General features: G+C 47.7%; 1 long non-coding RNA gene across 1 annotated transcript; it reads right to left on the bottom strand.

Annotated features, from left to right (window-relative positions):
• Window positions 1-117,199: 117,199 nt before the first annotated feature.
• LOC138510888 (uncharacterized) lies at window positions 117,200-276,676 on the bottom strand. The gene is made up of 3 exons (XR_011280443.1): window positions 276,484-276,676; window positions 259,312-259,438; window positions 117,200-117,473 (listed from the first exon to the last, which is right to left on the bottom strand). It is a non-coding gene; the product is annotated as an uncharacterized lncRNA (long non-coding RNA).
• Between the last annotated feature and the right edge of the window lie 11,682 nt (window positions 276,677-288,358).

Raw genomic sequence — 288,358 nt, 5'->3', positions numbered from 1 at the left:
CCATTTTGAATTGTGAGCTGGGACTTTAATATGAAATTCGAGATGGGTATGCAGGATAAATGAGATAATCTGGAAGAATCGGCGTGGGAAAGTGCAGTGCTACAAGCTGTATTTTTAACTAAACTCGTGCTTATTTGATTTGAGTTATTTATAACATGCACAAGGATTAACTAAATTGAATAGAGGTGCAGATGAAATCAGATGAACACAGAGCAAAATTAATACAGAGCATCAATCAAAAAAGATCAGACATCAGAGAGACCCTAAAGACAGCATCAAGGGAATCCAAACGTCTCACATCTTTGCTATTTAAAAAAGGAACATTTTCAAGGCTCTACGAAACTGGTAGAATGATTCCAGAAACCTAATTTCTCGAGAGATGCTATTCTATAGCTTAGGGCCCTAAACCGCAAATCTTCTGTCACCCCTGGTGACACAATGAAAACGACGGACACTCAACAGCAGTTGATATCCTGAAATAACAGCCTAGTCGGTTGATGTAAACTAAGCTTGTCCGCTAGGTTTTACTGGAGCAAGCCTCTTCAAGCTCTTATAGATCAAGCATGTGACCTTAAACTGGATTCCGTCATCCACTGCCAGCCACTGTAAATTACCGCGTGCCGTCAAGACATGATCATATCTCTTCAGACTGCAGACTAATCTGACCACTGTATTTTGTGCCTTTTGCAATCTCTGCCGTTGCTTTCTGGGAATTCCTGCAAGAAGACTGTTAGAGTAGTGTAAATGTGAATTTAGCATCGAGACCACTATGACAGCATGGTCGCTACTAGGAATGAATGGCAAAACTTGTCGGAGTAACCACAAAGAGTAAAAAACTGCCTAAACTTTGGCACTAACATAACGTTCACTGCCAAGATTATTTAGCCAAATACATCCCAGATTTTTTATTTTAGTGTCAAATTTAACATCAGCACCCAGACAATGAGAATCTTGTGGGCATTTTCCTGCAGTGAAAAGGTGTTTTGGCCCAAAAAGGGACAACTCAGTCTTAGCCAGATTTAATTGAAGCTGGAAGACATTGATTAACCGTGAAAAATGAGTGTTCAATATTCTCTTTTTTGATTAAGACCTGGGTGGCATCGCATAAGAATGGAAATTAATCAGATGACTCACTAGGAAATTCATCAATCGGTGTAAATTGAGATTAAAAAGTAAGGGGGAAGGGAATGTAATGGTTATTTGAGAAGCCTCCCACTACACAGGGAATTCCTTCACTCCCCACTCTAGGTATGACAGAACAAACAGTTTAATGGATTCTTTCTTTCAGCTATAGTTCAGACAAAAATCATACCCCTTGGATCCTTCCCCACGAGCTAACAATCAGCCAAGTACTAGGCCAGTGTACAGGAAAGTATGTGTTTTTATTTAAATTAAAAGTAAAAGAAATGTACACGGAAATGTCAAACACCACTTAATCCGTGGCACACACAATAAACTTCTCTCAACATAAATAAATCACAAAAGTGAGTTGAAAAGTGAGTTTCTACAAATTTCACTTCAAGAAATAATTAGCGCGGGTCAGTGAACACATTTTCCTGTGCGCTAAAAAGGCTAGCAGTGGGATTTCAAGATTGGTGTGATTTAGCAGTTTCTTTTTCAGATCCCTCACTACTTTGGTCTGTGTTGGGGAAGTAAGACAGAGAAATTGGAATGATTTGGGGAATTGTGGATTTCAGATACCACTCCACTGAAAGGCCTGTGTTAGGGGAACATTGGACAACATGATTGGACTATTTCAGAACAAAGAAACCCCTCCTCCTTAAAGACATTGGGTCAACAGGAAAAAAGGATTACCCAATTAAATTATAGGCTATAGTTGTTCAGTGTACACTGTTAATTTCGAATTTTAACAACAATCACTGTGTAGTGTTCCACCAAAAGGGGAATTCATTAACTTAATCTTTTAGTTAAGTGGGGTAAGGATCTCAACAGTTTTGCCCACACCCCCACCCACCATAAATATACAGGATTTAAGGCAAGCAGACTCCCTCACCTTTTGGTTTCCCAGGGCTCAGTTCTATTACATACATATTAAGACTCTGTTTAAAGTTGAGGACAGCCAGTTGCATGTCAGGACCCTCTGGAAAGATAGGGGAGGGGTCTGGCCACTGTACTCTCAAGGATAGCCCCTCACTCTCCACCATAGGACCCAGTCAGCGTTTAGTCCTTATTAGCAATAGACAGCTCTTCCCAGATGCATTCTCAGCAATCTCCCCAGCACTCTTTTGATGGTAAATTCAGCAGCTCTCTCCCTTCCTCCTAGCGCAGTCCCCCTTATGTAGCAGCGATGACACAGACACTTTTACAATCTTGGGGAAGTACCCTGCACATATTCTCACAACAGGGATTGGACAGTTACCCTTCTCTCTACTCCCAAATCCAGCCCATCTCAATGGATTGGTCAAAGAGTCTAGAGCAGAGATACAACAGCAATCCCATCGTGTCCTCCAGTCAAGTTTTTGTTAAAAACTAGTTATGTAGCAAAACTTCATAATTTTACTAGCAACTGCCAAAGCATATATATTTTCATTTTCACTTAATAATGGGGAATTAAACACGACAACAGCCAGGTCTGCACCATGTGGCATGGCCATGTGCCAATTTTCTGCCATTTCCGTGAAAAGCATAAAAATTATTAATATGTAATGTATTACCCATATTGCTCATTTTATGGTCCACCCCTTCACCAATTTTCACATTTGGAACATTATCAGATCTGCCAGAAACCAAGTTTAACTGGGCATTACAGGTCCCTAACTCGTAGGTGCATGAATTTTATATCTTCAAAATTGCCTGGAAATGACCTAATAAATGATACATAAATGAAGAAAATTCACCTTATCCTTGCAGTGAGAAAGGCCTACGTTATAACAGTCCTTTTAAATAACTTGTAAATCTGTATGTCCAGCAAATGTGAGATCATGTTCATCCAGTCATCTGTCGCCCTGGGCAAGTCTCTTTGAAGTTAGTTTTTGGCTCTTTGAAGTTGTAACCCCCATTTTCACACATTTTGCTCATGCTCCAGCTAAGGGGTCTGCCCTGCTTTCACTGCCTTCAGAGCCTGCAAAACTGGGGAGCACTGAGATTTCCAAACCTTCAGCAGGAAACACTTTATATTGCAGTTGTAATTAGATGGCGGGTGTAACATCCAGACTTGCAGTGCAGGATTTCTTTGTGAAGTTTGCCCGCCCACACGCGTTTGCCTTGGGCTGACAGGAACATTTCAATGGAAAACAAAGTGGGCTTTTCTTTTCAACTTTCTGCTGATATTTTATATGTTTAACATAATACACATTACTTATTGTTAACAGCCACAATGTCTTTTTCCCTGACATATTTCCTTTTAGCAGTGGCATATTTTTCATATTAAAACTGCAAATACACACGTCAAGCCGTTTTGGCGGTCAGTGATTAAAAATCCTACTTTTCAGGTGAAAGGGACCTTTAGTTTTGACTTGCAGCACCAAGCGGCAATGTCTTTGTGTCAGTGGTGAAAAATCCTGATTTTCATGTGATGGGGCCTCAGTTTGGGGCCTTTGAATGCAACCCACAGGAAGAACCCTGAGGGACCCCAGCATCAATGTGAATGGAGTCTGAAAGAAATACCTGAATTTTCACCTGCCAGAGATGATCTGACAAAAAGGAATCAAACCATTTCAGAGCCTGGTCTGAGACATTGCTGATCTCTTTCGGGTGGCTAAGTAGTATGGAATGATCAACAGCGTCGAAGGCAGCGGAGAGATCCAACATTACCAGTAACGAAAGATCTCCATTATCTGTGATCTCCAGCAAATCATCCTGCACTGCCAGGAATACCGTCTCAGTCCAAGACATTGGTCTGAAACGTGATTGAAAGGGCTCCAGCTAGGATTCTCGCTTTTAATCTGTTCTTATTGGCTAAATCATTGGGACCAGTCTGGTGTCCCTGGGAGACAGACTAATATTGGTCAAAAAGGCTCATCACTCATTGCCTATTTTGTCACATGGTTTAATGATGTAGCAGAGCAGCAAGAAACAAAGACTGGTCTTCATTGAGAAATCATGGGGACGATGATTATGTTATGTAATTGTGATGTATACTGCTCACCTCTGCCACTTACATGCTCTCGAGGCATTCAGGAGGATCTGAAAAGGTGTGGTGGTTGGGATGGGTTAGTGGGATTGAGAGGGAAACGCACATGAGATATTTGATAATCCGTTGGCTTCAGTTTAGAAAGACCATTCACTGTGTGCTGGTATGTTGATCAACGTTGTGTGGTGTTTGATGGGTCGTTGTATGTGTGTGTATTGTGTGGAGAGTCCGTAGAGTGCTTGTAGTATTTTTGTTTTTGTAATGGAGGTATGTATTGTCTTTCTTCAGTGTTGGGTGATGGGTATGAAGAATGTTACAGAGTTTTTAGTATGGTTTGTCGGGGGTCATTTGGGTCTTTTTCTGTGCATTGGGTTGATCCGTTGAGTTAATCGTGTTGTATGGTGTTTGGGGATCAGTGTTTTATTTCTTTGGGTGATCAGGATTCAGAGTTTCTTATTGTGTTATGTTGGTGGTTTCTCCTTCACGGTGGTTTTCTTGCTTTAGCATAGTGAGTTAAAGAGACATGTTTTAACAGTTTCATAAATTTAATGTGATCTTCTATTGTTTGCATTTCCTTTGGCAAGGAGTTCAAAAGTCTCACTGTTGTGCAGAAGAATGCTGATACCCCGATTGTGTGATTTGTGTTTTGTTTTGGCTCGAGGTGAATGCTTTTGCTGGTACGTTGTGTCCGTGTTGGTCTGTAGATGGAGAAAAGTTCCCTGTATAAATTCTGCTCCTTGCCTGTGGATTGCTCTGTGTATTGCACACAGAGTGTTTTGAGCTGGTAACCCGTGCAGTGTTCTCAGTGCTGGTGTGATGTGCTCTCTCTTAGTGAGAAAGAGGAGTAGTCTTGCTGATGCGTCCTGTATTCATTGTAGTTTTCTCTTAAGGTATTCTGCAATTCTGAAATTATGCTAAAGAGGAAGGAGTGCATTTGAGTACGTAAGAAAGCCAAGAAGGAGCTGGCTGCTGAACATTGAGCATGAGGTTGCAGAAGCAGGATGCACCACTGATTCCTGGAGATATTGGCAGCTGGTCACACATGCATCTATCCCGCTGGTGAATTTCGACATGGAAAGAAACTCAGCAGCTCAGGCATGGATTAACCACCTCTCTTATATGTATGAATGCAAACAAATAAATAATAGTTTTGTGCAATAGGTACACTCAAGTGTCAAGGCATCCTAGCTTGCACGGCAACCACACAGTCACTGTTGGTCACTGGAAAACAGTGAAACACAGTGGTCCTAATCTACTGTTAAGATATTTAGAGGAACCAAAAAAGCAAGATGAATGGAAGTGAGCTATTATCAGGACCTTAATGTAAATGACGTAAGACAACTAATCAGCTTTAAATGAGGCACACGTGAAAAAAAGGTAGGATACTCTGAGGTGTAGGCAATATTCCAATCAATATATCACTGCTTGCAGAGGTGAGCTAAATGTTTAGGGGCCGATTCATAGAAATCGGCGCACAAGTGGCGCACGCGGCTGCGCACAGTGTGCGCGTGCGGTAGTCTGCGCCAGCCGCGTGCGCCGAAACACATTCAGGCGCACAGCGTATTCATGGATTCCAACATCCACAACCAGCCGTGGCGCAGAGTGGCGCAGCGACCCTGCAGCAGCGTCAGTTACGCCCCCAAGAACGCCCCTCGCGCAGGGAAAAGCCATCAAAATCCCCAATCCAGCGCAAATGGCAGCAGCAAATGCAGAGCGGGGAGCGTGTATTTCAGGGGTGTGCGGGTGTTCTCACACGCGATAGGCCTGGGTACGTGTATTACAGGGGTGCGCGAGAAAATCTACACGCGATTGGGCTGGGTACGTGGATTTCAGGGGTGCGCGAGAAATGCTACACGCGATTGGCCTGGGTACGTGGATTTCAGGGGTGCGCGAGAAATGCCACACGCGATTGGCCTGGGTACGTGGATTACAGGGGTGCGCAAGAAATTCCACACGCGATTGGCCTGGGTACGTGTATTACAGGGGTGCGCGAGAAAATCTACACGCGATTGGGCTGGGTACGTGGATTTCAGGGGTGCGCGAGAAATGCTACACGCGATTGGCCTGGGTACGTGGATTTCAGGGGTGCGCGAGAAATACTACACGCGATTGGCCTGGGTACGTGTATTACAGGGGTGCGCGAGAAAATCTACACGCGATTGGGCTGGGTACGTGGATTTCAGGGGTGCGCGAGAAATTCTACACGCGATTGGCCTGGGTACGTGTATTACAGGGGTGCGTGAGAAAATCTACACGCGATTGGGCTGGGTACGTGGATTTCAGGGGTGCGCGAGAAATGCTACACGCGATTGGCCTGGGTACGTGGATTTCAGGGGTGCGCGAGCAAATGCTATACGCGATTGGCCTGGGTACGTGGATTTCAGGGGTGCGCGAGAAATTCTACACGCGATTGGCCTGGGTACGTGTATTACAGGGGTGCGCGAGAAATCCTACACGCGATTGGGCCTGTGCGAGTGGGGCAGTGTATTATGTGGGTGTGCGGGAAGTTGAAGAGGTGAATTGCCAGTGTGGGTCCTCCCAGGTCTCCCCTCTACCCCCTCCACGACCTCTGCAGGCAGCCCACACCACAGGGGACTACCCTGCACCCCTGGTCATGTCCCGCAGGCAGCCGATCCACCATGGGCATGCCCCCCAGCCAAGCCACATGTCCCCTTGCACCCCCACCCCCCAGCACTGTGGGGCACCTGCCAGCAGGCCCCCAACCATGTCCCACTCATGTCCCCTTGCACCCCCACCCCCCAGCAGGCCCCCACTCATGTCCCCTTGCACCCCCACCCCCCAGCACTGTGGGGCACCTGCCACCAGGCCCCCACCCATGTCTCACACCACCCCCACCCCCCAGTCACCAGGGGCAGCCTCCACAAGGCCCCCACCCATGTCTCCCACCACCCCCACCCCCCAGCACTGTGGGGCACCTGCCAGCAGGCCCCCACCCATGTCTCCCAGCACCCCCACCCCCAGTCACCAGGGGCAGCCTCCACCAGGCCCCCACCCATGTCTCCCACCACCCCCACCCTTCCAGTCACCAGGGGCAGCCTCCACAAGGCCCCCATCCATGTCTCCCAGCACCCCCACCCCCAGTCACCAGGGGCAGCCTCCACCAGGCCCCCACCCATGTCTCCCACCACCCCCACCCTTCCAGTCACCAGGGGCAGCCTCCACAAGGCCCCCACCCATGTCTCCCACCACCCCCACCCCCAGTCACCAGGGGCAGCCTCCACCAGGCCCCCAACCATGTCCCACTCATGTCCCCTTGCACCCCCACCCCCCAGCAGGCCCCCACTCATGTCCCCTTGCACCCCCACCCCCCAGCACTGTGGGGCACCTGCCAGCAGGCCCCCACCCATGTCCAAATCATGTTCCCCACCACCCCCACCCCCCAGCACTGTGGGGCACCTGCCAGCAGGCCCCCACCCATGTCCAACTCATGTCTCCCACCACCCCCACCCCTCCAGTCACCAGGGGCAGCCTCCACCAGGCCCCCAACCATGTCCCCTTGCACCCCCACCCCCCAGCAGGCCCCCACTCATGTTCCCCTGCACCCCCACCCCCCAGCACTGTGGGGCACCTGCCAGCAGGCCCCCAACCATGTCCCACTCATGTCCCCTTGCACCCCCGCCCCCCAGCAGGCCCCCACTCATGTCCCCCTGCACCCCCACCACCCAGCACTGTGGGGCACCTGCCAGCAGGCCCCCAACCATGTCCCACTCATGTCCCCCTGCACCCCCACCCCCCAGCACTGTGGGGCACCTGCCAGCAGGCCCCCACCCATGTCCAACTCATGTCTCCCACCACCCCATCCCTCCAGTCACCAGGGGCAGCCTCCACCAGGCCCCCACCCATGTCTCCCACCACCCCCACCCCCCAGCACTGTGGGGCACCTGCCACCAGGCCCCCACTCATGTCCCCTTGCACCCAGGTCCTGACGAAACGCAATCATGGCAGTAATGGGCAGCATACCCAGCACAAACACCCAGCCAAGGATTGCATCCACCCACATAGTAGATGCAATTACATGATACAACCCCAATGGCAAGTATGTAAATGAACACATGTCCGTCACACACACATACACAATGGGTGCAAGTGAATGTCAAAACGCATATCATGACATGCATGAAACCAATGAGAAAATACCACAAATGTAAGTAATAAATATATGTATTAAAGAAGAAAATGAAGTAAAGAAATAAAACACACAACAATGGGGATGACAAAACAAATGGTCCATGTCCGAGAACTAATAGAAAAAATCAAAAAACAAAGGAATCCAAAAACTAATGTAGTCCAAAGCAAAATAATGGGGGGAAAAAATAAGGAAAAACCATTGCCTCATGGTGAACACAAATATAAATCCAACAAATGTTCTCCAAACATCAAACTATGTACAAGAATATCCCAGGGTCCATGAGCCCAACACCATAAATGAAACCTACTACTACTAACTAATAAAAACAATATATACAGAAAAGTGGCCATTGTCCGAGCGGTCCAAAGAAAACTTAAAAAATAAAGGTAACCTAACACTAACTAACTAAAGAACTATATACAATGGCAGCGGGCAAGTCCTGCGGCTCACTCTGTGATGTTGCCGGCCAGGGCATCATCGAACTCCATGTCGATGTCCTGGCCCCGAGGTCTCGCAGGGACAACCCCGTGTCCACCTCAAACGCCCTGCGAGCTTCCTCGAGGCACTCAGCCCGCCTCAACGCCCGAAGCATGGAGAACTCCGCCCTGACCATGGTGAGCCGCTCCTCTTCCGCCCGCTGCCGCTCCGCACCTATCCGCTGGACCAACTGCTCCCACACGGAAGACACTGCCATCCCAGGGTTCTCCTGCCCTCCGGCCGATGCCTGCCCTTCTGATCTTGATGGCCCGGAGCCATGATGCCTCCCACGTCGAGCCTGCTGCTGCCTCCGACGCCACTGCCTCTGCCAGCACGACGGCATCCAGGCTGATGGAATCCACCGATGCCGTCGTGCACGTGCCCTGCCAGATGATGCCGGCACATCCTCCATCTGCAGGGGGACAGTTGCTGGTGTGTCCACCCCTGCTGGACCTTCGACTCCCGACTGTGGCAGGGATGGGGTCCCCACCGAGCTGGCTGCGTTGGTCGGGGCAGGTCCACAGGGGGCCCTGGTGGCATCTGGGCCGGAAGACGGCATGGAGCACGACTGGCACATAGCCTCCACAGAGGAGGAGAGGGTCGCCAGAAGGCCACACACATGTAGGAAACCCCCGACCATGGCGGCTCCCAAATGGTTCACGTACGCACGGTGCTCTTCGTGATGATGTGCATGCTCCTCCCGGGAAGCATGCACCTCATCACGAATGCCAGCCGTGCGCAACGCGACACCAATCAGGACCCTCTCCACACGGCCAGGTGTCCCCTCGTCCGTAGGTAGAGGAGTGTCAGATGACATGGACATCTCCCCTACCTGCGGACGGGCCTGGGATGGGGCAACCCTGCTGGTGCATGGTGGTGCAGTCACAGTGTCAGGGACAGTGACATGCACAGGCCCCTCCACGGCGACCTGTGCTGCCTCCTGCCCCTGGCCCTGGACTGCACCACTTGTACCAGCGGGGATGCCCCCACCAGGCCCCATGTGTGGCTCAGTAGCGGCCTCCTCCCCCTCTGTGGAAACGACCAACCTGGATGTCTCCACGCCGTCTTCCGCCGGTGCAAGCCCCTGTGGGGGCTCACCCACCCCTTCCGCTGCAGCCGTGGCGGCATCCCCGCCGCTCTGCTCCACAGCGCCTTCTCCGCCCTCTTCTTCACTTGCCACTGTGTAGAGGGAGACATAGAACACAAGCATCAGGGTACTGTACAATGGTCCCCTAGACAGGAAGCAATAGCAGATGAGTGGCACTGTCATACATCACTTCCATCATGTCCCTCCACAACACATGGGTCAGTGCAGGCAAAACACATACAGTAACAGGCATGGCGCATGCCATGGACATTGGCATACATGACCAAGGGACTCATGATTCATACAATGTTGGTTTTAAACTCACATGCATCATGGGCCTTGCCATCACATGCACACACCTCACCGTAGTTCCATCCATCTGGCCTCGTACACCACAGACGCAGTGGATACAAGGATGACTAGGCTGCATCAGTGAATCTGAACATTGTCACAGACATGTGTCATGCATCCATGGCATTTACAAGTCACAGACACGCAGGTCAGACACACACACATGGACACCATACGTGTACATGGGACCAGCACCCATTCCTCACCCCCACCCATGTCCAGGAACAGAGACTGCCATGCTTCCATGTGTCCATTCCGCACAGAGCCCCCCATGTTGCAATAGAACACATGCACCAACCATGTGGTTCACACATCACTGTACTCACATGCCTGACCATGATGTCCCTGCACAAACACATACGTACATGGCCTATGTCACACATACAGGCAGGTATCAGACAACCAGCACACTGCAACATGCCCTGTCTCACACAGCAATGCTTGGCCACTTACCGCTCAACTCCAGACGGGTCAGCCTCCGAAGGATCTGGGCGTGGAGCGCTGGGTCTACGCGTTCCAGGACCCTCATCTGGATGTCACTCGGGCGTGCCCGGCCCCCCTCCGCGAGGCGCCGGGCCTTATTGAGGGTCCTGGACCTCAAGTCCTCCCAGCGCTTCTTGATGTGCTTGATGTCGCGGGTTGCCACCCCCTCCGCGTTGATGGCAACCACTACATCGTCCCAGATCCTCTCCCGTCCTTCCTTGTTGGCGCGTGGTCTTCCGAAGAGGGCATCATAATGCCCCAGGACATGCTCCACCAGGACACCAACTTCCTTCTCACTGAAGCTGGTGGCCCTCTGCCTCTCAGGCTGGGGGTCGCCACTGGTCTCAGATGGTGCTTGCCCCGACATGGCGACCCCCGAGGCAGGCGTGGGTGGGCAACTGGGTCCTGGGGCTGGGCTGTGGAGCGATGGTATCCCAGTCGGGAGTCTACTGTTCCAGCAGGGGTGGACACAGCAACTGGACCCCTGCAGATGGCTGATGTGCAGGCACCAAATGGCAGGGCACGGTGGCAGCAGGCAGGCAGGCAGGCAGGCAGCAGCAGATGGCACGTGGGAGGCTGCTCGGGGCACTGGGGGGCAGTGATTCGGCCTTCTGGGCAGGAGCGTGGTCTTCCGTGTGTTTTCGCGTGGCCAGCTTGATACGGAGTGATTTGGCACGTGAAAAATCTGCACGTCAGCGTGTAATTCGAGGAAAGGCCCTTAGCGCGTAAGCGCGTCTGCACGCATACGCATTTTCATTGGACCAAAGGCCCTCAGCGCGTGAGCGCGTCTGTGACGTGACGTGCGAGGGTGTATCCCTCATTGCACGTGATGACAGAACACACGTGGATTTCAACCAATCGCGTGTGAAAGTTCACGGCACCCCGGAACACACGTACCCAGGCTAATCGCGTGTGGAACTACCCGCGCACCCGGAAACACACGTACCCAGGCTAATCGCGTGTGGAACTACCCGCGCACCCGGAAACACACGTACCCAGGCTAATCGCGTGTGGAACTACCCGCGCACCCGGAAACACACGTACCCAGGCCAATCGCGTGTACGCTCGCTCCCCTCCGATCACACACGATGACACCCGAATACGGGAAACACGTGCACGGCAAAAGACGTGCACAGGCGTCAACGAGTCCGCCCACACGGAGGCATCCCGCGGACAGCATAAAAGTGTGCGCAAACAACAAACGCGTATATACAGCGACGATGAATGCCCCATTTGTTGCTGCACTGATCGTGGGACACCGCAGGAGGAGGAGAATAGCCAGGGCACGCATTTTTGCACCACGGACAAGCCTTTTTGGGATGCCTGACGACCAGGTCTACGGCAGGTATAGGTTTCCACCCCATATCATCCTAGACCTGGTCAGGGAGTGGGAAGATGACCTCACATCCCCCACCCTTTGCTCCTAAGCATTGAGCCCCTTGGAGAAGCTGCTCAATGTCTTGCATTTTTTGGCCACTGGGTCGTTTCAGCGGACCACTGCCATAGTGGGGGGGGTCTCACAGGCCACGCAGTCACGCTGCCTACACCAGGTACTGGCAATCATGACAGCGCGCCCCTCAGTCCGCAGGCACATATACATGCCCAGAACACCCGCAGAAAGGCAGGCCGTTGTCCTGGATTTATTCAGGGTGGCACACTTCCCCAAAGTGCTCGGTGCCATAGATTGCACCCATGTGGCCCTACGTCCACCTAGGGCCACTGAGCACATCTACCGAAACCGCAAGCACTGGCATTCCATCAATGTACAGGTGGTATGCGATGCAAAGGGAATCATCACCTCTGTCTATGCAAACTACCCTGGCTCTACCCATGACAGTTTCATATACAGAATGTCCGCCCTGAACCGGGCCCTGGAAGCTGGGCAGCATGGCGACACATGGCTCCTAGGTCAGTACAAATGCCCTTGCACATGCATGCAAGTCACACACAGACAAATATCCCAACCCTAATAATCTCAATTATTATCACCTCCCCAGGGGACAGTGCCTACCCTCTGAGCAACCACATGATGACGCCAATCCGGAACCCCACCACACCACCCCAGGTAAGATACAACGCCGCCCATATTGCAACCAGGGGCATAGTGGAGCGCACATTCGGAGTGCTCAAGTCACGTTTCCGCTCCCTTGACCGCTCTTGTGGGCAACTACTCTATGCACCACCAGTAGTGTGCAGGATCATTGTGGCAGCATGTGTCCTGCACAATGTTGCAACACGGCAGGGCGTCCCGGTGGACATGGTGGTGCCCCCACATCCCCAACCACAGGCACAGGCGCTGCCCATGGGAGGGGACAGGGCACGTGGCGAGGAAGCCCGGACCCAGCTTGTGGCCACATTTTTCACCTAAACTCCCACCCCTGCGGAGTGCACACAGGCCTGGCACATACCAGGTGACAATCGATGATGACAAAGTGACAGTCAACTGTCACAACCCTACCACCCTGAGATAGTTGCCATGGAAGTGCCACATCGTCTGCATCCCTAGCTACTTAAACACAAGCTATCCTGTGCAACCAAAATGCACACATATGACATGTGACATGACATGGGCCATACACAAGTATTCCAAGGCGCAATGAGGCAGGGGGGGGGGAACAAGGGAACACAGAGAACGGTACTACTAGGCCAGGTGTCATTGAGATTGTGCAAGTGCAGGGGTAGGGGGAAGGGAAAAGTGCAAGGGGAAGGGTGGGGGGGAGTCCAGTACAGGGGAAGTAGGCCAAAAAAATAATACATAGGTCGCCTGGTGGCAACTGCAAAGGTAAGTGCAGACAAGTGCTGGGAAGGGAGGGCTGTAGGGATAGAGAGACAGTACTGCAGTGCAGGGGTTGCCAGGGTGGCAGTGCAAGTGGACAGTGGCTGGGCCAGGGACCGAGGTTGGTGAGAGTGTCCCAGTAGCAGCTCCTGTGCAGTTCCAGTGAAGAATTCTGCAAGGGAGAGGCAGAGAGTAAGCAGAAGCAAAGAGGAAGATCTTGAGGTGCTTCCAGGACTGGAGATGGTTCCCCTCAAGTTCAAGTCAGGCAGGAAGTCTGTTCCAGGGGGAGGGCCCTGCTGCGGAGAGAAACTTACCCCCAGCTAGTTGCTCTGAGAAGCGATGACCTGGACATGCAAGGTGTGCATCACACACACCTGCAAAACAGGCCATGGCCATCACTGTCATGTCAGTCAAACCCTCCCAAACATCAACATGACATGGCAAGCAATACCCATACACTGACGCAGTAACGATAAGGTACACATTGCCATGTCCTAAATGTACAGTGGCATCGGACAATGATGCCTGACCCGGAATCAGATGAAATGACAGACCAACAAAATGTCCCACCCAAAATAAGTCGTTTCCAAATGCATTGCAACAGTCGTAGACGTAACATCACAATGAATGCCTGTCTATATGCACATTATGCATTGCAAAATCAACACTGCAGCTCATGTGTGCAGTGTCCCACTCGTGCATCACACTGCTCAGTGCACAGCACAGTGAACAGCCATTGCGTGTGATGCACACCCTGAGCATCACATCTAAGTGACAGACTACATCAAACATCAAATTAGGCATGTACTGGAACCATAATCGGTCACAGAACATGTGCTGCCGGGACACAGTGGGCACCAGAAGGCAAACAGTGTACACGTGGATATGCAAGGGTGGGAGTACATGGAGTGCATCCGAGTGCAAGTGTGTGGTTCTGCAGGGACATGCACTCCACATATGCATGTGCACTCAAGTGACCATCAGTGTTCCCTACACATCACATGTGAACATCCACCATGTGTACACCCCAGCATGTCAAACCACAACTATGCCCTCGCACCTGAAAGGAAAACACAACACATGAACAGGCATTGATCAGCAGAACACAACATGTACATAGGACAACAACATTACAATGTCAGAGTTCCCATCACACTGCAGGGCAATGCAACAATCAACAACAACCCCCCCCTCCCGCGCAAATGACCATGACCCACTGAACAACTGCACCTGGGTCATGGAGCCTCCAACCCTCATTTCCACCTGGCCACAGGATCACCTTTACCCTTCGTGTCCATCTCCCACCTTGTGTGTAAAAAGATGCCTGAACCCTCAGAATCCACACTCATTTCCAAAATCACAAAATCCAAAGCATGAAAACGAACCCAAACACCCTCCAGTAGATGACTTGACGTAGCAGTACCTCACAAACGCCAAGTACTACCACAATGATGCAACAACCAAGGTAGCACAGCAGAACAATGTCACGACAGGATGTGAGACATGTGTGGTACATGACATAGGATGATGCACCATGAATGGATGTGTACTGTCACAGGTCCCCTGTACAAGTGCGGGAGTCTCATGAAACAACCACCCACACCATGTCCCGGGTGCCTGCAAGGTCAAACTCACACAGGCCCCTGAGATCATGGTGGGGAATGAGGTTCAGGGATATGCAGTTGGGACAGGTGTAGACACACTGGATGACTGGAATGAGTGGCAGGTGAGGGGAGGAGGAATGACACATGAAACTAGGGAATGCACGAAAATGTACAACCTGCATGAACACATACACAATCCAAACAAACTTGGACATCATTGTCATGGCCTTCTGTAGTCCAGGCTCAGGAGTGGTACGAACCAACCACCCCCTCTAGGGTTTTGGCGCCTGCAAGTTCGGGGCTTACACAGGCATCCGCAACCCCAGTGGGGAAAGAGGGTCAGGGAACGTTGCTTGGATAGGCACGGGAAGCAGGAACACCGGGTAGAGGGTACAGGTTTCAAAATTGCATAGGATCACGGGTGATTAGGGAAAAAAACATACCAAATAGGACCACACATACATCCATGCATCAGTACACTCCCCAGCAAGCCTATGCAGGGCAGTTTGTAAGGAAAACAACAAGACACTTAGCTCTGGTTTTGAGTGCTGGCCTCCTGCCTGCGCACTCTCAGGGCCGGTTACAGGAGCACTGCAATGCTGCAAAGAGAGACACAGTCAACAACCTGTATGTGCCAATTACACAAAAACACAACACCAAACATGCCCCATAGCAACAAACTACTCTACAAACAGACAATCAGTGCTCGATGCTTCGTACCCATATATAACATCACCCCTGTGACAGGTCATACACAGTCAATGCAGTAAGTCAGGCGCTGGTGTGTGCGTGGCAAATGGAACACCAATGTGTCACAATTCACACAACATGCAATGTTCCCTGGGTAAGCAGACAGACCCATATGGCAAGCCATGACTACAGAGCAAGTTGCGTACCACCATGACCAAAACAAAGTTGGCAGTGCATTTATCATGAAGTGCGTGTAATAGACATGCACTGCACCCAAGTATGTCCCTTGCTGTATGTCCCTGTGAGCTGCCCCTTTCCATGTCTCGGAAGGCTACATGGTTGATACAAGTGCCTCAATGAACCTTGGTGTACCGCAGGGAATGTGCCACTGCCCCTGCATGTGTCCCAGACAACCCTACTATCAACAGCCATCAGTCCACAAACACATCTGAGCTGCATTGTGTGCTTCACACCAATATTCGTCTAAGCTCACCCTCAGTGCTGTGACTAAGCCTGCATGTGCAACTCGCCTGGTGCAAGCTTTGCTGTGTCGTGGCCCCCCTGTGATGCTCACCTTGCCTGGAGTTCCTTGGAACATGTCAGCAGTTCTAGGATGTGGGTCTGCAATCACTGTGGCTCTGCTCGTCCACACATGTGCATGTGGGCACCAACAAACGGGTCAGGAATTCCGTCGTCCAATGGGCCATGTCTGCTGGCAAAGGTGCTCTGGTGCCTCATCCCCCTGCAGAAAGTGCATGAAACAAATGATCAATGCATCAAAGTGATCTGTGTGTGTCTCATCAGGCATCACATTACTTGACCATGTCAGAGAGTCACATCACAAATCACACCATCAGTCCGTCTTTCACCTCCAAAGTGTGGAACACTATCTACAGCATGAATTGCAACAAGCACGTGTACAGGAAAGATATGAGACATAATACACAATGCATAGCAATCAATGTCCACATTAATCATGACACACCCCATCTAGCAAAAGCTGAACAGTGGACAATTACACCTAAATCATCCCCACTAGGGGTGTCAACACAAGTCACAAAGCACCAGACATGCCACAGATATGACAGTCCAAAGCCCTTGTGTAAAATTCTGTAACACCGAACCATCCTTGCGAGCCCATGGATAAGGGAGGCAGGAGTGGCATATGTGAGTCAAGGAACCCAAGCAGCAAACACATACACAAGACAACCATGAAGGGCCCAGCTGGAACAGACAGTGGATGCCTTCAAAAACCACAAGGCACCGCACTGTCACATGAAAGCACAATAGACTACAAATTTTAAACTAACTCAACTATTAACTAATTACACTAACTATGGAAAACCTACATTACCTATTTAAACTAACTATCAAACAGAAACTTAACTAACTAAACTAAAAGAAAAATCAAAAATGGCCACATACGACCCGGGGGGGAGGGGAGGCACCCAGGAGGGGGGAGGTATAGGGTGCTGCTCAACATCCACATGCGATGATGCTGAGCCAAAAAAAAATACCTCCATGGGCTCAACGCCTGCACAGCACGACCTATGTGGGAGATAGATGGTCGTCCGAGTCTGGCTCATCCTGGAAAGGAGGACGTGGCACAGTAGCCTGGCCACGCCTAGCCGCAGCTTGCCCCTCGTCGGCAGCAAGTCTGCCGGACAGGTGAGCCTGGTTCTGTGTGGCGATGTTACATAGGTCTGCATGCAGAACCTCACGTGATACACGTGCTTCCTCTTGCAAGGTAGCACGTGTAACACGGAGTTCCTCCTGCAAGGCCTGGCTGGACAACCGCTGCACCTCCCGGCAAGCCTGTAGCTCAGCCGAGATGGTGCGCTCAAGCTGTGCAAACCTCTCCTCTGCCTGCTGCCTCTGGGACATCATAAGGACACCCAGAGTGGATCTGAGGGAGGCATACTCCTCCCTCAGGGCATCCATGTGCGCCTCTGCGTGAGCAGCAATTGCTTGATGCAGAGACGACATTTCAGCCTGGCGTGCCCTGTCTGAGGCCGCCATGCCCAGCCTGAGCGAGCGGGCCGTGGACCGTGCCGCCTGCTGCTGGAGAAGCACCTGCCTAGCAGGGGGGAGCACAGATCGGGCCACACGCTCCATGCTGTCAGCGATGTTCTCCATTGCTGCCCCCTGCCGTTCGGAATTGGCAGTCATGTCTTGCTCCCACTCAGTATACAGCGGTTGCGCGCGGCGACCGCGTTGCCGGGCTTGACCCCTGCGGGACCCAAGGACCGGGGGTCCTCGCTGTGTTGGCACCGCCTGCGGCTGCACGACTACATGCTCCCGTCGACGTGATGTCCCAGGCACATCAGTGACTGGTGTGGAGGGTGACCCTGCGTCCCGATCCACCACGGGCGGAGGAACCAAGACTGTCTGATCCCTCAGTGCAGGTGTCGCAGACAGAGGAGTGTCCACATCAGAATCACTCACCCCTGACACATGGACTTGATGCTCATCCAACTCAACATGGACGTCAGAGTCGTCATCAAGGCTGGACTCATAGGCAGCCAGAGACAGGATGGACTGCAGCACTTGGGGGTTTTCGTGGCCTACCACCCCACGACCCCCACTAGTGCCGGGTTGATGTGGTCTTACCAACCCTGTGTCTGGCATGACAACACCATCCTCTGCATCCATTGCGTCATCACCTGAAAAATAGAGAGGAAAAGGTCACTACACATGTCAGAAGCACACAACACACACACACACACCGACAGCAAAGGCATCCGGCAGACATGTGACACACAACATATGACCTGGCATGCATGCTGGGTCTACTTTGAATAGCTTCTGTGATCAGACCTGTTGAAAGGTAGCAGTTTGCATGGAAGTGGGTCTATGCAGTGCTGGAAATGTGTACGCCACTCACTACCTACATGTACAAGCACTCCATGGTGTGTGCCAGGAAATGTGAAGGCAGTGCAATGTCAAATTCAGACATCACGTGCATTGTGTATTCAATGTGTACCATGTCTAGAAGCCAAGCACCCCTCCACCCCAGTACCAAAGCAGGGATGCCTAGCATGGTATCAAAAGGCTGCCCATACACCTGTGTATGGACAAGCAGTGTTGACTGGCATCAACAGCTTAATGTGATTCAAATTACAACACTGCAAATGATGCTGGGACAGTGGGCAGGACACATGATGGAAGATCCGGAGTCCGGCCACGTGTGAAGAAGACACGACAAGAGTTGGACAGAGTCATTGGCCATTGAACAGGCTGAGGCCTGTGAGCCACACAGATTGTCAGAGCCTAAACATGTGTGCAACGCAGGACTGAGCCACAGTTGACATGGGGAGGCCGATAATATGGCAGGCAATGTATGTAACCAAGGACTCATATTACAGTGATCATCCAGTCAAGGACACATAGGGGCATGCGTGCAATGCACATGGAGCATGAATGGGCACTCATGTCCCTGCGGGACATCTGACCCATGCACAGTACAAGTGGGATACCCTGCATCGAGTACTAAGGCTGTACCACACGGCATATGTCTGGCAGTTTCTAAGCTGGAAGTTAGCATCTACACAGGACACATGAACAAGAAACTACACATTGGCAAGAATGTAGCAGACCAGTGCAAAGGTGGAACTGGGGTGCAGAGTGGCGGAGGAGGGGCAAGGGGGCATGCCCACATGGAGTCCCGCATGCAGGCAGAGGAGACATGCATGACGGTAGCATTGCATTACTTACACATCAGAACCATGTACACGTCACATGTAGCAGCAATCATGCACTACACATCCCACAAGTGAAACACACACGTCCTCAACAACTACGCATCAACACTCACTGGACTGGGCATCAAAGTCCAGCATCTCTCCCACACCTTCGACCAATTCTGGTGGTATGAACTCCGCAACGAGAGCCTCATGCGGAGTGAGTTCTTCCTCCTCTGGTGCAGGCCCACCAGAGTCAAGTTGTAATTTGAGGCACGCTTAGCCTTAGTGCTGCGCTTGATGTCATTCCAGTGCTTTTTGCACTCCTGCGCCGTGCGCACCTCATGGCCGAATGAACTAACATGTTCCGCAACATGCTTCCAGTGGGTGTCACGTTGGGCAGCCGTAGTCTGACTATTGGCACCCACTAGCATGTCACGGCTGTGTCCCCGCACGTAGTCCACGAGGAAGTCCAGTTCCTGCTTACAGAAAGGCTTCTTCCTCGACGTGCAGGAGGTCGTGGCTGTGTGTGGGGTCCCAGCCTGTGCTGCAGGTGCAACCTTCCTCCTCTTGGACTGTGGCGCAGACCCTGGCTGGCTAATGCCGCCCTGACCAGTATGGCCAGTGGGTTCGGTGGATTGAGCCGAGGGAGTGGCAGGTGGAGGGATGACCAAAGGCCTGACTTGTGTCAGTGGCAGCTGGCTGCCCACTAATGGACGCTGCGCAGCAACATCAGCTGTGGCAGGGTCATTGACCGCAACGGTCCTGGTTGGCAGACTCACAACCGGGGTGCTGTTGGGTGCATCTGCCCCTGCACTTGCCAACATCCGGCTGTTCGGGGCAGCAGATGACATGACTGCCCCAGGGACACGTGTCTTGGTCTGAGCAGCCCGGCGTGCCCCTATGGTTTCCCCCCTGGCCTGTTGGAGATCCACCAAGGGCTCTTCAAGTGCCAACGCAGCCTGCGCTGGCAGACCCTGAGCCTGGGTGGCGGTGTCCACAGCTGCACCTGCAGCTACCGCTACCCTTGGGCCCGTGGCAGTCGATGGAACGGACTGCCGGGTCATACGGGTGCCAGTGCCAGATGCAGGAGCTGCATCCCCCGGAACCACAGGGGGTGGTGGCATGGCTGCACCAACACATGGCACAACATTGTGCTCAAGTGGCGCACCCCTGCCTCTTCCCCCTCTGTGGCTGCCCTGGACACCCTGGAGTCCCCCTACTCCCTGGTCACCATGGCCACGTCCCCGACCACGCCCGCCACGAGGAGTACGCCCAGCTGAGGCGCCCCTCACCTTTGGTGGCCTCCCAACCATGGCACAGATGTAATAGTGCTGGCACAGATGGAGTGGTTCAACACATATGTGACAGAAGGCTATTTTATTTTACAAAGTTATTCCTAACACTAGGTCCCTAATAAAAAACCTTTTTCGCCCTATGTGTTGACAATCTAATACCCGTGGGTGCTTAGCCCTAGTGGGTGCTGATGTGCCGACTGCAAGGGGATGTTGCGAACCTGTCCCTATCCTCTCTAAACCACTTTCCTATTAGCTAAAACAAAGTGCACACATTAGGGGGTCGATATCTGTATTTTAATGTTTTCGCCTCCCAGCCGTGTGGCTTATTAAATTACAAATCAAAAAAACACAAGGTTTTATAAAAAGAGAGAGATTTCTATGTCCTGCTTGTCACATAGAACTCTATTAAAAAAGCTCCCTTTGCTCTGTACAGTGTCAGGACTGTGGGATGCAAGGGGAGTTATGATAACAGTGAATTTCTTTTTGTAAGCCCTTTACTTAATATGTAGGGGTATTGGGGTCTGGGTTATCCACCAGATCCTGCTAGACAACTGTCAACCGGTTTCAGCGGGATTCATCAGTGGCCGCTTTCTTCAGGACGAATATTATTAAATGAAATATTCTCTTATGGATTCTTCACTGTTAGGAAGAATGCGGAGGATGTCTTCAGGTCTCAGACCAGCTTAGTTGCGTCGATCCCTAAGTCCTACAGGACAAACAACAAAAAGAGATAGATGGACTATCATCAGTCTCCGAGTACTATTAGAGACTGTTGGACATGTATTTACGTCATCATTCTGGGGTGAGGTGCATCTTACCTCTTATTCTGGCATTTGTTGGTTGTTCTCTGTTGGAACACAGGTATAGATGTCTTGAATCTTCCTGTCAGATAGCCTGCGTCTCTCAATATTAATTCCTAAAAAGAGGAAGGAGAGAACGGGACGTTACAGGGCTTTGTGTTTCCGAAAATGGGGTTTTCAGGCCCCAAGAGGCCGTGGAAAGGCCAGAGGATGGTGGCAGAATCAATCACCTATAGTCACCAGGAACAGAGGGAGAGGTTGGTATCAACAGAACGCCAACCCACAATACAACCCCTAGAAATACGAATAACAAATGAGAAACCCGAAAAGGAATCTTTGGTAGTCAACCTCTCTACCTTTAGTCTCTCTAACACACACATGCAAGTATTGCAGAAAGGACTTTCGTTTGTACCTACATCCGCTCATGATCCTTTCCAGACGAGAATTGAGATTACCCAGCTAATGAGGAAGATACGTCTCAAACAATTTTTTGCTACAAATAACCGCAATGGACCTACAGACGTAACAGGTTTGCATAACAAATCCACATACTACCCGCCACCACATGCAATAACTGTTGAATCTCAAACTTTCGAAAAACTGATCCTTAAGAAGCTTGAAGAAATTGAAGCAGAGAATAACTCAAGCACTTTCCAGAACATGACCAGAATGGAAAGTATAGCTCTTAAAGAACTACAGACAAATGATGATATTGTCATAAAACCCACAGATAAAGGGGGAGCCATCGTCATCATGAACAAGACTGACTACAACGAAATGGTTAAAACCTGATAGGAGATCACATGACATATCAAAGATTAGGGAGTGATCCAACTCAACGCCTCAGAAACATGATCAGCCCCATTATTGAAGAAGCAGAGGCAGAAGGATATATAAGTGAGAAAGAAGCTGCGTTCTTAAACCCAAAACATCCAAGGCGACCTGCCTTTTACGCACTTCCTAAAATACATAAGGGTGTCCTTCCTATACCTGGACGCCCGATTGTGTCTGGAATTGGCTCCACCTTAGAGCCACTTTCCCAGTTCACCGACTTTTTCCTAAGGGAAGAAGTGAGTAAAATGCGCTCCTACACAAAAGACACAACATCGATTCTGACGTACTTGGATAACCTAACACTTGAGAGTGATGATATCTACATTGTGACCATGGACATAGAGTCTCTCTATTCCAAGATCCCTCAAAGGGAAACTTTGAAAGTTATTGAAAAAGTTTTACAAACAAAAACTATTGATATGCCCATCCAATTGATAATGCAATTAGCAGAAATAGCTCTGACCAAAAACTATTTTTTAAACGGTGAAAATTATTATGAACAAATAGCAGGAACAGCTATGGGCGCGACTTTTGCACCGACTCTAGCGAATTTATATGTTGCAGATTTTGAAGAAAAACATATATACCCTGCAACCAACCCTTTCGTCAATAACATAGTGAGTTGGCGACGTTACATTGATGACATTTTTTTACTGTTCAATGGAGACGCCGGAACTCTCACACGATTTATAGAGTGGATCAATGGTCTAAACCCTTTTCTCAAATTCACACACGAGACCAGCAAAACGGAAGCCACATTCCTAGATCTGAAAATCACAAGGAGAGGACAGACTTTTGAGACCACTGTGTTCCAAAAACCCACGGATAGGAATTCACTATTGGATTACACCAGCTTTCACCAGAGGTCTTTAAAAGAAAATTTGCCTTTCGGTCAATTTCTCCGTTTTCGGAGGAACTGTACTACACGAATCGAGTACGACCTACAAGCGGAAAGACTCTCTAAGAATCTTAAGGAGAGAAATTATCCACATAAAATAATAAAACAAGCCAAAAAGAGGGCGAGAAATATACCTAGGGAAATAACCCTCAACCAACATGGCAGACGGAAGAGAGACGACAACTCCATCACAGCAGTATTTAGTCACTCTCCGGTTATTAACCGCTTAAAGAAAGAGATTCGAAAAGCTTGGCACCTGTTAAATATTGATGAATATCAACTTACTGAGCCACTTTTTGCGATAAGAAGGAGAAAAAACCTTAGGGATTCACTAGTACATACCTACAAAGAAACAACTACTGTCAGTAATTCAACAACATTGTGGAATACACCTAAACCTGTGGGGCACACTCCATGTGGAAATTGCACTGTCTGCAGATTCACCCAACGTACAACCACTGTAGACATAGGTTGGAAATACCCCTGGGAGCAGAGGCTATTCACGAACTGCAACACCAACAACGTGGTATACTTGATTAAATGTCCATGCCAGAAAATCTACATTGGGATGACGACAAGAGCAATCAAGATACGTATTGGAGAACATAGATCCAATATAAGAAATAACAAGAGGACCGCCCCATTGGTTGAACATTATATTGAAATGAACCACACTGAGAATGACTTGAGTTGGACCATACTAGAAAAGGTCAGAATACCTAAAAGAGGTGGAAACTTAGCAGCTCTTCTCTTGAGAAGAGAACAACAATGGATCTATAGGACACGGAGCCATGTCACTGGCCTTAATGAAGAAATTTGCTGGCAAGCCTTGGCAGTTCTATGATGGAATCAGAACCATACTAGAGAAGGTCAGAATACCTAAAAGAGAAAATTGATCTGCGTCAATGGTCCAGTGTACACAAACAATATGGGTACACTACAACTCCCAGTTTCTCCTGGGACCGAATGACAAGCATTCACATGATTGGCTTTTGTGCTCACATGACCGCGACACCGCTACCAATCAACATAGCTGGCTCTCTACAGCATCTAACATCATGGAATTCAGATGCGGGTAGGAGAACGATGGATCCCGACTGCCGCAGAGTCTGCTGATACTTACGAGCGATTAGTGATTGCACTCACGTGACCACGATGCCGCTTTTGAAATATCAAAACGGTACCGAAGCACGGAAGAGAGACTACACCTCCCGAGTTGCTTTGAGCCGTTTTTGTAGTCTGAAACCTGAATACGTGACCAACAGGTGACTACAAATAGGTAAACAAAATGGCGCATAACATAAACACGGACGATAGCAACGACAGAGAAAATAAATAAGGTAAGCGGTGGCAACCAACAACCCCCCCCAAAAAATACCTTGTTATCCACTCGAGTGGATTCACCATAGGAGTATGTCTCTAAAACCTTTAAAAAATTAAAAAAATTAAAAAAATGTTTTTGATGCTATACCTAAGGACTGTCGAGGAAGGAACCTGGTTCCTTTTACCGAGTCTATGAGACTACATATGTAGTAAGGATCAGAATCCTCATAGTGAATTAGATACGGGTATATATGGACGTTGAAAACCAACCTGTTTAAGAATGGAGACAAGTCCATATAGACTGTAAGCTGTAGCGTATAGTACATTTTCGGAAACACAAAGCCCTGTAACGTCCCGTTCTCTCCTTCCTCTTTTTAGGAATTAATATTGAGAGACGCAGGCTATCTGACAGGAAGATTCAAGACATCTATACCTGTGTCCCAACAGAGAACAACCAACAAATGCCAGAATAAGAGGTAAGATGCACCTCACCCCAGAATGATGACGTAAATACATGTCCAACAGTCTCTAATAGTACTCGGAGACTGATGATAGTCCATCTATCTCTTTTTGTTGTTTGTCCTGTAGGACTTAGGGATCGACGCAACTAAGCTGGTCTGAGACCTGAAGACATCCTCCGCATTCTTCCTAACAGTGAAGAATCCATAAGAGAATATTTCATTTAATAATATTCGTCCTGAAGAAAGCGGCCACTGATGAATCCCGCTGAAACCGGTTGACTGTTGTCTAGCAGGATCTGGTGGATAACCCAGACCCCAATACCCCTACATATTAAGTAAAGGGCTTACAAAAAGAAATTCACTGTTATCATAACTCCCCTTGCATCCCACAGTCCTGACACTGTACAGAGCAAAGGGAGCTTTTTTAATAGAGTTCTATGTGACAAGCAGGACATAGAAATCTCTCTCTTTTTATAAAACCTTGTGTTTTTTTGATTTGTAATTTAATAAGCCACACGGCTGGGAGGCGAAAACATTAAAATACAGATATCGACCCCCTAATGTGTGCACTTTGTTTTAGCTAATAGGAAAGTGGTTTAGAGAGGATAGGGACAGGTTCGCAACATCCCCTTGCAGTCGGCACATCAGCACCCACTAGGGCTAAGCACCCACGGGTATTAGATTGTCAACACATAGGGCGAAAAAGGTTTTTTATTAGGGACCTAGTGTTAGGAATAACTTTGTAAAATAAAATAGCCTTCTGTCACATATGTGTTGAAATACTGAGGTATAGATAGGAGGCGTACACCTATCGACTCCATTTCTGTAGTTACTTTACAGATGGAGTGGTGCCAATGGGAGGTGTACAGCACAATTGACCTGGGCAATTGGGGTGAAGGGGGTGGGAAGCAAGATGTTAACAGCCCCCCTGTACCTGCAAGGCTGTATGTGACCCCGGTGATGTGGTGACGGGTCACGCACCGCTCAGGCACCCCAAAACTGCAGTAAAACCGTGCACGCAACCCTGCAGCCTACGTGCGTGGATTTAACCTCCCGCAGTACGCGGTGGCACCCAGTAACACGAATAACGCGTACGCGTGGGACACGCAGGCTACGATGACATCGAAAAATGGGTGCAATACACAGGGGCACCCGCAGTGGGAAAAGGAGCGTTTGCGACTCACCGTCTGACTAGCGCGATGCAGAAAAACACACGTAGCCAATACCCCCGCCAAAAGAAGAGATACGTCCTTGAGGGCTGTGAAGTAGATGGCGCGCGAAACAACTGGAAGCAGCAACACACGTCGGTCTCCACGAAAGGCACGTACAGCGAACTGCTGGGCCCACTCACCTTTAACCCGTGCTGAGGGAAACGCACGCGCGTGTCACGTCACATGCGGACGTGCAGTTTTTCACGCGCGATTACGCGCATTACACGCGGACGTGCAGTTTTCCACATGCGATTACGCGCATTACACGCGGACGTGCAGTTTTCCACACGCGATTAGCCTGGGTACGTGTGTTTCCGGGTGCGCGGGTAGTTCCACACGCGATTAGCATGGGTACGTGTGTTCCGGGGTGCCGTGAACTTTCACACGCGATTGGTTGGAATCCACGTGTGTTCTGTCATCACGTGCAATGAGGGATACACCCTCGCACGACACGTCACAGACGCGCTCACGCGCTGAGGGCCTTTGGTCCAATGAAAATGCGTATGCGTGCAGACGCGCTTACGCGCTAAGGGCCTTTCCTCGAATTACACGCTGACGTGCAGATTTTTCACGTGCCAAATCACTCCGTATCAAGCTGGCCACGCGAATACACACGGAAGACCACGCTCCTGCCCAGAAGGCCGAATCACTGCCCCCCAGTGCCCCGAGCAGCCTCCCACGTGCCATCTGCTGCTGCCTGCCTGCCTGCCTGCCTGCTGCCACCGTGCCCTGCCATTTGGTGCCTGCACATCAGCCATCTGCAGGGGTCCAGTTGCTGTGTCCACCCCTGCTGGAACAGTAGACTCCCGACTGGGATACCATCGCTCCACAGCCCAGCCCCAGGACCCAGTTGCCCACCCACGCCTGCCTCGGGGGTCGCCATGTCGGGGCAAGCACCATCTGAGACCAGTGGCGACCCCCAGCCAGAGAGGCAGAGGGCCACCAGCTTCAGTGAGAAGGAAGTTGGTGTCCTGGTGGAGCATGTCCTGGGGCATTATGATGCCCTCTTCGGAAGACCACGCGCCAACAAGGAAGGACGGGAGAGGATCTGGGACGATGTAGTGGTTGCCATCAACGCGGAGGGGGTGGCAACCCGCGACATCAAGCACATCAAGAAGCGCTGGGAGGACTTGAGGTCCAGGACCCTCAATAAGGCCCGGCGCCTCGCGGAAGGGGGCCGGGCACGCCTGAGTGACATCCAGATGAGGGTCCTGGAACGCGTAGACCCAGCGCTCCACGCCCAGATCCTTTGGAGGCAGGCCCATCTGGAGTTGGCCGGTAAGTGGCCAAGCATTACTGTGTGAGACAGGGCATGTTGCAGTGTGCTGGTTGTCTGATACCTGCCTGTATGTGTGACATAGGCCATGTACGTATGTGTGTGTGTGCAGGGACATCATGGTCAGGCATGTGAGTACAGTGATGTGTGAACCACATGGTTGGTGCATGTGTTCTATTGCAACATGGGGGGCTCTGTGCGGAATGGACACATGGAAGCATGGCTGTCTCTGTTCCTGGACATGGGTGGTGGTGAGGGATGGGTGCTGGTCCCATGTACACGTATGGTGTCCATGTGTGTGTGTCTGACCTGCGTGTGTGTGACTTGTAACTGCCATGGATGCATGACACATGTCTGTGACAATGTTCAGATTCACTGATGCAGCCTAGTCATCCTTGTATCCACTGCGTCTGTGGTGTACGAGGCCAGATGGATGGAACTACGGTGAGGTGTGTGCATGTGATGGCAAGACCCATGATGCATGTGAGTTTAAAACCAACATTGTATGAATCATGAGTCCCTTGGTCATGTATGCCAATGTCCATGGCATGCGCCATGCCTGTTACTGTATGTGTTTTGCCTGCACTGACCCATGTGTTGTGGAGGGACATGATGGAAGTGATGTATGACAGTGCCACTCATCTGCTGTTGCTTCCTGTCTAGGGGACCATTGTACAGTACCCTGATGCTTGTGTTCTATGTCTCCCTCTACACAGTGGCAAGTGAAGAAGAGGGCGGAGAAGGCGCTGTGGAGCAGAGCGGCGGGGATGCCACCACGGCTGCAGCGGAAGGGGTGGGTGAGCCCCTACAGGGGCTTGCACCGGCGGAAGACGGCGTGGAGACATCCAGGTTGGTGGTTTCCACAGAGGGGGAGGAGGCCGCTACTGAGCCACACATGGGGCCTGGTGGGGCATCCCCGCTGGTGCAAGTGGTGCAGTCCAGGGCCAGGGGCAGGAGGCAGCACAGGTCGCCGTGGAGGTGCCTGTGCATGTCACTGTCCCTGACACTGTGACTGCACCACCATGCACCAGCAGGGATGCCCCATCCCAGGCCCGTCCGCAGGTAGGGGAGATGTCCATGTCATCTGACACTCCTCTACCTGCGGACGAGGGGACCCCTGGCCGTGTGGAGAGGGTCCTGATTGGTGTCGCGTTGCGCACGGCTGGCATTCGTGATGAGGTGCATGCTTCCCGGGAGGAGCATGCACATCATCACGAAGAGCACCGTGCGTACGTGAACCATTTGGGAGCCGCCATGGTCGGGGGTTTCCTACATGTGTGTGGCCTTCTGGCGACCCTCTCCTCCTCTGTGGAGGCTATGCGCCAGTCGTGCTCCATGCCGTCTTCCGGCCCAGATGCCACCAGGGCCCCCTGTGGACCTGCCCCGACCAACGCAGCCAGCTCGGTGGGGACCCCATCCCTGCCACAGTCGGGAGTCGAAGGTCCAGCAGGGGTGGACACACCAGCAACTGTCCCCCTGCAGATGGAGGATGTGCCGGCATCATCTGGCAGGGCACGTGCACGACGGCATCGGTGGATTCCATCAGCCTGGATGCCGTCGTGCTGGCAGAGGCAGTGGCGTCGGAGGCAGCAGCAGGCTCGACGTGGGAGGCATCATGGCTCGGGGCCATCAAGATCAGAGGGGCAGGCATCGGCCGGAGGGCAGGAGAACCCTGGGATGGCAGTGTCTTCCGTGTGGGAGCAGTTGGTCCAGCGGATAGGTGCGGAGCGGCAGCGGGCGGAAGAGGAGCGGCTCACCATGGTCAGGGCGGAGTTCTCCATGCGTCGGGCGTTGAGGCGGGCTGAGTGCCTCGAGGAAGCTCGCAGGGAGTTTGAGGTGGACACGGGGTTGTCCCTGCGAGACCTCGGGGCCAGGACAGAGTCCCGCCTCTGGGACATCGACATGGAGTTCGATGATGCCCTGGCCGGCAACATCACAGAGTGAGCCGCAGGACTTGCCCGCTGCCATTGTATATAGTTCTTTAGTTAGTTAGTGTTAGGTTTCCTTTATTTTTTAAGTTTTTTTTGGACCGCTCGGACAATGGCCACTTTTCTGTATATATTTTTTTTATTAGTTAGTAGTAGTAGGTTTCATTTATGGTGTTGGGCTCATGGACCCTGGGATATTCTTGTACATAGTCTGATGTTTGGGAAACTTTTGTTGGATTTATATTTGTGTTCACCATGAGGCAATGGTTTTTCCTTGTTTTTTCCCCCCATTATTTTGCTTTGGACTACATTAGTTTTTGGATTCATTTGTTTTTTGATTTTTTCTATTAGTTCTCGGACATGGCCCATTTGTTTTGTCATCCCCATTGTTGTGTGTTTTATTTCTTTACTTCATTTTCATCTTTAATACATATATTTATTACTTACATTTGTGGTATTTTCTCATTGGTTTCATGCATGTCATGATATGGGTTTTGACATTCACTTGCACCCATTGTGTATGTGTGTGTGTGACGGACATGTGTTCATTTTCATACTTGCCATTGGGGTTGTATCATGTAATTGCATCTACTATGTGGGTGGATGCAATCCTTGGCTGGGTGTTTGTGCTGGGTATGCTGCCCATTACTGCCATGATTGCGTTTCGTCAGGACCTGGGGGCAGGGGGACATGAGTGGGACATGGTTGGGGGCCTGCTGGCAGGTGCCCCACAGTGCTGGGGGGTGGGGGTGCAGGGGGACATGAGTGGGGGCCTGCTGGGGGGTGGGGGTGCAAGGGGACATGGTTGGGGGCCTGCTGGCAGGTGCCCCACAGTGCTGGGGGGTGGGGGTGCAGGGGGACATGAATGGGGGCCTGCTGGGGGGTGGGGGTGCAAGGGGACATGAGTGGGACATGGTTGGGGGCCTGCTGGCAGGTGCCCCACAGTGCTGGGGGTGGGGGTGCAGGGGGACATGAGTGGGGGCCTGCTGGGGGGTGGGGGTGCAAGGGGACATGAGTGGGACATGGTTGGGGGCCTGCTGGCAGGTGCCCCACAGTGCTGGGGGGTGGGGGTGCAGGGGGACATGAGTGGGGGCCTGCTGGGGGGTGGGGGTGCAAGGGGACATGAGTGGGACATGGTTGGGGGCCTGCTGGCAGGTGCCCCACAGTGCTGGGGGGTGGGGGTGCAGGGGGACATGAGTGGGGGCCTGCTGGGGGGGTGGGGGTGCAAGGGGACATGTGTGGGACATGGTTGGGGGCCTGCTGGCAGGTGCCCCACAGTGCTGGGGGGTGGGGGTGCAGGGGGACATGAGTGGGGGCCTGCTGGGGGGTGGGGGTGCAAGGGGACATGGTTGGGGGCCTGCTGGCAGGTGCCCCACAGTGCTGGGGAGTGGGGGTGCAAGGGGACATGAGTGGGGGCCTGCTGGGGGGTGGGGGTGCAAGGGGACATGAGTGGGACATGGCTGGGGGCCTGCTGGCAGGTGCCCCACAGTGCTGGGGGGTGGGGCTGCAGGGGGACATGAGTGGGGGCCTGCTGGGGGGTGGGAGTACAAGGGGACATGGTTGGGGGCCTGCTGGCAGGTGCCCCACAGTGCTGGGGGGTGGGGGTGCAAGGGGACATGAGTGGGACATGGTTGGGGGCCTGCTGGCAGGTGCCCCACGGTGCTGGGGGGTGGGGGTGCAAGGGGACATGTGGCTTGGCTGGGGGGCATGCCCATGGTGGATGGGCTGCCTGCGGGACATGACCAGGGGTGCAGGGTAGTCCCCTGTGGTGTGGGCTGCCTGCACAGGTCGTGGACGGGGGTAGAGGGGAGACCTGGGAGGACCCACACTGGCAATTCACCTCTTCAACTTCCCGCACACCCACGTAATACCCTGCCCCACTCGCACAGGCCCAATCGCGTGTGGGATTTCTCGCGCACCCCTGTAATACACATACCCAGGCCAATCGCGTGTAGAATTTCTCGCGCACCCCCGGAATACACGTACCCAGGCCAATCGCATGTAGCATTTCTCGCGCACCCCTGAAATCCACGTACCCAGCCCAATCGCGTGTAGATTTTCTCGCGCACCCCTGTAATACACGTACCCAGGCCAATCGCGTGTAGAATTTCTCGCGCACCCCTGAAATCCACGTACCCCGCTCAATCGCGTATTTGACTTCCCGCGTGCCACTTTTTTGATGCGTTGGGACTCTACCGCCTGCCTTCGTGTGGCGACCGTGTTTCAGCTTGTGCGTGTCTTTGGCTGTGCGTGGCTTTGCCCTATTCGATTCCATGAATACGTGTGGTTCGAGTGCGTGTGGGCGTTCCGTCTGCTTCCCTGCAGTACATCCCCAGTTACGCCCTTATTTTTGCGTGTTGTTCCCCATTCCGCGCGTTACGCCCCATGTCCCGCCCACTTTCTGGTGTGTGCGCTGAGGTTGTGCGCTTTCACTGTGCGCGTCGCGCACGCCTTTCGCGATGTTGCAGTGACTTGTGCGCCATGCACGGGTTTGGCGCACATCCCGCGGTGAACACGCGCAGGGACTTCCATGAATCGCACGCGTGCGCGTGCGCCTGTTTTTTTCCGCTTGCGAATGCTTGCGCGAAGATTTTCGGCGAAGATTTTCGGCGCACGTTTGTTCCATGAATCGGCCCCTTAATGTATACAAGGAAACAGGCTGTTTCTGTGCTCAAACAAAGGATATGGACATCAGAGAAGTAGTAGAAAAAAATCACTTCAATACAAAAAGCATCACAAATCATGAACATATCACCAATATGACTGGTGTATACCACCACCAGAACACAACAAAGACTCACATGATTATACATAGTTACAAACTAAAATCTTGTCTAATATACAATCATTAAGTATAATTGCATGTCAAAGTACTGGCTTTTTTAGAACAAAAGTCCTCATCCAGAACCCACAGCAACTAGTTTCAGTGACACTTAAAAAACCCTTAAATGCCAGGCTATTATGCAAGTCTATGCAAAAAGGATGAGCATACTCGTCCTTGGCCCTTGGTCTGTCTTCCTCAGGGTGAACATTTTAGGGTACATGAATGCACAATGCGGGTCCACCTTGCAGAAGATAATTGTGTATCAGATGCATATAACAGCACTTGAAGAGATGTTTTAAAGGTGGAAGGGGCGCAGTGGTGAGTGTAACCAGCTCTTCGTCTTAGGGATGTTTGCATCGCAAATTAAAATTAATGAGTGCTGTGCCTGGTCGAGCTGGGGGATGAAAATTATCCAAATCGAACGGTCTGTGCGTAACACAGTTGGTATCCTATTCTGGCCAGAGCAGTGGTGTGGTGAACTCAACCCAGAAGCAGTTCTCAACTAAACATTTCTCCCGAAGAGCTTTAGAAGTAGCGAAACACATGTTGCGATATAGAGGAAACCAGAGATAGAAATATATATTAAACAGCAAGTTAGCAGAGGATATCAAAGGACATAATTCTTGAAGTGATCAGGAAGTTATTATGAAGATTCATGTACTATGATATCTCAGGATTCATTTTCCTACCAAATAAATAAAAATGTGACTTGCCTTGCATTTATTTATGGATTATAATAAGTGCATGCGTTTTCCATAAAGATACTACTCTATTTTCAGCAAAGATGTCTGGCAGATGGGCCCCATAGGAATGCATGGCAATAATAATCCAACAAGTGAAATAATTTAGTTAAGCAGAGACAGGAAACTAATATCTGCTAATAAAGAACATATGTGACTGGTGAAAATTAAAATGTACCATTTTAATTTATTATACAGGTAGGAAGTCAGGCATTGCATGGGGGGGGGACTGAGTGGGCTATAATCCTGGGTCTTTTGTTTGTAGCCACGGATAGAAGCTCAGGGGCTTCAATTTTAAGGATACCTAGCCCGAGTCCCGAAAGTCCCGACATTAGCGTAGCCCTGGATTTTTTCCAGCCCTAGCAACAAAGCCTTGGATCAGATGGAATCCCACCAAAACTATTTGCATATGATCTAAACCTGGGGGTTCCACTGCTCACCCATAATTTAACGCAATACATTCAATGCCCTGTCTCCTCAATAGCTACAAATACGTAAATAGTGTTCTGCTTTGCAAAAAAGAGGGCAAATAAATGGTCGTCGGCCTCATATGTCCCAATATTTTTGTAATATGGAGCATCAAAGGCTTTAGACTTTAATTCATCTTAGAGTAATTCACTAACTTATTGTGGAGGCTATTTTAGCTGACACGCACGTGAGATTTTAGGAAGGCCTGGCTGGAATCAACCAGGATGTGACTATGCGTTCATGGCTAAGTGATGTATTGTGGGGTTCAGTAATTTAATTTACCTTTCGACTGCATTCAACATTGGGGCCCGGTGGTGGCTGTCGGCCATTTTAAAGAAGTTGGGGATTTCTTGTTTCCCCCATAGTTTGCTTATTGCCATCCACATGGGGACTTAAGCGATTGTGAAGAACACTAGATGTGGCAGATGTACAGTTCCAATTCATTTTAAAAGGGAGGTGAAGTGGAGGGGGGTCGGGGGATTCTTTCCCCCTCTTGTGTAACCTGTACACCAATCAGTGCCGGGTTTAGAGGTGGTAGCGCCCCGGGAAGAAAAATAACAATTTGGCAATCCTCCCTCCCGGCTCTCCTGGTCAATTGGGGGCGCGAAGGGGGGTTGGATGCACCAAATGTTTTTTTTCGGAGGTGGGAGAAGGTGTCCTTTTGAAATTAAATGTGCTTGCGGGAGCGGGTGCATTTAACAATAATAGGGAGCTACGGTACCCTATTAAGATCTATTAAGATGATTATCTCCACACTACCACGCTGGAGCAGGTAGTTAATCACTGGAATAGGGCGCTGATGCGAGCATCAGCTGCCTATTCTAATGAAAAATGCCCTGTCCCCGTGTCACAGTTAATTTTTGGAACAGGTTGCCAGCACCCTATTGCTGTGAAATGCGCCCGCTAGAGCATATAAATTCAAAAGGGCACTTCTCCCACCACGCCAGCTCGGTGGAGCCCTTGAAATGTTCCCCCGATCTGGTGCTCTGGGGGGCTAATGGCACCCTGGGGGGCTATGAGAACCTAGATGCATATAATAATATTGATAATCATTTTTGTAGGATATTTCTGGTCCTCGTCAGATTTGTGAGAATATTGGCTATGCATTTAGATCTGGCTCTGGAGTACATCAGTGATTGGATGGCAGTTGCTTCAAATCTTTTCTGGTTAGCAATTTGGGGGAATGTGCAAGCTACATAATCAGGATTGCTCCTGCATGTTATACTGAGGCGATATGCCCCTAGGTGGCGGGTCCACCCTGTAGGTAACGGCCTGCCACCCACTTTAAGGGCCCAAGTGCACTGAGCAGCATCAGGCAGCGAGATAATGGTACCATTTTTTACTTTTGTTTTACAACTAAAAAAACAAAACATACCACTGACTGAGAGGCCCCTTCTCTGCATAGCTTCCCACGATATGATTGGGATTGTGCAACCCGAAAGCTTCTACCAGCTCCTCATATGTGCCTCCATCTCTTCCCCCGTGTCTATGACCAAAATCTTGTATATGTTGGCGACCCTATGACAGGAAATATTGAATGACACCAAGTTCTCAAAAGGCCATAGAGCTCCCACACCCCTCCCTTGGTCTCCCAGTGGGATGCCCAATGTCTAAGTTGGGCATATGGAATCTCTCAGATTCCGGTAACGTGAAGGTCGTCTTACAATGCTCAAATGTGTACCCCCTCATACAAATGACCCAGAAGATGCAGACCATCCACCTGCCACCTGCAAAAGTCAATGCTAGCCAGGTCCGGGGTGAGCAATGGATTATGAAAGACCAGTATCAGTGGTGAGAGATGAATGGTAAATTGATGCCGCTGATTCACACTGTCCCAGTAGGTCAAAGTGACTACAGTAGAAGACAGGAGGGAGTGTCTTGGATGTCGAGCAGTTGATGGGAGCCATGGAAGGGACCCCAATGGGATACAGAAACATGCCTATTCAAACTCCATTCAGCCTTTAACAAGTTGAGCATCTGAAAAGGCAAGTATTGTAGATATCTGAGCCGCCAGTAGGTATTGTTGTATGTTAGGCACTGCCACGTCACCATGCCATTTCGGGCAGGCAAGGATCCTCCTAGACACTCGAGGAGTCTTCCCCTGCCAGTCAAAATCCCAAAGCCTAGATTGCAGGGTGTTGAGAGTGTGAGATGGGAACAACACTGGCAGAGCCAGGAAGGCGAAAAGCATCCGAGGCAGCATATTAATTTTAATGGTGTTGCATCTACCAAATCAAGATATCTCGGTACGCTTCCACCGCTCAAGGTCATGGTAGAGTTCACGGAGGAGAGCCGGGTAGATATGGTGAAAAAGAGAGTCATGCAAGCGGGTAAAGTGGATTCCCAAATATGTAAGTCTGTCCTCGTCCTACCTCAATGGATGAGTTTGTTGTAGAAAATGGAGGTCTGTTCAGGATATGGAAACCTTAAGAGCTGCCAATTTAGCATACCTGATAGCATACCCCAAGATCCCATGAAATACATCTAGTTCTTCAGTGACCACTGGAAGTGAGGACACAGGGTTGCTCATCATAAACATAATGTCATCGGCATGAAGAGCCAATTTGTTCATAGATCCCCCAGTGTTGATCCCAGTAATGAGAGGGCTACTTCTTACCTTTATGCCCAAGGGTTCGAGAGCTAAAGCAAATAGGAGAGGGAATGATGACTAAGGATCGGGTCTGAAAGTTTAAAAATAATTTTAAGTGACATAGAGCGGCAGGCGATATTTGCAAGAACAAGTTTCATAAAGTTGGGACCAAAACCAAAAGCTGTTAAGACTTCAGTTAAATAGGACCAGCTTATGCTATTGAAAACGTTAATCAGGTCAAGTGATAAAAAGACCATTGGGATTTATGTTTAGTACACCAATCCACAGAATTAATCACCTTCCAAATATTGTTGTGTGCTTTGAGATCAAGAATCAAACCTGATTGATCTGGCCCCATCAGCTGAGGAAGTAAAGGGGCGAGAAGGCAGGCTAGGATTTTGGAATACATATGTGCATAATAATTTAAGACAGCTTTAGGCTTGTATGCGTGGCAGCCCTGTGGGTTCTTTCCAGGTTGGAGCAAGAGAGTAAGGTGAGAGCCCGCCCTATGGGAGGTCATGGAGCCAGTTACTAAAAAAACGTTGAACACCTTGTGAGCGGAAGCACTAGTTGGGCTGCACATTTTTTGTAAAAAGATATTGAAACCCCATCCGGGTCAGGCCATTTGCCAGAAGGAAGTGTCTGAATCACTTGCAGAACTTCCTCCTCTTAAATCGAGTGCTGAAGCTGCTGCCTTTTCACCTCTGTGAGCATGGGGAGAGATAAGCATTGAAGGTAGTGTTGCTGTTGCTCGGTAGCTAGAGCTTCAACCTGAAACAGGCACGTGTAATAGCCGGTGAGGATGTTCAGTTGGGCTACCTTGTCAGAACAGAGTTTGCCCCCAGGGGTCCTAAGACATCTAATGTGATTCCTAGTCTGGAGATTCCATAACTTCCATGCTGAAACCATGTGCGCCTTATTATGCCTAGAGTGAGACAATTGTTTGGTGCATAGAAGAGATTTGGTCACCTCTCCTATGAATAAAGTCTACAGCACCTCTGCACTATTTTAAAGTCCTTGAATGGGTTGTGTTAACCGTCTTACACATTTCTTAGACATCCACAACCTTCAAGACCCCCTACAAGCAGGTTTCTGCTGAAGTCACTCTGCAGAAACTGCTCTCATAAATGTCTCCTCTGCTAAGCACGCCAACCTATCCTCCATCCTAATACTCTTTGACCTGTACACTGCTTTTGACACTTTCAATCACTTTGATACGTAATACTATTACTTTCTTGAGATTCGCGATTGGGCCCTTGACTTGATTGAGTCCTACCACCCAACTTCTCTATCTCGTGGACCAACAACACCTCTCAACTCATTCCTCCAAATGTTGGTGTTCCACAAGGCTATGACTTGGGTCCTCTCCTCTTTACACTGTAAACGCCTGCATAAGGGCACTAATATACTCCTTTGGGTTCTTGCACCAGCCCTTTGCTGATGACACCCAAGTCTTCTTCTCTTTTACTGAACTCTCCACTGATCACTCTATCAAAATGTACACTGTCTCTCTGCCATCAAATATTTGATAGATGTGTACTCTCTGATGTTAAACTCTACAAAAAAGAGGCGTTGTTCTTACCTGTCAAATACACTCTATCATCTCTTCACCTGCCTATCCAGTTCCCACTGGGCACTCACCCCTACTCTTCTTCAGCTAGAAAATTCTGTGTCATCTATACGCCTTCTTACACTTTCTCTACTTACATCTCCAAAACTGCAGGAGCATCTTGCCTCAACCTCCTAAATATTAGAAACATCAGGAACCTCCTTCCTTTCAACACTGTTAAGCATCTCTTGACCACTCTTGTCGTCTCCAAACAGGAATACTGTGTCAACTCCCTCCTTGGTCTCCACTACTATGCATTCTTTCCTCTCAACAAGATCATTAACTTTGCTACTAGTACTGTCTTTGATCTCCCTCACTTCACACCTACCTCCTTGTGCTGTCACCGGGGTGGATGGCTAATGTTGCAAAACAGGGCCAGATATAAATGTGTACTCCTGGTTCACAAATCTATCCATGGTAAGGCACCACTGTATCTCTCCTACTGTATCCAAATCTACAAACCTTCTTGTGATCTCTGCACCGCCTCCTTAACTTCCCTTTTGGCACCTCACCCTCCCTGTGCATCCTCTCACTTCTGCTCTTTCTTGGAGTATAAGAAACAGTAAAAGAACTGTCACGCACACAAACACAAACACACATGCACTGGCATGTAGGTAAACAACCACACATGCACACCTCCATCAAGTACACACACACATCAACATTCATGTGCACACACATACAGCCACACATACACATGCTCTTCAATACAAGTGCACACACACACACACTCATACATGCAAGCACACATAGCTCCAAACCCCTCACCTGTACTTTAGAATATGAAGGCCCACAATACCGCCTCACACCCCAAACTTACAGGAATCATAAAAGCTAGATTAAAGGATCTTAAAACCAACCAGATCGTGCAGCTGGCTGCCCGTGGTTATTGCCCAACTCCAGAGCCTACTTCCTGGTTTTACCCTTACCATATTCTGCTATCTTCTGATACCTTTTCAGGTTGGCTTTCCCCGCTGGGTAACGTAGGTCTGCACTCCCTCTTACGGGCATTCAAAGACATCTGGCAGGGCAATACACTTCTACGCTACTAGTTAGACTTTGGGACAGCAGTGTCCCATAGCCTTGTCACTCTATGTCAGTTTCTTTTTTTCTCTAAAAGGAAACACTACTTTCTAAGCAGTTGCCCACATAAATCTGCATCTTTTCGAAAGAAATACTTTTAATTTAACAGTTGAAGCAAACTTTCCTTTGTCGTTCTCAAACGTCACTGGGGAACTTGATGCCTATTCCCAAACCTTACAGATGTTTTAAACTGATGTATAACTTTGGTTCTGAAGGTTCTGAATAACATATGTTGGTGGGACCCTCCCGAAAACACCTGTACAGATTAAGCCACTGGCTGCTCACGCACATCAACCTAAGATCACAGTCTTGGAAAGAGAGCTTACTTTTTCATATGGTTAAAGTATTTCTGTGATTGGACAAACATGAGTGAAGTACGCTTAGGGGAGAAGTCTTACATCAAAGATATACATCCTATTTATTCATGGCCTTTAGTCATCTTGAACAGTGTGCATACAGTCCACCAAAGCAAGTGAAAATTATATAGTAAAGCCCTGAAAAGTGTGGCTCTCCAGATGTTTTGGACTATAACTTCCATGATCCCTCCACATTTACTGTTCAGGCTTAGTTTGATGGGAGTAGTAGTCCAAATCACCTGGAGAGCCAAATGGTGCACATCCCTTGTTACAGAGGGTGGGAGATGACAGTTATACGTTGCTGACACTCCTTCTCGGAATCAGGGAAGCCCCCTTCTGAAGTGGTGGGAGCCGCTTCAACAAGCCCGGTTTACGCTCTGCACTCAAGGTGCCCTAAAACGCAGCTGTGTAGACCTATTGTAGCTGGATGTTCTGCTGCCTCCTAAATGTAACTCCAAAGACATTCTAAGTTGGTATTGTCTAGGCAGTTTGTGCTTTTTTTCTTCTCTATTTCCTGTCCTAGAAAGGTGTCAGTGAGGGATCATTGGGGTTTTAGTGGATGGGGTTCGATGGGCCTTAAAATTGCTAGGGCAGAACAAGGCAGGATTGCTGACCAAACCCTCTGAGTATTGGCAAGTTTGAAAAGGTCTATGTTTGCAGAGTTATTGAACAGCTCATGTACTGCGTTTTGTGGCTAGATGAATACGTGTCATAGGTGAATTTAGGTCACACAAGGGTACAACGTGTACTTTTGAGTTCTGGGGAGGATATGCATCAAGGATTAGCTATACATAAATAGTCTCCTTTAATGTGGATTCATTGTTAACATTGTATCATTTTTGCTGTGTTCTGTAATGCGCCCTCTTACAAAAGAGTTGATTTAAAGTGCAAGAGCTGGGGACTGAAATGCAATTCATGTGAAAAGCAAGGGGGGAGAGGGGGGGAGAAGTCCAAGCAATCATGGCACATTACAGGGCAGGGCAATCCTATTTGACAAAATATTTCTATGACAAGGCACATCATAGTAATTAAGAATTAAAATGAATAAGTGGCGGTTCATTTTGAGAATTTGGTAGTTCTGTTGCCAATGAACTCGATCATAGATTGACCGAGAGAGGGTATCCACATCATGTAATATCCAGATCAAGGAAAAGAGCTAGATTCTCTAACAGGGACACACTTCTGCTGGATAAAAATGCCAATAGAAATGAGGAACCGAGAACGACCTGTGTTATTACACATGGCGCCCACACACCATTGATTCGAAAGTCCATAACTAAACACTGGACTATGGCAAAACTGTGCCTCCCCAATGAGCCATTACCACGCTTCGCATACAAGCGGGGCAAAAATCTGCGAGACCAGTTGGTGCATTCCAAATTCTCAAACCCTGCCCCGAGATTGGGATTGTGGAACTTGAGAACACCTGTAGGACATTTCCCATGTGGAAATTGTACATCATGCAAGTTTACCAAAAAGATCAAAGAATTTACGATCGAGGATAGACACTGGAATTTAAGAAGCATGACAAACTGTAAAACCAAAAATGCCATCTACATTATACAATGCCCATGTGGCTTGAGATATGTCGGACAAACAGAAAGACCAGTCCACATCCGGATCTGCGAACATCGTTCTCGAATAAGGTGTAAACATGAGAGTGCTCCCTTGGTTAAACATTATCTTGCATACAGACACACAGCAGACGACATTTTATGGTGGGTGGTAGACACCATTACATCTTCCACAAACCTTAAAATGAGTCTATTACAGAAAGAGGCCCAATGGATTTATAGAATTAATTCATTCCACCATGGCCTTAATGAAGAATATATTTGCCCTACCTGAATTGATTATTTCCAATTGGACTTCCAATTATGACTTATAGACTCTTGCGCCATGATGTATTCTTTTTATGTCCAGTGCGCCCCATACACCTCCATTATTGCCTTATCCGACCGGTTTATTCCTAAACTTAATCCTTCCGGTCATGGTTTTTTGACTTCTGTGCTACGTGGTTGCTTCTATGTTCAGTGCGCCACCGTCTCTTTAACTTTTCATCTCGGCATCCATTGCCGCACGCAACAGGCTACTCCTGCTGGGTTCCACATCTCCCTATCACTCTGAGCATCGGTTGTAATCACTGAGCCAGCTTACAACAGAGCGAGGAACGTTCCATTACATCGATGGACTGGTCCCACTTTGTAACTAATAGTACGGGCCGGTCCCACCGGACGTAGCATCCCTCCTCACTGTTTCCTTTCTTTTCCTTCTTCCTCTACCATTCCATTCTATGTTAATCTTGCCATTAACCACAAGGTTAACACATGGAAGGCACACACAGTAACTCACCCCCAGCTGTCTAGCGAATTGGTAGCTCCCAAGCACTCGGCATTCTGGGTCAGCAACAAAACCCACGGTTTCCATGACAAACTGGACGCCTCGCACGCAGCGCACAAGCAGACGCGACCAACCCGCTCCTCTCCCTTACCCTCTGCATTGTTCTTTGATGCGGTGAGTATCTACACCCTAGCACATCCAGATGCTCCTGCTCGCATTTAGTAATTACCAGTAACTAACGTTCTTTTAACGTTTTTCCTTTTTGTACTTCCCAGTGTTATACCAACCCGCATTTCTCAAGGCGGCTCCAACCACGAGCACTCTCACAAACAGCGACTTCTGCACTACATGAACGCCATGGGTCCACAGTAAACTGCTGGCTCCATTACTATAACGTTAAGGTATAGACCACTTAGGAATCACCTAGGAATCACTTAGGAATCTATCCGTCTCCCCCCTCCATTTTTCCTTGCAATTTTGCATGTTTTTCAAATTGTTTGCACCACTCTAAATTTTTCTCAGTAACAACGGTGGATCTTTTTCACCTTCTCCCTTTCAGAGTGCCAAAACATTGCTCCTGAAATCGGGTCCCTACTCGAAGACTCTGACCTTGCAGACGCAGGTTGTAAAGGAATCTGCCACCGCCAAACCCCATAGGCTGAAATCTCTGCACTGCCCTGTGTTCTATACAGGGTGAGTACAGTGCAGTAAGAATCCTTTCACCTTTTGGTTTTAAAAGTATCATCAGTACCATTATCCCACAATGTTCTATAAAAATAGGAATTCCTGTTTACATATTTGGGCCTATAGTATCCATTTATTGGATTGTGTTTTGTCACATATCTGCCTTACTTCTTTTACACTTAAAAACCTTTACTGTGTTTCTTGTTTTTGGACTCTTTACAGATCCAATTGCCCTGAGGAAGGCTCTTCAATCAATGCCAACATTAATGGCCACAAGCCGAAACGTGCCCTTAGCACAGCCCATGTATTTTTGATTGTAAAACTGGGGCTCTGTGTATGCATTATCTATCTACAGTTTAAAAACTGACACGTAGGCAGCTTTATTCAAAACATGATCAAATGCTGATCATGAGTACATACAAAGGATAGGTACCTTTGTCCACAAGAAAGTTTGATTCAGTATTTCAAACATTGATTTTAATTGTGCATTTTGTTTGCTTTAATATGAAAGTATTTTTTTCCTTTGTTTCTTTACCCTTTACTGCATTTATATCTTGAATTATCCTGTTTGTAAACATTAACCATTCAAGTGGTCACTCTTTTGTTTTCCCTTTGTTTAAGTTTTTGTCTGAATATTTTATGTGTACATTTTCATGGCACTGTTCAGAACCATTACTCTTTACTTAAATTCAATGTATAATGAAAACATTTTAAACTTCCCTTTTTTTGTTTACATTAATAAACAATATGTATGACTAATTATATACATGTAGTTTGCCCTAATTGTTCACTCTGGAAGTTTCGTATTTTTTTCTGACTTCTCAAGAAGCAGAACACAAATTGTTTGGTCTTATGATAGTGAGAGTTACAACCCCGTGTTTATTTTTTGTGTTGCCCCGAACTCTCACTGAACACGCAGGGGGCTTCCCCTTTTTTGTAAAATATTTCTAGCAACCCAGGTCGCCTGGGGAGTGTTCATAGATTTATCTAATTTATATTAGAATATAGCTAAGTTTTTTTGTTTAACTAGCTTCTGGTAACTGTTTTGATTTGTTTGAACCACGGTGTGCGGACTACCTTTCCACTGGCTTCTCTGCAACACCTGAGTCTTCGAGAATACCCGCCCACTTTTACATTTTTGAACATCAATTGTGACGTATTATGGCCGAAGGTCAAACCTTCGGTTACTCTGTTGAAGAAACAGCAGAGATTATAAAGGGACCTTCCCTATTTGACCCAAAAGGACAAAACACAGTCAACAATTCAACTTCAGGGAGTGTTGACCTTTTGAAACTTAAGAAAAAGCAATTCCGTACTGAATTGCATGGTCATTTCCTTCGGGAATACTTACGAACAGACACGATCCCGGCAGGACTAATCGTTAGAAACGAACCCTGCCTTTTCTTGACAGACAAAGAGTACACTACGACGTTAAGTCACATAGCCATAAAATGCAGTAGAGATCTTATGGTATTAACCATTACTACTGCACAAAGAACTAGCAAAGAAATACAAAAAAAACCTTGAAAAAGAAGAACAAGCCTTTCTCAACAATAAAACCATTAAGGACGCCCAAGAACAACTCATAGCTACGAATAAATTATTAGAAGATTTCAAAAACCTCAATATTTCGAAAAAAACGAAAAAACTAAATAAAGACATACAGGACTTCAATTTGGAAATTATTTTTCCTTACACCACAGATAAAGCTATTGAGGCAGCTAAACTCTCCCAAACACAAAACCAACCAAAAAAGAAATGGGTTTCTTTTTCGAATACGAGCAGCAGTGGCTCAGACGACCAAGGTCGACCAAACAGAATGAAACCCCGTGGGAATCCTCAACAACCTCAATACCCGCAACAGCCTTTTTTAGGAGGTGGCCCAATGATGGCAGGACCCGGATGGGGCCCCCCGTGGTTCCATCAATTCACACCTATGATGCGCAGCAGAGGACGCAGACGTCGAATACGTTAAATGATCACATCATCCCCATCTTCAATTTGGCTGAAATTACTCTTACTGAAGCACAAACATCAGTTCTGAGTAAAGGCTTATCATATGTACCCACCCAAAAAACAGATTGGTACCGCACCGAACTTGACATCAGAAAATTCTTCCGATCCGTACGGCTCAAGGTCTACTTTCAGGATGAGGAAATATCAGAAACGGAGGTAGATTCAGGTTTACATGTCCATTCCTCTTTCTGCCCCACAGATAATCAAATGCCACCTGAGATTCTGACATTTGAGAAATGTATTATGAGTGATCTTCACAAATTCAAAAACAAAAAACAACACCAACAACACAATATGACGCAAGAAGAGAACAATGCTCTTTTGGAACTTTCCAAAAATAGAGCCATAGTGATAAAACCTGCGGACAAGGGAGGCGGCATTGTACTTATGACCTCCCTTCAATACAAAAATATGGTACATGTGCTCTTATCTGATAATCAAAGTTATAATAAAATCAAACAGGACCCCAGCAAAAGTATTTTGGCCGAGATTACAGAAATGGCCATATATGCCAGAGATCGTAGTTGGATCACCCCTAAAGAATTTGATTTCTTAACTACCAATCAAGCTCGGATCCCATCCATTTACGCTCTACCCAAAATACATAAAAACTTGAACAATCCACCTGGACGACCCATTGTCTCAGGGTGTGGTTCAGTGTTAGAACCCATCTGTAAATTCATAGATGTTTTTCTGAAACCCTTGAGCATAAAAACTGAAACATATTTGAGAGATACAACTCAAACCATCCAAACTTTTGAGGGAATTGATTTTGATAGTAGTTCTCACCTTTTAGTGACCTTAGACATCTGTTCACTGTACACCAGTATCCCTCAGGAACTGGCTACAGAGTGTATACACAGGTACCTGACCAACTCTGATGTCCAAACTAGAGTGCCAGCAAACTTCATTGTAGAATTACTTACACTTGCTCTATCCAAAAACTATTTCGAATTTGATGGACAGTTTTATTTCCAATGTAAAGGGACAGCAATGGGGGCTAGTTTTGCGCTCAGTTTGGCCATATTATTCATGGCAGATTTTGAAAAAACTAATATTCTATCTGCAAAGAATCCCTATAGAGACCACATCAAAATTTGGAAAAGATACATAGACGACATTCTCTGTATCTGGAAAGGGTCCAAACCAGATCTGAATAATTTCTTGGAATGGCTCAACAAGGTTGACCAAAACATTCAATTCACTATGGAGTGCAATGATTCCGAGATCAGCTTCCTTGACCTCAAAATTCAAGCCAACAATGGTTCCTTGAAATGTAATTTATTCCGCAAGCCCAGCGATAGAAATACCCTTTTGCATTTCAATAGTGACCATCCTAGGCACATCAGGGAAAATTTACCCTTCGGTCAATACCTGCGAATAAGAAGGAATTGTACCGAACTTCAAGATTTCTATGCCCATGCCAATGAACTCGATCATAGATTGACCGAGAGAGGGTATCCACATCATGTAATATCCAGATCAAGGAAAAGAGCTAGATTCTCTAACAGGGACACAATTCTGCTGGATAAAAATGCCAATAGAAATGAGGAACCGAGAACGACCTGTGTTATTACACATGGCGCCCACACACCATTGATTCGAAAGTCCATAACTAAACACTGGACTATGGCAAAACTGTGCCTCCCCAATGAGCCATTACCACGCTTCGCATACAAGCGGGGCAAAAATCTGCGAGACCAGTTGGTGCATTCCAAATTCTCAAACCCTGCCCCGAGATTGGGATTGTGGAACTTGAGAACACCTGTAGGACATTTCCCATGTGGAAATTGTACATCATGCAAGTTTACCAAAAAGATCAAAGAATTTACGATCGAGGATAGACACTGGAATTTAAGAAGCATGACAAACTGTAAAACCAAAAATGCCATCTACATTATACAATGCCCATGTGGCTTGAGATATGTCGGACAAACAGAAAGACCAGTCCACATCCGGATCTGCGAACATCGTTCTCGAATAAGGTGTAAACATGAGAGTGCTCCCTTGGTTAAACATTATCTTGCATACAGACACACAGCAGACGACATTTTATGGTGGGTGGTAGACACCATTACATCTTCCACAAACCTTAAAATGAGTCTATTACAGAAAGAGGCCCAATGGATTTATAGAATTAATTCATTCCACCATGGCCTTAATGAAGAATATATTTGCCCTACCTGAATTGATTATTTCCAATTGGACTTCCAATTATGACTTATAGACTCTTGCGCCATGATGTATTCTTTTTATGTCCAGTGCGCCCCATACACCTCCATTATTGCCTTATCCGACCGGTTTATTCCTAAACTTAATCCTTCCGGTCATGGTTTTTTGACTTCTGTGCTACGTGGTTGCTTCTATGTTCAGTGCGCCACCGTCTCTTTAACTTTTCATCTCGGCATCCATTGCCGCACGCAACAGGCTACTCCTGCTGGGTTCCACATCTCCCTATCACTCTGAGCATCGGTTGTAATCACTGAGCCAGCTTACAACAGAGCGAGGAACGTTCCATTACATCGATGGACTGGTCCCACTTTGTAACTAATAGTACGGGCCGGTCCCACCGGACGTAGCATCCCTCCTCACTGTTTCCTTTCTTTTCCTTCTTCCTCTACCATTCCATTCTATGTTAATCTTGCCATTAACCACAAGGTTAACACATGGAAGGCACACACAGTAACTCACCCCCAGCTGTCTAGCGAATTGGTAGCTCCCAAGCACTCGGCATTCTGGGTCAGCAACAAAACCCACGGTTTCCATGACAAACTGGACGCCTCGCACGCAGCGCACAAGCAGACGCGACCAACCCGCTCCTCTCCCTTACCCTCTGCATTGTTCTTTGATGCGGTGAGTATCTACACCCTAGCACATCCAGATGTTCCTGCTCGCATTTAGTAATTACCAGTAACTAACGTTCTTTTAACGTTTTTCCTTTTTGTACTTCCCAGTGTTATACCAACCCGCATTTCTCAAGGCGGCTCCAACCACGAGCACTCTCACAAACAGCGACTTCTGCACTACATGAACGCCATGGGTCCACAGTAAACTGCTGGCTCCATTACTATAACGTTAAGGTATAGACCACTTAGGAATCACCTAGGAATCACTTAGGAATCTATCCGTCTCCCCCCTCCCTTTTTTCCTTGCAATTTTGCATGTTTTTCAAATTGTTTGCACCACTCTAAATTTTTCTCAGTAACAACGGTGGATCTTTTTCACCTTCTCCCTTTCAGAGTGCCAAAACATTGCTCCTGAAATCGGGTCCCTACTCGAAGACTCTGACCTTGCAGATGCAGGTTGTAAAGGAATCTGCCACCGCCAAACCCCATAGGCTGAAATCTCTGCACTGCCCTGTGTTCTATACAGGGTGAGTACAGTGCAGTAAGAAACCTTTCACCTTTTGGTTTTAAAAGTATCATCAGTACCATTATCCCACAATGTTCTATAAAAATAGGAATTCCTGTTTACATATTTGGGCCTATAGTATCCATTTATTGGATTGTGTTTTGTCACATATCTGCCTTACTTCTTTTACACTTAAAAAACCTTTACTGTGTTTCTTGTTTTTGGACTCTTTACAGATCCAATTGCCCTGAGGAAGGCTCTTCAATCAATGCCAACATTAATGGCCACAAGCCGAAACGTGCCCTTAGCACAGCCCATGTATTTTTGATTGTAAAACTGGGGCTCTGTGTATGCATTATCTATCTACAGTTTAAAAACTGACACGTAGGCAGCTTTATTCAAAACATGATCAAATGCTGATCATGAGTACATACAAAGGATAGGTACCTTTGTCCACAAGAAAGTTTGATTCAGTATTTCAAACATTCATTTTATTTGTGCATTTTGTTTGCTTTAATATGAAAGTATTTTTTTCCTTTGTTTCTTTACCCTTTACTGCATTTATATCTTGAATTATCCTGTTTGTAAACATTAACCATTCAAGTGGTCACTCTTTTGTTTTCCCTTTGTTTAAGTTTTTGTCTGAATATTTTATGTGTACATTTTCATGGCACTGTTCAGAACCATTACTCTTTACTTAAATTCAATGTATAATGAAAACATTTTAAACTTCCCTTTTTTTGTTTACATTAATAAACAATATGTATGACTAAATATATACATGTAGTTTGCCCTAATTGTTCACTCTGGAAGTTTCGTATTTTTTTCTGACTTCTCAAGAAGCAGAACATTCATTGTTTGGGAAAATTAATATATTAACCCGTGTTTATTTTTTGTGTTGCCCCGAACTCTCACTGAACACGCAGGGGGCTTCCCCTTTTTGGTAAAATAAAAAAAAAAAAAAAAAAAATTAAAAAAAAAAAAAAAAAAAAATGAGAACTCAAATGGTACCATATCTTGCAAAGCACACAGTACAATTTTAGCAAATGTTGTGGCTGCAGGACCCCTGTCATACTTTTGTATTAATCCTACACTCTTGTACTGCCCTGAAGAAGCACTCTTTCATTGTGAAACATGTGTAGACATCACTGAAAAGGTAGTAATCACATTGCGGCTGCATTAAAACACAAACACGTAGAAGTGATCGGTCCAGAGCAAAACAGGGAGCTTCTTTGGAAGGATTGGTTTAGGAAATAACCATATCAGCTGATACAGGCAACCAGATGGCCTTGCTCTATATGGCACATTACACCATCTGCATAGCTCTTACCATGTCAAAGAGTCCTATTTTTAGGACATCTCCGACATAGGAAATGGTGCCACAAATGGACCTGCAGCATCAATAAACAAACATTACTCACAATCTTACACAATGTTCCCCTTCCTACGCTAACATGAAACTGAGGATGACCTGCAAAGATCTACTTTTTTTTCAAGCACTAATAAATATTGATGCTATGCTTATTCATCGTAACATCCTTTTCCCAGTATATTCACAAAGTTAAATGACTGGCAAAACCCTTAGAAATGTATTGTCTCCAATCAACTCATCATAACGATTATGATCATACTGGAAAATTATACAGCGATGACCCATTATGGAAGAAGCCACAAATGAACATATGAAAAATCGTACCACTTAATGCTAGCATCTAGACCTGCTCTCCAACTTTGATTCTAATCTCCCCTCTGTTCTCATCTTACTCGATCTCTCTTCTGTCTTTGACACAGTCAACCATGCCATCCTGCTCAACCGTCTCCATGATAACCTGGGTATCACCGATCAGGCCCTGGCCTGGCTGACCTCTTTCCTCTCTGACCGAACCTCCCAGGTCCAACTTGCGTCCTTCCTTTTCTCTATCTCACTCTCAGCCTGTGGTGTTCCCCAGGGGTGTAACTCTCTCCCTGGCTTTTCAACCAATACTTGGCGCCTCTCGCCCACCGCGTTCCTGCTCTCTTCTCCAAATTCAGTGATATGCCGATGATACTCAGCTCGTTTTCAGGCTCCCCTCTGACACCTCTTCTCCCTCTCTCATCTTCATTTGTCTGTCTGCTATCCAGGAATGGTGTGCCGCCAATGATCTCTGCATTAATGCCAGTAAGATGGAGATCCTCCTCATCGGCACACCTGCAACCTCCTTTCCTGTCATTTTATGGCCGCCTCCCTTAGCCCTCTTCCTGCTCCCACCTGGGAGGCTAAGAACCTCAGGGTCATCTTCGACTCAACACTCTCCTTTTCCCCTCACATCTCTGACGTCTCTAAGATGTCAAACTACCAACTGCACCTCCTCAGAGGTATTCTTCCTTTTCTCACCTTCCTGTCTCTCGAGCTCTGGTTCTCTCTAGACTGGACTACTGCAACAGCCTCTTTCTAAATCTGCCTGCTTCAACTCTTCGCCCTCTGCAACATATGCAGAGCAGGACTGCAAGAATTGTCCTTGGCCTCAAGCCCAAGGATCAGATCTCTCCAGCACTGAAATCTCTTCATTGGCTCCCAGTGGCTCCAAGGTTCAAGTTCAAGACCCTCTGCATTGTCCACAAGGCCTTCTGGGACCTGGGTACTCAATACCTCTAACTCTCTCTTCGGAGATACCTTCCTAATCGAGTTCTTCGCTCCCCCGCCTCCAACTCCCTCAGGGTCAGTCGCTGTCATGATTCCTGCCCCTCATGTACCCAGCCCTCCAAGATGTCAGTCTGGAGCCAGGCCACGATCACCTACATGGCACTTAAGGGCCTCTCCATCCCTCCAAAGACCCACTTGGAGTCAGACTTGGCGCTTGTGGCACCAGACTCACTCACTCCCATAGGATAACATTGGGGATTGGACTTGTAGTGCATTGATGAGGACAAGGTGGATGCCCCCACATATTTTGGTTCCCAGAACTGCATGTGCAGTCTAGTCTTTTAGGTGTGGTTCAACCCAGAGGCACCTGGGATACCAGAGACTATTTAAGCCACACCCAGGCTGAGAAACATGCTTTGCGTTTTCTGCAGCTGCAGCGTGACACTCACCGTGTTCGGATCGGTCTCCAGTAGGCCTGCATCTTTCTTCTGCGCTCAGCTCCTGCAAGAACAAGAACACCGTTAGGAACAGCCTTACCTTGCTGCACTTCTGCCCATCAGTCATCGCTCCTTCTGTTCTGCGGGCATCTTCGGCGGCGTCATTCCCATCTCAGTACGCTGCTTCCTAAGGAAAAGGGAAAAGAACAGAAAAAAGGCATTACTAAGCATTCTGCAAATCTTTGCTTATTTTTAAATACTGTACGAGCTTTAATCGCTTACCAGAATCCAAGCCTCTTAGGGGGAACTCTGTCTCCGGAACTTCTCATCCATCTGCAAGAGGGAAAAGACACTCCAGGTTAGCGTGGAAACATCTAGAGGCGCCGCATACCGCGCTTACCCACCGCATTTGTTCTTCATAACAGGCATCCACGCTGAAAACATCACGCATCTAAAAGACACAGAAAAATAACTCAGTTCAATGCAAATACGAAAGGGCTGCATCGCACATCGCGCTCTCACTCACCTTCAGCGCTACTCATCTCAACAGCACGCCGCCATCCCCGGACGCCGGCCATCATCTAAGATAGGAAAGGAACGAAGTTAGAGAACTGTTCAAAAGACTAAATATACTTACCTGCCAGACTCTTGCCAGTGAAGTAACTAGGCAGCAACAAGCCCACATCAATCAACGCGACCCTGCTGAAGGCAGGACGGAGAGCACACTATCCAAGAAAACAAGGTGAGCTGTGGATCAAAGGGAAGGGTTGGTCCCCAGGGAAGAAGGGGTTCCAGCACTTAGAGACAATAGGGAGTTAAACTCTACCAATCCTGTGTTTCAGGCCCAGTTTCCAGTCGAATAGCCTCCAGGGAAGGGTTTGAGATTGTAAGAGGTCAGAACAGGCTGAGTGACGTCCCTGTGGATACCAGGTGAGCGTTACAGAATGCATAGCCTCACATCAAAATCCACCTGGGCATCATGGAAACATCAGATACTGACCAGTTAGCCCACATGTTGGGGCAGCTACGTTCTGAAGTATATGCAGCCAGGCAGGAGACCAACACCCTGAGGAGAGAGCTGATAGTAGCCAAAGAACGCATTGATGATTTAAGCCGGCAACTTCTCCAGTCACAAGCAGGGCATGCACCATTGCCGGGAAGCGTGCCCGTGATGCCAGCGCCATCAGCCAATCCCGTTCAGATAACCCTTCCTGGGGCAGTTCCCTTGGCCCCGCCCGAACGATTTACGGGGGATCCCAAGAGGTTTGCAACGTTCATGAACCAGTGCCGCCTGCACTTCCTTTGTAGGCCAGGGGCCTTTCCGAATAACCAATCTCGGGTTGCTTTTGTGCTATCCTACCTGAGTGGTAGTGCGCGGACTGGTCTGTACCCTTTGTGGCCCAAGACGATCCTTTGCTGCATGACTTTAGGGGCTTTCAGCAGGTGATGGAAAAGCTGTTTGCCCGTCGTACTCATGGGCAGGCATTAGACAATGAACTTCTGTCCCTACGCCAAAGGAATCAAGACCTATTAACATACATAGCCACATTCAATAGACTCGTAGTTGAAGCAGAATGGCCAGTGGAGAAGAGAACCACACTATTTCATCAGGGGTTACAGGGGGAGCTCAAGGATGTTCTCGCACAAGTAGTGAACCCCCCGAAAGACTGCTCAGAATTCATTGACCTTGTTGTTCAACTGTATCATAGGTTGCAGGACGGAAGAGCAGATCGAACCAGACCGGACCCTCGCCCTATGTATGTGCGTTCAAAGGACAATACTGCCCGAACAACGGAAGGTTCAGGAGAACCAATGCAAATCGGGGGGTAAGATCCCCCTTGACTAAAGCAGAAAGGGATAAAAGGAGACAGCAGCAGTTATGTCTGTACTGTGGAAGGTCAGGTCATTTCCTTAAAGGCCACCGAGGAGGATGGTAGGAGCCACAGACAAGCAAGATACCATCAAGGAATCAGAAAACTCCACAGCCCGGCAAGTGTAGGGGTCCACTTGTCGAGCGAAGAAAGTGAACTACAGACCTCCCATTTTGTACTATCTGTGTTCTTGATCAATCACCAACAACCATCTCGGATGCATGCAGTAAGAGCGTACATAGACAGTGGAGCAGTTGGGAATTACATCGACCAGGATCTTGCTGCAAAGATGGGGCTTCCATTACGCCCCCTAAATCAACCACTGACACTGTTACCACTGTCAACGGCATGGAAATAGCTTCTGGTCCAGTATCCCAATGCAATGCAGCTTTAAACCTTCTCTGCCAGGATGGACACCAAGAATCTATCGTTTTCAACCGCATTAAGGCACCACAGTGCCGGTTGATTTTGGGAATACCATGGTTGGTAGCTCACAATCCTCAAATCGATTGGCGAGCAAAAGAATTGGCCTTTCCCGAGACTTGCTGTAAGTGACTTCAATTCAGCACTCCAACTAAGTCAATGCCTAGTCTGGGATGCCCAAAGGAAGCCCTTATTTATATATTTTTATATCAAAGTTCTTTAAATCTGGATGATGAACCCTTATATAACACCCCTCTCTTTGAATCCCCCTGACCTCACTGAGCCAAGAAGTACGTTAGTTTTGCAAATTTAGAGGTTTATTTGAAGAATTAAACAATATATATATATCACACTTTTATGAACAAAATAATATCTGAATAGCACGCTTATGAATATGGACGGTAATCACCATTGGGTAATATTACAAAATTAACATTCTCTTTAATCACTTAGGAGCATGAATATGGAGGATACTGTAGTAGAGAATACTTTATGTAATTCAAGGAAATGCAATAATGGGAAAGAATGCAACACAGAAATAAACATGATATGATTTCAATCAAAAGATAATATGGTCACTTTTTCCCCTGTGACTACTCACTCCCACCCCTATGCAATATGAAGAGATGGAAATGAGGGCACACAGGTTTCAGGAATACAATCAAGAATGCAGTTTAATTCCAGTTCCCCCCAGCAAACTTAGTGAAAACAGGTATGATTTTAAAACACAGGTCAAAACGCTTTTGAATGTGATTGCAATGGATGGGAAAATCTGCAAAATTGATTTTAATTCACTAAAGGAGATACAGCACTAGTGAGAATTACTTTGGATGGGTACAGGTCAACACTAGCAATGATTCATGAATGATTATCAGATTGAAAACGAAATTCAGCAGTGGAAAGCAAAAAAACAGCTATTTTGGCAGAAAATGAAATTGGGCCAAATTGCAATTCGTGGCATTTATTCTGCGTGCGTAAATCGCGATTATGGAAAAACTATAATGGATCTTAGCTTTAAAATTACAGTTACATTTTGCTTCTAGGACATGCGGTCTCAGGCCCTCTGGGTTCTGCGTTTAGAACTGCACAGCGGTCTGCGGCCTCTTGAACTGGATCTGACGGGTCTTGGATTACAGCACTGCTTTCTGGGTCTGGACCTCGGTTCTAGCACAGAGTTCTTAGCTAGAAGCAGACAGGTCAACCCAGCTGTTGAATGTGAGAATCAGGTTTGCAAAAGATTCTGAAGCCTGCTGAAAAGGATTCAGCTTTTGGTTTAGGCCTCTCTGCTTCAAGGTTCCAGAGTTTGGGTTCTAGAGTTCTGGTCTCTAGATCTAGATCTGGAGTCTGGAGTCTCTGTCTGGATATTGTCTGGATCTGGTCGGGCAGAGTGCTTCGAAGGAATCGTTGAATAGTGGAAAAAAGAGTGTGTCTTATCTGTCCTAAGCATTCTCTATTTATGGGTTTCCAAAGTGGGTGGGTAGGCTGATTCTCTATGCCAAACCCTCTAAGGATTTGATAGGTTAGAGGATTTCCTATCCCCTGACTGGAGAAAGGATCAGCTTGTCATGAGCTGTCATCATGATTCTGCCATTTACAATCTAGGGAAGATCAGTTTTTCATAACAAACATATTTCCAAGGTGCACAACTTGTTCATAATACATATACACATCACAAAGTACTTAAGGTACATTCTTGTCCAACTCTTCCTAAGAGCTTTGGTTCAGAAATGACAACTTATTTGCCCTTTTGGTGGGTTTTCCAATATTGGTTCTGCACCAAATTTGATACATGCATGCAGATCCTCCCTGGGCATATTACTGTAAGTTCGTATGTTCATAGCAACAACACTGCAGCTGCGATATTAATACATTCTGGGGTTTGGTCTCAGAACATCACACAGCGTCCAGCTTAGTCTTAAATTGTGAGTGCATTTTTCATTTTAACCGTCTCAAAGTTGTACATTTCTGTCAGCTTGGTACACTTTGTTATAAGCAATTTTATAAAACATATATTTGCTGGGCTACCTAAATCCACAATGGTTTGTCCCCGCCCCCAGATCTGGCTTGCCTCAGAGGTCACATGTCCTGCCTCTCCCAGAGCAGTTGTTGACCAGTCACACCCAAATCAGCATATCCCTATTCATCCCAAAGCCCCCATTGTCTTGACTGAGAGCAACATGCCAGGGTGCCTTGGCTAGTTCCTGTTCACACCAGCCTGTCAATCTCTTGGCCAAGGGCAGAAGAAAGCTTCTTTTGTCCAGGGAAAGGTGTGGAATCTGTTTGATCCCAGTGTGGGAAACTTTTTAACTCTGCAACCAATGTCTACAAATTGTTTTTTTATTACAATAAAACCCACATTTTTAATACATACATTAAACAATTGCTTCCTTCAAGTCATTTCAGAATATAGTTCTAAATTGTCTCCACCCCTTAGCAAGTCTTTCTTTGGAATAGTTTGGGGTTCCATGTTCAACTTTACAAAAATGGTTTTAAAACGCTGGCTTCTGGTAGAGGTGAGCAATGGTACTGCACCCATTTTTGACAGCTGTCTTCCATCAATGTCTTTAAAATAGGATTTTTCTTGATAGCATATGATTCTTGCTGATATTGTATTGATGTGGATTCTTGCAGTAAATGATGTGGAACACCCAACAAAGAGGTTGGATCTTTTAGGGTGGTTTGTGAGCCATGATTTTAGCACTTTGACAATCAAGAAAATGGATTGCCAAACAGCTCTGTGTTTCTTTTGGCAATCAGCATGGCTATTTCCAAGTGGTTTCAGGCTACTTTGTGGGTAGCCCAATGGGGGTTTTTGGCAGTGGTCTCCTGTGCTCACTAAGATAGGAAAAGGTGGATGGTGGCCTGTTTTTCAGGTTTTCACTGCGCATTTTCTGGTGATTTTGAGCGAGCATCATGCTTCCCAGTGGCCATTCTGATGTTTCTGCTGCCAGCAATGCCCAGTGATGTTGCAGGGCTTGGATGAGTGGTTTGAGACATCCCACAATGCGCCCATACATGTTATCGCCAAGAGAAACAACCAATAGGCACCAGAACCTCCACGCTTGCGACTGTGGCAATCGGCACCCTACCAAGTGAATACCAGGACTTTCAAGATGTCTTTCAGAAAGAACAGGCTAATTCCCTGCCACTGCATAGACCATAAGATTGCCAAATCGACCTGATACCCGGTGCACAAAACCCTTGTGGGTGAATTTACGCACTCACAGAAAACCACCACCTGAAGGCCTATATTGACCAATACTTGACCAACATGTTCATCCGTCCCTCGAAGTCTCCAGCAGCCAGTCCTCTATTCTTCGTACCGAAAAAGGAGGAGGACTTGAGAATGTGCATCGACTATCGTGCACTGAACCAGATTACCGTAAACAATTGCTAGCCCCGCCACTGATCCCTGAATTGCTTGATCAAGTCAAAGATGCCCAAATCTACACAAAACTGGACCTGAGGGGGGCATATCACCTTGTTAGCGTAAAACAGGGAGACAAATGGAAAACCGCTTTTTGCAGCAAATACGGCTTGTACGAATATCAAGTAATGCCCTTTGGCCTTTGCAACGCGCCTGCTGCATTTCAATACTTCATGAACGATGTCCTAGTGGAATTGATTGATGTCTGTGCACTAGTGTACATCGACGATATCCTAGTATATTCCGCATCAAAGCAGGTACACGTTAAACACGTCCGATCCGTATTGGAGAAACTCCGTCAACACCAACTCTACGCCAAGCTCGAAAAGTGCTCATTCCACGTCTCCGAGGTGGAATTCCTGGGCTTTATTCTCAGCCCAAATGGAATCCGAATGTATGTACACAAGGTAGATGCTATCCTGAACTGGCCATCCCCAAATTCATTCAAGGGGGTTCAGAGTATGCTGGGTTTTGCAAACTTCTACCACCGGTTCATCACAGGATTTTCGCAAATCGTGCATCCCATCACGTCATTACTAAGGAAAAGCAACAAAAAGTTCCAGTGGACAACAGAAGCCGAGGAGGTTTTCCAGGAACTCAAAGCAAGTTTCACATCTGCCCCAATCTTACGTCACCCTCGCCCTGATCTCCCATACCTGGTGGAAACGGATGCCTCAAGCATGGCTATGGGAGACGTCCTCTCACAAAAGGACCCCGGAACGGGCCAGTTACATCCTGTTACCTTCTGGTCACGTAAATTCACACCCCCTGAACTCAATTACGCTATCACAGACAAAGAACTCCTGGCCATTAAGTCACCCTTTAAGGCATAGTGACACTACCTCTTGGGCGCCAGACACAAAATCACTGTAATAACTGACCACCGGAACCTCCAGTACCTAAAAACAGCAAAGGCCCAATCCTCACGACAACTACGTTGGGCTCTTTTGTTTGCTGAATATGACTACTTGATTACATTTCGACCAGGGGTGAAAAACGGGAAGGCCGATGCCCTTTCCTGTATGGGGTTGGAAGAGCAAGGGTATCAGACCCCTGACCCAATAGCAAACATCCTGAGTGACAAGCTCCTAGGAATCACAGCAACCTTAACTCAGAAAGAATTACATGAAGAAATCCAAAACCTGATGAGTCCGGAGCAATTACAAGCGTGGAGTGCACAAGGAGAACATTACATGATAAAAGATCAGTTGCCCTACTTCAGGAATCATTTATTCTTACCAAACCAAGAACTACGAGAACAAGTCATGTCCGGTTATCATGATTCCTTGATCGAGGGCCACCCCGGAATCGCTAAAACCCTAGCCAAGGTAAAATGAAATTATTGGTGGCCCATGTGGCGTAAAGACATTATCCAATTCATCCTATCTTGTGGAGTGTGTGCTCAAAACAAGTTATCCAAGTAGAAACCGACTGGGCTATTACAACCATTGGAAATCCCATCAGCACCCTGGCACACGTTGTCCCTCGATTTTATTACTGACTTACCACCCAGTCAAGGGTTTAACACTATTCTTGTGGTCGTGGACCTATTTTCAAAAGTGGCACATTTCATTCCTCTTAAGGGGCTCCCAAATGCTTCCACTCTGACAAAGGTATTTCTTGAAAGCATCGTACGGCTCCATGGGTTTCCTTCAGTTTTGGTCTCAGACCGAGGTACTCAATTCGCATCTAACTTCTGGAGAAAATGCTGCTCTATGGCCCAGATCGACATCCGGCTATCCACCAATCACCATCCCCAAACGAATGGTCAAACTGAGAGGACAAATCAGACGCTCAAGCAGTATCTGCGTTGCTTGTTACACCAAGCTGAAGGAAGCTGGTTCAACCCATTATGGATAGCTGAATATGCTTATATTAACTCCCTACACACCAGCACTGGGCAGACACCCTTTTATACCATGTATAGCAGGCACCCACATACTTCTGAGTTGGACGTTCCTACAACCCTGGAAATGCCAGCAGTCAAAACCTTGCACACAACCATTTCTCAAACCTTTAAAAGGGCAGCTGAACACCTACTTCAAGGTAAGAATCGCCAAAAGAAGTTTGCTGATCAACACCGAACACAGACCCCCAACTACCAAGTGGGAGACAAAGTCTGGCTGGCGTCTAAACACGTGTTCATTAAAGGAGCCCGAACTTTCCGTCCAAGATACCTGGGTCCATTCACCGTCACCTCCGTGATAAATCCTGTGGTGGTCAGACTAGCTTTGCCATCAAACATGCAGATTCATCCTGTGTTCCACGTGTCTCACCTTAAACCTGTTCAACCTGGGACCCGGGTAGCAACTCCACCGCAGCCAGTAGTAGTCGCCGGGGAGCCAGAATTTGAAGTCAAGGATATCCTAGATTCAAAGTACGTCAGATCCAAATAATACTACTTAGTAGACTGGAAGGGGTATGGTCCACAAGACAGGACATGGGAGCCTTGTGAGTACATCCATGCACCTCGCTTGCTTAGACGATTTCATCAAAATCATCCAACCAAACCAGGACCAGAAAGAAGAGCCACCTTGAGAGGGGCCTTGGGGGGAGTGCAGTCATGATTCCTGCCCCTCATGTCCCCAGCGCTCCAAGATGTCAGGGTGGAGCCAGGCCACGATCACCTACATGGCCCTCAAGGGCCTCTCCATCCCTCCAAAGACCCACTTGGAGTCAGACTTGGCGCTTCTTGTCACTCACTCCCATAGGATAACATTGGGGATTGGACTTGTAGTGCATTGTTGGGGACAAGATGGATGCCCCCACATATTTCGGTTCCCAGAACTGCATGTGCGGTCTAGTCTTTTGGGTGTGGTTCAGCCCAGATGCACCTGGGATACCCAGAGACTATTTAAGCCACACCCAGGCTGAGAAACATGCTTTGCATTTTCTGCACCTGCGGCGTGACACTCACCGTGTTCAGATCGCTCTCCAGTAGAAAAAAGGCATTAGTAAGCATTCTGCAAATCTTCGCTTAATTATAAATACTGTACAAGCTTCAAACGCTTACCTGAATCCCACCTGCTCTGGGGGAACTCTGTCTCCGGAACTTCTCATCCATCTGCAAGAGGGAAAAGACACTCTAGGTTAGTGTGGAAACATCTAGAGGCGCTGCATACCGCGCTTACCCACCGCATTTGTTCTTCATAACCGGCATCCACGCTGAAAACATTGCGGCACAGAAAAAAAACTCAGTTCAATGCAAATACGAAAGGGGTGCATCGCGCATTGCGCTCTCACTCACCTTCAGCGCTACTCATCTCAGCAGCACGCCGCCATCCCCGGACGCCAGCCATCATCTAAGGAAGGAAAGGAATGAAGTTAGAGAACTTTACAAAAGACTCATTATACTTACCTGTCGGACTCTTGCCAGTGAAGTAACTAGGCAGCAACAAGCCTGCATCAATCAACGCGCCCCTCCACTGAAGGCAGGACGGAGAGCACACTATCCAAGAAAAGAAGGTGAGCTGTGGATCAAAGGGAAGGGTTGGACCCCGGGGAAGAAGGGGTTCAAGCACACACAGACAAAAGGGAGTTAAACTCTACCAATCCTGTGTTTCAGGCCCAGTCTCCAGTCGAATAGCCTCCAGGGAAGGGTTCGAGGTCGTAAGAGGTCAGAACAGGCTGAGTGACGTCCCCGTGGATACCAGGTGAGTGTTACAGTCGCTTCTTCAAGCAACGAGTTAGCAGTAGATCTCTTTCTTTGGCTGGGGCCGCCCTCTGGAACAGCCTCCCTGCCTCTATGAAACTTGAGGAGAACCTTGTCTAGTTCTGGAAGAACCTCAAAACATTCCTCTTTGTGTCTGCCTTCTTCCTTCCTCTCACCTTCTGATCTCATGTCTGTTACTGTACTGGTCATCTGGCTAACATCTGAATTTGGGCCCAGGTGCCTGCCCGCCCAGTTGCACACTCGATCTGCCTCCTGGCAACTCTTGCACTTGGGTCTGTATCTCCAACCCTACAGTCCCCCTACCTGCACTCATTGGAAACCCGCTGTCTGTACTTACCCTTGCACTTGCCACCTGCTGGCCGCACTTCTTGTTATTGTTGATCCTTTGTACTGCACTACCCCTCTCCGTCCCCCTGGCACTTTTCCACTCCCCTCTCCACAGCACTTGCGCAATCTCAATCTTACGTGGACTAGTAAGATCGTTGTCTCTGTCCTGCCTCTGTCCCCCTTCCTGCCTCATTGCACCTTGAAACACTTGTGTAGAGGCGCGTTATAAATGCCATATCATATCCTCTTTACACCCAAGTAGAACAGCAGAAATGTATGGCCAGTGGGCATGCACATCCAGACACCCTATCTAATCAGGAATGCAAAAAAAGGAGGCTGTCTGGTGGCGTAAATCCCATTCAATGCTAGTGTGTAAAATCCTTTTTTGTTCTAAGGTTGCAAAGATAATTTAGCCTACTAGACCCAGAGAGGGGTCATTATATTGGGATAATGACCCGCCACCAAGTTATTGGCTGAGGCGAATCCGAGGACCATAAGTTAAGGAAGGGTCATTATCCGAAGAAATAATTACCCCTCCCAAGGTCTATAAGGATATTAGTGCATGGTTGTACTAGCAGATTATGGTTTGCAGTTTGGATTGTGCAAAAAAAAGCTTAGTTTAAAAATAAAAAAGTAAATTGACAAACTCAGTAAACTAAATGTGGTTTTGTTTTGTAGTATTTAAACAAGAATTTGGTTATCATGTGTTAAGCTTTTCAATTGAATACTTTGTTAAACTGGATAGGGTTTAACATGAGCATGCATTTGAGGTAAAAGGAAAATGTTTTCTTATAAGAGAGTGAACATATTTTACCATGTTTTAGCTTTCTCTAGTATGTTAAAATTAGTCCATTAAAAAACAGGTCCTCCTATACAGGAAGTTTCTTGAACAATATTTTGCCTGGAAATTACATTATTGTTAACCTGCCTGCTTTTGAAGTCAGAATGTTCAGAATGCAATCAATGCCAGTAGTTATTGACAGTAGTCTGAACATTCTAATTGGCTTTCAGGAGTTCAATATCTATCTCCATATGATAATAATTATGATTTTTCTCTGTATGTGGCAAGAGAATGTTGGAGTGTGCATGCCTGGAGCCAGTACAGATAAAAATAACAAGCTATATATCACTTAAGGAGGGTTGTTCATTTATTAGTGATATGAATATAAAATTTGAACAAATATTTTGGGTCATAAAGTCTAATGTTCAGTCTCATGCTGTGCGGTGTAATCAAAGGCACCAAACCAATGGAACTGAAGGGTCCACTCAAAGAATTGTCCTGCCATCATTCAGAAACCTGAGCGTTGAGAATGGGCCTATTTAGGCAGCAGACTATGTGGGTGTCTTATACATCATGGCAGTTACTAGGAAATCACAAAGCCACATAACTAATTCTTGCTAATTTTTGCCAAAATGTTAACATGGGAACACAAGGGGATTTCAAATGAGAGTTGCCATAGGTCTGCTGCAAATCCCTAAACCAATTCTTAGAATGACGCTGTATTTGGGGGTAAAGAAAAGGGTAACTGTCCAATCCTGTTGCGAGAATTGTTGCAGGTCATCGACCAGTATTGAAATCTTGATGGTGTCATCACTGGTATATACAGTGGATGCACTATGAGATGCCGTATGAGGAAAGGGGGAGCTGCTGAATAGTACCATCTGACAGCCACAAGGAAACAGATGGCTGAGATTGTATCTGGGTGGAGCTGTCTTTTGCTGGGGAGGGCTAAAATCTGACTGGGACCTATGGTGAAGAGCTTGGGACCATCCTTGAGAGTAGAGTGACCAGACAACTGAAACCAAAGGTGGTAGAATCTGCTTGCCTTAGCTCCTTTCTGCTCATAGTGGGTAGGGGGCGGGTGGACACAACTGTGTAGATCATTAGCTTATTTGGGTAAAAATATGAATTTAATGTATTCTCCTTGGCAGAACACCAGAGTGTGATATCTGTTAAAATTGAAAATTAACAAAGCTCATTCCCAGTGTGCACTGAAATCTATAGACTGCAATTTAATTGGGTAATCCTATGGGTCCGGCTTCCTCAACCCGAGCCTTTAAGTGGCTGAAAATCCAAAATTCTTAAATCATTCCAATTTTTACTGTCAAACTTCCCCTAACACTAGCCTTTAAGTGGAAAGGGGCTGAACATCGCACATTCTTAAACTTAAATCCTTCCAATTTTTACTGTCCAACTTCTCCTAACACAGCACTTGAGGTGGAAGGGATTTGGAAATCCATAAATCTCAAATCATCCCAATTGTGTTTCTGTCCAACGACCCCAACCATGGCCTTTAAGTGGAGGGGGTGGTCTGAAGACCAAAATTCTTAAATCATTCCAATGTGTACTGTCCAACTTCCCTAACACAGGGCCTCATTACGAGTCTGGCGGTAACTGAGGCGGTAAAACTGCCTGGTTACCACCGGACTCGTATTACCATTCCGCCTCCGTGACTCCCGGAAATACCAGGGCATTACGACCCTGGTGTCCCGGGAATTCCGGAGGCGGAATTCGGTAAATCCCCATTCCCATTGAGTCCAATAGGACTCAATGGGAATGGGCAAGTGGAAACACCGGCACCATCTCGTGATGGTGCTGGTGTTTCCACGTCCGCCTGCAGGCGGGCGGTGTTAAACCCGCCAGGTCAGACCTGGCGGGAAGATCACCTCCAGCCTGCAGGAGTCGGGATCGGGCGGTCCGGATTTAACATTGGTGGCGGGTTTACCGCCACTGGTATTTCCGGACCGCCCGACCTGTAATGAGGCCCACAGACGTTTAAATGATGGCGGTCTGAAAACAAACCACTAAATCACCCTGTGGGTGAAATCATAAGTGACATATGCATTTGTAGCAATCTATACACAAAACCGCTAGCCTTTTAAGTGCACATGAAAATCAAAATAGCAACACACTACATATGTAAATTACTTCTCTTCATCGACCAGTTTGATTATTTCTTGAGGTGAAATCTGTATAAAGTAAAGTATTCTGATTGGTATTTTTCCCAACCAACTTGTGTGATTTATTTGTGTAACCAGAAGAGTAATTGTGAGCCACAAAGAAGGTGGCTTGTGTCGTTTTAGGGTGATCTCTATTACCTATCTTCCAAATAATTATTAATATATTTCCTATACACCGTAATGGTTCTTGGCTCTCTGTGGGAACAGGGGGCAGGGTGTGTGGGGGGTTGTGTGACTCTATACGAGTCTTCAGTAAGACCAGTGCTAAAAAACTTAAGTAAGCATTGGAGGGCTCTTTGATTGTGGGTGGGAAGGAACTACCCAGGTTAAGGGTGGTCTCAATATAACATGCCCCTGGGTTTGGTGGTAATGGGAAGCACAAGTGGTGCATCTAACACTGCTTGTTTTTAAAATACCACCTAGTTATGAGTTTGAATCACATGACATATTTATCAAACGGGGGTACATGGAAAGCACTGCACGGGGTAAATGGAGGCTATTTACCCCATACAATAATGCAATGTGTTCTATGTACATCATACCATTTGCATTTCATGTAATCATATGTGGGCAACATTTTATAAATAGGAGGAATTAATAAAACAACTTTTTTACTGTAACTATGATATTTCAAATAAAGGCCTGAAGAGTTTTTGATTGTTGTTTACCAAGGCTATATTCAGATCAATTAAGTATTAAGTGAAGATATAAGCTTTTAATATATGTTGTATAGGGCTAAGCTTTTCTGGAGGGATTTCTGTGTCTGGGCAAGAAAGGACCCTTCTATCAAGCCCAACCACCACCCAGAGTAAGCAAGGATATCAAACTCCAATGCTGTTAAGAGCCAGACGTTCCATGTGTATATTTACATTAAACAACATGACGCCGTGATCAGTGTAGCAGGTCAAATGCAAATTACCTGGCTACACAAATCCATAAGTTGTACATTTTACACTCAGTATTAACACAGGTGTCTGCTTCTCTTCAGCCAGGATGATTTCTAAACTGATCAGTCTCACAATGCAGACTTCTGTGTACATTGCCAAAGCTCTCAGTAGATAAGCACACAGCAAGAGAGAGAGAGCAGACATAGCCCTCTTGAACCCAACATTGTCCTGCGGAAACCCGCTAGCAGAGCTCAAACCTCAGTGCACTGCACATTTACGTGCAGCGGAACATCCAGGGAGCAGAATTATCATCACCCCGACTCACAAAGAGGAGTCATGCGACTCGTTTTTGTCCTCCGAAACTTTAGCGGGAAAGTGCAGGCTGATGACACCATGATGGCCACTGCCCACATTGCTTACATTACGACGGACGACGGACTGACACGCGTGCCAAACTCTGTGAGCGTGACCCCGCTGGTATATTGGGAGGAGGCTCCACTCCCTCCTCGGGAAAAGAGCAGCGGGGAAAGCAGTTCGCTGGTGGCAGGGTACCGATGACGCTGAAGCAGATGCCACCATGCCGGTCACCGTACAGGTGGTAGCAGTGGCCCTGCCCGGCCTCCCCAGCCAGACCCTGAGCATCCGGCCTCGTCTGGGGCTTATGAGCACAGCACATGCAGTATGCACAGTGGCGTAAGGAGCCCGGCTTGTCCTGATGTCGGGTTTGGTCGGCTAAGTACTCATTCGGCAGCGCACCCCGGGGGTTGAAGTGCCTGTAACGAGGCGAATGAGGCCATGGAGCCGATGGCAGCATGATCTGTACCCCAAGTATGGAACCGACGATCATTGCGCTGCTTCAACCACAGCAGCAGGGATGTCCCTGCAGTGCTAGTTCCTGGAAGAGGTTGCACTTTGCCACCTTTTATGGCCTCCTGGGCATGCTGGTCTCAACCTGCATTGCCCGGCAAGCTCCTCTGCCACACGCCTGCCTTCCAGAACTGGTGCTGGAGTATGGATTGGGCTGGGAAGGTTCTCCTCCTGCTCACCTAATCACAACAAACTAACTGCATCTCTTCCTTAGCCTGCCTCTGCCACCTTCTTGTGCCTAAACCTTTTCTATGCTGCACTGGTGCTCTTTGGTTACATTTAAATGTATGTATGCTTTTTAAATTGTTGCATCCCCCATTCCAGGTTCTGCTATTTTAGTGCTCTTTGGCACAGTTAATTATAGGTGTGCCTTTTAAATCATTGCATCCTCCATATTGTGCTATTTTAGTCCGCTTTTGCAAAGTTCAATCTAGGTCTGCTTTTTAAATTGTTGCATCTGCCTTTTGTGCTATTTTAGTGCTCTTTGGCAATGTCAAATCTTGTTGTACCTGTTAAAATGTTGCATCGTCCATTTTGTGCTATTTTAGTGCTCTTTGGCAAAGTTAAAATCTAGGTGTGCTTTTTAAATTGCTACATTTTATTTGTTGTGCTATCTTAGTACACTTTGGCATAGTTATGAATCTAGGTGTGCTTTTAAATTGCTGCATCCTCTTTTTGTGCTATTTTAGTATTTTTTGGCATAGTCATGTCTAGGGGTGCTTTTAAATTACACACTACCCCCGGCTGCTAGGCCTCCTGGTGAGGTTGCTCGTGCCTGTGCAGAACCTACTTCTTTCCCTTTACCCCTGTCTCTACATTCCTTTGTGGCTCTCTCCATCTCTCCTATATACTCGTAAATGCTATGCTATCACCTATCCTCCCCTTCTAACTAAGTCTGGAAGGAAAATGTTCAAACAACATCTTCTTTCATGTAATCCTGTCTTTCGAGTCACCTCTTCAGCCACGCATGTTCATTCCGCTATGCCCTCCGAGACACAACTCGCTAGGTTTTAAGCCCAGGTTTTATTCAGACGAACGCTAAACCAACTTGACCTGCATTCATGTTCCACACGCCGTTACTAGGCTCTCCACATCAGCGGTGAGGCACTTCAACCCAACCAGCACTGGAAGCACCACCAATCCTTTATACTGAAATCGTGCACGACCACTTGTACTCAACACAGGCGGTTCTCTCTGCGGCACCGAATCACTTTATAGGCATTTGTAAACATTCGTTGCCCAATAGGGTAATCACCCTTTTTCTCATTCAATTGTTCATTTACAGCTCCTGACATCTGACGTAACCGCAGATGCCTGCCAATTAATTTGGACCTCAACCCAGACGCATAATTATCCGACCATGGTAGGTCCTTTTATTTGCAGCGTTCTTTTTTCTTTACAAATCATTGACAACACCGCCCCCAGACTAACCCAGTCCTCTCTCACAATATTTAGATGGACGCACTTCACCATCATGGCTCCAACCACAACGTATAAGTCCTGAAGACCGTTCGGTACATCCAAGCAGTGCAGCTCCACCTAGTACAGCCACTGCAACATACCATCGAATACACCGAACCAGAAACACCAGTCTTTGTGTCGATAAAACGATCGTATTGTGATTCCAAGCAATACATGTACTAAGTTTTCACTCTGCCTACTAATCCACAAAATAGCAGATTTTTATGTGCTCACTGTTGCACATCCTGAATGCAATAGCACCCTTTTGAAAATATGTCTCGTTTTCTGAAAATATGTCTATCGTGTTAGTGTTAAAATAAACTTATTTTCTTGATACTCTCGCCGTCTTTAAGGTGTTTGTCTTTATAAGCTAGCCATTACCTAGCTTCGCTGCAATTGTTGTGACCTCCTTCCCCGTCTTGGGTCAGGGTAGCCTTTTGACTCCATTTCCTCTTTTTCTAGTATACCCACCCTCGGGAGTCAGGCCCCCTTCACAAAAAAGAGGGTTCCGCCCAATTTTTCTCTCATTATCTCTCGCAGAGACCTATGTCTGTGCCAGACAGGTTTTCACTGATATTCTCTTTTCTGTCCCCTCTCCAGATGTTTGGCCTCCTCATCAGATATCCACTCTCTACCCTTCCTCTTCCGCACCCATAAATGGTGGCACTAGATGGAAAGTTCTCTTGGCTGGCTTGGAAAACATTCAAGGGGGGTGACCGGCTTCAATTAGCCACACTCAATTCAGACTCTTGCGACATCTGCCTCCTCCTTGAAGACTTTGATCTCAACGTCCTCACTCTGACTGAGACATGGGTCAATGCCAGCTCAGTCACTGCTTTTGACTCCCTTCTCCCTGATGACTACAAGATTATCTTGAAGCCTTGTTCCAACCGTGTTGGCAGTGGAGTAGCCTTGATCTTCCCTGAGAGGGTCTCTTATTCCCTCATAACCACCAAGGCCTACTCCTCCTTTGAAAGCCTGGTCTGCAAACTTGCCATTGCTCCTACTTCATCTTTGACCATTACCACTATATACAGGCCCCCAAGCCCTATCTCATCTTTCCTTTCAGAATGGGCAGATTTCTCCTCCTCTCTCCTGATGTCCACCTCTAAACTCCTCCTTTGGGTGACTTCAACATCTATCTGGATTCTTCAGTCATGGCCTCCACTCTCTTCCGTGACCTCTGCACTTGTCACTCCCTCTCTATTCTCCCTTCCGGTCCTACCCACTCTGCTAGACACACTCTCGATGCCTTCATCCATACTGATTTTTTGCTCTCTACCCCTCTCTCCACCCCGCTCTCCTGGTCTGACCACTCCCTCTTCTCCTCCCCCCTGGACCTCTCAGCCCTCTGACCGAACCTCCTCCAGCTCTGCCAGCCTCATTTGCGGACATCCATCTGATGAAACGAGTGTCTGTTGCTGCATTCACACCCACCTTCATCCTCTCATACCACTACCAACTCAACTATTGATTCTGCTATCAACAATATCCATCTCGCCATCACTAACAATCTCGATATTGCCCCTGTCATGAGGATCCTCCTGAAACCTTCCACCAAGCATAACACCGGATACGAGTCTGATCTAGTATCCCTGAAACCCAAGTGCAGAGCTGCCGAATGGAACTGGCAGAACTCAAGCTCATTCTCTGATTAACTGGCCTATCACCTTCTCCAAAGGCAATATCGTTTCTCCATTCATCCAAGTGGAGGGCTCACATCCAGGTCCATGCCTCTGGAGCTTCTAATAAAACAGCTGAACTCTTCTAAATCTGCAAGGAACTAGCCAATCCTCTGCAGTCTCTACCAAACCTCTTCCTTCCCAGGCTCTTTGCACTGCACTGGCCACCGACTTCACTGCTAAAACTCAGGACATCCTGAGTTCTCTCCCTCCTGCTCCCAACCCCCTGCCACCCTCGGCCCCTCCTCCTCCCTCTTCCACTCTTTCCTCCTTCTCTCCTATCACATCGGAAAATGTCACTAGAGTTGTCTGCTCTATGAAGGTCTCTTCCAAACAGGTCTCTGCCTGTTCTTACAGAACCCATTAAGGACAATATTGGCTCACTTGCTCCTGCACTCACTGATTTCTGCAATCACTCTCTTGCCACTGAGTCTTTCCCCTCTTCCCTCAAGCACTCCGTTGTGCACCCGTCCTGAAAAAGTGACTTCTCTCTCTTTTTCTTCCCACACATCTTGGACATTGCCAAGATGGCCCATTTCCAACTCCACCTCCTCTGTGGCATCCTCCCTTTCCTCACTTTTCCCCAGAAGTTTAATGTCTTTAGACCTCTGGTGCTCTCTAGGCTGAACTACTGTAACAGCCTCTTCCTTAATCTACCTTTCTCTTCTCTCTGCCCCTTCCAGCTAATCAAGAATATGGCTGCAAGACCTATTCTTGGCCTCAAGCCCAGGGACGGTATCTCTCCAGCCCTAAAATCACTCCACTGGCTCCAGTTTGTTGCAATTATCAAATTTAAATCCCTCTGCATCATGCATTTTGTTGTCTGGGGCCGGGGACCACACTATCTGCAACCTGCTCTCACCAAATACTCTCCTTCCAGATCCCTCCGATCTTCCAGCTCCAACTCTCTGCTTGTAAAGACTTCTCTAAGCAGAGAGCGGGTGGGCGTTTTCTTTCCTTGACTGGCTCTATCCTCTGGAACAGCCTCCTGCTTTCGCTTTGTTTTCAGCCGGGTCTCCTCAAGTTCTGCAAGCACCTCAAGACTTTCCTTTTCTCCTTCTCCTTCTCTCTCTCCCTCCAGTGATAAATCCCACAATCACTGTGATTGGTGGCCTGCGTCCTTATGTGTCCTTCTGGATCCTGGCTTCTAGCCAATGGCCCGCAGCATCCGTCCTACTCCTGCACTTGACTTTAGGCACCACTGTCCTGTGATATCTCACAGGCCTGCACTTATTGTTTTGGTATGTGACCCCTCTTCCGCCAAGTGGTCACTGGCTGAAACTTACCTATTGTCTTGCAACTGGCACTCTGGCACTTACCTGTTTCCTTTGCGACTGGCTCTCTGCACTTCCCCCCCTCTGTGGAACCTCTAGCACTTACCCCGCCTTTCCCTGTCCCTTTTCTCTTTCTGCACTTGCACGCTCCGAATGTTCACAAGGCCTAGTAGGACCGTTTCTGTATTTTGTTCATCACTGTTATCATATTGCATTATCTTGTTGTTCCCACATTCCCTTCCTTTTGCCCTGTGGGCACTTCGAAACACAATTTCTTGATGTATAAGTGCCTTACAAATGCCCAATAAAATACATAAATAAAGAAATAAAATGAACATATTGCAGCTGTTTTGCTTTAATTCTCACTCGTCCTTGTTACTCCCTTGTCCATGTTTGTTTAAACACAATGGAGTCAACTCAACCCCTCCTTTAATATTTTGTCTAAGGCATGTAATAGAAAGTATCCACAAGATGGCAGCATTGCATTTCAAATGGTTACCCTTTTAATCAGCTTCTATTGGCCCTGTCTGCCTGATCTCCTCTGCTACTTATTGTTGGTCTGAGTTCCAAGATAGCAGCAAGTTCTATGCAAATGTGGGGCCGCAACGTAATACCATGAAACGACCCTGAAGCGCAAATGGCGCAATGTGCTGTTTTTCCAGGAGCCTACTTTGGGTCCGATTGATGTAATTTTTAGCACGTGCAAAGTGTCTTTGCCACTTGTGCAAAGTAACCTGCACTGGTGCAAAGTGACTTGCACTGCCAACAAACACCCTGATTCACAGAGCATTGCAAAGTGTATTTCTGCATTGCAAAGACACTTTGAACAGTGCTAAATGTTCCCTGAATCGGGCCCTTTATGCCATAAAACAGCTGGTAAATGTGCAAGTGTCCTCCAATTCCAAGATAACACAGCATGTCTGGGATTTAGATTGGATGTTCACCTGCCCTGGGAGCAAAGCCACTGTGAATGAGGTAAGGGCATTCTGAGCCCTGGGTAGGACTGGTTTTAAAAACTCTTCCCGATCCCGATTTGGCCTGAATCCCAACATGGTTCAATGCTCTTGATTTAGATGTTAGCGTTTAAGAATGAACGTGTTTGGCTGCACTATATTTGCACATGGCAAGAAAACATATCGGCCCGATGACTGACCCCACGGCTAAGCACAGCCTCATCCGCCTCATTTAGAGGCTGAACTGTGACGATCATTGCTTTTGCTTCTACACGACAAGTAAACACAGGTGCACGGCTCTGCTTAACAGCTGGGGTCCCATTGCTGCCAAGGAGTGGCCAAATTATCAAAACGTTGCCCTTGTGCAAATAATTTAGCAAATATGTTTATGATCAATTTTGTTGCTTGGATAATATGACATGGAGAAAATAGCAGTGGTTTCAATTCGTATTATCCAGAAATGTTTTCACAAGGGGAACAATTTAGCACATTTCCTGTATTTGCAACGTAACGTGAAAAGAAATGTAGTATTCAAAATGTAGTACTCGCAGAGGGGAGCCTATGACTACATTTTGACTATTTCAAGCGCCTTATGTCTAGTCACCCTAAGTGTCCCAGTGTCATCCAGTTGTGGACCCCTTGCTCACTGTGCTCAGAGAGGCACAGCTCCACCTCACTGATGAGGCCCAACAAGGCTGAAACATGTGTATGGGGTTACTGATGGTACTCTTGTTCAGAAGGGAATTGCCATAGCATTTCAGTGCTGGACTGCCCATGTGGGCGGGACAAAGACTGATATGCAAATGGATATTTCCCATCTGTGAAAGGTACAGTGAACAAAAAGCAGATGGCTGCAAACTCTCAATGTGGTTAACAACCGCTGAACAGGTTATCATGCCTTGTTCTTCCAAGAGAGGGGCACCTGCTACCTTTGTTGAATTCTTTGAAGGAACTTGGGTTTGGTCACCCTAAGTTATCTGGGGGCAACCAGACGTGGACTCCCTGCTCACTGTGCTTAGAGAGGCTCAGCTTCACCTCACTGATGATGCCCAACAAGGCTGAAACACGTGTGTGGAGTTGCTGTTGGTACTCTTGTCCAGAGAGGAATTGCCATAGCATTTTGATGCTGGACTGCCCATGTGGGCGGGACAAAGACTGATATGCAAATGGATATTTCCCATCTGTGAAAGGTACAGTGTGGCTGCAGATTCTCGAGTGGGTACCTTCCCAAAGAACTGGTCAATGGGCTGTGTACGTTCTCGCAGAGGGGCGCCTATAACTACATTTTTAAAATGTATTTGTATGTTATGCACCTAACTAAGTGCAACAATAGTCTGATTCTTTTTGGCCCTAATGCAAACTGTTTTTCATAGTACGTACTGTGACAAAAAATGTTTGCTCTATTTCGTGTTATCCAACAATCTGAGTTTTCAGCACCATTTATTTTTTTAATTTTATTGGTTTGTAATTAAACCTTTAAAATACATAAATGTTACAAAACAGACAAACAACATTCATCCATTTCCCTTTCCCTCATTGTTCTACAGAAGTATGATTTCCCACTATCCCAAAAGATGTAACACATCCTCAGTCCTTATTTATAGCTACATTAGGGGTCAGCAATCGATTTTCAATTATTGCTAAAAGATGTGTTACAGGCAAGACTAGTTTCATATCCCTTCCATTAAACATTTGTTGCCACCAATCTTCAGCGTCCATTGACGGGTGAGAGTCACTTCAAGGGCCCAAAAGACGAGTTCTTTCCGTTCTTAGCTCAAAGTAGAAGAGCATCAAATGTTTCAAAGTTTCAGGTGCTTGAAGACAACAACGACAGGTTGGATCTAAATTTGCGTATATTGACCAGGCCCGTAGCCGCTCTTTCGTTTTAAACCCATTTAGTCTGAAGCACATGAACAGTCTTCGGGCATGCGCGTCCGGAAACAGTTCAACGTATTTTTGTGGGTTATTATATGCCCAGGCTTCAGTTGGAACCTCACACATTATTTTAGAGGACGTTCTTTTTGAACATGTTAGTTCCCAATCCCCACGCCATATTTTTATTTTTGCTGCATTCGGGTTTCCTTGGAGAGTATCTATCTTAATGTCATACTCAGACATAAGCGCTTCACAACGTTTCATCCATAAAGCCAACACCGCAGGTCCGGAGGAAGTCGCACCATGGAGTACGCCAAATTGCGGAATCTGTTCACTAGTTCTCTTTTTCCGATAAAGTGATAACAGATTCCAACAAACTCGCGCATGAATTGAGATCAATGATAGTTCATATCTTATCGAGGACGTAGCCGTTCCTTTTGGCAACTTAAGGACTTTGGTCCAAAAAATATTCTCAAGAGTAGACCATATCTCCCATGTACAACCCAATGCATTTTCTGCCCCATATGTGAGTATAGGTATCACCTTTTGCTAATAAAAACGTAAAACTGCTTTTAAAGAAAATTTCCCATATTTATTGTTTATCACCTGCGCTTGACACGCCAATTGTTTGCATTTACGTTTTATCTCAATTTTCCATGGTTCGTCAATGAGGCTGGAACTGAGCATCATTCCAAGGTATTTCACATTAGGCGAGATCGTTAGCTTTTCTTGGTTTAATGACCATGTTAAATTTTTTGCAAGCCTGGTTTTGCCACTTTTTAGATCTTTAAAGACCAATATTTCACACTTCTTTGTGTTAATAGACAGATGGTTTTCAATCACATATTGCTGGATTGCATTGATTTTCTTCTGTAGACCAATCAGTGTTAAATCCAACAATATAAGATCGTCCGCATACAACATCCAGCCCAACCGGGATTTGTGGATCTTCGGCGGAAAGGTGTTTAAGCCTTCAAAGGAGTATCCAATATCAGAAATGAACAACCCAAATAATGCCGCCGCCAGCGGGCAGCCTTGCTTGACTCCCTTAAAAGTGTTAATTGGTTGAGACAGCATACCAGTTTGATCCAGACGAACCTTTATAGAGGTTCCAGTGTGTAATTCTTTTATCGCGGCAACTAGGTCTTTCGGGCAGCCCCATTCTCTCATTTTGTTCCATAGACGTGCTCGATCTATTGTATCAAATGCATGGGAAAAATCAATGAAAGCAAGATAAACCGTTGTTTGGGTTCTAATTGCCTCCATTTTAAGTATATTTAACAACAATAGATTCAACGAGCATCCAACTTGCTTGACAAAACCAGTTTGTCTAACATCTACGTGTTTCAAGTGAGTTGCCCATTTAACTAGCTTATGCTGCAACATGGTCGCATACACCTTCCCTAAAACGTCGAGCAAGGCAATCGGCCGATAATTTTTAGGGCATGTTCTGTCCCCTTTTTTAAATATGGGGACAATCACCGCTGATTTCCAGGATTGCGGTGTCTTTCTTTGGCGATTCACTCTCTGAAAGAGATCCACACAAAAGTCTGCCCATAGCTCTGGATGTTGCTTGATCGTGAAGTTAGTCAAACCGTCAGGACCAGGAGCCCTGGAATTTTTGGCTTTATTGATTATACTCATGATCTCCTCTCTCGGGAAAGTTAATGACCAACCTGCAGCACAATGATCGTCCGGGTTAGCATCACCTCCAGAGACCTTATATAGTTCTTTGAAGTGTGCAATCCATGTTGTTTCAGATACCATAGAAGCTTGTAAAGCTGACTGGGATGCCTGTGTGTTGTTAATAAGCTTCCAAAAATCACGGGACTTCTTGTTATGCAGGTTTCTTAACATACATTCTGAATCGCCTTGGGTCATAATCACTTTATAAGATTTAAGCCAGTTTTTGTAATGTTGCTTCGCCTTTCTTATCTTCATGCAACGTATCTCTGGGGCGTCAGAGCGTGCCTGCCGTATTATCCTTCTCATACCCCGTTTCTGTTGTAATACGGCCAAATCAAAGCAATGCGTTCGGTTCAACATAGTATGTTTAGAGCCGCCATTATTGGTTTTAAAGTTTGCCAATAGCTGAGCATATTCTAATGTCGCAGTATCGCTATTGAATTCATTTGTTATAAGTTCAACATCCTTTTCAGCTAAACACAGGCGGACTCTACTTGCTCCCACATCGACTTTCACCTGCCATTTTGGTTTAGCACTTACATTTGTACTTATGAATTCCATCTTTAATATACCATGGTCACTGTTTGAATTTCGTTGCACTTTTAATGAAGTTACCCGTTGATGGAAATCAGCAGTGACAAATATATAGTCAATGGTAGAAACCTGAGTTCCACGGTTCCACGTCAAAGCCGGCGGTATATCGCCTAACGTGCAACCATTAAGCACCTGCAAGTTTCTTGCACCCAATTCTTTCATCCATTTAGTTGCCAAATTCTTTATCTGACGGGATTTCGACTGGAAGCAATCTATGTTCAGATCGCCGCAAAGGACTATATTGGCTCCCTCTTGCTCAACCAATAAGCGATCGATGAGACGTGTGACCTCATCAATAAACACATTGGTTCCAGCCCTCGCATGGTTCCAATATAAGTTCAAAATAGTTATTTGTTCTTTATTACTCGAATGTTTGGCCAATTTGACAATCGTAGACTCTTGGATGAAAGGTGAGTGATTAATCGATTTTTCAATGCTATATCCGGATGATCGTCTTACTAGAGTTATAAGACCAGCCATAGGACGGCCTTTCGCTGCTTTTATGGCTGGATTTATGGCTATCTCAAAATCTGATGCAACAGGGCTTCTGCTTAACCATGTCTCTTGCAAGCATACTATGTCCAAACCTCCCAACCACTCAGTATTCATCAAATGAGTAAAGCCGCGTGAATTCCAAGAGCCTAGTACACAGTGCTTCACGGCATCAGCATCCTGGCATTATCGTTCACAGCTATTAATTAACGTGCCGGCCAACCATTGCCATTCAAGTGTTTCGCCCTGAATACAGGTATTTGTAGGAAAATTGGGCTCTACGACGCCTTGTTGCATTTTACCTTGTATTGTATTGTTATAGTGAGTTTCTCGCTTTCACTTTCGGGTACGGATTTTTTATCTTCATTCGACAGAACCCGTTTTTTGCCGTGTTTTACGGTCTTGTTTTGAGCCATGTTTTCACCAGATTTTTTATCTTCTTCCACCAAGACCCCTTTTTTTCATAATTTGAGGCCCTGTTTTGAGCACTGTGTTCACCAGGCATGTTATATCTTGTCGTAGTTGGCCCAATCAGTCGTGTATTGACTAATTCAGTTGATAAGACTGACGGTTTTAATAGGATAGAGGTACGGGAGGCTTGAGGCTCTGTCGCCATCTTGGTCTCACAATGAGCTCCAGAATCCCCGTTGTCTAATTTGTAGACATCAAAACCCAATGAAAAGAGTGATACATTTGCCTCCAAAATAGAAGTAGCTATTAAGGACGAAGTGATGTGTAAGACCACTTTATCATTCTTTTACTCATCTGGAAATTCCACAATCTTTAAATCCTCAGTGGTAACTGCACGTAAGCTTGGTACATGATGAAGTAACTTAATAATGTTACGCCTGTTTAAAATCAACCTGTCAGATGAATTTAATCTCTCAACCATCAATCTGACCTGAGGCGCTTGACCATTGGCCATAAGGGCTTTGTTCCTTACACCCGTATCACATTCATTAGCTGTGTGTTTAGCCCGATCGTTCCTGTACCTGTCATTTTGCGTTACAAGCTGCATTTCTTGAATTTTAACCTGTCTACCTGATTGATTCTCGTATAGTTCAATCTCAGTCCGGTCATCGGGCCCCCTCCTTCCAGAATTTATAATACAGGATCCAGACTTCTTATCCCTTTTTTCCTGCGTAGTCAGGAAGGTCAGATTATTTAAATTTCCGTTTCTCGGCGTTAATGTTGTTTTCGCTTCGTGGTTACTAGCCAATCTTTCAAACAGCTGAACTGGTTTTATCATGACATCCGGCATGCGCTTTAGGCAGGTTCCATGTAATTTGTTACGTTTTTCTTGTAGGGTCAAAAACATTGGACTTTTTAACTTCTCAGTCATGTGCGCTGATTGTATTGCAGTTTCGTTGGTATGAAGGGCACTGTCAGGACACTGCACTATTGCAACCTGACTTGCAGCAGTAGTCTGTACCTTCGGTTTTACTTTTTGCAAAGCGACAAATCTGCCGTCTATGCGATCTTTCTCCAGGAAGAAAGCTTTAGGACGCTCTTTATTATTACTTTGAGCTTTATCGACAGGAACAGTTGGCTCCTCAAGATCTTCATATTCTGGCTCATTATAAGTTGACATGTTTAGCAAATCTGATGATATTTCAGACACCTCTATGATTTCATCACTTGAGCCTCCTTTCGTCGCGCTTTCGTTCGTGGGTATAATGAGGGATTTTTTAGATTCAGTAGAAACAGACTCAAGCTTTCCATTGGTAAGTACCTGTACCACTTTAATATTCCTTAAAAATGTTCTGGCCCCGTGCATTTTTTTTCTCTTTTTTGCTGGTTGATTTTTTGTTTTTTTGCACTGCTGAACAATCTGCTTTTTTACAGGTCCCATACTAGGTGGTTTCGCAGCTTGTTTATCAAATAATGGGAATAACTTTGGCGCTGGATTTGTGATCGCTATTTCATCACCTGAGCCAACTTTATTCCGTTCAATATTACTATTAGATGTAGATTCGTCTCGAGTAATTTCAAGTGCCGGATTTGCTGAGCTGCGTGCTTGCACAAACGCAGTGTGGAAAGACACATCAACAATTTTCTCAATCGGCAGTATAACCGGGCCCAAATTTCCTGTACTCGTCAACCTTATAGAGACCCTTGCTGCGCTATTCTCTGGTTCATCTATAGTTGAAGTCGGATCTGACTGCCAGGTAGACAACTCTTGAGGGTTAAATTTTACACCGTCGGACTCTACTCGATTATCCTGAGTCACCATGTTTGCAGTCTGTAAAACAAGGTTAGGTACACATTTGTTGGGATCCTTGATGTTAATTTTTAGTAAGGATTGTTCAGAATGTAAATCAGGATTGAGTACTTTGTTTATAAGATTCGCAGTCTCCATTGTTTTAGTATTGCTGTATAAGGCTGGATGTACACTGGCCTCAGATTTCTCACTAAACTCTCTGTTTTGAAGGCCACGTGAGTCTTTTTTGAACAAGGCAAGAGCTTCTTTTTCGACCTCCGCAAACAATTTTTTGTCAATCATATCATTCTTTTTTTGCTCTTGTATCAGCTTATGCCATTCGTTGCACTTTCCAAAACCCTCATGCATTGAGCGGTTAGTGTTGGCACAAATTTGTTCCAATTCTACCACTTTCGAATTTAGCAAAGCCACTACTGTAGTTAAATCCCTTGTAGCATCATATAAGTGTTCATACAACTTTGTAAATGGGGCCAAGGAGATAGCTAGTGAGGACAAAATCAATGATTGTAAATCTGAAGAGGGCATAACAGTACTTGATTCGGGACCTTGTGTCAGTGTTTTTGTACACTCGGGTAATAGATCGCTACTACATCTTTTTCTCCTAATTTTAGGGAATGGTCGTTCCTTAAAGGACGAGTTTGTTGTCTCGTCTCCATCAGAATCATCAGCGTTAGAAACCACAGATCCATTTGCGTTACTTATACTTGGATTTCTGCGAAAGGCACAATGTTTGCCATTATGCAGTCTTTTCTGAGATGATAATGGTAAACCTGAAGTGTCATAAGCATATGCAGACAATGTTTCGTTTTTCGACATTTTTGCACGTTTAAAGGGAACATCAACCAGGGTCATCTCACATGGATCAATTAAGACGTTATTAGACCTTTTCAGAAGTGCTTTTGAACTTTCTTCGTCAATAGGAGGTGTGGCCACACTCAGAATTTTTGTTGCCCTTAGTCAGACTAAATAAAGTTTTCAAAACATTGTTTGCGATTTCCAATGAATCGCGTCGCATATTGGGTTTTGACGGTAGTTTTGAAGATGGTAACGAATCAGATAACATCCCTTTATTTAAGCCGGCGACCATGTCTGCACACCACTCTTCATCAGTAGTAGTGTTATAATTGGGCTTAGATATTCTTACCGAGTCTAGTGGTGATTTTACAGATGTCGTCGGGTCAGTTGGGGGCCGTGGGACCATTCGACAGTTGACTCCAGGAGAACTTGTCTCCAACGGAAGCTCGACACAGGAGTCTCCATCGATTATGCTGCACTCGGCAGCTTTGGTCTCAGTCATCAGACCATCTCGATTGATGCCCCCAACTACCCACCTAGGTGGCTCGTACGGCGTCGACAAAGATCCGGCGTCAGCCGGCTCAACCCCAACGCACCGAGTCTCTCTGGGCTCTGCGACCTCCACGGCCTCCCACAGCAACGCTCCGGGCTCCGCAGGGCAGTCCACACTCTCCGCCACCACCTCAGCACCGACACACTCCAGAGGTAAGATTACCGGTGATTGTGAAGTTTCAGATGTAGACTTTGCTGGATTTTGCGATGGATTTAACTTTAGGCGATTACTCGATACCACTTCCCTGCATGCTGTCTTATGCATATCATTATAAAGACTAAGCATAACTTCATCAGGATCAAAAGCAAATTGTGTGATCTTATTTTGTGTGCATCTATCCTTGCTTTTTGTTGGGGAGTCATGAAAAACAGCAAGATTATCATTTTTAGCCGTAGGCACTCTGACAAACACGTCATCGGTCACATTAGCCAACTCTGACTGTTGCAATGGTGACAGTATGGTCAAAGAATTGTGTGTATTTGGTATAAAAATGGGAGCAGTCAGTTCACTTGTAACCTCGCATGTGGAGGTACACGAGTGGTAATTACTTTCCTTTCTTGCATGGGTAAGCTGTGACTCAAGAGTTTTAGTGCTGTCTGCATTAACCTCACATCTCTTTTGTGCCTGTGTTTTCAACATCGAATGACAGGGCGTACCTTTTACTTGCGTTTGTTGTGTTTTCTCCGCCACACTCATGGTGGACACCGTCGGCGGGGGCACTCCGTCACCCGCCACTCGCCAAACAGCCCAACAGCTCTCCTTGTCAGCCCTCCGCTCCTCAGGGCTTAGCGCCGCAAGGGCGGCAGAGGCGGCCTCTTAACCCCTGACCCAGCTGACCACCTGACAAGGCAGCTATGGGGTTAAAGGGGTAGGCACACGCACCTCCCGTCGGGTCCGATGTTTTCCAAAGTAAATGTTTAATAGCAGCACAGAAGAGGCACTCGCCACAGCCCAACAGCTCTCCTTGTCAGCCCTTCGCTCCTCAGGGCACCATTTCAAATAGCAGATCATCTGGCCCTGGGTAAAAGGCATTAGTGGTGCAAATAGAAATTCAATTCTTTTGTGACAGCATGAGTATTACACAAAACAGAGTATTTGGTAAAATGTGTTGCAAATTGTGCATTTTAAATGATATTTGTTCAGTTACTCTGGTCAATACCAGAGGCTGCACAATAAAGTAGCTCATCAAACTGACCCAATATAGCCAAAGAACCAGGCCCACTGTGATCAAAAAGAAATCTTACCCACACTATTGTGTTGATCCAGTACTGTGCATGTTCCCCTACTGCCCTATCAGCCAGTCCACTAGATCTGCTCTCAAGCTAAATGGGTTTGCCTAAGTGATGCTTAAGCGGACGTAGGGCAAGATTTATAGAATATTTTACACGCAGCAAAGTGACTTTGCACACTTTTCAGTGCGCAAAACTAAATTCTGCGATTTATGTTATGTTATGTTAGAAGCACTTATAACACACACGGTCACCCGAATGCATCATGGCGCGAGGAAACACAAAGTATCAAGGCTACGAGAAGGCTTTAGAAGAGCTAGATTTTAAGTAGCTTACGAAAACTCAGATGGTTCTCAACCCGTCTGAGAGGAGTAGGGAGACCATTCCAAAGTTTAGTCACCAAGACGGAGAAGGCACGCCTCCAATTCTCTGACGACGAAACCCAGAATGGCAACGAGGAGAGCATCACCTGATCGAAGAAAGAGCCCTGGCACATAGGGCTTGAACTTGTCCTGCAGATAATCAACCCCTTGGTAATAGTATGCCTTGTGCACCTTGCACAGGGATTTGAAATCAATCCTTTTTGCCATTGGAAGCCAGTGGAGGGCATGAATACTAATATGATCCCTATAGGGAGTGGAAGTGGCCACACTGACAGCTAGGTTCTGAAGACGTTGCAGCCGAAGGATTACACCCAATGGTTGGGCCTGGAACAGGGCATTAGAGTAGTCAATATAACTAATGACCACTGCAGCGACAACCCAGGGGCGAAGATTAATATAAAAATAGGGAAGTACCCCACGGAGTACCCGCAGAAGGAAGTGTCCTGACTTACACTCTGCGTTCACCTGAGCCGTCAAGGATAGTGATGAAGTGAGGTGGACTCCCACGTTCTTCACCACCATAACAGGAGTGGGTAAGACCCCGAAATCAAAGGGCCAGAAAGATGAAGACCAGAGAGAAGGATCAGGAGGTGAACTCACTACCAGGATCTCCGTCTTGTCCCCATATAATTGCAGCCAGTTTCTGTCCATCCAGCCCCTCACGGCCAACAGGCACTCACGCAGCTGGGAAGACATTCCAGACTGGTCAAGATCTAAACAGACCAGGATGTGGGTGTCATCCGCATAGGAGTAGCACCGGAAGCCGTGGGAGCGGATGAGGTGAATCAATGGCTGAATATAGACGCTAAAAATCATTGGGGACAAGGCAGAGCCCTGGGGAACACTGCAAGAGATTGAACAAACAGAGGACAGAAAAGGTGGAAGAGGTAGATCGTGGCCCCTATCAGATAGAAAAGATGAAAACCAAGCTAGGACGGGGCCAGAGAGGCCAGCTGATGCCATGCGGGATACAAGGATGGAGTGGTCGACATTGTCAAAGGCCGCCAATAGATCTAATAATATTAGTGCACCCACTCCACCCTGGACAACCACCATGGTGAGATCGTCAACCACCAAAACCAGGACACTCTCTGTCCCCTGACCCGGGCTGAAGCCCGACTGAAAGGGATCAAAAAAAGGAGATGACTCCAAGAAAGAAGAATGCAGAGGGGAGACCAAGGATTCTAGCAATTTCATCAGAAAAAGGTGGAACGAGAGAGAGCAGTAGTTAGCCAAAACTGAGGCGTCCAGTGATGGTTTCTTAAGCAGTGGAAAAACAACCGCATGCTTAAGGTTGATGGGGATGATGCCCGATTTCAGAGAACAATTTACTGCTGCCGTAATCCGAGAAGCGATCATGGGCAGAATTTCTTTTAGGACTTTTAATGGCACAGGGATCTGACAGGGCTGCTGACTTCAGTGAGGTTGCAGCCCTAGACACCTGTTCTGCAGAGAATTCAGGGAAGTGGGACCAAAGAGTTTGGTCAGAGGCAGATAGATCGGCCACCATGATATCTGGCCCACTTGGGGCCCTTAATGCAATAACATTGCGGATGGCTGCAATCTTAGTAACAAAAAAGTCACTCAACGAGTTGCACAACTGTTGGTTAGGAGTCACCGTTGGTGAGAAGTGCGTAGATGTTGAGAATGACTTAACTACTGAAAATAGGTCTTTAGATTGGCAAAGTGCCGACTTCACTTTGGATGTAAAAAAGGCTTTTTTTGCAGCCTGGATGAGAAGATGGTAATTTCTGGTGAGTTGGCGATAGGCCAGCTTCTCAGAATTAAAGGCAGAGCGCCATTTATGTTCCGCTTGCCTTAATTTCAGGTGGGCTGCTCTAAGTTCTTCTGAGAACCATGAAGCAGAGTTTGTTTTTAGGTGGATAGATTTCAGGGACGCCACCAAATCGGCAGTTTCATGCATGACCTTCGAAAGAGAGAATAGGTCCACTTGTGTGGTGTTCAGGCATTCACTATTAACAAAGGCCGCCATAAGAGGAAGATTTGCAGAGCGCCAATTGTGCTTCATAACAGTGGTTAGGGCAATAATAGAAGCCCTAGTGGGGCTGGACTGCAAAAGGCATCATATAATGGTCTGACCATAGAACTTGTATTGCTGGGTGCACAGAAATGGTGGATTCCGTAGACAAGATAAGATCGAGAATGCCACCTAAATTATAGGTCCCTTCGAGTACTCCCTGTTGAAAGCCAAAGCCTGTCATGCAATTGAAGAATGAGCCAAAGAAGAGACAAGGGGACGTTACACCTAATATTAAAATCACCCATTATGATTAAGTTAGGAAACCTGATTTGACAGGAGGCAACCAGGTCAAGAAATGTAGTGTGAAATGCGGAATAGTTCCCTGAAGGGTGATGGGCCATCATGAGATGCAGGTAGTAGGAACTATCCACCACCCAGTGAACGAGTGAAGCCTCAAGGCCTGAACTATGTGGTAGCACGAGCAGGGTGATAACAAAAATAGATTTAAACATAATAGCAACACCCCACACCCCCGGATGACATGCTAAGCAATTAGGTGTATCCGTCCCGAAGTGCCTGTGAGAAAGTTGGAACAGAGCTGTCAATCAGCTTCGTCTCAGTAAGGCATAAATTGTCAGGGGAGATATCTTGTATAAACTGAGATCGAGAAACTGCATGTGCCACCATAGAGCGAGTATTCAGCAGAAAGGCTTTAAAAACATGCTTTTCAGCGGCATTTGGATGGGAAACAATAGATCTGAGCAATTTGTCAAACTTTACTGAGAATGTCGTGTGTGTGTAGGAGCTAGACCAACCAGGGTATCCCTATTATAACTCACCCTGCTAGTATTGGTCCAGCTCTCCTGCCCGCCTGAGGCCCGGACGGGCACAGACGGGCTTAATTTAGATGCAACATTGGCGCAATGTAGCTTCGCCCACTGCACCCCGACGGCTGCGACATTGGCACATGTGTTCATTAAATGGACACAATATTACAGAGGCCAATCCTCTAGCGTACACGGAAGTGAGTCGGAGGATCTTTCTGCCAGCAATGTGAGTCTGTGTAAGAAAGTAAAAGAGGACTGCAGCCGACTCGAGCCTCGGAGTCTCAGGAGGCCAGGCTCCCTCTGAGCCCAGTTGCATCCACTGGCTACAAGGAAATAAAAACAAACAACCCAGTAACTAACTGAAACTAAATATATATAACATGCTAGAATTGGCGTGCTTGCAGGATATGAGGCACCCAGTCACCCACCAAGGAGGGGAGTGGGACCCCACACTAAAAGGAAATACAGATGTGCAGAAATGCTACAAACTATTCTCAAACTCATACAAAGCGCACCAGGGGCAACGTTTATGGAACGTACTTGGCGTGCATTTCCGTGGCTATGTGAGAGTCCGTCGGGTCTTTGCCTGCAGTTGAGCGGTGTGCGTGTCACTCCATGCAAAGTGTGGGACAGGCCTATGCAACAAAATAAATAGGGGGGGGAGTATGCATATTCCCCATTCCTGTGGCACAATGATGAAGAACAAGTAATAACATGGGTGCGTTGATGGACGGGCCACACAAATGAACAACACGGCCATCCAAGCACAAACAGACTAAATTTATGGATTTCAACGCACAATGTCATGTCGGGAAAAGTCACGTGCAAACATCCTGGTCACACTGCCACATGTTACAACATGCAAAGTAAAAGGCACAAAGGAAACAACGTGTATAAAGCACACAAAGCACACCATTCCAACGTCAGCTACAATGAATGCAGGATTACTGGGAGCCATTGTAGTTGGGCATAGAAGGATGAGGAGGATGAGGAGACCCCAGAATTTCCCAACACGTACCACGCTGTTTGGTATGGCAGATGATCAGGTTTATGCAAGGTGTCCGTTGCAATCCCATGTCATACTAGAACTGGTCAGGGTGTGAGAAGAAGACCGTCATCTGCTCTCATGGCCTCACCCCCATGGAAAACGTGCTGACAGCACTACATTTCATAAGCACAGGCTCCTTCCAGCGCACCACAACTATTGTTGGTGGCATATCTCAGGCCACACAATCCTCCTGTCTCCACCAGGTGTTGGCCTGCATAACATAACATGTATGTGTGCCTAGGCACATATACATGCCACACACATTGCAGGAAAAGCAGAGAGGGTGCCAGGAGTTCTATGCAGTAGCACACTTCCACGTGTACATGGAGCCACATGTTGCGCAATGCCCCCTGCCCCCGATTGATGGAGCACATTTACCGAAACCAGAACGGCATTATGCATGTCAACACCAATTTTCCCAGAAGCACACAAGACAGTTGCATCTACCTCCAGTCACCAATCTACTGGGCCTTGACATCGAGAATGTTCTGAAACAGCTGGCTCCTAGGTGAGTTGTAGCATTCATGCAGTCATGTGACACAGTGAACAACTGACCATGACAATAAGTTGCAATAACAAACATCAACACATTTGCAGGGGACAGTGCCTATGCCTATCAAGATTCCTGCTCACGCCATTCAGGAATCCTGCCACACCAACCGAGGTAATGTACAATGAAGCACAAGTAGCCACTAGGGGCAAAGTGGAGAGCACATTTGGGGTGCTCAAGTCATGTTTTCGCTCCCTTGACCATTCTGGCAGGGTATTTCTATATTCCCCACTAGTAGTATGTAAAATCATTGTGGCAGCATGTGTCCTGCACAATGTTGCCACACAGCGTGGCATGCCAGTTGGTATGCAGGAGGGTCATTGCTCTCAGCCACAGGCACCACCCTTGTCCTTGCTTGGACAAAGGATACAGGGAGAGGCTGCACACAATCAGCTCATGCAAACATACTTCACATGAAAACCTGCCCCTGTGGAGTACACACAGTGAAGCCACATCCATGGTGTTATGATGATTTGGGGCCAGTCCTACATGCCCATAACAACAACCTGAGAATGTGTGTCTGGGAGAGGCAAACTGTGCGTGGTAACAGCCATATAGTAAGCTCCAACAAACACGGATACAGTCATAGCAAATGTAAACAACTGTGTCCATGTTGCACACACCAAAGTACACAACACAAGCAACACAATCCCTGACAACTTTCACATGGCCACCACCAACAATAGTGCATGCAGACCCCCAACAACACACAGGAGAACACAAGTGGGGATGCACAGCACTAAATGAAAACCACAACCAACATCTGTGTGAAATGCCCTGGCCACCCTATGCATGCCCACAATGCACATCTAGATATAAATAGACATACAGAATGAAAAAAATACTGGTTCACTAAAAGTAAAATGCACATCTGAGCCCACACCTTCCCCCTTGTGAGCTTTCTACAGCTTTACCCTGGAATGCATCCTTCATCTACTCTGTAGGCTTACAAACCAGCCTATTCTGCTGACGTGTTGAGTGTAGGCATCCAACAGCACTGTCTTCTAGGAAATCATCAGCCCTCTTCCGTCACAGAGTGCCTCAGTATACAGAAATAACACAAGGTGAAAGCAGGTAAAACATCCATGCACCCAATGACACTGCAACTTGTGCCCCCTGAGTGTCACGCAATAAATGAAAGCAAAAGCTCTCCAGCCACCCATCACTATGCATCCCTGCACCCTTGCAGCTGAACCTATGACAGACAGCATGTGATGAAAATTCTGTATTTGAAAATCATGTCATGTCGATATCCACATGAAGACTGTTCGCACATTTCACTACATTGCCATACATACTGGATGCACTGGATGGTGATGTACTTGCCAAAGTGCTAAAGTGGATGCATTGGGACTTGCCCACATGCATTCCCTCAACATCTACGTCCTCTCCATCCTCCCAACATGGTAACTACTGTGAGATCTCTCTGAAATGTGACTCTGCACCTTGTTTTGGACTGCAGGGTCCATTGTGTCATTGTGCCGACCGTAGTACATGTACAGTCAATGATGTGATATAAGTGCAGCAATGATGAATGTGTAGACAAAATAACAAACCTCACAGTCAAGCCCTCCCTGTCCTGGCATACTATTTGAATAGACATATGACTGTTGACATCCGATGTGTCATGTCAATGATGACACCAGGTCTACCAGCTCCCTGTGTGTGATTGTACGTGGGTGCAAGTCCCCTGCTGTATGCCTTGTTGAATTCATGTAAATGCACTGTACATGCACATTGTGCATGATGACAGAGCCCTTCACATGACATTGTCATGTGAAGTGTCATGCAATGCCTGTACATGCATGAGTGACTGACAGTCATTGAGTGTTGCATTGAAGGGCAATGTCATGCAGCAGGTGCTGTCATGTCTCACAATATGAGTGACACTTCACATTGTGTATATGTGCCCTGGCACAGTGTGACCGCACAACTTGGCCCAGATCTGTGTAACTTATACATACAACAGTGCACTGTGGATGTTGACATATGAAGCTGCTACGAGTGTGCCATACTGTACCCACATTCAATTCCATGAATCAATCACACAAATCACCACAAATGCAGCAGTTCACTGTACCAAACACACAATCCACACCACTACAGCATGGTATGCACTGTCTGCAGGCCCGCACTTACTTGACATGCTAATGCCAGCATTGCCAGTCGAACCATGGTATTGGTTTGTTGGTTTGGTATTGGTATGTTGGGCACATATCACACATTAGGTATGCTTTATGCATAATGGTGAGTTGGTAGTGCCACTGTAAAGGTGGACCCAATACTACATTTCAGGGGAATTTGTATATAGGTGCAACCCTTTCGCTACATGCATGCATCTGTAAGGGTTATTTTGTTGTTCAGGCATCACTCCTTGTCTATGAGAAGCATCCTACAAAGATCATATTGTTTACTGGGCATGCTCAGCCTGAGAACCAGCACTTCATTGTATGCAAATCTCATGACACAAGGAGCAAGAGAGCCCTCATGCCACATCTGAGTGGGCAATGTTGTTGCCATGGCATTCCACATCAAACAGAATCCACATGTTAGCACAAGTATGTATGTCTCAAGGACACAGACAGGGCAACATTTGTGTGAGTGTCATCAACAGAGTTGCGAGCAACAAGGCATGTGCCACTCATGCTTTAACTGATAACCACATACAGGCCTTACATGTAAAATTGGTGCTACAAACTTGAACTGCTACATCATATTTGCTATTGGAAAAATGAACATACATGGCATGCAATGCAGACGGGCACAATCATTGCCATGATTCAAGTTTGTAATCTTTCTCATGGGCTGTCTACAGACATATCAATGTGAAAGCACCCAATTGACGAACTTGAAATGATGACCCACCATTAGCTGATTTCACCTATGAATTGACTAGTGTGGCCCCTGAAATGTACAAGTTAAGTTGGCTGAACATAACGCCTGATACACAGGGCAGTGGTCTGTGCACACTCATCCCCAGGTAGGATGGTCACACCACAGTGCGTCATTAAGGTCAGCTATATAATGCATCCTGATGAGTGAATACATATATGTAAGTTAATGTTCATACATGCACTGCGGCAGCAATTGATGTGCCTAGACAACATATGTCACATGTACTTGATGTACAATGAAAATAGACAGGCCGCATGAATGTTGCAATGATTGATTCATGTGTATGAGTAATTCCAGGACGTGACACATGTGTTTCTTGTGGGTGATGTGTGCCGGTCCAGGGGGCAATTCATGGGGTTTTACCATGTGCACATATATTTGACATTGCAACCCTGCATGCAGGTACTGGCACAGCTGTGAGACCCAGTAGACAGTGATGTGTACTGTCACACAAACAGCAACTGTGAACGACACAGCAACCTCCCTGAAGGCAGGCCATGTGACAGAAGTATACACGGTAGCAAACAAGCATTGCACTGCAGCTTTCTGTACTTCTACACATATATGGGTTGGTCAACCATGATTGTCCACACATACGATGCACACAAATGCCACTCACCAGAAGTGTCCTCATAGTTCTCCACGCCTCCCTCACCTTGCACCTGCTCAATGGTGATGAGTTGACTCATAGCCTCTTCTATTGGAGTTAGCTGCTCCTCCTCTGCTGGCCGCGATCCGGTGGCCAGTTCAAAGACCAGATTGACACTGAGCTTACGCTTGGTCTTTCATGTCAGAGCATTCTTCTACTTCTGGACCTGTTCAGCAGTACGCATCTCCACACCTAAGGCATTGATGAGTCCTGTGACATGCTGCCAATACACCATTCATTGTGCAGGTACATCTCATGATGGTGATCGGTAATACAGTCTACGAGGATCTGGAGCTCCACATCAGTGAAGAGGCTCTTCTTTTGTGGACCCTTCTCTTGGGCCATGTTTTGGGGTGGAGCCCCTTCCTGCTCTGCATGGTGTCACTTTGTGGACCTAGTGGCCCTAGGTGGTGCTGTTTCATCTGTCTGCCTCCGACCACACCCACGTCCAGGTACCGGCTAACCTGTGTGCTAAGGCACACCACGTCCTCCTCGGGCTGAGGCAGATGTGTCCTCACCACGTCCCTGTCTACTCCCTTTCCCTTTTGGTGCCTTTTCTCTCATGATGCAGATGTAATGGATAAATGGAATGCACTTCAATATATTGTTCTGGGCAATATGAGGAAGGGGACAGTCTATGTGAGGTACTGCTTATATGAGTGGTCCAGCAAGGCTTCAATGCACCCCAAAAGCAAAAATATGCAGTACGCGATGCTCAGAGGTGCCCAAATAACAAAATTGCATATGCAACACCTAGAAAGCTTTGGGAAAGTGAAAAAGCAGCATGTGATATGCAGATGCACCCCAAGAGCCAAACATTGCATATGCGATAACAGTTAAGCTTCCGAAAGGTGAAAAAAGTGGTGCGCGTAACGCAGTGACAGTCCAAAACAAACACATTGCGTAAATGACACACTGTAGGCCCTAATGGACAAAAATACAATCGCAAATGCGCAGAATGAACCCCAATAAAAAAATGCAGTTCACATTACTTGAAGGAAACAGCCTGTGCAGCACCCCCAAATGTGTATATGCAAAACTCGTCCATCTTAATACCATTGTACGCTCAACCAGTGATGCGCGTTACACCCCTTACATATCACTGTCATTGCCGTGAGCAGCATATGTTTCTCCCGCATGCCTGCCATTGTTTTTGCCTCATCTGGTACTGCATTCCCTCAAACACTCCATATCTGCTGCTGAATAATTGAGTGTGAGTGACTGCTTGCTACCAGCACTGTCTTGGAGTGCCAGCTGTCTTGTAATTGCCTGTACTCCTGTGTTGGGTCAGTGATCACCACATCTGTGAATTGAGACTTTCACCTCTACCTACCAAGACCACCATATGTCCACAGCACCTATTCAGGACCCAGCAAAGTCATACGTGCCTCGGGGGTTGAGATGTTGGGACCGTTAACATCTTCTGGAGAATGCCGCACCCCCACGTTGGTGAGACAGGGGACTGCCTACTTCACCCCCACAGCAGTTGGCATACTGGTGGATCGAGTCCTTGGTGCCTACGATGCCCTATCCAACCCTGCAATGCAGCTGAGTGATGACACACATCATCAGATCTGAGAGGACATTATGGCTGCCATCAATGTGGAGGGGGTGGCAGACCGTCCGATGAAGACCATCAGGAAGAGATGGGATTACCTCAAACCTGAAGCCATATGAAGGTGGAGGCAGCTCTCACCACAAAGCCCACCATGGAGGTATACAGTACGGGCTGCCACCTGTTGTCACAGAACCAGCTATGGGTCCTTGAGAGGTTTTACCTGGACTATCACTCCCAGATATGTGCGCAGACAAGATATCTGGAAGCTGCTGGTGAGTAGCCATGTGGAGCACTGCTCTGCATTTTATGTGTGGCATGCATGATTACAGGTGCCCAATTCAATATGCAAGTATGCAGCATGTGTGTAGGTGTGAGAAGTAGCAGCATGATGCCGCATGCCAATGCTGTGCATATGTGGTGCATTGTTTTCTGGCATACACGTGGGCATTTGCAAAATCTGTCCTCTGTGACTTGTTGAACTCAGGCACATGCTGTCTGAGATCGTGGGCCAAATGAAGCGACATTACAGATGCTGGCATGCTATGTTTTGGACATGTGAGGGACGTGCATGAAGGACACCTCCACGTGTGGCACACCTGCAAATGAGTTCAAGTACACACATCTGCTGCAAGTGACACATGTGCATGGATGTCTGTGAATGTCAACTTGGTGCATCGATGTCTCAGTGAAAGGGATGTGATGTGTCATCACACTGCATTTTATGCACAAGTTAACGTGTGTACATGCAATATGTAGGTGCTTGATCACACAACATAGGACATTTATCCTCAGATATGTGTGTCGGAACATGTTGGTTGCTTGCAGGTCAGGTTGTCACTGATGCTAATTGCTGACTGTAATTATGTGGACCGGTGATGTGGTGCAGTTCCCATGCCCCTGCCTGCATGTCATACTTGTGTCAGTTTGGCATTGGTATTGTGGCATTGCATGTTTTTTGTAATGTGTTTGTGGCCACATGACAATGTGCTGTGTTGACATGTGCTTGTGTCATGACTGTGAATAATTGTTGACCCTACACTCATGTGGCAGTAGTCATGCAGATTGCATGGGCGTGCCTGTGGGTGTCAGTTTCTGGTTGACACATGCTGCTTGATTCGGAAGTTTAATGCTGTGTATGCCATACATGCATTGACCATGATAGCTGTTGTCAATGTCCTTTGTCCCATTTTCTACAGGTGCTGCAGCTCATGAGGAGGGCAGAGCCCTTGCTCTGGAGCAGAAGGGCACAAACCAGGCCACCAGACACAGGCGCACATCCTAGCCAGCTGCCATTGCCACCACCTCTTCTGAAAGAGAGCTGGCTGTGGGAGAGCCAGTTCCATGAGGCGGAGCCACTGGGGGTAAATCCCAGGAAGTGGCTGTGGTGGGGGATTTGCTAAGTGGCTCTGGGCCAGGGTGAGGGGCAGAGGGTCCATGAAAGGCGGAAGACTCTCTGGAGTCATCGAGGGAAATGTAGGTGGTGGTGGAGGAGGAGGCAAATGAAGCCCAACACAGAGGGTCTGGTGGGAGCATCCAGGAGGATGTTCAGGCCACACCCGTGGGCCAGGGACATGAGGATGTGCAGTGCACTGTGGGCATTGCTGCTCAACCTCCTATCCCTGGCCCATCTGCTGTGGCAGTGACTGACTTTGTTAATGGCTCCACCCATACCAAGCCCCCCTTGTCCCTGAGGAGACCACCCCATAATTGGTGTATGCCCTTCTGGATGATCTGGTGAGGCAGACAATATTGTTTTGTAATGCTGTGTCAGCTACTCGTGAGAAGTAGCTGACACAGTCATAGCAACTATAAACAACAGTGTTCATGTTGCACACACCAAAGCACACAACACAACCAACAAAATCCCTGACTACTTTCACATGTTCACCACCAACAATAGTGCTTGCGGACCCCCAACAGCACACAGGAGAACACAAGTGTGGCTGCACAGCACTAACTGAAAACCACAACCAACACCTGTGTGGACTGCTCTTGCCATCCTATGCGTGACTCAAAACAATATACCGCTTGAGTGGTAACCCCATTCCTTCACAACAATTAAGTGCACAATGCACATCTACATAGAAATAGACATACAGAATAAGGATATTACGGGTTCACTACAAGAAAGATGCACATCTTACCGCACACCTTTCCCCTTGTGAGCTTGCTACAGCTTTACCCTGGAATGCAGTGTTTAAAAATTGGTGACAAGGCAGGCGCTCTGTTGCCAGTCAAGTTTTCCTGCATTAGCTTCTCCTCCAAACGCACGTTTTCATGACTCCATCAATCTTCAGGGAGGCTGTGTTTCTTTGCTTTTTCAGGCATGTCTTCATTTCCTTTTCAGGTGTGGCAAGTTAATTGACTCTAAGGCTTCTGGTACTTGTATTATTTGCACTTAATTTTTCTTGCAGGTGGCTGGAAACAACTCCCTCCATAGCACAAATCTTACCCTTGATGGGAATGCATCCTCCATCCACTCCATAGCTTACAAACTGGCCTACTCTGCTGATGTGTTTCAGCAGGTAACACATCCATACACCCATTTACACTGCAATATTTGCCCCCCCTGAGTGTCAAGCAACAAGTGCAAGCAATAACTCTCCAGCCACCCATCACCCTGTGTCCCTGCACACATACAGCTGAACCCACTCACCTCAGGTCAATGGAATTAAAACACCCCACACAGTGACACCTACCCCACTCACAAAACCTACACTACCTGGCCCCCAGAGTGCAATGCAGTGAAGGACCAGGTACTACTTACCACTTGTTCTGGTGAGGGGCCATTGCGAACACTTAGATCCAGCTGGAGTCAGAATGACACTGAGAGGACTCCCAAATAGAGGTCACTGAGCGGTTAGAAACCCAGGAAGCACTCCCAATGCCACAACATGGCAACCCCTGATTAACATGGAATCAGTAGAGTGCAGTAAACACTGACAGGGGAGTCGATGATGGCAGGTCCAAGACGACGGAATGCAAACTTCTCATCAATTGCAGTGAAGACAGGATCTGGCAGAAGGCAGCTGGGCAAACAGGCAGCAGTCATAGAGGAAGGCAGGGCACAAAGTCAACTGGCATAAAAGAGACATGCAGACAAGAGAACGTTATGAGAAACAGAGGCCATGGAGACTGGCACACACAAGGGAGCAGGGAACATGCAAGAGAAGGGGAAGGCAGATTTCAGAGGGACTGGAATGAATGGAATGAATAGGGACCAATGAGCCGGGAACTGAAGGGAGCGTTGAGATGCACTGAGCATCCGTCAACAGGTAGCAAAATATCTGCTTGTGTACCATGCATGATTCATGTCCCCATGGCAAACAACAACAAAAGGCCAATGGTGTGTGCGTGCCTGGTGTCTGGGGTGAATGTGGCATGCTACACCAGTCCTGCAATTGTGTGGATTAGTCCTGGATCAGCACCCCCAGAAGGGTTTGACATGCCAGGAGTGGACTGCCATCATGGGTAGACATGCCATGAAAAGCTGTGAACGGGCTGCTGCGTGGCAGGCAAGACACATGTACAAATGGCATGCAATCACTCTCCAGACTCCCATCAGCATGTGTCCCTGTACCCATGAAGCCAGACCTGTCCCCCTCAGGATAACCCAGCAATAAACACTCCACAGTGACAGCCTCCCTCAAAACAGTCACCTTGCAACCAGTACCCCCTTATATTTCCTTTCAAAAACAGCAAGCATAGACTCACCAGTATACCATTACCATGTATCCCCGCACCCATGAAGCCGGCACTGCTACCTCAGTACAAGGCAATACAAAATCACCCCACACAGTTCCAGACACCCTGCCACCAACGACACCACAACACCTTGCCCCCTGACTTCCTTAAACGTACCTGCACAAGGTACCCACCTTTCTTGCATCCACATCATTCCACTTGAAAGAACATTCTAACCTTGCAAAGACATGCATTGTATTTAAGCAAAGGCACCGGACAGCCTTGACCACTCCTGCATGGAACAAAGTAATGACAAAAGATGACCCATTGTCAACGTCTGGAATAACAAATAACACAGCGTGATCCAACAATCATTCTTACAGCGTCTACACTCATTGACAGAGCAATCACTGGCAGCGGAGCAAACATATTTCAAGCACAGAGCCACATGCACTCTGGAAAAATGTGTCAGTCAGCCCAGGAATGCAGGCACAAGTCAGGAGGTGTAACGTGTGCCTTTTGGTCACCCATGGATGCAGGTGGGATAAAGGAAACAGAAGTGGGTAGGTGAAGGCCTGGGGAGTGAAAGTACAAGTGTGTGAGTTGATGCAAAGGAGGTCATAGGGCAAGACAGTAGCAGGACACAGAGTGACAAATGTGTAGCTGTGGAGTGGAGAGAGAGAGAGGGACAGGGATATTGTGTTGCAACCAGCGATCTGGCTGCTGGAGAGATGATGAGAGAGTGATGGTGGCCATTATAGTGGGTCAGGGCAGAGAGAAAGAGGTGAAGCGAGGAAGAGAGAGACAGAAAGACAGGTAAATGATAGGCACAGCTGAGAGTCTAGACGGCACATTGATGGAGAAATAGCACTTGTTGGATTCCAAGAAGGACAAACGGGGGTGAGGAAGAAGGGCAGACTGGTAACCAAAGTCCTGCTGCGAAAGGGCAATGCACAGCTCTGAATAACAAAAACAACATACCCACACATCCATGGGTTGTAAACTAGAAAGATACCTATGTCTCTGAAAACCTATGCAAATAAGTCCCTTCAACTAGGACTCCAGACTCTGCAAGAACCACCCACACCCCCTGTCGGACACCAGAGTAAATGGACATGATGACATTCACCAGCTGTTACCTCACCCGCAAACAGAGAACACACCCTGGCTGAGACATTTCCAGGAAGGGGACGGGGATCATAGGGTTCACTGCCCTCACCTACAGGGACATCAGATCAACAGAAGCCGGGGGGAGCAGACGATGTACCACATGCATGTGCCCACAATGTACACACACATACCATGCAGTTACTCATTGTGCTGAATCAGAACATCAAGTAATGGACATAAAAGTCATGCAATACATTCAGGATGAGAGGACATACAGACAACACCAACAAACAACAAGTGACTTGATTGAAGTACACAGGTTAAGTCTGTCAGGGATCCAAATGTGCAATCCAGTACACATCTATATGTACAACATGTGCAAAACCTGTCTTGTGTAGTCAATAGAGACAAATGGCCATATCTGTGTTTCCAGAGTAAGGCCATGTAGGAGAGCAGCCGAGGTTGTGTAGACATGTGAATGGATGTATGTAAGATATGGACTTGTAGGAGAGCAGGTCATCTGAGTGGATACGGGTGTGGAGTATTCTCTGGCACAGGTCATAGAGTAGTGTGAACAGGGAGTACACCTGCAGTTCCCTGTAGGATACATGTGGTGGGTGGGGGTGAAGGGTGGCAGTAAGAAGACATCATAATTGTCAGTAAGGCAAGAGGTGAACAATCAAAACACAGTGTCCACATGAACAGAGAATGCAGGACATGAATGATCATTTTGACTTTGAAAGTTGTAACTACTTCCAATGACTCAAGTGTGATAAGTGCTGCACACTAACCTTATCTGGCAGCCCATTGTGGAAGTGCAACCTGAAAACCAATGCACAAGCAGATTGTGGTGACCACTGATACAATCATTACATGATTGCCAGTACTCAACCTTACCTGCTGACAGAGCTGCCCTAATGTGATTCCCTCATCACCTGCACCAGCAACTGTGCCTCCACATCTGTGAATGAAGGGCCAGTGTCCGGCAGAGAGCATGGGGACTAGCAAGGTAAAAGGGTGCAGGGTTTACCTCTCATGTAGTGCAGCCACTGGATGAATCAGGATCATTGCAACAACATTGGACATTGTATGTCACCAGCAATAGTAGCAAATCATCATTACAGCACATATGTACTAAATGACTTTGACCCATTGTTACCTGCACATGTGATCCTGTTGAAAGCAAGTCAACCATGGCAGTTCACGCCACTGTGCATGGCTGCATGTCCAGTACTCCAGTGAACAATCACTTGAGAGGGCAACAGCACAGCTCTCAAGGTTGGATAACAAAAAGAAATAAAGAAAAACAGTCCATACCCGACAGGGGAAAAAACAACATATGCCACCATCCTAGACAGGTGTATAAAAAAATCCAAACAATGTGTCCTTCCTGGACAAGGGTGTAATTAAAAAGAAATGAGACCACCCTGGTCAGGTGAAAAAGGAAAAATCCCCATCCTGGACTAAGGTGAAAAAATATCCACCCTGAAGAGGGAAAAAGAGGGTGCGCAGCCATCTACACATGAGTGAACCACAAGAATATACACCAAAATAAATAAATAAAAGAAAATGCTCCATGGGCTCAAGGACATCACAGCAGAGGTCGTTGAGGTGGCATACGTTTGCTGGGACCACCATCCTGTGTTGGATCATCAGGTGTTTGTGGGGCTGTTGGTGGATCCAGTCCATGCATTGCCAAAGCCTGGCTTTCATTGCATTGACACGGATGCATGCATTAGCACTCCAAAGGTGGTGAGGTCACAATGTGCTTCTACTGGCCACAGAGTCTGTATGTGCACTCACTTGTGATGCCTCAGGTTGCTGGAACAGTGTCTGCCTCAAGGTGTCCACCTGGTCTTGGAGCTGGGTCCTTCTGGCTGAGAGTACATTGTGCAGTGAGGCCCTCAATCTCTCCATCTCATGGACATTGGATTTACGAGATGCCAACATCTCCTGCCTCAGGGCCTCTCTATGTGTCTTAGCATCTGCATGGAGGGAGTCCTGAAGACACTTCAGATCAGCCTATCAGACATTGATGTTGGCCACAATGCCCAGTATGTGGGAGAGAATTGAGGACCACCTGATTCTCTGCTGTTGCGTATCCTGGGCCACTGGAGTGGACATGTTCTCCACCAGGTGATCCATGCCGTCTGCAACACATTGCTTTGCAAGATGCTGGCACACATCATTTGCTGCTCCCACACTGTCTCTCCAACATGCACATATCCACCACGTGTGCAGGGCCCTCAGCAGTGTGATGCAAGGGACCAGGCCCGTTGCTGCTGGTTCCTGTTGTTGGCTTCAGGGCTACAATCCTCCATTTGACATCAGCCCTAGAATCTGACACCAATTTATGGGAGGGAGGTCTTGCAGTTATAACCACTGCGGATGTGGGCGCACCACTGACTGGCCTTGTGAAGCCTGCTGCTCCGGCACAGACTCAACAGCCCCATCTGATCTGGCCATTGGGGCACTTACCTTTCCCCCTCAGTGAGTCATCCACTGCTGGTTCAGCATCCGAATCAGCAGAGTTAGAAAAGTCAGAAGAAGCAGGAGCATGACTGATTATCGTCTGTAGAATCTGTGGATTTTCATGGCGAAGGACACCACAGCCTCCACTGATGGACTGATGAACCAACGCCTCTTCTGCCTCCTCCACCTCTTCTGCTTCCACTGCATCATCACATGCGCATGGTTAGGCAATGATATTTTGAGTCATATGTATCCTTGTAAAACTGCACATGTGCATGCAAGTGCAAACAGATTGAATATAGCGGTACACCCATACATCAGACATCCTGACTTTTCACACTGAGAGCAGTATGCCACAGATGCATGGCTTTTGTTGACATATGCCCCCCGTGTCTTGCCCATGCAGTTAGTGTGGAAATAGCTGGACACATGTGGCCTACTCATGACTGATGGACCATAAAGCCGACATTTGAGTACACAACCCCAGGAGAAGTACTGCACATGTTTCGCCGTAATGCTGAAGGCCAGCACATGGCATCAGTTAGCCAGCTAAATCCACATATACTACCAAGAACAGAATATGACAGACAGCATGTGTTTACAATTATGTACTTGACAACCATGTCATGTCGATATCCACATGAAGACTGTTCACACATTTCACTACATTGCCAAACATACTGCATGCCTCAGGGAGGCAAAATGTGATGTACTTGCCTAAGTGTTCCTGTGGATGCATTGGGACTGGGCTCACATGCATTCCCTGCCCATCTATGTCCTCTCCATCCTCCCAACATGGCAACCACTGTGAGATGTCTTCCAAATGTGATTGCACCTCGTTTTGGACAGCAGGGCCAATGTGTCATTGTGCAGACCGTAGTCCATGTACAGTCAATTATGCAATATGTGTGCAGCAATGATGAATGGGAAGGCAAATTCACAACCCTCGCATTCAAGCCCTCCCTGTCCTGGGTAAAATATGTGAATAGACATATGACTGTTAATGTCTGATGTGTCATGTCAATGATGACACCAGGTTTACCAGCTCCCTGTGTGCAACTGTACATGGGTCCAAGTCACGGTTGTATGCCTAGTTAAATTCATGTAAATACACTGTCCATGCACATTGTGCGTGATGACAGATCCCTTCACATGACATTGTCATGTGAAGTGTCATGCAATGACTGTACATGAGTGATTGACTGACGGTCATTGAGAGTTGCATTGAATGTCACTGTCATGCAACAGGCGTTGTCATGTCATTCAACATGCAGTGACACTACACATTGTGTGTGTTGGTTGGGCACCACATGTGCCCTGGCACAGTGTGACCACACAACTTGAGCTAGCGCTGTGTAACCTATACATACAACAGTGCACTGTGAATGTTGACGTATGCAGCTGCTATAAGTGTGCCATACTGTACCCACATTCAATCCCATGAATCAATCGATCAAATCACCCCAAATGCAACACTACACTTTAGCAAACACACATAGTGACACAGCTATAACATGGTATGCACTGACTGCAGGCCATCACTTACTTGAGACACAAATGCCAGCACTGTCAGTAGAAGTATGGTATTGGTTTGTTGGTTTGGTATTCATTTGTTGGGCACGTATCACCCATGAAGCATGCATAATGATGAGTTGGCAGTGCCACTGTAAAGGTGGACCACATAAGACATTTCAAGAGCAGTGTTTCTCATGCATATTGCTAAAGCCCAGTAATGGAATAGGAATTGTATATAGGTGCAGTATCCTTTCCCTACATTCTTGCGTCCTGTAAGGGTAATTTTGTTGGGGCATCAGTTCCTGTCTATGAGCAGCATCCTACAAAGTTCAGTATTGTTTACTGGGCATGCTCAGACTGAGACCCAGCACTTCATCATATGCAACTCTCATGACACGAGGAGCAACAGATGCCCTTATGCCACATCTGAGGGGGTGATGTCGCTGCCATGTAATTTCACCTCAAACAGCAACCACATGTCGTCATGAGTATGTATGCCTCAAGGACACAGACAGGGCAATATCCGTGTATAAATAAAACAAATACAAATTACGAGAAGAGGATAGGAGTAAATGATGCAGGGCGAGAGCGAGAGTGCATTGTTAACAGGGTGGGGCAGAGCCACATGCATCAGCACTTCCGGTGAAATGCATAACTGAAAAGACAGGTGGGCCTTGGAGTTGGGTGCTTCAGGCCACATCTTGTCTACACCAGTGTATTGATTACGGATTGTATTAATTGTAGCACAATCCATGTAGTATATATACCCATTTGTGTATGCAAAACATGTTACATCAGGAGCACCATTTGGGATTGAGGTCAAGACTATGCCATCAGAATCAAGCCCATACCCAAAGCCATCCCTGAGGACTGGAACATAGTGCACCAAACAGGGGCCTATCGGAATTGACATTCTCAGTGTGTTGTACTGTGCAGAAAAAGAGGTAGAAATAGGGAGCGCACCCTGAGAAAAATGGAAGCCAGATTGATTTTTGAAACACCAGCCACGCGGGATGGTATCAACAAGTTTACTTATCTGCATGCTTTTCTTGGAGACTAATGATACATTTAGCTTTTTTGGGGTGCTAGGTGAATTTGGGTAGATGATTGGACCAATTAGAAGATAGGAATATAGGCATGCCATTGTACGTGTGATGTGAAGGTTTGATACTGAAGGGATATAATTTTATCAGTTGCAAAAAGACATTGAAGTAATTTATTGAGCAAGTATACTCAATGGAATGTACATGATCAGTACTGTAAAATCAACATATTAGAGGACCCTCCAGCAATGGGAAAGCATCTCATTGATATTTTACAATGGTTGCTTTACAAAACCGTATGCAATGATAGTGAAGTACATTAATAACCCACAAGATGGCGATAATGTCCATGGTAACAATGGTTCGGTAATACAATGGGAGCGTGTTTGTACATCGAAATTGCACGTAAAAGCAGGCCTTTAGTAGACAATCTTACTTTTGTTCTAGGTAATGTTACCAACTTCATAAAAAGATGACACATGCAGTGCCATTTAGATTGTTGTCTTTGAGATTATTTTAAAGACTAACTAAAAATATTGCTTTGGTGCATCATACAATAGCTGATATGTATGGCCAAAGAGACCCAGTGGGCATATACGGTCTAGTAACACCATTAACTACTGATATAATTGATATGATATGATATGATATGGCATTTGTAACGCGCCTATACACAAGTGTTTCAAGGCGCGACGAGGCAGGGAGGGGGGAACAAGGGGAAGACAGACAACAATCCTACTATGCCAGGTGTCATTCAGACCGTGCAAGTGCAGGGGTAGCGGGAAGGGAAAAGTGCAAGGGGAGGGGGGAAGTGCAGTACAAGTAAGTAGAATAAAGTAAATAAATAGGGCCAGCTGGTGGCAACTGCAAGGTAAGTGCAGACAAGTGCTGGGAAAGGGGGGGCTGTAGGGATACAGAGACAGTCCCTCAGTGCAGGGGTTGCCAGGGAGGCAGTGCAAGAGGAGAGTGGCTGGGCCCAGGACCGAGGTCGGTGAGAGTGGCTCAGTTGCAGATTTGGTGCAGATTCAGTCGAGAATTTAGCAGGGGAGAGGGAGAGAGAAAGCAGAAGCAAAGAGGAAGGTTTTGAGGTGCTTCCGGAACCGGAGATGGTTCTCCTCAAGTTTCAGGGAGGCAGGAAGGCTGTTCCAGAGGGAGGCCCCTGACACGGCGAGAGATCTACCCCCAGCTCGTTGCTTCGAGAAGCGGCTGACCCTGTGGGAGTTGGAGATGGATGAGCGAAGGGCTCGGGAAGGAAGATATTTAGGAAGAGAGAGTTGAAGGTATTTAGGCCCCAGGCCCCAGAAGGCCTTGTGGACAATGCAGAGGGTTTTGAACTTAATCCTCGCAGCCACGGGGAGTCAGTGTAGAGATTTCAGTCCTGGAGAGATACGGTCCCTGGGCTTGAGGCCAAGGACAAGTCTCGCAGTTCTGTTCTGGATGAGTTGCAGGGGGCGGAGAGTGGAGGCAGGCAGATTAAGATGGAGGCTGTTACAGTAGTCCAGCTTCGAGAGAACCAGGGCTCGGGAGACAGTGAGCTTTTGGGGGAAGGAGAGGAAGGGAAGAATACCTCTGAGGAGGTGCAGCTGGTAGTGTGACTTCTTAGAGACATCAGATATATGAGGAGAGAAGGAGAGTGTGGAGTCGAAGATGACCCCGAGGTTTTTTGCCTTGCAGGTAGGAGCAGGAGGAGGGCCAAGCGAGGCTGGCCAGAGATCTACAGGGAAGGAGGGAGTGGGTGTGCCGATGAGTAGAATCTCAGTCTTACTAGCATTAAGTCAGAGGTCATTGGCGGCACACCATTCCTGGATGGCAGACAGACAGTCAGAGATGAGGGAAGGAGAGGAGGAGGCTGAGGGTAGCCTGAAAATGAGTTGGGTGTCGTCCGCATAGCACTGAAAGTAGGGGCAGATGGCGCCCATGAATGAGAACACGTGTTTGACGGGTTCTGAATCGGAGCAGGACGCAGCCAGTTTGCCGCAGGAGCCGGTTTGGCATGGCCAGTTCGGCGCAATTTCTCACTGAAACAGTGTCAGTGTAATCAGCCTGTGCCGAACTGGCCGCACTGAAATGGGGTGGGAAACGTAAGACCTGGTAGGATGGAAACAGGAAGATTGGATCATTAAGCACTTTTCATTTACTTCTCTCACACTTAGCAACGAGAACTGTCACCTGCATGAAATGGTGCTTAGTAAAAAAAAAATATGCATTTTCATTCCTTTTGTTGTTTTATTAGGTTGGCACTAGATCTTCACCAATATATCCATGTAAGGGTAATTTATTATGGTGCTCTAGTGAATACAGGTCAAATTGAATTTTATTTAATTTGTATCATAATTTAATTTTTTCATAAAATGTTAAATGTTACATTGGCTATGTTTTTTGAGACTAGAAATACATTTCAAATGGAAGCACATTGCCTTCCCAGCTCCCCTGCTCCCAAAACAATCCAAATCTCTTTCCAACCCCTTCCATCCTTCCCAGGGCTTTAAGTGGGGTACGAAATTGAGGGGGGCCCTCATTTGGGTGTGTGGCTTGCATGATGGACATGGCCTGAAAAATACACACACCACAGTAAGGTACGCAAACAAATATATACATGTATGTAAGGATTTATGTATTTGTATGAGTACCTTACTATGGTTTGTGTACCTTGCAAGCCATCTTTTATAAACATAGAAATATATTAAGTAACGATTTTAAAGTTGCAGTTTGTTAAGTACACAAAGCATGTTAAGGTACACACACAAATATATAAATATATAAATGATTATATCCATATTTGTTTGCGTGCCTTACTATATAGTTTGTGTACTTCAAGATGTCTTGAAAAGTAAATAAAGCATAGAAAGGTATGCACACAAATATATAACATTTATATATGTGTGTGCATACCTTACTATGGTTTGTGTACTTTTCAAGCCTTCTTTTTTACATATAGAAATATGTAACATATTTCTATGTTTATAAAAGATGGCTTGAAAAGTACACAATTCAAACCATCTTTTAGAAAGCTTTGCCGACGGACAAAGCCTGAGGCGTCTGTGCATTCAGTTGACAAACAGAAGATTACATTTTTTCTATGCAACAGGGTATTAATTAGGGGACATGTTCAGGATGCAGCCTTGGTATTCACAGCATCATTGCTTGTGGCATCATTTGTTTGTAATGTTGTTTTAGTGGGGAGTCCCATGTGAATAGATGCAGCGGCACTGAAGAAATGATTGACACTGAACACTGAACTAAAGCATACTCTGTTATACTAAGTTATTTTGATTCTGAATCGCACTTGTACACAAGTGTTTGAGAGCGTGACCAAGTAAAGGGAGGGGAAAAAGCGAGAACAAAAACAATGATCTTACTAGGCCCAGTGACATTTAGAACGCGCAAGTGCATGGAAAAGAGGAAAGGGGGAAAGTGTGTGGAAGGGGGAGAAGTGGAAAGTGTGGAACATAGGAGAGAACAGAATAAATAATAAGTGCAATAAATAAATAAAAGGAAGTGAAAAGTGGTAGTCCCGGGAGGATAGCTCAGAGGCAACGCGCTCGAGTTGGAAACAAGACGACACGAAGCAACATAGGTTCGATCCCCGGGTCCACGCTTAAAAACCTGCTGGTATTAAGCTCGTTATAAATACGCAACTAAGAGACATAATCTTATAACAGCGCCTAGATGCCCCTGGGCTGTGGGAGCGCTTTATAAATGCAAATAAATAAAATACATACAAATAAAGTAGTCCAAGTGGTAAGTGCATGATTAGTCAGATAGGGTATATCTGATAAGTGCAGAAGAAGAATGGGGGACTGTATGGGTACAGATACAGATCCCAGTGCAAGGGTTGGCCCGGAGGCACTGCAGGAGGGAGGCAGGGTGAACAGGTACCTGAGCCCAAAGGACAGAGGGTGGCCAGGTGCATGGTGCCGAGAGAGACAAGCAGATCAGCAGGGGCTGAAGTGGGCGAAGGCAGAAGTGAAGAGGAAGGTCTTGAGGTGCTTCCAGAACCGGAGATGGTTCTCCTCAAGTTTTACGGTGGCCAGGAGGCTTTTCCAAAGGGAGGCCCCAGGCGAAGACAGAGATCTGCCCCCAGCTCGTTTCTTTGAAAAACGACTGACCCTGAGGGTGTTAGAAGTAGAGGAGCGAAGGGCTTGAGAGGGGAGGTATTTATGGAGGGATAGCTGAAGGTATTTTGGACCCAGGCCCCAGAAAGCTGTGTGGACAATGCAGAGGGTTTTAAATGTAATCCTTGCATCCATTGGGAGCCAATGAAGGGATTTCAGAGCTGGAGAGATACCATCCCAGGGTTTGAGGGCAAGGACAACTCTCACAGTCATGTTTTGAATTAGTTGTAAAGGGCGGAGAGTGACGGCAGGTAGATTTAGAAAAATGCTGTTACGGTAGTCCAACCTAGAGAACACCTGAGTTTGGGAGACAGTGAGCTTCTGAGGGAATGAGAGGAAAGTCAGAGTACCTCTAAGGAGGTGCAGTAAGACGTTTGACTTTTCAGAGATGCCAGAGATGTGTGCGGAGAAGTAAAGTGTGGAAGCAAAGATGACCTGGAGATTCTTAGCCTTGCACGTATGGGTAGGAGGAGGGCCAAGGGAGGCTGGCCAGAGACTGAGGGGAAAGGATGGTGTAGGTGTACCAATGAGGAGGATCTCAGTCTTGTTGGCATTTAGACAAAGATCATTGGTGGCACACCAATTTTGAATGGCGATTAGTCAATCAGAGATGAGGGAAGGAGAGGCAGTGTCAGAGGGAAGCATGAAAATGTGTTGGGTGTCATCAGCATAGCACTGGAAGTTTGAGCAGAAAATGGAAATACAGTAGGCAAGGGTTGCCAGGTATTGGTTGAATATCCAGGGCAAGAGGTTAGACCGCCTGGGGAACATCACAGGTAGTAAGGGAGATAGAGAATAGGAAGGACCCAAGTTGTACCTGGAAGGGTTGATCAGAAAGGAAAGAGGTCAGCCAGGCCAGAGCCTGATTGGTGATACCCAGGTTGTCACAGAGAAGCTTGAGCAGGATGTTATGGTGTTACGGTGTTGAAAGCAGACGATAGATCAACTAGGATGAGGACAGAGGACAGAGGGAATGTTAGAGTCAAGGTTGGAGAGCAGGTCTTCACAGATGTTCAGGAGAGCAGATTCCATGCTTCTGGAATCTCTGAATCCAGATAGGTGGACATGGAGAGAGCCAACAGATTATTCACTGTATACTTCTTCAGCCACCATTGACTGCTTGGTGTAACTGATTATGTTATTCTTAATATTTCAGTAGCTTCCCTGGAATACAAGGACCACACATTACTTGTAGTCATTCACAGGAGTCATTAAAAGAAACTTTATCTCATCTAGTGAAATGAAAAGTACCTGATCTGTAGGATCTCTAGTGGCAACCCTCGGTTTTCTCCTTAAGCCATTTCATCATCTTCTAAAGAAATGTAAAGCACTGTGCTATTGCACCTATTCCTGACTGAATTCTATTTTGTCCTAAGAACCACCTAGTGAGCACCCCATGTCTTACCTCTTCGGCTTCCTTCAGCTCTACTGCACTCTTCATTCACAAAGATATAGAAAATACTTGGGAAACCCAACACTTTGCAGTGTGTTCCTTATATTGTGTCAAGGGTTTTGACCCATGTTGAATCAATAGACTGGGTAGATGTGGGGATGAGCTGTCGCCGCCCATTATTCTATCCCAGAACAAATTAAATCAATAGACTGGGTTGGTGTGGGGATGAGCTGTCGCCGCCCACATTCACGCCAGAATCCAGGAGAATTGCGCAGTTTGCGCACACCAAAATGGTCACCTAATTTGCCACCCACCAGTGCAAAGAAAGGTGGTTCTGTTCAAAATCCGTTTTTTTTTTAATGTCAAAAAGTTGCTAAAATCATGGGCACAAGACCACTCTAAAGATACAACATTCTTGTGGGGGGTTCCACATCACCACTCTACTGTAAGGATGCCATCAAAACAATGTTAAGCAAGGGTCCTATACTATCAAGCAAAAGACCACTCTATTGAAATGCATTAATTCAAGACAGATCCCAAAAATGGGTGCAGTACCAGCTTTGCTACAAACCGGCGCTAGCGGTCTAAACTCTGACAGTAGGACTGCATCTCAGGAGTGCAAGAGGATCCAGCCTAACTGGGACTTCAAAGCCTGTTAGTTAATTCAAAATCTTAGCCACCTGCTGGTCCCAGAGGCCAAGAGGCTGAGAACTCTTAACACCCCAGAGACTCACAACAGGAGGCAGGATATCACATGGCCCTTCTGAGTGAGAGGGAGGGGGTTTCCCCTTCAGCCTGGAGGAGAGAGACAATAGCCCCTTTCAGTTGAATGGGGTATGTTAATTTTGAATGTTGACTGTAAACAGAGAGCTGCCTGTGAGCAGAGCCATGTGATCCCTGACCCACCCAGCTTCAAGGGGCGGGCCAGACTTGAGTGTGGATTCCTATTGCAGCAAATATATATTTTATAGAAACATTGATAACGTATTGTAACCAAATGACAGGAATGTACAACTTTGAGATTCTTAGTATGAAAAATGCCCTCACGATTTGAGTCCAAACTCCAATTTCTACGGTGTTCTAGGACCAAACCCCGCTATTTATTGATATTACAGACACCGGGTTTATGCTAGAAACCTAGTAAATAGCTGGAATGTGTGTAGAAGGAGGGTGTACATTGGTGTAATTTTTTATACAGATTTAACATTGGTAAACCAATTAAAAACGAAATTAAGTTGTCATTTTTTAATGTAAGCCCCCAGGAAGATCAGAGTCGGACAAGCATGGACCATAAGGAATATATAATGTGTACATGTAATTTCAACAAATTGTGTATCTGGGAAATATGTATTTGGATCAGAAATAGATTTGTGTGCACATTGACAAGGGGAGTGTCTTTCTGTAAGCCATACAGTTGACACACAACCCAGCTCCCCTGGAGAGGGGAGAACTGGGCCAATGACAAGCGAGAGGGGCAGGCTTAGCTAGGCCCAGGCACACACCCATTTTCAAAACACATAAAAAGGAACATTGAAACCCAGGTAGAGACATTCACTTTCCACTTTCTTGCGGGACGCTTTGCCGGGAGACTTCAGACTTCACATCCAGAGATCCAGACTTCAAATCCATCAATCTCCAGAGACCAGAAATTAACTCCAGAATTTGTAGCAGAGAGGCCTGAATCCACAAGCTGAATCCTCTTCAGAAGGCCTCAAAACCAACCAAACTATTCAACACCCGGCGGAGCTGTTTGAATTCTTTGCCAAGAACTTTTGCAAGAACCTGTAGCAGTATCCAGAAAGCAGTGCTGTATCCGGAACCAGAGAGAACCAGAGACCAGACGCCGTGAGCAGAACCGCCAGAAGTCCCGTTCAACCTGTTGACCAGATCCGTGACGAGGCCCATTCCTGTCCAAAATCTAGTGTGAGTACCCAGCTAGCACTGTGCCAAAACCAATCTCTTAGTGTAAAATAATCTAATTACAACTATTTTAACCTATTTAGAACTACCTCATAGGAATCGTGTGTGTCATTCTGTCCTTTTTAAAGCTGAAAACTGTCATCTGCCATTTTGAACTTTTAAATTTCAAATCCGAAAAACTACCTTCACAAAATTGTCCGTATCTCTGGAACCGTTTGTCCTAGGAATGAAATGTGCCTCCGTAATTACGCTTGACGCACGCGATTAAATTTGCCGCAATTTGACATTTTGCACAATTTCAGCCACGTGTAAAAATCAGCAGCACCTTTCTTTCCTTTGCTAAAGTGAGCCTGAACTAATATAAACTAGATATCACCCACCCTGAACCTCTAGAGGGAATTAAAAGCATTTTTAGCACATTTCTCACTTCATTGTCATCACATTCAAAGCATTTTGGGCCTGTGTTTCAAACTTCTACCTGTTTCCCTCTAAGCTTGCTGGGGGGGAACTGAATTTCGTATTGTATTTGATTGCATTCCTGAGAACTGTGTGCACTTCTTTCCATCTCCTTATATTGCATAAAGGGGGGGAGTGAATTGTCAAGGAAAGGTGATTACATTGTCTTTTGTTGAAGCCATATCAAGTTATTTTCTGTACTGCATTTCATTCATCATTGCGTTTCCTTGAACCACATAAAGCATTCTTTCCCACCTTATTCTTCTGTTCCTATTCATAAGTAACCAAGAACTGTGCTACTGTAGGATTACCTCTTGCTGATTACTGCTTATATTCACAAGTGTACTATCCATTATCAATTTATTTATAGAAGTGTGACATATATATATATTGTTTAATTTTTCAAATAAACCTTTTAAATTTGCGAAACAAGCCTACTTCTTGGCTCAGTGGGGTCAAGGGGGATTCTAAGAGAGGGGTGTTATACAAGGGTTCATAATCAAGATTATAACTTGCCATAAAAATATATAAATAAGGGCTTCCCTTGGGCATCCCAGACAAGGCACTGACTTAGTGGGATTGCTTGATTGGAGTCACTTACAATTGGAAAAGCAAAATAACCAGCATCCTTCTTGTGATGAACGAAAACTACAAAATAGATGGGAATGTTGTAGTTCTAACAACACATTCTGGTGCTCGTGTCGGAGAAAACTCCAAAACCAATTGGAATTGTCGGCTTTATGTATGATTTCTTTAGCTCAACAGGACTACAAAAAAGGATTGTAGTACACAAATACGGGTTTCCCACATCATTGACCTAATTCATTTTCTATTTGGAAAATCATCCTTTTTTATAACATTGTTAGATGTTCTTTTTTCCCTTGCTGATCTAGCCCATCCGAACGTTTAAGTTCTATCCATTAGACAACTTCTTTCTTATACTCTGACTCCATAAAGTGCTTAACCAATGGTGCCACAAGTACTCATCTTCTTCCCGGGAAGTCCCAGGAGGATAGCTCAGCTGCAGCATGCGCTCCTTGGAAGCAAGATGACACAAAGTAACACAGGTTCAAACCCCGGGTCCACGCTTAGAAACCTTTTGGTATTAAGCACGTTATAAATAACCTATCATATAATTATGCAGCTCCTATGTTCTATCACTCTGCTCTTTAACTTCCTCTCTGTCTTCCCTATGTGTCTTATACCACATGGTCAAGTGATCATATAGGTAACGATTTTAAAGTTGCAGTTTGTTAAATCTTGCAATCTTCATGGTCTCTGCAGTCCCCAATCGCCCCACTCTGATTTTAATGTTTGAGCTCACATAGTACAATTACCACGTGGGTAATGTCCCTTGATCTCTGGCAGGCCTCATAGTTGGTGCAAGGTCAGTTATTTTTATCACATGTGTTTTGAGATTGTTTCTCACTACTGTGTCCCTTATATTCATGCTTATATTAAAAGGGAAAATTGGTTGGGGGAACTTCGATTTCCACACTGTTAAAGATCTTCCATTTATTCTTAATAATATTCTTAATCGTATAGGACAGGCTTGTCCAACCCTTTTGAATGTGGGTCAGAATCATTAACTTCTTGTCACCCAGTGGGCCGGCGGGCTAAATTCAACAACCTCACCCAAAGCAGTATCACATTAGAAAGCGATGTTGTGTGACCTTTGACACAATAGCATCACAGTCAGTAATGTACCATCCAGTCCCAAAGATAGCTTTTGGTGTCAGGCGCAGTGAGTATCTAAAGGACCTGCCATCACAAATGATCAAAGGTCAGTGGCTTGTGACTTCGTTCAGTGTAGGTGTAATATTCGGAAATTGTGGCAGCAACCGAGCGTAGCAAGGGCACCCTAAGGATCTAGAGAGAGCTTGGGGTGGAGTTACCAACCCCAAGAACATTTTCAAATATGGGGTTGAAATGGTGCCCTTTACAGCAGAAAAACAGACAACAAAGCCATATAGTTTACAATCCCTTCTAAAGGGTAACCTGAACATTTCATATCACCATAGAACACAAGAGCATTTTAAAACACAACACATTTTAAAGGTCAATGTGTCCGCAGTGTGAGCCAGAACGTCCACTGACGTAACACATTTTCATGCTGGTGTGGAAATGCATAGTGAAAATGTGCTGGAAAGTGGTCTGGTTGGTAACTTGAATCTATCAGGGTTTTTCATGTGTAACCGTACAAAAATGATTGCAAACTGTGTGGCTTTTTTACCCAATTGTCACAGAAAGTGCTGTAAACTGCACAATGTTAACCCATTAGTTTAAAGCAGCAGGAGGGAGGTCAGGAAAGTGGGCTTGGAAGGGCAAATGGTATATGCCCCCAGCCAGACATTAAATTATTTCCAGTGGGCACTTGGGCTAAGTAACGGCCCCTCCCAGTTGTAGACACGGAGTCAGTGCTAAACAGAAAGTGCACTGGATTACACTATTCCTGATAACTTGCACAGTGAAAATTTGGATGCACGGATGATAAATTGAACCATGTGACGTGGGCGTTTATGCATTGTCTAATAACTCATGTTGCCCAGACAGCTATGCCGTCCACCACGTTTTTACTATACTGAGAAAATGGCAGCGTACAATACATGGAAGAGTTCCTAAATTCTTGCCTGAAACACCATTTGAGGTACTGACCTGTCCCTCATTCATACACCACTCACCCCATCCTCCCCAAAAGCCCCCTGGTCGCTTATCATCAAAAGTAAGTAACAAAGGTTAATACTCGCATCTGCCATTAAATGGCCGATGATAGTATTATAGCTGGTAGACATTTCCAAACGTACGCAATCGCATGACTCACATTGCCTTTGAGCAACAGTCACGTTTCTCCAATACTTTAAAAAAAAAAAAAATCTCTAAACATTAACTTTAGAATGTAAAAGTTATGTTTGCGGGGGAGAACATACCATTTTCTCCAGAGTTCGCCTACGAGAAAGAAGTCGACGCACCATACTGTCAAGCCAATATGAAACTCTCTGGACAAGGCATAGAGAATACACAGACCTGAACTGTAGAGTCACAAGGTCGGAACACCTCTTCTGCCTGCCTTTAAAATGCAGCTCAAAGCCCCAAGGCAGCTGTGGCTGTTTTACTCCTATTTCATTTTCTAAATATGACAAAATAAAGCTATCCAAAACGCAGTAGAAAACACATCACCAGAACCTCGTCTGAGGGTTGCATGTCTGTGTGTTTGAGTGTGTATGTATAGGCCGCATCATTGTTGGAATTTGTGGACAAGGGATGTGGGTCGTCTTTAAGTGAAATATATGGTAAAAAAAAGTGTGTGATCTATTCAACTGTAAAATATGTTATACAATAGATTCTATTGTATAACATCCTTTACAGTTCAAATGCACACAAGTCAATCTTCTTCCCCTAACATCCACTGCCTTGAAACTGCCCCAGCATTTACCTGCGTTTCCGTTTGAAATGCAGTGTGATGGCAGGAACAAATACTGCCCTCTGCTTTCTTTTCCATCAGACCTACGTACTACATTCTAAACGTGAGGCATGCATGGCTTGGACTGGCATTTAGGGCAATAGGCGAATGCCTGTACCTACAAATGCCAAACACTACTATGGGCCAGTTTTTTGGGTCAAACTGGGCCACTTTTTTGGCCCATGTGAGCCAGTTTGATAGGTTACTTCACTATGCTGCTCCTAGTTTTGACCAGTAATACTGAATAAATGTTCTTTAAAATGCACGATTTGCATCACATTTTATTAATAAACCTCTCATTTGGGAATTATTCAAACAGTCTGTCACAAAAGGAATTAATTGCCATTTGCAACTATGACCCACTTTTTCATTGGTGACCGAGACAATTGTATGCCCCAGTCCAACCCTGGGCACACAATGAGGTCAGAGGTGTTCCCGCCCTGTATTCCTTCCTTCCCAGTCATGTCAACATGTCAACAGCCAATAGAACGCTGTTTTGGGCCTAAGCCCTAGCATAGGTTTTAAAATGTGACGTTGAGCGTTGCCAGGGTACAGGACAGGTTAGCAACATGAACTTAGAGTGTGAGTGAGTGATGACTCCATGCCAGAGGAAATGATCCAGTGCAAAGTGCTTGAGTACAGTCGAGGAGATTCCCCGGATGATTGGCTGTGTCAGAGTCACACTTGTAGACATTTACTGCAGACCCTTATCGCAGTAATGATAATTAATTATTTAGCTAAGAGGCAATAAATACTCGAAGCATTTTATTTAACATTTCTGAAATGCATTGAAAACGAGTCGATACGTCACTATTCTTTGGGCTGCTTCAATGCAAATGCGGATTTCAAATTTTTGAAACGGTTTGAAAAACAATATTGTTCACAGACTGTAAACTTGTGGACAAAGTGTCATGTCCCACACATTAGACACAATCTTTCAAGCATTAACTGCCCTCTAAGTGGACCCCACTGACAGCTGCTTGTGCACTTTGAAGGTGCCTCATATTTGTTGGTTGCCGATGGGAACCTGTGGTGCTTGTCTGAGATGGCACATCCTTAAAGTACTCTTTGATTGGACGCTGTTGGGACACCAGCAGACAAAAACTAGCTAAGGATCAAAAGATTGCCATTATACTGAACAATGACCTTTCAACATGCCCATGAAGCGTGTGTTTGTTTTACGTGTGTGTGTTTGCCTTGAGCCAGCTCAGAATCTGGTTGATGTTGCACATGTTAGAAGCTTACTTTTGGGGTATTCAAAGTGCTAGGAACTTTGAGCATGTAGATGAGAAATAATTAGTTCGAAGCAGGCCATTTTAAACACAACTGCTTATGAATGCCACTGTAACAGTAAACGAGAATTGAAAAATGAACAGTCATATTTAAGATGATTTCCCCATTACTTACTTTCTTTAATTGTTCATTTATAACACGCTTAATACCAGTGAGCGGTTTCTAAGTGTGGATCGGGATTCAAACCTTGTTTGCGCTTCATCATCTTGCTTCCAAGACAAATGCATTGCCCCTGAGCTATCCTTCCTTGCCTTGAAATCAAATGCCTGTTCACTTTCTCGCACATTTATATAACCAAAAAGGTAAATTCCTGCTCCTGTTTTCCAATCATTCATTCATGCTTTCCAAAGTATTTTTTATATTAAACCCTTGTTTTTATTTTATTTGCTTAAACAACACTTAAGTATTGCTTACAGTTTTTCAATAAAGAAGCTATTGTAATGCATGAAAAACTCCCATGTTAAATGAACATTAACAATGATTCAAATGCAATCGGATGGAGGGATGAAACTGTGAAACTGGTGTGCTGTGTTAACATTTTGTTTTAGGATGCAAGGACCACAAAAAATGGCTTGGCGGGCCTCATTGTGGCCAGCAGGCCATATGTTGGACTGGCCTACTCTATACGGTGATCTGGTGATGGCAGGGTTTAAGGAAAAACAATCATCAAAGAGTAGGTGACTGGGTCTACCTGTACAATTTCCAAAGGAACCAGACCAAACAGCGGAAGCTTCTGCCGTTTTAGCAGGTAACCAGTGAATATGTTAACATTTTTTTTTCGACATACCAATATGTCGAACCAAACGGGCCGAAATGTTTTTCTTCGAATTTACTGTTTTTATTTTATAGGGTTTTATTTTTGTTTAGTTAGAAAAAAAAGATGTTTTTAAAAAAGGCATTAAAAAAAATAAATTCGACAATTTTGGTTCGACATATTGGTATTGGTGTTGAAAAAGTCATTGTAAACCGTTTTAGCACAGTGCTTTTGAAATTGTCAATAAAATCTCACATTTTGCCTATAAGATCTGCATCACCAAAGGAGAACATACGGAAGAGAAATGGGTTCATATTAATCAGTGGAAAAGCTTTAATCCCAAATAGACTTTGCAACAGATTGAAGAACCCAGTGAGGGTAGAGCCCAGGAACGTATCTGAAGAATTAAAGTAAAGAATGGAAAACGGATGCAGAAAATCACACATTTACAGGGAGTAAAACAAATTACACTTATCAGGAATGTACAAAAAGTAATGATCAGGTTCTGAATTGTACATGTCAAGTGAAAAGTATTGTGTAACTGCTTGTTCGGTTGTCAATTTGTATGTAAGTCATACCAGGGAAATTAGTACTGTATAAAATACTTAACCTCTCCTTCATTCTCAGCAGATTAAATAACACCCTGACTCTACAGGCCGGAGTTAACGGAAAGGGAGGGGTCCAGGATCAAAACCCAAAGTCCGAAAAGAGTGGATGCAGACCAGAGAGCCACTCCCTCAGGACGAGGACATTCCTGGAATGAACCAAGGCCACAAGGAAACAGAAACCCCACTTTCGCCTCGCTCTTCTCTCTGTAACACTGGAATCAAAGAGGGGGGGCGTGTGGGTTAAAATGTAGCCCCTGAATACCATGAATAAAGAGGCCAGTGTGATTTGTTGTGTCCCATTGAAGTCTAAAGCCAGAGCGAAATGGTGATGTCAGACATGAGGCCTATTGAAAAAAAGACAGGCCTACATCTCAAATGACAGAGACATATGCTTAGAAGTTCAACAGTGTGAAGATATGCAAGATGCATTTCAGCAAGGAAAGTGAAAGACATGTGGCTGAAAATGCTGTTTTACTGAATCCATGGAAAGCTACACTTTTTACTTAAAGAGGCAGATAGCAACGTGCACATTATCTTCAATGTAATACCAGATTGCGATCCAGAAATCCAGAAATCCAAATAGAAACCAAGCTTATTGCACTTATAAGAAATAAAAGAACTTCCTTTTTCCTCATCCATATGACAGTATGCAAAGTTCTAACTTGGTTTCAAGGCGAACCTGGTGTTCTCATTTAACAGCCCTGTGTATGGACAATCAAGAAGTGATGTGCATGTCTTTTGCAACTGTGAGATTAAAGGAAATACATTATACATGGATAGAAGGCCCACAAGCCTTATAAAATGCTTCATGTAAAATGTATTGTGTGTAACTATAAAAGCCATTTCTTGCAGAATTGTACATGCAGCTGGGCATTTCTACTCAAATGATACTTTACCCTCAAAGAGCTTTCCTATGCTTGTCCCGGAGAGGGAGGTCTGGTTGTCAACATTGATTAAAAATACAAGGAAATACACTGCCATTGATGGAAACCACAGTGGAAATAGATAAAACATTGTCTCTTTATTTTCAGCAAAAGTGACTTGAGGTCAGAACTCCCATCAAATGTGCATTAAGCTAAAGCTAGGACCATTGGGAGGCCAAGGACGGATAGGCTAAGATAAACATGAGCCAGCATCTGGCTGGTCACATGTTTAAGGATAAATGAAACTTAGAGGAACAAAGGTGGTGGCTAGAGTGAGCGAAGCCTGTGAAGCTGGGGTTGATTAATAGAAACAATATATTTCATGGCATAATAAGGGCAGCGTAAATGCTGCAACGCTCATTCCAGACTTTTATTAAAGGTGACAGTAATCCCTTTTGAACCCTGTCAAAATGATGTTTGTGTGATAAACATAACAGAAGTTAGTCAGGACAATTTGATTTGGGCCTTCCCATGATTCTGAGGGATTGGAACATTGGTGTGAGAGTGTAGGACAAAATTAACATGTGAACTATGAAGTGTCATATTTTTCACTGATGTGGCTCCTGGGTAAATACAGAAAAACTGTATCTCTGCACAGGAAGGGTTTGCTGACTTCAGATTAGCACCATCTGATTTGCATTAAAATGTAGCTCTTAAACAAATATCCATAGATGTAATGATGGGTACTTGCCATGTTGATAGATTATCCGAGTATAAGCATGCCAAACCCACATGTCAGTTTGGGATGACAAAGCTTTTTCCTCCCCCAGCTTTCCTAACTCACACCCCTCAACTTGTCCTATTAGCACACAGGTGGGAGGAGGGTGAAGAGAACCAACCAATCCCTTCCTCAGGAATCACAACAAGTTGGGATGTCATTTGCCCTATAAGAAGACCAGTTTGCATCAGAACTGGGCTTATTTCAATTTATTCCAGGAGGTGACCTGCTGCTGAACTCTTACGAGAAACACCCAAGCAGAGATGCCCCAAATCTTGCATTGGAGATAGGGACCAGGATACATAGAAGCCGACTGGGACTCCTTGGAGGAGCCAGAGGGGACTATCCTGGACTGACACCCTTGCTGCCGCAGAGGTGCCCAGCTGTTCCCTGATGCCCAATACAAGGCCTCTCCTGTAAGTAAAACTATCCCAAAGCCATGGACTGTGTAGGCCCTGCATTTTCAAGTATTCTTTTAGTTATTTCCCCATAGCGAAATACCCTGTCTGTCTGTGTAGATCCTTAGCATATTTAATTAATGTAAATCAATGAATTCCCCTTATAGAAATCACGGGATGTGTTTTGTTAGCATTCAAAACTAACATGCTTCTCTCAGTATGTTTTGAGCCTGTATAGACAAATATTTGATTGACTATTTGTAAGAAAACCCCTGACTTCGGTACAGAAGGGGGTGGTCCTGAATCCAAAAGAATGAATCCCCAAAACCCTGTTTCCAAGTGCGTGTGCACGGTGCAAAACGAAATTACCCATTGATTCCATTTCATTTTAAATCAGAAGTGTGAAGCTGTGTACTTCCTTTACATGTGTGGTGGAAAAAAACAAAATTTGCTCCTTCGTTCTCCTTGTGCTCTGACCCAAACCACAAAGCCCTGCCTGTTGTTTTAGGTGTGGCAAAACGATTTTTCCAACTGATTTTCTTTCCTTCATATTGCACCTGTAGTAATAAGTGAAAAACGTGTTTTTCCCCCTTGAATCTCTGTTCCAAAGAGTACATTTTGCTATCAGAACCCAAAACGATTTTTCCCTTGTGTTCCACTTTCTGCCAGTTGCCTTCAATTCAGAGAGATCAAGTCTAATTGATGTTTGGATGGTGGGGTTTGCTGAGATAAAAAGTATCATAACCCAATCAGCAATCACTTACCTTGAATTGTTCTATTTCTGTATTGGTGGGTGATTTGAAAAGAAAGCTGTGGGAAATTGTGACTGGATATCTTAATATTATCTCTGTTCGGTGCCATTACAGAAGTTATTTTTGTTCTTGTTTTACTACAGCATTGGTGGTCAATGTTAGTCTGTTTTTCAAATTTGGTTTAAATAAATTAATAAATCTATATTCTTACTACACACCGGCCTGGTTCCTAGTCCATTGTGGCAGTGGGTAATTGTTGGTTTTGGGTGCAAGATGGGTTGGAGGCCTTACCAAATTGAGCCTTAACAGAATATTAGTGCTTTGCTCTGCGCCAGCTCGACTGGGGGAAAGGACTTCCCTGGGTTGAGTGTGATCACGTAATAAACCGCAACAAATGGACAAATGGAGCGAGCGTGATAGAACAGTCAGTCTACCAATTCACAGTAGAGTGGACCAGGCACAATCCTGCATATTCTAGAGTGGAGAAAATGCAGGAGGAGGACCCATTGCTCTTGCCCTTAGGTTAGCATCTATGTGCATCCTCCCTGTCCTTAACACATTATTTTTAAAATGCCTAGATTGTGCTGATGGAGGAAATTCTCCTTTACATTCAGTTATACCTAAGTGTGTTTTTCAAAGAGAAAACAATGCAGATAGTTGTTGTTTCCAATTCTGGGAGTAACCTCTGGGTAGGCTCATCTGGAGGGCTACCTTTATAGAATATCTGAGCTGAGAAGACCTACAGCATTAAAACACATATTTGTTCAATCCTTAATGTCTAAGTTATTGACATCACATTAAGCATGAGACAGCTCAAACACCATTCAAACCCCATTGAAGAAAGAGACTTACAGTCAGCCAGCAAAGGAAAACGAAATTCAATCGGTTTGTATTTATTATATTATTTATTTATTTTAATATTCATTACTCACCACATGCCAATAGGCCTCAGAGCAAACATTTCTTTTGTTTTTATGTTTGATGAGTGTACACAGATACTCCAACTTTTCTTGAAGTGTCTACCAAGGAAGCATGGTGTGGACTGTCCTTGCCCGTGGAACAAGCGTCTTCAGCTTTTGGCAAACCCTCTGTCTTTGGTTGCGTCCGTGCTTGCAAAACCTATGCAAAGGGTGCCCTTCAGGGTCCACGCAGATCACCTTCTTCTTGAAATGCAGCCTGTTATGAATAGAAAATAGGATCACATCAAAACATACATTGGCAAAGCCAACGCTCAAGTCCTTTTCACTGACAGACAGTGATTTTTATATTAGACGTTTTGCATGTAGCATTACTCTAGAAATCATCATGATAAAACTGGTTACCTCCTACTTCTACTCTTATCATGCTGTAACACCAGATGCTCAATGCTCTTTGACAAGAGGTAGCCACACATAAGCAGGGAAATCAGACTTGCATGAGAGGTTTCAACTCCACAGGAAAGCATGTTGAAGCCAAGGTAAAGTAGGGTTGATGCCATGAAAGTGCCACCTGACACCAACACTCCATTGAGCAATAGGGCCAATATTTGATTCAACTGAGCATCCGGAGGGTAATATCCTAGTATATGCAACTCTATATCCACAGGTGTCCCCGATAAACATATCAGCGCCCCAATTTCCCCACAGTCCCCGGTATAAAGAGGGGAAGGTCAGGACCACGGCAAGGCGGTTTGAAAGGAAACCGAATAAGCAGAGTTTCACAGACAAAATAAGAAGGCAGGAGGAGACGAAAAGTTGTACGAAGGAGAGGTTGGAGCTTGAGGAGGGAGAGATTGAGGAGGAGTAGAGAGAAGGAGCTTGACGGGGGAGGTTGGAGGGGAGGACGGAGAGATCAAAGAGGAGGATCGAAGGATCATGAGAGAAAGATTCGAGCTGGAGCGAGAAACAGTCCAAAGAAACCGCAGAACAAAATGGTAAATAGGAGCTGGACCTGGAATATACACTTAGAGAAATGGAGCAGAGGGAAGCAAGAGAGATACATCCGAAGGCAGGTGGTTTATAATATTCTGACCGAGTCTGAGGGCAGCAGCCCATTCTCCATGCCTCAAGGTTGGCCGGGGAGGAGCAGAACGTGCTGAGGATTCTGTCCTAGATTCTGGCTAGCACTAGAATCCAGACAAGGAAATAAAACAAGGGGACATATGCTGCTTCCTGTGTATCCTGACCGAAGAGAAAGAAAGCATCAGTACCTAATTTGGAGCATTTACAACTCACCCTGGACTGGACAGCTGTGACAGTAATGACTGCAGCCTGAACATCTCTGTCATGTAAACCTATGAAGAGGCATTCTATGTATTGTACAGATGCACTCAATGTATTGTGCTTTGTAGCTACTTGATCCTATATAATATCAAAAGAAAGAAAAGGGAAAGCATAAAATGCATTTAATTTCTGATTACCCAAAATAGCAATGACATGACATTAATGTTACATAGATCCCAAGTTGCAACCCTATTGGAAAGAGGTGCCAGTCTTCCACTAAGGAGCAGGGGAAGGCCATGGGCAAAGAGAAGAGATGGTTTTGTATGCAGAGAAGTAATGGGCTTCAGGTTCAACATGGATTTCCGAATACTTAAAAAGTGTGGATTGCTGTAAGGTCAAGAGTTGGGATGGGTCCAAGCAGAAAGATGTGTTTGTTTCAATACAAAGGGCCTCATTATGAGTTTGCCGGTCAGTTAACAACGGTGCCAGTAAGCTACCGGCACCGTTGTTATCAGACTGGCAAACTACGAGTTGTGCTTGCGGATGCCTTTCTGTCTGCCAGGTCTGACCTGGCGGGCAGACCGGTACCCGTGAGCATATCTCGACGGATGCACCGGCACCATTCATGAATGGTGCCGGTGCAACCGACCTCCCCATTGCCATTGAGCCCTACGCGGTAATTGCCCATTACCGGGTGGCGGTAATTTCACGAGTTTGGCGGTTTTACCAGCACAGCTACCGCCAAACTCGTAATGAGGCCCAATGCTTTTTTTGTTTGTTGGTGATGTAGTCATAGGCCGGAAGTTAGGGCGTTGGACCCTGGTGGGAGCCCGATACTGCCAGCCGCTCCATGATAGAAACCCCTGAGAATGTTGGGGACAGATGGCGCAGGCCCCTCACTGTCTCCTTGGCCTTTTGAGTGCAATCTAACTGTACAAGTCTTCTGCTACTTGAGGAAGGAACATCAGCACAGAGGAAAGATAAGGAAGATAGTTGAGAGGACAAGATATACAGTCTTCATAACTAAACTGTTATATAGACATGCATTTATACCAAAACTTTTACAACGAAAAAATATAATGAGAATCTATGTGGGGGTGGGGTAAAGGGTTAAATCTTTTCGGAAAACGGTCGGGTTGGGTTTTTAGGGGTGGGAAACAGGGGTTTGGGGGGACCCCCCCCAAAAAATAGTTATGTTTTACGTTGTAAAATATTCGATATAAGTGCATTCGATATAAAATGCCCCGTTATAAAGACATGTAACGGAGGACAACTCAAGAGCTTGCAAACTTTCCACTTCATGTGTCTGCGAGGCGCATAGTGGTGTCAGAGAAAGCTATTTGTAGAGAGGCAGAGCTTCTAAACGCGCTTCTCAAGAAGTAATACAGACCCTGCCCCCTCTACCCGAGAGCTAACATGGATGCCTTATGTAACTGCAGGATAGAAGACACAGCAGCCCTCACTGAAAGGTGCAACATGCAAGATTATGAACAGGTGTTAGATCCTCAGCTGCCTGGGCTGTGGGGGCGGTCTACTAGTTAGCGCCGATCAGCTGAGAAAACAGAAGTCTGCACAGGCATATGCAATCCACGCCATGCTCCTAACCTTCACACAGCTGAGGGCAGTAAGACAATGAAATTACTTGGTCACAACCCTGCTCATCTACAGAAAAATGGCTTACAGCAAAGGGGAGGCGTGGAGGTGCACGCGCTGGGTACAGCACGGCAGTGCAGCATAGAGGTGAAGTAGCGGAGAGAGGGAAAAGGAGCTAGAGGAGCAGAGGGAGCAGCATTGGAGCAGAGCAGGGTGGAAAGGAGAAAGCAAGAAGCTGAAGAAAGGGAGATACTATAGAGAGGGAAAAGGGTGGCATAAAGGAGAAATGGAAAGGCAGGAGTGGGAAGATAGAGGAAGAAGAGAGGGAATTTGGTGGAGCAACAAGGAAGCATAGAGGGCAAAAGAGAGAACGAAGGAGAGGTGGACAAGAGAAGCACTGGAGAGGACAGAGTTGGATGAAATGGACAGCGAAGGACGAAGAGAGGTGGAGATGGATAGGCTCAGCATAGGGATCTAGTACCTAGAAACTCGATTTTAAAGATTACACAGCCTCAAAGAGCCCTAACGTTGAATTCAAAGCCCATGAAGGGATGTTAGTTGAGACTGCTCAGTACTAGCATGCAGGCATCCTGAAATCCCTAGGGGTCCTATCTTCTGCACATTTGCCAATCCGCGTTGGAACACCTAAGGGTTCCAGATAGGGGTACTGTTATGGCCTGGCGCAATACGGCGCGCGTGTCGCAGCAAGGAAAAGGCGGACACGGAGAGCTGCAAACTGCGTGCCTCTTTATTCAACATACAAACTTCCACTGCCCTTTCCCCGCCCTCCCGCGTCACTTATCGTTTCTCCTTGCGCCCTTTCTCCCTCCTGCCCCTGTTGTCCTGGACACGTCAACATGACATCCCCCCCCTTTTTAAAGAGTTACCAGACTCTTCGCAACAGGCGGCGGTCTGATGAAGTTCTAGTCCATTTCCTCGATCCATCAGTGAGGTCTGTTCCGGGCTCGTTGCGGCTGTGCCGGGGTTGGCCTCGGTGACATTCCGCTTTCAGTTTTTTCTGGTCCTTCGTCTGGTTCTGGTACTTCTGAGTCTCACTGGTCCCCTAGGTAAGGGTCGACAGATTCATAGTCTAGGTGAGCCTGCACTCTCCCACTCAGACGTCTGGTTCCCATTTGTGGAAGTTCTTTGAAATGAGACGAGTTTCTAGTGACCGGTCCTCCGGACCCTTGGGCGGTGACCATCGACCCTTACTTTTGTGTGACAAAAAGGGGCTCTTCTCGAAAAGAAGCCGTGTGCTTGTGGGTTAATGGCTGACGTACTGCCACTACGTCTCCTACCCCAATTTGGGATGCCTGCGCCTGTCTGCGGGTGTCGGCGTACTCTTTCATTCGGGTTTTGGCTGCTTCGTCTCGCTCTCTGACTTCTGGGTCCAGCGCAGGGTGTGGGCTACTTGTTTCAGCTTGGGGGATGCGTGTTTGCGTGTTTCGCCCAAACATTAACTTTGCGGGGGTCTTCCCTGTCATGCTGTGAGGTGTTCCTCGGTAGTCCCTAAGGAGCTGGTTCAATACCTGTTCATATAAGCGTGCGACTTGCAGGGCTCGCTTGAGATTGGCCATAAATTGCTCGATCATCCCGTTGGCTTGGGGCCACAGGGGAGTGATCTTTCTGTGATGGAATCCGAGGTAGTCTGCAAATTGGGTGAATTGATGTCCGCAAAACGGGACCCCGTTATCTGTCTTGAGCACTTTAGGTACTCCATAAACTGAGAACATGCGGGCGAGAGCTGGGATGACGTGGTGTGCAGCTGTGGATGATATCAGCCGCACATCCGGATATCGTGAGTACTCATTCATCACGGCCAAGACGTACTTTCGTCCTTCGATGGGTCTAAAGAAGTCACCTGCGACAGCCTCCCATATTTTCTGATGAAGCAGCATGTGGGACAAGCTTTTAGTGCGGCCTCTACTAAGGCGTCCATACCTTTTGGCGGAGCATGCGTTTGGTGGAGACCATGCCACTGTGGGTCTCGTGGGCTAGATTAATGACATTCGGCCCTCATGGCTTCAGGGATCACTAGTTTGCAGTATTTGAGCAGCAGGTGGTCTTCAGACTCTGCCAGCTCTTCTTTCACTAGTAAGAGCCATTCCAAGTCCTCTTTTACTTGGCCTTCTGCGGCTCTCCCCTTTTCTTTGGCTCTTCACCATTGTCCAGACTCTAGCCCTTCACAGATGATGCGACAGGCTGGGTCACTCTCCGTCTCTCTGATTTCTTCCATACTGACACGCTCCGGTGTGGTCTGGTGGACGAGGTATCTTAGGTATCTGTCAGCCAATGATGGTTCTGGTATGCTCTCCCCCTGTGGTCTTCTCGACAAGAAGTCGGCGGGGTTCTCACCTTTTCCTGGCCTGTGGATGATATCGAATGCATAGTCCTTAGCCCCCACCGGGCGATTCACGGAGGCATTTTGGCTTGTGGATTGCCGTATAGAAATAGTATGGCTTGATGATCGGTGACGACCTGGAACGGTTTCCCGTACAGAAACAAATGGAAATGTTCGCACGCCCATACAACGGAGAGTTCCTCCTTCTCTGCTTGAGAGTACGCCTGTTCGGTGATGGACAGGCTGCGGCTGGCGTAGGCCACTATGTGTTTTTGTGAGGGTTCCCGCGGGTCGAGTTGCGCTAGGATGGCTCCCAAACCCACGGGTCTGGGGTGGACCGTCAGCGCCGTCTTCCTATTGGGGTCATAGTATGACATGTTTTCCGCTTGCGCGACTCTTTACCTTATTGTCTCGAAGGCCTTTTGACAGTCTCTGGTCCACTCAAATTTTTCATCCTGATGTGTCCACTCGCTGACCGACGCAAAGTCCCGAATATATTGGTTGCTGTAGCTCGCTAGGCCCAGAAAGTCACATTGGTTGGGGTGGAAGTGTCATTCAGTGCCGAAACTTTGTCCAGGTCAGGATTCATTTCCGATTCTGAAAAGACATGACCAAAGAATTTTAGTGTGTTTTTGCGGAACTCACATTTGTCTCTGTTTAGAGTGAGATTGGCATCATGTAGGGCCTTGCAGACATTGATGAGTGTCTCGTCATGTTTGTTCACGTCGGTTCCAAATACTAGGATGTCGTCCGAGTAGTTGAGACAGTTCAGAATGTGCTTTATAATGCTGTGGACCTCTGCATGGAATGTTTCCGCCGCCAAAGACACCCCGAAACTTAGTCTTTTGTACCTGAAGAGGCCGACATGGGTGACAAAAGTTGTTATGTTGCGGCTTTCGGGGTGTAGTACCAAAAGATATGATATGATATGATATGATATGGCATTTATAACGCGCCTATACACAAGTGTTTCAAGGCGCGACGAGGCACGGAAGGGGGAACAAGGGAAGACAGACAGCGATCTTACTAGGCTAAGTGTCATTCAGATCGCGCAAGTGCGTGGGAGGGGGAAAGGGAAAAGTGCAAGGGGGAGGGGAGAGGGGAAGTGCAGTACATAGGATAGTAGAATAACAAGATAGTAACGGCCAGAAGGCGCCAAGTGCAGGGTAAGTGCAGATAAGTGCTGGTAGGGGACGGTAGGGCTACAGAAAACAGTCCCCAGGTACAAGGGTTGCCAGGGAGGCAGTGCAGGTGTGCAGTCGAGAATTTAGCAGGGGAGAGGGAGAGAGAAAGCAGAAGCAAAGAGGAAGGTTTTGAGGTGCTTCCGGAACCGGAACCGGAGATGGTCCTCTTCAAGTTTAAGGGAGGCAGGAAGGCTGTTCCAGAGGGAGGCTCCTGCCGACGACAGAGATCTACCGTCCACTCGTTGCTTGGAGAAGCGACTGACCCTGAGGGAGTTGGAGGCGGATGAGTGAAGAGTTTGAGAAGGAAGATATTTAGGAAGACAGAGTTGAAGATATTTCGGCCCCAGGCCCCAGAAGGCCTTGTGGACAATGCAGAGGGTTTTGAACTTAATCCTCGCAGCCACTGGGAGCCAGTGCAGAGATTTCAGTCCTGGAGAGATACGATCCCTGGGCTTGAGGCCAAGGACAAGTCTCGCAGTCCTGTTTTGGATAAGTTCCAGAGGGTGGAGAGTAGAGGCAGGCAGTTTTAGATAGAGGCTGTTACAGTAGTCCAGCTTAGAGAGAACCAGGGCTCTGGAGACAGTGAGCTTCTGGGGGAAGGAGAGGAAAGGGAGAATACCTCTGAGGAGGTGCAGCTGGTAGTGTGACTTCTTAGAGAGGTCAGAGATGTGAGGAGAGAAGGAGAGTGTGGAGTCGAAGATGTCCCCGAGGTTTTTAGCCTTGCAGGTGGGGGCAGGAAGAGGGCCAAGAGAGGCCGGCCAGAGAGCAACAGGGAAAGAGGGAGTGGGTGTGCCGATGAGTAGAATCTCAGTCTTACTGGCATTAAGGCAGAGGTCATTTGCGGCACACCACTCCTGGATAGCAGACATACATTCAGAGATGAGAGAGGGAGAAGAAGAGGCCAAGGGTAGCCTGAAAATGAGCTGGGTATCATCCACATAACACTGAAAATTGGGGCAGAGAGCGGCGATGCGGTGGGCCAAGAGTGCCAGGTATTGGTTGAACAGCCAGGGGGAGAGGTTAGATCCCTGGGGGACACCACAGGTAGAGAAAAAGATCTCAGAGAGGAAGGACCCAAGTTGGACCCGGGAGGGTCGGTCAGAGAGGAAAGAAGTCAGCCACGCCAGAGCCTGACCAGTGATACCCAGATTATCACAGAGATGGTTGAGCACGATGGCATGGTTAACAGTGTCAAAGGCAGAAGAGAGATCAAGCAGGATGAGGACGCAGGGGGTGTTAGAGTCGAGGTTGGAGAGCAGGTGTTCACAAATGTTCAGGAGAGCAGTTTCCGTGCTTCTGGCATCTCTGAAGCCAGACTGATGATCATAAAGACAACCAACAGATCCAGTGTGGAGATTTAGCTGGGAGATGGCTAGTTTCTCAAGGAGCTTTCCCAGAATAGGAGTGACGGAGATTGGGCGATAGTTAGCCTGTCAGGAGGGCTCGGCAGAGGGTTTCTTAAGCAAGGGGTGCACAAGGGAGTGCTTCAGGGGGGATGGGAAGATTCCAGTGGCGAAGGAGTGATTGCAGAAATCGGCCAGGGCTGGAGCCAGTGAGTCAATGTGGTCCTTTATAGTTTTGGAGGAACAGGGGTGAACCTGTTTTGACGAGACTTTGATAGATCGGACTTTTCTAGAAACCTTGTCTCCGGAGAACAGGGGAAAGGCAGAGAAGGAGGGAGGAGGGGTGGCTGCAGGAAGGCCAGAGGGAGAGCAGGGAGTGGGGGGAGTGGGAGGATAGGAGGAAAGAGAGGACAGGATGTCCTGAGTTTTAGAGATGAAGTGAGAAGCCAGTGCCGTGCTGAGGGCCTGGGAGGGGACAGGAGAGGGAAAGACTGCAGCAGGATTGGCCAGTTCCTTGCAGATTTTAATGAGTTCAGCCGAGTTGTTAGATGCCGCAGAGATGCAGGCTTGGATGTGAGTTCTCTTCTTAGTAAGGACAGAGAGCCGGTATTGCCTTTGCAGCAAGCGGCAGGCCAGTTTGTCAGAGGATGTAAAAGAAGCACGCCATTTCCTCTCGGCAACCCTACACTTGCGTTTTAGGGTGACGAGGTCTGAGTCGTACCAGGAATTGCATTGGCTTTGGGCTTCAGGCGGATTCTCATGACAGGGGCAAGGATATCAAGAGTATCAGATATGGCAGAATGTAAAGTGAGGAGGGCTGTGTCAGGATGAGAGTCAGCCAAAGGGGGAGGGTGGGTGAGAAGGTGGCGGCGAAAGCCTCAGTTGACACACGCTTCATGGGTCGGATGACCGAGAAGGTGGGTGGCAGTGATGGAGGTGGCTTGGCCTGAGGGGTAGGGAGGGTGAGGTGGGAGGAGAGGAGAGAGTGATCACTCCAGGAGAGAGGAGTGGTAGGAGGGACAGAGAGGGGAAGGTCTGAGGAGATCAGAGCATCAAGAGTGTGCCCTGCAGAATGAGTCGTCCCGAGGGGAGAATAGTGAGTGAGAGAGAGTCGCAAAGGTCACGAAAGAGTCCTGACGGAGGACAGGAAGTATCCAGGTGGATGTTGAAGCCTCCAAGAAGGAGGAGTTGAGTAGTTGAGGCCAGGAGTGAGGAAGAGAGGTCCGCCTACTCAGAGAGGAAGGATGAGATATAACCAGGTGGTCGATAGATAGTAGCCACAGTAAGGGAATGGCTTGGAGAGAGAGAGAGCCTGCAGATGAGGCATTCAAAAGAGGAGTAGGCCTGCATAGGAGTGACAGAGGCAGGAATACACTCAGGAAAGATCAGGGCTACACCCGCACCTGAGCGGTTGGTTCTGGGTGTGGAGAGGATTTTGTAACCGTCAGGTAGGAGTGTATCAAAGCTTGTGACAGAGCTGGCCGTAAACCATGTCTCGGTGAGGCCGAGGACATCAAGGTCAAGTTCATCCAGAAGGCGGCAGATATCAGAGGAGTGCTTGACCGCAGAGCGTGAGTTTAGCGTGGCAACATGGAGAAGGTTGCCATCATTGAAAGACTTCCGGGGAGGGGTACAGATCAGAGGTACGCCCTGCGGAGGTGGTGTAGAAGGAGCAGAGAGGGAATGGGAAGGCAAGGTAGCCAAGGAGGAGGAAGAAGATGGAGGCGAGGTAGTCATGGAAAGGGGAGAGGGGACAGCAGGGGAGGAAAGGAAGTTGATGAGGCGCGGGAAGCATCTATCGAAGAGGTGAAGGTTGACCTGAGGGCCTTGGACCAGGACGGTCCCATTAGAGTAAACATTAATGATGACCTTAGAGGAATGGAAGGATGCCAGGAGGGCATCCCAACGGGTGCCACCATTAATGGGAGAAGAGGAGAAAGGGGAGAGCACAGAGACCATTAATGAGGGTCCATAGGTCAGGCGAAGGCACGACAAAGAGGATGTCGGTCAGAGTTTCCTTGGAGGAGGCACTGGTGTAGGTGTCGGCGATAGGGAGTCCTGGGTTGGAGACCAGGATGTCCTTTTTAAACTTCTTCCTACCAGATTTGGTGAGGAGAGCAGGATAGACGATAGAGAAGCAGTTGGAAAAGATAGGAGAGACAGAGAGCACCATAGATTAGGTGGTGGAAGATAGAGGGGGGACACACTAGAAAGGTCACTAGTGTAGGTGGACAGGACAGCGAGAGGCAGGCAGCTTGCGCAAAGGGACAGGAGGACTCTCAGGATGAAGGGATCCCAGAATGCACATATGAACACACGGTGGAGAAGGCCTAGGTAGTACAGTGCTGCTGGTAACTTAGATGGTATCCCTTCTGCAGGTCAAGTTTGGAGAAGACTTTCGCCCCATTCAATAAGTGGATCATATCTGTGATCCGAGTTGCAGAGTATCTCTCCCTTTTGATGGCTTGATTTGGGCGTTGCATGTCCACACAGAGTCTAATGGCCTCGGATCCCTTCTTGGGGACTGGGACAATTGGAGATGCCCATGTGGTGGGACCAGTTGCTTTCTCAATAATGTCTTGTTCCAGTAGTTTCTGGAGCTCGTCCTCAACTTTCTTTTGAATGTTAACTGGAATTCTGCGGTATGGCTGAGCTTCAGGGTGAATGATGCTGTCTACATGGAGTTTGATTTGCCTGTTCTTGAGTCTTCCAATTCCTTTGAATATTTTTGGGTATAGATTGTTTATCATTTCTACCGGGTCTATGTACTTGTGGACCATTATGTTGTAGAGTATGTGTATTAGGCCCATGTCAGTGGCCGCCTTGAAACTCAAAACGCATCCGCTGTCTGTCTCTGTGGCCAGAACGTGCATCAAAACTCTCATTTCTTGCCCTTTGTAGCGGCAGAGCCCACTAAATTGTCTTAAACATTTAAGGGTGTCTTGTCTCTGTAGGCATATATGTCAACAGTAGCTGGATGGAGCTTGGGTTTTTGGGTCAGTTCAGAGTAGATTTTCTCACTTACCACATTGACAGTGGCTACAGTGTCAATGAGAAACTCAGTTGGTCTTTCTTGTAGTTCAATGATGAGTATCGGACTGTGGGCTGTCGCTGTGGGGTTGCCCAGGGTGTAGACGTATGCCTTCTTTTTCTGGTCACTCTTTGATGAGCTGGGGTCAGACTCGGTGGGGTATTGTTCCACCAAGTATCGCACGTGTCTTCTTAATCTGCGTTTCGGTCGTATACGCATCACAAATCCCCTCTTTTCTCTCCTTTTCTGTCGGTCTTCCCCGAGTCTCTGTCTCTCTGGTCACCTGGAGATTGTTTCTGGGTGTTGGAGGTGCTTGGGGCTGGGCTGGTGTTATACTACCCCCCGTATCAACTTCTTGGGCGTAACGTATTGTCTTTGGGTCAGTCTCTTCCTCGGTCGCAAAATAGCCTACATACCATCTTGAAATGACTTTCTTCGCCACAGGAGGTGCAGCGTTGCCTGACTGCGGGGCATGTTCCTTCATGCGAATACTTGAACCCGCACTTGTAACAGAAACGTTCTTCCGACTTCTTCTCTAGCTGCAGTCTGTTTAGGTTCTCTCCGGCATTGGTGTTCCCAAAGCTTTCTACTTGAGAGTCAATGGCCCTTTCCACCCTTGCTAGCGCTAGGATTTCTTTGAGTGTACGGGATTTCTGGAGTAGCTTCCTGCGGAAGGCTTTTGATTCACACCCTGATATGATTTGTGACCTCAGGTTCTCCGTATTCGAGTATTTTGCGAAGTCTCAGTGTTTTAGCTTGGTGTGTAATCTCATCACATATGCATCCATAGTCTCCCCTTTTACCTGTTTGGTGCTGTGAAACAAGTGTCTTTCGTAGTAACATTGGTGTGTGGCGCAAAATAGGCTGCCAGCGCATCTTTGTGATCTTGGATTGAGTCTATCGAATCTTGGCGCATTTCGTCGATGATGTCGCGTGTGGCAGAGCCTACAGCCAGTTTAAGGAGGCACCCTTGCCTTGTGTCTGCTACTGGTCCTATGGCTCCCATGTAGAGATCAACGTCCCTGATCCATTTGGTCCATCTGGGACCCATGTTGCTTGTATCTGTCACATCAAATGCTCCGGGCATCTGGGCTGCCAATGTGTCTGGTAGCTGGTATGCCACATGACCTGGTGTTGCTGCCACTGGCACTGGGAGCCCATTCCCTTGAGCTTGCGCGCCTTGTCCATCGTCTTGACCCAACATTTTGTTTGGAAAGCGTTCACTTGCTGGATCTGGGTTGTTAGTGGTCCTCTCTTCTTGATGGCCGCCGCTGGGGCACGGGCACCATCTGTCTGGGCTGTGGGGTCTAGGTGAGGTGTCCTACTCAGGATGTGGCTCCGCAGATGTTGGATGGCCACCTCTTGAGGCACAAGCACCATCTGATTGTCCTCCACCTTTTGGGGTATCTACAGCACCACGTGCTGTGGGCCTTGCTCCTGGGGCATCTGTGTGAGCACGTTCCAGGGTGTGCCCACGTGTCGTGCAGCCTCTCCTGACCTTGTGCGGGCTTGGAGTGCCACGAAGGACACACCCCTCCTTGGGCCCACGTGTTTAATGTGTGCACTTCTTCCCCTCCCTGCGGGCCTGGAGCAGCGCGGGTGCTTTCCCCCGTGACAGCACGTGCTCTGGGTGCAGTCTGTGCTTTCTGCTTGCCTTGGGTTATGAGTGGGGCTCCCGGCTCCTCTGCCTGCGATCACTGCCGCGGCCCGGGCTGCCTTCAGGATTGCGGGCGGGGCTACCGGCTCCTCTGCCTGTGCTCGTCATCGTAGCGTGGGCTGCGTGTTGTGGGCCAGCTGAGTGGGCCTGTGCCTCCGAGCGCTCTGCCTTCCGTCACGTGGTCGTGTCGGGCGGACCACGCTGCTTTCACCATGAGAGTCGCTCTGCTGATGCAGCTGCCGTCGTCGCCATTGTTATGGCCTGGCGCGATGCGGGGCGCATGTCGCAGAAAGGAAAAGGCAGACGCGTAGAGCTGCAAAATGCGTGCCTCTTTATTCAACATACAAACTTCCACTGCCCTTTCCTCACCCTCCCGCGTCACTTTCCCTTCCTCCCCGAACCCACTCTCCCTCCCGTCCTTGTTGTCCTGGAGACGTCAACATGACAGGTACTTGATAGAAAAATCCATATGGACCAATGCCAGGCATGACAACTTCACCAACGGCCAAGCAAGAAGTGGGGAGCACTATAAATTGAGGAGACTGAGAGTGACTGTTGTCCTGAGACGAGGCAGTGCTGGTGTAGGACAGAGGGGAAAGGACTGAGTTAAAGGGATCTACAGAAAGACTGATCGAGCTGTATAAATGCAACATCAACATCCTAATGCCTGATGTATTGTTTGATATCCAAATAAAGAAACCATGTGAGCCTATTTGTGGTTGTGGCTTGTCTGTTTGTCCCCGGGCGGTGGCATTGTAAACAACCAACAACTTAAAGATAATTCAAAACAATCAGGTTGAACAATTCATGAAGAGTCCAAAATCATTATAGAAATCCACGTTAAGACTGGTTCTTGTTATTGAGAATAACATCTAAGTTGATTCCATTAAAAGGAATAAGTGGTTAAGAAGAGTCAAAATGTCTCCCGGTTAAAATAGTGTACATTGTAATGTTGTCAGATCAATCCTATTATTTTAAAGCTCGGACATAATTACTGACTGATTAAGATCATTTGTTATGCAGATGGCATATGAATTATGCATTTGCTGGTATTATGCAATGAATAACAATGATAACAACATACAGAATGTATTTATTTTATTGTTCATTTATAACACTCTTATACCAGCGAGTGCTAGGGATACGAACCTGTGTTGCACCACCAAGTATTGCTTCCAAGGCAAATGTGTTGCCCCTGAGCTATCCTATCTCCCATACATTTCTCCAACAGTTTCATTTAAGGATATAGGAATTGGGGGGAGTATTTTGTGGGTTATCGTTCCACAATCTCTTTTTTTATTTTCCCGTTCTTCCTTCCCTCCCTACTGTTTGGTAGGGTTCACTTCTCACCCTCACATTGAATGGGGACAACCCTGTGACACCCTTTACATAATAATCAGGGCATAATGTCCATTATAACAGAACCTGTCTCTGGTAAATTGATCCACTCCTGCATATAGTAAGATCATTGCAGGATCTAAGCCATGGACCTTCACGTTGCATGTCTCCAGATGTTTTGGGCTATGACCCCCATGATCTTTCACAATTGACTATGCTGGTTAAAGTGGAGAGGCCTTCTATTAAAAAACAACCGTCGAGTCAAATGTTGCAGACCCCTGCTCTAGGTTAAACATTATTCATGTTAACCCCTAATCCTGGAACCGCTTTTTGTATTTTACTTATGTGCCAACATGGAGGTTCACTTGCCTTCTCGCGTGTGCCTTTGTTCTGTGCTTGATTGCCTTTAGAAGTGGAATTAGATTTGGAAATTAAATCTTTGGGTCAATCATCCTTAACTTATCTTTAGGCTTCCAAATGTCCACATTAACAGATCTAAGATCTACACAAATAAACAGGAAGGAACCTAAAAGAACAGCTAACAGTCACTGTAAAGCTATGGACGCCTAGTTTAACCATCTTGTCTCCTGCACGTGCATACTCTCCAGACTACCACACAGCACCCATCCATATGCCAGCTTGACTTGGGTGGCTAGCAGGCACTTGGTCACCCCTACCTACATACCTTCATATTGGGAAAAATGCACACACGCATTCTAAACTCCTCTGATGAATTTCCCATACCTTGGACTTCTTTCCCCCGAGCACTTTGAGGCCATACCAGTGGGAAAAGGGGCTATACAAATGACAAATTTCATTGCAAAAATGTTGATCACCACATCAAGTGGCCTTCTATGTTGCGACCAATAATCCCTGCAATGATTCTATCATGTCCACATTCCATCTCTTTCCGCATCACCTCATGAAGGTAGGTTGTGTTTCAGAGCTGTAGAAGTAAAATGAATGTGGTTGTTTTATAAAAAAGTAAACATCGACTGAAAGAAAATATACCATATTTACTTTTTTAGTGTGGTTCATTCAGAAGTCTATAAAAGAATGGAGACCATTAGGCATTTTATGTTTTGATTCTGTATTAATAAATACCACTAGGAGGCGATAGAGGACCAGATTAAATCGGAAAAAAGATGCGCTAGAGAGCATACATGCTGAAGGCTCCAGTATGACTTTAGGGCCGATGTAATGATTCATCAAATGAGATTGGGATGAAATTAAAAATATGGAGGCTCACAAACGATACGGAAAGAAAAAAAAAGGATGAAATACTGGTAATCAAAAAAAGGGTTTGCTTTCTTTAAAACTATAATATGATTTTTAGTGAGGATTGAAACTATTTTGTGTGTGTACATTTCCAATGATAAGGAGATTGAGACTTTAAAAAAAGATATGGTTTATTGGTAGTCAACCAGATATTGTAATATTTTTAAAGGGGTGGTGGCGTGATTTATTTTTCTGTGCTGCCCTTGGGCAGGACAAAGATTGATATGCGGGGATATTTCTCCTCCGTGAAAGGGACAGTCAGATAAAGATCTGGGGCCCGATTCATGGAACTGTGCAATGTGTATTTTTGCAGTGCAAAGTCAGTGCAAAGTTGGAACAAAGTCATTTTTGCAGTACAAAATGAATTTGCACTGACTTTGCACAGCAAAAACACACTTTGCAAAGTTCTATGGATCAGGGTTTGTGTCGGCAGTGCAAAGTCACTTATCAGCAGTGCAAAGCCACTTTGAACCGTGCAAAAAGTTCTATGAATCGCCCCTTGGTTGGGACTCTCCTGGGAGCCATCCAAATAAGAACAAGTCAATAGACCATGTTCATGCCGATAGAGGGACTCCCAGAACCCTCCTCGTTTGCACATTAAGTAAAGTTTGGGTCTCACGTACCCCTTGCTCACTGTTCTTAGAGAGACACAGCTCCACCTCATTGATGAGGCCCGAATAGACAGTAACATGGGGTGGGTGTTAGTACTCTCCCGGGGTACATCCGCACAAGAACAGGTCAATCGGCTGTGTTTATGACTGTAGAGGGACTTCCAGAACCCCCCATTGTTTTGCATATTAAGTCACTTTGAGTCTCACCCTAAATTACCAGGGTAACGTAGATGTGGACCACTTGCTCACTGTTCTTAGAGAGGCACAGCTCCACCTCACTGATGAGGCCCGACTAGGCCGAAATGCATGTCTGGGGTTGCTGTTGGTACTCTTGTTCAGATGAGAATTGCCTAGCATTTCGGTGCTGGCCTGCCCTTGGGCAGGACAAAGACAGATATGCAGGGACATTTCTCCTCTGTAAAAGGGACAGTGAACTAAAGACTTGGTTGAGACTCTCTTGGAGGCCATCCACCCAAGAACAGGTCAATGGGCTGTGTTCGTGCCGTTTAAGGGACTCCCAGAACCCCCCTTTGTTTAGCATATTAAGTCACTTTGGGTCTCACTCTAAGTTACCAGGGCAATCCAGACGTTGACCCCTTGCTCACTGTTCTTAGAGAGGCACAGCTCCACCTCAATGATGAGCCCCGGCTTTGCCAAAACACGTGTCTGGGGTTGCTGTTGGTACTCTTGTTCAGAGGAGAATTGCCTAACATATTGCTGCTGGACTGCTCTTGGGCAGGACAAAGACTGATATGCAGGGACATTTCTCCTCTGTGAAAGGGACAGTGAGCCAAGGACTTTGGCCCTGATTCATGGAATTAATTGCGTGTAAAACATGGATTTGCGTGCCATTCTGCCCGCAAATCCCTGTTTGATGAATAACAGAATGGCACGCAAATCCCGTTTTACACGCAAATAATTCCATGAATCAGGGCCTCTGTTGAGAACCTCCCGTGGGTTCTCCGCCCAAGAACAGGCCAATGGGCCGTGTTCATGGCAGTAGAGGGACTCCCAGAACCCCCCTGTTTTTCATATTAAGTAGATTTGGGTTTTCATTCTAAGTTACCAGGGGAATCCCGACATGGACCCCTTGCTCACTGTTCTTAGAGAGGCACAGCTCCATCTCACTGATGATGCCCAACTAGGCCAAAACATGTGTCTGGGGTTGCTGTTTTGGTAAGAGGAAAATTGCCTAGCATTTCGGTGCTGGACTTCCCTTGAGCAGGACAAAGGGCCTCATTACGAGGTGGGCGGTAAGGGGTTAACCGCGCTGGTAAAGGTTAACCCCATACTGCCCTACTATTTCCTTTGCGGGTCCCGCGACCGGCCCAGCATGCTAACAACAGGCCCGTCATTAACATGCCCATTGTTAGCATGCTCCCCATTCCCATTGGGCCCTATGGGGGCTGAAATGGGAATTGGGATGGTCTGGGTCCGGGTTCCCTGAATGGGGAAATACTGGGCCCTCCAAGGTCGGAATGGCCCGGTATTTTCCCATTCAGGGACCACGGACCCGGACTCAAGTTTGGAAGCAGCCATGTCCTTATTAAGGGCATGGCTACCTCCAAACTCGTAATGAGGCCTAAAGACTGATATGCAGGGACATGTCTCCTCTGTGAAAGGGACAGGAGCTAAAGACTTGGTTGAGACTCTCCCTGGGCCATCCACCCAAGAACAGGTCAATGGCCTTTGTTTGAGCTGGTAGGACTCCCAGCAACCCCCATGTTTTGGGTTTTAATGGTACCCGGTTTTAAAATTATTTATGTTTTTGTATTGTATATTTTGCTGTCATGGAAGGCCTAAATAGCTGAATGTGTAAATGCAATAACTTTTCTTATGGGGTACTGTCAAAGCAGACAACTGAAATGGTGTTTCAGAGCTGTATGAGAAGAAAAAAGTCTAAGACACTAAGACGTAAAATGAATGTTGTTGTTTTTTAAAAGTAAACCTTGACTGGTTATTTCTGAAGTCTATAAAAGAATGGAGACAGTTAGGCATTTTATGTCTTGATGTGGTATTAATAATAACCACTAGGTGGAGATGGAGGACCAGATAAAGAGGTTTTTAAAAATCGGAAAAGATGATATGATATGATATGGCATTTGTAACTTGCCTAAACACAAGTGTTTCAAGGCGCGATGAGGCGGGGGGACAAGGGGAGACAGGCAACGATCCTACTAGGCCAGGTGTCATTCAGATCGCACAAGTGCAAGGGTAGAGGGGAAGGTAAAAGTGCAGGGGGAAGGGGAGTGGGGAAAGTGCTAAGTGCAATACAGGGTTAGTAGAATACAAGATAAATAATAATAAGGAAAGTGCAGTACAGGGTTAGTAGAATACAAGATAAATAATAAGGGCCAGCTGGTGGCAAGTGCAAGGTAAGTGCAGACAGGTGCTGGGAGGAGGGGCTGTAGGGATACAGAGACAGTCCCGCAGTGCAGGGGTAGCCTGGGAGGCAGTGCAGGGTAGAGTGGATGGGCCAAGGACTGAGATCGGTGAGTGGCCAGATTGCAGATTCAGTGCAGTTTCAGTGATTTTAGCAGTGGAGAGGGGGAGAGAAAGCGGAGGCAAAGAGGAAGGTTTTGAGGTGCTTCCGGTACCGGAGATGGTTCTCCTCAAGTTTCAGGGAGGCAGGAAGGCTGTTCCAGAGGGATGCCCCTGCTGCGGAGAGACATCTACCCCCAACTCGTTGCTTGGAGAAGCGGCTGACCCTGAGGGAGTAGGAGGGGGATGAGCGAAGAGCTCGAGAAGGAAGATATTTAGGAAGAGAGAGTTGAAGGTATTCAGGCCACAGGCCCCAGAAGGCCCTGTGGACAATGCATAGGGTTTTGAACTTAATCCTCGCAGCCACTGGGAGCCAGTGCAGAGATATCAGTCCTGGAGAGATATGGTCCCTGGGCTTGAGGCCAAGGACAAGTCTCGCAGTCCTGTTCTGGATGAGTTGCAAATGGCGGAGAGTAGAGGCAGGCAGATTTAGATAGAGGCTGTTACAGTAGTCCAGCTTCGAGAGAACCAGGGCTCTAGAGACACTGAGCTTCTGGGGGAAGGAGAGGAAAGGAAGGATACCTCTGAGGAGGTGTAGCTGGTAGTGTGACTTCTTAGAGACGTCAGATATGTGAGGAGAGAAAGAGAGTGTGGAGTCAAAGATGACCCCAAGGTTCTTTGCCTTGCAGGTAGGAGCAAGAAGAGGGCCAAGAGGGGCCAGCCAGAGAGCTGCAGGGAGTGGGTGTGCCTATGAGGAGAATCTCAGTCTTACTGGCATTAAGGCAGAGGTCGTTGGCGGCACACCATTCATGGATAGCAGATAGACAATCCGAGATGAGGGAAGGGGAAGAGGAGGCCGAGGGTAGCCTGAAAGTGAGCTGGGTATCATCCGCATAGCACTGAAAGTTGGGGCAAGTTGGGGCACAGAGCAGCGATGCGGTGGGCAAGAAGTGCCAGATACTGGTTGAACAGCCAGGGAGAAAGGTTAGATCCACAGGTAGAGAAAAAGATGTCAGAGAGGAAGGACCCCAGTTGGACCTGGGAGGGTCGATTGGAGAGGAAAGAGGTCAGCCACGCCAGAGCCTGACCGTGATACCCAGGTTATCACAGAGACAGTTGAGCAGGATGGCATGATTGACAGTATCAAAGGCAGAAGAGAGATCAAGTAAGATGAGGACACACGGAGAGTTAGAGTCAAGGTTCAAGAGCAGGTCCTCACGGATGTTCAGGAGTGCAGTTTACATGCTTCTTGCAGCTCTGAAGCCAGACCGATGGTCATGAAGACTACCAACAGATTCAGCATGGAGATTAGAGAATGCGCTAGAGAACATACTTGCTGAAGGCTCCAGTATGACTCTAGGGCCGATGTAATGATTCATCAAATGAGGTTGGGATGAAATTAAAAATATGGAGGCCCACGAACTATAGAGAAAGAAGAAAAGTATTGACTACTGGTAATCAAAAATGGGATTTGCCTTCTTTATTTTTAATGAGGATTGAAACAATTTTGTGTGTGTAAATTTCAAATGATAAATTGATTGAGAGGAAAAAAAAAGATATAGGTTTATTGGTAGACAACCAGATATGTTAATATTTTTAAAGGGGTGGTGGTGTGATTTATTTTTTCTGGGGAACACATGATGGTGCTTTTTAAGTGTGGGTGTTGTGTAATGTGTTATTTTGTTTTGGTAGACACTGATACTGTTGTTGTGTGTCACTGAACAGAATGCATATAGATGTATCATTTAGATTATTTGTGAGTCTAGTTGTTTTTTTTTTTTAAATTGAAAAGTAATACTTTCATTGATTTGTATTCACAGTGATCTTAGTCTATTGTATGGGAAACAGAGGAATATGGGTTTTGTTAGTTCAGTTTTTGCATTTCGTATGCCCAGATTCCCGGGTCTTTATGATTAGTAATCTGTCTTTGAAATAGTGCTGCATGACAATCTCCAGCTTTTGAGCGCTTGACGGGGGGTCGAGAATGTGTTGCACGTGGTAGTCCCGTATCCAGTGCTTAATTTGTAAATAAAAATAACTGCCAGGGCCCAAATATTATCTAGCACTCCTCATCCCCATCACTGCTGCCACCACGCATAGCTGCACCCCACAGTGTCAACATATTTGGGGTCACACTTACAGCCAGCTCGCAACTGCTCATAGTGGTTGACTGATGCACTGACCATCACCACTTCATTATTGAAGACAATAAGTACCGGGGCTCAAAAATAAGTGCCAGGCCTCATCATTGGCAAACATCCCTACAAATTAAGCACTTCCCATATCCAAAGCATGATTGGTCCATGTTTAAAACGTGGGCATTCCTATATTTTACTTTGGTTAATAATACCTTTACAGCCATGATAAAGATATTAAACAAAAAAAAACTGCAGAACTGGTTGTTACGCAAGTTTACGAGGAGATTTGTAAAACATAGCAGAACATGGCCTTGTGGTGCTGATGACCATCTCAGGTGATCCATCGCCTTGTGGTGCTGATGACCATCTCAGGTGATCCATGTCCTTCTGGTGCTGTTGACCATCTCAGGTGATCCATGGCCTTGTGGTGCTGATGACCATCTCAAGTGATCCATGGCCTTTTGGGTCTGATGACCATCTCAGGTGATCCCTGGCCTTGTGGGGCTGATGACCATCTCAGGTGGTCCATGGCCTTCTGGTGCTGATGACCATCTCAGGTGATCCATGGCCTTCTTGTGCTGATGACCTTCTCAGGCGATCCATGGCCTTCTGGTGCTGATGACCATCTCAGGTGATCCATGGCCTTCTTGTGCTGATGACCATCTCAGGTGATCCATGGCCTTCTGGTGCTGATGACCATCTCAGGTGGTCCATGGCCTTCTGGTGCTGATGACCATCTCAGGTGATGCATGGCCTTGTGGTGCTGATGACCTTCTCAGGTGACCCATGGCCTTGTGGTGCTGATGACCTTCTCAGGTGGTCCATGGCTATGTGGTGCTGATGACCATCTCAGGTGATCCAATGCCTTCTGGTGCTGATGACCACCTCAGGTGATCCATGGCCTTCTGGTGCTGATGACCATCTCAGGATGGTCCATGGCCTTCTGGTGCTGATGACCATCTCAGTTGATCCATGGCCTTCTGGTGCTAATGACCATCTCAGGTGATCCATGGCCTTGTAGTGCTGATGACCTTCTCAGGTGATCCATGGCCTTGTGGTGCTGATGACCATCTCAGGTGGTACATGGCCTTCTGGTGCTGATGACCTTCTCAGGTGATCCATGGCCTTCTGGTGCTGATGACCATCTCAGGTGATCCATGGCCTTGTGGTGCTGATGACCTTCTCAGGTGATCCATGGCCTTGTGGTGCTGATGACCTTCTCAGATGATCCATGGCCTTGTGGTTCTGATGACCTTCTTAGGTGATCCATGGCCTTGTGGTGATGATGACCTTCTCAGGTGATCCCTGATGGACTGGATCCTGAAAGTGGTGCATCATGGTGTAGGCCTTGGGAGTTGGTTCTCATGGTCGTCCTGTATCAGGGCTTCACTCTTTATAGGACCTTCACATTTCCTATGTATCTGTGTTCATTGAGCTGATGCTCAACGTCTCTGTGATCTCAGATTGGTATCAAGCAAGACTGGCAAGTGCCTCGCCACGTTGTGCCTCGTGCCTCATGCCTGACACCTGTAGGAATGTCATGGTCTTAGTCTTTCAGGTGTCTGCTGTGTGATTCACTGGATGTCGGTTTGGGTACTCTCCACATCTCTCCTTCCGCTGCTTACCTGGGCCTGTTGAGGGGATGCAAGACCACTGTTCTGATACTTAACTCTCTTAAGCAGACACTTATGTGATGCATATATCACTTATTGACACAAGTGGCAGACCTGTGAGCAGGGGAGTTGCTAGGTCTGGAAAAGACCCGGGGCTACGCTGCTGTCGGAACTGTTGGGACTGGGGGCTAGCTAGTCTTTTGGCTGCATCTCCTGAGATTCTATCCGGGGCTACAACCAAAAGATCAGGGGCTATAGCCCCCTTAGCCCCCCCCTAGCAACGCCCCTGCCTGTGAGTACTGACTCTCCACCAAAGATGGATGGTGTAATATATCGGTGTGATATGCACTCTGCATTGAGTCACTGCAGTGGACTTCGGTACTCACAGGCTAGTCCTGCCAAGGAATTGAAGTATTTTATGCTGTAAGCTATGGGACCAGTGTCGTTGGGTCTTCGGGGCTCAGCTGCTCCCCCACTGTAGTGTCATATAATGGTGTACGTTGTATTGGCCCAGTTTTTCCTCTATCGAGTGATAATATTGCCAGAGAAAAGGTCACCAGGGGGTGATGTGTTCTGAAATGTTCACCCTGACCACAATCAGACACCTCAAATACCGCAGGACTGGAGTTTAGAATAGTAAATGACACCAGTCCTATAACTTGTTGGGAAGGTTGCTCTCACGTGCAATGTTGAAGGTAACATGTGTACATAGGAACATTTTTCAACATACTCCGGCCTGGATAATTTGGTGACATGTGTTCACATACCCATTAAAAAAGGATTTTATTCTAATGCACCTTATCAATGATGGTAATGGATGAAGGGTTCTCACCCTGCCATAGCAGTTATGTTGGATTTGGAACATTTGCAAGGTAGAAACATGTTCCTCTTTCTACGCACTTACTCTATCAGAATTGTCCCTGGACCAAGTATGATAGCAACCTTGTCTGTCTCCTCCCCTCTCCCCTTATTGTTTCTCCTCCCCCCCTCCAGCACTATCTGACGATAGTCACTTGTTTTGCTCCTCCCCTCCCTTTCTGCACTCCTCTCCCTCACCTTTTCCATTTCTCCGGCTCTACCAGAAATGTCGTCAGGCCTAGTATGGTAGTCGCCTGTCTGTTTCCATTCCCTCCCCACTCTCCCCCTCCTTCCTATCTACGTCTTAGCTCTTGCACTATCTGAAATGTTGTCAGGCCGAGTACGATAGTTAATTTCACATCCTTACTGTTCATGGACTGTAAGAATGTCATCGTATTTTCCCTTGTTCCCTCCCTTAAAGCGTTTTGAAACCCACTGTGTCTTGGCGCTATATAAATTAACTAGTATATCATATCATGCTCCTACTCACTGCAAACACGTTTTAATGCAAGTGGCCACCACATGGAACACATCAGACCGCATTAGCATGCACCAAGACTGTATATCTGTAAATATGTAATCGATTTGTACATTTCTGCTGCATTATTCTTGTTGTATTCATTATTCTTGTTGTACTCATCGCAAGCGCCTGGATGCCCTAGGGCCAGGCGGCGCTATACAAATAATAAACTAAACTAAACTAAATCAGTCCTGGAAAAGTCACTCAAAGCCTCTAATTACTATTGTGCTATGGGAATGCAATTCTATATGCTCTTCAGGTCATGCTCTAATGGAGATGATGGGAATGATGCTGGTCTTGCTGATCATGCTGGTGGTACTATTGGGGTTATGGAGGTGCATATACGGATAATTCTGTGGGGGCTGGTGCTGGTGGTAGCCATGGTTACCAGGGGCATCTCTAGCTAGGGATGAGCAGGAAAGTTTGTGCAAAACCTGAACCACACACATGTTTGAGTTGTTTAAGTGCTCACAATTGTAGGACTTTCACAGACATTGGTCTAGTAGAGTCAGACTACACTCAAGACCACTCAATTAAGGCCATCAGAGGGAGGGCAGACTACTGCTACCCTCTCCTCTCCATAGGAGGTCCCATTGTGATGTAGGATGGAGCGCCATGTTAATCCTTGTTATGCTTCCAACGATTTTGCATTGAAAAGAAATTGAAAGGTTTTAGAGGTTCTAGGGGGAGTACTAGAGGATGCTGGATACTGGAGAGAGTGTGTGTGGGGGGGGGGTATATGTGGTGCATTGTGCAGCAGGCACTATAGTTCACCCCCTCAAAGTGAGGTGCAGAATTTCATAGGTCACCAAACATTTGGGTCAGTGACGCGAAATTCCACGGGTCACTTTTGGGGGAGTTCTACCCTTATTGCAGGACTACAGGGGAATGGTTCAAGCCACTGAGCGATGATACTGTTATGTTTTCTGAATTTGTATAGCACAGCTATCACCGACACGGGCATCTTGGCACTAGAGAATTAGGGCAGAAGCCGAGAAAGAAAGAAGGAGACTTGAAAAAAAACGTTTTCGGAAAGAAAGATGATCATCAGTTGCTCGAAAAGTGTAAGGGCGCTTATTTCACAATGAGTTGTCTGCCACAGAGAAGGTGTGCCCCCGTTCTAGTGCGATTAAAGCATGGGACCGGAAGTAAAGTTGCTTCTGAAGAACGAAGGGCGTGAGATGGAATATAGGGGCAAAATGTAGTCTGCAAATATTCAGGGCCGGTGCCTTAAAAAAGCATGATGCACAATGCAGAGTGCTTTAAATTCAATATGCTTGGAAACCGGAAGCCAGTGAAGGGAACGAAGAATAGGGGAAATAGAAGCACAAACAGACGTAAGAGTATGTATATTAAGACGATGCAAAAGATAGACAGGTTTAGCCAGAAAAAGATTACAGTAATCCATAGCCCCAAAGAAAGAAGACACCCCAAAAGCATGAAGATGAGCTGGCAAAAAGGGAGCCGTAGTTCAGAATTGCCGGTCTGACACACAGCATTCACTTGTGCGTCAGCTGATATACCCAAGATCCTTGACTACAGCAGCCGGCTTGGGTAGGGGCCGAAGGGAGGAGGGCCAAAAGACTGATGTCCAATAAGAGGAAGTTGATGGAGGACCAATGACCAACACATCGGTCTTATTGCCATTAAGACCAGCCAGTTATTGCTCATAGAGATGTAATCTGATTGCAAACATGATCAGCAGCACCCTGCAGGATTTTGTTGAGTAAGATCAAGGCACACTATGATCTGTGTGTCGCCGCGTAAGAGTAGCAACCAAAGCCAAAGGACTGTATACGTTTAGTGGGAGGTTGGATGTAAACATGGAGCAAATGTCGAGAAAGAGCTGGGCCTTGGGGAGCCACACAGGTAATTTAGACTGGAGCAGAAAGATAGGGAGGAAGAGAGAGTGATTGGATATGATCAGATAAGAAAGAGTGTACCCATGCCAGGCAGGGCCTGAAATACCAGCCATGGATAACCTGTCGAGGAGAATGGAATGGTAGATGGTGTTGAATGCAGCAGAAAGATCTAACAGAATCAGTGCTCCGACACCACCTTCATCTGCCAGCTGAGCCAGGTGAGCCACAACAGAAACCAGGACTGATGTGGGGCCCTGGCCAGGCCGAAAAAACAAACTGGAAAGGGTCTAAAAAACAAGAGTTCTCCAGAAATGAGTTAAGCAACAGAGTGACTAGAGCCTCAAAAGAAATAGGATAACAATTAGAAGGGAGAAGAGGATAGAGGGAGGGTTATTTCAACAGAGAGATTACCTCAGCTGGCTTACGAATAGAAGGAATAGAGCTAGTAGAAAAAACAGTGATTGACAGCGCAGACCAAAACAGGCCTAATATCAGGCATAATCTTTTCAATACAGAGAGAGAGATGGCATCAGTAGTGGGGGCAGGTTTCAAACTGTTGGTAGCCTCTGCAATAACAGACAAAGCAAAGAAGTGGAAAAGAGGACCAGGAATTGGAGTGACTTCCAACAGCCGGGGATACAGTATTATCTAGAGACTGAGAACCAGAAGTGGGCCTTTTCTGGCGAATAAGAATATTCTTATCTAAGAAGAAAGAGAACTACACGAGGTTTGAGAGGGATACCTGGGATTAGGAGAAGACGGGTCAGAAGACAACTCCTGGACAAGCCTGAAGAGCTCCTTAGGTTGGTATTATACAAGTGTTTATCATTTCTAATAGCATGTTGGTAACTGAAGGTGTCCTTGCGCAGGAATGATCTAGCAACGGGGCAATAGGATGGATGTCATTTCCTTCTGCCTGTCTTTAGAGAAGCCGTAGTTCAGCCAACTGAGACGAGAACCAAGGTTCAGAAGGACGGCTGCGAAGCTTAGAAGTTCTAAGTGGAGCTAAAGAATCAGTAGAAGATTTAAAAACTGAGGCGAGGGACGAAAGCTCAATCATGGCAAGAGAAGCAGAAGCTTTGTTAATCTGGGAGCAGATTTCAGAGCCTGCAAAGGACGCCAGCACCAATACAGTGGCGGAAAGAGGGGGCAAAGTAGAGAGGGGGATCTCAGTTGAAAAGGGAATAATACAATGATCCATCCATAGAGACCGCATGAGAGGGAACAAAGTTACCAAGGCGGGGGAAGCAAAGATATTATCCAATGTATTGCCAAGAAGGTGGGTCGGTTTAGCAATCGGCAGGAGCAGAGTGAGGTCAAAGCCGAGCCGCTCGCAGGTCAAAAGGGTTGTTAGGATGCATGTTAAAATCCCATACCATTATTAAGTCAGAAAGACGCATTTTCAAATCCATGACCAGCTCCAGAAGAGCTTATCAAAATGCCTCCATCTTGACGTTATGAACAGGTGGAAGCAGTGAACAAACCAATGAGGAGCCAGATATCAATGCGACACCCCCACCATGGTGAGCAGAAAGTCTATCAAACCTGAGGATACTGTAATCTAGGGGCAGAGCCTGGCCAAACAAGTGCCAGAGGTTTCACCCAACCAGGTCGCAATGTTAGTGCAGTAGTTTATGGCACACCAATGCATGTGTCGCCAACGACTGAGCGTTGAATAAAAAACACCTAACCTGATGGCAGAGACTCAAGGTAGAGACCAGACTGGGAGCTGGCTGATGTGCAGGGGCTAACTTAAGGACACAGATGCCCTAGAATGAGGTGTGAGTTGGGCGTGCTGAGGGTACCTCTGCTGCACTCGTCCACTGCACTTCCCGAGAGGCACGTAGTTGATAGGGCACATAACATCAACAGGAGCCAATCCAACAGTCTCTTTAAGTAGAAAGAGAAGAGATACTCCACAAGTGTGAGCGAGTCGGAAAGCAACAAATAAAGCGTCTTCCGGGCACGAGACCCCAGAGTGCTGAGGAGGCCAGGCACACTGCAGGACGGAAATCCGGTTACAAGGAAATGAAGAACAAGTTAACATAATTACAAAACCATAAAACCAAAAATGAGAGTAAGCTGAATGCGTCTGCGATTAATAATAGACCGCCCAGTTACCCGCCTGGACCCAGGAGTGGACAGGGTCTAATAAAAGGAAATAAATGCAAATTGGGTAAAAGGAAAGAATGGAAAATCAAATTATGAAATAAAATCCACCGGCCTTCAAAGCCTAGCCAATTGTGGTGTTGGTTGGTAGTTCGTGATCCTAGCAATCTGTTTCTGCCACACACCTCTAGTACACCAGAAGGGATCTGAACAGATTGGAAACACAAGTCAATTATAAATCTCCTTGTTCAATTTTGGTAACGTGGAGGGAATGGCAGGCTTATCTCTGCAAGGTCGTAGATCGTTGCAAAGTTGCAACACAGTGAAAGTGCAATTATTACCCAATCATAAAAGGTACTGTCCAGTCAAGATTGTATACAAATATGTACTTTATTATCATTACAACAGACAGTTCTAGCACACTACAAAATACAACCCACCCTGTAAAGGAACAGAGAGGACAGACAGCTTCATGAAAGAAAGGGATGCACGCAGGATACCGACAGGAGGGTCGTCCATAAAGCAATCAGTCTAAACTATTCAAGGTTATTTGGTTTCAGCACCAAGTGAGCAAGGGGTCATACATGTCACTAGGGGTCGTCAGAGAAGGACCAGAAGGGCAGTGCTCATGGTATCCTTTAAGGTGGATGGACCAAAGTTCAGGAGACTGTTTGCAGGCAGCAGCCTTGTCCCTTAGTCAGAGATTCACTGGCAAATCACATCTAGGAAGTTTGCTGGCAGACTCTAGCAGGGCACGGAGTGTGCTGGCGGGGTACTGGTTCTGGAGTTGCTGGATGGGTCCGCTGAGTGTGGTATCTTCCTCTGTCCCCTGGGATATGTTTAGGGGAGGGTTCCTGCTTCCCTCTTAAAAATCCTGGCCTTCCTTCACTGGCAGAAGCTGTAAGGCAGACTGTACCTTCAGCCAGGGTCCAAATTAGTCCTTCTTCTTACGCCTCTGGAAGTCGTTGGATGATCTGCAAAAAGAGGGGCTCATCCCTCTTTTAAAGCCAAATGGACCCCAGTGATTAATGCATGCTAAGCCTACTGTAAATGAACCAATCCTGGGTCCCCACCAACAATCATCTGTTATGTGTGAGCTCATAACCAGAGTGCTTTGCAACAGGAAAGTTAAGGGGTGACAACATGTGCTACTAAGTCCCACCCATCTTCCTGTCTGTTGTGGATCAAAGTGTCTCTCTGGTTAACTGTGCTCTCTGAGGCTCCTGATCAAAGCACAGGTCTCCCTTTAAGTTTGTGGCGTTAACAGACTTTCTGTCTCCATCAAATGACATACTTCTTCTCTCTGAAAGGGGGTCCCACTGCAGGGGTTGCCTACTGTAAACAGTTGTCCCAGACATGACATTCACTGCCCTTCAAAAAGAGGGGTTGGAGCTAGCTTCAAGTTGACACATTGCATATCAAATAGGTATTTGTTTCCTGTCTCCTTTTGTCAGTTCTGCGATCAGGTCTCTCGTAGGCCTGTTTTACTTAACTCTAATCAGTATGCACTGTCACCAGCAGAACTTTGACAATAAACAGGACAGATGCATGGTGCCTTTGATATTTAATTAGGCTGGCCATGGCAGGAGGAAGGTGTTGCCTTCCCCCTTCCTGAGATGCTTTGATGTACCCATTGCTGTCACATTCCAGCTGAACATGACATGGGGACTGCGCCTGTAGGCTGTGTCCAACCAAAGTACATGTGACTATGTGTTTACTGTGGGGCAAGCTTAGGAAAATGAGTGTGGTTTTGCCCCACACATTTTCCGAGGTGGATCTCCTATCATTCAATTTCTTACAAAAATAGCCCAAGCGAATGCACACCTGCCGTGCGGATGGTCGAATTCCTCACACCCTCTCCTTCTCTCTATCTGTATGTGCTTTATTCTAAATGCCCCGCTAAGCTCTCCTCCCACTCCCCCTGAAGGTGTCTTGGGATACAAGGCAAGGGGGGACCGAGTGGGAGAGCCAGTCTTCAATGCCACATTGCGCTTTGCTAATTGTTTGTGATGTGGGGAGTGAGGTTAGGAGTCTCAATTACTTTTCGGGAGGAGGGGCTGAGAGATGACACTGGGGAGCATATGTACTGTGAACAGATCGCGAGGGCCTTAATGCTGGCCACGGTGCCCTTACCGGGCTAGTAAAGCCCGCAAAATGTGGTTGTATTGCTATTTGCACACCGATGCAGCCCACAATGTGCTAATAGCAATTGAAAATACTCTGGCTGTGCTGCATCGTTTGTAGCTGTCGTGGAGAGTCAGGGTTGCCATGAAAATGGAAGGCGGGTCTCTGCTCAGAGCCCATCTTCCATTTCCATGGTAATTGCCAGGAAGGTAGGAGGTTGGTGCGGACCAGGCACAGGATCCATTTACAGCTGAGGAGTTGGGGGTGGGGCGTTGAGGGGCTGGATTATGGGGGCGTGAGGCAGGGGAGGAGAGAAAACAGCAGCGCTGGGCACTCAGGTTGCTCCGAACCCAGTCTTGCATTGGTATGTTCAGCCTGGGTTTGGAGCAACCTGATTGGCAGCACACCTGCAAAGGGTGCTAATAATCAAAAGCCAAGAGAGGCCACCAAAAGAACAGTAGAACTTTAATTTGAGAGTAGCTGCCAGCACAATATTAGCATGGGGAGATGGGGCCGGTAGCAGATATAGACTGGTCTCTGGTTTATGATATCATAACTTTGTCAGCTATCACATAATGTGGAATGCCTGATCGAGGTCAGATGAATTCAAATTCTTTAACTCTGATATTGTGGGAGATGAGTAGGCAGAGAACCACTCACAGTAATCAGAAAGTGCAGTTTATTTATGTATTTATTTCTTTATTTTGCAATTTATATAGCGCACCCAGCACAACGGCATCTAGGTGATGTGTTCTTACCCTGGTTCCATGTGGGAGAGAGGATTTTTCTGCAGAACCCCTTAATCTTAGTCTTCCCCATCAGCCCACACTTTACAAATTGCTTGATCCCTGTTTGTTAGAGGCATCCCAGCTCTTGCAGACACCGGACCAAGCAGAAACAGCACAGCTATGTTAAAGGGACAGTGTTATTTTTCATTAAATGGTGAATGTAAGCAGCGGTTCCAGTGTCATATTCCGGAGTGGGGACCCCTGTGGTATTTGCAGACATACATGTTCTTCACATGTGTCCTTAAGGAATGTCTCCATCACACTTAGGGTGCATTGCAGATACAAGGGAGGTTAGTTTTTAGTAGGCTCTGCAGGGGTGCTAGAGTTCGGACAGATATTGTAATGGACTAAAGGGGCAGGTTGCAGGGTCCACAGCTGCTTTATTTAGCTTTCTTTGGTGTTAATTATCTATTTGTGTGCATACTGTAACACAGGTTATTATTGTGTTACCAGCATACACAATTAAACAGTTCCTTGATGCTCACAAAGAAAACAGGTCTTTGTTTGTTTGTTTGCTTGTTTGTTTGTTTTATTTGCTTATTCAGCACACCAAACCCAAAGTTATCTGGGTGCTTTCCTTAGGTACATAGTTACAGTAATATACAAGGTAAGAAAAATAATAAAAGCAGAAAATACAATAATATAAAAAGTCAGAAAAATAATACAAGCATTTTTGTACAAAAATGTACAATAATATACCGAAGAGCAGGTAATGTTCAAAAATTGCAGGTTCAGAACATAGTTGAGGTAGCGGGTGTGATAGGTCTCAGTGACCTATAGAAGCATACCTAAGCTATAGGGAAGGTCGGTGAGGGGCTGGGTCATGGTCGAGATTGTGCTCTGTGGTTCTTAGTTGGACTGCATGAACAACCAGGTTTTTAGGAAGGAAAGGAACAAAGGTTTGAACCTTAATGTTGGGGGTAGCTTTTTCCAAGTCTTAGCTGCAAGCACCGGAAAGCTAGAACCACCTGCAGTAATTAGATTGAATTTCGGGATGTTGAGGCGAAGGGCATGGTTGGATCTAGTAGGTCTGGTAGGTTCCTTTCTAAGGAATTTGTTCATCAAGTATTTCGGGGCTGAATTGTTGAGGCACTTATAGGTGATCATGAGTGTTCTGAAGGTTATCCTGTCTTGGATAGAGAGCCAGTTAGTATTTTGTCGGGTTTGTGAGATGTGGCTAGAGCGGGGGGTATTAAGGGCAGATCTGAGGGTGTTATATTGTAGGACTTGTAACTTGTGGAGTTTTTTCGGGCTTGTGTCCAAGTAGAACGTGTTACAATAGGCCAATTTGGACAGTATAGGAGCTCTTGCAGGGCTGATATGGATATCAGAAGTCAGGAAAGGCCTTTATACATTTTGATGTGTAGGCTGTTGAGGAAGAGGTAGCGTTAATTTGTCTTTGGAGTGTTAGAGCAGAGTCAAGATAGAAGCCTAAGGTTTTTGCTTCATTGTCAACCTTGATAAGGTTTCCGTCAATATTGAAGGAGGTGTATTTAGGGCCTAACTTGCTGAGTCTTAATTTGGATCTGATGAGAAGAAGCTCAGTTTTGTCGTTGTTGAGACAAAGACCATGATTGGCCATCCAAGCTTGTATTTTGCTGTAGATTTCATGTAGGAGGGTGGCATCTGATTGGTAGTTGCCTGACAGAGTGATAAGTATTTGCGTATCATACGCGTAATTTGTGTATGATATGCCTAACTCGTCTAGGTGGTCAAACAGGAGCCTGGTGAAAATATTGTAAAGGAGGGCGATACACAGGAGCTCTGATGGACGCCACATGTCATAGGGGAGGGGATGGATGATGTGGTAGCGGACAAAAACATCATTGATCTGACTGCCAGGATGGAACTGATCCAAGCTGCAGCTTTATTGGAGAAGGAGGCGGCTGTGGTGAAGTGGTTGGTTTGGATATTATGGTCGACCAAGTCGAACGGTGCCGACAAGTCAAGTATCAGGAGTAGAGCTGGATTTCTGTTGTCCCTGGCCTCATCCATTTGGATTTTCAGATCCAAGAGGGCTGTTTCTGTCCCATGTCTTGGTCTGAATCCAGATTGTCTGAGACCTAGGAGGTTGTTGGTCTCGAGGTGATTTTGAATCTGGATATATGCTGACTTGTCTAAGATTTTTAGGAGAAACAACACAGTGGTGATAGGCCTGAAGTTGGTGGGGATGTTAGGATCTAGGTTAGGTTCCTTGTTGAGGGGCATAACCCAGGCATCTTTGAGGTTTTTGGAAATGGTACAGAAGGCGAAGGACTCATTTATAAAGGAAATGCTAAAGGGGGCAAATTCTTTTGCTCCTTCTTTTATGATAGTAGATGGGCGTATGTCTCCTTGGCACTTGGATGTCTTGAGGCTTCTAATGATGGCCTCAACCTCTAATGTGGTGACAGGGGTGAATTCTAAAGGTTTGATTTGAGAGGTGGATGTGATGTTTTGGGAGCTCAGATTGGAGTTAGTATTGTAGGTTTTGGATTGAAGTAGTGAAATGATATTGAGCAAGGCGTTTTGGATGCTGGTGCACTAAAGGGCATCTTTCTTGCATGAGTTAGGAGGGGTGCTGGGAGATTCCAATTCTTTGAGTATGGTAAAGAGATCCTTAGTACTAGATTTGGCGTTGGAGATTCTAGTGTTGTAATTTACCCTTTTTGTCTCTAATATTGCTGTTTTGTACGTAGATGAGGCAGTGATAAAATAGTGCTTGTTATGCATAGTGTTTTTTTTTTCCAGGATGCCTCAGCGTCTCATTTGGCTTTACAAAGGGCTCTTAGTTCCGAGGTGAACCACTTATCAAGGTGTGCTAGGTGTCTGGCTTTCCTTAATTTCAGGGGGGCTAGTTGGTCCATGGCCTCTAGTAGATTTTGATTGTATAGTTCAACCATTGTGGATGGGTTAGAGTCAGGTAGCTGTTGTTGGTGGGTGATAGATTGAAGTAACAGGAGCATGCTTTCTAAGGTGATTAGTCAGTTGTTCCTGGTTAGGGCAGGCGGAGCTTGGATATCTTTGTGTGGCATTTGGTTGGAGTCACTGATTTCGAAGGAGATGATGCTGTGGTCTGACCAAGCGCATGGCGCATTATCGAGAATTTTAGTATTGCAGTAAAAGTCTGCTATCCAATCTATGGTTCTACCCTTGCAGTGTATTGAGTCGGAGATCCTCTGAACAAAGCCTAATTCTGAAATGGAGTTTTAGATGGCTAGTGCATTGGCATCTGTGTTGTCATAGAAACCAAGGTGCAGGTCCCCTAAGAGCAGAATTTGAGAGTTAGGTTTTGTATTTTGAGATAGGAGACCAGTTAGGTCTCCCTCAAAGGAGGACAGTTGGCTCGGTGGTCTGTAGAGGGTGTGGATAAGTAGTGTCTGTTCTGATGAAAGGGGGAGTTTCACAGAGAAGAGTTCTCCGGAAGGGAAGGAGATATTGTCAACTTCCCTGATGGCCAGGCTGTGTTTGGCAATAATAGCTAAGCCACCACCCCGCTTGGTAATTCTGTCAGCTCTGATGATATTGTAATTGTCAGGGATTGCTAGCATAAGGGCAGGGCCTGCTGCTGGGTGGAGCCAGGTTTCTGTAATCACTATCAACTCTAGGTTGTTAGAGGTGATGAGATCTGCAATGTCTAGGGCGTGAGAAATTTATTAACGTTCATCAATAAGGGCCCCCTTGATGGTTGCTGCTTTGGCTGAGGAGGTTGTTTGGTAATAGTGAGTGGTGGGGGAGGTGGTAGCGGTGGTTGAGGAACATGAAAACATTTGATGGCAGTACTGAAATGCTTGGAAGTGGGGATCCTCTGTTGTACCCCACGTTTTGTTGACGTGCGGGAACCTGGTCTTATATTTCTACTGGACATTGAGCAAGGTAAACTCAAGGATTGGAGAGCGTCAAGCATGGTCGGGCTATGGAAGAGGGGGCAGTGACCATTTAGATTATGGTACAGGGAACCTGTGTCCTGTTGCGCGGGTACAGGCATGGGTATGTAGCTGCCTGTTAACGATATGGGGGTGGTAAGGTGTCATAAGACTAGAGATCGAAAGTGGATGAGACTCCAAATGGTGTAAAGGGCACTCCACGCGGTCGCCACGGGACATAATAAGCAATAGTTATTGGAGAGCCATTGAATGGATAGGTGAATTGGATTGTAAGGAACACTGCAGGCTGGAGGCAATGCGGAGGCGCGGCAGGAAGTGAAGCATGCACAAGGTAGGAGCAGGTTAGGTGTGGCTCTCCTAGCACGCAATGTACAGTGAGACTGTAACCCAGAGAGGCCATAGGTCACTAGTATTAATCTGAGTGTCACCTTTTCCATGAAGGAAGGAAATTTTGTCTCGTCACATAGTACTTATTCTCAGTAAACAAGTTATTGAACAAAAACAAATGATTGAATTGTACTAACATTGTAACTGACTCTATATACAATTGTAAAGTGTGCATTTCTAATCTTGATTTTCAGTATACATTCAAGTCATAATAACAACATTGCACTTTTTTATGAGAAAAGTGCATTATTTAAATCTTGAATAAACATAACAACTATTTGCTATTGTAGTCTTTTCAGACATCCCTATCAGAAACTGGAAGGGTGTAAATAGCATTCAAGAGTGTTCCTGGCTAATTTGCATAAAATCAAAGAGCAGTGTTGGTACATGTCCTTCAGATATTTATATTTTACACAGCTATCAGTGATAAAAGGGGCTTTATGGATTCTATGCTTTACTCAGTAAGTGTATAATGCACAATGAGCGTGGTGTTGTGTCCATCTTTCACAACACACACCCTGGCATGAAAACATTTGCAACTATGAACCTTGCATACTCATTGGGAGAGCCTACAAATCTTATATGAGGAGAAAATAGATTAGATATTTTTCACTCAATAAGGAGCTTCTACTTTGAATTTTATAAGAGGAGGGGCTCACTTCAATTTAAAAGAAGCCATGCGATTTACGTGGAGTTTTTGAGGGGGAATTTTTTTCTATATTTCTAATACCAGGTCTGAATGCTCTTTGGTTTGTCCATATGATAATTTTATTGCCCAGGTTATACCCCATGCGTCTGTCACTAACGAGATATGTCCGATTTGACACTGTGGAGTATTTTTATCCACGCCACTGCGCCAAACTGCACTCCTTTGCCAATGGGGAAAGAAAACTGCCAGAAATTGAAGCAATAACCCCTGTGTGCACTAAATCTGCAAAATTGCACAGAATTCATAAACCACCAAAAGAGCTGCAAGCTGTGCCACATACACAGGGAAAGTGGTGTAAAAACAGGAATCACTGCTGTCATGTGTCACCTGAAACAAGGCCACAGAGGGGTCTAATCTGAAAATGCCCTTAAAAGTTCAGTCATTTTCCCAGAGAATTATGGAAAGGAAAGTGTACTGAAACCATGCATGCTCCAGGCAGTCAGAAGAATCCAGGCCTCCGCGCCTGACAGCTGCTTAAGGAAACTAGCTTTCAAAACCATTTAAATGTGTTTCTTTTTCTGGAAGAAAATTGCAAAATCCATTATTTCAAGCATGTTTGTGAAGGGCTAATTCTTTTAAAATGTTTAAATCCTTTATAAACTGTGCTATATTTTATCAGGTAACCCCATGGACTTTGATGATCCAGAGAAAGCATTTCAGTCAGCTCAACTGCTGCCATATGCAGTTGAAGTTTAGGTTGGAGAGGAAGCCACCATCCCAGAACAGAACCGACAATTCACACTTGAAGTAAAAATGAAAAAAGGACATAAACTGAAAAATCCTGACGCATATGTTCACCTCAAGGCCCATTTCCAGCAGCAAGGGTTGGGGTTAAACCCAACACCACTAGTCAATAGAGAACACGACACCATTCCATTAGTGCTGGATAACAGCGACCTTAGGAGTATCACTCTGAGCGCAGGCACCATTATTGGAATGGCGGTTGATGACCAGCATTTTTCCATAGATTTAGGTAATTAACTGGTAGGACCAATCCCTAATGGCTGTTTTGACAGTGATAGCGACAATGACACAACACCAGACAGGATCTTCACCCGGCATGGGGGAATTTCCTGGTGTACTCTTCCTGCCCTTATGGTAAGGAAGAGGTGACCTGTGACTTCAGGAGGGATGAGCTGATCTTTCAAGTCCGCCAAGACTGCCGTCCCCACCTGAAGCCATCAGTCCAAGTCAGTACTTTAACCAGGGACTTCTCCACCCAGCTGGAGGAGGCCGCTGAAATAGCCGAACCAGAAGTCTTTCCAGGCTTCAGGCAGATGGCGGAAGTGAGACTCAACCTAGCTGATGCCTGTGAGACTCTGGAGCAGAAGCAAAAATTGAAACAAGTTTTCTTCGATTTTCAAGATTTCTTTGCGGTGGACTCATATGACTGAGGTTGCACCGAAATCCATACAACAACAATTCCCACGGTCCCTGGCATGACTCTAGTTTTGTGAAGCAATACTGATTGCCTCTCACATCAATGGAGTCCCGAACAGAAATAATTGTGAACCTTGAGTCCCGTGGGATAATTTGTCCAGTCCACAGCATCTTCAATAATCCAGTGCTGGGGATTTTGAAACCAAACGGCCAGTGGAGACTCTGTGCTGATCTAAGGGAACTAAACAAACAGGTTCACACTTCCCGATGGCCTCTTCCCTACATTGACCAAGGGCTGACCCAGATCCAGGGGTCAAAGGTATACACTACCATTGACCTGACCAATGGGTACTGGACTGTACCTGTCCGTAGGGAGGACCAATACAAGCTGTCCTTTACCTTCGGGGGGCAGCAGTACACTTGGGCGTGGACTCCCTTTGGATACATCAACTCCGGCAATGAATTTAATATCTTTTTGCATAAAGCCATGCCTGACTTGGGTGAAAGGGGTAACCTGGCCTATGTAGATGATGTTCTAATCAAAAGCTCAACTGTGGAGGAACACATAGTGGAGATCCATTATGTTCTGACACAGTTGATGGCTGCCGGAGCAAAACTATCTTTCCAAAAGGCACAGTAGTGCAGGACCCTTGTCGCCTTCTTGGGGCATGAGATAACTCCTGAGGGTCTATGTTCCCAGGAAAAGAAAGTAGGAGCATTCCAACAACTAAAATACCTCACAACTCTGCGTGAGCTAAGGAGCCTCCTTGGACTGATTAATTACAGTAGAAAGTTAATTGAGGATTACGCAGAGATCACAAGACCCCTGATCCATCTGTTTAAGGGGGGGGTCAAGTGGGAGTGGGGTCCAGAACAAGCCGAGGCAGTAAGACAACTCAAAATAATCCTCTCACAAGCGCCTTGCCTAGCTTACCCTGTCAAAAACAAGGAGTTCTTCTTGGAGACAGGATTCTCAAATACATGCTTGACAGCAGTATTATACCAAAAGCATGACAAGGTCAATAATGTCATCTCCTATGCGAGTAAGACTTTATCCTCTGTGGAGGAAAAATTCAAGGATTGTGAGAAGGCACTCCTGGCAACGGTTTTTATTTTATTTATTTATTTTATATTTTTAAAGTGCTCACACAGCCCACAGGCATCGAGACGCTGTTACAGGAATTGTTTTGCTTTTTTTGGATGCGTAATTGTTTTTTGTCTTAGTTGCGTATTTATAACACGCTTAAACACCCAGAGGTTTCTAAGCGCGGACCCGGGGATCGAACCTGTGTGCCTTCCTGTCGTCTTCCTTCCAAGGCGCGCACGTTGCCGCTGAGCTATCCTCCCGGGACAGTGTGGGCATTACCGCCCATTCATCCAGGGGGAACATATCATAGTGGAGACTCCATACCAGCCTCTGCAATATCTTCAAAGTGACAGAATACAGACCAGCAATGTTAGTAATTCCCAAATTACTTCCTGGATTCTGTCAATGCAAGGCTTTCCTGTGGAGGTCAGATATGGCCAAAACAAGAAGAATCCCCTCACGCAAGGTCTGGCTGACTTGCATGATTGTGCCAGAGAAAAATGTCTTGAGGACGAAAGTTTTAAATTCAAGGACAACATGGAGGCATACCTAAATTCCCCACACAAAGTCTATGAAGAAGACAAGTGTGAAGGAATGCCCACTGTCTATGTGGATAGGTGCTCCTACCATCTTGACAACAACAGAGGAAAAGAACTTGTGGCTGGCGTGAGGAATGCATGGGTGAATGAGGCCCCAGAACCCTCCACTGGGTACAAAATCAGTCCCCGTAGTAGTGAAGTGGCAGAGCTAATGGCTGTGCATCAAGCCATCCTCACTGCTGTCCAACATCAACTCCACAAACCGGTCATAATCACTAATTCAGATAATGTACAGAACAGGTTTGTGGAGCACCTGGTTAATTGTAATACCAGAGCCATGCTATCTGCTAACAATAAACCACTAAAACATGGAAAACTAATACAGAATATTGATGATCTGGTAACCTCTAGCAGGATGACCATCTACTGGAAAAAGATCAAGGGTCATTCTAAAGTAGAGGGACCAGACAAAACTGCAAATGACCTAGCTGATCATCTGGCCAAGACCAGAGCCATCCAAGGGGATCTACTTGAGATCAAGTCCCTGTTGGGGGAATCCAGGAAATCACTGCTATCACTAGGTCCCAGACAAATGCTCACAATGAACTCTCAATTGTCCAGTGGAGTAAGGAGACCCCAGATGCTGATTTGATTACGGCTCAAAAAGGGGATCCAATAATTAGTACGTTTTATCAACACATTGAAGACCCTGAGTACTTTCCCGTGAGGGATACCGATTGAATTGGAAAAAAGGACCTCAGAGTGTTGATGAAATGTCCAAAAATGTTCCGAATCCAAGATGGTTTGTTGGTGAGGCGATCCATATCTGGCCATGACCAGTGGGTGGTCCCTACCTCATTCCGAAGCCTGATGCTAAGTCACACCCATGATGCGGCCACAGCTGGTCTTTGGGGTTTTATACAACATTAGAAATCTTACGAGAGGTGCCATACTGGCCAGACTTGGTGCAGGACCTCGACCAATACTTGAAGGGGTGTCTTGTGTGTACACAATTTCAGCCAACATCACTCATACACTGTGCTCCCCTCCAAAGGAGGGGGATGACACTGCCTTGGTCAGATTTGCAAGTCGATTTTATCGGGCCCGTGATCTGCTCCTCTAGGGGGAACAAGTACAAGTTAACCGTAACATGCTTGTTTACTAAATGGGTGGAATGTCTCTCTTCCCCAAATTGTAAGGCAGAAACTGCAGCTGCCCTGATAATCAATCACATCTTCTCGCGTTTTGGACTAACCCAAAGGATTAAGTCAGACTGAGGTAGTCACTTCACTAGTGAAGTGATGACAAAGATGTGGGAGATACTTTGGGTAAAAAGTAAACTACACATCGCCTACCGCAAGTCCTCTAGTGGTGGAGTAGAGAGGCACAATAAAACTATTGTGAGCATATTTAAAAAGTTTGTGGCAGACTCTGGGCCAAGTTGGGACATTCGATTAATCCCTTGTCCTGATGGCCATCAGATCTACCCCTTCTTCTGCAACAAAAATGTATCCATTGGAGCTGATGACTGGACGAAGGATTTTGCTACCCCAGCACCTGCTCTACAGAACCCAAGAGCAGACCTTGATAAATGCCTCCACAACTCATGAGTATGTTGAGAATCTAAGAAAACACCTTCATCATGCTTTTGCGTATGCTCTGCAGAATCCAGAGAGATCTGCAGACAGTATGAAGACCCACTATGACCTTAGGACAACTAAAAAAGAATATCAAGTAGGAGACCGGGTCTACTTGTACAATTTCCAAAGGAACCAAGACAAAGAGCGCACATCCCTCCCAGGTTAGTGGGGTCCTTTTGAAATTGTGGACAGAATCTCACCAGTCGCCTACAGAATCCGCATCCCCAAGGGCAGTTTGACAGAAAGGGAAGACAAGTGGGTCCACATAAACCAGCTAAAGAATTGCCATCCCAGGCATACTTTGCGGCAAATAGAGGAGCCGACTGGAAACCCAGAGGGGGACAATCCGGAGACATAAAAGAATTATCAAATGTTCATTGAGTACGTACAAGGAAAGAGTGTTGAGACCAGTATTAAACATAGGCAAGGAATATTGTAAATTGTATTCAATGCATGCATCTGCCACGCTACACCCTCAGGGAGTAGTAGTGGGGAAATTTCCATAACCATGCTATGTTCTGTAGTCTAGCATTAGAAATAAGAATCATCTAAACACCAAGGAGGACCCCTCGAGTATCATTCCAAACTCCCAATCAGAACCAGCAAGGAGAGTGTGTTGCATCTATCGCTGATGGGAGAAGCAACCAGATTTTTTCACATGGACCATCAGAAAAATAATACCACTTGTCTAAATCCTCCACGACCGGAGGTCACGATGGAGTTGGGGGAGTATGTGGAGTATTTTTATCCACGCCACTGCGCCACACTGCACCCCTTTGCCAATGGGGAAAGAAAACTGCCAAAAATTGAGGCACTAACCCCTGTGCGCACTAAATCTGCAAAACAACGCAGAGTTCATGAACCACCAAAAGAGCTGCATGCTTTGCCACATACATAGGCAAAGTGGTGTAAAAGCAGGAATCACTGGTGTCATCTGTAATCTGTCACCTGAAACAAGGCCACAGATGGGTCTAATCCAAAAATGCCCTTAAAAATGCAGTCATTTTCCCAGAGAATTATGGAAAGGAAAGTGTGCTGAAACCATGGATTCTCCAGGGTGTCAGAGGAATCCAGGCCTCCCTGCCTGACAGCTGCTTAAGGAAACTATCTGTCAAAACCATTTAAAGGTTTTTCTTTTCCTGGAAGGAAATTGCAAAATCCACTATTTCAAGCATGTTTGTGAACGGCTAATTATTTTAAAATGTTTAAATCCTTTATAAACTGTGCTTATATTTTATATTTGAAATTAAAAGACTTTAATGTCAAAGAGCCTAGTCTGGGGCCAATCCACTATTGAATTCTGATGGGACAACCTGGCCTGGGAAATCTGACTTCTCTGTTTCACACTCCCGTGAGAACAGGAAGGCTAATGGCTGTTAATGGTTCCCGCATAATGCCAACAAGCCACACCATGAGGTCACATTAGACATTTGTCTGCTGGCTGACCAAAGAACAAATGACTGGCTGAGTATTGACCTCTGCCAGGAGGGGCAGGATGTGGAGGAGGTCTCTCAGTGAACTTCAAAGGACTGGACAGCTGCTGCCTGAAAAGGGGAGGTTTCACAGGAGGACTTTGATGTGAAATCTTTATTTCTGATTAAAGTTTAAAACTCTTTAAATGAGCAACATAAAAAGGGATACATCTGTAACTTGGTAGACATTAAACTAATTTCAGCCTTGTGATTTGAAGACATTGCGGAAACTTGTATCATTAAAGGAACCAAAGTTAAGAAAAATGCCTGATTGTGGCAAAACTATTAATGTTGCACACTTACAATTGTATGTACACGATCCACTGATAAGCGCCCAAAGATGTGTCAAATTAGAAATGATTAATCCAAAGTGTTATGGGTAAAATTGATAAAAATCCATAGAAGGACCAATACAGATCTCACAAAGATGGGAATCGAATGTAAATGTAGACAATCGAATATAAAGTATATGTGTCCCATTTAATGAGGGTACATAATGGTAGAAATGTAAATTTGTGCAAAAATATGTTTTGGGTAAAAATCCAGGTGGGCGTTCCTAAATCCTGTCATAAGATGACAGCTCTGTTCAGGCTGCCAACCAAAACAAAGCACATCCCTGTAGCCACTCACAGACAGGGGGTGTGTTTTGAAGTTCTGCCCATGCCATAAACTTTGTAATGGATAAATATAGGAGTTTCACTACACATAGACACTGCTTCCAGAACACACAGCTTCCAGAACCCATCCAGATGTCCGCGCAGCACCTTAATCCAGAACTCTTCAACTTTTAGCTGACTCCAGAATTCCTGGAAAGATCCAGATTTCTTTGCAGAATCCAGACTCTAGCATTGCAAAATGATTGCTAGCCTGACCCAATTGCAAACATCCCAAACTTGAAGGGATTTAATTCTGATTCAAATTGGCTTGCTTCCATCAAGGCTTGCCCGCTGAAATCTTGCATCCTGCTATCTACCGTGTCCAGTAACCAGAAGGGGCCCTTCCAAATCCAGTCTGAGGTGCAGTCCACATTGACTAGAACCATCTTGCTGATCCAATCCCACTAGAGGTGCCTTGCTGCCGGTAGACTAGAACCAATTCATTGACCAGAGCTGACGTTCCAATTTCATAACTTCTTCTGTAAGTATTAATAGGAAGAACAGTGATCCATAATATATTTGCATTGTATTATCCCGATCTCTACCCATCCCATCTTTAATTCAGAACTCCAGTATTGTTAGAATCCTTCTTGTGCTGATTGTTTCACCTGTGTTCCAAAACCATAACTCCCTGGTAATTCTGAATAACTAAGTAAATCCCAGGAAGAAGTAGAGTATCCACAACGGGATGGGTTACGCTGATCAAGTGACTGTAAGATCCATATATGGCATTCTCTTTTTCATAGTCATAATATAGTGTAATTAAACCCATATGTCCTTTTCAAAAGCACATTTCTGTTTTCATGTTCACGCCTATTTTGAAAAAATGCCTCTCGCTAAAACCTCTATATCTTCTTCAGTTTTAAAGATAGAAACTCTCACTGATACCTAACATCCTTAGCTATCTCCACAACTAAAAACTGCATCACGGAACAGTGTATTTGACCTGATTTTCTTCAATATTGCATAGTAAAAGTTTGCCGCGAATTTGCAAAATTCAGAAGTCACACGTGTCAATTCCCCATTTCAAAGTGCTTTTTCCATCCCATCCTGACCTGAAGGGTGTATTGTTGTTTATATTATAACTCATGTATGTGAGGACCTGATTAGTGTTGCTTTCCTTAGAATTGCCATCCATTAACCATAGGTGTGCCACGAGCCATTTATATTGGCAGCTGTCTGTAGTATGGAACGTTCGGGCCGAGGAGAACAGCCCTAAGGCCCTCCCTCCGATTGAAGGAGAATACACAATGTTCATTTGGCACAGCACTGTCAATCATTTGCTATTCCACTTCTGACTCCCCCTCTAACTCCACCCACTATGTCCACACCTAGAATTAACCATAATATTTGTTAAATGATTGATGAAATGAGCCCTTATTTATCATTTGGTGTGACTGTAGACAGTGCAGTGCCATTTACAATATGGAAATACCAAGGTCTAAGGGTCTGTAAGATAATCAGTGGTCTCTGTACTATTAGTGCATTCCTTCCTCACCCCCACCATATTGCTTACAATGGTACTGCCCATGTGTTTCAGAAGTCTGGGCTGGGCTTGTGAAACACAAGCCGCTGCACGTGTCCAGTTTATGATCTATTCATTTGCAACACAGAATTTTCCGGGCCCCATCTGACGGTTGACATGTTCATGCAGAGTGAACAGTGCGAGATTGTTATTCTGCTGAAGGACCATCAACAAGGCTGGGCTTTTCAGAGCACAGGTAACCCCCTTTCATATGCACTGCAAGTATGTGCTTCCCCTCAACTAGTTCCAAGTACTACAGGCATCTCGTAATACACCTTTTTAATTATAATTAGTTGTATGTTCATTTTTGTGTGATACGAAAAATGGTGCTCCCTTAGTGAGTCAGGAAACTCCTGCTCATATTGTGTGTTCAACGTTGGGCCATTCAGTAGAAATACAGAAAGTGTGTTTTGAAATGTTTCCCTGTTTGGATGAGAGGCCTGTAATCCTGCACTCACATTAGCCAAAAGGCTACAGCAATGCCACGTAACATTTGACATTTTACTTACAAGTACCTTCGTGAGCTTCAAAGGTACTTGTTAATAAAATGTGCAGCAGAGAACGAGGAACTATCATGCTGAAATGTACCTTCAATGACTTTTTTAAATGGATTTTAATATAAGCACACCATTTTATTAGTGCATTCCTCCCTCACCCCCAGGTTATTGCTGAAAATGGTACTGCCCATATGTTTTTCAGAAGTCTGGTTGGGCATGTGAAACACGAGCGGAGCCTCTGCACGTGCACAGTTGATGGTCCCGGGAATTTGCAACATCAGATTTTGCCCGGGCCTCACCTGGCAGTTGGCCCGTAGTGCATGGTGTGATTTTGTTGCTGAACAATGCCGTGGGTTCCAGAGCGTTGGTAAGCACCTTTCATCTGCATTGCACTTATGTGTTCCCATCCCGAAATACTAATATTACAAATAATTCTCTTCAGGTTTGTTTTTGTGTAATACTATATTGCTGCTCCCTTGGTGAATCTGGAAACTTCTGCTCATATTGTGTGCTCAAAATAGGGCCTTTCGCTAGAAACACTGAACGTGTGTTTTGAAGTGTTTCCCTTTTTACCTGCGAGGCGCTGTAATCCCCCCTCCAATGCAACGTAACACTTCACATTTTACTTACACGTACCTTGAGCTTCAAAGGTACATGTTAGTAAAATGTGCAATAGCGAACGCGGAACTGTAATGCTGAATTGAACCTCCAATGTAATCTCCAAATGCACTTTAATGCAAGAACACCAATAAGTGACCACATGCCCTCAGCACTTATGCTTCGGTAATATTATCCTGGCCAGCAAGCCATTTTCCTTTTTCCAATTCTCAAACCGTTTTTTTGTTTGTGAAATGCTGTTTTGCGGCTCATTTTGAGGGACATGCAACCCCTTCTCGTATTGTATTGATGCAAAGGCATGTTTATTTGTGTGTGAATATGCTCAGCTTGGCCTTGGCTGCTCCCAGACCATTGCCTTGCCACTACAGAGTTGTAATATTGAAATGCATCAATTGCAAGCTTTGTTTATGTCCACTGACGCCGGTATTAAAACACTGACATTCATCATCTTGCAAGCTTCCCCATGTAATTTAATACATGTGATAAAAGCATTAGCACACTGACGCTCTGCCCTGCGACAATAGCTTCAATAGAGTGAGCACAGTGCCTGTGGATTGATACTAGTGTGAAGGGTTTGAGTGCAGTATGTAGCGTGTGAGTGCATTGCTCGGAGAATTATTGTAATGCCAGGAGAGTGAGTTGCCATGGGAATTTATTCAGCCACATATGAGTATATCTGGTAGGATGGTAATGAGTGCAGTACCAGAGGAGTTAGTATAGTGCACGGAGATTTGGGACAATGCTAGGAGCGTGTGATGCTAGGACAGATGTATGAGTGCAGTGTCAGTCGGGGGTGCACCCAGGCTAGAAATGTTTGGAGAGGTGCTAACATCAGAGACTCTGGAGGTGCAAACGTACTTGTATAGGGGGCATCTAACTTCTTCACACATTTTATTTAAAGTATTTTAGTGCAATTTACTCTTGTCACTTCTGAAACCACTCATTTTAGATCTGCTGTGAGAAGGAGCTGTCTCCTTCCCCCTACCCTTCTAATTACTCCCCTGACATGCAAGTACCAACCCCCATCACTATTTCAATAGTTTACAATTATTCATATGAATGCATGTGTTGCTCAGTGAAACGTTTTACATCAGTAATTCCTAGGCATTTTGTATCTGTGCAGCTCGCCGGCACAATTTATTGTCTGTTTCCTGCTACGCTCAGTATGTTAGCCGGGTAAAGTCAATGTAGCCTAAAATGTTGGGGGCTAAAGGCCGATCTGCCCAATGGCTGTTACACCATTGGTGCCAGGAGAGTTTGCATGGTGGCAGGCAATTGAGATTACTAGCATTGCAAAGTTAAAAATGCATGCTAGATGAGTGAGTGGAGTAGCATGGAGGTTAGTTCTGTTGCAGACGAGTTTGAGAAGGGACTGGAAAAGTGGGTATGTAGCCATGTGTGGGAGTACACTGCCGCAAGTATGAGTGCACTGCCAGGATAATGAGTAAAGTGCAACGACTGTGAATGAAGTACTAGTAAAAAAGGTACACTGCCAGGAACGTGAGTGTAGAGCTGGGAAAGTGAATACAGTCCTGAGAGATCATGGTAGCTCAAGTGAACACGTGGATTGGGTGTAGTGCCAGGAGTGAGATGGAAGGCAGCAACTGAAAATAGCACATTCACGAGGTATGAAGCCAGTGAAGAGGATAAAGTGGTGCAGGACTCAACGCAGCACATGTGCCATGGAAGCAGTGTCACCGATTGCCTGATGGTAGCTGCATCCTAGTATTAGGTGTGGTGGTATTGAGAGATCAGTTGAATGTGTGCAGTCTGGTGGTTGGTCTCCGAAATTGTATTCTGGCGGCATTAGGCCTGTGTAGGACGTTTATGTGTGCAGCTAGACTGATTTCTCGTGGGGTTTAGCTGCATTTTAGCAGGATGTTGAGGTGTTCATGGAGTATTGTTTGTATGTGATCAGCTAAGCCGAATTGATCAAGGGGTGTAGTTGCGCTCTATTGGGTGTTGGTGTAGAATAGAGAGTGAGCATAGTGATAGGGGAGGTGAGTGTCTGGAGTGGATAGTTTATTCTTACAAGCCCATTGTTCCGGAGTATATTCACACGTTTTTCGATAGCTGCTCTCAGAGGGAAATGGCACGGGAGGCAGCTAGGCATGTGTAGTAGACTCACGTTGACATTGAAGTCTTGGTCCATGGTGTTGTGGCGATTCAGCAGCTTTGGGTGGTCTTAATCAGGTTTGCGGAAAGAGACAAGTTTTTGCAGCTGTGGAGGAACCAGTGTTGAAAGGGAAAGCGGTTCTCCATCTCACCCCGTGTAAGTGTGCAGGGGCTTCTTGAAAACACATAGCAGTCCTGGGGAGAGGGCAGCATTCAGGGGTTCCACCCATGTCTCTAAACCACAGACTTTTGTCCTGTTTTTGCCCCCACGGTGAATGAGGCTTCCCCTTGTCACAGTCCAAAGATAGAGAAGTGAAGCACTATGAGCAGGAGCAACTTCCAGCACCTCCTCGTCATACTCAAGAAGACCCTGCTGGACCAGGAGTCGGAGTACAGCTGGGTAAGAGTGCGCCCCTATGGGCATTCAATGGAGTGTGGGGTTAGAAGGTGCATGAGAGTGCAGTGGGCCAAGGTGGCAGTAGAGGCCTGTTTGGGGTGCTTGTGCCAGGTAGGCTGGTGCGTGCATTTGGAATATTAGAGGTTGGGGGGTGCAATTGATCATTAGGTAAAGCATTGAAAACAATTGTTGGTGTGTACTCAAGAAAGCATGAGTGTCTGGTTGTTTACAAGTGAGAATTAATGTGTGTCAGTATGTTCAAGTGAGAATATTTATACACGTGTGACTGCATGCAGGAGTTTGAGGAAGTGAGCGTTCATTGCAATTAATGACAACACTAACACTTTGAAATATATTTTTCTAATGTCACATGGTGTCAATACCTCTCCTCCAGGCCTTTTACTGTCTCCACCTGCCTCAACAGGTCTCTACCAGTCCCTAAATGCCATTATATTCCACACCACCTCTTTGTCAGCCTCTTGCTGACTCCACCTCAACCCAGCAGCTTTCCGTCTGTTGCTCGCTGCACCCACCTGCCCTGTTACCTCTCCATCAGTCCCTGGGTCTCTGCATATTCCAGAGCACAGCTCCATCATCTCCTTGTTGCCCTCACCTTTGTCAAAACCTCTTCATCATTTACTCTCTATCCGCAGCTGCTTCGGCATCTCCCCATCTGCCCATCACTTTCCCTACATACCTCTACACATTTTCATCAGCCCCTCGGGGGTGGATGGTACTGTGCTTTTGGAGGCTATTCCTTGATCCACCTTTACCCTAGTGTGTCCTTGAGCACAGTTTGTGCATTTCAACCCTACTGTTTTTTCGGGCAGGTTGTGTCGTGGAGACATCGCGAGTGGCCGTGGTGTAGGGGGAACATGTGAAGTAATGATTGTATTTGAGCCCTAACACAGGGCCTCAACCTCAGCAGTAATGAGGTTTTGAATGGTGGCACCCACACTTGTTTTCATTTGGGGGAGGGAGTGTTGACCCCAAGGTTTGTCTGAGTTTTTAATTTCAATAGTCATGTGACACTAGCCTACATGGAGTGTTTCACTTTCAAGAACTGCGCCTTGTCGGGTTAGTTCGGAATCCAGCATTGAGGGTTATACAATAAGGGCAGTTGCTGGGAGGCCCCCTGAGGCTCGAGGAGTTTTTATTTGAAAAGGTTGAAAGGGCTGTAGAACACCTTTCCCGAGGTCGAGGTTTTGGTTCCTCATGTTTTTAAAGTTGAGTGTCACAACTGTATTCATGCGTAAAGCATCTTTGTTGCCTGTGGCACAGAGAGCAGTTGACTCATGTTTGGCCACACCATATTTAGGAAGGCCAACTAAAAACATAAATTGGAGGATCACTTCTGTAATGGCCTGCTCAACCACTCCCAGCAATGGACGCTGTCAACCGCTCAACATTTCTGTCACTACATGGTTGGGGTTCACAGACTGTCCCCACCAGGTTTGTCTCCTTCCTGTTGGGCAGTTATCTCATGGCAGAAACACTGATATGTGCTCGTTCAAATTAGGCTGTCAAGCACATACCTAAATCCCAACTTCATCTAAACTGCGTTTGGGTTTCTCAGCAAATCAAGCCAGACAAAATACATTTGATCAGGCCAATCTGATGTGAATGTCTTCGGGTTCAGGCTGAATAATAATCGCACGTGCCACATCTTATGTTTCATCATTGATTAAAGCCTCTCCTTCAAATATCATGTCACTGGGTAGGGGCAAAGCACCCCTTTATTTGGCACTTTTTCTTTTGGATGGTAATGTTCTGTTTTCCCTTCTCACATTGCTTCCTCCCGGTTTAATATATTTTAGCATAACATTCTCATTTTAGACTGGACAGATAGATTGGCATTTTTACCACGTAGCATCTCCCTAGAAGAAAGCTGTTTTCTTTGAAGTACATGTAGGTCTGTATTTCATAATGGCCTGTTTAAATCCACTTACAGTTCAGGACTAACACCACCTTGTCTTTTTCAGTAGAGACTAGAAAGCATTAGATACACCAAGATAGGAAAGAAGCCACCATCGAATAGTCTAACAGTGATATTTTTTAACCGAAGCATCTAAAAAAAACTAGCAAACAGGAAGTGAAGACAATCTTATGATGGCCACAATAAAAATGTGTGTATCTTGAATGCATGTATGGGATTTATAAAGCACAAAACTAGCTAGAAAGCAAGGGTGTGCGGTATCCGAGCAGGATAAAAGTAGGGTGCATAGGGGAAGAAGCTGTTGCTGGTATTGCACTTGATGGTGAATTGTGGTGTTGCAGGGTCCAGCAGTAGGTCAATTACATGTTTCATAGCTTGGAAGATCACTCTGTTCTTGTTTGAGGCTTCCACCATGATGGTTATGTCATGGTTTGCTTTTGCTGTGGTGATGAGTGTCATATGTGCTAATCAGAGGGCTCTCAGGCTTAACGGGTCTTCTGGTTGTGGAACCTTCTCTGGATTTCTTCTTTTCTGATGATGCTATGCTTACATACATGTCGAAAGCATGGCATGCTTGTTGGGTGTCCTGACCCACGTTTGGACTATTATGCTGCAACACTTGGTGCTGTGGGTTTAGGAAATCCAAGAGGATGGAAAAGCCCACTTTGGCACCTGAATCCTGGAGAACCGCGCAGTCTATGTGCACAACAAAATGGTCGCCTGACCTGCCACTCACCAGTGTGAGCGTGAGGGGCCAGAAGCGCCCTGAGCGAAATCAGTGCTAAGGAATATGGTGCTGTTCAAAATCTGTTGTTATCAATGTCAAAAACAGGTGCAGTACCGGCATTTTCCACAAACCGGCGCTAGCGGTCTAAACTCTGACTGGGGACCTGTATTGCAGAAGCTAAACAGCATCCTGTGCTAGCTGGGATTTCAAAGGTTTGTTCCCACGAGGCAGTCTGATTCAATTAAAACAGTTCAAAGGGCCTCTGTCCATGGGAAGCATTCACACCAGCCCTTACCAGCAACAGCCCAGGAGATCACATGGTCAATGCAGATTGGCCCCTTGGTCTGCTGACCTCAGTCAACACAATAGACTCTTTCAATTGAATGGAGTATGCTGATTTGGGTGTGGACTGTAAACAGAGCTCTGCCTGGAAGAAGAGACATGTGATCTCTGACTCACCAAGCTTCTGGGGGCGGACCCAGACACATTTTGTGAATTGAATTGAAGGAAAATATATGTTTTATAAAAACACTGATAACTAATTGTAACCAGATGGCAGGAATGTACAATTTGGAGATCCTTAAAATGGAAAATGTACCTACAATTTGAGTCTAAACTCAATTCCGTACGATGTTCTGGGACCGAACCCCACAATTGATTAATGTTGCAGACACTGGGTTTAAGGTAGAGACATGGAAATTTACTGGAATATGTGTAGAAAGGCAGTGTACATTGGTGCCATTTTTGGTAAACGTCCGATATTGGTAAACCAACTAAAAACTAAAATAAGTTGTCATGTTTGAATGCAAGCTCTTAGGAAGATCAGAGTTGAACAAGAATGTACCTTAAGTCATCTGCAATCTGTACAAGTAATGTCAACCACTTGTGTATCTGGGAAATATGTATTTGGATCAGAAATAGATTTGTGGGCAAATTGACAAGGGGAGTGTCCTTTCTGTAAGCCATAAACATGACACCGGATGACATAGGATGACTCACTTCTCCCTTCTCAAATCAGGTCATAGAGAAATCCTTGACCTATCAGAACCCTTAGTGGGTTGGGCAAAGAAAGTTAGCATCCACACCCATTTTCAAAAGACATAAAAAGAGCCACTGGAAGCCAGACAGGGAGATTCATTTTTCACTTTCTTGCGGGACGCTTTGCCGGGAGACTCCAGACTTCAAATCCATCAATCTCCAGAGAGACCAGAGATCCAGAGAGACCAGATCGCTGTGCAGTGCTGAGAGCTGACCCAGATCGCTGTGCACAGAACCTGTACCCAGTGGCGAGAGAACCGCAGCCAATCCTGACCCGATCCGTGACGAAGTCGCATTCCTGTCCAAAATATAGTGTGAGTACTCAGCCAGAACTGTGCAAAACCAATCTCTTGTTTTAAAATAATGTAATTCAAACTATTTTAACCTATTGAGAACTGCATCATAGAAATTGTGTCCCTCCTGTTGATTCAAAGCTGCAAAACTGTCATCTGTAATTCTGAGCTTTACTTTTATTTTGAGAATCTACCTTCACAAAATCGTCGGTATCTCTTGAACCGTTTGTGATAGAAGCGTGATTTTCCAACAAGCTCTACACCGACTTGCTACTCCTTATAATTCCTCCGTAATTGCGCTCGACGCACGCGACTAAATTGCCGCAATTTGACATTTTCCTTCATTCCAGCCACGTGTCAAAAACATTTGTCTTTTGCTTCCATTACGGAATTCCGTTTTCAACCTGGTAACCATCCCTGAATCATTGATAGGGCTGGCCTGAACTGATTTAAAGTATCTCTTACTCACCCTGAACCTCTAGAGGGAATTAAAATCATTTTTAGCATATTGTTCCCCTCTTTGTATACCACCTTTAAAGTACTTTGCCTGTGTTTAAAATCATCCCTGTTTCTCTAAGCTTGCTAGGGGGGAACTGAATTCGCATTGTACATTTGATTGTATTCCTGAGAACTGTGTGCTCTCCCTTCCACCTCCTTACATTTCATAGAGGGGGGGCGAATTGCCAAAAGAGGAAAAGTGATTATATTATGTTTTGCTGAAATCATATCAAGTTATTCCTGTGTTGCTTCTTTTCCACCTTGCATTTCCTTGTACCATATAAAGCATTCTCAGCTACCTTATCCCCTATACTACTCCTAAGTAATTAAACCAGTGTGCTAGTATAACATCATCCATTATTGATCACTCACTGTCATATGTCTAAGTGTGATATCAAATATTAATTTATTATAAAAGTGTGATATATATCTATTGTTTAATTTTTGAAATAAACCTTTTTAATTAGCAAAACAAACCTACTTCTTGGCTCAGTGGTGTCAGGGGGATTCTAAGAGAGGGGCGTTATATAAGGGTTTATCATCCAGAGTATAACTTGTCATAAAAATATATAAATAAGGGCTTCCCTTGAGCAATCCTAGACAAGGCACTGACCTAGTGGGAATGCTTGATTGGAGTCATTAACAGAGTGGGGCTCGTAGCTGGGGATTCTGGATTAGATCTATCACTTGTGCAGATTAATACAGTGTGCTAACTGACAGAATATATACATTCTGTTGGATCACCATGCCATGTTACACTGTAAAAACACCCCTCAAAGGAACGCTCTAAGGAAAGGGTCTGTTTTGCAAAATAAAATACAAACTTCTGTAAGTCAGAAAGGAAATCAACTTCCAGAATGGCGAACTTGGTAAATATCAAAATAGCCAGAGAACACCTCTTACATAAGCTATTTGTGAGAGGTGAGCGGGCTCATCAGGACCAGGCAGTCTGGTTGCAGGCAATCGCACCCCAGATCACTGAAACAGGGTCAGATACATGGAGAGATCAGGGTCCCTTACATGTGGCCCTGAGTGAACTGTAAATGGCCCCTAAGGCCAAGGATGAGCACAACAAGATTGCCCGGGTAGCAGCATATTTATATTTACATATGGGAGTCATGCAGGGCAAATGTGCTGAAGGCCAAGATCTGGCAAATAGGCAACTGATGGCATTAGAGAAGGCCCAATCTGACCTGGTCTCTTCTGAACAGAGGCTGCAGAGGAGGCAGGAGGCAGAAAATGATAGTAGGCAGTATATTATTAAAATAAAGGAGGAAATGGATATCCTGCAACAGGAAAAGTCTGACCAGGATAACAGATTTCTGGCCTTGCAGAAGGATTTGGACGCCCTTCTGCAGAGCCAGAAAAATCTGGAGCAACAACTAGACTTTAACAGGGCATGCACAGAGCAGGTAGACACCCTGCAAATCCGACTAGACAGAGAGAAAGAGGAAAGCAATAAATTGATTTTGAAAGACCTGGATACCCAGGCAGAGTTTGATAAAGAACGCCAGAAAGCTGGTGCCTTTCAAAGGCAGAGGGATGACCTGGCGGCACAGATGCAGGCTCTTAGTCAGGAAAGGGACACTTAAATGCCAATTAAAAGAAAAAAATGAAGGAAATCACCTGCCCCTCCAGGGGCTGGGTGACCTCCAAAAAGAGCATCAGAACTTGTTAGAGCACACCAGAAGGGTGGAAGATGCTCTGGCAAGAAAGGAGCAGGCCAGTAGGGATGGGACTCAGGAGGTAACCCTCCTGCAGCAAAGACTGGCCCAGTATTCCAGGACCAACCAGGAAGCGCAGAGAGAAAATGAGGCTTTCTGTCAGCACAATGATAGGCTCCAGCAACAGGTAGCCATGCAGGAGAAAATGATAGAGTCTAGTAAGGCCTTAACTGAGAAACTTAAAGCGCAGGCTCTTGCATTGCAACAGGGAGCAGGGGCTGATAGAGATGAAGTTTGCTGGGAAAGGGAAACACATGAGCATAACCTCAGGAGCCCTAGTACCAGAGGCCTTTATCTCTCCCAGTCCTTGGACTCTGCCACCCCCATGTCCCCTGGCGCACATGAGCACTGGGCCACAGAGAGGGCAGATTACTATCGGGCCAAAAGTATGGGGTTCATAGGCCAGTACCTCCCAGGAATGGATGGGCAGGCATCCGGTTATGGGCACCCAAGCACAGTGCAATTTAGTGGGGAACCCCAGGAAAGTAGACCCACTAAGGGCATCCTAAAAACCTCTTCCCAGTTAGGTCAGTGGAGGGGGTACCCATCAAATCCTGGCAGCAAGGAGGGATCTGAAGACTCCTCTGAGCAGCCCAGGACACAGGAGACCAGGTCCCCACACTCTGCCAGCCATTCCCAGGTTCGCAGAATCCGGGAGAGCCTGGAAGATCAGACGGGCAACTCTGGGAGCAGTGCTTCTGAGTCAGAGGAGGAATGGACCAGGGTTACCCGAACCAAAAAGGCCAATAAGGCAAACAGGGCCTTGCTTAAGGACCCCTTAAAGCAGATCAAGGCAATAAGGAGTGTCATCACCCCTTATCACAAGAACGCCAAGTATTCTGTTTGGGAACACTTGGAGCTCTATGAGCAAATGATGGAGACTTTCCATTTGAAGGACAGCAGTAGCTGCATTCAGTATGTCAAATGGACATTCTCCTCAGAATACTCCAGTTTCTTTGCAGGGCTGGAGGACCAAAACCATTCAAGATGGTCCACATATAGGGCGGCCATCTTGAAACATTTTTCTGTTCTCCGGAAACCCCAAGAGGTTTGCAAGGCAGCCTACAATTTGCAATGTGGGGAGGATTAGGCCCCACAAGAATTTGTGCAAGAATTGAAGCGTGCCTTTGCGCAGACCACCAGAAGGGTGCGCACGGACAGCAGAGAATTCATCAACACATTTTTCCATGCTCTCCCCAAATACATAATGACCCAGCACGTGAGAGATTTTCACGAGAAAAGATCTTTAGACTGGGTCATTGAGCAAGCCACCCGCATCTATGAGGTGCAGAAACCGGTGGAAAATAAGAATCAGCCCAAAAATCCCAAAACCAACAGCACCCCTGCTGCTGCCACGGTGGCAGAGGTAAAGGTTGCCCCCGTTTTAGATTTGGAGATGGGGGGGGGCCTAAAAACCTACCTGCACCGAACAATTCACAGCACAGAAGGCCCTCGGGCCAGTCACAGAAAGGCAGTCAAGGAGGTAATCCCACAAATGGGGTCCCTCGCTCCCCTGACTATGGAAGTCCCCGCTACAAGGGAAACAGACCAATCCTGGGTTATGTGTGGACTCCTCCAGCCCAAGGGGGGGGATACAGCCAAGAACCAGACCCAGGGAACTTCCCTCCTAACTTCCCACAGGAGGGCAGAAATTCCCCAAACACTGGGCAGAACTTTTTTCCCAGGTATCCACCCAATTTCCAGCCCCAAAATCATCCATCCTTCTTTCCCCAATTCCCTGAGCCCAGACAACCGAATCCAGGAGAGGGGAGGCCAAGGGTGGAGGGGTACTCAAATCTTCCCAACCCAGGGTACTACCAGAGAAGGGATAGCTCCCCTTCCTGGGATCAGCCCAAGGGAAAAAATAGAACCCTGTATCAGCCTGAGCGGGTTTCACAATTAAAGCGCCAGGTACAAAATATGGCACGGGATCTGGGTAACATACTGAGGGCTCAACAGAACCCTCAGATGAGCATGCCACCGCAGAATGCCCCAAACTCTGGGCCTGGTGCTCCAGAACAATGACGGGGGCAGCACCCCGATAACCCACTAGTTCCAAGGGAGGAGGCACAAGGGGAAGGGGGGTGTAAAGCCAATTGGAAACAGCCCCTGGAAAACCAGGAACTGGAAACAAAATCTCCTACCCCTGGAGGTCTGCCACCCAAGGAGCAGAGAGGAGGTAGGAGAAACAAAGAAGCCAAACAGACCCATTTTGTGGAGGAGGTACAGGTCTTCCAATTTGAGGGAGAGGGATCCTCAGAGGATCTTGGGAAAAGGATCTTCTCCTTCAGAGATGGGGGAACTCCTCCCAAGGAAAAATGGGTCCCAAGGGATTCCAACCTAGACTGGGTAGATGTGGGGATTGAGTTGTCGCCGCCCATCATTCTATCCCAGAACCAACAATACCAAAATCCCATGGGTCAAACCCATCCTGATGACTGCCTCCAAAAAGGGGGGGCGACCCAGAACCGGAACCAGGGGAACCCAAAACCATTTCAAGTTGCCAACTTTTTCTTGCAGATTCCCATGACTCTCCATAGAATTCTGCCCAAATCTCTTCTCTTGCCATGTCCAAAACCTGAAAATTAGCCCACCAGTTGTCCAAAAATGTGCATTATCTGTGCCCCCTTGAGGAGAAGGAGGGAAGATACTATGCCCCGGTACAAGTACAGGGGCAGGGTACAATTTTGGCACTGGTGGACACTGAATCCCAAGCTACCCTTCTGTCCAAAAGGGCCTTTGATGAACTAAATGCAGGAAGGGGGGAGAATTACTGTATTCCTATCACCTCTCTTCCGGAACAACTCCAGAACTTTGACGGGAAGGAAATTCCTGTCGATGGGACTGCAGATTTGGACATCAAAATTGGGCGGTACAAGGTGAAACACCCGGGCTTAGTAGTGACTCCAGAGGGCACCCCTTGTTTACTTGGGAATGAGCTCCTGAGAAGGTTGTCACCCCTAATAGATTGCGTAAACAGGGTCCTCTGGACCCAGACTAGCCTACCAATAAAACTAAAACAGAGTGTCAACCATATTAGTTTAAACGGCACCTGCCACATGGTTGAACAAAAATCTGACCAAGTAGAATTTCACTTCCACAACAACCAAATTCCAGACGGGACAGTAATAGCAGTAGGACAACAGACTGGTGATGGGGGGTCCTCTCTATTTCTGAAAATCAACCTTCCTTCCAGTTTAAGGTGGTATTCCACACTGGAAGGAAACACTCTGGAATTCTTTACCAATCCACAATCAGACATTCCCACTCCGATAGTCCAGAAAGATGTGAAATCAGCTCAGACCCTGGCTGATAGTCAGCAAATTGGAGAGCAGTTGTTCATCCCTGTTCAGTTAATTGATGGGAAGGACTCTGTTCTCGCCCGAGTGTGTGTGAACAACGGTAAGAGCTTCATCAGCGAAGCCCTGTTCCGCCAACTCCCAAAAGATCCATCCATTCCCACATTCAAACTGATAGACAAATGGGAAATGGATCTGGAAACACCCAATTCCAAACATCACCAGCCAAGCAGGTGTATGCCCAAAATCTCCATTGGCAACAAGAGCATAGTCCATAATTGTTGGGTCGTGCGGGACCTCACTAACGCCTTTTACTTAGGCAGTGACATTCTCAATCGCTTTGCCATTAGTTTGGACCTAATCAACTTCAAAGCTTGGTCCCGATTATTGGATAATCTCATGGGCTTTGATGATCCAGAAAAACCATTTAGGTCAGCTCAATTGCTACCTTATGCAGTTGAAATTCAGATTAAGGAGGAAGTCACCATCCCAGAAAGGACCCAGCAATTCTCCCTGGAAGTGAAAGTTAAAAAAGGACAAAAATTGAAAAACCCTGATGCTTATATTCATATAAATGCTTTCCTCCAACAGCAAGGGTTAAGGGTAAACCCAAAACCATTAGTCAACAGAGAACATGACACCATTCCAATAGAGGTGGATAACAGCGACTTAAAGAGTATTACTCTAGCCGCAGGCACCATTATTGGAATGTCGGTTGATGACCGACATTTCTCCATTGATTTAGGAAATGAACTGTTAGGACCAATCCCCAAGGACGGTTTTGACAGTGACAGTGATGACAATACAACACTAGACAGGATCTTTACCTGGGATGGGGAGAACTTCCTGGTGTACACTTCCTGCCCTTATGGTAAGGAAGATGTGACTTGTGACTTCAGAAGGGATGAGGTGATTTTCCAGGTCCATGAGGGCTGCCTTTTCCACCTGAAGCCTCCAGTCCAAATCAGCACTCTGACCGGGGACTTCTCCACTCAGCTGGAGGAGGCCGCTGAGATAGCAAAACCAGAAGTGTTTCTAGGCTTTAGGCAGATGGTAGAAGAGAGAGTCAACCTAGCTGATGCCTGCGTGACTCTGGAACAGAAGCAAAAGTTGAAACAAGTTTTCTTGGATTTCCAAGATCTCTTTGCGGTAGACTCATATGACTGTGGTCGCACCGACATCCACACAACAACAATTCCCACGGACCCTGGCATGACTCCAGTGTTTGTGAAGCAATATCGTTTGCCTCTCGCATCAATGGAGTCCCTTACTGAAATAATTATGAACCTTGAGTCCCGGGGAATAATCCGTCCACTACACAGCACCTTCAATAATCCGGTGCTGGGAATATTGAAGCCAAACGGCCAGTGGAAACTCTGCGCCAACCTTAGGGAGCTCAACAAACGGGTCCATACTTCCCGATGGCCTCTGCCCTACAATGACCTAGGGCTGGCCTTGAGCAATCCCAGATGAGGCACTGACCTAGTGGGAATGCTTGATTGGAGTCATTAACAGCTCAGGGTTTGTGAGACCAGAGATGTCTATTTCTGTTACATTTTCAAGGAGGGGGAAAGTGCTCATGTCCTGAAAAACCTTAAGATGGTCCTCGCTTTTTAACCTGTATCAAGGCTACTCCTCTCACTGTGCCCACACCCACTCTCATTACTTGGTTAGTCTTTAAGTGTTAGCTGATTAGAATATGAATATCTGTAGGGTAAATTTGTTTTGATGTCTTCAGTACGAGAGTGTCTGAGGTTAATCCGTATATAAATATTTCATAAATGTTAGGTCTGCCAAGTTTAATCAGGTACTGGATAGCATAACATTACTAAGTGATAGATAGCCTGTAGTTGTGTTTAATGTAAGGTAATCGGATATTTGAAGGTGGGTCAGTTGGTTGGGGAGAGGTGAGGGTTCGGAAATAGTGAGGACACCTGCTGGTATGTCTTTGTAATAGGTTGAACTGTTAGTCTGCTGAGGCATGGAAATCAGACAACTGAAATCAGCTGTAGTGGGCGGGGGGGTGTGCCTCTTTTGTCTGACTGCTTTTCTCTTTGTTCTTGGAATTACTTCTTCGAGAATGGTTGCTGTGGATGTCTATTCATACTACCAGACCAATGTGCAGGCAAGTGTTGAAGATCAATGAAATCAACTCCCAGGTAAGTCGGTGACTAGATGGGTATACCAACACTGTGGACGCCATGTGATGATTTTCCAAGCAGTATGGTATACTTACTAGGAATCCGAGTTTATTAACTGCACTCTTCTTTTTCTAGAAATGGAAATGCTTTTGTCAGGTGTATCTCCTCCATGTAAATTGAAAATGAATACAGGGGCCTGCCACTAGATTAGGCCCGTGCAGTTTGTGTCTATCCAACCTGCCCATCGGAGCACCTGATGGTCCACAAATTAGATATTTTAGGGGAAAGAAATGGCAGCCAAAGAATTTAGAATTGACAATCAAGATACTCATCATTAATTTAGGGAAGAGAGGGCAAAACGAGCTGGGCAACCGCTGGGACTCGCAGCCTTATCTGATTGGGCAACAGCTGACATCCCATTTATTCCAACAAAATAAATTGTTATTAGCACCCCCAGTCTCCAGATTGAAAACCTGAGACACTACTGGCAATAACACATGATCCGGTAAGCCGGATCAGGGTGGTAATGCCACCTGGGTCCGTCTCTGAGGCCCTTGCTGCGCTCAGGCCTATGTATGTATATACATATATATTACATGGCCACGGTAGTGGCCATGTAGTTATGGTTAAGTTGCTAAATTGCTGTTTCCATAGGCTTATAACTTTGCTCCCCCTGGACGAATCCTCACCAAACTTTGCAAAAGTATATGGCCCACTCTGAATTCTTTTGCAAAGTTTGGTGAGGTTTGGTCCAGGGGGGGGCAAATTTATAGGGGGGGGTCCCAAAACCTTTCTTTTCCCATAGACATAATAGGAAAAAACTTTGCTCACGCCTACAGCCCAAACCGCTGGACGGATTTATACCAAATTTGCAGCAGGAACGGTGGCTGTACCCGAAAGCGTGCTTTTTCTTATTTGGTGTAACTCTGTCAAGTATTTTTTTAAAAATTAGTGATATCTGTGTCTGCTTCACGGAGACACTTCCCTGTTCGCTCCGCAGACAGGACGGGGATTGGGCAAGCGACTTGCATGATGTCCGCGGACATCTGACGTGCTCTCCCATTGGCTGCAGTAAAGCGTGCAGTGCGACTTATTTTCAGAGACGCCCGCCATCTTAGTTTATTGTTCGTATATTGACATCTGTGGCAAGCTCTGCGGTGACTTCAGACTTCACAAGTGATTATCACAACGTAACAAGCGAAAATATCGATGCAATAAGATCAGAGGACAGCGGGGCCTCCAATGGAGCTGTGTGAGGCTCATGTGGATTACACTTCCTGTACTTCCCAGGCTGCTGCAGACTTGCAGGAGACACACCATTGGTACACGGTGGCCTGTGGAGGACCGAGGAGCGGATATCCCGTTCCCCCCATCCCCACTCATTACCTGTATCTCCCTCCTGTACCCCCCACCCCCGCTAATGTCTGTGTCTCCCTCATGTTCCCCCACCCCCCGCTCATTACCTGTGTCTCTCTCTTGTTTCTCCCCACCCCCCGCTCATTACTCGTGTCTCCCTCCTATACCCCCCCACCCCCTGCTCATGACGTGTCTCTCTCTTGTTTCCCCCAACCCCCCGCTCATGCCCCGTGTCTCCCCTGTTCCCCCAACCCCCGCTCATGCCCCGTGTCTCCCTCCTGTTTCCCCCACCCCCGCTCATGCCCCGTGTCTCCTTTGTGTTCCCCCCACCCCCCGCTCATGCCCGTGTCTCCACTATTCCCCCCACCCCCCGCTCTTGCCCGTGTCTCCCTCCTGTTTCCCCCAACCCCCCGCTCATGCCCTGTGTCTCCCTCCTGTTCCCCCCACTCCCCGCTCTTGCCCCTCATGCCCCGTGTCTCCCTCCTGTTGCCCCCAGAACCGGCTCATGCTTCGTGTCTCTCTCCTGTTACCCCCCACCCACCGCTCATGCCCTGTGTCTCCCTCGTGTTCCCCCCACCACCCACTCATGTCCCGTGTCTCCCTCCTGTTAGCCCCCCATCCCCCGCTCATGCCCTGTGTCTCTCTCCTGTTGCCCCCCACCCCCGGTCATGCCCCGTGTCTCTCTGCTGTTGCCTTCCACCCCCCTCTCATGCCCCGTGTCTCCCTCCTTTTGCCCCCAGAACCGGCTCATGCTTCGTGTCTCTCTCCTGTTACCCCCACCCACCGCTCATGCCCTGTGTCTCCCTCGTGTTCCCCCCACCACCCACTCATGTCCCGTGTCTCCCTCCTGTTGCCCCCCATCCCCTGCTCATGCCCTGTGTCTCTCTCCTGTTGACCCCCACCCCGGGTCATACCCCGTGTCTCCCTTCTGTTGCCTCCCACCCCCGATCATGCCCCGTGTCTCCCTGCTGTTGCCCCCCACCCCCCGCTCATGCCCCGTGTCTCTCTCCTGTAACATGCCACCTCCCTCTCATGCCCCGTGTCTCCCTCGTGTTCCCCCCACCCCCTGCTCATGCCCCGTGTCTCCCTGCTGTTTCCCCCCCACCCCCCGGTCATGCCCCGTGTCTCTCTCCTGTTGCCCCCGCTCATGGCCCATGTCTCCCTGCTGTTGCCCCCACCCCCGCTCATGCCCCATGTCTCTCTCCTGTTACCCCCCACCCCTCCTCTCATGCCCCATGTCTCCCCCGTGTTCCCCCCACCCCCCGCTCATGCCCCGTTTCTTCCTGCTTTTGCCCCCCACCCCCGCTCATGCCCCGTGTCTCTCTCCTGTTACCCCCCAACCCCCTCTCATGCCCCGTGTCTCTCTCCTGTTACCTCCCACCCCCCTCTCATGCCCCGTGTCTCTCTCCTGTTGCCCCGCACACCCCGGTCATGCCCCGTGTCTCTCTCCTGTTGCCATCACCCCCCGGTCATGCCCCGTGTCTCCCTCCTGTTGCCCCCACCCCCGCTCATGTCCCGTGTCTCTCTTCTGTTACCCCACAACCCACTCTCATGCCCCGTGTCTCCCTCGTTTTCCCCCTACCCCCACTCATGCCCCCTGTTTCCCTGCTGTTGCCCCCCACCCCACGCTCATGACCTGTGTCTGTCTCCTGTTACCCCCACCCCCTGCTTATGCCCTGTGTCTCTCTCCTGTTACCCCCCACCCCCCGGTCATGCCCATTGTCTCTCTCCTGTTGCCCCCCACCCCCGGTCATGCCCAGTGTCTCCCTGCTGTTGCCCCCACCCCCTGCTCATGCCCTGTGTCTCTCTCCTGTTACCCCCACCACCCTCTTATGCCCCATGTCTCCCTCCTGTTACCCCCACCCCCTCTCATGCCCTGTGTCCCTCTCCTGTTGCCCCCCACCGCCAATCATGCCCAGTGTCTCACTTCTGTTGCCACCCACCCCCCGGTAATGCCCCGTGTCTCCCTGCTGTTGCCTGCCACCCCCGCTCATGGCTCGTGTCTCTCTCCTGTTACCCCCCACCCACCTCTCATGCCCCGTGTCTCCCTTGTGTTCCCCCCACCCACGTTCATGCCCCTTTTCTCCAAGTTGTTGCCCCCACCCCCCTGCCCATGCCCTGTGTCTCTCTCATGTTGCCCCCACCCCCCTCTCATGCCCCGTGTCTCTCTCCTGTTGCCCCCCATTCCCTGGTCATGCCCTGTGTCTCTCTCCTGTTGCCCCCACCCCCCGGTCATTCCCAGTGTCTCCCTCCTCTTGCCCCCCACCCCCTGCTCATGCCCCCTGTCTCCCTGCTGTTGCCCCCACCCCCCGCTCATGCCCCGTGTCTGTCTCCTGTTACCCCCACCCCCCGCTTATGCCCTGTGTCTCTCTCCTGTTACCCCCAGCCCCCAGTCATGCGTCTTGTCTCCCTCCTGTTGCCCCCCACCCCCCGGTCATGCCCCGTGTCTCCCTGCAGTTGCCCCCACCCCCTCTCATGCCACGTGTCTCCCTCTTGTTACTCCCCCACCGCGATCTCATGCCCCGTGTCTCTCTCCTGTTGCCACCCATCCCCCGGTCATGCCCCGTGTCTCAATTCTGTTGCCCCCCAACTCCTGGTCATGCGCCGTGTCTCCATGCTGTTGCCCTCCACCCCCCTCTCATGCCCTGTGTCTCTCTCCTGTTGACCCCCACCCCCAGTCATGCCCCATGTCTCCCTTCTGTTGCACCCCACCCCCCGAACATGCCCTGTGTCTCCCTGCTGTTGCCCCCCACCCCCCGCTCATGCCCCGTGTATCTCTCCTGTTACCCACCACCCCCCTCTCATGCCCCGTGTCTCTCTCATGTTCCCCCCACCCCCCGCTCATGCCCCGTGTCTCCCTGCTGTTTCTCCCCACCCCCCGACACTGCCCCGTGTCTCCCTGCTGTTTCCCCCCACACCCCGCTCATGCCCCGTGTCTCCCTCGTGTTCCCCCCACCCCCGCTCATGCCCTGTTTCTCTCTCCTGTTGCCCCCACCCCCCGGTCATGGCCCGTTTCTCCCTCCTGTTGCCCCCATCCCCGCTCATGACCCGTGTCTCTCTTCTGTTACCCCCAACCCACTCTCATGCCCCGTGTCTCCCTCGTTTTCCCCCCACCCCCGCTCATGCCCCCTGTCTCCCTGCTGTTGCCCCCCACCCCACGCTCATGACCCGTGTCTGTCTCCTGTTACCCCCACCCCCTGCTTATGCCCTGTGTCTCGCTCCTGTTACCCCCCACCCCCCGCTCATGCCCTATGTCTCTCTTCTGTTAACCCCAACCCCCTCTCATGCCCCTTGTCTCTCTCCTGTTACCCTCCACCTCCCTCTCATGCATCGGGTTTCTCTCCTGTTGCCCCCCACCCCCGGTCATGTCCCCTTTCTCCCTCGTGTTGCCCCCACCCCCGCTCATGTCCCGTGTCTCTCTTCTGTTACCCCCCACCCCCTTCTCATGCCCCTTGTCTCCCTTGTTTTCCGCCGCATCCCGCTCATACCCCGTGTCTCCCTGCTGTTGCCCCCCCACCCCCGCTCATGCTCCCTGTCTCCATGCTGTTGCCCCCATCCCCCGCTCATGCCCTGTGTCTGTCTCCTGTTACCCCCACCCCCCGCTTATGCCCCGTGTCTCTCTCCTGATACCCCCCAGCCCCCGGTCATGCCCCGTGTCTCTCTCCTGTTGCCCCCCACGACCCGTTCATGCACCATGTCTCCCTGCTCTTGACCCCACCCCCCGCTTATGCCCCGTGTCTCTCTCCTGTTACACCCCACCCCCCTCTCATGCCCCATGTCTCCCTCGTGTTCCCCCCACCCCCCGCTCATGCCCCGTTTCTTCCTGCTTTTGCCCCCCACCCCCGCTCATGCCCCCGTGTCTCTCTCCTGTTACCCCCCAACCCCCTCTCATGCCCCGTGTCTCTCTCCTGTTACCTCCCACCCCCCTCTCATGCCCCGTGTCTCTCTCCTGTTGCCCCGCACACCCCGGTCATGCCCCGTGTCTCTCTCCTGTTGCCATCACCCCCCGGTCATGCCCCGTGTCTCCCTCCTGTTGCCCCCACCCCCGCTCATGTCCCGTGTCTCTCTTCTGTTACCCCACAACCCACTCTCATGCCCCGTGTCTCCCTCGTTTTCCCCCCACCCCCACTCATGCCCCCTGTTTCCCTGCTGTTGCCCCCCACCCCACGCTCATGACCTGTGTCTGTCTCCTGTTACCCCCACCCCCTGCTTATGCCCTGTGTCTCTCTCCTGTTACCCCCCACCCCCCGGTCATGCCCATTGTCTCTCTCCTGTTGCCCCCCACCCCCGGTCATGCCCAGTGTCTCCCTGCTGTTGCCCCCACCCCCTGCTCATGCCCTGTGTCTCTCTCCTGTTACCCCCACCACCCTCTTATGCCCCATGTCTCCCTCCTGTTACCCCCACCCCCTCTCATGCCCTGTGTCCCTCTCCTGTTGCCCCCCACCGCCAATCATGCCCAGTGTCTCACTTCTGTTGCCACCCACCCCCCGGTAATGCCCCGTGTCTCCCTGCTGTTGCCTGCCACCCCCGCTCATGGCCCGTGTCTCTCTCCTGTTACCCCCCACCCACCTCTCATGCCCCGTGTCTCCCTTTTGTTCCCCCCACCCACGTTCATGCCCCTTTTCTCCAAGTTGTTGCCCCCACCCCCCTGCCCATGCCCTGTGTCTCTCTCATGTTGCCCCCCACCCCCCTCTCATGCCCCGTGTCTCTCTCCTGTTGCCCCCCATTCCCTGGTCATGCCCTGTGTCTCTCTCCTGTTGCCCCCACCCCCGGTCATTCCCAGTGTCTCCCTCCTCTTGCCCCCCACCCCCCGCTCATGCCACCTGTCTCCCTGCTGTTGCCCCCACCCCCCGCTCATGCCCCGTGTCTGTCTCCTGTTACCCCCACCCCCCGCTTATGCCCTGTGTCTCTCTCCTGTTACCCCCAGCCCCCAGTCATGCGCCTTGTCTCCCTCCTGTTGCCCCCCACCCCCCGGTCATGCCCCGTGTCTCCCTGCAGTTGCCCCCACCCCCTCTCATGCCACGTGTCTCCCTCTTGTTACTCCCCCACCGCGATCTCATGCCCCGTGTCTCTCTCCTGTTGCCACCCATCCCCCGGTCATGCCCCGTGTCTCAATTCTGTTGCCCCCCAACTCCCGGTCATGCCCCGTGTCTCCATGCTGTTGCCCTCCACCCCCCACTCATGCCCTGTGTCTCTCTCCTGTTGACCCCCACCCCCAGTCATGCCCCATGTCTCCCTTCTGTTGCACCCCACCCCCGAACATGCCCTGTGTCTCCCTGCTGTTGCCCCCCACCCCCCGCTCATGCCCCGTGTATCTCTCCTGTTACCCACCACCCCCCTCTCATGCCCCGTGTCTCTCTCATGTTCCCCCCACCCCCCGCTCATGCCCCGTGTCTCCCTGCTGTTGCCCCCAGCCCCCGGTCATGGCCCGTTTCTCCCTCCTGTTGCCCCCATCCCCGCTCATGACCCGTGTCTCTCTTCTGTTACCCCCCAACCCACTCTCATGCCCCGTGTCTCCCTCGTTTTCCCCCCACCCCCGCTCATGCCCCCTGTCTCCCTGCTGTTGCCCCCCACCCCACGCTCATGAACCGTGTCTGTCTCCTGTTACCCCCCACCCCCCCGCTCATGCCCTATGTCTCTCTTCTGTTACCCCCAACCCCCTCGCATGCCCCTTGTCTCTCTCCTGTTACCCTCCACCTCCCTCTCATGCATCGGGTTTCTCTCCTGTTGCCCCCCACCCCCGGTCATGTCCCCTTTCTCCCTCGTGTTGCCCCCACCCCCGCTCATGTCCCGTGTCTCTCTTCTGTTACCCCCCACCCCCTTCTCATGCCCCTTGTCTCCCTTGTTTTCCCCCGCATCCCACTCATACCCCGTGTCTCCCTGCTGTTGCCCCCCCACCCCCTCTCATGCTCCCTGTCTCCCTGCTGTTGCCCCATCCCCCGCTCATGCCCTGTGTCTGTCTCCTGTTACCCCCACCCCCCACTTATGCCCCGTGTCTCTCTCCTGATACCCCCCAGCCCCCGGTCATGCCCCGTGTCTCTCTCCTGTTGCCCCCCACGACCCGTTCATGCACCATGTCTCCCTGCTTTTGACCCCACCCCCTGCTTATGCCCCGTGTCTCTCTCCTGTTACACCCCACCCACCCTCTTATGCCCCATGTCTCCCTCCTGTTACCCCCACCCCACTCTCATGCCCTGTGTCTCTCTCCTGTTGCCCCCCATCCCCGATCATGCCCAGTGTCTCACTTCTGTTGCCACCCACGCCCCGGTAATGCCCCGTGTCTCCCTGCTGTTGCCCGCCACCCCCACTCATGGCCCGTGTCTCTCTCCTGTTACCCCCCACCCCCCTCTCATGCCCCGTGCCTCCCTCGTGTTCCCCCCACCCCCTGTTCATGCCCCGTGTCACCCTGTTGTTGCCCCCACCCCCCACTCCAGCCCCATGTCTCTCTCCTGTTACCCCCACCCCCCTCTCATGCCCCGTGTTTCTTTCCTGTTGCCCTCCACCCCGGTCATGCCCCGTGTCTCCCTGCTATTGCCCCCCCGCTTATGCCCCATGTCTCTCTCCTGTTGCCCCCAACCCCCCGGTCATGCCCTGTGTCCCCCTGCTGTTGCCCCCCGCCCCCGCTCATGCCCCATGTCTCCCTCCTGTTTCTCCCCACTGCCTGGTCATGCCCTGTGTCTCCCTGCTGTTGCCCCTCAACCACGCTCAGGCCCCATGTCTCCCTGCTGTTGCCCCCCACTCCCTGCTCATGCCCAGTGTCTCTCTCCTGTTACCCCCCACCCCCTCTCATGCCCTATGTCTCTCGCCTGTTGCCCCCACCCCCGGTCATGCCCCGTGTCTCCCTTCTGTTGCCCCCCACCCCCCGGTCATGCCCCGTGTCTCCTTGCTGTTGGCCCCCACCCCCTGCTCATGCCCTGTGTCTCTCTCCTGTTGCCGCCCACCCCTCCTCTCACGCCCCGTGTCTCCCTCGTGTTCCCCCATCCCCCGCTCATGCCCCGTGTCTCCCTGCTGCTGCCCCCCACCCCCCGCTCATGCCTGTGTCTCTCTCATTTTGCCCCCCAACCCCCGCTCATGCCCCCTGTCTCTCTCCTGTTACCCCAACCCCCTCTCATGCCCCTTGTCTCTCTCCTGTTACCCTCCACCTCCCTCTCATGCATCGGGTTTCTCTCCTGTTGCCCCCCACCCCCGGTCATGCCCCGTTTCTCCCTCGTGTTGCCTCCCACCCCCCGCTCATGTCCCGTGTCTCTCTTCTGTTACCCCCCACCCCCTTCTCATGCCCCGTGTCTCCCTCGTTTTCCCCTGCATCCCGCTCATACCCCGTGTCTCCCTGCTGTTGCCCCCCACCCCCGCTCATGCTCCCTGTCTCCCTGCTGTTGCCCCCCACTCCCCGCTCATGCCCTGTGTCTGTCTCCTGTTACCCCCACCCCCCGCTTATGCCCCGTGTCTCTCTCCTGATACCCCCCAGCCCCCGGTCATGCCCCGTGTCTCTCTCCTGTTGCCCCCCACCCCCTGTTCATGCACTGTGTCTCCCTGCTGTTGACCCCACCACCTGCTTATGCCCCGTGTCTCTCTCCTGTTACACCCCACCCCCCTCTTATGCCCCATGTCTCCCTCCTGTTACCCCCACCCCACTCTCATGCCCTGTGTCTCTCTCCTGTTGCCCCCCACCCCCACAAATGGCCCGTGTCTCTCTCCTGTTACCCCCCACCCCCCTCTCATGCCCCGTGTCTCCCTCGTGTTCCCCCCAACCCCGTTCATGCCCCGTGTCTCTCTCATGTTGCCCCCCACCACCCTCTCATGCCCCGTGTCTCTCTCCTGTTGCCCCCCATTCCCCGGTCATGCCCAGTGTCTCCCTCCTGTTGCCCCCCACCCCCCGCTCATGCCCTATGTCTCTCGCCTGTTGCTCCCACCCCCCGGTCATGCCCCGTGTCTCCCTCGTGTTCCCCCCACCCCCTGTTCATGCCCCGTGTCACCCTGTTGTTGCCCCCACCCCCCACTCCAGCCCCATGTCTCTCTCCTGTTACCCCCACCCCCCTCTCATGCCCCGTGTTTCTTTCCTGTTGCCCTCCACCCCGGTCATGCCCCGTGACTCCCTGCTATTGCCCCCCCGCTTATGCCCCATGTCTCTCTCCTGTTGCCCCCAACACCCCCGGTCATGCCCTGTGTCCCCCTGCTGTTGCCCCCCGCCCCCGCTCATGCCCCATGTCTCCCTCCTGTTCTCCCCACTGCCTGGTCATGCCCTGTGTCTCCCTGCTGTTGCCCCTCAACCACGCTCAGGCCCCATGTCTCCCTGCTGTTGCCCCCCACTCCCTGCTCATGCCCAGTGTCTCTCTCCTGTTACCCCCCACCCCCTCTCATGCCCTATGTCTCTCGCCTGTTGCCCCCACACCCGGTCATGCCCCGTGTCTCCCTTCTGTTGCCCCCCACCCCCCCGGTCATGCCCCGTGTCTCCTTGCTGTTGGCCCCCACCCCCTGCTCATGCCCCGTGTCTCTCTCCTGTTGCCGCCCACCCCTCCTCTCACGCCCCGTGTCTCCCTCGTGTTCCCCCCATCCCCCGCTCATGCCCCGTGTCTCCCTGCTGCTGCCCCCCACCCCCCGCTCATGCCTGTGTCTCTCTCATTTTGCCCCCCACCCCCCGCTCATGCCCCGTGTCTCTCTCCTGTTACCCCAACCCCCTCTCATGCCCCTTGTCTCTCTCCTGTTACCCTCCACCTCCCTCTCATGCATCGGGTTTCTCTCCTGTTGCCCCCCACCCCCGGTCATGCCCCGTTTCTCCCTCGTGTTGCCTCCCACCCCCGCTCATGTCCCGTGTCTCTCTTCTGTTACCCCCCACCCCCTTCTCATGCCCCGTGTCTCCCTCGTTTTCCCCTGCATCCCGCTCATACCCCGTGTCTCCCTGCTGTTGCCCCCCACCCCCGCTCATGCTCCCTGTCTCCCTGCTGTTGCCCCCCACCCCCCGCTCATGCCCTGTGTCTGTCTCCTGTTACCCCCACCCCCCGCTTATGCCCCGTGTCTCTCTCCTGATACCCCCCAGCCCCCGGTCATGCCCCGTGTCTCTCTCCTGTTGCCCCCCACCCCCTGTTCATGCACTGTGTCTCCCTGCTGTTGACCCACCCCTGCTTATGCCCCGTGTCTCTCTCCTGTTACACCCCACCCCCCTCTTATGCCCCATGTCTCCCTCCTGTTACCCCCCACCCCACTCTCATGCCCTGTGTCTCTCTCCTGTTGCCCCCCACCCCCGATCATGCCCAGTGTCTCACTTCTGTTGCCGCCCACCCCCCGGTAATGCCCTGTGTCTCCCTGCTGTTGCCCACCACCCCCACACATGGCCCGTGTCTCTCTCCTGTTACCCCCCACCCCCCTCTCATGCCCCCGTGTCTCCCTCGTGTTCCCCCCAACCCCGTTCATGCCCCGTGTCTCCCTGCTGTTGCCCCCCATTCCCGGTCATGCCCCGTGTCTCCCTCCTGTTGCCCCCCACCCCCGCTCATGCCCTATGTCTCTCGCCTGTTGCCCCCACCCCCCGGTCATGCCCCGTGTCTCCCTTCTGTTGCCCCCCCACCCCCCGGTCATGCCCCGTGTCTCCTTGCTGTTGGCCCCCACCCCCCGCTCATGCCCCGTGTCTCTCTCCTGTTACCGCCCACCCCTCCTCTCATGCCCCGTGTCTCCCTTGTGTTCCCCCACCCCCCGCTCATGCCCCGTGTCTCCCTGCTGCTGCCCCCCCACCCCCGCTCATGGCTGTATCTCTCTCATTTTGCCCCCCATCCCCCGCTCATGCCCCGTGTCTCTCTCCTGTACCCCCAACCCCCTCTCATGCCCCTTGTCTCTTTCCTGTTACCCTCCACCTCCCTCTCATGCATCGGGTTTCTCTCCTGTTGCCCCCACCCCCGGTCATGCCCCATTCTCCCTCGTGTTGCCCCCCACGCCCCCGCTCATGTCCCGTGTCTCTCTTCTGTTACCCCCCGCCCCCTTCTCATGCCCCGTGTCTCGCTCGTTTTCCCCCGCATCCCGCTCATACCCAGTGTCTCCCTGCTGTTGCCCCCCACCCCGCTCATGCTCCCTGTCTCCCTGCTGTTGCCCCCCACCCCCCGCTCATGCCCTGTGTCTGTCTCCTGTTACCACCAACCCCCGCTTATGCCCCGTGTCTTTCTCCTGATACCCCCCAGCCCCCGGTCATGCCCCGTGTCTCTCTCCTATTGCCCCACAACCCCTGTTCATGCACCGTGTCTCCCTGCTGTTGACCCCACCCCCCGCTTATGCCCCATGTCTCTCTCCTGTTACACCCCACCCCCCTCTTATGCCCCATTTCTCCCTCCTGTTACCCCCCACCCCACTCTCATGCCCTGTGTCTCTCTCCTGTTGCCCCCACCCCTGATCATGCCCAGTGTCTACTTCTGTTGCCACCCACCCCCCGGTAATGCCACGTGTCTCCCTGCTGTTGCCCGCCACCCCCACTCATGGCCCGTGTCTCTCTCCTGTTACTCCCCACCCCCGTCTCATGCCCCGTGTCTCCCTCGTGTTCCCCCCACCCCCCGTTCAAGCCCCGTGTCACCCTGATGTTGCCCCCCACCCCCGCGCTCATGCCCCGTGTCTCTCTCATGTTGCCCCCACCACCCTCTCATGCCCCGTGTCTCTCTCCTGTTGCCCCCATTCCCCGCTCATGCCCCGTGTCTCCCTCCTGTTGCCCCCCAACCCCCGCTCATGTCCTGTGTCTCTCTTTCTGTTACCCCCACCCCCCTCTCATGCCCCCGTCTCCTTCGTCTTCCCCCACCCCCAGTCATGCCCCGTGTCTCCCTGCTGTTGCCCCCCACCCCTGCTCATGTCCCCTGTCTCCCTGCTATTGCCCCCACCCCCCGCTCATGCCCCGTGTCTGTCTTCTATTACCCCCACCCCCCGCTTATGCCCTGTGTCTCTCTCTCCTGTTACCCCCACCCCCCAGTCATGCCCCGTGTCTCTCTCCTGTTGCCCCCCACGCCCCGGTCATGCCCGTATCTTTCTGCTGTTGGCCCCACCCCCGCTCATGCCCCGTGTCTCTCTCCTGTTACCCCCCACACCCCTCTCATGCCACGTGTCTCACTCCTGTTACCCGCAACCCCCTCTCATGCCCCGTGTCTCACTTCTGTTGCCCCCCACCCCCGGTAATGCCCCATGTCTCCCTGCTGTTGCCTGCCACCCCCGCTCATGCCCCGTGTCTCTCTCCTGTTGCCCCCCACCGCCCGTTCATGCACCGTGTCTCCCTACTGTTGACCCCACCCCCGCTTATGCCCCGTGTCTCTCTCCTGTTACACCCCACCCCCTCTCATGCCCGTGTCTCTCTCCTGTTGCCCCCCAGCCCACAGTCATGTCCTGTGTCTCTCTCCTGTTGCCCCCCACCCCCTGGTCATGCCCCGTGTCTCCCTCCTGTTGCCCCCACCCCTCGCTCATGCTGCGTGTCTCTCTTCTGTTACCTCCCACCCCCCTCTCATGCCCCGTGTCTCCCTCGTTTTCCCCCCCAACCCCCGCTCATGCCCCGTGTCTCCCTGCTGTTGACCCCCACCCCCTCTCATGCCCCGTGTCTCCCTGCTGTTGCCCCCCACACCCCTCTCATGCCCCGTGTCTCTCTCCTGTTGCCCCCCACCCCCTGGTCATGCCCAGTGTCTCTCCCCTGTTGCCCCCCACCACCTTCTCATGCCCCATGTCTCTCTTCTGTTACCTCCCACCCCCTCTCATGCCCCGTGTCTCCCTCCTTTTCCCCCACCCCCGCTCATGCCCCATGTCTCCCTCCTGTTACCCCACACCCCCCTCCATGCCCCATGTCTCTCTCCTGTTGCCCCCCACCCCCCGGTCATGCCTCGTGTCTCACTCCTGTTGCCCCCCACCCCCTGGTAATGCCCCGTTTCTCCCTGCTATTGCCCGCCACCTCCCTCTAATGCCCCGTGTCTCCCTCGTGTTCCCCCCACCCCCTGTTCATGCCCTGTGTCTCCCTGCTGTTGCCCCCCATGCCCCCACTCATGCCCCGTGTCTCTCTCATGTTGCCCCCCACCCCCGCTCATGCCCCGATTCTCTCTCCTGTTCCCCCCGCATGCCTCTCATAACCCGTGTCTCTCTCCTGTTGCCCCCCAACCCCCGGTCATGCCCTGTGTCTCTCTCCTGTTGCACCCCACCCCTCGCTCATGCCGCGTGTCTCTCTTCTGTTACCTCCCACCCCCCTCTCATGCCCCGTGTCTCCCTCGTTTTCCCCCCACCCCCCGCTCATGCCCCGTGTCTCCCTGCTGTTGACCCCCACTCCCGCTCATGCCCCGTGTCTCCCTGCTGTTTCCCTCCACCCCTTGATCATGCCCCGTGTCTCTCTCCTGTTACCCCCCACCCCCCTCTCATGCCCCGTGTCTCTCCCCTGTTGCCCCCCACCCCCAGTCATGCCCCGTCTCTCCCTCCTGTTGCCCCCCACCCCACGCTCATGCCCGTGTCTCTCTTCTGTTACCTCCCACCGCCCTCTCATGCCCCGTGTATCCTTCGTTTTCCCCCCACCCCCCGCTCATGCCCCGTGTCTCCCTTCTGTTGCCCCCACCCCTGCTCATGCCTCGTGTCTCCCTGCTGTTGCCCCCAGCTCCCGCTCATGCCCAATTTCTCCCTGCTGTTGCCCCCATCGCCTGCTCATGCCCCGTGTCTCCCTCCTGTTACCCCCCGCCCCCTGCTCACGCCCGATGTCTCTCTTCTGTTACCCCCCACCCCCGCTCATGCCCCGTGTCTCCCTCCTGGTCCCCCCTACCCATGCCCTGTTGTGTTCTCTTTATACACCCCGCCTTCCCTTTCCATGGTGTCCATCTTGGTAAAAGATTTTCCTTCCTACACCGGGACACCGCAGGCGTTCCGGTTTGGGAAGAAAAATCTTTTTTTTTACCACCCCGGGTTCCCACTTTGAGAACCTAGGATGCTAGTGGTCTTCATCCATTGAAAAGGACGATATGGTTACGTTGCACTAATAAAACACTATGGGCCTCATTACGACCCTGGCGGTAAGGGGTTAACGCCAGCGTTAGCTGCGCCGACCCCTTACCGCCAATTACGAGGTCCCCTAGCGCCATGGTGCTTTTAACACCTGCTTTTAGCAGGTGTTAAAATCCATGGCGCTAAGGGACCATGGAGTTAATTACGCCACCGTAATTTACGGTGGCGTAATTAACGCCTTCCCCACTCCCATTATGCCCTATGGGGCAAAAATGGGAATGGGGAAGGGTAAATGGGGATTGGGGACTTACCGCCCCGCCTAGGTCGGAATGGGGCGGTAAGTCCGCCAACCACCATGGCGTAAACGTAGTTTACGCCATGGTGGTAAAGTCACGGCCCAGGCGGTAATTTACCGCCTGGGTCGTAATGAGGCCCTATGAAATTCAATGAAAAAATGTTGTTAAAGGGACGTTATGGTAAAGTTGCATTAATAGGAACCAATGAAATTCAGTGAAACAACTTTGTTAAAGGGACGTTATGGTAGTTGCGCTATTAAATACCTATGAAATTCAGTGAAAAAAAGTTGTTAAAGGGACGTTATGGTTAAGTTGTGCTACTAAAAACCTATGAAATTCAGTGAAAAAACGTTGTTAAAGGGACGTCATGGTTCCAAGTAAAACCGAAAAACCCTAGAAATTCAACAGGTATGGTAAGCTAAGCAACCATAACTCACGCCACCACCGTGCACTGCTAAACCTAACACCCAGGATATCAAAGGTGACATCACAAATGTCATTGATGACATCACTGATGACATCACATGTGCATTTACCTTTCATGAAAAGTCTGTACAAGGGATTCTTAGTGTAATGTTAATAAAAAAAGTATCAAAGATTATTGGAATAAATATCAAGTGCTGATCAGTGCATTAAGCAATGCATTGATATAAATAGCATTCTATTATTAACTTCAATCCAGTATACTAAGGTACTCATGTAGAAACATAGGCATTGTGTGCAGCATACATGATGGAGGTGCAATATTCATAAGCTTTCCATGTTGAATATTGAAATGATAACTGTTTTCATATTACAGTTTTCCGTACAGTGAAACTTGTGATAAGTAAGTAATAAAACCCACTTACTACATAATTGCATTATTATAGACAAATCACAAAGAGACAACACCACATGCAAATATGAATATATACAAGGGAATTGAAGTAAGAAAAAAAACAGCAATAGTAGCAGAAAGTGTTCATAACCTAACTGATTACCTTTATGCAGAGAAATGATTGCTCTGTTTCATAGCTGGTACTTACCATATCTATATATATCACATGATGTGTCTGGACCCTAAGGAAAATAGTGTGAGTACAACATATAAAAAATATGAGCATATACAGGGAAAGTACAGTAATAAAAAAAAACATCAAAACTATCAGAAAGTGCTGATAACTACTGATAATTTTAATGCACAAAAAGGATTGCTGTCTTTCAAGGTTGTGTCTTCCCCTATGTATATGTTTCATATGATATGACTGGACCATAAGATAATTATTGTAAGAACATACTTGAATGATAAGTCTACAAATATAGTACATTTACAATTTTAAGTTCCTTACTGTTACTGAAGAAAATCATGTGGCCTAGATATGTCAGGAAAGGAAAAAAAGGGGATAGTGATGTCATCAATGACATTTGTGATGTCATCTTTGATGTCCTGGGTGTTAGGCTTAGCAGTGCACAGTGGTGGCGCGAGTTATGGTTGCTTAGCTTACCATAACTGGCGAATTTCAAGGGTTTTTCGGTTTTACTTGGAACCATAACGTCCCTTTAACAACGTTTTTTCACTGAATTTCATAGGTTTTTAGTAGCACAACTTAACCATAAAACACACGGGGCATGAGCGGGGGTTGGGCGGTTGGAGTAGACACACGGGGCATGAGCGGGGGGTGGGCAGGAGCGGTAGACACACGGGGCATGAGCGGGGGGTGGGCGGGAGGGAGAGAGACACACGCGGCATGAGCGGGGGCTGGGCGGGAGGGAGAGAGACAGACAGGGCATGAGAGGGGGTGGGGGGGAGAGACACATGGGGCATGAGCGGGGGGTGGGCAGGAGGGGTAGACAAACGGGGCATGAGCGGGGGTGGGCGGGAGGGATAGACACACGGGGCATGAGTGGGGGGTGGGCGGGAGAGGTAGACACATGGGGCATGAGCGGGGGTGGGTGGGAGGGATAGACACACAGGGTATGAGCAGGGGTGGGCGGGGGGTGGGCGGTCGGGATAGACACATGGGGAATGAGCGGGGGTGGGCAGGAGGGATAGACACATGGGGCATGAGCGGGGGTGGGCGGGAGGGAGGGATAGACACACACGGCATGAGCGGGGGGTGGGCGGGAGGGATATACACACGGGGTATGAGCAGGGGTGGGCGGGGGGTGGGCGGGAGGGCTAGACACATGGGGAATGAGCGGGGCGGTGGGCAAGAGGGATAGACACATGGGGCATGAGCGGGGGGTGGGCGGGAGGGGAGAGACAAACGGGGCATGAGCGGGGGGTGGGCGGGAGGGGAGAGACAGACGGGGTATGAGCGGAGGGTGGGTGGGAGGGAAGAGACACACGGGGCGTGGACGGGAGGGGAGAGACACACGGGGCATGAGCGGGGGGTGGGTGGTCGGGGAGAGACACACGGGGCATGAGCAGGGGGTGGGCTGGAAGGGAGAGACACACGGGGCGTGAGCGGGGGTTGGGTGGGAGGGGAGAGACACACAGGGCATGAGCCGGGGGTGGGCAGGAGTGGAGAGACACACAGGGCATGAGCGAGGGTTGGGGGGAGGGGAGGGGAGAGACACATGGGGCATGAGCAGGGGTGGGGGGAGGGGAGAGACACACTGGGCATTAGCAGGGGTGGGCGGGAGATAGAGACACATGGGGCATGAGCAGGGGGTGGGCAGGAGAGAGAGACACACGTGCCTGAGCGGGGGTGGGCGGGAGTTGTAGACACACAGGGCATGTGCGGGGGGTGGGCAGGAGGGGTAGACACGTAGGAGTGGGCGGCAGGGGGTAGACACACGGGGCATGAGCGGGGGTGGTCGGGAGGGAGAGAGACACACAGGGCATGAGCGGGGGGTGGATGGGAGGGAGAGAGACACACAGGGCATGAGCGGGGGTGGTGGGGAGAGACACACGGGGCATGAGTGGTGGGTGTGCGGGAGGGGTAGACACACGGGGCATGAGCGAGGGGTGGGTGAGCAAGGTAGCCACACGGGGCATGAGCGGGGGGTGGCGGGACCGGTAGCACACGGGGCATGAGCGGGGGTGGGCAGGAGGGAGAGAGACACACAGGGGCATGAGCGGGGTGGGGGGAGGGGAGAGACACACAGGGCATGAGCGGGGATGGGTGGGAGGGAGAGACACACAAGGTATGAGCGGGGGTGGGCGGGAGGGAGAGACACACTGGGCATGAGCGGGGTGGGCGGGAGAGGGGGCATGAGCGGGGGGCGGGAGGGGTAGACACATGGGGCATGAGCAGGGGAGGGGCAGGAGGGAGAGAGACACACAGGGGCATGCGCGGGGTGGGGAGGGAGGACACATGAGGCATGAGCGGGGGCGGGCGGGAGGAAGAGACACACGAGGTATGAGCGGGGGGTGGGCGGGAGGGAGAGACACACTGGGCATGAGTGGGGGGTGGGCGGGAGGGGTGGGCATGAGCGGGGGGTGGGTGGGTCTTAGGGGTAGACACACGGGGCATGAGCGGGGGGTGGGCGGGAGAGTTGGGCATGAGCGGGTTGTAGACACATGGGGCATGAGCGGGGGGTGGGCAGGAGGGGTAGACACACGGGGCATGAGTGGGGGGTGGGTGGGAGGGGTAGACAAATGTGGCATGATCGGTCGGTGTGCGGGAGGGGCAGGAGCAGGGGGTGGGTGGGAGGGGTAGCGACACGGGGCATGAGTAGGGGGATGGCGGGAAGGGGTGGGCCTGAGCGGGGGTGGTGGGAGGGGTAGACACACGGGGCATGAGCGGGGGGTGGGCGGGAGAGGTGGGCATGAGCGGGGGTGGACGGGACGGGTAGACACATGGGGCATGAACGGGGGGTGGGCAGGAGGGGTAGACTCACTGGGCATGAGCGGGGGGTGGACTGGAGGGATAGACACACGGAGCATGACCGGGGGTTGGTTGGCCGGGGTAGACACGCGGGGGGTGGGCGGGATGGGTAGACACACGGGCGCATGAGCGGGGGGAGGGCGGGAGGGAGAGACACACAGGGCATGAGCGAGGGTTGGGGGAGGGGAGGGAGAGACACACTGGGCATGAGCAGGGGTGGGGGGAGGGGAGAGACACACTGGGCATGAGCAGGGGTGGGCGGGAGGGAGAGACACACGGGGCATGAGCAGGGGGTGGGCAGGAGAGAGAGACACACGGGCCTGAGCGGGGGGGTGGGCGGGAGTTGTAGACACACGGGGCATGTGCGGGGGGTGGGCAGGAGGGGTAGACACGCAGGAGGTGGGCGGCAGGGGTAGACACACGGGACATGAGCGGGAGGTGGTCGGGAGGGAGAGAGACACACGGGGCATGAGCGGGGGGTGGATGGGAGGGAGAGAGACACACAGGGCATGAGCGGGGGTGGGGGAGAGACACACGGGGCGTGAGTGGTGGGTGTGCGGGAGGGGTAGACACACGGGGCATGAGCAAGGGGTGGGTGAGCAAGGTAGCCACACGGGGCATGAGCGGGGGGTGGGCGGGACCGGTAGACACACAGGGCATGAGCGGGGGGTGGGCAGGAGGGAGAGAGACACACAGGGGCATGAGCGCGGTGGGGGGGAGGGGAGAGACCACATGGGGCATGAGCGGGGGTGTGCGAGAGATAGAGACACACAAGGTATGAGTGGGGGGTGGGCAGGAGGGAGAAGACACACTGGGCATGAGCGGGGTGGGCGGGAGGGAGAGACACACAAGGTATGGACGGGGGTGGGCGGGAGGGAGAGACACCCTGGGCATGAGTGGGGGGTGGGCGGGAGGGGTTGGACATGAGCGGGGGGTGGGTGGGTCTTAGGGGTAGACACACGGGGCATGAGCGGGGGGTGGGCGGGAGAGATGGGCATGAGCGGGGGGGGTAGGGACACATGGGGCATGAGCGGGGGTGGGCAGGAGGGAGAGAGACACACAGGGGCATGAGTGGGGTGGGGGGAGGGGAGAGACACACGGGACATGAGCGGGGGTGGGCGGGAGGGAGAGACACCCTGGGCATGAGTGGGGGGTGGGCGGGAGGGGTTGGACATGAGCGGGGGGTGGGTGGGTCTTAGGGGTAGACACACGGGGCATGAGCGGGGGGTGGGCGGGAGAGGTGGGCATGGAGGGGCGTGGGCGGGAGGGGTAGACACATGGGGCATGAGCGGGGGGTGGGCAGGAGGGGTAGACACACGGGCATGAGTGGGGGGTGGGCGGGAGGAGTAGACACACGTGGCATGAGCGGTGGGTGTGCGGGAGGGGTAGACACACGGAGCATGACAGGGGGTTGGTTGGCCGGGGTAGACACACGGGGGGTGGGCGGGATGGGTAGACACACGGAGCATGAGCGGGGGATGGGTGGGAGTTAGAGAGACACACGGGGCATGAGCGGGGGTGGGGGGAGAGACACACGGCCATGAGCATGGGGTGGGTGGGAGTTCTAGACACACGGGGCATGAGCGGGGGGTGGGCGGGAGGGGTAGACACACGGGGCCATGAGTTGGGGGTGGGTGCGTGGGGGAGACAACGTGGCATGAGCGGGGGGGTGTGCGGGAGGGGCATGAGCGGGGGGTGGGTGGGAGGAGTAGACACACGGGGCATGAGCGGGGGTGGGTGGGAGCTATAGACACACGGGGCATGAGCGGGGGGTGGGCGCGAAGGAGAGAGACACACGCGGCATGAGCGGGGGCTGGGCGGGAGGGAGAGACACATGGGGCATTTTGGGGGGTGGGCGGGAGCGGTAGACACACGGGGCATGAGCGGGGGGTTGGTGGCAGGGATAGACACACAGGGCATGAGCGGGGGGTGGGTGGCAGGGATAGACACACGGGCATGAGCGGGGGGTGGGCCGGAGGGGAGAGACAAATGGGGCATGAGCGGGGGGTGGGCGGGAGGGGAGAGACACATGGGGCATGAGATGAGCCGGGGGTGGGCCGGAAGGGAGAGACACACGGGGCATGAGCGGGGGGTTGGGCGGGAGGGGAGAGACAAACGGGGCATGAGCGGGGGAGGGGAGAGACACACTGGGCATGAGCGTGGGTGGGCGGGAGGGAGAGACACACGGGGCAGGAGCAGGGGGTGGGCAGGAGAGAGAGACATACATGCATTAGCGGGGGTGGCCGGGAGTTGTAGACACACGGGGCATTTCCCGGGGGGTGGGGCGGGAGGGTTAGACACACAGGAGGTGGGCGGCAGGGGTAGACACACGGGGCATGAGCGGGGGGTGGTCGGGAGGGAGAGAGACACACGGGGCATGAGCAGGGGGTGGACGGGAGGGAGAGAGACACACAGGGCATGAGCGGGGTGGGCGGGAGGGGAGAGACACATGTGGCATGAGCGAGGGGTGGGCGAGCAAGGTAGACACACGGGGCATGAGCGGGGGGTGGGCGGGAGAGGGGGGCATGAGCGGGGGGGCGGGAGGGGTAGACACATGGGGCATGGGCAGGGGAGGGGCAGGAGGGAGAGAGACACACAGGGGCATGCGCGGGGTGGGGGGAGGGGAGAGACACATGAGGCATGAGCGGGGGCGGGCGGGAGGAAGAGACACACGAGGTATGAGCGGGGGGTGGGCGGGAGGGAGAGACACACTGGGCATGAGTGGGGGGTGGGCGGGAGGGGTGGGCATGAGCGGGGGGTGGGTGGGTCTTAGGGGTAGACACACGGGGCATGAGCGGGGGGTGGGCGGGAGAGTTGGGCATGAGCGGGTTGTAGACACATGGGGCATGAGCGGGGGGTGGGCAGGAGGGGTAGACACACGGGGCATGAGTGGGGGGTGGGTGGGAGGGGTAGACACATGTGGCATGATCGGTCGGTGTGCGGGAGGGGCAGGAGCAGGGGGTGGGTGGGAGGGGTAGCGACACGGGGCATGAGTAGGGGGATGGCGGGAGGGGTGGGCATGAGCGGGGGGTGGGTGGGAGGGGTAGACACACGGGGCATGAGCGGGGGGTGGGCGGGAGAGGTGGGCATGAGCGGGGGGTGGACGGGACGGGTAGACACATGGGGCATGAACGGGGGGTGGGCAGGAGGGGTAGACTCACTGGGCATGAGCGGGGGGTGGACTGGAGGGATAGACACACGGAGCATGACCGGGGGTTGGTTGGCCGGGGTAGACACGCGGGGGGTGGGCGGGATGGGTAGACACACGGAGCATGAGCGGGGGGAGGGCGGGAGGGAGAGACACACAGGGCATGAGCGAGGGTTGGGGGAGGGGAGGGGAGAGACACACTGGGCATGAGCAGGGGTGGGGGGAGGGGAGAGACACACTGGGCATGAGCAGGGGTGGGCGGGAGGGAGAGACACACGGGGCATGAGCAGGGGGTGGGCAGGAGAGAGAGACACACGGGCCTGAGCGGGGGGTGGGCGGGAGTTGTAGACACACGGGGCATGTGCGGGGGGTGGGCAGGAGGGGTAGACACGCAGGAGGTGGGCGGCAGGGGTAGACACACGGGACATGAGCGGGAGGTGGTCGGGAGGGAGAGAGACACACGGGGCATGAGCGGGGGGTGGATGGGAGGGAGAGAGACACACAGGGCATGAGCGGGGGTGGGGGAGAGACACACGGGGCGTGAGTGGTGGGTGTGCGGGAGGGGTAGACACACGGGGCATGAGCAAGGGGTGGGTGAGCAAGGTAGCCACACGGGGCATGAGCGGGGGGTGGGCGGGACCGGTAGACACACAGGGCATGAGCGGGGGGTGGGCAGGAGGGAGAGAGACACACAGGGGCATGAGCGCGGTGGGGGGAGGGGAGAGACACATGGGGCATGAGCGGGGGTGTGCGAGAGATAGAGACACACAAGGTATGAGTGGGGGGTGGGCAGGAGGGAGAGACACACTGGGCATGAGCGGGGGTGGGCGGGAGGGAGAGACACACAAGGTATGGACGGGGGTGGGCGGGAGGGAGAGACACCCTGGGCATGAGTGGGGGGTGGGCGGGAGGGGTTGGACATGAGCGGGGGGTGGGTGGGTCTTAGGGGTAGACACACGGGGCATGAGCGGGGGGTGGGCGGGAGAGATGGGCATGAGCGGGGGGGTAGACACATGGGGCATGAGCGGGGGTGGGCAGGAGGGAGAGAGACACACAGGGGCATGAGTGGGGTGGGGGGAGGGGAGAGACACACGGGACATGAGCGGGGGTGGGCGGGAGGGAGAGACACCCTGGGCATGAGTGGGGGGTGGGCGGGAGGGGTTGGACATGAGCGGGGGGTGGGTGGGTCTTAGGGGTAGACACACGGGGCATGAGCGGGGGGTGGGCGGGAGAGGTGGGCATGAGGGGGCGTGGGCGGGAGGGGTAGACACATGGGGCATGAGCGGGGGGTGGGCAGGAGGGGTAGACACACGGGGCATGAGTGGGGGGTGGGCGGGAGGAGTAGACACACGTGGCATGAGCGGTGGGTGTGCGGGAGGGGTAGACACACGGAGCATGACCGGGGGTTGGTTGGCCGGGGTAGACACACGGGGGGTGGGCGGGATGGGTAGACACACGGAGCATGAGCGGGGGATGGGTGGGAGTTAGAGAGACACACGGGGCATGAGCGGGGGTGGGGGGAGAGACACACGGCCATGAGCATGGGGTGGGTGGGAGTTCTAGACACACGGGGCATGAGCGGGGGGTGGGCGGGAGGGGTAGACACACGGGGCATGAGTTGGGGGTGGGTGCGTGGGGGAGACAAACGTGGCATGAGCGGGGGGTGTGCGGGAGGGGCATGAGCGGGGGGTGGGTGGGAGGAGTAGACACACGGGGCATGAGCGGGGGTGGGTGGGAGCTATAGACACACGGGGCATGAGCGGGGGGTGGGCGCGAAGGAGAGAGACACACGCGGCATGAGCGGGGGCTGGGCGGGAGGGAGAGACACATGGGGCATTTTGGGGGGTGGGCGGGAGCGGTAGACACACGGGGCATGAGCGGGGGGTTGGTGGCAGGGATAGACACACAGGGCATGAGCGGGGGGTGGGTGGCAGGGATAGACACACGGGCATGAGCGGGGGGTGGGCCGGAGGGGAGAGACAAATGGGGCATGAGCGGGGGGTGGGCGGGAGGGGAGAGACACATGGGGCATGAGATGAGCCGGGGGTGGGCGGGAAGGGAGAGACACACGGGGCATGAGCGGGGGTTGGGCGGGAGGGGAGAGACAAACGGGGCATGAGCGGGGGAGGGGAGAGACACACTGGGCATGAGCGTGGGTGGGCGGGAGGGAGAGACACACGGGGCAGGAGCAGGGGGTGGGCAGGAGAGAGAGACATACATGCATTAGCGGGGGTGGCCGGGAGTTGTAGACACACGGGGCATTTCCGGGGGGTGGGCGGGAGGGTTAGACACACAGGAGGTGGGCGGCAGGGGTAGACACACGGGGCATGAGCGGGGGGTGGTCGGGAGGGAGAGAGACACACGGGGCATGAGCAGGGGGTGGACGGGAGGGAGAGAGACACACAGGGCATGAGCGGGGTGGGCGGGAGGGGAGAGACACATGTGGCATGAGCGAGGGGTGGGCGAGCAAGGTAGACACACGGGGCATGAGCGGGGGGTGGGCGGGAGGGGTAGACACACGGACATGTGCGGGGGGTGGGCAGGAGGGAGATACACACAGGGGCATGAGCGGGGTGGGGGAGGGGAGAGACACACGGGGGGTGAGCGGGGGTGGGCGGGAGGTAGAGACACACAGGGTACGAGCAGGGGGTGGGCGGAAGGGAGAGACACACTGTGCATGAGCGGGGGGTGGGCGGAAGAGGTGGGCATGAGCGGGGGGGGTGGGCGGGAGGGGTAGACACATGGGGCATGAGCGGGGGGTAGGTGGGAGAGGTAGACACACGGGGCATTAGTGGGGGGTGGGCATGAGCGGGGGGTGGGTGGGAGGGGTAGACACACGGGGCATGAGCGGGGGTGGGCGGGAGGGGTAGACACATGCGGCATGAGCGGGGGGTGGGCAGGAGGGGTAGACACACGGGGCATGAGTGGGGGGTGGGCGGGAGGGGTAGACACACGTGGCATGAGCGGGGGGGTGCGGGAGGGGCATGAGTGGGGTGTGGGCGGGATGGGTAGACACACGGGGCATGAGCGGGGGGTGGGCTGGAGGGATAGACACACGGGGCATGACCGGGTGTTGGTTGGCCAGGGTAGACACGCGGGGGGTGGGCGGGATGGGTAGACACACAGAGCATGAGCGGGGTGGGCGGGAGGGAGAGAGACACACAGGGCATGAGCGGGGGTGGAGGGAGAGACACACGGGGCATGAGCAGGGGGTGGGTGGGAGTTCTAGACACACAAGGCATGAGCGGGGGTGGGTGGGAGGGGTAGACACATGGGGCATGAGTGGGGGGTGGGCGGGAGGGGTAGACACACTTGGCATGAGCGGGGGTTGTGCGGGACGGGCATGAGCGGGGGGTGGCCGGGAAGGGTAGACACACGGGGCATGAGCGGGGGGGTGGGCGGGAGGGATAGACACACGTTGCACGACCGGGGGTTGGTTGGCCGGGGTAGACACACGGGGGGGTGGGCGCTTTGGGTAGACACACGGAGCATGAGCGGGGGGTGGGCGGGAGGGAGAGAGACACACAGGGCATGAGCGGGGGTGGGGGGAGAGACACACGGGGTATGAGCAGGGGGTGGATGGGAGTTCTAGACACACGGGGCATGAGCGGGGGGTGGGCGGGATGGATAGACACACGGGGCATGAGGGATGGGTAGACACACGGGGCATGAGCGGGGGGTGGGCGGGAGGGAGACAGACACACGGGCCATGAGCGGGGGTGAGGTGGAGGGGAAAGACACACGGGGCATGAGTGGGTCTGGGCGGGAGGGAGAGACACACGGGGCATGAGCGGGGGCGGGGGTAGGGCAGAGACACACTGGGCATGAGCAGTGGTGGGCGGGACGGAGAGACACACGGGGCATGAGCAGGGGGTGGGCAGGAGAGAGAGACATACAGGCATGAGCGGGTGGTGGGTGCGAGTTGTAGACACACGGGGCATGAGCGGGGTGGGTGGGAAGGATAGACACGCAGGAGGTGGGCGTCAGGGGTAGACACACGGGCGTGAGCGGGGGGTGGTCGGGAGGGAGAGAGACACACGGGGCATGAGCAGGGGGTGGACGGGAGGGAGAGAGACACACGGGGCATGAGCGGGGGCAGGGGGAGAGACACATGGGGCGTGAGCGGTGGGTGTGTGGGAGGGGTAGACACACGGGGCATGAGCGAGGGGTGGGCGAGCAAGGTAGACACACGGGGCATGAGCGGGGGGTGGGCGGGAGGGGTAGACACATGGGGCATGAGCGGGGGGGTGGGCAGGAGGGAGAGAGACACACACGGGCATACGCGGGGTGGGGGAGGGGAGAGACACACGGGACATAAGCGGGGGTGGGCGGGATGTAGAGACACACGGGGCAGGAGCGGGGGGTGGGTGGGAGGGAGAGACACACTGGGCATGAGTGGGGGGTGGGCTGGAGAGGCGGGCATGAGCGGGGGGGTGGGCGGGAGGGGTAGACACATGGGGCATGAGCGGGGGGTGGGCGGGAGGGGTAGACACACGGGGCATGAGTGGGGGGTGGGTGGGAGGGGTTAACACACAGGGCATGAGCGGGGGGTGGGCGGGAGAGGTGGGCATGAGCGGGGGGTGGGCGGGAGGGGTAGACACATGGGGCATGAGCGGGGGGTGGGCAGGAGGGGTAGACACACGGGGCATGAGTGGGTGCGTGGGCGGGAGGGGCAGACACACGTGGCATAAGCGGGGGATGTGCGGGAGGGGCATGAGCGGGGGGTGGGCGGTAAGGGTAGACACATGGGGCATGAGCGGGGGGTGGGCTGTAGGGATAGACACACGGGATATGACCGGGGGTTGGTTGGCCGGGGTAGACACGCGGGGGGTGGGCAGGATGGTTAGACACATGGAGCATGAGCTGGGGGTGGGCGGGAGGGAGAGAGACAGACAGGGCATGAGCGGGGGCGGGGGGAGAGACACATGGGGCATGAGCAGGGGGTGAGTGGGAGTTCTAGACACACGGGGCATTAGCGGGGGGGCGGGTGGGGTAGACAAACGGGGCATGAGTGGGGGGTGGGCGGGATGGGTAGACACACGTGGCATGAGCGGGGGGTGTGCGGGAGGGACATGAACGGTGGGTGGGCGGGAAGGGTAGACACACAGGGCATGAGCGGGGGGGTGGCAGGAGGGATAGACACACGGGGCACGACTGGGGGTTGGTTGGCCGGGGTAGACACGCGGGGGTGGGCGGGATGGGTAGACACACGGAGCATGAGCGGGGGCTGGGCGGGAGGGAGAGAGACACACGGGGCATGAGCGGGGGTGGGGGAGAGACACACGGGGCATGAGCAGGGGGTCGGTGGGAGTTCTAGACACACAGAGCATGAGCTTTTTAGACACACGGGGCTTGAGCGGGGATGGGCGGGAGGGAGATAGACACACGGGGCATGAGCGGGGGTGGGGGGAGGGGAGAGACACACGGGGCATGAGCGGGGCTGGGCAGGAGTGAGAGACACACGGGGCATGAGCGGGGGTGGGCGGGAGGGAGAGACACATTATGCATGATTGGGGGGTGGGCGGGAGGGAGAAACACACAGGGGTGGGTGGAAGTATGAGACACATGGGGCATGAGCGGGGGGTGAGCGGGAGGGAGAGACACACGGGGCATGAGCTGGGGGTGGGCTGGAGGGATAGACACATGGGGCATGAGCGGGGGGTGGGCGGGAGGGGTGGGCAGGAGGGAGAGACACACAGGGCATGAGCAGGGGTGGGGGGGAGAGACACACGGGGCATGAGCAGGGGTGGGGGAGGGGAGAGACACACAGGGCATGAGCAGAGGGTGGGCGGGAGGGAGAGACTCATGGGGCATGAGCAGGGGGTGGGGGGAGGGAGAGACACACGGGGCATGAGCGGGGGGTGGGCGGGGAGAGACACACGTGCATGAGCGGGTGGTGGGTGCGAGTTGTAGACACACGGAGCATGAGCGTGGGTGGGTGGGAAGGATAGACACGCAGGAGGTGGGCGTCAGGGGTAGACACACGGGGCGTGAGCGGGGGGTGGTCGGGAGGGAGAGAGACACACGGGGAATGAGCGGGGGGTGGACGGGAGGGAGAGAGACACACAGGGCATGAGCGGGGGCAGGGGGAGAGACACATGGGGCGTGAGCGGTGGGTGTGTGGGAGAGCTAGACACACGGGGCATGAGCGAGGGGTGGGCGAGCAAGGTAGACACACGGGGCATGAGCGGGGGTGGGTGGGAGGGGTAGACACATGGGGCATGAGCGGGGGGGTGGGCAGGAGGGAGAGAGACACACAGGGGCATAAGCGGGGTGGGGGAGGGGAGAGACACGCGGGACATGAGCGGGGGTGGGCGGGATGTAGAGACACACGGGGCAGGAGCGGGGGGTGGGTGGGCGGGAGAGACACACTGGGCATGAGTGGGGGGTGGGCTGGAGAAGCGGGCATGAGCGGGGGGTTGGGCGGGAGGGGTAGACACATGGGGCATGAGCGGGGGGTGGGCAGGAGGGAGAGACACACAGGGCATGAACGGGGGTGCAGGGGGAGAGACACACGGGGCATGAGCAGGGGTGGGGGAGGGGGAAGACACACGGGGCATGAGCAGGGGGTGGGTGGGAGTTAGAGACTCATGGGGCATGAGCAGGGGGTGGGCGGGAGGGAGAGACACACGGGGCATGAGCGGGGGGTGGGCGGGAGAGAGAGACATACGGGCATGAGCGGGTGGTGGGTGCTAGTTGTAGACACACGGGGCATGACCGGGGGTGGGTGGGAAGGATAGACACGCAGGAGGTGGGCGTCAGGGGTAGACACACGGGGCGTGAGCGGGGGGTGGTCGGGAGGGAGAGAGACACACGGGGCATGAGCGGGGGGTGGACGGGAGGGAGAGAGACACACGGGGCATGAGCGGGGGCAGGGGGAGAGACACATGGGGCGTGAGCGGTGGGTGTGTGGGAGGGGTAGACACACGGGGCATGAGCGAGGGGTGGGCGAGCAAGGTAGACACACGGGGCATGAGCGGGGGGTGGGCGGGAGGGGTAGACACATGGGGCATGAGCGGGGTGGTGGGCAGGAGGGAGAGAGACACACAGGGGCATAAGCGGGGTGGGGGAGGGGAGAGACACACGGGACATGAGCGGGGGTGGGCGGGATGTAGAGACACGCGGGGGGTCGGAGGGAGAGACACACTGGGCATGAGTGGGGGGTGGGCTGGAGTAGCAGGCATGAGCAGGGGGGTGGGCGGGAGGGGTAGACACATGGGGCATGAGCGGGGGGTGGGCTGGAGGGGTAGACACACGGGGCATGAGTGGGGGGTGGGTGGGAGGGGTTAACACACAGGGCATGAGCGGGGGGTGGGCGGGAGAGGTGGGCATGAGCGGGGGGTGGGCCGGAGGTGTAGACACATGGGGCATGAGCGGGGGGTGGGCAGGAGGGGCAGACACACGGGGCATGAGTGGGTGCGTGGGCGGGAGTGGTAGATACACGTGGCATAAGCGGGGGATGTGCAGGAGGGGCATGAGCGGGGGGTGGGCGGTAAGGGTAGACACATGGGGCATGAGCGGGGGGTGGACGGGAGAGAGAGACACACACGGGGCATGACCGGGGGTTGGTTGGCCGGGGTAGACACGCGGGGCATGAGCGGGGGAGTGGGCAGGACGGAGAGAGACACACAGGGGCATAAGCGGGGTGGGGGAGGGGAGAGACACACGGGACATGAGCGGAGGTGGGCGGGATGTAGAGACACACGGGGCAGGAGCGGGGGGTGGGTGGGAGGGAGAGACACACTGGGCATGAGTGGGGGGTGGGCTGGAGAAACGGGCAAGAGCAGGGGGGTGGGCGGTCGGGGTAGACACATGGGGCATGAGCGGGAGGTGGGCGGGAGGGGTAGACACACAGGGCATGAGTGGGGGGTGGGAGTTAGGGGTTAACACACAGGGCATGAGCGGGGGGTGGGCGGGAGAGGTGGGCATGAGCGGGGGGTGGGCGGGAGGTGTAGACACATGGGGCATGAGCGGGGGGTGGGCAGGAGGGGTAGACACACGGGGCATGAGTGGGTGCGTGGGCGGGAGGGCTAGACACACGTGGCATAAGCGGGGGATGTGCGGGAGGGGCATGAGCGGGGGGTGGGCGGTAAGGGTAGACACATGGGGCATGAGCGGGGGGTGGGCTGGAGGGATAGACACACGGGGTATGACCGGGGGTTGGTTGGCCGGGGTAGACACGCGGGGCGTGGGCGGGATGGTTAGACACATGGAGAATGAGCTGGGGGTGGGCGGGAGGGAGAGAGACACACAGAGCATGAGCGGGGGGTGGGTGGGAGAGGTGGGCATGAGCGGGGGGTGAGCGGGAGGGGTAGACACATGGGGCATGAGCGGGGGGTGGGCAGGAGGGGTAGACACACGGGGCATGAGTGGGTGCGTGGGCGGGAGGGGTAGACACACGTGGCATAAGCGGGGGATGTGCGGGAGGGGCATGAGCGGGGGGTGGGCGGTAAGGGTAGACACATGGGGCATGAGCGGGGGGTGGGCTGGAGGGATAGACACACGGGGTATGACCGGGGGTTGGTTGGCCGGGGTAGACACGCGGGGGGTGGGCGGGATGGTTAGACACATGGAGCATGAGCTGGGGGTGGGCGGGAGGGAGAGAGACATACAGGGCAAGAGCGGGGGTGGGGGGAGAGACACATGGGGCATGAGCAGGGGGTGAGTGGGAGTTCTAGACACACAGGGCATGAGCGGGGGGTGGGCGGGAGGGGTAGACACACGGGGCATGAGTGGGGGGTGGGCGGGAGGGTTAGACACACGTGGCATGAGCGGGGGGTGTGCGGGAGGGGCATGAGCGGTGGGTGGGCGGGAAGGGTAGACACACGGGACATGAGCGGGGGGGTGGGCTGGAGGGATAGACACACGGGGCACGACCGGGGGTTGGTTGGCCGGTGTAGACACGCGGGGGTGGGCGGGATGGGTAGACACACGGAGCATGAGCGGGGGCTGGGCGGGAGGGAGAGAGACACACGGGGCATGAGCAGGGGTGGGGGAGAGACACACGGGGCATGAGCAGGGGGTCCGTGGGAGTTCTAGACACACAGAGTATGAGCGGGGGTGGGTGGGAGGGTTAGACACACAGGGCTTGAGCGGGGGGTGGGCGGGAGGGAGAGAGACACACGGGGCATGAGCGGGGGTGGGGGGGAGGGGAGAGACACACGGGGCATGAGCAGGGCTGGGCAGGAGTGAGAGACACACGGGGCATGAGCGGGGCTGGGCGGGAGGGAGAGACACACGGGGCATGAGTGGGGGGTGGGCGGGAGGGAGAAACACACAGGGGTGGGTGGAAGTATGAGACACATGGGCATGAGCGGGGGGTGAGCGGGAGGGAGAGACACACAGGGCATGAGCTGGGGGTGGGCGGGAGGTATAGACACATGGGGCATGAGTGGGGGGTGGGCGGGAGGGGTGGGCAGGAGGGAGAGACACACAGGGCATGAGCAAGGGGTGGGGGGGAGAGACACACGGGGCATGAGCAGGGGTGGGGGAGGGGAGAGACACACGGGGCATGAGCGGGGGGTGGGCGGGAGGGAGAGACACATAGGGCATGAGCAGGGGGTGGGCGGGAGGGAGAGACACACGGGGCATGAGCGGGGGGTGGGCGGGAGGGAGAGACACACGGGGAATGAGCGGGGGGTGGGGTGGAGGGAGAAACATACGGGGTTGGGCGGTAGGTCGAGAAAAAAGGGGCATGAGCGGGGGTTGGGCGGGAGGGAGAGACACACGGGGCATGAGCGGGGGTGGGCGGGAGGGCGGGAGGGATAGACACACGGGGCATGAGTGGGGGTTGGTCGGGAGGGGTAGACACACGGGCACGGGGCGTGAGCTGGGGGTGGGTGGGTGGGAGGGATAGACACACACGGCATGAGCGGGGGGTGGGCGGGAGGGGTAGACACATGGGGCATGAGCGGGGGGTGGGCAGGAGGGGTAGACACACGGGCATGAGTGGGTGCGTGGGCGGGAGGGGTAGACAAACGTGGCATAAGCAGGGGATGTGCGGGAGGGGCATGAGCGGGGGTTGGGGGGTAAGGGTAGACACATGGGGTATGAGCGGGGGTGGGCTGGAGGGATAGAAACACGGGGTATGACCGGGGGTTGGTTGGCCGGGGTAGACACGCGGGGGGTGGGCGGGATGGTTAGACACATGGAGCATAAGCTAGGGGTGGGCGGGAGGGAGAGAGACACACAGGGCATGAGCGGGGGCGGGGGAGAGACACATGGGGCATGAGCAGGGGGTGAGTGGGAGTTCTAGACACACGGGGCATGAGCGGGGGGTAGGCGGGAGGGGTCGACACACGGGGCATGAGTGGGGGGTGGGCGGGATGGGTAGACACACGTGGCATGAGCGGGGGGTGTGCGGGAGGGGCATGAGCGGTGGGTGGGCGGGAAGGGTAGACACACGGGGCATGAGCGGGGGGGTGGGCGGGAGGGAGAGAGACACACGGGGCATGAGCAGGGGTGGGGGAGAGACACACGGGGCATGAGCAGGGCGTCAGTGGGAGTTCTAGACACACAGAGCATGAGCGGGGGCTGGGCGGGAGGGAGAGAGACACACGGGGCATGAGCAGGGGTGGGGGAGAGACACACAGGGCATGAGCAGGGGGTCGGTGGGAGTTCTAGACACACAGAGCATGAGCGGGGGTGGGCGGGAGGGTTAGACACACAGGGCTTGAGCAGGGGGTGGGTGGGAGGGAGAGAGACACACGGGGCATGAGCGGGGGTGGGGAGGAGGGGAGAGACACACGGGGCATGAGCGGGGCTGGGCAGGAGTGAGAGACACACGGGGCATGAGCGGGGCTGGGCAGGAGTGAGAGACACACGGGGCATGAGCGGGGGTGGGCGGGAGGGAGAGACACACGGGGCATGAGTGGGGGTGGGCGGGAGGGAGAAACACACAGGGGTGGGTGGAAGTATGAGACACATGGGGCATGAGCGGGGGGTGAGCGGGAGGGAGAGACACACGGGGCTTGAGCTGGGGGTGGGCGGGAAGGATAGACACATGGGGCATGAGCGGGGGGTGGGCGGGAGGGGTGGGCAGGAGGGAGAGACACACAGGGCATGAGCGGGGGTGGAGGAGAGACACACGGGGCATGAGCAGGGGTGGGGGATGGGAGAGACACACGGGGCATGAGCAGGGGGTGGGCGGGAGGGAGAGACACATGGGGCATGAGCCGGGGGTGGGCGGGAGGGAGAGACACACGGGGCATGAGCGGGGGGTGGGCGGGAGGGAGAGACACACAGGGAATGAGCGGGGGGTGGGGTGGAGGGAGAAACATGCGGGGTTGGGCGGGAGGTCGAGAAAAACGGGGCATGAGCGGGGGTTGGGCGGGAGGGAGAGACACACGGGGCATGAGCGGGGGTGGGTGGGAGGGCGGGAGGGATAGACACACGGGGCATGAGTGGGGGTTGGTCGGGAGGTGTGGACACACGGGGCATGAGCGGGGGGTGGGTGGGTGGGATAGACACACAGGGCATGAGCGGGGGGTGGACGGGGGCTGGGCAGGAGGGATAGACACACGGGGCATGAGCGGGGGGTGGGCAGGAGGGATAGACACACGGGGCATGAGCGGGGGGTGGGTGGGAGGTGAGAGACAAACGGGGCATGAGCCGGGAGTGGGCGGGAGGGGAGAGACACACGGGGCATGAGCGGGGGGTGGGCGGGAGGGGAGAGACACACGGGGCATGAGCGGGGTGTGGACGGGAGGGGAGAGACACACGGGGCATGAGCGGGGGGTGGGTGGGAGGGGATAGACACACGGGGCATGAGCGGGGGGTGGGCTTGAAGGGAGAGACACACGGGGCATGAGCGGTGGGTTGAGCGGGAGGGAAGAGACACATGGGGCATGAGCAAGGGGTTGGCGGGAGGGGAGAGACACACGGGGCATGAGCGGGGGTGGGCGGGAGGGGAGAGACAAACGGGGCATGAGCCGGGGGTGGCCGGGAGGGTAGAGACACACGGGGCATGAGCGGGGGATGGCGGGTGGAGAGAGACACACGGGGCATGAGCAGGAGGTGGGTGGGAGTTCTAGACACATGGGGCATGAGCGGGGGTGGGCGGGAGGGGTAGACACACGGGGCATGAGTGGGGGGTGGGCGGGAGGTGTAGACACACGTGGCATGAGCGGGGGGTGTGCGGGAGGGGCATGAGCGGTGGGTGGGCGGGAAGGGTAGACACACGGGGCATGAGCGGGGGGGTGGGCGGGAGGGATAGACACACGGGGCACGACCGGGGGTTGGTTGGCCGGGGTAGACACGCGGGGGTGGGCGGGATGGGTAGACACACGGAGCATGAGCGGGGGTGGGCGGGAGGGAGAGAGACACACGGGGCATGAGCGGGGGTGGGGGAGAGACACATGGGGCATGAACAGGGGGTGGGTGGGAGTTCTAGACACACAGGGCATGAGCGGGGGTGGGTGGGAGGGGTAGACACACGGTGCATGAGCGGGGGGTGGGCGGGAGGGAGAGAGCCACACGGGGCATGAGCGGGGGTGGGGGGGGGAGAGACACACGGGGCATGAGCGGGGCTGGGCGGGAGGGAGAGACACACGGGGCATGAGCGGGGGGTGGGAGGGAGGGAGAGACATACGGGGCATGAGTGGGGGGTGGGCGGGAGGGAGAAAAACACGGGGGTGGGTGGAAGTATGAGACACACGGGGCATGAGCGGGGGGTGAGCGGGAGGGAGAGACACACGGGGCATGAGCGGGGGGTGGGCGGGAGGGATAGACACATGGGGCATGAGCGGGGGGTGGCCGGGAGGGGTGGGCAGGAGGGAGAGACACACAGGGCATGAGCGGGGGTGGGGGAGGGGAGAGACACATGCAGCATGAGCAGGGGTGGGGGAGGGGAGAGACACACGGGCATGAGCGGGCGGGGGGCCAGAGGGAGAGACACACGGGGCATGAGCGGGGGTGGGCGGGAGCAAGAAACACACGGTGTTGGGCAGGAGGGGTAGACACATGGGGCATGAGCGGGGGGGTGGGCAGGAGGGAGAGAGACACACAGGGGCATGAGTGGGGTGGGGGAAGGGGAGAGACACACGGGGCAGGAGCGGGGGGTGGGTGGGAGGGAGAGACACAGTGGGCATGAGTGGGGGCTGTTCGGGAGAGGTGGGCATGAGAGGGGGGGTGGGCGGGAGGGGTAGACACATGGGGCATGAGCGGGCGGTGGGCGCGAGGGGTAGACACACGGGGCATGAGTGGGGGATGGGTGGGAGGGGTAGACACACAGGGCATTAGCGGGGGCTGGGCGGGAGAGGTGGGCATGAGCGGGGGGTGGGCGGGAGGGGTAGACACATGGGGCATGAGCCGGGGGTGGGCAGGACGGGTAGACACACGAGGCATGAGTGGGTGCGTGGGCGGGAGGGGTAGACACACGTGGCATGAGCGGGGGGTGTGCGGAAGGGGCATGAGCGTGGTGTGGACGGGAAGGGTAGACACATGGGGCATGAGCGGGGGGTGGGTGGAGGGATAGACACACGGGGCATGACCGGGTTTGGTTGGCTGGGGTAGACACGCGGGGGGTGGGCGGGATGGTTAGACACACGGAGCATGAGCGGGGGGTGGGCGGGAGGGAGAGAGACACACAGGGCATGAGCAGGGGTGGGGGGAGAGACACACGGGGCATGAGCAGGGGGTGGGTGGGAGTTCTAGACACACGGGGCATGAGCAGGGGGTCGGCGGGAGGGGTAGACGCACAGGGCATGGGTGGGGGGTGGGCGGGATGGGTAGACACACGTGGCATGAGCGGGGGGTGTGCGGGAGGGGCATGAGCGGTGGGTGGCTGGGAAGGGTAGACACACGGGGCATGAGCGGGGGGTGGGCAGGAGGGATAGACACACGGGGCATGACCGGGGTTGGTTGGCCAGGGTAGACACGCAGGGGTGGGCGGGATGGGTAGACACACGGAGCATGAGCGGGGGGTGGGCGGGAGGGAGAGAGACACACGGGGCATGAGCGGGGGTGGGGTAGAGACACACGGGGCATGAGCAGGGGGTGGGTGGGAGTTCTAGACACACAGGGCATGAGCGGGGGGTGGGCGGGAGGGTTAGACACACGAGGCATGAGCGGGAGAGAGACACACGTGGCATGAGCGGGGCTGCGGGGGAGGGGAGAGACACACGGGGCATGAGCGGGGCTGGGCGGGAGGGAGAGACACACTGGGCATGAGCGGGGGGTGGGCGGGAGGGAGAGACACAAGGGGCATGAGTGGGGGGTGGGCGGGAGGGAGAAACACACGGGAGTGGGTGGAAGCATGAGACACATGGGGCATGTGCGGGGGGTGAGAGGGAGGGAGAGACACACGGGGCATGAGCGGGGGGTGGGCGGGAGGGATAGACACATGGGGCATGAGCGGGGGGTGGGCGGGAAGGGTGGGCAGAATGGAGAGACACACAGGGCATGAGCGGGGGTGGGTGGGGAGAGACACACGGGGCATGAGCAGGGGTGGGGGAGGGGAGAGACAAACGGGGCATGAGCAGGGGGTGGGCGGGAGGGAGAGACACATGGGGCATGAGCAGGGGGTGGGCGGGAGGGAGAGACACACGGGGCATGAGCGGGGGGTGGGCGGGAGGGAGAGACACACGGGGAATGAGCGGGGGGTGGGGTGGAGGGAGAAACATACGGGGTTGGGCGGGAGGTCGAGACACACGGGGCATGAGCGCGGGTTGGGCGGGAGGGAGAGACACACGGGGCATGAGCGTGGTGTGGGCGGGAGGGAGAGACACGCGGGGCAGGAGCGCCGGGTGGGCGGGAGGGATAGACACACGGGGCATGAGCGGGGGTGGGCGGGGGGGATAGACACACAGGGCATGAGTGGGGGGTGGTCGGGAGGGGTAGACACACGGGGCATGAGCGGGGGGTGGGTGGGAGGTATAGACACACGAGGCATGAGTGGGGGGTGGTTGGGAGGGGTAGACACACGGGGCATGAGCGGGGGGTGAGCAGGAGGGATAGACACACGGGGCATGAGCGGGGAGTGGGCGGGGGCTGGGCAGGAGGGATAGACACACGGGGCATGAGCGGGGGGTGGGCGGGAGGTATAGACACACGGGGTATGAGCGGGGGGTGGGCGGGAGGTGAGAGACAAACGGGGCATGAGCCGGGGGTGGGCGGGAGGGGAGAGACACACGGGGCATGAGCGGGGGGTAGGCGGGAGGGGAGAGACACACGGGGCATGAACGGGGTGTGGGCGGGAGGGGAGAGACACACGGGGATGAGCGGGGGGAGGGTGGGAGGGGAGAGACACACGGGGCATGAGCGGGGGGTGGGCGGGAGGGATGAGACAAACGGGCCATGAGCCGGGGGTGGGCGGGAGGGTAGAGACACACGGGGCATGAGCGGGGGGTGGGTGGGTGGGGAGAGACGCACGGGGCATGAGCACGAGGTGGGTGGGAGTTCTAGACACAATGGGCATGAGCGGGAGGTGGGCGGGAGGGGTAGACACACGGGGCATGAGTGGGGGTGGGTGGGAGGTGTAGACACACGTGGCATGAGCGGGGGGTGTGCGGGAGGGGCATGAGCGGTGGGTGGGCGGGAAGGGTAGACACACTGGGCATGAGCGGGGGGTGGGCGGGAGGGATAGACACACGGGGCACGACGGGGGGTTGGTTGGCCGGGGTAGACACGCGGGGGTGGGCGGGATGGGTAGACACACAGAGCATGAGCCGGGGGTGGGCGGGAGGGCGAGAGACACACGGGGCATGAGCGGGGGTGGGGGAGAGACACACGGGGCATGAGCAGGGGGTGGGTGGGAGTTCTAGACACACAGGGCATGAGCGGGGGGTGGGCGGGAGGGGTAGACACACGGGGCATGAGCGGGGGGTGGGCCGGAGGGAGAGAGACACACTGGGCATGAGCGGGGGGGGGAAGGAGAGACACAAGGGGCATGAGCGGGGAGTGGGCGGGAGGGAGAGACACACGACGCATGAGTGGGGGGTGGGCGGGAGGGAGAAACACATGGGGTAGGTGGAAGTATGAGACACACGGGGCATGAGCGGGGGTGAGCGGGAGGGAGAGACACACGGGGCATGAGCGGGGGTGGGTGGGAGGGATAGACACATGGGGCATGAGCGGGGGGTGGGCGGGAGGGAGAGACACACAGGGCGTGAGCGGGGGTGGGGGAGGGGAGAGACACACGGGGCATGAGCAGGGGTGGGGGAGGGGAGAGACACACAGGGCATGAGCAGGGGGCGGGCGGGAGGGAGAGACACATGGGGCATGAACAGGGGGTCGGCGGGAGGGAGAGACACACGGGGCATGAGCGGGGGGTGGGCGGGAGGGAGAGACACACGGGGCATGAGCGGGGGGTGGGCGGGAGGAAGAAACACACGGGGTTGGGTGGGAGGTCGAGACACACGGGGCATGAGCGGGGGTTGGGCGGGATGGAGAGACACACGGGGCATGAGCGGGGGGTGGGTGGGAGGGATAGACACACAGGGCATGAGCGGGGGGTGGGCGGGAGAGAGGGATAGACACACGGGGCATGAGCGGGGGGTGGGCAGGAGGGATAGACACACAGGGAATGAGTGGGGGGTGGGCGGGGGCTGGGCAGGAGGGATAGACACACGGGGCATGAGCGGGGGGTGGGCGGGAGTGATAGACCCACGGGGCGTGAGCGGGGGGTGGGCGGGAGGGGAGAGACACATGGGGCATGAGCGGGGGGTGGGTGGGAGGGGAGAGACACACGGGGCATGAGCGGGGGGTGGGCTTGAAGGGAGAGACACACGGGGCATGAGCGGGGGTTGGGCAGGAGGGGAGAGACACACGGGGCATGAGCAAGGGGTTGGCGGGAGGGGAGAGACACACGGGGCATGAGCGGGGGTTGGGCGAGAGGGGAGAGTGACGGGGCATGAGCCGGAGGTGGGCGGGAGGGTAGAGACACACGGGCATGAGCGGGGGGTGGGCAGGAGGGGAGAGACACACGGGGCATGAGCGGGGTGTGGACGGGAGGGGAGAGACACACGGGGCATGAGCGTGGTGTGGACGGGAGGGGAGAGATACATGGGGCATGAGCGGGGGGTGGGTGGGAGGGGAGAGACACACGGGGCATGAGCGGGTGGTGGGCTTGAAGGGAGAGACACACGGGGCAGGAGCGGGGGTTGGGCGGGAGGGGAGAGACACACAGGGCATGAGCGAGGGGTTGGCGGGAGGGGAGAGACACACGGGGCGTGAGCGGGGGGTGGGCGGGAGATGAGAGACACACAGGGCATGAGCGGGGGGTGGGCGGGAGGGGAGAGACACATCGGGCATGAGAAGGGGGTGGGCGGGAGTGGAGAGACACACAGGGCATGAGCGGGGGTGGGGAGGAGGGGAGAGACAAATGGGGCATGAGCGGGGGTGGGGGGAGGGGAGAGACACACTGGGTATGAGCGGTGGCTGGGGGGGAGAGAGACTCACGGGGCATGAGCAGGGGGTGCGGGGGAGGGAGAGAGACACACGGGGCATGAGCGGACATGAGTTTGTGTGCAGGCGGCAGATCCCCCTCCTCGGCCCGCCGCTGGCCACCGTGTGCCGATAGTGTGAGCGGGGGGCTGGAGGAACAGGGGAGACACGGAGCATGAGTGGGGGTGGGGGGTCAAGAAGGACACATGGGGCATGAGCGGGGGGTAGGAACAGGAGACAGACACGGGCATGAGCGGGGGTGGGGGACTTACTGTGCAGGCGGCAAATCCCACTCCTGCTGACCTGACAAAGCCTCTCATGCCTCTGAAGCCATGACGCACTGCATGCTTTCACCGCATCCAATGAGAGAGCACGTCAGATGTCCGCTGACATCATGAAAGCTGCTTGCCCAATCACTGTCCTGTCCGCGGACCGACAGGGAAGTGTGTCCGCAAAGTGGACACAGATATCACTCATTTTTTTTGCCCACTTTTTGGTCATTTTTTAAAAAAACTACATGACTGATTTTCACCAAATTTGCAAAAGCACACTTTCGGGACCAAGCCGCTGCTCCTGGTCTAAATTTGGTGAAAATCCGTCCAGCGGTTTGTGCTGTAGCCGCGAGCAAAAAACAAAAAAAAAATTCCCATTCAGTCTATGGGAAAAAAAAAGTTTTGCGACCCCCCCCTATAACTTTGCCCCGCCTGGACGAATACTCACCAAACTTTGCAAAGAAATTCAGAGTGACCCAAATACTTCTTTTCCAAAGTTTGGTGAGGATTCGTCTAAAAAATGTTCTTCCTATGGAAACACCAACTTAACCATAACTACATGGCCATTAACGTGGCCATGTAATATATATATATATATATGTGAACAAAAGGAGGAGAGGGGAAGGACCGCACTCTCCGTGAATTCATATCCAAATAAGGAAAGAAGCGCAGCTCACACAAATTAGAAAAAAAGGAAAAATATTTAATCAATAATAAGCTGTGCAAATGCACAGAACAAAAGGCTGGGGAAACAGCATATACAAACAGAGGCAGGACGCCAAAGGAACGGCCCGCTTACAACGCGTTTCACGCTCGACTGAGCGCTTGATTACGTAACACAAACAAAGGACAAAGGACACGGTTAAAAAAGTGTATAGTCCATCTTCTATGTCAATTGTGAAAAATAGGTGATACATTTACATGGTGATTCAACAGTGGCCATCTTGAAACAGAAAGTCGAGCATTTACCTGTCATACAGTAGATCATGATTAATGACAGCATTTAGTTTGTGTAATCAGTTTGAATATGCATGGGAACAAGAATTGTCAAGTATCCCAATTATGTTATTATGAACAAATGCCACAAAATTGTTAAAGATGCCATTTCATAATTTGTAATTTCCACCTTGTATTTCCACAATTGGCAAAGCCAAACTAAATTGGCATTTAATTGCAGACCTAGTACATTGACTTAAGACATATGGTATCTGATATAAATACAGGCAACGGCTTGTATAATACAATTGATTCTTCATAGTACCAATTATAAAGAAAGGACATGTAATGTCATCATATACAGATAGATTAAAAGAGGGAAGCCAGGTCAGGCTATGTCATTGTATATGGTTTATCAAAGTGACCTCCAATTTGGCATTGTGCAAAAATGCAAATTAGCAGCATCAATGTGCATAAATAGCATCAAATTACTGAGATGGAATAGAGCCTATGTCTTATGGAAAATTGCAGAGATAAAAACACATAGAGTATGGTTAAAATTCCAATATGATTACAGTATCAAAACTAAACATGGAAATCACAATTCAAGTAACAAGAAAATACAACGCAATTATAATTATCAAAAATTAATTATAAAAATATTGATCTTTGGTATTTAACCTAATCATGTTTAGGAAGGAGGTAAAGTGCAAGTGCAAATTCAACAATGGCAAGCTAGGCGATATGCAGAATAGACACAGTTCTAGGAATAACAACATTTAAAAATTGTGAGATCATCTGCCTATCACTGCTATCAGTTATGCCGATGACCTGTCCAGGACTAGAACTATAATGTCCCGGCCTCACAAACATAGATATAATCTAATTTAGATGACAATTACTTTTCTGGCTGTACTATCAGACTAGACATATGTAAATCTGAGATCTTATGTAAAATGTACCAATAATGACCTATTTGAACAAATAAAAACCAGAGTGGAACTATGGACACAAAATATCACATCATTCACCAGTCCAGAGTCCTTTAGGTCGTGAATATAGCAACATAAAAGAAAATTAGTCTTTCCTTTTTTACCCTCACTGACCCTATTATAAACCATAGTGGCAATCTAAATCATAGGCATGTTAGAGGGAAAAGGAATTTTGATACTAAAAACACAGGCCAAGGACCAATCAAATGAATTTAAGGTATACAGTGATAGACAGTAAATTATTAGTTAACCCACATTTAAAAAGCATAGATTAACTATATAATGACAAAATAAAATAGTAAATGGAAATAGATCAATTCAGAAAGCCATACTAGGGAAAGAATATATTGTTATGTACCTAGAAACGTATAAAGCTCCTCATCAAGGTTGTGCCCATTAGGGGATTTTGTGTCAAAGTCCAAGATAAAACGGGTCTCCAACTGTCTCAATTTTAATACACAATCTCCACCTCTCGGATGAATCGGGACATGTGCCACCGCAAAAAATTTAAGAAAGGTAAGGTCATTATCATGTTCTAATCTAAAGTGCTTAGCCATGGGGTATGCGGGATCTAGGTTTTTAATTGCCCTGAGGTGCTGCAATATTCTAAGCTTCAATTTGCATGTAGTGCTTCCCACATACCATTTCATGCAAGGGCATGAAAGGACATAGACCACAAAGGTGGTATCACAGTTTATCGAATACTTGATTAGTTGTTTGCATTTGGTGACCGGATGCACAAAGAATTTACATGCAGTGGCATGGGCACAAGCCTTACATTTTGAACATTTTGTAAAACCTATGGGAGATTTCATTAGAGATTGCATCAAAGAGGGATTAGTGTCAATAGGTGGCAAAAAACTGGAGACCAGTTTATCCCTAAGTGAGGGTACACGTTTATAGGTGATAGTTGGACGATTGGCCAGCAATGGGCATAAGTCTTTGTCCACAGTTAGAACCCGCCAATGTCGCTCTATGATTTTGCGAACATGATTAGAGGCATTGTCAAAAGTGACTATAAGTCGTGGTTCATCATTCATAGTGATTTTGGCAGGTTTGTTACCATACAATAGGACATTCCTATTTAATCTGCGAGCTTTAATGTAGGCCATTTCTATCACTCTACGTTCATAGCCTTGTTTGATGAAATCTACAGCCGCCAAAGAACAATGATGGTCAAACGATACTAGATCAGTACAGTTTCTACGGTATCGGATAAATTCACCATATGGAATGCTACGTTTACATGACGTAGGATGGCAACTTGTTGCATGCAAGGGTAAACCAGTGTTAGAGGGTTTTTTATGTAGTGCCGTCTTGAACCCAGATCTTCCAAGGGTCACAACTACATCTAAATATATGATCTCAGTCCTGCTATTGCACTCTGTAAAACGTAAGTTAACTGTGTTGATATTAATATGTTTTACAAATGATAACCATTCAACTTTAGTCCCATTCCATATGACAAAAACGTCATCTATGTATCGCCACCAAGCGACTATATGCATAGCAAAGCTGGATGTAAGTAGATCACTGAGAAAGGTGGCCTCCCACCAACCCATTGTCAAATTTGCATAGGATGGTGCAAAAGTACTCCCCATGGCAGTGCCTCTTACCTGGTGGTAAAACGAACCTTCAAATAGAAAAACATTGTTGGTTAAACAAAAAAACAACATTTCAAGAATCATAGAGCTATGGCCATGAAAATTCAATGAGCGGCTATCAAGGAAAAATTTACATGCTTTCATCCCAATTTGATGGTCAATGGAGGTATACAGGGAGACAACATCAAGGGTTGCTAAAAGCAAACCATCCTCCCACGGTGTGTTTGTAATGTGTTGTAAAAAATCCTTGGTATCCCGTAAGTAGGAAGGCAAAGCTGATACCAAAGGAAATAGTGTTTCGTCAACATATTGGGCCATATGTTCAAGGAGGGAGCCACATAAAGTGACAATAGGTCTCCCTGGTGGATGAGTAAGAGACTTATGAATTTTTGGTAAAAAATAGATAGTTGGTATAGTGAAAAAGGAAGGAACAAGAAATTTAACAAATTCATCGTCAATTAAGCCATTGTCCACCAATTTTGTACAAAGATTTGTAACTGCCAATTGTATATCAGGAAAGGGATTTTTCGAGAGTTTGGAATAGCATGATCGATCCTGTAGTTGGCGATTAGCTTCTGCCACATAATGCATCCGATCTTGAATTACAATATTCGACCCCTTATCAGCTGGTTTAATGATGATATTTGATAAACCTTGTAATTCAATGATGGCCCTAAGTTGGGCAGAGGTAAGGTTTTGTTTGTTTTTGATGGTACTTCTCCTTAATTTTCTCAAGTCACTAATACATAGATCATTGAAAGCTTCAATGCAGCCACCAATTGGAAACTGAGGATTAAATTTAGATTTAGCCTTCAATTTTGTATGTACATCCCAGTCCGGGTCAATATTAAAATCAGAAAGGCAGGCATTGGAAGGATCAAAGTCAGAATCTTCAAGACAGGCCAGATCCATTAAAGATGGGATATCTGAAATCAGAAGATTAGTGCGGCCCAACCGCGGTGTTGTCGGTTTGGGCACAATGGAATTTGATGAGAAGAATTTCTTAAGTCTAATCTTACGAATAAATTGATCAAGATCAAGGCGTGCTTGGACATAGTCAAATGCTTTAGTAGGACAAAAATTGAGTCCAAATGAGAGAACCGAGGTTTGTGCTTTGGTGAGCACATGGGAGGAAAGGTTAATAATTTGGCACAGCTTCATATTGTCAACAATTATTTTTTGGTCCCAGAGCGCGTAGATCTGCTCTCTTGGCGTTTTTCTGAGCCGTTTCCCACGCTGGCCTCGCCGAATTGTTTTCCTCCTCGTGTCTTCTGTCCCCTTCCTCTTCCTTTTCCTCTTCCTCGACCCTTTCCATATTGTTTTTGATTCTTTCCATCCTGGCAAAGCAGCCGCATCTCGTCTAAAAAATTTAATCTGACGGTGGGCTCCTCATTGTCCAAAACTGAAACATCTGATTCAGATGAAATCGAGCCAGGATTATCGTCAACAATGGGCTCAGTTATAGGAATTTTTCGTAATGAGTCAAATCTTTTGGCAAACGTAAAGATCCTGCCTGTTTCATAATCTAATTTGTCCCTAATAAACTTTCGATGTTTTCGTTGTTTGATGTCATCTTCATAAATGGTTAATGCTTCATTGATTTTCACACGAAGTTGTTTGCCCTCTTCAGAGGACGACACTTTATTGAGTTCTAATTCCTTTTTGTCAAGTTCTTCCATTGCTTTTGCTCGATCCAATTTGGCATATTTAACCAAGATCGTAAGGAAGTGTGCTGAACAGCCCTTGCTGGCCTCTCCCCACTCCTGCAACATGCCAGGGTCTTGATCTTCAAATGAGGGCATAGTCAAAATTCTTAGTCCTCGCGGTATTCGGCCAACATCCAGGTAGTTTTGTAAGGAGTGTTCCTCCCACCATTTGGAGATCTCCTTTTTTCTTAGTTTTTCAATTTCTTTAAGCAAAACTATCTCAGGATTGAGACTTGGAATATTCTTTTTCGCTCCGATAGTGGGAAGACTAGTGGGCATCACTTGGGTTTCACTAAAGAGTTCCTTGGCCTGTGCAAGACGAGATGTTGCCCAGGCGTCCTGCATGTTTGCAATACTGAAAAGACCCCAGCCTTAATACAGAGACAGACAGATGTCTGAATTTCAACAAAAGTTCCTAAAATGAATGTGCACAGTACACATCAAAGCATATGTGAGCAAGAAGAATGCGCTACTAAGATGGAAAAAACACGGCATGCCCAAACTATTGCTGGCAGCAGTATAGAATGGCAACAGGGGAGAAGCTGGGGCGGAATACCCAAACAATACAATACCAACTTAGTAGAAGAATGAGGAATAATGCAAAGCACACGAGAAAAACACCTACCCTGCGGCCACTATCGACGCGTCCTCCGGCACGTTTCACGTATTCGCGTAGGCAGGGATTCTCGGGCTATGCTTCCTCACGGGTACTGTTGGGCTCCAGTAAGCAGTGCAATCTGCCCCCAGTGGCAGCGATTCCGCTCGATAAAACGACTCTAAGCAGAGACGCGCCAAATTGAAGAGGAATCCTCGGTGCCGGTCCAACACGGTACGCTCCGTGTAGAAAAAATGTGAACAAAAGGAGGAGAGGGGAAGGACCGCACTCTCCGTGAATTCATATCCAAATAAGGAAAGAAGCGCAGCTCACACAAATTAGAAAAAAAGGAAAAATATTTAATCAATAATAAGCTGTTTCGTGAGAAGTACATACACATGTGATGTCATCAGTGATGTCATCAATGACATTTGTGATGTCATCTTTGATGTCCTGGGTGTTAGTCTTAGCAGTGCACGGTGGTGGCGCGAGTTATGGTTGCTTAGCTTACCATAACTGGCGAATTTCAAGGGTTTTTCGGTTTTACTTGGAACCATAACGTCCTTTTAACAAAGTTTTTTCACTGAATTTCATAGGATTTTAGTAGCGCTACTTAACCATAACGTCCCTTTAACAAAGTTTTTTTCACTGAATTTCATAGGTTTTTAGTAGCGCAGCTTAACCATAACGTCCCTTTAACAAAGTTTTTTCACTGAATGTCATAGTTTTTTAGTAGCACAGCTTAACAATAATGACTTTGACTTTATATACATGCCATATGGAACTGACTAGATCTCTTCTTATGAACTTGATGTCCGCGAACTTATTTAATGTTCGCGGACATGTTCGGAGAACAGTACCACTATCTAAAAACTGTGGGGGGGTGGTGAGGTATGTTTGATTGTTATATCATAATATAGGAACATTTAACAAATTCAAAAAGCAGCACACAAACACATTATATATAGTAATACATAAGAAATGTAATGCATATATGTAACACACTAACCATTCATTTAAATACAATATGTTCTGAAATGGAATATACCATAAGAAGATAAATTGGCTTCCAACATAATTACCTCACAGACACAACAGAATTGAGAACAAGACCAGACCCGCTGAATACATAGGACTTATCTTACCAGAAATAGTAAGTGTACTTCATTTTACTCATATATTTATAAACTTTCTGTAGTAGATTAAAAAATATATTATCTTTTTTTTTTCACAGAAATGTCTAGTACTCTGGAATGGCTAGAGGACAATTTCCCACATGAAGAAATGTCACAAGATAGTGAAACTAATGGTAAACACTTTATAATATAAACCATTTATTTATTATTTTTTTATATACATTTAACATATATATTATTTTTTTGTACAGAGCATACCAAAATAGAAAAAACTTCAGAAAACCCTGTTATGGATAACAGTCTTCACAATATAGAAGAAAAAATGGATGTATTGTTGGCTAATTTTAATAATTTAAAAACTTTTGTAGAAAATCATTTCAAACCAAAAACCTCGTACCATTGCCCCACATGTACTTGTCCCTCCTCACCATATCCCAGTCAATTATCCCCAAACCCTCTCCATAATCCAAAACGTTTTGATGAGATTTCCAGCCCTTCTTCACCTAATACCAATCATGTTGAAACCCCAAATTCTCCTGTTTTTGTTTCTGTTTCTGCCTCACCTTCTCTGTCATAAATTATTAATATATGTTAAATAAAGTTTAATTTTTATATTGTATTGTGAATAGTTTCCGTTTTTTTTTTAAAAACAATAAAAGTGTCCGCGGACAGTGCGAGTGCTCTGAAATCTTCGTACATAAACGAAAATGGAGGTCTCCTGAAGAACACCACACCTGTTCGTACTGTTCGCTAGCAAGTTGAAACTGTTCTAAGAACACACGTGGTGTCCTGAAATGTTTGTAAAGAAACAAAAATTAAAGTGTTCTAAAGAACACTATATCTGTCCGTAATGTTCTCTATCAACTTAAAACTGTCCTAAGAACACAATTGGTGTCCTGAAATGTTCGTAAATAAACGAAAATGATGTGTCCTGAACAACAGTACAACTGTTTGTAGTGTTCGCTAACAACATGAAACTGTACTAAGAACACACGAGGTGTCCTGAATTGTTCGTAAACAAACAAAAATTAAAGTGTCCTAAAGAACACTATACTTGTCCGGTACTGTTCGCTAACAAGTTCAAACTGTTCTAAGAACGCTATTGGTGTCCTGAAATGTTCGTACGTAAACGAAAATGGAGGTGTCCTGAAGAACACTATACCTGTTTGTAGTGTTTGCTACCCAATTGAAACTGTTCTAAGAACACAATTGGTGTCCTGAAATGTTTGTACATAAACTAAATTACACGTGTCCTGAAGAACACTATGTCTGTCCTTACTGTTCACTACCAAGTTTAAACTGTTCTAAGAACACACGCGGTGTCCTGAAATGTTCGTTTCACGTGTGACGCACTTTTAATTACTTCAGAACCCGAACAGTGTCCGTAGGACATCAATGCGCATGCGCTAACCAATCTCCGTGCACTTGGTGTCCTGCGGACAGACGCTTCCTTCGCTGACTAGTTCGCGAACGGATCATATTACCGTGCCCACGCTCATCGTGTGTCCTGAAATGCGGACACTGTTCGTGTCCCCGAACAATTTAAAAGTACATTTTCAGTTAATCCATAATATTTTTCAATAAAATCTCACCATGGCACAAGTACCACATAGCAATCTTGAGTTTCTATATACCTTTTGAAACTTTCTGATCCTTTTTTTGTGTTCGATCTGTCCGCGGACAGTGCGCATGTCTGCGAACCGCGCACAAGCACCCCTATAAAATACCACGCCCAAGAGCTTATTCCCATTGTGTTTCGGGCTATTCTTCAGAACACAGTGATTTTTGCTGCCACCTGCAGACTACACCATCATCGAGATGGCATCCTTGGCTGCTGAACTGCCACTTGGTGCTGCACCTGCTTCAGCACCACCCCCACCCCCTCCACCACCACCTCCCCAAGGGCCTGAAGAGGGGAACAGGAGTGAGGATGCGGAGGAGGAAGAAGAGGATGATGAGAATGAGGTAGAGGAAAACCCTACTACCCGCACTAGGCGTGAGTCTTGGGTGTGGCGGTTATTTACCATTCATGGTAATGTTCCTAAGGCTCGTGCGAACCGTGTTACCTGCAATGAGTGCAAAATGATACTCAGTCGTGGGAAGCAGGGTAAGTACAGCTTTGGGACCACTACTATGAAGCGACACCTGAGGTCATTTCACTTTGGGGCTACTCGCAGGGTTGTACCTTGCGAAGAACATAGCAGGTTGATTTCCTCTACTTCATCCTCTGTTTCTGATCCTGTCACCACAAGGACCACCTCTGTGGGACAGCGTCTTCCTCAAGCTGCCTCACAGGCCATACAAAATGCTGATGACCCTTACCTTTCGAGGGTCACAGTTGTATGTATGTACTGTGACACAGTTCTCTGCAGGGGGGAGCGACTTCGGAGTGCTTTTGAGACTATCGTCTCAAAGCACGAGAAGACCTGCTCACTACCCAAATAAAACCCACTCTACATCTTCCTCTCTGAGCTCGCCCTTTCTTATCCCTGTGGTTGGTGTCCCCCCCCTTTACCCTCCTTTACCCTCCTCTCCTAGTGTGTCATGTCTGAAAAACCAAAAATAATTCAAAATTACAAAAATCAAAAAAAAATAAGGCTCTTTTCAGAGCCGCCTTTCCCAGTTAAAAAATAGAAGTGAAAATAAATGAAGCAGGGCTCTTTGTATATTTTAGAAGTCCGCGGACAGTTCGCGAACATTAAAAAAATTGGGTTGCTACTCCATAACACACATTGTAATTTTCTCTGGAAAGAAGTGGTGGCTCTGAAAAGAGCCTTTGGGTGGTGTTTGTAAGTCAAAAATTGTAAATGCTTAACATCTACTTCAAAATCGTTGTTGTAATTCCAAAAAAGGTCGCAATGCATTTTGTACATTTCTCAGAAAAATCTGATTGCCAGCATAAGTAAGATGGACTCCATCTCTGCGAAAAATGTATGTACTACAAAACATAATATTTTCATTGTGAAAAGAAGACATGCCAAAATCTCTTAGAAATGCACAAACAGCCTTATTAACATTGCACCTTGCTTTTTCCATTTGTGGACCAAATGAAGAAGAACGAAGCCACATTTGTCTCTGCGCAATCCGTGATAATATCACTTGAGAATTAGGAAACATGTCCATAACCTTCCTAAGTCCTTCTTTCATAGCAAATTGCAAAAGAATTCCAGTCACATGTCCTAAACTGTTCCCTCCACAATGAATTACAATTATGTCTGGATGTTGCTCTGTCTCCAAAGTAGCACAGAGAGGTAGCAAGTCCAACCACTTCATTCCACGTACTCCATGCCAGTGTACTTCCACATGTGGGAATCCAAGATCTACAGCTACCCCACAGCTTTCTGCATGCACCTTCAACCAATGTATCCACGAATCTCCTAAAATCCAAACAATCTGTTTTCTGAAACACACAGCCATAGCTATCTTTTGTTCTCTCAGCAAAAATAGTATCTGAGAAAATCTCTCCTGGCACAACACACCCACCAAACTTTCCTGACCAATCCCTTTCAGTGCTTATTCTAATTTGCATGACTTCTGAACCCAAAAATCCCCGGATGGAACTCCCGATGTCCGCGAACTACCGCCATGTCCACGGACATATCGTAACATGAACAGCCCTTCTACCATTTCCACTACACTCTCTCTGCCATTCCCTCATTGGATGTACCTCAAAAATCAAATGACCATGCACCAATCACATTCAAGACCTCTACATCTAACTGCATCATCATAGATCAGCACTGCAAATGTACTCTGAATCTCTCTGAGTACAAGTGTCATATCCATATGCATGAACACAAACTTCAGGTATGCATATGTTCTGTATAGTAGATGAACACATTTTCAAACAGACTTTTACCTTGTAAAATCTGTAAAATGAATTTACTGTACTTTTTTCAATTTCCTAAAATCAACTATCACTTATAAACCTTTATACTATTTACTTTCTTTATACACACACACTCAAATCATGTTAAACTAACATTTTTTAAATTAAATATATAGGCTACATATATTCAAACAAAATTGCATGCAAACACAATCTATTTTTAAACCTTTATAAAAATACTTATACAATTTCATATTTTTTGTTTTTATTTATTTATTTACTTAATTACTTTAAATTAGACATGACATTTAGGCACTATTACCTAGAACTGTTTACTTACAGAAATAGTGGTATTCACTAATATATTATAAATTTCACAAGACATAGTAAAGATATTTTTTTTTTGCTACAGTTAGTCATTCAATACAATTTGTTCATTAAGAACATATGATATGTACTGAACTGATGCAATGTATCTTATGTAAATAAATTAGTTTAATGGTTTTACAGAAGGCACTGAGGATTTCAATTAAAAAAATCAATATCTAAATTAAAAACAGTGCTATATACAAACAAAGTTACTAATTTGAAGCTTTTACAATTGCAGTGAAGACCAGTTTCCTGAAAAGAAGCAGCTGAATTCGAAGAAGAAAGAAAAACTAAGAAGTTACCTGTTAATTTAAAAAAAGTAAGTAAAACATCACCATAATATTTGTATTATTAATCAAATATACTATAACATTAATACAAGCTATTTTGGTTTCTAAAAATAGAGATTTTGTACCATTTTGTCCAAATATTTCCATGTCTTAAACAGCGATTTACAGCCAGAATGGCCCACAAATTTCTATTTTTGGACACACAAATTACCCAACTGAACCACTACAATTTTCATATTATAGAACAAACAACTGTTTTAATTGTATACATTACATTTACTATTTGTACTTTTCCACACCACTAGCTTACTTTTTTTTGTCATCTGAACCCCAGTTTAGTAACACATAAATTCAAGAATACCTATCCCTACTAGTTTTAGTTCCCAATGCACAATCACACACCATTACATACATCTTTATCATCTTACTCAAACACTCATGCACACAGCACACATACATTCCAGAACACCCCAACCCATATCTTCTTTATTTTTTTCAACAGACCCTAAAGAATGCCTACCAAAAGTCAAGTCCGTAGAAAGCAACGCAAAAGTAGAGCAAATGAAAATAAAGGTGTCCAACATAAGCATCCATCTCTAGCAGAATTTGTAAAAAAAGTTGAAACAAAACAGCTAATACAATCATTTAGTGAAACACAAGAAATTTCAAGTACAACAACTTTGCTTCCTCTATCAAAATGTAAAACAAACTAAAAAACAATTAACAGAAAATCAGCTATCAGTACAGATAAAACTACTTCTTCAAATTTTAATATAGTGCAAAGTAAGCATACCAAGAAAAGTATTTTAGCCAAAATATACTGTCACAAAGTCATTCAAAATCTTAGAAAAACAGGAGAGAAATCAGGTTCAAAGCTTAAAACCTATCGTAGGAAATTAATCTTAGAAGCATTGATGGACAGTGCAATTCTTCTCAAAAGAAATTTATTTATTTTACTGTTAAACAAAATGAAACCACTAACAAAACTAATAACTAAATTACAAAAACGACTTCTCAATAAGCGAAATGGCAACAGAAAGAACTTCTTAAGTATCTGCGGAGGTGAATGGAATCACACTACGAGCACAGAACCATATTTTAATGAAGAAGCGTACAAACAAAAGCAAAAAAATACAATTGCCATAAATAGCAGTGGTCGAGGTTATGAAAAATGAATAATACCATAATGGAACAAGAAGTACTCCTCACAAAAATATGCCCTGAAAACTTAGAATTACCCCTCCATTCAACTGAATCAGAACGTCTAGTGTACAAATGGCCATGCACGTCAATGTGTAACATTCCCAAACAATGTTTCAAATCTTTACGCCAATTCCTCAAAAAATATGTAAAAAGCAAAGACAAAATCAAAATTAAATTACTGCAAAATATAGATACCTGTCCAGTGCGCAAGTACACAGGACTACAAGGACATTCATTACAGGACCTACTTGTAAAACCACTTTCCATGATATCAAAAGGATATCAACACATCATTCAACTATAAGAAATCTAGTCTATAAACTGTACTATGCTAAAAGTCCTGCTTTAGCACTAGCAAAGTTAAATAACATCCTTCTACATGGTACAGCAAAAGACCTACTTGAAGAAATTCACTATATCCAGAAAAAATATTTTGGAAGTGAAAGCCATTTACAGAATGAAATAGCTTTAAACCAATTAAGCAACAATTCTACACATGGCAACCTTTTGCTAAACACATACAAAAAAGAAATACTAAAATTTAAAAGTACATCAGCTGAAGTACCAAACCATGTATGTGTATGTTGCCGTAGAATTTTTTATAAAAGTAACACAAAAACTGTGGACCTATCATACAAAATAGAAGACAATGAAGATTCTAAATGGTTTGAATTAGCTCTCTACCTTGTAGCAGAAAACAAATATGAAATAACTGAGCCCTTAATACTTTGCAGTTATTGCACTACAAAACTTGACAACAACCAAACTCCTTCACGTTCTATCACAAATAATTTGGAATTATACCCAGTACCAAAACCTCTACAAAAACTTAATTTATATGAGAGCATCATAATTCAAACAGTACACCCATTTCAAGCAATAATACACCTTCAAACAAAAACAGCAAAATTACCTCCCTCTGAATTGGTAAAAGGCATTCGTGGAAAAGTAGTTTATTTACCATTAAATCTAAAAGAAAATGTGCATACTCTACGAGTGCAACGTCCAATGCAGCAATCTTTAATTATATTAGTAAATGGAGTACCTACAAAAGACAAAAAAATATGGCAACAGCTGGTAGGTTTATATAAAGTTAGACAAGCCTTCCAATATCTTAAAGAGAATAATGAATATTACAAAGAAATTAATATTGAAGAAAACTTGAAAGATACAACTGAAATAATTCAAGAAACACAAGAAGCTGGTCAATTTGAGCTACTAGATCCTGCTACAATATCAAATACTTTAGACCATTATACAATTCATCCTTTGCACTGTAATGACACCGTACAAGATGTACTGGAAATTTACCAAATGCGTCAAACAAAAGGATCGTCAATCAGTATATGGGAAAAAAGTATAGAAGCATGTGCTTTTCCTCTACTCTTTCCTACTGGCAAAGGAGGAAGGTATGATGATAGACCTATTCAAATATCAGCTTCAGAATACCGCTCATTACGGATGTATTATGAAGATCCCAGATTTAGACAAAATGTGGAATACATATTCCACATACTCTTTGAAAGTGAACTAGCAACTTTATGTTACGGAGTTGCACACATATTAAAATCAGGATCACACTTTCAAAATATGACAGCTACACAATTATTAGAGAAAGTGCAACAAAAGGATGAGGTTTTACAATCAAATATTACAAATCTATTAGCAAATATGCGTGGTACTAAAGAGTACTGGTTTCGACGTCATGGAGATGTACGTTGTATGATCAGAAACCTTGGCCCACCCACTTGGTTTGTTACATTAAGTTGTGCAGAATATGCATGGGAAGATTTACATGATTTCCTACGTATATCAAATAAAAACAAAAGAAACATAGATATTCTAACACCTGGAGAACTTTGTTCTTTGGATCCTGTTAATGTTTCAAGATATTTTCACCATCGCTTCATTGCTATGCTACATTTTATTTGTAATAAAACTGTTCCTCCCCTTGGAGAAGTGCAACACTTCTTTTGGAGAAAAGAATACCAAGCCAGAGGAGCACCACATATCCACATGCTTTTATGGATTAAAGATGCTCCTAAATTTGGTCAAGACAGTGATGCCACTGTTTTACAGTTTGTTGAAAAATATGTCACTTGTGAAATTCCATCAGAAGCCACAAATAGTGATCTTCATGCACACATTTTACAATTGCAAAGACACACATGTGGAAAATATTGTCGTTGCAAATACAAAAACAAAGGAAAATACTACACCAGATGCCGATTTGGTTTCCCTAGACCAGTTACAAATACAGGTCAAGTAAACCACCTCATGTCTTCAGTTAGACACAGTGTTAAAGGTAAATCACCTAAAAATACATATTACATAAAAAGAAAAGAAGAAGAAAAATATATCAATGATTATAATGCAATCATTGCCCACTTATGGAATGCAAACATAGATGTGCAGTACATTGCAGACAATTCTACTGCACGATATGTCACAGCATACTTAACTAAAGCAGAAAAGACAGAGCTCCAAGACCTCTGGAATGACCTGTCATCAGATAAAACAGTATCTCAGAAATTATACAGCTTGGGCATAAAAATGCTCACCCATAGAGAATGTGGATTTTATGAAGCAGCTGATCTTTTAATTGGTACTTCATTGTATGGTAAATCTGAAAATATAGTATGGCTAAGTCTTGGTCCAGCTAAAGGCGGCTGTGAAGGCAGCTTAGTTAAACTCACTAAACCAAATTTAATTAATCATATCAAATTGTCATTGAAGACTCCTCAACATAAATAAGTATATTACATGTCCCTGCTACAACTCTTCAAACCATGGAGAAAAGAAGAACAATTACTAGATAACTATGACTCATATGAGGATGCTTTCAAAGCAAATGAAAGCACTATAACTGATGTAAACTTTACACAGTACAAAACAATGTTGCACAATGAACAGCAACATGAAGAAGAACTCCAAGCCCAACTAGATAAGGATACTCCTGACAGTAGTCAACCTTCTGTAACAGGAAGCCAAGAACCACTGGGAGAACCACTAATAACAAATGAGGCAGAATTAGCTATGATAGAAGTAGAAAACACCATGTGTCAGTATGAAGATAAGGAAGACTTAACTATACTACAATCAAAACTAAACAATGAGCAAAGTAGCATTTTTCAAGAAGTAACAAAACAAATTAAACATGGTGTAAAACATGAAAATAAAGAATGTTCCTGCCATAATTATACACCTATACTACTGTACGTCAGTGGTGAAGCTGGTTCTGGCAAGACATTCCTAATCAAAATCATTAGTAAGTTCCTTCAACAATTGACAAACAACAAACTGTCAGCTGTTGTCACTGCCACCACAGGTTTAGCTGCCTACAACATAGGTGGTGTTACATTACACCGATTACTACTATTACCATTAGAACACCAGAACAAATTAGACTATTACAAACTTTCTGCAGAAGCTGCAATGGAATTACGCATAGTATTGAAACAAATGAAACTGCTACTAATAGATGAAGTGAGCATGGTCTCCAACCTGATGTTAGCTTTGATTCACCTCAGATTACAAGAAGTACTCAAAACAGACTATGAAGAGCTCTTTGCAGGAAAACACATTATTGTTTTTGGAGATCTGCTTCAATTAACACCAGTAAAAGGTGAACCTATTTTTAAAACATTAGGGCACAAACTCTGCCGTAAAACTGTTGGCAGCATTGGAAATGTCAACCTTTGGCAACATTTCCAATACAGAGAATTAACAGAAAACATGCGCCATTCTGCAGATCTAACTTATGCCAACATTTTAAAAAGTTTGAGAGTTGGTATACTTTCTAAAGAAGCAGAAGCAACATTGAAAACCCGGCACATTAATGCACTTTATGGTGATAATGCAGGTGCTACAGATGTTATGGAACAATTAGCCCACTGAAATGTCAATTGTATGGCCTTAATGCCAACTCTTGCAAGCTGTCTCAAATTCAATGAAATAATGTTAAGTAAAGAAATGCAACCAATAATGGAAATTAGCGCCACAGACAAACTAGATGTACATGGTATGACACTACCGATGTGTGACCAAGCCACAACAAGCCTAAATAATTTAGAAAAATCAATCTCAAACACAGCAAGCTTAGAAAAGATGTTAAAATTATCCTTAAATTGCAGAGTAATGCTTAAACGTAACTTTGAAGTGGACCAAGGACTAGTTAATGGAGCACTGGGTACAGTTGTTGGCTTTCAAACATACCCACGTGACAACAAAATTCAGTTTGTCAATATACTCTTTGACAAACTTTCAGAATTAAAACGGATAGGACGCTCAACAGCTAGATTCCTTCTCTTCAAAGATATGTATGTACGCAGAGAACAATTTTCTCTAACTCTTGCATACGCAGTCACAATTCATAAATCACAAGGTCTTACCCTAGACAAAGCAATGATAGATATTGGTAACACAGTCTTTAAAGAAGGCATGAGCTACGTAGCACTATTACGCTTACGTACACTTGACGGTCTATTTCTAATCAACTTTGATGCAGTAAAGTAAACGCTGATATTCCTTGCATTTTAGAATATAATAGACTTCGCTCACTATACACTCCCCATCTAAACACATATTCTGTTCCACAAAAACTAAAACGTTGTAAAAGAAAACTAAATCAAACAGAAATGCAACAGGACGTCACTGCAAATCCTCCAAAGAGAGTAAAAGAAACTAATACTTCATCAAGTACCACAAACAAAAAAGAATCAATTAGAGAAAGTAAACCAGATACTTCTTTAAAGAAGGAAGACAAACTCCAAAAAAAGCAGTTAGATACAGAACTACCTGGACCATTTAAATTCTCAAATATAGTTGGTGTAAGTTGCTATGCAAATGTAGCAATGAATATTCTAATTCAATTACCACCAATTGTTGACAACATTTACTTACACAGTACAGACCCTTTGTGTTTGCACATGTTAGTACTTCACAGAAATGCAGCAAACAATCCTGACAACACATATAGTGTTTTTGGAATAAGACGACAATTGGACTACTGTGCTGGAATGGTGAAATTCACTATAAACTCACAGGAAGATCCACAATAATTTCTAATGTACTTACTATTAGTACTGGAAAACAAAAACATACCTATAAATGAAATCTTCCAGATTTCATACATGTGGAAACATACATGCACTCTGTGCAACAATGTGACACAAGAAGAAATTCCCAATGAACGCTTCATATATATATCAATACCAAATTGTGAATCCATTCCATTTCAGCAATTTGTACAAAATGCAAACCATGGTAGATTATGCTCTACCTGCAATTCAGATAATCGCTCCATGTTAGTAATACAAACACATAGTAAATACGTAATACTAATGCTTCTACGTTACAATGCAGATGGTACCAAAAACAACTGCAAGCTGACTGGATTCACACATAGTCAAATATCACTTGGTAAGAAAACCTTCACAACAATAGGTATAATCTAGCACGCAGGAGCCACAACCAATTCAGGGCACTACACGGCATATATAAAAATGAAATGTGGATGGTTTGAATGTAATGATAGTACCATTACTCTAAAGCAGAGATTACCAGCAAATCTTACAAATTCTTATTTGATGTGCTTAAAACCAAAATTTGACAAATAAACTGTATTTAAACCTTTAAGTAAATTTGTGTTAAAAAAATATAAACTGTTAGAATACTCCGAAAGCTATCTAACTGCTCAAAGATTCTACAACAACTAATCAGATAAATGAATACCTCTAAATTAGACCAAAAAATACACAGTTAGAATACGCCAATTGGTATCTAACTGTCCCAAAATTATACATTTGTGTTAAAATAATGTAAACTGTTAGAATACTCCGAAAGCTATCTAACTGCTCAAAGATTCTACAACAACTAATCATATAAATGAATACGACTAAATTAGGCCAAAAAATACACAGTTAGAATACGCCAATTGGCATCTAACTGTCCCAAAATTTAACTCTATCCAAATAGATAAATCAAAACCACTAAAATATATTAAAAAAATAGACAGTTAGAATACGCCAATTGGTATCAAAATGCTCCAAAAATTTATAATATCAAAACAAATGAAGAATCTGTTACTGCTCCAAAAAAAATACAACAAAGCAAAGTATAAAGCATTAGCCAGAAACAAAAAGTGAACATTGAAAACAAACAAACAAATAAACTGTAGCATAACAGAAAAAGGTTTTTTTTTAATCTAACATGGATTTTTTTTTCTCCCATAGACCCAACGATTTTAGCCACAAATACAGAAACTGAGCAAATTGCACAGTACTCTGATTTGTAAATATGAGGGTCGAAAAAAATAAAAGTATATTGCTTATACAATGTAATAAGTCATTACAAAATACTAATACTAACATGCTATTTTCTTTCTTTTATCACAGAAATGAAGAAGAAAAACATGGACTCCCATTACTAGACCAAACAGTAAGTATACAATAATAAGGACAACCATAGCAGCATATCACATCCATAGTATCTAATACCTTTGTTCCTTATACATTTGTTTTTCACCCAAAGTTATAACCAAATATGAATGTGATATGCTGCGGGGGTTGTTGCCAGGGCATAGAGTCTTGGGTGCATGGCCAAATGGCCATGCACCCAAGACTCTATGCCCTGGCAACAACCCCCGCAGTATATCACATCCATAGAGTCAAACATTTCAACTATGATCTATGGGAAACTTTTAATGTCCGCGAACAATGTGAGTGTTCTTAGAACACTTTGAACTTGCCAGCGAACAATACGGACACCGTTTTCAGGACAACCCCTACGAAGATTTCAGAACAACGCGATAGTTCTTAGAACACTTTCAACTTAACAACGAACAATACGGACAGTGTCCTAAGGACACCCCCTACGAACATTAAAGGACACCGGGAGTGTTCTCAAAAACGTCTTCAGAACACCCCCATTTTGTTTATTTGCAAACATTTCAGGACACCGCGGGTGTTCTTAGAACACATTCAACTTGACAGAGAACAATACGGACAGCGTCGTCAGGATACCCCCTGCGAACACTCCCCGGACACCGCGAGTGTTCTTAGAAGCATCTTCAGAACACCACCATCTTGTTTATTTGCAAACATTTCAGGACACCGCAAGTGTTCTTAGGACACATTCAACTTGACAGAGAACAATACGGACAGCGTCCTCAGGACACCCCCTACGAACACTCCCCGGACACCGTGAGTGTTCTTAGAAGCGTCTTCAGAACACCCCATTTTGTTTATTTGCGAACATTTCAGGACAACGCGAATGTTCTTAGGACACATTCAACTTGACAGAGAACAATACGGACAGCGTCCTTAGGGCACCCCCTACGAACACTCCCCGGACACGCGAGTGTTCTTAGAAGCGTCTTCAGAACACCGCCATCTTGTTTATTTGCGAACATTTCAGGACACTGCGAGTGTTCTTAGGACACATTCAACTTGACAGAGAACAATACGGACAGCGTCCTCAGGACACCCCCTACGAACACTCCCCGGACAACGCGAGTGTTCTTAGAAGCGTCTTCAGAACACCCCCATTTTGTTTATTTGCAAACATTTCAGGACACCGCGGGTGTTCTTAGAACACATTCAACTTGACAGAGAACAAAACGGACAGCGTCCTCAGGACACCCCCTACGAACACTCCCCGGACACCGCGAGTGTTCTTAGAAGCGTCTTCAGAACACCGCCATCTTGTTTATTTGCGAACATTTCAGGACACCGCGAGTGTTCTTAGGACACATTCAACTTGACAGAGAACAATACGGACAGCGTCCTCAGGACACCCCCTACGAACACTCCCCAGACAACGCGAGTGTTCTTAGAAGCGTCTTCAGAACACCCCCATTTTGTTTATTTGCGAACATTTCAGGACACCGCGGGTGTTCTTAGAACACATTCAACTTGACAGAGAACAATACGGACAGCGTCCTCAGGACACCCCCTACGAACATTTCAGGACACCGGGAGTGTTCTCAAAAACGTCTTCAGAACACCCCCATTTTGTTTATTTGCGAACATTTCAGGACACCGCGGGTGTTCTTAGAACACATTCAACTTGACAGAGAACAATACGGACAGCGTCCTCAGGACACCCCCTGCGAACATTTCAGGACACCGCGAGTGTTCTCAAAAATGTCTACACAACACCCCCATTTTGTTTATTTGCGAACATTTCAGGACACCGCGGGTGTTCTTAGAACACATTCAACTTGACAGAGAACAATACGGACAGCGTCCTTAGGGCACCCCCTACGAACACTCCCCGGACACCGCGAGTGTTCTTAGAAGCGTCTTCAGAACACCGCCATCTTGTTTATTTGCGAACATTTCAGGACACCGCGAGTGTTCTTAGGACACATTCAACTTGACAGAGAACAATACGGACAGCGTCCTCAGGACACCCCCTACGAACACTCCCCGGACAACGCGAGTGTTCTTAGAAGCGTCTTCAGAACACCCCCATTTTGTTTATTTGCGAACATTTCAGGACACCGCGGGTGTTCTTAGAACACATTCAACTTGACAGAGAACAAAACGGACAGCATCCTCAGGACACCCCCTACGAACACTCCCCGGACACCGCGAGTGTTCTTAGAAGCGTCTTCAGAACACCGCCATCTTGTTTATTTGCGAACATTTCAGGACACCGCGAGTGTTCTTAGGACACATTCAACTTGACAGAGAACAATACGGACAGCGTCCTCAGGACACCCCCTACGAACACTCCCCAGACAACGCGAGTGTTCTTAGAAGCGTCTTCAGAACACCCCCATTTTGTTTATTTGCGAACATTTCAGGACACCGCGGGTGTTCTTAGAACACATTCAACTTGACAGAGAACAATACGGACAGCGTCCTCAGGACACCCCCTACGAACATTTCAGGACACCGGGAGTGTTCTCAAAAACGTCTTCAGAACACCCCCATTTTGTTTATTTGCGAACATTTCAGGACACCGCGGGTGTTCTTAGAACACATTCAACTTGACAGAGAACAATACGGACAGCGTCCTCAGGACACCCCCTGCGAACATTTCAGGACAACGCGAGTGTTCTCAAAAACGTCTTCACAACACCCCCATTTTGTTTATTTGCGAACATTTCAGGACACCGCGGGTGTTCTTAGAACACATTCAACTTGACAGAGAACAATACGGACAGCGTCCTCAGGACACCCCCTACGAACATTACCCGGACACCGCAAGTGTTCTTAGAACAGTTTCACTTTGCTTGCGAACAAAACGGACACATATTGAGTCCTTAGAACACCCCCCAGTCAGTTTATTTAGAACATTTCAGAACACCCGTGATGTCCGCAAACAAATCGAACACAAAAAGAACGTCTAACATATAAAAAACACAACTTTCATCCTATCTCATACACTCCCACCCTCCCCAAACACTCCTACACACCAACACACTCTACAAAATACACATTTTGAACAAAGTTTCACTGCGCTGTCCGCGGAAGTCCGCAAATCCAAGATGGCGGGCGCTACCGAAAAATCTGACGCGCTTCACGCTCCACGCCATCCAATCAGCGAACATGTTGCATGTCCGCGAACATCACGCAAGACGATTGGCCAATCAGGACACTGTCTGCGGAGCGAACAGGGAAGTGTGTCCGCGAACCGAACACAGATATCACTATTTTTTTTTTACCTACTTTTTGGTCATTTAAAAAAAAAACTACTGGACGGATTTTCACCAAATTTGCAAAAGCACGCTTTCGGGACCAAGCCGCTGCTCCTGGTGCAGATTTGGTGGAAATCCGTCCAGCGGTTTGGGCTGTAGGCGTGAGCAAATTTTTTTCCCATTCAGTCTATGGGGAAAAAAAAAGTTTTGGGACCCCCCCCCTATAACTTTGCCCCCCCTGGACGAATCCTCACCAAACTTTGCAATTCAGAGTGACCCAAATACTTTTTTTGAAAAGTTTGGTGAGGATCCGTCCAGGGAGAGCGAAGTTATAAACCACCCAAAAAGTGCTCTTCCTATGGAAACAGCAACTTAACCATAACTACATGGCCACTACTGTGGCCATGTAATATACATATATATATATATATATATATATATATATATATATATATATATATATATATATATATATATATATATATATATATATATATATATATAAACCAAAAATCATATTTAGAATATTCTGAGATCAAAGGTCAAATTAAATGGCCACTCTGACTAGCTACAACATTTATGAGATAGTACATACCAAAACCTGTGCAGTGATACCCCATACATTGATATCATATAAATGGTTGCTGAGAAATTACAAAAAACAGTTTGAAAATGCTAATTTTAAGGTCAAAGGTCCCATTTCCTACCACCCCATGCCCTACTTGACGCATAGAAGACAAAGTACATGACCATTCTAACAACACCTCATGTGTAAATGTTCTACATCGTAGCATAACAAAAACATTTAGTTGAATGATTTAGAGGTCAAAGGTCAAATCCCAAAGCATCTCAAACTATCTGTACCTTTTATACGAAAGAATGTACCATGGGATTAAGATGACACCACATTTGTCTCTATCGAAACCAGTTCCACAGCAATAGCAAAACACGCATTGAGACTAATTGTTCTAAGGGTCAAAGGTCAACGATAATTTCCACTTGACTTATATATCCAATAGATATGATAGTACATACCAATACATCATTGTTGGCTTCACCCTTTTCAAAAACTGTTCAAGAATTTTCAAAATATAACAAATACATCATATTTACAATCCTTTTCTCTGAGGTCAAAGGTCAAACAAAAAGGCCACTTTGACTATGTGACCCATTGATGAGTAGCACATACCATGTCCATTACCATGATGCCCCACTCATCTAAATCAAATGAATGGTTGCTGAGAAATTACAAACACACTTCGGAAGTGCTTGTTCTAAGGTCAAAGGTCAAATGTCATACCCCCTACACTCTACTTGATGCCTCCAAGTCAAAGTACCCAACATGCCTGTTCCAATAACACATCTTTTATATAAATGTGCTAAATGGTAGCAGAGCAACAACAAAAAACACTTTTGGGATGGAGATTCTAAGGTCAAAGGTCAAATAAGAAAACCAGAGGTCTTATCTGATCCATAAATTAAAAAGCATAAACCAGGACTTTCGAAAAGACACCTCATTTGTCAAAATCGGTCCCACGGTTGTATAAATATTAACAAAAAAGCACTTTGCACTTGATTATTGTGAGTTCAAAGGTCAAATGTCATAACCTCTCAACATATTAGACAATGGATTATGGCGAACATGTCATAAACTTTCAAAAGACACCACAATTGAGACAAACAGATCTAGGGTTACAAAGGTATGATGACAAACACATTGAATGTAGTGCATTTTAAGTTCAAAGGTCAGATACAAAGACTCTGTGACCCATTGGTTCAAATACAGAGATAACACGTTTGAAAATTGTCTGATGACTAAACATACATACCAGAACAAACCATTTACTAGACTTTATTGAGTTCCAGTTCTGAAATAGAGATTCTTGCAGGGAAAACAGCAAGGGAAATAAACAATGTCGGCCATTTTCAAATGTATTTAAGACTACCCAGAACCTCTGAGAATCTTTATTGTCCTTTGCATCATATTGCTACTAAGTAAAACCTGATTTCCCTGAATTATGTCATGTGACCTCAGGGTGTGACACAAACGTGTGCTTTTTGGCTCATTTTATAGAGAAAAATATACTGAAACACAAAATGTATGGTTATCTTATAGTATTATCGATTTCTAGTGAGCTACCGCAATTTAAGATTAAACAGCTAAGAATCAGAGAAAATAGCATGGCACTGAGTATTTTCCAATGGGCACTACTAGTGTTAAGCATTTTTGACCATTTGCAGTATTTCACAAAGCCTTTTCACCTGTCATTTTCAAAGTGTCATTTGCCAACATAAGGTTTTCCTCTCCTGTTTAGGGAGGGAAGGTTGCCTATAACTCTAGACATTGAATTTCATTCCTGAAAACCTGCTGATTACTCACATTGGTGTAGGACTGCTCAATCGCGTTTAAACAAAACTTTGCAGGGGGAACATTAACCCAAACGCTATCTGTGTGCAAAACAAACTCTTCTTTTTCTTGTGTTTTCTATGTTGCCTCCTTATAAGTGAATTCAATTGCTTTGCTTATTTCTGAATTTTATTGTCACCCTTTGGGTCATTGCTGCCCATATATGTATCTATAGTAAACCTATGTGTGATTTGAATATTAAAATAAATGAATACATATTTACCTTTACAACTGGCCTGATTCCTGGTTCAGTGTGACCTGGGGGGTATTTTGAGAAGGGTGTCATATGAGTGTTAGATCATTCAGAATATTGAACTTTAGACAAAAATAAAATAAGGGTTTCATTTGCCCACCTCATTGCTAGGCCAGACCTGGGTGTGTGCCTGATTGAAATCCCTTACAGCTATCACTGCCCATTTTCTGCCCCAAAGTTGCTCTCACTGCCAGACTTCTAACTCATGTGATTCTCAATGTCCCTGCTATTACCATCTTCTGAGGCTAGATACATGTGGCTCGCACCGCCTCAGCCCCAACCCCAACCCATCGTTGCTCAGACTTCTACAGTTCTGCCCCGGTAAGACTCTCACCTCAATGTTCTACCCTGTGTCGCTATCCTTCCCAATTCCTGCTTCTTGTTGCTTCCACTTCCTCAAATCTACCCCATTGCATGCCACATATACACACACACAGACACTCAAACATGGACGCATACACATTTATTTCCAAACTTAACTTTTTTCTGCTATGCCCATGGGCGCCCCTGAACACTGGCCCAACTCCTGGCCTTGTGTGTAAAAACAGGAGACATAGAGAGACCTGCCTCTGGGTGGTATACAGGGGGCCAGTGATGGCATTTCACCAAAATGCCTGGGGTAGCGGAAGTGACATCACATGACCCTTGACCTCTGATGACACCACCCCGAAGTGACAGCATGGGAAGTGATAGAACATGGCCTTTCACCTGTTTAATGAGTCTTGCAATGATTGTATAGAATTCAAGAAAGACACATTATTTGTCATTCCTATTCTTTCTTATTTAGGGTCACTGCTCAAAGCGTTACACTTGTGGAACCCCCTGTTTTTTTAAGAGGCCTCAACAAAAATGCCAGCCACTCCAGAAACAATTTTTTTTTAGGGGTAACAAGGGAGACCACAGGGGTAGCAAGGGAGACCCCTGGTGACCCCCAAATGATGTCCCTGCAGGAGGCCAGGAGTGTCTCTAAATTATACACCCTCAAATTCCCATATATGCTGAGGCTCTTGTGCCATCTTATGCCTGCTGGGACTGGGGCCCAACAGACCCCCTTGTGCGATGGTGCTCTGCCACACGTGGGTGCAGGTAGTGCCACGCTCCGTGGAGTCAGAAGTGGGGCTGATTTCAGAGCCTGCCCTATAAGGCAGATTGGTAGAGAGTGCTCTACAATGAGTGGAAGCAACTGGTCTCTTATTAGAGGAGCTCAGCATAGTTTCCGATTCTGGGCACAATGCCACTATGACTGCCCAATGCAGCTTGAGCTCAGACCTCTCGTTAAGCTCGCTTTATTTCTGCTAGGTTCTGTGAGGGTCCGGAATTTACGCCATACATGTTTTAACGATTCTAATATTTGCACTAAGATTTGAATGTATGCGGGTAGTTTCATAGGAAGACTTGCTTCATGAAGGAAGTGAGAATGCTAAGGTTCAGTTCTCGCTCCACTCATCGCACAGGGAGCACGAGCCAACCCCTGCGTCTCATGAACCAACATGTTCGGGGAATCTCTGCTCCAGGCACACATGAAGTAATTGAAGACCTCAAGGGAGTATCAGGTGGCATGCATCCCATTTCAATAGCATTTCGACTTGGTTTTTGGGTGCGGTTCGTTTTTACATATGTAATGTGTCTTTGGGAACGTTTATTTTCACTTTGCCTTCTTTGTGTTGCAGTTTCGCTTCCTCCTGAATGCTTCTTTTGTTCCTGCCTGGCAATAAGGCACAAGGAACACCTCAAAGCTCACCCCTTGCATGTGTTGGTTCCCTTCACCTTTATCATTGAAATTAATTTACTTTTTTAATACATACATGTTTACTCAATGTAGATCTCGCCAGAAGGTTGCAGCAAAATCCAGCCATTGAAGTACTTAACATCCACACGTGTAACTGCTGTGGCTGACTCAAAGCTGCTGGTGAAGTGACAAGCAGATTGCACTTTGGGCAAAGAAGTTTGCAACAGATGAATCCTCTATTGATAGTTTGTAGGTCAAAGGATCGGAAAAAAAAAGGATCGAATTGTAAAAGGATCGATTCAAAAGGATCGAAAACTAAAGGATTTACATGTATTTATTTATTTTTTACAATAAACCCCTGTTTTGTGGTAAAAACCACTTTTTTAACTATACGAAAACCAAAAAAAATAAATATAATTAAAAACAAAAAATGTGATCCTTTTGGTTTCGGCCCTATTGCGTCGATCCTTTTACATTCGATCCTTTTACATTTGATCCTTTAAATGGACACCCTATTGATATGCTTGAATGGAGGCATTGTATGTGTGTGTGTGTTGGAGTGTGTGTGTATGTGTGTGTGTTTGTTTGCATTTAAACCCTAGCATGCTTTCCCCATTCAGCAAACATTCAGAGTTATGCCTGCACCCACTTGCTCCCGTTGGTTTGCCATGACAGGGAAACGGTCCTGGAAAATATATGTAGTTACATAAACTTAATATCACAACACAAATGTATTTGCTCCAAAATGGAAATGGAGTCCATTATGGAGCAAATACAGTTGTGTTGTGGCAAGTAATAGGGTAATAGGGTAATCCTGCCTTTGTTCTTTACATGAATTCACACTATGAAGTACAGTCATCCATATCAACATGTCTCTTGCATGTGGGTCCATTTTGGAGCACAGTCATATTTCTTTCAATCCTATTTTCTCCACTTTGGGCCTGATGGTTCGCCTGATCTTCACCCACTCCCAGTTCATTTGGAAATGCTGTTACACAGATAGCATTCACGTCCCAGTGATTTAGTGCACTATACCCCAAACACATCCAAGGATTAAACTATTTCCCAAAGATAGCAAATTAAGTATGGCACATGGGTCTTGGTCCCTGCTGTACATTCTCTTCCCTCTTCACCTGTCCTCATGTAGCTGTGTTGTAGATAACAACACCTCATCATTCCTAAAGAGGAGATGTGTAAATAGGGAAGGTGGTGCCTGTGGAAGAATGAAACTTGAATTTGAAATCCTGCTTCCTTTTTTATCACAAAGTATAATCCTGGGTCAATCATGGTATCTCCTGTGCCACAGTTCTCTTTCCTGGAAGTTTTTTTAGTGTTTATAATATCTTTGTGGGGATTTAATCATTACCATTATCACACACCATCTCTGTGGGGTCTTCACCCTCCTTTATGGCACACACTATCTCTCTGGGGACTTAATCATCACCGTTATCACACATCTCTGTAACAAACTTAAAATCATTATAGCAACATGCCATTTCCATGGGGACATAATCATCACTGTTATCATATACCATCTCTGTAAAGGATGTTAATGTTATTATCATCGTACACCGTCTTCGTGGGGACTTAAAAATCTGAATATGCATACACCATCTTTGTGGGGCCATTGAAATCATTATATTCAAACACCATCTCTTTGAGGACTTCAACATCATTATCACACACAACCAATAAAATGAAATATCTTTAATAGAGAAGCTTCGACATTTTGGGGGTTTTATTGCACATGGTTCTACTAGAGGAAACTGGTGTTGGGGTCTTAGTGGGTTAGATGGGGAGTCGTCTGAAAAGCCTGCAGTGTTGACAAGGGAAGGCCGTACCTACCTCAGTGCCCAATGCTGGTATGGTTCAGTATGGTTTGTGAAAGTGGCACTTGGATTTCTCATTTATATGGAGATGAGGGCCCAAGGTCTATTAAATGAGTGTGCTAGTATGCCGAATTAGCCACTGGATTAGGGGATGAGTAAAATGGATAGAGGTTAGAACTTTGGCATGCCTCTATCTGGTTCATGTGGTATTAATATGCATAAGGCTGTCATGTGTGAGATGGATATATTTGTGTAGTGTAAAGCAGTAGGCAAAGGATAGGTAAGTCATTTAGGTGGGCAATAGGAGATGAGAAATGAGGACAAACGGGGAGTTTAACACTGGACAGAAATGGTTGAGTTCCCATCTTTTGTTGACCTCTGCATGGCCTCTGTGTGTCTTTAATAACATTCTTTCTTATCACACACCATCTTTGTGGGGACATTAACATCATTGTAATCACACACCATCTCTGTGGGGACTTTGGTGTTATCATAATCACACACCATCTCTGTGGGGACCATACCATTGTCATAATTGAACACCATCTCTGTGGGGACCTTATCATGATTATCACTTAGAATTGCTTTGGAGAATTTAAATTGACCTAATCAAACATGATCTCTATTGGAAAGGTAACTTCACTAATATTAAACATGATCCAAAAGTAGATAACAACACCTCATCATTCCTAAAGAGGAGATGTGTAAATAGGGAAGATGGTGCCTGTGGAAGAATGAAACTTGAATTTGAAATCCTGCTTCCTTTTTTATCACAAAGTGTAATCCTGGGTCAATCATGGTATCTCCTGTGCCACAGTTCTCTTTCCTGGAAGTTTTTTTAGTGTTTATAATAGTGTTTACTGCCAGAACAAACTGCCTTTAAGTTTCACATGCAAATTAAACATCTTGCAAATTCAAAAACATCCTAATCCATCTGTTGTGGTGCCTAGATATCAGGAATGTACTTGTATATAAAATATATTGTATACTAAGTACTATAAAGTAAGCATTTTTTCATTTGCTCATTATACATTCCATCCCAAATAAGAATAATGTGGTAAGTCCCCATAAGGATGGTAACACACGTTCAAGTCCCCGCAAAGATGGTACCAAACACGCGACTAAAAATAAGTATTTTTGCAAATTTGAAGTTGGATCCTGTATTATGAATTTTTTTTGAATATATTTCTGCTATTAACACATTTCCAGAACATTGGGAAAGGTTAGTCCCCACAAGGCTGGTTTCCACACATAGTCCCCACAAGGTAGGTAAAACGTGTATGTGTGTGTGTGTGTGTGTTTGTTTGCATTTAAACCCTAGCATGCTTTCCCCATTCAGCAAACATTCAGAGTTATGCCTGCACCCACTTGCTCCCATTGGTTTGCCATAACAGGGAAACGGTACTGGAAAATATATGTAGTTACATAAACTTAATATCACAACACAAATGTATTTGCTCCAAAATGGAAATGGAGTCCATTATGGAGCAAATACAGTTGTGTTGTGGCAAGTAATAGGGTAATAGGGTAATCCTGCCTTTGTTCTTTACATGAATTCACACTATGAAGTACAGTCATCCATATCAACATGTCTCTTGCATGTGGGTCCATTTTGGAGCACAGTCATATTTCTTTCAATCCTATTTTCTCCACTTTGGGCCTGATGGTTCGCCTGATCTTCACCCACTCCCAGTTCATTTGGAAATGCTGTTACACAGATAGCATTCACGTCCCAGTGATTTAGTGCACTATACCCCAACCACATCCAAGGATTAAACTATTTCCCAAAGATAGCAAATTAAGTATGGCACATGGGTCTTGGTCCCTGATGTACATTCTCTTCCCTCTTCACCTGTCCTCATGTAGCTGTGTTGTTGATTCAATTCAATGATTCACAAAGACCAGGTTATCTAGTAATCTTAAATATTTTCATAATGTTATTTGGACTCACCCTTATTGTCAGATTTTAACACTAGTAGGCAACCGCAGCTCAGCAATGTGGTTTGAAAGGGGTGGTATATATGCAGATTTCGCCCAATGGAGATCAGTTACTGCCTAATAGTGCTCCATTCTCTACCACACACAAGTAATCCCCATCGGCTCCATTGAAATACTCAATAACCACTCAGCATAAGGGCTGTTTTCTCCATAGGGAACATGTATACTGAAGACCACCCTAACATTGAAGTGCCTTCAAGGACTGTCCTCTCAGCGAATATATTATCAGAATATCACAGTATTTCCTCCTGTTGTTCCTGTCCCTCAGTATGTGGCCTGGCTAGTATAGAAGTCTGAGGGATGGCCCACACAGCTGTTTTTCCACCCACATGTGTGCTCATCACTTGCCTTGCACGCAGTCCTCTCTGGGTTTTGTCATAACTGACAGCTCGAGAATCCCAAATATATTTATCTGGCATCTGTCATATAATGGTAACACCTGATCAACAAAAAGTGTTCCACTTCAAAATTGTTGTGGCGATATTTCAAGCAATTCACGCAGGCAATTACAGACTAATATCAATACTTCCCTGTAAGTACTAGAAACCGTCCACATAAGTATTGTGGGGTATAATCAAAGGCCCCAAACCAACAGAACTGAAGGGCCCACTGAAAAAAAATATGACATGCCAGCAATTATAACCAAACCTTCACCCCGAAAACGGGCAAATTAAGGCAGACTGTGGGGTTTCTGCAAGTAATACAAGAAAGTGCCACAGGTGAAAGGCATATGTGTCATTAGAAAAGGAAAAGCAACATTTTTATTCACAGTGGCAGAAGAAATGCAAAAGCCCCTTTCACATGGAAAGCGGAATTTTCAAACACTGACACCAAAATGAGTTTGCATAGACATTTGCAAGTTAAAGCAATAATTTTAAAAAAAGATTCCCTTGCTAGCATAAAATTGTCAGGGAAGAAGACATGGTGTGTGTTGACAAAAAGTAATGTATATTATGCTTCACATGCAAAATACTGGCAAACATACGAACAGAAATTCCAATTTTCTTGCAATGAAAAGATCCTGGCGGCCCGAAGCAGACTATGTGGGTGTCTTTCTGCAGTGGAAATCCTGAGAAAGCTAAAACAAAAATGTAATCCTAGTGCAAGTTGGAAGCGCACATCACATTGTTGGCTGAGAAATGAATGCAGTATTTTCATCAAAATTGCCACCCATCAAAAGGTGGTGCACTGTGATAATTCAAACCTGCTATTCACCAGAAAAAATGACAGCATTTAATTAAAAGTGTCTTTTATTAATGACTGAATGAAACACCCTTGTAGTTTCAGCTCAAAAGCAATGTGAGCCCAGATCAGTCAAACACACTTTGTGCCAAAGAATCAAGGCTGACGTTAGAAAATGCAATACGTCGGTTCCTTTCAGCCAAGGACAAATGGTGGGTCTGCTGGAAGAATATGCAAATGGTTTCCGCCATTGCAAGCCTGGTTTGTACATCCCCACTATTTACAACTGCAATAAAATGTGGCCTGCCTGAAGGGTGATGAAATCCAAGTGTTTCCAGACCTGCCGTCTATGAAGGCAGTTCAGTGCAAGCCAAATGTTCTAACCAGTGCATGACCTTAATGTGGGTAGAGGGATCTCTGGGTTGCCAAGGCCTCCAAGGTGTTAACGGTCTCCAGCCTACACTTCAATCAACAAAGAGACAAAAAAAAAAATCCTCTGGTCACAGGCTGTTCCAGAGTGAAAAACGGCCTGGAGACTAGAGAGCTACTATTTGCATAACAGTAAGATTTGCTATTAACTTAAAATGACTATTATCATTAAGGCATTTTCCTAAGCAACCATAAGTTGTACTGTCTTCATTTTCATGTCATTTGTTAGATAATTTCCAGATGATTTTGGTGAAATAAAATGAGGAGAGTAAATTCCATCTTCCTAACTGTTATGCTTTTTGTAAAAACAGTGGAAAATTGACAAACGGCCATGCGATATTGTGCAGACCCGGCTGTTGTTTTATTAAATGTCCCAGGATTAGTTGAAATCATGATATCAGAAAATATATTCATTATGGCAATTACTAGTAAATCACAAAGTTGTTGACAAATAACTCGATTTTTGCCAAAAGTTGACATGAAAACAAAATGGGATTTCAAATGGGAATTGCCATATGTATACTCAAGACTCCTAAACCAATCCTTAAAGAGAGGCTGGATTTGCGAGGAGAGAAAAGGGTAACTGTCCAATCCTGGTTGCGGTAATTCTTGCAGGGAACTGCCCAAAACTGAAATCTTGATGGTGTCATCACTAGTATATACAGCGGATGCACTATGATAGAAGGGAGAGAGGTGCTGAAAATTGCCACTTGACAGCTGCAACAAAACACCAGAGGAGATTGCTGAGCTTTGCATCTGGGTGGAGCTGTCTATTGCTAGGAAGGCCTAAATAATGACTGGATCCTATGGTGAAGAGCTGCGAACCATCCTTGAGAGTGGAGTGTCCAGACCCCTTCCCTATCCTCCCAGGGGGTAATGAAATGCAGCTGTCTTTCCTGCATTTTAAACAGATTAAATGTAAGTAGAATTGAACCCAAAAGGTGGGGGAGAGTGCTTGCCTTAATTCCTTTTCCCTTATAGCGGGTAGGGGGAGGGCAAAACTGTGTAGATACTTAGATACTTAGCCTTTTTAACTAAAAATATGAATTTAATTAATTCCTCATTTGGCGGAACACCACAGAATGATCTGTGTTAAAATTCTAAATTAAAAAAAGCTCATTCCCAGTGGGCGCTGAAAATTATAGGCTGCAATTTGAGTGGGCAGTCTTTCTGTCCAGCTTCCCCAACAAAGGCCTTTAAGTGGAGGGGAGATCTGAAATCCAAAAGTCCTCAAAATCATCCCAATTATTCTGTCCAGCTTCTCCAACACGGGCCGTTAAGTGGAGGGGGTCTGAAATCCAAATTGCCCAAACTATTCCAATGTTTCTGTCCTGTTTCTCCTAAAACAGGCCTTTAAGTGGAGGGGGCTGAAAATCTAACATTCTTGAATCATCCCAATTGTTATTGTCCAACTTCACCAACACAGACTTTTAACTTAGGGTGTGTGCGTGGGTGAAATCATAATTGCCATATGCATTTGTACTAATCTATAACCCAAACTGCTAGCCTTTCAAGCACACAAAATCGAAATTACACAGCACTACTTGTGTAAATTGCTTTACTTCAATGACCAGTGTTGATTATTACTGGAAGTGATATTAGGATAAAGTAAAGTATTGTGGTTTGTGTTTTTCCCAACCAACTTGTGTGATTTATTTGTGTAACCAGAAGTTTAATTGTGAGCCACAAAGAAGGTAGCGTGTGTCATTTTAGTGTGATCTCCATTGTTTATCATTAAAATAAATACAAATATATTTCCTGTAACCCTGCCTGGTTCTTGGCTCACTGTGGGCACAGGGGGGCTGGGAGGGGAGGGAGATTTGTGTGACTCTATGAGTCTTCAGTAAGGCCAACACTAAATTAAACTTAAGCGAGTATTGCAGGGCTCCTTGATTGGGGGCAAAAAAGGAACTCTTCATGTGAAGGGTCATCTCAATATAACACAGGAGTGTATGCTTGTTCATCCGAGCAATCAAGAATGCACCATTTTATGATCAGTGCTATGCTTTGATCGTTCCTCATTGACTTTACAGTCATGCAACTTATCACAACCTCCATCCATAACCCTCTTTTTTTTTTCTTATCTGAACACATCTTTTTACTGCATTTTACTTATACACCTCCTTTTGCCCTTTGACCTCCTCTGCTGATCTTTTCTATTCTCTCACAGACAAAGGTCTGGAGAACCCTGGAGAGCCTTCAGTATGCCAGTCTCTAGGCTAGCCTCGGTTGCTGTTAGACCACTGCCATATGACCTTACACCTGTTGTTAGTTATGTTCCATTTAAACACAAGACTCGCACAATGTATTGGCATAACACATTTCATACTACTATGGTGCCAAGACATGCACACCTTTCTATAAGCGGGAACTCCTTTCACCGACTTTTTCCCATAACTCTATTTGCATTCACCTATCATACAGTCACCCAGGAGAAGGCAGCCATTGGGCATTTTGCTTGGCAGTCCGAGAATTATTATGGTGGTTTTTGTTTTGTCTGAGACGTTAAGGGCCTGAATCAGGGACAATTTAGTGGGGTGCAAAGTGACTTTGCACTGACTTTTTTCTGGTTTAAAGTGGCTTTGCACTGCAAAAATACACTTTGCATAGCTCCATGAATCAGGGTGTTTGTTGGCAGTGCAAAGTCACTTTGCACCACGATACAAAATCCATGGATCAGGCCCTTAATTCTTTATCAGACAATATAAGGCACCATACTTCAAGGGATTCTTTGATTAATTCTGAAATCTATCACGCATCCATACACTTCGTTTTATAATTGAACTGCATTCAATTAAGCTCTCTTAGATGCTTGGAAATGAATTCTCCTTTGGCACACTTTTGGTTCACGGTTCCATGTTCATTTGAGTTTAGCACATCGAAGATCCCACAAGCAGTACCCGTATCATTTTACCTTTTTATATTCCATTGATACATGCGCTCTTTATTTCCAAACTTTCTTTCTCTTTCCCTCAACCCCTTTCTCTTGCTCCTTCTTCAAAGACTGTAGTCTGGATCCCCTTTCATGGGTACAGTACCACTCCTTTCAGATAAGCTAGGCTCTCTGAGGCTACTGTAATGATGATTTGATGCAGTTTAAAACATGACACAACATATACAGTGATGGAGCAAGAACTATGCAGGAAGTTACTGGATCAGTGCTTGATCACTGCCATGCATGATTTGTCAGTACTGTCAAAGGACTCATCTGTCATCCTTTGTATCATCCTCTTTTGCAAGTACAAAGCATACAGCTGCCGTGGCGTGGATGCAATAGTTGAGAGACTCCCAATTCATTCAAATAGAACCACACCAATAAATCAGTTATCTTAGACAGCTGCCTCGACGACGCCACCTATCCCACCTTGTGAGCAATGACCATCCACACATCTTTAAAAACACACACACATTGGTCTGCTTATGAACACATTTCCCCAACTCAAGCAGTCATACATGGTACTCATAACTTCTACCAGCAACCAACTGAAGACACTCAGATCGGAATCCTCCTCCTCATACCAATAAATGGAACCACAGCTGTTGGGGATACCTATCTCTAACCAGGACAGAAGGATACAAAAAAAAACATCAGCTACAATTGCAATACCCCATACCTAAAGCAACAAGGTGGCACATGGCTCTTACTTCAAACAGAATGTTGATGAAATGCTATGAGTCTAACTGCATAATGAGTGCCCACCTGTGGTGCTGTCTTTTGAAGGCAACTAAAGAACAGCTAGAAAGTCCTGGCCCTTATGTCTCCACATAGAATACTTGATGGGCCTCATTATGGGTCCGGCGGTAACCCTGCCTGTGCTACCGGCGGGTTGCTTCCAGACCTGTAAAACATTACTGGCGTCTGACTTCCCGGTGTCACCAGGCTATGCCAAGTCCGGCGGCCGGGAAGTTAAGCGCTGGAAATTCTGTTAATCCCCATTACCATAGAGTCCTCTGGGACTTTATGGGAGTGGGGACATGGGAGCACCAGCACCATTAGCAACAATGCCGGTGCTCCTGTGACAAGTCTGCCTACTGTGACTGATGTGCCCAGAAAGGTCAGACGTGTCTGGCACAGTGGCTCTAGCAAGCAGACTTATTAAAGTTTGCCGGTCCAGAAACAAGTGTGCCGGTAGGCTTACCGGCATTGTTGTTTCCAGACTGGAACAACCTATTATCTAGCAAATTCTTAATGTTTATTATATTTATTTCAGTTGTACATTACAACTTTTTCAAATCATTCTTCTTTAACAGGTAACAATTTACAACTATAGACAAGCAAACAATATACATCACACAAATGACATGTTAGCATTGCTTAAAAAATAAAAATAAATGTTCATTAATAAATAACACACCACTTGAGAAACATTTCCATACATAAGATTACTGCTTAAAAAGGGAATCAGAAAAAAGGCAAAATCTAAAATACAGCACAATCTTTCCCCAATTCCTAATACAAGATACCCATTTCTGGTTCATGCCATCTACAATTTTCAGCTTTCAACACTCCTTTGCAAGTAATTCTACATCATTATCATGATGTAAGTGACCAAGTATTAGGTAAAGAATAATATTAAACCAACCATGGTATAATTCAACTTCTTATATCGAGTTTCCTTAAACACACAGAGTAATCTTTTGATTGTAGTAAAAGGCCAAAATAAGAGAACAAATCTGATCATCTATAGTAAGATATCATCATGGATTTTCAAGCCCAAATGAAGTTTACAACAGCAATATTTAGAGCAACGGAGTCTGCATTAAAACATGCTCTCCATAAAATATCTTTCATTAAAATACTGCATTGAATAACAAGTTTAAAAAGCATCTACCTCCTCAATCGAGCTAAGGCTACACAAGAGACAGTCGGATGTCTTAAAGATTCACTCTGAGCTGCATTTTTACAAAATCGACAAGTTATATCCGAATTCACAGTTTTAAGTTGGGTCACATTTTGACATCTAGTAGGCTACAAGTTTAGCCGCAGCATGATATATGATATGATATTATATGGCATTTATCACACACCTATACACAAGTGTTTCAAGGTGCGAGTATCATAATGACTGCTGCATACTGTTTATCAGGAAACCTTTCCAGAGGTAACGTATTTAAAGATTTGGGGGCAAAATAACCAAAGTTAAAGATGGAATACTTAGACCAACTGTTTTCTCTCATAATACAATCCCAGGCCCAGAGTTTGGATTTTGGTTTTTTCAGATTGTCCATCAACATTTGAACTGGAATATCAGAATCTACCATCTGTTGAGAGCAGTATAATTGCCAGTCAGGAAGATGACTGGCTGGTTGATCATTAAGTGATACGGTTAACACTGGTAGCAAGGTTTTCACTCTATTAGGATTGCATAGGCATTTTCTATATAACATTAGCGCTTGCCCTGCAACCATCGTTGCCAGTGAGACAAACCTAGTTAATGCCGCAAGATGACAATCGCTATGCTCTTCGGTAAACATAACATCTTTTTCCAATAGTTACCTTCAATGTGATTCCAGTTTGGATGATTCTTTGGATATTTTCATTGGGAACAATAAATATTACTGGGACCACTTTTTGTTTGTAGTACGTAATTACAGGAATATGGGAAAATATCCCTTACTTCTTGTGTATGAGTCTGCATTGTGATGTTAAGGTTGGAATTTTCGTTTTCAGTTCTTTACGATAAGGGAGATCTGTTACACTATTACTAATATGTTGGGCCAAACACTTATATTCATTGACATTAAGCAGTTGTATATTATGAAGTGTTCAGCTAAAGTTACTCTTGGGTTTTCTTTTAGACAGTCAAAGGATAAAGGTTTTCGATTTTTGATTATTAATAGTAAGACCCTTAGCACGTGTGAAGTTCTCTAATGCAGTGAGTTTCCTTAGGAGTCCAACTGGCGTCTGGTCTATCAACATTAAATCATCTGCATAAATCAACCATGATACTTGTGTCTTGCCAATTTTTGGGGGGAATTAGCTAATTTCGTTAACAGCAAGGTTAATATGACTAATAAAAAAAATAAAAAGAATATATGCTAAAATACAACCTTGCTTAAGACTGGATCTAATCGGGATTACTGTTGTAAATAGGCCGTTTGTGGGGAGTTTCACCTTAATCGATGTATCTGAATAAAATTAATGTATATGTTATTAAATATGGGGTGGACATCCTGTTTGCCTTAGTTTTGACTAGGGCTGTTCTTGAGAAACTGAATCAAAGGCCTGTGTAAAATCAATAAAAGAAAGGTAGATTGGTTGGATTGATTTAAAAGCATGTTCTTTAATTATATATATAACATAAGTAAGTTTAGGGAAAGTCATATTCCCTTAACAAAGCCTGAGTGGAGGAATCTGGTTGCTGCAGCCACGTTTGGAGATCCTTCAAGATAAATATTGTGAAAATGTTCCCGGGAATATCTAACAGGGCTATTGGTCTATAAAAATTATCGATTCTTTCCTCGTTTTCGGTATAGTGCCAGTATGAGATATATTTTTTCAAATAATTTCAAGCACTGTAGCCCACTCATTAGTGTATTTTTTTAAGATGACATTCGATAAACCATCAGGGCCCGGTGCTCCCGAACTGCTGAGGTTTTTAATAAGTAGTGTGATATACTAGATAATCACATTTCAGAGGGGATAGATCTGACTTAGGACATTTTTGCTGTTCATTCAAGGAGATGGGATCACCAAACAGTGCAGTACATTGACTAGTCCATGGCTCTCCACTCACCACATTCAGAAGTAAAGAGTATGGAGCGGAGGCTGGGTTTTCTTTCAAAAGAGACCATATCTGTCGGTTTGATTTAGTTGATATATGGCCTCTTTACGAGTATGGAGGTAGCTATGCCCTTAATAAGGGCATGGCTGCCTCCATACCAGGTTCCAGTTCCCGGATTCCTCCAATGAGGACTTACTGGGCTATTCCAACATTGTAGGACCTGGAAAGTCCTCATTGGAAAAACCCATCCCCATTCCCATTTGAGCCCCCATAGGGCTCAGTGGGAATGGGGAGGGAGCTAATAACGGGCCCGTCAAAAACAGGCCCGTTATTAGCTCCCTGGTCCCCTCGCAGGACCTGCTAAGGACGCCAGCTGTTACCAGGCATCCTTACTGGGTCCCGCAAAGGGAACCTTGTGATAGGGCGTCTCGTAATAAAGAGTGCCGATCCCGTACCGGCACCCTTCATTACGGGAGCACTTGCCTCGTAATGAGGCCCATAGACTTTAGCATCTGTTCATTTTCTGCATGTCTCTTATCATTTAGAATGTGCTGCACTGCATTCCTATAACAGGAGCACACTTTGATCAATGTAGTTAAGTATTTTTTTTTTAAGGAACTGTCTTTGGTTCTGTTGAAAAGCAATTTTCAACACGTGCATTTTTTGAAGAAATAAGTGCTAATTCCTGTATTAACAACAACACACAAATATAATGTTCTGTTTAGATGAGTACATTCTTTAATAGATTAAGTAGTTCATGATAAGTCTCCTGATCACCCCTGGCATTGTGTTACCAACATTATAAACACACCAGCTTGTAGGTGTATTTCTAATGTGATGTCATCAGTGATGTCATCAATGGAATTTGTGATGTCATCTTTGATGTACAGGGTGTTAGGCTTAGCAGTGCATGGTGGTGGTAACGTCTCTTAAAAAACCTTTTTTTTATTGAATTTCATTTATTAGTGCAACCTAGCCATAACGTCCCTTTAACAGCATTTTTCATTGAATATCATCGGTGTTTATTGGTACAACTTAACCATAACATCCCTTTAACAGCCTTTTCAGTGAATGTATGGATTTTTACCAGTGCATTCTATTTTCCTACAATATACTAATATCATACTGACCCTGATACAGCAATTTTTCTTTTTCCAATTTACAAAGTCTCACCTTAAAACTACCATTTACCAACTTCTAGCATAATTTTTAACAGTTTTATACATATTTCGCAACTTGTTCCACTGTTTTTGTGTCCGTTCACATCCACAAATATCTGACGTCATCGAAGACCTTGTGGACAGTGCCACATGACCATGCGTTCGCATGCAGCATGATGACGGGTCCCCAAATGCATTTGTAATTCACGTTTGGGTCCTTGCTTCAAGGACAGTTTGGAGCTGCATTTTCTACTGATCTAGTGACTTTCAAGCTCAAAATGTACCCTTGCACAGCTCCTACAGCTATTCTTACTCATTATCCATTAACAATATAGTACAAAGCACATCCTTGGAAGAATAGTGGCAAAATTGCTATTTATCTTAAAAATGACATCAGTTATACCAATCCCTCCTTCCCAATATCCACCACCACTCACACAACAAAAAAAGTGCATTACTTCCAAACACAGTGAAGAGGACCAACAATATAAGGAGGAGGAAGTGTCTACCTCTATCAGCCAGAGAGAATCATGGGAGTGGAAGTTCTTTACCACTGTTGGGAATGTACCAAAGGCTAAAGCTACAAAAGTGAAATGCACTGAGAGCAACCTTGTACTCAGTCGCAGCCTACCTGGATATTATTCCTACGGGACAACCTCCATGCGCCTACAGACTAAATCTAACCACCGCAATAGTCTCAGAAAGATTGTTCCTTTCTTAGCAAGTAGTAGGCTGTCTTCCTTCACATCATCTTCTTCAACCAAAAGTGTAACCACACAGCATACTTCTGTGGAGCACAAAATCCCACCAGCTATCTAGCAAGCAATAAAAGAGACTGTTGATCCATATCTTATGAAGACGATGGTTCTCTACATATACTGCAACACACCACTCTGCTGGAGGAAGCAAATCCGAAGTGCTTTTGAAGCTGAAATCAAAGAGCATGAGAAACCCTGCCCACTACAATAGAGGTTACACACGCGCAACATCTCCCCCTGTCCACCTGCCCCTCCATATAAGTGCTTGGTGCCACTTCCCTCATTTCCCTCCCCACCTTACGTTCTAACCTCTCCAGCATTATTTTTTTTTAAAACAACAAAAGAAAGGTTCCTTTAGGAACCACCTTTCGCAGTTAAACAATAGAACTAAAAACAAAATATTATAGACTCCATCTACTTTACATTTCTCAATAAGTGTTTCCAATATTTACATTATTATTTTATGTTATGCTAATGGGAATAATGTGCCGTTTATCCCCCGTTCCAGGCACTGGAATGAAGGATAACGGACCGGCAGCCCAAATCATCGGCCCAAGCGAAGTGTGTCTGTGTGTGCCCTGATGCCTGTGGGCTTTGGTACATTATAAATAAATAAATAAATAAATAAATAAACAAACAAACAAACAAACAAACAAACAAACAAACAAATAAATAAATAAATAAATAAATAAATAAATAAATACCAAGAGCTCCACACCGTTATCCTCCATTCCAGCCCCTGCAATGGGGGATGAAGGCCATTAGCACCCCTGGTTCCCAAAGCAGGAATCTGGGGTTTTAAAAAAAGAATTTGGCTGTAGGAAGGAACCTCCTTTTCCAAGATGGCCACCATGAAAAGGGAATGCAGGGCTCCGTACAGAGTCCCTCTTCCCTTTTCACGGCAGTCTGTAGAAGGCAAAGACAGAACCCTATGACCATATTACCACAAGCACATTTTTCTTTCCTTTCAAACCTATCCCACTTTCGAATAACATTACCACATAGCTGGTTCCAGGTGGACATGGACACTTTAACCCCATTTGTCATCCCTTGTGGGCATAGCCAGATTGTCTAGGTCAAGACCTTATACCATGAACCAAACAATCTGGCTACTGTCCATGGCCACAGGCAACACCTCATTCACCAAAAGGTATAACTATATTTTTACCTACATTATGACACTTGTCAAAAAATTAAACACAGGCAAATTTACAAAACCATGCTTTAGGGTCCTTGCCAATGCTCCTTAAATGAGTTTGCTCGCCAACCACCCATTTTTTTTATTTTGTCAAAATATATGTACATACAATAGTCATATAACTTAGCCCCCACTTGACATAATACATGCAGACTTTACACAAACATTCAAAATTGGGTCTATAAACTTTCTGAAAACTTTTGTTCACATTTGTCAAATGGCAACAAAGTTATGGCATCTAAACATGTTGAGACCCCCCTCTAATTTAGCCCCCTCTTGAGAAAATCCCACCAGACTTTACAGAAACATGCTTATATAGATTTAAAATCAATTTTCAAACGTGTGTGCAGATTCATCAAATGGCACCATTCACAATCAAGTCTAGAATTTCATTCAGTTTCATTCGGTGGCACCAACATTGTAATGCAGAAATAGGCACAGATGTCCAGTGTTTGCGAACATCACAGGTTTGCCCTCGAAGATTTAGGGCCTCATTACACGGATGGCGGTTAACCATGGCGCTATTAGCGCCATGGTTCATGCCGGTAAAATACCGGCACCGCCTTGCTGGAAAGGGGAATTACCGCCCTATTACAAGGTTGGCGGGGGGGTAATTCCCCCTTCCACCATTGCCTTCCCCATTCCCATTTTTGCCCCATAGGGCTCTATGGGAATGGGGAAGGCGCTAATTACGGTACCGCAAACTGCGGTACCGTAAGTAGCTCCCTGGTCCCTTTGCGGGTTGGTTTTTAATGCCTGCAAAAAGCAGGCATTAAATTCCCCAACCCGTAAAGGGACCTTGTAGTAAGGCGGTAAGGATTTACCGGTACCGGTAAAATACCAGTACCGGTAAACCCTTACCGCCATCCGTATAATGAGGCCCAGAGAGTTTTCATGGACTTCGGGGACCAAAAACACCAGTTTTTAGCTTCTTATGGCCACCTCCCATCCCATCCTCATCATCCCTCACTTCCAAGTTTGACAAGTGCAATGTAGTGTTTTTAATATGTTTTCCCGCGATGTTCGTGGACACCGGCTGCTGTCCAAGAATCCAACATGGTGGGTATTTCCAAAAATCTGACGCACTTCGTGCTTTCCGATATCCAATCAGTGGGCGCTTCCAATGTCCGCGGACATCAGGTCACCCTATAGACCAATTGAATGCCAGTCTGAAGACCAAACAGGCAAGTGGGTTCACGGGCCAAACCTAGATATCACATATATTTACATTGTTTTTTGTCATTTAAAAAAACTCGACGGATGTACAACAAATTTACAAAAGCACGCTTCCAAGCCAAGCCGCTGCTCCTGCTGAAAGATTTGGCGAAATTATGTCCAGCAGTTTGGGCTGTAGGCATGAGCAAAACATTTTTTCCATTGCATCTATGGAAAAAAAAATGTTGGGACTCCCCCTATAACTTTGCCCCCCTTGACAAAACTTCACCAAACTTGCCAAAATAATTCAGACCGGGCCATATACTTTCTTTTTGCAAAGTTTGGTAAGAATTTGTCCAGGGGGGAGCAAGTTATAAGCTGCCCAAAAAGTGTTCTTCCTTTTAGTTGAGCAATTTAACCACAACTACAGGGCCGTTATCGCAGACCCTGAAATACATTTCTTAAGCGCATATGCTTCTTACATATTTATACTTCTTAATCAACGAATTCCTCTACAGGGGTCTGCGTGTGTTTCTTTGCTGTCATCACATAGGGTTATCACATGCTTCTGCAGCACATTATGCTACAGTAAATCCACCTCATCGCCAAATATTTGATCAACAATGCACCTAAAGGCCTGAAATTCAAGGCCCCTGAGCTCAGAGTTGCCAGTAGTGTAGTAGGGATAATTGAGTGACTCGGAAGACACTTCAATGTGATGATCGTCTTTCCTATTGAGCAAACAGCCCTCAGGCTACTGCCTGAGTGGTCATTGAACTCTTCCATTAAACCTACGCGGATTCCTTTGTCATCGTAGAGACTGGAACACTCTTAAGTCTGTGCTGATCTCCACTAGAAGTCTGTATGCATATTTATATATACAGCCTAATATCTATAGATAAGAATTGAAGTCCTGGCTTTGAAATCAATGTGACTCGTTTGTTTCCTAGTGAAATTGACTCCTTAGCAGAAGATCATAAGCCAAAAGTCTGGCTTGTTATTTGTTCTGACTGCCCTGGGATTCCCTGATACACCAGCAAAATACTCAATATTGAAATCAGAAATTCAATTTCAAACTTACAGAATAGCTTTCACAAGGCAAACGCCATCTTGTATCTGGACCTCCACATCTCTCACATGCTTCAGAGCATGAGCGGGGATTGCTTCGGTCAATTGGGTACAGCAGGAGGTGACCCTGTTTGGCATACCTGGAATTAAAAGTAAGGGAAAGCGAGTGTGTGAGTTAAATGCAAACATTGTATAATTACAAAATAGAGCTCTGTTTTCGACCTATTAAGGGGTGACATGTGCTCAAAATAATGACACTGGAGGAAATTAGCAAAGATAGAGCACTGGATTATTTTTTATTTATTAAGAATAAGAGTAATTCACAAAGGAAGAGAGTTGTTTCCAGAATATAGGACCAATCAGAGTGATGTGGTTTACAGAAAAATGTAGCATGGGAAGGGGCAGATGAAATAGCAAGAGTAAATGTGGAGTGAAGGTGAAGCGACATGCGACTGAGAAGAACAGAAACATAACAGGAGAGCGGCCATCAATATCATCATGAACTAAAGAGGAAACAAAAGTGGATCCAAAATGAAGAAAACAAGTTTAGATTTGAGTATGGCCATGTGCAAACATAGGGAAGTTTGAAAAGTTATCCCAAGTGGCTGGAAGACTCAGAAGCCGGATATAGAAATAGTCTCAACATGGGGATACGTTTTTTTAGTGACAAGGAAAGTAAAAAGACACCCGATTCTGAGAATATTACAGTTGAGATCTAAATGTACCCGAAAACAGGAGGATATGCTTGGAAAACGAAAAAAGGGGACCATATATTCAACCCACTATTGTAGGTGGATGAAGATGGTAGGCAAAGGCATTGTTTAACCTCCTCTGATAAGGGCTGATTAAACTCAGGCCTCATGGCAGGATGCAACACTGGACAGTCCTGAGGAAACAGAACAATGGCTTGCTCATGGCATAGTTTCAGGGGCAAAAACCACCCATTGCTTTTCTATCAGGTCCCAGGGCAACACACAGACACCCCTGCCATACGCCTAAGTGTATACAGTGCAGGCTTGCCCTTTCATGAATTAATGGCTTCACACATGGAGATAACTGAGGAACCCTACTTCTATGTCTGGCAAGCTGCAGCTCAGACCCTAATCGGATTGATCATTTTGTGGCTCAGCCAGACAGATCGTGCAAATGCCACACGATGCACTTTACAAGTTGCTTTTAGCATAACATGAAGTTAGGCGAACAAATATACTTTAGTGAGACAGAAAGCTGGGATGCATGGTGAAATAACCTCTGGGTTTGTGAGGGTTTTGACGATAGAGAGGTTTCCAAGGAAGGAAGACAGTTAGATGCTTCCCTTAACTGATCTGAGTTATGGGTAATTATTGGTTACTGCAAAATGTGAACTAATGGGATAGATTCTGTGAACAGTGTTAGGATGGGAGGAAACATGGTATGAAAATGAGAATGTTGAGGAGGAAAACTGACCATGAGTACTCTTGAGAACAAATGCCAAGCAAACTTTGGAAACCGTGCCGGGTGCGGGTGTTCTTGGGATATCTGCTGTCACAGGACATTATGAACTGTTAAGCATGAGTGGCAAACATTGCTCAGAAAGGGCAAGACGAGTAGGAGACATAGGTTTGCGTTTCATCTGAAGGATCGGACAAAATAACAATTAGACTTGCAGAGAACCACTATGCAAGCCTAGGTAGGGGATACTGGGTCTAGTGGCAGGAACAGAAGTATTCTTCATCCCCTGGGAGGTCTAGGTTCGTAAATAAGTCTGTGCATTTCCGCACAATACAAATATATTATTTGTCACAGGTCTACCAGGGATATGCTCTAGACCTAGGGGTCTGCCACCTTGGCTCTCCATATGTTTTGTACTAGAATTCCCATCAACCCTAGCCACAATAATCAATGGTGAGGGGTATTGAGAATTGTGGTCCAAAACATCTGGAGAGCCGCCGGTTTCAGACCCCATCGATAGAACATATGAGGACAATGCTGGACAGATTTTAAATACTGGTCACATTACTCTGAGCTCTTTTAGGCAGACATGTGAATTACTGAACTCTTATGACAACACACAAGGTTAGAGACAGCCTTTTGGAGACTCCTGCAAATAACTATGCGCTCTCTTTGCCCAGACATTGCACTGCAAAAATACATTTTTCATGGTTCCATGAATCGGGGTTTGTGTCGGCAGTGAAAAGTCACTTTTCAGAAGTGCAAATTCACATTGAAGCAGGCAAATATTCCATGAATGGGCCCTCTATCGGGAAGCCGGTCAGAAGCTAGGAAAAAGGTAGTCTCGTGCTTATACTGTTTGAGGTGTCTTCTGCAGAGTAAACACAACATGACCTCTCTTTTAAACATATGTTGCATTAAGCAGAGCATATGTCAAAATAGTGGCAGGAATATAGCATGAGCAAGTATACGAGCATTATGATGAACACATTTTGAAGAATGACAAGGGGCCACCTCCAGAAGCTGTGCATTACCCTCTGTGCAGAGCACTGTGCTTTAATGCACGCATTAGTGCAGGTGGATACAATAAAAATCCTTTGCACAGTGCTTCTAGGAAAATGCAACTCCTTCCACAAGCCAACATGTTTTTCCACCAACTGTGAACAAAAACTGCTGTTATGGGCACGTATTGCTCTCAGAGTAAGGAGTTCTGAAAGACAGCTTGTACCCCATTCTGGAAGACACCCCATAAGTGCCGAGGACGAGTGTGTTTGTCCTTTTTGCATAGACTTGCATAATAGCCTGGCAGTTAAGGGTTAATTGGGAGGCCACTGTCCCTAGTTGTATCACTAGTGTTGCTATCCAGGCAGTCCCTGTTGGCAGATTCAATGCGGGTGCTATAGAGAAGTGCTGTTGGCAGTATTTTTACAGCACATGCCTATTGTTGGTGAAAATAAACTCCACATTCCTAAAAGAAAATGTACATGCCTTGAGCCCAAATACCATGTTTATATGGGTATCACAGTCATGTTCAAGAGTCATGCCTGTGAGGTTTACATTGTTATAGTGCAAACCATGTATAGAATAGGTATTAGCATAATTGACCTAAAAACATTCCACCTAAAACATTTCATCGAATTGTTGTGAGCTGTTTTCGGTCAAATGTAATTAAATATATATTCGGGGGTTGGTAGGGGTATAGATTAGGGTGAGGGGAAGTGGGAGCGTTATGGAGGGGGGCTTCCCCTGCACTTTAGACCATTCATTTTGGATTGCGTAACTGAAGGGTTCATGTTTTGTAAGAGATCAGGGTTGAATAATGGTTGTAATTAGAGTTAGAGGAAGGTTTAGAAATGAAGTGAGGGTGATCGCGGTGCTTTTTTTAGAGGTTTGGGTTATATTTAGGGTTTTGTGTATTTAACAATAGCTTTTCTTGAGACCTTATTACTGGCAACATTTTCACACTTTGGATTGCTTGCATTGAATGACTACATTTTTGAAAACGACTTTTCCATGACTGCATTTCCCCATGGCTACATTTTCCTTGGGACATTGTCACATAGAACTGACCAGAGTTGAACTGCTACACCTCTGATACAGTCCTTAAGAGCTAGTGACACAGTCTCAGCAGAATATATAGTTATTAGATCTCCTCTCTAATGTGCTACAGATCTTGGAGAATATTATTCTGGGCAAGCATATGGACAGTCAACACTAAGGCCTTAAATCATGGAATTATTTGCATGTAAACAGGGATTTGCATGCCATTCTGCCCGCAAATCCCCATTCGTCAAACAGGGATTTTCGGACAGAGTGGCATGCAAATCCCTGATTTACACACAAATAATTCCATGAATCGAGGCCAGATTCTCAGCCTAGGATTTTGTCTGAATCCAAAATCACTTGACCTTTCCCTCATGTAGGGCCTGATTCATGGAATTTCTTACACAGTGCAAAGTACCTTTTCAGTGGTGAAAAGTGACTTTGCACTGCCAACAAACACACTGATTCATGTAACAGTGCAAAGTGTCTTTTTGCAGTGCAAAGGGATTTTGCACGGCAAAATACATGTTGCACTGTGTACAAAATTCCATGACTCACGCCCAAAGTCCCTAAAGAAATAGAAAATCAGGCCTAACCCCATGTACATATATCTCTCCAGCTCCTTGTGTGGATCAGCCCTGCATCACCTTCCTACAGTGAAATACAACCCAGAAAGGCACAAGGACGATATTTGTTCTCAATAAAGTCTCCCAAACCTGTGTTCTACCGAAGAACCTGTACAAATGATCGTTAGACTACCCGAATCTGAAGTCACTATGATGTGTTTAGCCGAATCTTCTTGTGATGCACACATCTTCCTTTTTTCATCCTAATTCACAAAAGAAAGTTAGACATCACAATTGTTTTGTGGCCTCACAGGCATTTCCCTGATGCCATGGATTGAGCTAGTAGCAATTCACTGCGTTTGGGGGCTCGGTGAGAATTGCAAGGCTTAGTCAGGGAAGAGCATCTTATCTTAAATATTAGCACATATTTAGGGAGTGGACCAGAAGAGGGTTCATATTTATTCCTTTGCCTTCCCCAAATATGGGACCCTGGAATTTTGGGACAGATTCTGGATATAGAGACAAGTGTTGATCAGATTTACCTCCTCTGACCTAGATGCAAGCCAATATGATAGAACTTTATAAACAAGCATATAAGCCACCTCTACTGTTATAACAACTCAGTTTCTAGTGCCTATCTCGATGGGATATCTGACCAGTTGTATTCCGGTAAGGGAGCTCAGCGGGTAGAGCACTCACTGCTGAGATCTGAGCGTGATCTGCAGGTCGCAGGTTCAAATCCCGGCAAGGCCAACTCAGCCTTTCATTCTTACAAGGTCGATAAATGAGTACCAATTTCGGTTGGATGAGATTGTATGTAAATATGTGCTCTGTAAAGCGCTTTGGATAAAGGTACTATATAAATAATACATCATTATTCCTTGGTAAAGGCAGCAAGAATAATAAGGGTTACAACACATTGTGGCAACAGACATACTGTCACTTCTGATAAGCTTGGGCTTTTATGACTAAGTAAAAACACAATAGGGTATTTCAAAACTGCTGTATAGACCTGTCAAATCTGCTTTGTTTTTAAACCAACATCTATCTTTATACTGATGGAAAACCAATGAAATCTCTTTGGAAGTCACCTGAAATGACCACCCGAAATCTATTGCAGATGTCCCAGATCATTGTTAAATGCAAGTTACCTTTGCATGTTTCACAAATGTAGCAGAAATGTGAAGCGTAAAGGAGTGTTCACCTCTGTTTTACTCTTAACGTTTTCCACTACACTATGGAAATTAGGGGATTGCAGGGAGAGGACCATATGACACAAGAGTGCACATGGAGCCAGTCACCTCTATCCAATTAGAAGTTTGAGAAAATGACCCACATCAACCTTAGTTCAGAATCTTCACCAAAGAACATTAACATTTCATCTGCATAGGTGTAAAGGTCTACCCCAAATTAACAGAGAAATATATGCAAAGGGTGGAGGAATGCTTTATTTTCTGTCCCACGTGGCGCTGCATGTGACCGAAAAGGATAGAGATTATCCAGGGCCACTGCTTAGGTACTGTCCGTTAAGAATGAATGGAGACATTTCAGGATATCTCAGTGAATGATCAAGCAAAGTTGCCATGAGATGCGAGCCAGGGTCCAGGTAAGGATGCTTTTGTTGCAGGATCATGAGGTAAGTAGCTGGTCCAGGCGGCGGTGCACGTTACGTTGCATGGAGGTGCAAAGTAACGTGAAGCGTTTGCTTGAGGGATCTGTGGGTTTATTTAGTCTTGTTCCTGGCCACACCCAGTAGCTCTGTCCTGCCTGCTGCCATGCCCTGCCACACCTGATGAGCCAGCCCCTGAAGACCAGGCCTAGGGAGCCACGCACCATGAGTTAGCACATGGGGATGCTCTTTGGAATAAAGGCTTTCAGCACCTGGAAAGTTCTTGTAAAATAAAAGCACTCCAGCACTGAAGTAAAATAAAAGCACTCCTGCACTGAAATAAAGTGTCCCTGCTCACATCTCTATATGAGCCTGGCGCTAAAGGCGCCAGGACTGAGTCCAGCCAGGCCCCCTGTGTTTATGAGTCCCAAAGGGACATAAGTGAGTCAAGCGACCCATTGCCCCCGTCACTAGATGGTGTGGTTTTTGTGTTCTGGGGCCCGTGGCCATGACACTCTTACTGCGGAGGAAAGATAGACTTCTTTAATAATTGGGGAACATGATTCTCAGATTTTTTAGAGTTTTAGAGTTTTACAATTCTGGATAGAAACCTCAACTTTAAAAGATTTTTAAAGCTATTGAAATGGAAATGGTTACATTTTGCAAGATTGGTGTGAAATAATGAAAGGTTTGTAATAATGGTGAATAATAAAAAAATACAAAAAAATATATGTTGTTAGGTTTATGGATAAGATGAAGAATGTTGACATGTAATGACTTATTGGGTGAACAATTGAAACATGTAATATGAAAGCTCCAGTGGGTGGATTCCCCTGCCATCATTTCAAGTACAATACTCCAGGTGTCTATCCTCAGTGAGGGTCTGGACCTTTGGGGTGGAGAGGACCATACCGGATTTAATTAAACTTCAGCGCTGAAAGCTAGTACCTCCTATTTTTTATATTTTAGCAGTGTGGCTTTGAAGTTTAAAAGTGGATGCACAAACCAGAGAGAGGAGAGCTGCTTAAAAATCATCTGGGTGCAGCTATTGAAAACATGCGGCTGACTTAACATTGCCTTCGAGACAGCAATTGGGAAAGACTAAAGAGGCTGGGTTATTTGCAAGGAGAACAAAATAAAGGGATGTATGCTGGTGCCTATCCCATGAGTGAAGTTCTATATTCCTGTGCTTCGTCAAGAGAGGGCCCTGAAATGCTGATGGTTTTTCTGTGCACCAGAAACAGGGATTTTCAGTGTAAATATATTGTCTAACAGAACCAAGTGGGTAGGGCTATGGAAGTAGACCCTTAGTGTATTGTGATACATAATTGTCCCAGGAGGATAGCTCAGCGGCAGCGTGCGCGTCTTGGAAGCAAGACGACACGAAGCAACAACAGGTTCAATCCCTGGGTCTGCGCTTAGAAACCTCTGGGTGTTCAAGCGCGTTATAAATATGTAACTAAGACAAAAAAAACCCACAATTACGCAACTAAGAAAAACAAACAATTCCTGTAACAGCGCCTCGATGCCTGTGGGCTGTGTGAGCGCTTTATAAATGTAAAATAAAAAATAATAATTCAAGTAATTCCCCAATAGCTAAATATCTTGGGGTGATTTTGTTAACATTCAGAAAATAAATAAAACATGTTCTCAGTGTGAATAAAAACTGTATCCATTTACAGTGAGTTGGTATGCCTAATTTTATTCCCAACCCCAAACCTCTCTCAAGGGAAGGGGAGCCCTTATCCAAAAATAAAATGCATAATTCTTCATCATTCATCAGACCTGGTCTTAAAGAAGAAGGGTGATAAAGGTGCACTGAATGTTAGGGTTTTGGGTGCTGAGGCAGAGAGGTGTCATGCTAAACGAAACAAAATGAGGTCCCTAATTGAAATGTATATTCTCCACAGAGAGTGAGAAAGTGACTCCTGTTAGAAGAGATTCTGCTCTGCATACAGCCAAAGGAAGAAGGGGTCTATCAGTCCAAAGTATTATCAAAGGTCTGTTGTGCTTTCAAAACGGCTAGCATTTCCAGTGCAAAGGGAAATTAAATATACAATGTGCTTCATGTGTGAAATTGCTTTTGAAAATAGAAAAAGGTTGCAGTGGGTTTAAATCGAAACCTTATCAAGGAATGCTAATGTTCACTATCTTGTAATGTTTCAAGGTATTTATTTAAATTTGACATTCAGGAGTTTTTGCGGGACAGGAGGTTTTAACTGTTTATTTGGACTGTGTTTCATGTACATGAAACCCAAAAGTGAATTCCCAAAAAGTTAGTTTTGGCATTGAAGCTTTGTTATGTGTCACAGAGAAGGTGGCATGTACAATCATTGTGTGCAAATATATATTGGACATATTATTCAATAAATATATATTCTTTCTGTACACTGGCCTGGTTCTCGGCTTATTTGTGGCGCAGGCGGAGGGATCTATGTGGCTCTATGTGAGTCATAGACAGGGCTGGAGTGAATCAGACAAATTATATATTGTGTGGCGCTGTAACTGGGGCTGGACATGAACTAGTCCCTAAATATATTGTTACATGAGATTCTGCTCATAGATCTTCACCCCATGTAATGTTTCACCTAGGTGTGACCCTGCTGTGTGTTTGCTCTTAAGTTTCCCACCCTGTAAATGAATTTCTACCAGTTCCACATTGTAGTTTTATCCCTAGGTATTTACCCACACCACACTCACCTCAAACTCCTACAAACATATGCATACTTCTATGAGACTCTGCTCCTATGTCTTTCTCATTGAAATTATATCCCTAGTTCTTCCCTGTTCCCCATTGATTTTAATTTGGCTCCTAAGAGTGTGATTTGACTTCTTCACCATATTCCTAGAGGTTTCGTACTGTATTGTTATTCGTACTTGTTGCCACTGCAATTTTGTTTCTATTTCACCTACACAAAACACTTTGGATTAAAGGGCTATATAAATTCAATAAAATACAAATACAAATACAATGGTTTTGCTCCTATGTGTGTTTCAATTGTCATTTTACTTCTAGGTGTTCCCCAGTGCCATTTTGCTTGTAAGGGTACCCCACTCTGATTTGACTTGTAGGTGTTAATTGTTTCCGATTTATCTCCTTGGGTATCTATATTCCTAAGTGATCCCGCTGTCATTTTTCTCTTACATATCCTACACAGTGGTTTTGCAGCTAGGTGTTTTCAATTGTCATTTTACTTCTAGGTGTTCCCCAGTGCCATTTTGCTTGTAAGGGTACCCCACTCTGATTTGACTTGTAGGTGTTAATTGTTTCCGATTTATCTCCTTGGGTATCTATATTCCTAAGTGATCCCGCTGTCATTTTTCTCTTGCATATCCTACACAGTGGTTTTGCAGCTAGGTGTTTTCAATTGTCCTTTTACTTCTAGGTGTTCCCCAGTGCCATTTTGCTTGTAAGGGTACCCCACTCTGATTTGACTTGTAGGTGTTAATAGTTTCCGATTTACCTCCTTGGGTATCTATATTCCTAAGTGATCCCGCTGTCATTTTTCTCTTGCATATCCTACACAGTGGTTTTGCAGCTAAGTGTTTTCAATTGTCATTTTACTTCTAGGTGTTCCCCAGTGCCATTTTGCTTGTAAGGGTACCCCACTCTGATTTGACTTGTAGGTGTTAATTGTTTCCGATTTATCTCCTTGGGTATCTATATTCCTAAGTGATCCCGCTGTCATTTTTCTCTTGCATATCCTACACAGTGGTTTTGCAGCTAGGTGTTTTCAATTGTCATTTTACTTCTAGGTGTTCCCCATAGTAATTGTAATGAATGTGACCCTAATGTCATTTTGCTCATAGGTGTTTTCAATTTTGTTTTTATTTCCTGGTGCTACCCGTTGCCATGTACTCCTAAGTCTTCCCTATTGCAATTTTGCTCTTAAGAGTACCACACTGCGCTTTTGAGCAGAGGGGTGACTTTTATTTGTATGATATGATAGGTTATGTATTTGTTTCCTATTGTATTTTTAGTCATAGATATTCCCACTCCCATTTTGCTCCTACATGTCCTACACAGTGGTTTTGCAACAAGTTGTTTTCAGGTGTCATTTTATTCCTATGTCTTCCCCATAGTAATTGTACCGGGTGTGACCCAAATGTAATTTGATACCTTGCCGTTGACCATTTTGTTTTTGTTCCCTGGTGTTACCCTTTGGTATTTATTTCCTAGGTGGTTCCCATTCGAATTCTGCTCCTCAGGTTTGCACATTATAATTTGGCTCCTGTCTGTTTGCCATTATAACTTTATTCTGAGGGGTTCCCTAATGTAACTGTGTTCCTAGGTGTTCCCATGTTGTTATGCTATTCTCAGCTGTTCCCCATTATAATTGTTCTTCTAGGGGCCACACACTGTTGTTTTGCTCCACTGTAATTTTATTCCTTGGTGTTCCCCATTTTTTGTTTCCTATTGTGGTTTTGCTATAGGGTGTTACTCATTGTAATTTTACTCCCAGGACTTCCTCACTGTGATTATGTTCCCACGTGCCCTCCACTATAGGTTTTCTATCTGGCATTTCCATTGCAATTGTCCCTAGATGTGTCACTTTCAGGTGGCCCTCACCTTAATGGGATCATTAGAGATACCCACTGTAATTGTGCTCCTTGGTGTTTGACTCCCAGGGTTCTCCCACTGCTTCCAGACACACATTCCTCTCATACACACTGCATCTTGCACCTGATGTGATGGTTCTGCTGTTTATTGACTATCGCCCCATAGTACCCAACCCATGAGATGGCCTGATATATGACATGATATGATAGGTTATTTATAACACGCTTAATACCCAGAGGTTTCTAAGTGCAGACTCGGGGATCGAACCTGTGTTGCTCCATGACGTCTTGTTTCCAAGGCTAGCATGTTGCCCACGATCTATCCTCCTGAGCCTGAAATCAGATTATTCCTAATATGACATCTCATCCTCGGTACATGCACCCCAGGGCTTCCTCCTAAAGCATGCCCTTCTCTGGTCACCATTAGGACCTCTGTGGTGTCTGCCTACCTCCACAAACCTCTCAGGTCAGCCCCATCCAGACACTCCAACTCCATGGCAAGGGACCAAAATGAAGCAGAAAAACAGCAGTGTGGAGGCCCAACAAGTCTGCAGAATACTGATTTAAGACATCAGCCAATCAATTCCGCAGAAGGCACAGCAGTACCATGAACAATAAGGCTACAAGACCTCTCACCTCTTCTATTTAGAGATGCCCCATCAGAAGCTTGCCACCCCAGGAACGGACATATGCCCATCACACTCAAACTGTTGTAAACATGCTCGACTCCATCAAAGTAAGAGAAAAAACAACACACATCAAGGATCTTCATCAAACACAAAACCTCAGGCCAACCCTTGGTATTCACCGAACGAGCAACAGGCACATACAAGCCTGGAGAACCCGTCACTCCTCGAATCGCTAAAGATCACAACATGTATAACAGAAAACTTCCCTGCTACCAATTCCACTGGAGCCATTTCAAAAACCCCATTCTAAGAAGTGCCCGCTCTGCCTCTTTCAAGGTGAGTGCAGCACACACTAAAAAATTAAAAAAAACTCTCTAACATCAGCCAACAAACATCCTGGAAAAACCTTTGAGACATGGCAAAAGCAGTAAGAAAAACTGTGGCACCAGATGCCTTTTTATAACACCCTCTCCATTGCAAAAAATATTGGATGTCTACTACCTGCTGAGCGAGAACAAGACGTGGCTACTACTCATCACTGAAATCTGGCATCAGATGACATGATTAAGCTCACCATCAGGAATGCACAGAGAAGAGGCGACATTTCACTATACAAGGCTTCATGTGTTTGCTGACCTCATGGTAGACCTGTGACACCTCACAACAGCAGATTTTGCCTTTGGCTGGGAGAAAATAACAGCTTGTTTACGCAATGCCTCTGAGAGAATCTGGAAGCCTGACTTGCAGGAGGACTGAAAGATATTGTCTCTGCTGGAATTACCCAGACATTTGGAAGGACATTTGGAAGGACTTTGTGTGAGTAACATCACGCTAAATTTAGTGACATTTGTATTTTTTCACAATAATTGGTCTGTAAAAATGTTCAAAGAAATGTTCACAAGTAATTTCATGCAAATAAAACTACACAATCATCAAAAGTAGTTTTTTTGTAGATATGAAGCTTTTTGTTCCATGGACATAGGCATTCTTATGGTGTCCAATGCATTTCGGTTGATTTGACCTTCTTCAGGGACCAGATTCTGCCTGTGCTCCTGTTTCTTGTATACGTGTTTCATGTCATGTCTTAGGTACTGCTGGGCATGACCCAGGTCTTACCGGAGGACCTAGGTTGTGCTTGGGTTCCCTTGTGGCTACAAGGGGTCCCACCCATGCAATATTAACTTCCTGTTGTCCTGAGTGTTCTGTCGCTTACTTCCTCTGGACAACAGGATCCCAACCTAGGTCCTCCCGTTACGAATATAACTACATTTAGCGTGATGTTCAACCTTTCCTTTTGAACAATTCTTTGAACGTTTTTACAGACCAATTATTGTGAAAAATATGAATGTAACTAAATGTAGCATGATGTTATTCACACAAAGTCCTTCCAGATGTCTGGGTAATTCCAACCCAGACAATGGGAGTAATTCCGAGGTAGGCGGTAAGGGCTTAAAGGTGTCGGAGCCGTCAACCCCTTACTGCCTTCTTACGAGTTCTGCTCGCGGGACCCGCTAAGGATTCCTGGTTTTACCAGGCAACCTTAGCGGGTTATTAACGGGCCCGTTGATAGCACCCTCCCCATTTCCAATGAGCCAATGGGGTCTTGAATGGGATTGGGATGGGTTCCTTGAATGAGGAATTACCGGGCCCTCCAAGTTGGGAATGGCCCGGTAATTCCTCATTCATGGAACCCGAACCCGGTACCCGGTAAGGGGGTAGCCATGCCGTTAAAACGGCATGGTTACCCCCTACCTCCTAATGACCCCCAATATCTATTAATCATATACTCACCTCACAGTGCATGTGGGGCTTTTCTGGAAACAGGACCACAAAACTCTTACTGTAACTTTTTTTTAAAATGTAGAAAAAGATAATTGAATTTAAGCTATGCCCACTCCCACGTAACTATGGCTTGCAGGAGGAGCCAAAAACAAAACTGGTCACAACCTGGATAGAAAGTTCTGTAATGAAAACAAGACCACTGTATCGTCGTCCCCACTATGCGTGCGATCTGCCCTCATACGATTGAACTACACAGATAATATTCACATCATCTACAACCTCAAAGGTAAATACGATGGATTATGGTATCTGCCTCACACAGGATGAGTCAAAGATGGGGACAAATCATCTAAAACGTAACCCAATGAAATTGCAAAGGATGATTTGCAGAAATAAGAAATAGAAATTGAGCGTAGGTCTATAACATTCTGTGAAGTGTGTACCTGCCCACAGCCAACTTCAATGATTAAACAGCTCGATATCTTCATGGACACTTGCACCCCAGATGTAGGATGTAATCCAAATCTCTCTCTACATACTACCAAACCTTCTGCACCATCTTCTGTAATTGGTTAATTATAACACGCTTAATACCCAGAGGTTTCTAATTGCTGACCCGGGGATCTATCCTGTGTTGCTCTGCGTCGTCTCCTTTCCAAGGCGAGCACGTTGCCACTGAGCTATTCTCCCAACACAATCTGGAAACAACCAAGGAGAATGTTTTTCTCCACTAGTGATCAGACCATTATTATTATTATTGTTATTATTATTTCATTATTGTATAGCACTACATTCCTCGAAACCTGTCTATTCACAAGACTGCAGTGTACATGCTAGTAAGGCACCCTCCAAAACGGCCAGCAACAATCAATCAAATCAATGAATAAGAACAGGCAATCCAAAGGGCGAACCACCCAAACATTAACAACATAAACAGACATCACATAGTTGGTTTCGAGGACCAGCTAAAACACGTATACCTCACAAACTAGGATGAATTAGAGACACGATTCTTTCCGGTGAACCTCCCCAACCCAATGCTAAGATCAAGAAAGCTGGGGAGACTGGATCCAGTTGGGTCAGTTTCCCCATCTCTCACCATGAAATTATAAGACCAAACACAACACCCCATCATTATCATAAAGACCCCAGATCTTTAGAAACACCTTGTGCTGATGGATTAGAATACAGCATAGGCAACCTCTTGTTCCCAGCTCAACACCACACTGGAGCTGAATCGTTTCAGTCTAGTGCTAAACTCCAATAGTAGGACTCCAGAGCCATGGACCTTCTCTCCTCCACTCAACTAACAAACGTTCCTCTCAGTTTCTGAGCACGCTACACTATGCAGCTAGCAAACCGAGCTGCAGCAGCCCAGCCACATTCACCTGTGCAGAGCTGCTCAGACTTCATTTCACGACTTTACTCCTTTCACAACAAACCCTCCACATTGTCGGTTAACCAGATGTCCGAGAACTGCGTTACATATGAGCTGTGTTTAAAAGAGCCAAAGCTGGTTGCGCCAGTTTCCAAAACTTAGCACCTAAGAACTGGCACGCCCTCCCTACAGCACTCAGAAATGAAAAATCCAATACTGTCTTCCGCAGAATGCTTAAAACCAAACGGTTTAACTAACTACTACGCTCGACTGCTGGTCTATGCTCGAAGTCTTGCCTATCTAAGTCAGTGTTCCATTGTAACTAAGGAACCTGCACATTTTGTCCGTACGCTTGTAACTGTTTTTTAACAAATGTTGTATGCTCAAAAGTGAAATCACTAAGTCTGCTGTAACACCACAATGTAACGCCACAATGCCCCAGGACTGCTGTGCGCTATACAAATATAAATAGATAAGTATGTAAATAAATAAATAAATATGAGATCATGGGTCCTCCCCTCGAGATAATACACAAACCCAACTGTTGCAGCCACAAAATACTGAGATCCGTATCTGCATTCCACTCAACAACACTTCAGGTTACACAAAAATCCCCCCCCCAACTGCCCTCCATACCACTAACCTCTCCTCTCTCTGTGCCTGCGTAGCGACGTGCAACGAAGCAGACAACATGGCAAAGGTGTGCAGTGCAGTCCATGCCTGAATAACACTTAGCTAACTGTAACTCGATGGCAATTTCAGTTATCACTCACCCTAAAATGTTGAATGTCACAAATATCGGACAGGGACACACATCACGTGTGGCAGTGTGGTAACCTTTGACAAGTCTTCCAACTGCGTGATTCATGGTAAAGCAATGCAACTCACACATGTTTCATGAATAAATGGTGCTTTCCCGTCCTTGCAATGGCCATCACTCTATGGAGAACATTGTAAAGGTTTGATTTATCTATGTCATTTATTCAGTTTGCTTCTAATCATTTTGCAAATATTGACCGGACTTTACACAGCAAAAATACACTTTTGAATCAGGGTTTGTGTCGGCAGTGCAAAGTCACTTTTCAGCAGTGCAAATTCACTTTGAACCAGGCAAATAATCCATGAATCGGGCCCTTAGTGAAGAGATGGTTTTACAGGTGATTTGTTGGCTTTAATGTATGAAGTGCAAGCTTACAAGGAGACTGTGAGTCAAATACCTGCCCTGTTCACCAAATTTTGTGATACTGAGCACATTTCTTCACCTCTCTATGCCTTGTGTTCCATGCAGGCCATTCAGAAATTATTCTATCCCAACTTCGGATTTTAGTGTTACCCTTTCACGTGGCTCCATGTCACTGGGGCACCTTACTTCAGTCCTGTGTTTTGATTGTACGTTAGACTTCCTTTTTTTCTATTTTATTCAATTGAAGTGGCCCAAGACTACAATTCCTAGAATTCACTAAGGCGAGAAATGGAAACCTTGTTGTATTGTGTCCTCCCTGACACAGAATCACCTGAGAACATCGAAGAAGCCATTCAGAAAAACTGAAATGCGAAGCAGCAACAGAACATGTGTGGCCATTACCAGGGAGTGAAAGATGCTAATCATTGGAGTATAGAGGTAATTAAGAAACTCTGGGTAATACCCAAAACAGGGAAGTCATTTCACTAAAAGTGATATCACACGACCACAGGAAGCGATTTCATTTGAACCCACCCAAAAGTGACATCACAGGAAGTGATGTAACACGGCCGTTTACCCCTTGACAAAATAGGAAGTGGCATCACATTGCATTGTTTCTAGGTGCAGTATGATAAATATGGTTTCAATATTATTTTGACGTTATGTACATTTCATACAAGAATGGATCACCATATGTATCGGCAGAAAAAACACATCCTATAACTGCAACTTGGGAAAAGCAAAATACATAGTCTGAAATTGTTGCTTATTCTACTCAAAATGCTTTTTGGAGGATGTTATCTGCATTGTGAATTTGAGGTGTTTAAGAACAGACTGAATCAGTGACTCACCCCTGATGTGAGCCTGAAAATTCTAGCAATTATTGTATGGAATTCCAGAAAGACAAAAAGCTCAAATAGCCAAATGGCATTGGCCACAGCCCAGGAGCTTCAATTTTTAAAAAAACAAACAAAAAAAAAACAGGGGTAGCAAGGGAGACCTCAGGGGTCACAAGTGCAAACTATGGCGACCCCTAAATGACGTCCCTGCCCAAAATAATGGACAGTGCCAAGAAGGCTGACACACATGGTCAGTGTGTTTTCGTGGTGGCAGGCATCACAACGCCACAGCACGCAGAAGAGGCTGGAGGAAAGTGCAGTGGCTATGAGACACTATCAAAGGGAGAATCCACCTGGCTCAGGAGAGCCTGGGATCCTGATTAAGCCTTAAACAGAACAGGGGGGTGATTTAGCAAAATCAATAACCCGCCACAAAGTTATTGCCTAGTGGGAAGGCAAAGGACGTAATCTGTGCAAAGGCAATTATCCCAAGTGATAATGATATGATATGATATGACATTCATAACGTGCTATACACAAGTGTTTCAAGGTGCGACCAGGTGTCAATCAGATCCTGCAAGTGCAAGGGAAGGGGAAAAAGAAAAGTGTGGGGGTGCAGTACATGGGATAATAAAATAATAACATAAAATAAATAAAGAACGGCCAGCTGGTAGCAAGTGCGGGGTGAGTAAATGACTCTTTTCAGTGGTTATTAGGCTATTAAGCTATTAAAACAATGCCTCTTTGTTTACAAATTGCCCATATGTTCCCTTTGTCAAGGCATAGTCTTCTTTTGACTCCGAACCTTTTTTTAAAGAACGGTTTTACAGGTATGGCCAAATATTTTGAATTAGATCGCTTTGGGAATCCCACTTTCCACTGTTGCAAAGATATATCCATCCACGAGCGGTGAAACCAATCTGCTACATTTCAAGCTGATACTAAAGTGAGACTATTCAGAATAAGGTCAATATCAGTAGTTATTGACTGCATTCTAAACACTGCTTGGCAGAGAGGCAGTCAATAATGCAAAACATATATTAATAAATGCGAATGTCCAAAAAATATCACTGCAGCATTGCTAGTTACAGCAAAACTGACCAGAAAACGGGCATGCTATCATTAAGCATCTATTTTGCCAAACTCCAGCTTTTGGTAGACTTACCTGCTGCACAAGTGTGTGCAAATACGACCAACCAGGAAAGGAGCGCAGTGTCCTTCATCGTGTGCGCTGAATACCAACGCGCAGAAGCAGCGCAGAGGAGGCAGCTATGAGAGGGTGCAGAGCGCACGAATCCCAGTGTAGCTTTAAGTGGAACGACTGCTGCACTGTCTGTGCTTCAGAGAGGATGAAAGTCTTGCCCACGTAAGACAACACTGCCTCTGGGGCTTCCCACTCATAGACAGATGAAGAGTCGACAAACCAGATGGGGAACTTTTTTCGCACATGTACTTTCCACGATGTGTCATGTGAGCTGCTACTCCGAGCTGCTGCGAGTTTTACATTTGTACCTGCGCATTTGGTGGCCACCTGATAGATGCCTGTCCTCGCCTTTAGCAATAAGTGATGACCCTCGAGCTCTAGAGTTGGGCAGATAGCAAGTATCCGGCACATTCTAGGCAGTGGTGCACAACATGCGGCCAGTATACCGAATGCAGCACTTCGGCCGTTCTGTGTGACCTTCAAGGCCACTTCAAGGCCACACGGACTAGTTCCCAGGCCTAAAGTCTGTCAGTCACAAAGGGCCCGAATCATGGAATTTTTAGCATGGTGCAAAGTCAGTTTGCACTGGTGCAAAGTGACTTTGCACTGGCAAAAAACACCCTGATTAATGGAGCAGTGCATGGTGTATCTTTGCACTGTTTGCACTGTTCTGTATATCAGGGTGTTTGTTGGCATTGCAAAGTGACTTTACACCAGTAAAAAGTGACTTTGCACCACGCAAAAAAAAATCCTAAATCAGGCCCAAAGTCTGCTGTGCTGATTCATGGAATTTGCGTGTAAAACGGGGATTTGGGTGCCATTCTGCCCACAAATCTTGTTTGACGAATGGGGATTTGACTGCAAAATGGCACACTATTCCCCGTTTTACATACAAATAAGTCCATGAATCAGGGCCTTTCATGTCAGGGGCGTGAATATTCTGCGGTACAGCTATTGGTCCATATTTTCAGAAGTAGGGACAAATGTGCAAAATAATCTGCGTGTGCGCTTCTGCTTGTGCTGCACAAATGCATGGCCCGAGTGCAAAGCAAGTAGCCACCGAAATTGACCGTTTAGCGCGCATTTCAACCCGTGATACCAGTTGGAGTGGAAAAACCAAAAATAGCATGGTGAGTACCCACAAGCAAAGACCACCACTACTTCCACCCGTACCACCCACCAGCAACCACATGAAATGAATAAAAATGTGCACCCCAAATTCAACAATCACATACGCCCGCCATTCCCACTCCCTGTACTTCCACGAAACAGAGCCAGACACATGCAAAGTGCAGCTACGCCCGCCATTCCTACCCCAGGAACACCCAGGAAAAAGAGCAATACATACAAAGCACACATACACCCACCATTCCTAACCCAGGTACACCCAGGAAACAGACATCCACATGCAAAGTGCACCTCACCCACTATTCCAACTCCCTGAACTCCCACAAAACACAGCCACCCACATGCAAAGTGCACAAGAAACCAATCCCTGGACTCCCACCAATCACCACACCACACACATAACACCACCCACATGTATCCCCAAAGGACCACCCCACATGCAAGGTGCACCCCCAAACCACACAACACAGCACCCATGCATCCCCCTTGAATACAAACATAAGGCAAAAGTCCACGCCAGATATACGTCGATTGGCTGTCACCATCATCACACACAAGTGGTGGCACACCGGTGGAGAAGAACTGTCCAACTTTGCTAGAGGGTGTGTGGTGCAGCATGTGGATCCCCTACCAGCAAATGTCTGTGTGCAACATTAAGGCAGGAAGCCAACCACCCCACCACAGGCATGTGTGCCCCCAGTGCCTGCGCTGCCCTATTGCCCTGAGGAGAGTATGATGCACAAGTGAGACCCAAAGCCATGTGCCATATAGGCCCCTGCCCCTTGCTGAGGTACCGGGGTAATAGCCTGATGTGCCCTGTCAGGTGGACCATGACACACTCTGCCATCAATCCACACCACTAGGCACCCAACAAGCCTCACACATTTTTCAGAGATCAATGTGAGTCACATCTCAGCACATCAGCTGGATGCACAGGCAAGGATAATGCACAGAGAGTGGACTGTGGGCATGGATAGAGCCACAACAGGTAGTGTCCTCCTGGGACTGCACCCCACAAGACTACAGCCCTGTGGCCAAATATAAATTCAAACACATTTGAGTATACAGCCCAATCCCCCCGAAAATCAAACCAGAAGTCACACCTCCTCCAGTGTACAATCAAAACACCCAACTGTAACCTGCCCATGGACATTGAACAAATATCATCTAAACTACATCCTGTGTGTGTGTCTCTTCACAAATGAGTGTCCACAATCACTGATGCAACTTGTAATACCCACCACCACAACTACTGACATTTGCACCGTATGTCAGTTCCAACTCCTTGGTCACCATAAGATCCCTCCTGAGCAAATTCACACAACTTGTCCCACATCAACAAATTTGCATGAGGGCTATGATCTGATGCCATGCGCACAGCCACCTCAATGTGTTGCCACACCATCCCTCGAAGTGTGAGTGATCATTGTTACATCACATCCCACTCACCCTAGTACACTGGTTGGCCAGATACAAATACTACACAGATGTGTGCCACATGATGTACCCCATGGAGAAACAATGGCCACATCAGTGGTACACGTGGTGCTGTTGACACGCATACACCTGAAGCACATGCCTGCCACAACTGCTCATGCTGCCTGGCAGCCTGCCTCTGGTACTGGGCCTCCCTCCAGGGAGATGATCGACTCCTCCAGGGGAGTACTTGGTCAACACTTACCTCAAGTGCCATGCCCATTTACACCCCCTTAGCTTGGCTGCCAGACAAATCCAAGCTCGGTCCCACTGGAATGCACTCCATATCCACTTGCAGACACACTGATCGTGAGACAGACTCCAGACCAGCAAATTTGTGTAAGTGGGCAGAGGTGTTTGGGGGGCTGGTATCATGGAGTCCATCCCTGTGGATGCCTGGGGCACAGTTGCTGTGGAGGAGGTGTGTGTCACCTGTGATGCATGGACGGTTGCACCACAGCCAGCAGTGCACCAGCCATCTGCAATATAACGTGGCACACTTGCCCGTGATGGCTGGCAAGTTGGCCAAGGACCAAGCGCAAGGACTCCAGTGCAGACACCTGTCGTTAACACCAAAAATGAGCAAGGGCACCACAATAGCATCACTGGCACTCACTGCCGAGTTGGTCTGCATGGCTGCGGCAACATATGTGAGCAGCCCTGTCGATGACCGGGGGATACCTTGTATAGCAGATCCAAATGATGTGTCCTGCACAACGTCCTGTCCCAGGCACATGTCCCCTGCATGCACATCGGATGATGTACCCCCACCAGCCACCATGGCCAGGTCCCCCAACTTCCCAGCACTGGTACTCGGCACCACCAATGGCAACTCTGTGACAACTGGCCTGTCAGTGGGTATGGCAGAATCACTGTGCACCTCTGCCCCAGAGGGCTCACCCTCAAGGTCAATGGCATCATTCTTCATGTCTCCCCCAGCAGCATCAGAAGATGTACCTTCAGCAGCCACTGCTCCCGCAGATGAGGTGAATGACGTGATCCGTTGCCGTGATCTATGCATCTGCTGTGAATGACTCAGCCTTCCTACTCTCTCTTGTTCCATGCTGGTTTCCTCACCTGCATGTGACACTAGATAGCAAGGGAGACAGGTCAGCATGTGTGTACACATGTGCATGTCCAAAGGATGGCATGGTACCCTGCCGTCAACTCACGCAGAAATGGCACAGACCAATGACAAGATGATTGCATCTGTTCACCCTGAACAGGTTGACACATGCGCATGGAAACAAGATGAAACCCACCTCCTGAATGCATGCATTGATTGACAGAGAATGATAATTCCCCACACTAAGGGTACAACAATCACCATGGACAGCTGAAAACATGGATGGGCCATAAGTCAGGACATGAGCACATCACCACAACATGACGCCAACATCATTGCACCATCGACACGAACATCCTCAGCCACCACTGACCCAGGAACCTCCATCCACATACAACCATGGTACATGTGCATGTGCAAGGTGGACACAGCAAACCCCATGCTCCCCACCATAGCCTACCACTGCATCATGGCAAGCAATGCATCAACCACAGCTATCAATGGGCATCCATGCCCCAACACCCTTTCCGTCAACATGAAAATGCACAATGGCACAGCGGAGTAAGCATGACCCTAGCACATCCAAGGTCCTCACATCCACAGGACACACACAGAGTGCCACCATGTATGCACCAATCGGTCACACATCATTTTCGCATCCATCCACATGCATCCTACCTATATGCATATACATCACATCGCAATACAACTCCTGCCACATTAAACTGCCACCTGGATCTGATCGTGCAGCACGAGGGCCTGGTCATGGAGATCCTTGTTCAACCTCTGCAGAATCCTAAAATGGAACGGGCAAATCCTATTGCACCCATGCAAGTGCACCTCAGCAGTGGGTTCCGCCTCGATGGCCGCTCTGGTCTTTTCTGGACCTGGATCCCCGTGTCGTCCCATATCTTTTTGATGGCTTCTGGTGTATGCACAGCCACTCCCTCAACATTGACAGCTCTTGCAATGTCCCACCAGATCCTCCTGCAGCCAACAGCCCCAAGTTGCTGGTGCTGGTTGAACAATGCATTAGTGCAGGAGCACCTGGTCACAGAGTGTGCCAACTTCTTGGACTGAGAAGTTGACTGCCCTCATGCGCGTAACCCTTGAGGTTGAGGTAGAAGACATGTTGATACAGACACTGGTTAACCGGTTCAGGGACTGGGATACACCTGTAATGGAGATAGTGGTGTCAGTACCTCAATCGGATGGCATAACAAGACCCAGTCCGTTTCCCACTGGGTGCGTCCACAGTACATGGTGGCAAGTATCCTCCAAGGATGTTGTCCCCCAACCTTTGCCCACAGTTGACTAAGCCGTCCAAGCCAAATCACCCACTGCATATGCTGGGACTGACACCTGGGAATGAACAGACAGACTCACACATTGCACTCAATGTCCAGCTGTATATGTCCCTGCAGCCCCCCAGCTACGGGCACATGCAAACACCACCCATGCATCTGCTGCAGCGGATCCCATATGCATGAGTGCACAATTACAGGCTAACTACTTGGCATTGCAAAGGAAACCATGACACATGTGCATATCATTGGATGTGTGAGTTTCCACATGCAACACACTGTGCCCCCCTAACAGAACACCCTCCTCATGAGTGCCACCATCCCAACCCCACCGGCCAGCATGCATCCACAGAGCCACCACTTGCCCATGTCCTATCCCCCCACTCACCTGCAGTGAGTATCAGCAGACAGCAATGTAGTACTGATTGGGCTATGACACACCTGAAAAGTACTGCAAAATGTACAGGCTGTCCACAACAAATGGTTAGGAGGAGTGTGATGGAAGGCCACAGAGTGTCTGGAACTGTAGGCAGGAAGCACCCTGTGGACCCAAGCAACTCCAGATGGAAAAGACGAGCGGGGCCATTCCGCCCAAGTTACGCTCATCGCAGCATGCATACTGCACGTGAGGCTTTTTATGATGAAGGTATGCATGCGCATGATGCACCTGTGTGTCTTATTCTTACCGGTCATCAGATGTCGAGCTGTTCCTTAATCGGTGAAAACATGCAGCGCTGGACAGCAGGAATTGCTAATATACATCTCGAGGGAAACATACATGGACAGTAGGGGGACTGGCAGAGCAGGGACACCACTGAAGGGCAGGGGACCAACGCCACAACATGTCAGGGGAAGGGCACAACCACCACGTGCTGGGGATGCACCACAGCCAAGCACCAACACAGCCACTGAAGTTGACACTGCTACCCTGAACATCCGTGAAGATCTGCTCTCCAACCTCTCTGTGTGTTCTCATCTTGCTTGATCTCTCTTCTGCCTTTGATACTGTCAACCATGCCATTCTGCTCAACCGTCTCCGTGATAACCTGGGTATCACTGGTCAGGCTCTGGCGTGGCTGACTTCTCTCCTCTCCGATCGACCGTCCCAGGTCCAACTTGGGTCCTTCCTCTCTGACATCTTTTTCTCTACCTGTGGTGTCCCCCAGGGATCTAACCTCTCTCCCTGGCTGTTCAATCAATATCTGGCACTCCTTGCCCACCGCATCGCCGCTCTCTGCCCCAACGTTCAGTGCTATGCGGATGATACCCAGCTCATTTTCAGGCTACCCTCGGCCCCCTCCTCTCCTTCCCTCATCCCTGACTGTCTGTCTGCTATCCAGGAGTGGTGTGCCACCAATGACCTCTGCCTTAATGCCAGTAAGACTGAGATTCTACTCATCAGCACACCCACTCCCTCCTTCCCTGCAGCTCTCTAGCCGGCCTCTCTTAGCCCTCATCTTCGACTCCACACTCTCCTTCTCCCCTCACATTTCTGACGTCTCAAAGAAGTCACACTACCAGCTGCATCTCCTCAGAGGTATTCTTCCTTTCCTCTCCTTCCCCCAGAAGCTCACTGTCTCCAGAGCCCTGGTTCTCTCTAAGCTGGACTACTGTAACACCCTCTATCTAAATCTGCCTGCCTCTACTCTCCACCCTCTGCAACTCATCCAGAACAGGACTGCGAGACTTGTCCTTGGCCTCAAGCCCAGGGACTGTATCTCTTCAGGACTGAAATCTCTGCACTGGCTCCCAGTGGCTGCGAGGATTAAGTTCAAAACCCTCTGCATTGTCCACAAGGCCTTCTGGGGCTTGGGGCCAAAATAACTTCAACTCTCTTCCTAAATAGCTTCCTTCTCGAGCTCTTCGCTCATTCGCCTTCAACTCCCTCAGGGTCAGCCGCTTCTCCAAGCAACGAGTTGGGGGTATATCTCTCTCCACGGCAGGGTCTTCCCTCTGGAACAGCCTTCCTGCCTCCCTGAAACTTGAGGAGAACCATCTCCGGTTCTGGAAGAACCTCAAAATCTTCCTCTTTGCTTCTGCTTTCTCTCCCCCTCTCCCCTGCTAAATTCCTGACTGAAACTGCACTGAATCTGCACTGGGCTACTTTCACTGATCTTGGTCCCTGGCCCAGCCACTTGCCCCCTGCACTGCCTCCCTGGCTACCCATGCACTGCAGGACTGTCTCTGTATCCCTACAGCCCCCCTCCCAGCACTTGTCGGCACTTACCTTGTACTTGCCACCAGCTGGCCCTTTATTATTATCTTATTATTCTACTATCATATCATACCCCTTGAAGCCGAGGGCCTCCAAGACTCACTGAAAAGGGGCCGAGCCGGAACGGCACATTTACTGATGAGGAATTGCAGATCCTCACAGATTGTGTTGAGGAAAACCAGTCTGAGATGCACCCCCATGGCTGGAAGCACAGTGACAGGTCCAGCGCCTTCAGAAGTGGCAGGAGGTGACAGACCTTTTGAATACATGTGATGTGGAGAGTAGTACTGCGAAAGAGGTACATAAGTGCATGGATGACCTGACCAAGCGTACAAAGAAGAAGCTGGGAGTAAATGTGTCCTCTGCACAGGCAACTGGTGGTGGTTCGCTGCACATTGAGGAACTCACACCTTTTGAGGAGATAGCCTCTGGCCTTATCTCAAGCAAACAGGTTGTTGGCATCAGAAGCATCGACACCTTTGGATATGCTGCAGGTGAGTGAATTGTGTGACTGATGTATGTGAACATGACGCCACTTTGCATGGCCAACGTGTGGCACCGTTAAACACTTAGCGCCTAATTACGAGGTCCCTTTGCGGGATCCGACCTTAACGGCTGGTTTTACGAGCTGTTAAAGTAGGGACCCCCAAAGGGACTTTGGGGCTAATAACGGTACCGCAATTTGCGGTACCATTATTAGCGCCTTCCCCATTCACATTGAGCCCTATGGGGCAAAAATGGGAATGGGGAAAGGGCCATGGCGGCATGGGGAATTACCACCCCACCAACCTCGGAATGGGGTGGTAATTGCCCATTCTGCCATGGCAGACACCGGCATGGACCATGGTGCTAATAACACCATGGTCCTCCGCCTGGGTCGTAATGAGGCCCATTGTGTCTAGCTGCTGCATGTCAGCATATAAGGCATCTGCGGCATGTCTGTGTGGCAGGTACTGTCAATGGTGCGTGCACTCACATGGCTCCACCACTGCCAATGGTCCATGCATGTGTGTGTTATTTATTGCTCAGCTCATACAGGGACCCAGGAATCTATGCAATGCCAGTGTAATGACATGGGTGTGGGGCGTTACATGCTGCCCTTATGCTGGTAGCAGACTACCCTGCCATACATATTCAGGATGTATGTGCATCTGGGGCTTACATGGCAAGTTTGACATGAAGCTGCACACAGGTGATATCCATGTGGGTCCTTGGCATGTCATGCATACGGTGCATGTGTGCATTGGTCCCTTGAGGCTACCGTGACTGTGACCTCTGCAGGCGGTTGACTGTCAGCTTGCTGTTGCCTGTCCACCCAGGATGGGATAGAGATTAGGCCGGGCACTGACTGTACATCGCCACATCAACACATGTGGACTAGATTCACTGTTTGACGGGTTGCAGGTTTGGCATCAGAGTGCCTCAGTCTCTTGCCACCTTGGCACACATGCCTTGCATTAGCACCTCTGGCACTGTCTATCCATTTCAGCATCCTACTGCCGTCATTTACCTACTTGCTCACCCAATTGATCATCAAAGTGTACATTGACTGACCATACATGGTCAGCTATATGTTGTCATGCCTGTTGCCTGCTCTGCCGCAACTTACACCACCTGCTTGCACGGTCAGTGTGGCTATATTCTCATGGCAATATGTGTTTATTGTGTAGCATACACATGCATGAACATGTCTACACCTCCATTCAAGTTGACAAGGTCATGCCTAATAGGTATTAATTGGCAGGCTGGTGGTGTCTGCGTGTATTGGACATGGCACTTACATGGTCAGAATATATGGCACCGATGCATATGCATGACACCGTCAGTGTACAACATGTGCACTGTGATGGCTTACATACCAGACTGCGGTTGCATGGTTTATGCTCTACGCACCCAGCAGTATTACACTATCATCATGTGAGTTGTGCTCAGGGTGTCAAGGGTGCTATGGTGCTACGGCTAGGGAGCGCATGGATGTGGGACTGGATTATCAGACCAGTGTTGGATTCTGTCACATGTGTCCATGCACCATTTTTATGGCATGCATCTCATGTGTGTCATGGACAGATATCCAGATTTTGACCTAGTTGGTGTTGAGCGGGATCAGGTGGCACGGGGACCATCAGTGGATGCATGACCAGGCCCCAGCAGTGGCCTAGCTGCTGTGCATGGTGAAACCACTGCTGTTGCAGGCCATCATCGGCATGTCTGTACAGGCATCTTCGGGGGAGGACGAGGATGATGATGTGGCTGAGTTTCTGTGGCAGATGGTGGATAAACAATGAGCAGTCCCGACAACATGTTCCTACTTAAACTGGAGGTGGAAACTGAACTGGAGGGGATGCAGGACACTGTGACTCTGCCTTTGATGAGTCTGTATCATCGTGTAGCACCATGCCTGCTGCACTGCCCACACCGATCATGTTGACAGCAGATGTGTGTGTCAGTGGTGGGATGGATCTTGACCCGCAGGCTGTGCCGGTGCAACAGTCCAGGTAGGGTACCACTGCATCTTCCCATTTACAGTACTCATACACACATGGTGGGCGTATGCCTGCTCCACATCTTGACTGGGAGAGGAAGGTGGAGCAGGAAATCATGCAGCAAAGCCAGGTAATGCAGGACATTATGAGGGACATGCATCACCTCGCTGATAGCATCATCACGTCAAATTCTACAATGACCATGGAGTATCAGATGTTGCGTGGTGTGCCTCTCTGCCTTGAGGGTCTGCCTGCATGACGAGGGGACGTCCTCAAGGGAGAGTCTCCATATTGAGATGTCTGCCCCTGAGAGACACCATCAGTGTCCGGATGGATGCATCAATGGTTGTTATGCAGACAGACATAGGTGAGACACACGAGGAGAGTCACCACGACCATGCCTCAGTTTTGCATACAGCAGTCGCACAGGAGGGCAAGGCAAGGCATCATCATTGCATGGGCAGGCTGACCTATCCATGATGATCCACAGAGTGGATTGTAGGTGGATTATTTTCAGGTTGTGTTGTGTTTTGGGTTCCCTGCACTAAGGAGTTTTGTTTGTTCTCAACTCACCACGTATCTTCCTCGTTACCCCTGCCAACTGTGTGCACGGACATGGATGTTAAATTTCTTTTTTTATATTTTCATTTTCTGTCCAGGTTGACTCATTTCATTTGTTTAACGGACATTGCCATCATGCGCCATGGCCAGCTGGTTCTGACATGGTTGAAGTTTCCGAGTGATGCTGAAGGAGGCATGGTCTGCCAGGCATGTTCACTGATGTCATTTGGCATGCTGGTTCCTCAAGTGGCATGATCTGGCATACAGGTCATGTTTGTGTTTGCTTTTTAGGTTACATTGCACTGTCTGCTCCACACCCCCAGTGAATGCAAACAGGACACTCTCTTTCATTCATTTTATCTATTCCCTCTGCTGTACACTGGCCTTCCGGACACATATGAGGTGGCACTGTTTTAGATGGATATGGTGTGGCTGCACAGCACAATGTCAGTGGAACAAGGTAATGTGGTATCTGCCTGTCATTTGCATGTTTGTTGTCCTATGCATTCCAGTACTGTCCTGATGTGGCAAAGGGTGGGTGTTCCCTGAATGTGCATATCTGGTGTTAGGTGGGTGATTCCCAGATGCAGCTGACATGTGGGTGGTACTGTTTCTGTGGTTCTGCGCCTTTGTGGTTGTTGTCTGCAAGCTGGTGGTGGTCTGTCCACTTGTGATGTTTATGTGCACATGTTTCTGGTGCTGTCACACTAACTGTCACCTGTGTTTGTTCTTGGGTTATTAGGTGTTCCTTGTATGTTTCTCTGAAAGACACAGGGAACCCCTCACTCTGGATTAGGGTTTTAAAGTAACAGTTGAAAAGTACATACAAAGGATACAATTTGAAAATGGGTATCAAGGGAATTTATTGAACCTGATACATCTTTTAGTATGACTTAAATCATGATTTACTCAGCACTTACTGTGAAAAATTACATAGCAGGATAAGAACCTTTGAGAACACATCTATCAAATATAATTCATTGTATTCAAATGTGCAATCATTCATCCACATACATCCATCACTCATCACTTCACTCATTCAGAACAACAATGAATAGAAAATCTAAAATCTATAAAAATCATGATATATAATTCATCAGAAAAGTTTATAGAAAGAATGTGAAATCAATATCGCCACATTGGATAATGAAAGTGGCCTACAAAAAGAGATGGGTCCAAAGAATCTTCAACCACGACCTCATCCCAAATTCCTCTCTACCGGTTTCGACATTTGTACTCTATTATAGTGACGTTTTCTTCAGGAGATAAAAATACATTCTAGAAGAAGGAAACATAGTCTCATGAATCCCTAATCTATAGATGAAAACATGGTATAGTAAAAACCAAATGCATAATACTAACAACATAATAAGTATAAACCCAATACATGAAGATAATAATATCCTGCTGTCACCCAGAGTATGGATCTCTAAAGCAAAACCGTAGGTATCTAACGGGAAAAGTGCTACCCCTAAACATTGGTGTCCTAAACTCCAGTGGGGTTGGGTCATGGACAGAAACAGTGCCAACATGTAAATATGTTCAATTTTAGTTGAAAAACCAGGCATAGATCACTTTCCCAGATTTGCTGTCAGTTTATGGA

This window comes from Ambystoma mexicanum, chromosome 6p (genome assembly GCF_040938575.1).
Source record: "Ambystoma mexicanum isolate Mex_15411 chromosome 6p, UKY_AmexF1_1, whole genome shotgun sequence".
Lineage (NCBI taxonomy): Eukaryota > Metazoa > Chordata > Amphibia > Caudata > Ambystomatidae > Ambystoma > Ambystoma mexicanum.
The sequence above is the reverse complement of the archived record's forward strand: the minus strand, read 5'-3'. Positions and strand labels throughout refer to the sequence as shown.